A 266,443-nucleotide genomic window follows, 5' to 3' on the forward strand; every position below is an offset into this window, starting at 1 on the left:
TCTGATGCACTATTCCTGTCCTGGGTTTCATAGATTGTGGATTGTGTTCCAGGATCCCAGAGGAGTAAACAATAATGTCCAGGCAAAATTTACCAGGAAACTTGCAAAAAAAATCATGACCAGAGTTATCAAGGGACAAGATGGAACTGTCTGAATCAATCTGTCCATTAGGGTTTAAGTTTCCAGATCATTTCCACCTTCCCTGTTTACATCACTCAAAAACCATTTTGTCTCTAAATCACCTCTAGCTTCTCTACTAACATCAGGCAGTTGTAATCATTAAGTGCAGCAGCAAATGTTTTCATTAGATTTCTATTCTTTGTAGGTATCAGCTGTATAGTGTTTTCTGTAATGGCTGACACTTGCAGTTTGAACTGTTTACTATGATGTAGTTTCAGGAGTGCTCCTAAAATTCAAAGCAAAATAAGGCAAGTTGGCACAAATGTTGAGATAACAAGGGATTTCTTTTTCTCTTGGCTACAGTAGGGAAGGTTCAAACTAGGCTTCATCTGGAGAGATGTTCCACTGCAAGGCAATCTGTCACAATAAATGCAATACGCTGGTGTAAACTATGATTTCTGTTAGTGCACTTACACTGTTTCTGGAAGCACTTGCTGTAAAAAGCAGAAGTATGGTGATAAAATCCAGTAAGACTGTCAAGGAGTTACTAAACACTTGACTACCCAGCCTCAAAACAGTATCACTCCAATCTGAATTTCTAGCTCTGTGGGAATGTAGCTCTAGTACACCATGAAGCATATGGACAAAATAGCTTATTCTACTCTGTATGCTGAAAAGGTAAAAAATGTGTTTTAAACATGCAAATTAGCAATCTAAACAGATTTTCTTCAAGTTTCCCCAGCTAACACATTCAATATGTGCCTTGAAGACCAGACAAGAAATATGGCCCAAGTAGGGGAAGCAGTAAGCAAGGAGAGGGCTAAAAACCTGGTAGATGTTCAAAACCACCTTTTGTTTATTTGATCAAATGCACTTATAGGAGTAAACTTGAGAGAGAAAAGCTTCAGTTCCAGTATATAGGATGGGGTATTTACCTGTCTGTGCCGCCAAAACTGGTCAAGGACTTATTATTGAGAAAAGTCATACATATACACTAGGACTTCTTTACAATTGGATTTTTTAATACCCGGAAGAAAGAAGATAGTAAAATTTAGGGGTCCATAGTCTAAAGGCCTTGGACTCTTAGGGAGAAATGTCTCCTCAGAACTGCTCTCCATGTGCTGCCCCCCTCTTCTAGATTCACTTATGAACAGCAGTGAATCTGCTGTTCCCTTTCTCCTTCCTCTTTTCACTCATAAAAAGAAAAGAAAACTTGAAGCCTTCTTTATACTGGGTAAGTGAAAAGGTGGGAAAATGTGCAGCTTGGGTTTGTTGTTTGTTTGTTTGTTTTTAAATACAAGTAATTTCCTTTAGGTTTTTTTTTATAAGACATTCTGATATTACTTAGAAAATTTTCCTAGGGGAATCTATGGTGGTCTGGAGAACTGGAAGAGGTGTAACATCAGAAATAAATCGATAAACAAAAATGAAGCAGGGAGAATGAAAATGGAAGAGTTTTACAGCCAAACCATTTTGCTTGTTAGTACTGTAATTATTTGATTTGAACAGATGAATACTTTTTTAAATCTATACACCTGCTTCTCTTCTGGAAAGGGTGGGGATAGGAAGAACATAACAAAGAAATCTTTCAGAAAGATTCCCTGGGAAATCTCTACAGAGAAAAGGAGGAAGAGAAAGCCTGAAATTCAGAAGTACTGTAAGCCTCTGCAAGCTTTAAAGAGAAAGAAATTAATAGATTGAAGTTAGGCCCAAATGATTAAGAATCAAAAGCAGAAAAAAAAGTATTTTGATTTCTTGGGGAAGGGGTGGGCTGGGGGACATGTCACATCTACTGATTTTACAATCCTGATAAATCCACCATGATGTTAATATTATCTAGTCAAAGGACAGTAATGTCCTTTCTCTTTACATATTTCCATATTACTCTATAGTAGCTCATGTGGTCAGCTCTTCCAGGAAGTAGCTCAATCACCCCATTTATCAGGAAATGTTTCTTTATAAAAAATTTACAAAAAAACCAAGCCAGCCACACACTTAACGGTTAGCAATGTCATTTTTTAAGACAATTTTAAAATTTTGGTCCCTGCTCCTCTGGACTACCTGCAGGCTCTGAAGGAGGCTCAGCTCTTGCTGATCTAATCATACCCATTTTTTTAGTCCTTCATATTCATACTAAGAAACTAATCAGGAGCTGATTGCGGACTGTTTGTCTTACAAAAAAGAGATTGCTTTGCCAAAGTAAAAGCATATTCTGGGCCACACTACTGACTACTGATGACAGAAGGAAATAGGAGTGTGCTAGGTTCATCAAGAAAGGGAAAAGGCTGATGCATACAGGAACATAAAATATGTGGTCTTTTTCCATGGATGAGAGAAAGAACTAAAATAAAAACTTTTTGGCTCTGCTTCCAGTCTTGGAACAGGGAATAGCTTTGTTGCATATCTCGTTGTGGTAAAGTTAAATTGAAGGAAATGCTGAACAATTCTACCAAATGTGGTTTCCAAATGTATATCAAGGAATCTATTTTTCAGCGTAACACAGTTACCTATAGTTCCAAGCAAACACTGTTCCTGCGAAGCGAAGTTTATTACACTGCCAGATTTTTTGACTAGGAAACTGTCACCTCTCACGTCTACTACAGACAGTTCCTGCAGCCTAATTACAAAGCAACATTTGATTTTGCTAAAACCTGTTTGGTGTCATGTTTAGAATAACGTGGTTTAAAATAACGTGTTTTAAAATAACTGTTGGATTCAAAGTAATAACCTGGAAGGATGGGAAACTCTCTGTATGCACCCAGATACACTGAGTGAGCCTGAGATGGTGGCACTATCATCAGATGCCTTTTCTTAATAGACTTCATAACTCTGGCATAAAGCTTTATAAATAACTGCCGCAGAAAGGAAATGCCTTGTACCTTGCTCATCAGCCTTCAAATACAAAACCAGCCTCCAAAGCATGGGACAAAGGTGTTTCAACACAGCAAAAGACAAGAAATTTCTCTTTTTGTATATTTTGAAGCAGTAAAAGTGAATAGGAGATAGCTGTGTTGCAGCAAAATAAAGATGAAACTTTTCTGTGTCAATATGACATATAGCACTGGTTTCACCCTTCTAATTATCATCTGTGTAATTACATATAAAAACTGCTCTTTCAAGACAGAAGGCAAGGCATGCAAGCAGAAACACCTCTTGTCCCAAGTTAGGTTCTATGCCAAAAAGGGCTTCAGCCTTTGGAAGCCTGAAGCTAAGCTTATGCTCAAATGGGTTTTAAACAATCCTTTTTTCCTGGCCTGGATTCACAGTCTGTCATCATGAAGTACCATTTATAGCACTAATCAGAATAAGAGAATTCATCATTGCCATTACTGCTGTCACATAAGAACTATCTTTTGAGGGTTTTCTTTTAAATACATAAGGTGGATATTGCTGAAGGTGGCATTAATGCTGAAGTGATTTGATTCTACTACTCAGATATACAGTAAGTCTACTTTCACACTAATCTTAAAAGTGCTTTTACACTGTGAGTCACAGCAAAATGAGAGTAAGGTGCAGCATGGACACAGGAATATATACATATAATTGCAAATTGATATTCAGAACTGCACAGGATAACCAGTATGTTACTTTGTAATGACTGCTGAATACTTTAAAATAAAACAACGTGCTCATTCCCCTATTTTTGGAGTATCAATTGCCTTCATTCTCTCATCACTGAAGAGCAAACACACCACATTTTCTGAATGTGATGGAAAATTAAAATAGTGGTATTAGTGGAACCTGTCTGATAATTTCATTATCCTTTTTTCTATCCTAGAAAACTGGAAATTTGTTTCCTTCACTATGGACAAATACTCAGCCTTGGGCCTCAGAGTTTACCCACTTGATATCTAACACACTAAAGCTGCAATGACATCATGTCATCCAGTAGCTTTAGCTTTGCAGGCATGAAAAATATGCCCCAAGTTTAGTGGACATGATACAGCAAGCAAACTTAAGCGAACTTTCTAATATACTGAAGAGGTCAACCAATATGTTGTGTGTCAAACATCTGAAAGGTTAAAAAACAACCTCAAACTTTCAGCCAACAGTTGGAGCTGTGGAGGTCTCAGCTTCATCTGTGACTGAGTACAAAAAACACCAGATGCTTTCTTAAGTACAAGGCTATGGGAGACTGGTAGGGTTCCACAGCAGAATGCAAGAAAAGCTTCTAGGGCATGTACAGCACACCCTAGTATAGGAAGCAAGTCTTGCTTTAGTGTTACCCTGAGGGTTTTATAAAACTTTTAAAAATTAAACTTTGACCTGGACAGACTCTTTATATACTTCATTCCTCTTCATGCACAGAGCCGGATTACTAATTTCCTACGCCCTTCTTTCAGTAGAAATAAGAAAAGTTAAAACTTACCTGCCCAAGCTGCTGGAGAGATTCAGCTTGGTCCCCATTTCTCTGTGACGTGCTCTTCAGTGGACCTGTAAGTAAAGGTGAAAGTTGTTACTTATACCACCTCGAATAGAGATAGTGGCATTTTGTCCTCTTTAACAATCCCTCTATAGACTTGCAAAACAGCTATTTCTAAGGAACAGTTAAAACACACATAAGAAAACGTTCTGTGGGGACCAGTCTGTTTCCCCGATACACTTTCTAGGGTACAAAGATGATTACTGAACACATTTTGCAGCAAGGAGTGCTATAAAACAACAGAAAATTGAACAGGTATTATAGGTGTAATATGTATCTCTTGCATATTTGTTGTCTTTCCAAGTGGGAATGGAGGAAGCGCATGTTTTATTTTACTAGTTACCATTTCAGAAGCAACATATGCCCCTAAACAAAGGATCAAATATTGACAGTAACCATTCAAAATTTAAAGTTAATGGATATACAAAGAATATACTTAGAGGACACAGGGTGTAACTGACAGAAGGAAACTCCAAAAAGAGGTACATTTAAAATAACCACATCATCTATCTTGAAAGCCGTTGAAAGACAAGGAGAGTGTGATGTGAACTTGCAACAATGGAAACAAATTGTCTCTAACAAAATAAAATACAGGCAAATCTTAATCTGATCATGAATTTCTCTGACAATGGTATAGTCCCTGAAGAGAAACCAAGGAATCTCTATAATTAGTAACGCTTAAAGTCAACATTGCTGGAAACTATGCTAGTGGTCAGAGTAGCTCCAGCAGAGATCCAGATGACTGTGACAATGATTACAACTGACCCCAGAATTCTTCTGCAGATAATTCCCAGTGAAGTCAATAAGCATATGTAATGGTTTAAAATGTTGAGTGCTGTGACATGAAAACATCAAAGCAAGAGGCTATGCTTTAAATGATGGTATAAAATTCAGAAAATTGTTAAAACTGCTTATATAAGTTATGAATATTGGGGAAAAAGTCTTATTGATAAACTTATTCTTTTTTTCTAGGAAGAGAAAACTATCTCCTATACTAGCATGTTGTATTTTCACAGTCGTACATTACTTGTGCACAGGTAAGAAGCAATAGTAAATAAGTGAGAGGAAACTCAATTTTTCATCCCTAACACAGCTGAGGACCACGTTACTTGATTGCTTTAACTGAATCTGCCAGTATGCTTCACAAGCTCCTGGTAAAGTATGAAGTGGATTCGTTCCGCTCCTCAACTCTGAGGATCAGAGGTCACTAGGGTCTTGCCCCTGCTATAGGCCTTGAGCATTAACTGGGGACAGGTGAAGGTGGCAAAGTAAGAGAAGCTTTTAAGCAATTCTGAAGGATTAACAGCCCTGTAGTTTGTCCACAGCAGACTGGAAATTTCCCATGCTCTAAGCCTGTGCAGATCAGGCAGCCCATTTGCAAAGATAAGAAACTGATGTGAATGAACCCACTTTATTCTCTGTGCAATTTACTAAATATGAGTTACAAAATCACTGTGAAAAGTTTCTCAAAGGCAAAAAGTTTTCAAATTATGCCCAAAGAGATTGCTGGTCTTCTCTTAAGGCTGTGCTATTACTGGATGGCTTTTACCAGTCAGCTCTGTTGTAATTGCGTTCACGCTTTTTGTACAGAAGGGCATGACCCTTCTCACTGAAGTGGATTAGGACACTCATATACAGTGGAGTCTATATCCATGATTATGTAAGTAAAACAGGCATCTCCATAGAGATTCAAATATCTAAATGGGATTTAGACGTCTTATTAAAGTACTTGCCCAAAGGCTACCTCTGCATCTGCTTACTTGACAGAAAGATAAGTTACTGCCATGGCCAATTTTGCTTTGCCAGACAATCCAGACCATTAGTTACTAACAGTGAAAATAACTCAGTCTCAGGGCTTGGTCTTCTACTTCCCTACAAAAAGATTCTGAACATTTAAGGATGTGTTCAGTAGTACTTTATCATCTCTTCTATGGTGGCTGATGCATAAAGACAATAGAAACTGATGCTGTGCTACTCTCATTAGATCCAAAGCTTAAATAAAACATTCATTTTGCATTAAACAATGACTGTTCTAAAATGTTCTTAATTGGCTGTGGTATCTCAGGTATTTCATGCCACCATGCATTTTTGATTAAACAAAACTACAAGATGGTGTGCTTAGGGCAGTCTGTACTCTGAGACAGCTTCTCTGGTAATGCTGCAAACTGGCTAGATACAATTCAGGAGCAGTCCAGAGTTACCTGTCAACTTAGGAGGGCTTCCTGAGACACTAAAACATGTGAGCGGGGCTGTACAGCTCCCAGGGAAAAGATGGCTCAAGTCTGGACATCTTCAAGAGCGATCAGGGGAGGTGAGGCATCCATCTGGGGTACTGGGCCACATTTAGCTTTTAACTGAATGAGAATGGAAAGGGACAATGCACTTAGGATTTTCACATGCTCATGGTGGACACTGCGTTAATGCAAGGAAAAATTACTTTTACTCCGTATAAAAGTAGTGCGTGATTGTGCTGGTTTTGGCTGGGGTAGTTAATTTTCTTCATGGTACTTAGTACGGGGCTATGTTTTGGATTTGTGCTGAAAACAGTGTTGATAATACAGGGATGTTTTAGCTATTGCTGAGCCGTGCTCACACAGAGCCGAGGCCTTTTCTGCTTCTCCCCCCACCCCACCAGCGAGGAGGCTGGGGGGGCACAAGAAGTTGGGAGGGGACACAGCCGGGACAGCTGACCCCAACTGATCCAAGGGATCAGACCTTTCAGATTCCAGACCATAGGACGTCATGCTCAGTACACAAAGCTGGCGAAGAAGGAGGAAGAGGGGGATGTTCGGGGTGACAGTGTTTGTCTTCCCAAGTAACCATTAGGTGTGATGGAGCCCGGCTTTCCTGGAGATGGCTGAACACCTGCCTGCCCGTGGGAAGTGGTGAATGAATTCCTTGTTTTGCTTTGTTTGTGGCTTTTGCTTTACCTATTAAACCGTCTTTATCTCAAGCCATGAGTTTTAAAACTTTTACTCTTCTGATTCTCTCCCCCATCCCACTGGGGTGGGATAGTGAGCGAGTGGCTGTGTGGGGCTTAGTTGCCCGCTGGAGTTAAACCATGACAATGGTATAAACCAGCATCTATATTTGTAAAACGGGTGTTTATGTAAGTCATGGTACCTTCTGAACTTGATCTTCTGTCAGAGTCTATTCCCTCAAAGCTCCTTTTGCCAGAATTAAGACTTTACAAGAACCTCAGACAACTTGGGGTCTGTTTTACCAGCAGCTATACCCCATCAGAGGAGCCGCAGTACTCCGTCACCTTTTCGCTCTCTGGCATCAGTAAGGACCAACTTCAGCGGAAGGGTGACAAAACCCTGTATTGGGCAACTTCCTAATGCGTTTCCATAGTCACTGCACGACCGCGGGGTGAATTACTAAATATAGTGGACGTTACTGGGACTGAGATCATACCAGACGTTTGAGAGAGACGACCTTAGAGTCAGGGAGGCCTGTCACGCTGTCTTGCACCGAGCCTGGGCCGGCGGGTGGCTGTCAGCGCTCACCAAGCACCGCGCCGGCTCTGAGGTGGCCTTGGCGGTAACGGCACCGCTGCCGTACTGCTGCACGGAGAGTCGAGAAAGGGCCTCTTGCGGGGTGCAGGCGGTAGCCGAGGGGAGCGCCGGGACAGAGACGTCTGGCACCTTCAGTCCCCTCGCGGGGGTGGCTGCGGGGCTGCCCAGCGCGGGCGGCTTCTTCCCGCCCGGCCGCGGCTCCCTCACGCCCTCGCCTCGCCGCCGGGCAGGGCTGAGGCGGCCGAGGGCGGCGGCGGCGACGGGAAGGGGCGCGCCCCCCTCAGGGGAGCCCTTGACCTCAGCTGCGCCTTCCTCGGGCCCCCGGGCCCCGCGCCCCGCCAACCCCTCACGGGGCGAGGCGGGCCTGCCGTTCCGCCGCCGCGGCCAGGGAAGGGGAGCGGAGCGGAGAAGAGGGGAGGGGAGGGAGGGGAGGGGAGGGCTGAGCAGCCGCCGCCGCCGCCCCGCCCGTCAGCTGTTGCTGGCCGGGCCCTGCGCGCCGGGCGCCGATTGGCCGCCGCGCGGCGCGCCCGGCCCCCGATATAAGGCGGCGCGGGCGGGGAAGGAGCCGTCGCGCCCGCGGTGGCGTCGGTGGGTGCGCCGCGGGACGGGGAGCGGCGGGGCCGCGACGGACGGTGAGCGCCTGGGGGGTGGGTTGTGGCCGGGTGGATCCCGGCGGGAGGCGGCTCGGCTGGGCGCCGTGCGAGGGCCCCGAGTGCTCGCGTGGGGGGCTCGGGCCACGCCGTGAGCCGGGGCGGGGGCCGCGCCGCGGGGAGGGTCCCGCGCGGGGGCGGCGGCCGGAGCCTCGGGAGCAGCGGAGGGGCCGCCCGTGCTTACCCGCCGCCGCACCCCCGGCCGGGGCCGCCCCTTCCCGGGCGCCGCCGCGGCGGCGGAGCCGCTCTTTGTGTCTGCGGCGGCCCGGCGGGAGGGCTCGGCGCCCGGGCGGCGGCGGCGGCGGGCTCCGCGCCGGCCCTGCCCCGCTGCCGAGCGGTGCTGGGGCGCCCCGCAGGCCTGGCTCGGGGCTCCCCCGGCCCGGGAGGCGGCTCCGCCCCGTCCTCCCGAGCGGCCCGCCCGGGGGCTCGGCGCCCTTCTCCCGGCGCGGCTGCCGCCGCCGTGCTGCGGGCACGAGGCGCTGCCTCACGGCTTGTGGGCGGCAGCTCGGGGTGGGGGGCTCCTCTCGGCCGGAGCGGCCCGTCCCCGCTCGCTCGCTCGCTCGGCGCCGCCGAGCTTAGCGGCGGGAGGTGGGTACGTGCTGCGGCGTGAAGTCCGAACCGACCGCTACGTCGGCGGTCCCGGGAGCTCACGGTAACGCGAGTCGTTCGAAAGGACTCTCGTTCCTTCCTCCGAGCGCCCGCCGCGCCCCGTCCTGTCTCGCGCTCTTCCTCTTCCTGACGTGAACGCAGGTGTAGGCATCGGTCAGCAGACGCTGCTTTTGGTAGACCTAAAGAGCTCGGGACAACTCGTGAGGCTCTTGCCTTGACTAGCAGGTAGGCGAAACGGTACCGGGTCGTCTTTCCCTGAGCGCCTGTGCCAGGAGCTCGTGGCTGGCCATGGTTACGTAACTGCGGAACGCCAAGAGCAGAAGGGACTCGGGATGCGGAGCATCCAGAGACCAATGTGATCCCTCTCCACAGGGGAGGAGCGAGGAGGAAGACTTGCCAGACAAGATCCAAAACCAGCGTGACCTTCACTTTTCTAATAAGGTGATTTGGAAACTGAGTAGAGGATTCCTAGCCCGAACTCTTGAGCTACCCTGCTACAGGTATGTGATAGACTTCTGGGGTACTTTGCGGTCTGAAGATTTGAGCCGAGTATAAAATCTGCTTGAATATCAGAAATGTATGGGTGCTATCTAGCTGCTGTTAGACCAAGCCATTAAAAATCCCCAAACCATACATCTGGAGAACTACCTTGAATGTGTAAATAGAAAAAGTTTTTTTTATCAGCAAACTTAATGTTGCCATCTCAGCAATTTTTTCCAATATATCAAGAATTAAGCTATGCCACAGGATATACACAGCATGTTACTTCTGATACCGGAATGTCAGAAGTGACTTTGTTATCTTATCAGGACAGACCTCTCATTAGAGCTTCATGTAGATGTGACGCTGAGAAATACAAATCTAGAGTGTGACAAATGCTTTGCCAGCCATGCAATTGCCTCTGAAGCAAACATGCTCTTAACACTAGAAACCTGATTCTAGTTCTGCATAGACTGGCTGACTTGCCTGATGGGCAGTTACAGTGTAAACCTGTTCTACTGAGAAGGTCTGCCTATTCTTGAATTTGTGTCACTCTGTCTGGGGAAATTCCTAGATTGCTGCTCCCTTCTCCTCATCTTACTGTCTTCTGTAAAATAATAACTTCTGTGTGATTTAGCTTGGTGTAAAGCTCTGAAAGTGATTCCTGATTGAGCATAAGGTATTACTACACCTCATGCAGAAACGAACTGCTTTTCCAGTCAGTGCTGTTCGGTATTGTTTTTCGTTCTTGTGTTTCTAACAGTTGCTTGAATGCCAAGTTGTTGGAAGACTGTCCCTAACTAATTAGCCACAGAAAGGCCTTTTTTAGCTGCCTTCTCTGCTCTTCTGTTCCTTATCACAAATATAATAAGGGTTGGGAGGAGAAGATTTGCATTGAAGGCTTCTACTAAACACCTCCCTGATTCTAAAATAGCCTCTGGCCAAGCCCCAGTTTGTGCAAGATAATTTGGCTTTATCAGAAAGAGGTGCCATTAACTGGAGTTAATTAAGAATAACAGTGATCCTACTTTTTTTGGAAGTGGTGAAGCCTGAGCACTCCTGTATTGTAAAGGCCTAATTCTCTATGGCTGGGTAGCGTGGGTGCTGTATGCACTTGTGTGCCAATGGTAGAATCACGGCTCTGATTTTCCCCAGAGGGTTTTCCCCTCATCTTCCATTGGCAATAAGGATGGTCTTGTGAAGAGTATGCCGCATTCCTCGGAAGTAATCTGACTGGCACATATAAGAAAAAGCTTTTTTCTCTTAGTAGCATGTAGTGCAAGCTGCTGTTAACTTTGCCTTTTAAAGGTCTTAACATGGAGGCTTTTTAACTAAGCAGTCATTACTAAATCTTTTTATTTTTAAACTGAAGTCCTCTGGTAGTTTTATTCTCATTTCCTTCGCCCTGCCCCATTCAACTTTAGGTGAAATACTGTAATAGAAGGTATACCTCCTACCTTCACCCCCAAACCCCCAAAAAACAAAGCCTAAAAACTTAACACTTGCACCTTGAACATAACTTGCTTGAGGACTTTGGTATATTTGGGTGAACTATAGTAGATCTGCTTTTAAGCCTCTTCATACAGCATACAGCTTTGGCATCTATAATAGCAGTATTTTCAGAAGCATGCCTGCAGGCATTAATGATAGTAAGCTTAGCAGCAGAATACCTATAATCATTAAAAACTTGGTTTAGAAACTAATGCCAGCCTTGCATTGAATTTGTCCCCTAGCAGCCTTCTGCAATTTAAACTGCCTTTTTGTTTGTCCTTTACTTACAGCTTCTGAATTGGATAAAAGAAAAAAAAAAAAAAACACAAAACCAAACAAACGGGAAGCAATTTAAAAAATGAAGTTCTGTGTAGAAGCTGGTATTGGGCAAAAAAGAAAAGAAGCTGTTATTTATGGAAAACTAGTTTATAGCTGATGTTTTCACTGCTTGATTGCTGTAAGAACTGAGACAGGCAATTTGCAGTTCCCACTGGTAAATCTGACTAATCTTGCTAATGAGTAAATATGCTTAGATGCTTGCTTTGATAGCAAGCTTGGTGGGAAGGGACATAGCACTAGAAGTGCCACCAAGTATATATGGATGGTGTTAGCAATCCCTTTGAAGATCAGGAATTTACAGCTTTTGATATCTTGCAGTAAAAGTGATTAAGTCAGTGCTGCTCCTGGTATGCTCATGGGCTTTTTTTAGCTCAGGTATGCTTTAAGGGAAAAGTGAGTCTGAAAGCTAGTTGTAATCTCATTTAGATCAATTTAAGGGGATCTACAGAATGCGGTATTTCTCCCATCAAGAAGTGGACTGTGAAGACAGCTAAATCTTGATTTCAATCAGTTGCTGGTGGAAAGAGTAGTGAGGTTGGAGTTCTGTGTCTAGAAAACAATGCAGAAACCAAAGGCCTCTCTGGTAGTTCTTACTAATATAGTTACAACATGCAAATATACTGTGCAAAGGACAGAATTAAGGCTGTAGGAGAGCTTTAGCTCTAGGTATACAGTGACCTAAAGCCAGAAAAATAGCAGCATGAGTTAGCAACAACACTGTAGCTTTTGGTGCCAGAACACTGCAGGTGTTTGAAACAAAACTATCCAAAGCTAATAAAGTAACAGTGCTACTATCCCAGTTACGATCATGCACCATTAACTAGCCAGTTGTGCCACTGTAAATTTGTACAGATGCTTAATATCTGACTTTATATAAGGTGCTGGCTCCAGACTCCTTGAGTGAGAAGAGGATATGCCTGCAGAAGGAATGACTTCTACACTTTATCTCATTGAGAAGAGAAGTTGAAGTGCTTTGAGAAAGTGACCTTGAATTCTGTCTAGTTGTCCTTTCCCTAGAAAGGGAATGTCTGTGGAATAATCTTTCTGAAGATATATAGGCTTCTTTTCTCCTACAACTCTTAGCATTAACTATAGTATGGCACAAAGATGTGAGGAGCTTTCCAAATACAAGCTAGAAAGGGCTTCTTGATGCAAACTGATTATCTTGACAGTATTAAAGTGAGATAGCACTTGTTTCTGTGCCTAGAGAAAGGGAATTTACTGGGCAGTGCATCCAGAGGAAGTAGTGTTCCTTTCTGTCCCGGAGATCACACTGATGCAGATCCTTTGAATTTTTAATCAAATAAAAAAAGCATTCAGAATTTTAAAGGTAAAAACCTATGGATTTGGCCAAGAAAGATCTTTAAGAAGAATCTGTAGGTTGCTGTGTTGCACTCTGATTTACCCATATTAAACAACTTCCAGTCCAAATTTGTCTTGTGCATCCTGGAGGTCCTAGTTCTCCATCTCTTAATGCTTTCTACCTTGCCATATCAAAGCCAAATCATTTGAGACACAGGAGAGCCTAACTCGGCTAGAACTTTCTAGTGTAAACAGAGTGAGCATTCATGTAAAACATCCTGCCTCAAGGACAGGTCCTACAACTTTCTGGTCTGTTTATATCTACTACTGTTAACATCTCAGTTGCCTTTAGAGCTGTTCTAGTTAGTTGGTGATAATAAATACAAATGACCCCTTAGACTGGAAGGATGAGTCTGATAATATTCTTCATTGTGTGTAAACTTAAGAGCAAGACTTCAAGAAAAGATGATCTCCCAGCTGTTAAATATGTCCTTTTGTAAAAGATTCATGTGAATTTATTCTAGAAGGAGCTGTCATGACTAAGCTGAGTTGATGTGCTAGAGCAGAGGAAAAAGAAACAAAGCTATTGTACCCAAAGTAATCAGCGTGTTCTTCCTGGCCAGCTCTGCACCTTGAAACTCTCTACTTATGCTCCTGACTGGCATCTGCTGTAGAACTTCATATATTTGAGAAGTATGAGCTGTGTGGGAGTTGCCAGTGACTGAAGTCACCCACTCATGGAGTGCATGTGGGCCTGCGAGTTTCTTTCCAGTGTCTGCTGAGAAATAAGACTGATGGAGACTTGGGTCTGATCTTTGTATAGTTTAACACCAGGATTTTTCTAAAAGGTGGATGTAGGGGTTGAATCGCTTCACAGCTTCAAGCAAGCAGTAGCAGTGTTATTAAGCAGTAATTGTGGTGCTAAACAGAAGTGGCCAAGAACAGTAAATAAGTACTATACAGCTCTTCCCACAAGAACAGCAATAAATGCCTACCTCTCATAACTCCTCTGAACTGCTCCTGTGCATGCTTTGTTCTGAGAAAGCACCTTGCCAAACAGTGGACTTCCTGGTCCATCTGTATTCCTCAGAATCACAGAAGAAATGGGAATGGCAAGAGCCCAGTGTGCAACCTAATGAGAGGAAGCCTTGTCTCAAGACAGAGGTCTGCACCCTTAAAGAGCCCCGTTTCTCCCTCAAACGAACTTGCAGACCTGCCTGTGTTTTCCAGATCAAACTGAAACCATTGCATTGTTTAATGCTCATGTGAGGTTTTGTGGAGCACCAAACTGCTGTAGAGAAACAGTGCTAGTAGGTTGTCACTGCTGCTAGCAGTTGTGCAAGCTGCAGAAGAGGGCTTAATGTGGACATGCAGTGACTGCATGAGAGGCAAGGTAAACCATCTTTTATGCTGATGCTGTACTGTTGTGGCTAGATCAAAGTGCTGCAGTTCAGACATGCCCTGAGGAAAATGAACTACATGAAAGTCACTCTTAATCACCCTCAGCTGATCACCCTGTGTTGAATAAGCATTGCAGAACCAAGATGATCATGACAAAAATTGTACATGTCTCTGCTGAGGGTGTGTTGTGTGATTTGTTTTGTTTTCCTTACTGGAGCAAAACTTCGGTCTGCAGGACTTAGTTGGTACACTACAAGCTATTGGTTGCTGTAGTTTACAGGGCTGGAAATGTAGCCAGTGTGCAAGTTATGTGGCACTGGACCCTAGTGATGCTCATGTTGAACTTCTCTTTAGTGGATGTGTCCTTGCTGAAATGGCTATGTGGCAGTGTGTGTCTGCCTGCCATTCCATGAGATGTTAGGGAATAAACTTAGTCTCCAAGCTGAGTCCTGTTGGTGAAGATACTGCACTGTAACTGCCTTGACTCATGTTGAAATGCTGATGAGAATTCAAGTGCAGTGGATAAACACAATAAGCTAATGCTTCTGGCTCAAGGTCATTTAAGACTGACTTCTCCGGAGGGGTTTGTATGAAGATGCTGCTGTTGCAGCTGAGAGACTGCAACAAGGATGGTGAGGAAGAGCCTTTCTGGAATGGTATGTGGCCCTTGATAGACCTGCCCTTATAGCAGCCAGAAGATATTCCTGTTAATACGTTGCCAGTCAGTGGCTACATGGCAGCTGAAATGCACACATTGTTCTGCACTTGCAGGTGACCTTAGAACCACTACAGACTCTGTTGTACCTGAAATTGTAGTATTGAGCCCTAACCTGATTCGTACACCAGTACAGAGTTCCTGGGTAGGACTGGTTCTGGTCTCTACTAAAGTCTTCTGTGAGTTTCTGTCTTGTTAAAGAGCTAGGGTAGTAGGAACAGAAGACTTTGTCTTATGTCCCAGTTGAAGTAGAGGAATGTAAAGCTACCAGCTTTGTTAACAATAACTTTGAAATTTAAGGCAAGGCTCACATGACCACTTAAATAGTGTTGTGAATTTGGAAGTACAAGTAGCAAAAGACAGTCTATATTTTTCATCCTGCCAAAACTCTGCAGCAGACTAAGGAAGTCTTGCAGCTCCTCCTCTTGCCCATTTTCCTGCCTGCTGCCTCTGTTCCAATTTCAGCTGCAGTCCTAACATGCTACCTTGCTCTTGTGGTATGAAAGCCAGTAAGAGGAGCAGCATGTTAAAATAATGATCTTCCCTTTGTATTTTATTAGCCTTCAATAAATCTAGCTCTACTTGCTTCTTATGAAAAATGCATATAAAGCAACATCTGTTGTTTTGTCAGCTCAACGGACAACCTATTAATTACCATGTAGTCAACCTTTCTAAACAGACCAGTGTTATGGACAGGCTTATAGTAATGCATTAGTGTAGCAATTACCTTTGCAATTAGCTTACCAACCCTGGAACTGTTAGTATGTAGGAAGGATGTTTGTAAATTAAAATTTTTTAAAAAGGCCAGACTTCCAACTCTCAAATATACTGTTTCTGTAGGATTCCTTTAGGAAAACTAAAGGTAGCTGAATTGCTACCTTGTGGATTTGAGAGCTCACCCATGATTTAGCATTTGCATTAAATAGTCTTAAATTTCTCTATACTATGTAACTTCCATATAGTCTATTACGTGTTTGTCTTGACTCATCTTCTGTCTCCTATTAAAACTGTTAACTTAGCAGGCTGACCATGTGCTATCTTGACAAGCATGTCAAGAGTTGAAGTAAGTTTAGCTTTCATTTGCTTTAGTGTGATGTAGAAACCTGCATCTTCAAAGGCAGTTTGAAGAAATAGCTTAAAATGAGTAAGAACTGTAGGAGTGCGAGAAGCTCAAAGCACTGAATGCAAGAGGGTCATGTGCCATTGTGAAGGATACCAACCATGAATACAATGTTGCTGAATATGGTAGAACTGCACAACTTCATTAAGTGTCTATTTTTTGCACTGCAGGAGTTTGAAGATGCAGCAAGCTTGATAGGACAGAAGAATCTCCTTAAAGAAGTGGGACAATCTGAAATATTGACCATGTCTATTATGGATCATAGCCCCACCACTGGAGTGGTGACTGTTATTGTTATTTTGATTGCTATTGCGGCTCTTGGTGCCTTGATACTGGGCTGCTGGTGTTACCTGCGTCTGCAAAGGATCAGCCAGTCTGAAGATGAGGAAAGCATTGTGGGTGAAGGAGAAACCAAAGAGCCCTTTCTTCTGGTGCAGTACTCTGCTAAAGGACCTTGTGTAGAGAGGAAAGCTAAGCTAACTCCAAATGGCACAGAAGTACATAGCTAACTTGGAGCAACACATGTATATGGACTCTGCTTATGATGTGTGTAACCAGCAGAAGAATCCCTATACTGTGAAGAACCTGGTCACATGCATACTACTCATCAGAAAACACTCTGATGAGGATTAAATAAGCTTTTTTTGCAACTGCATGCACTGAGAAGTTGCACTTTGCATCAGCTGTGTATCCTAATTCTTCTATGACAGGAGCTGACTCACCTGGCATAATGTCCATTGCTGGCAATGGACAAAGGGATATATTGGTGTGAAGAGACTACTAGTGTTTTTTGTTACTTGAATGTTTAGCTGAGCCTATTTTGATGGAGCTACTACTGTAATGTGAACTACTTTACAACTGTGAACTGTAAATAGGCTGCCAGAAGCTTTTTGCTTTGAGTTCCACAGCATATGGGAATAATATGATGCAATTGTACATACCACACAAGGGGACTCCTGAACCACAACTGTAGATGAGATTCCAAACCTTCAGAACCAGATCTGCAGTTAAAGCTTGCTCTGCTACTAACCTGGGTGCGCAGCCATAAATTCAAAATTCCTACTCTTAACAGTTTATTGGACTGATACAGAATGCTTTCTTTGCAAAGAATGTATAAGCCTTCAGTAACATGCTGAGGAAGGAAACACAGGAGCTACAAAGAAAGGAATCGATTTTCTTTAGTTGCAGCTAGGTCGGTTAAGCTTTTGGCTGCTACAACTGAGTTCTCTAGCTACTGCAAGGAAACTGCCATTTTGATGGATTCCAACCTGGGAACCAATGATGGATAATGAACCCTCAGGGGTGGTCCAGAAGGTTTCCAGGAGTTTGAAATGGCAGTAGAGCAGGCTCTTCTCTTCTGTAGGTCTGCATGCTGAAACTGCAGAAGTGGTTACTTACTAAAACTGGCATAAGTTCAACTAATATGAATTTTTCCTAGAACCCCTGTTTGTGTACTTAGCAGTTAGGGTATATGTTAACAGCCTGTTGTAAAAAGGCATTTTAGTCTACAGTCAACCAGTCAACTATAGAATTCAGTTAATGTATCTTGTAGATAACTCTCTTGATTTAACTGTACTACTACAAGATAAGTTTCAGTCTTTCCTACAAAAACAACTCTCTTGATTTAACTGTACTACTACAAGACAAGTTTCAGTCTTTCCTACAAAAACAAATGTTGATATGGGGAAGGGAGATTGCTAGTCAGTTTATAAGTTTTTAGCTAGCAATGGCAAAGTCCTTCCAAAAAGGACATCCCTTCTGTTTCCTGTTCTGTGCTATAGTTCAGCTATAGGAACTGTAAAAGGATGTGTTAAACAGGGAGTGCTGGACCTCATAGGTTTGTGGGGAGGAGAGGAGGCAGAAAGGGGAGGAGAAGGAACAACACTGATCCACCAATGGCAGCTTACATATTCTAAAACTCTTAGGGTAGGCATACATGCTTTGAGGCCACTGACCTATTTTCTATTACTTTATACATAGCTTTCTTTGCCTACTGAAATTTTTAAACACTTAATTGCCTAGGAGGGGGAAAAAAAAAGCTACTGTAAGTCTTTTCCCTGAGATAAGTTACAAATAATGAAGTCCAAGTTGTTCTTCGGCTCTATAGGAAGCATTAGACTTGCTTCTTGTACCTGTATATATGGAATAACTAAGTAATATAGATCTAGCAAGTGTGCTTGAGAATTGCAACTATATGCAAGACAGTAACAGCCTAGGCAAAAAGTCTTGTCTGTTTCTTCTACAGTAAATGTTGACTTGCATTTTAGTTCAACATTTGCCTTTTTTTTTTAACCTGAAGGCTGTAATTTGAAGCAAAAATAATGCTCTCGGTAGGAAAAAGCTCCTGCTGTTGCCTCTTGAGTACAATATGGGGTACAGATGATAGAGGGCTATACTTACACTGATACATGTTTGGTTTTTTTAAGATACTAGTCTTATGAGACTTGCATGTATACCCAGACCCATACACTTAAAACTGCTGTATTCTAGACCTTTTGCAAATCAAGGAGAAAAGGATTAGTTCAGTAAGACTTTCTTTAGTTTCTAGTAGAGAACAGTTCACACATGGCTCTTGCAGGTTTCAAGACAGTCAGACAACTGGTATACAAAAGTGATACAAAGTGGTGAAGTTCTAAAACAGAATAGTAGCAAGATGACTTTGTCCATTCAAGTTTACTGATTACACAGATAAAGCATCTCCATTTTAATTCAGCAGAGAATGCAGTGTAAAGGGCAAACTTCAGAAATTATGGAAAAGTATAAATGAAAGGTCTAATTTCTCTTCCAGCAGCTGTAAGAGAAAGCCAGTAAAAAATAACTGGTCCTTAGTCAGGGGTGCTGCACACTGTTGCCCCTAAAAATCAGCATCTTTAAGTTCAATGGATAGGTGTTTGCAAGTTAGTGCAATAGTAAAGTGCAGAAAGTGTTTTCCATTCTCCTCTTCTCTTTAGATGTGGGTATCTACTAAGTTGTTCAAGTATACAAAAATATTCCATTTGATTTTTTTTAGGTCATGTGGGGGAAGAAGTCTTTATTTACAATGAATTTCAATAAAATTTGCATAAATACCTACCCAATACTGCATCATTTGACTTTGTGTAAGCAATCATTCTGTCCTGTTTCCACTATTGTGCTCTGTCTCTATGGTATTAATATTATCAATCCTTTTTTCCTCTAATGTGGCTGTAGCTGTTGAAACTGATACATCATTATCTTCAGAAAGTGTTTGCTCTAACTGAAGGGGTTCTTTAATTTCATCTTTGCTCTGTAGCTTTCCTTCCCTTGATGCCACCAAGATTCTCAGTAAAGTATTCTCTTTAAGGAGGTTTTCTGATGCATCAGCTAATTCTTGAAGCTTTTCAGCCATTTCTAATAATTCTTGATTCTTCTGGTCATATGTGGCCTGTAACTGCTCACTGTGGAGCTGCAGAGTCTTGTGCTGCTTTTCCAGTGTGTGTTTTTGCTGCTGTAGTCTATGTTCCTCTCTCCTAGCTTCAGAAAGCTGTGCTTCAAGCTGGTCGTGGGCCTGATGAAGTGCACTGATTTCTGATCTTAACTTCTGAATTTCCCTCTCTAAGTGGGAGATGTGTCCTTGCTGTAGAACTGTCTCTTTATGTAGGCATTCTTTGGTACAGGGCTCTGACGAAGAAAGACTTGAGTGATGTAAAATAAATTTAAGGAGATTAGGAAGATTAACTGAAAAGTCTTCAGGGAACTTCACACTTTGTTCCTTCCTAGAAAGACAGAACAAGTTAAAACATTCAGAGAGGTAAGCAATGATAATTTTATCTAAGCATCTGCTGTTCAACTCCAATATGCTATCTTGGTTTTTTTTATTAAAAATGGTTAATATAGCAGCTAAGAGAAGCCTGAACTTGCATAATAAAGCACACAGCATTTTCTTTTGATGAACCCTTTTACCTGTATTCCAGCCTAGGTGTTGTAAGCATCTCTGCACTGGATGGTATTTGTCCAAGAGCAAAATTTTCTGACAAATTTCAGGAAACAAATTTTACTCTTAAATAAAGTATCCCAGTTATGGGTTATGAGTTTGAAGTACATATGGTAGCATTACTGTTGGGCAGGTGTGATCAGAGCATGCTGATACTAACATCTGTTAATAAACTGAAGGAGAACATTTAAGTGTTCCTAATTCTACATACATTGTTAGAAGTTAAGTCCAGATGTATAAAGCTGTCTGGTGGTAAATGACTATTTGGAGCCTATAGGTGTTATCATGGAAGAAGCAGCTTAATGTGTTCCAGCATCAGAAGGGTATTGCAAGGAGCACAGAAGTACAGTTTGCTTTTAAACAGTAAGCAGTCACTTTCATGAGAAGCAAGGCCCTTTTGTTGTCAAAAAACTGAATCTTTTTACTTGTTCCTCTTCTTTGTCTTTATGCCACTGAGGTGATCAAGGAAGCAAACCAAACAACATTTTGGGTGGGTTTTTTTTTCTGAAGCTCATTATAAGGCTGTGAATACTAAGCCCAGCATATGAAGAGGTGGGCCCACTGCTGTCTGTCTGCAACAGTATAAACTGTTACTCTTAACCTGACAAAGAGTCCAAGCTGCTTGAAGTACCAAATTTCTTCAAGGCTACTAACCACCAAAAGATAGCCACAACCACCAGCTGTGTGAAATGTTAAAGTTATTGCCTTTTTTGGACCATGTGCATGCTTCTATCATAAAACATAGGAGGCTAAGCTGTCCCCTGAGGACTAGACAGAAACTAACTCTTAGCCTTCTTTCTGAACCAGTTACATCTTCAACCTTTCACTCAGCATGTTCCAATATAACATGAACATGAGTTTGCTGCCTCCTGACTATTGCAGTAGAGCTACTTCAGTATGTTTAACTGGGAAGCTAGCTAATAGTTTATAATTTTGTATTGTCTTTAGCCTTTGCCAGTCAGAAGCATATCCTCCCTTTCATTAGGCAACCATCAAAGCAGAGAAGAAAAGCTTAGCTTACTTCCCCTTGGTTGCCAAATTCATAACCAGATTAATGGTATGTAGCATACGTTCATGGGTTAATTACACAAGTCAGAAAAAGGACAGGATAAACCCAAACAAAAATTATTCCAAAGCAAGAAAGCCAGATTCAAGTATAATGCCTAATGCCTCAAAGTTTACCACTGCTGCTCCTGTACAACACACACCACAGACAGACAACTCCTATGTCCCCACGTATAACATTATGTTTCTGAATTGCTTACACCATGCATCTGGAACTGAGGAGTTATTCAGTTACCAATTACAGTTGCCTCAAAAAAGCTTTCTGTGACATCCAACTCATGTTTATATCCTATATGCTAATTTCACTTACCGAGAACTACTTATTGTATTTTAGGTAGAAGACAGATACCATATTTTATCAATAATTCAAGAACTTCAGGCAGATGAGACTCCTGTTCATCAAAATCAAGCTATTTTTGGAAGTATAAGCAACATGATTTTTCTTTCCCTGCAGACTTCTGGTGATCAACCAAGTTAACTCTTGTAATTAGCAGCAGCAGTTTCTCAGCTGACAATCAGCTCACATCCAAGTTTGATGAATCATGACATGATTTAGGCAATAAATAGTCTACACTAAGACAAAACTGACGCGTTACACAGTGGTAATATTTTACTACGTCATCATCTATTCTTATTGATCAAAACCACAGTATGTATCAGAAAAGCTAAAAGGCTATTTAAAACAAAAAGCAAAACATTAACAGCATGTGGTGGAAAGAAGCTGAGAACAGAGTTAATTTGCAAAAATTGTCTCATAAGGCAATGCATAAGGAGCTGCACAGAAAGCTTAATATGAGGCACCTTTATGTCAAAAATTAATGTATGACGACTCTAGTAGTATGACGACTCTAGTAGTGCTAACGATACTACAAATACTATCAAAACCTAATTTTCTTGATTACCTACATGCAGCAAAATATAAAACACACTGGAGAGGAAAAGCAGGAGAGAAAACAATGACTAGAGTTAAGGTACCTTTATGAAACCACCTGGACCATTACAAAAACAATCTTACTAAAACTACTAAGTCTGTCACTCCAGAGACAGTCTAGAGCTGCTTTATAAAACAGACTAAGGCAAAATGAGTATATGAAAAGAAATAAGGAACACCAGACTTTGTAGTAACGGGGAAAATGGTAAGTATTAGAGGAAGCTTCACTTAATGTAACTTGTTTTACTGCTCTAAAACCTGCTTGAGCTATGCTTTAAAATAATTCAAGAAAACTCTTTTCATCATGTTATACATGACACACTGTCCCCTAGGAGGCATGGTTCGGCAAACTAGATCCTTACTCAAAAGTGGGAGGGAAGGTCACTTGACTCAAGTTTCCAAATAGTCTGTTGGGGCTCATTAACTAGAACAGTGATTTTAAAACCGTAGCCTCAACAACATTTGGAAATCAGTTTCTAACTTTTTCCAGCCCTAAAATTAATCACATTAGTATTCCAATAGTGGTTAATATGCTTAGATCTAGTAGATCTCCAGCTTATGCCTCTTGACCTAACAGAGTAGAAGACAACAGCATACTACTACTACTTCTTGTCTCAATTGTCAACAGCACCTCACGAAACACATGTGGCTCATCTCAACTAAAATTGAGACTACTCATCTTTAAACGAGCAGGTCCTCTGCTTGTAGCCACTCAAGCCAGCCAGAACTAATGGACTGTGCAAATGAGAGATAAAGAGTCTGAATGCTGGAAAATGTGCAAAACAGAGACCCAGTGGAATCTGCAGAACTTGACAGGTAACTGGATTGGGGTACTGGCACTAAAGACTGCAGCTTTTGCTAAGCAGTGGATGAGGGTGACACTGCCTTTACGTAGATAGGTACACACCTTGGAACTACTCCAGCTGAGTTCCTTCTCAACTAACCTAGGGAACAGAGAGGGACTGGGACTGAGCTGGAGGAATATGGCAGAGGAAGCCTGATCTGAGGCTGATTTGCAAGGCTTACTGCATAAAGTAGGGGAGATTACGAGTTAGAAGTTAGGGTGACTCAGAACTGATATAAATGTAACTATTTCTGTACTGAATTAAAACATTAATTTAGAATTGCAAGACTTAAGGTACAGGTTTAAAGGTTTTGTGGTAGGTAACACTGTACAGTACCAATAGCCTGAATTACCATTTGCTGATGATAGAATTCTTGAGGGAGAAGCATGGAAATCAACATTTTTATTTTACATTGCAGAGAGGCAGGTATTTATTATAGTGCTTGTTTTAATTTCCTTTCTGTAAAAACTGTAATTGTGTAAGATTGAGTATTAATCTTCTAAAAAAAGAAAACTAAACCCTAGGTCAATCAAGTCTAATGCTTAGGGCATACATGTAACACCAAAAACATATCTGAAACAATAAATTGAGCACTTTCAAAAGCTTGTGGCTCTCTTGCATCTAATGTTTCTTTCTTGTTCCTCAGCCTATGAGAGGCTGGATGCACCTGCACTGTGTGTCCTGGTACAAAGCAGAAATGACACACAGGTTTGACACTGGATTTCAGAATTTCTGCCTGCTGCAGAGGAAGAGTAGGATTCAGGACCCTTGTATGCCATTCCAGGTCCCATCCCAGTCCTAAATGTACTCTCCTGCCCTTTTACATCCCAAACTTAAATCCTTTTTTTCCTGACCCATCTTTTGTGCCTTTCTCTACCCTACCCTCCTTTGTCTTGCTTTTTTGTGTTCACCCGCTCATGAATCAATTCCCTTCCTCCAACTCAGCTTGCTTTCATCATCCCAGAAATGATTCTCAATGCTAGTTGTCTCCTTGAAACTACACTTCCCTGTCCTACACTCTGATATCTTGGCTCTTTCTCTGAGGTCTTGCTTGCTGTATATAGTTTCACTTCAACAGCATGTATACCTTGTTTTACTGCTAATCTCCTTTGGATATTTTCCTTTGTAGGTGTTAAACTGCCACTGAAGTTTCATGTTTTCTGTTTTAAAGAAACAACGCAAGGCTTCTAGAATGCCAACAAACCTGCTGCTACTTTTCTCCTGTGAAAAGTCCAGCACTTGTTACTGAATCTGACTGAAACCCAAAACATTTTGGCAATATACACAAGCTCCCATGATGTAATTCTATAGTATCTGTAAAAACAATGCTGTGTAATTTTATTTTTTAAAACTACTGCTAAAACAATTTATTCAATAGCATTAAGGATACTAATGACGAAGTATCTGCACTACTTCAACAAAAATTTTTTTAGAACCTTGAAAAAAGTGTATTTATGCCCAAGTGAAATAGTGAAGTAGTAAGTGTTGTTTTAAGAAAGAAAAAAGGTATGTCAATAACCACATTGTTAGTTTACACGAAGTTCTTACACGAAATAACTTTACTCTCAAGCATGGTTTTCACTTGAAGACACTACCACACCATTTGAAATATTCATAGTTTTAAAAAAAAATAAAATAAAATTTTTTGTTAAAATCTTATGTTTAAGAAACACTGCAGTACGACAGCTCAATAAAACCCCCGACGTACTTGTAATAGGTTTTCCAGTTTTTCTAGCCATGCAACATGACAATCTTCCAATAAAACTTTTATACAATTTCCAAATGATTTTGATAGTGTTTTCATTTTAAGTTCATTTTCTTACTGTGTCATACTTCTGCTTCTTCAAATACTTTTTTTCACTCCATCCCATATTCTCTTTCTACTTTATTGCAACATTCATAATGGTTGTTTGGGGTTTTTCTGCTTCATATTCTTTTATGGCAACATAATGATGTCACCAAACAAGACTAATGATACCACAAAAACAGGAGAGAAAAAATAATTCTATATTCTGATTTTATCAGGAATGAAAACACCACTTATTTAGCGTACATTTTATACATTGAAATTTCTTTTCATATTAAACTTCTTCCAAAACAAAAGGGAGCATAGCTGACATATAAATGAAATACAAAACAGAGGAAAATTTAACCCTTATTTTTATTAAATCTGGACAAGATATGAGCTATCTCTACATATAATGCCATTCCTACACTATGTAAATTCAGAGACTTTGCTTCGATATTATCATCTCCTTTAGAGAGCTTATAAAGGCCAGAAGTATTTCAAGTCATTCTCTTTGCTGCTGTTAGGATAGTTCTTAGCTGATGAAATACTTCCATGGTTTATGCAGGTTGCCAAAGAATCTGATATCCACAATACATGTACAGCTAGAGACATATAAATTCCCCCTAAAAACCAAACATCAGAACAGTGAGAGAAACACAACCTGAAAGAACTTCAGTTTGAGCAACACACACCCCGAAGTTCCTCTAATTACGTTACATTCATTCTACAACAGAGGAGTGAGGGAGAAATAATAATAAGCAGATTAGGACCACTGTAATATTTCCAAAGGATGCATAAGCCCTCCTTTAGTACTCAGATTGTCTTTTTTGTTTGTTTTTTTTTGTTTGTTTTTTTTGTTAAGACAATTGTTTTACTTTAAACCCACATAACAGTCTATCTCCTCTCCCCCTGTAATGTCAGGATTGTTAAGTTTTTTTCCTCTTAAGACTAAGCTTGGGTGGGATTACTTACTCTTTATCTGTGATTATTTTTTAATTTTTCTTCATTAAAAACATAGCAAGCAAATCCTTGCATTTTACTGCAAGAATCCATTATAATATTCTTTGAGATGTCTCTTAGTTTATCCAGTTGGAAGCGATTAGATACAAGCTGCACTAGATCTACATTGTGCCACCATCTACATAATTTCTCCCCCTTTTTCCCCTCCTGTAGTCACTCATTAATTTATTTGGGCCATTGCAAAATAATAATTTTAAATACAACCAAATAATAAGGAAAATTACTGAAGAATAAGGCTAGTAATGCTGCTGTTCATAAAGACTTACAAACAATTAAATAATGACCTTTGGACAGAACATTCACTATTGGCATACCATCAGCTATCCATGTCTGTTGGGGCTTTTTTTGTTGTTTTGTTGTTGTTGGGTTTTTAAAATTAGAATATGCATAAAGTAAGAATGCATATATGGAAATGAATTACTGTTTGGCTTTTTTCTCTACTAAGACATGTAACCAGATAATTATTATAATTTAGTAAAATGAAAGTTAAAAACCCACAGGGAAAAGAATTACATTACCTCTGATGAGGAAAAAATAAAATGGTTGGGAGATGGTCTGTCATAAATTCCCATGGAAGGTCATTTCGAGTGGTATCAATTCTGTTAAGAAAAGACACACTGATGAAGAGAACAGGCAGATGAACAATCTGTTTTTTCTTGTAAAACGCCATTTGAGGAATTGGGAAGAAGGAAATGCAAGTATCTGTGAAAGTAAATCTAAATGTGTTATGTCAAAAATATGTTGTGCATATGAGTAAGCAGAATTAATTACCAATATTCAAGATGATGAATCTCAGTTTAACAAATATCTACGGGGGGGGAGGGGGTGCTAGAAAAATACGTACAGTATTCCAACTGCTCTCACTCAGCAATTAAATCGCTCACTCATTATGTACACACCTTCCTTCTCTGAAACAAACAGCCTGCCTCACACTTTCAATGTGAGACTGAAGTTTTTTCTATTCATTCACTTATTCCTTAAATACAGCTCTAAGAATATTTTCCCCTCCCGTAGTTTTGGGATTAAATTACTTTGGGTCTTCCAAGGACAAGCGCATTCTTAAAGGCACAGTTTTTTCTAAAGCTGTCCATAGAAAGGAACACAAGATTTTGTGACTGAAAAACTCATTCAATTCCTTGTTATGTTTTTCTCTGCATTTTTAGGTTTCCTTTGATTACAAATAAAATTCTTATTAGTTACAACACTTCTATTATAGAAAAAAACGTAGGTGATCACATCGGTAATACTGCAATAAAAATAACGGAGCAAATGAGAGAACTTCAAAGTCAGGAAAGAGAATGGGTGTAGATTTGAGAGCAGCATTACATCTGTGGGAATAAAGCCACAACTATAAACAGGTGATAACTCCAGATTTTTACCTGAATTTCTTTCCTATACATCTCATGCTGCCTCCTGCCTTAAGTTCAGTCAGAATGAAACAAGGATGCAATCAGAGCACATGTTTTAAATATTGATGTATTACCAAATACATGAACAAGAATGTTTGGGTTGTACTGAAACATTAAAAAGCCTGGAAACGCCAAACAAAACCATGTCTTTGTTATAAATATATATTATACACATGCATATGTATAGATAAATATTTATAAACTCGTTTTGGCTGGGATAGAATTAATTTTCTTTATAGTAGCTTGTATGGTGCTATGTTTTAGATTTGTGATGAAAATAGCATTGATAACATAGGAGTGCTTTGGTTATTGCTGAACAGCCCTTCCACAGCATGAAGGCCTTCTCTATTTCTCACTCTGCCCCCACAGTGGATACACTGGGGGGGTGGGGACATAACCAGGCAGATGACCTGAACTAACCAAAGAGCTATTCCATACCATCTAACATCATGCTCAGCAATAAGAGGGAAAAGAGGGTGTTTTAGGGGGGCTAGCTTACTTTTACTTGGGTCCGGGCATCCGTCTACCCACAGAAGGTGGTGAGTGACTGCCTTTGCATCACTTGTTTTGCTTTTTTCTCTCTCATTCTACTTATCCTTCAATTATTAAACAATTTTGTTTTGTTTTATCTTGACCTCCAAGTTCTCTTGGTTTTATTCTTCCTTTCCTCCTTCCCCCATCCCACTGGGGATGGAGGGGGGAAGCGAGCGAGCAGCTGTGTGGTGCTTAGCTGTCCACAAGGGTTAACCCACAATGTGTATATCGCCTATCTCAAACACAGTTACCATAGGATGTAATTATTTGCTACAAATTATCAGAGAGGGGTAAAAATTATTTTCTGCTGCCGTTTTATTGATTCTCTTCCTGAAATTCAGAAGCTTCAAGATTAATTGCACTGTTTAAAAATTCATTTTAATTAAACTGTGTAACTACTGCAGTGAGATTGAAAACCACCAAATTTATACAGAGGAAAACAAAATAATGCATTCAAAGAGAAATTAAGCAGATGACATCACATCTACTATTGCAAGATTGTAGAGTGAAAAAAAGTAATTATTTTCTAGGCTGATGATCTCCATGAACTTAAATTTTTCTAGAGAGATTAAATTAGAATCTTTTTTACCTTGCCACAGTGAAATTATCTGGAGGCAAAAGCCGAGCAAGTTGAATAAAGACGTGATTAAGAGAAGCACAGAATCCACACCACTGTGCATAATAGAGCAGCAAGACATTCTGGAAAATGAAATGGAGAAGAGTTTGATTATCTATTGTAGTTAATCTGCAGAAAAGGAGGACTAGTCTTCACAATATCTAAAACGTGGAACCCTTAAAACATGAAAGGAAACTATATCCTAATGTTAATAAACTTTATTCTAAGTTATTTACTGACACCCTCTGTCTACTAAGTTAACACACAAAAACTCTTGGGGAATTCTCTTTCCATATAGAAAAAGAAAAAAATGAAGAGGATTATTTAGATCATTTGGGTTTGGATCATTCCTCTTAACTGAGAAAGCACCAAACTTTAGACAGTGACTGTATGCTTCATATTGTCAGGGGGGGTGGAAGATGATGTCTAGAGGGTTTTTGCCTCTAACTAGCATAACAGGAGTTAAGGCTGCTGGAAACCAATTACTGGAGATGTGTACATCACTGCACACCTGAAAGACAACAGATATTAATCCTTACTGTCAGATTTTTAAGATATCAAAGTAATTTAACTACTGTTCAGAATAACATCTTATGTAAAGCAATTTCATGGCATGCAATTCACCTGTGAGAGTTTTGGGGTTTTTGCCATGCGCTTTCAAATAATGCCTTAGGTTTAAAACCTTCTAATTATTTTTTTTCCTATTATGCCTACTTTGCAATAATTTTTAACTTTTTTTAAAGCAAGTTTAAAAAAAAAGTAATATATATAGAAAAAAAGTTGTGGTATGTTTATTTCCTTTGAGGTATGAGACACAGAAATCAGAATATTCTTCAATGTTACCTCAAACTTTATGTATTTAGCATGTGCTCCTGCTACAGTGGAAGAAAGGAAAAGGAAAAAAATCAAGTCAAGGACACTTTTTTTTTTTAATTAAAAAAAAATAAACCTATATTTCAAAACACAGGAAAAACCCCACACCTCCTCCCCCCCAAAAAAAAAACCCAAAACAATCCCCAAAACCCCAACAAACCTTGAACTGTGGCAGAAACCTGTCAGGGAATCAGTTGCACTGACTTTTTGATTATTTTAACACCAGAAGAAGATCTTTTGCAGATTTACTTAAGATCCCACTACTCCAAATTGCCTTTTTAAAAAAAAAATACTTCTGAATTGTTACAAAATAACATATTTTATGTTACAAATAAGAAAGCATATCAATGTAAAAAAAGGGTAAGACCCCCTCCTCAAAAGTCTGAGCAATTATTTGCAAGAAACTTTTTCAGTAATGAGGTATACCTTTTCACTCAAAAACACGGTATCATGAAAGGTATTAGTAGTCACTTCAGTGATTACACGCTGTTCATGAAAATGGACTGAAGGGTCATCAACAAGATGCCTTTTCAAGGGACTGTAGAGAATACTGAAATTTTTTATGAAGTTCTCTGAAATGAAATTGATACATAACAAAGTTATTTCAGTTTCACAAATATGTGATTTTGGCAGTTTTTACTTTGGAATTCAGAAGAACTTACAGAGAAAATACAAATTCAAGCCTGGTTTCACATCATTAATTTTTGACAGTTTGGTATCAACTCTTGAGTAACCCCCACTGATGTGAAAACAAGACAAAATTTCAGTTTTTTTCCTTTGCTCACTGGAGTCTTCTTTTCACTTGCCACACTACTCTCTAATCTTACTTCTACCCCTATTCAATTCTACCCTCGTAATCTAACCACACACCTGGTAAATCATAAATCCTCTCACCATTTTTCTCTTTCTAGATAGCATTGAAGTATTTGGCCCTTATCTTGAAGGCTCCACTTAATTCCACATTTATTATTTTAATTACTTTCCCTGTAATTCTCCTTTTGCTTTAGGCCTTTAAAGACTCTGCTATTCCCATGCCAATATGACCAGCCACCTTTTGTTTACCAGTGACCACCTTCCTCTTCATTCAACTTTCTCCTTAGTTTTAAGATATTTAACAAGCAGTTGGCCACTGGTAAAAATTTAAAACAAGCTCTAAAGCCCTCAACTACCTTCAACTACACTACTCTGAGCCTGGACCATGTTCTCTAAATTGCAGCAAGATATTGACTGTACCCTTCTTTTCAGTTTAGACAGAGAAATATTATTCCATGCATTATAAAATAAGAGTATTCAATAATTAAGACAGAAGAGATAATATCAAACACATTAAAAATAATTATTTGATCAAATAGAAATAACTTGTGCTGGTGTTTCCAGTCCAAAAATAGGCCCAAGTAAAACTGGCACTTTTGTACATACATACAAAATACCAGATCATCAAGTTTATTGCTGAAATGCCAACAGCAGTACATTTAATTTTATATTTACTATTCATCATTTCATTAAATTCTCACACCAGACTAAAACAGATTTTTTCCTTCTAGATCTCCAGGTATCTCCAGATCTGGAATATCTATGCATGATTAAGTAAGAACTGAAAGGAGGAGGCTAATTAAGAGATGTACTCCTGAATTTTTAGAAACCATCTGTATAAACTAAAATCTGTTAAAGGTATTAAATACAAATCTGTTTCATTATTTTAAAACATCAAAAGTTAAGATGCTTAAGAAGTAAAAGAAAATTTTAAAAACCCCACGGAAAACAAACATAAATCACAGTGACTTGTTGACAAAATACGCGGAAGCTAAAATTTGCCGGAAATTCAAACGACTTGGAATAGGAATACACTGAGTGTTACTCAGCAGAGAAACCCTCATCATGCTCAGGAAATCCTGTGACCTGAAAACAGTTTGAGACAGAAAGTACTGGGAGCAGAAAGGGGAAGGAAATCTGTATCTCCTCAATCTAATCTTAATTTTTTCTAAACATCCTTTTATGGTCACTGGGGTTTTTGTTTGTTTTTCCAGAGTGTTCTTCTGGGGGGTTGGGACAGAAGCAGAATACAGGGCTGGATGGGATCCTTAATAAGAACATGGCTATTTGTTCTATGTTGTGTATACTTTTGTACTTACAGATTTATGGCAAAATGCAAATGTAATTAATGCTATAAGAATTACAGTGATACACCTTCTTGAACAACTTATTTTAATACTATGTTCACCTGAATTTACTTCCATGTTTACGTCAGTGCTAACAGTAAAAAACCCTGCATTTTCTGAAGGTGGACTCAGTTTTGCACATCAACATGATAGGTAAATGCATGTGGTTAGGCGTGTTGTGTCTTAGTCAATAACTTGCAAATAAATCAGAACTGCAATTGTTGGGTTGTATTTTTTTGTTGTTGTTTGTTTGTTACTTCTCCAATTCAGCCAGGAAATAAAAGTATTGACAGATCAGCCCAAAACCTCTTCAGTGCTCTACCTTGAAAACACACAGATACTTTACAAAATAAATTTAAAACAATTTATAAGTTGGTTTCAGAGGACAAGAGGAAGGGCTAGTCTCTGCTGATTAAGTGGGCAGCATCTCCTGAAATTCTGGGATATTTTAGTACACAGAACAGCTGAGCAAACATCAACACCACCATTAATATACAAATGTCTTCTGTAATATCAAATGTGCTAGATGCATAGTAATTCCGCACACCCCCCCCAGCAAATTAGTTTAGATTTTACCAATTCCTTCAATGCATCAGGCAGTCAAGCATCACACATTTTGAGGTTCACTTCTTTTAAAGTGAATTACTTTTGGTATATGAAACTTAGTTCTTACATCATCTAGAACACAATTCTACTGCTTGGTTGACTACTAAATAAATTAGAATAGAATAAATTACGATTCACAATGCTGACTTTTCAAAATGGCATTAAGTTTGCAATTCATAAGCTTACTTGCAAACTTAATTTTCTTATTTAAAGCATTTGTATAGTAGATACCATACCCAGGGCAGATCCAACAAGTGACTGATTCTGATCCAGGACATAGTGCACTTCTTCTTTCAGATCAACAATGGCAGCAAATTCCTTAAGATGAGTAGATCTTGATGCTCCTAGTCTCTCTGCATATATCCAAAAAAGATTTGAATCCAGTAGATAGAGATTCAAGGTTTTGTTGGTCCTGCAGCTCAGACCAGTAATGTTAATGCCACTAATATGAAGGTTAGGAATAAAACAATTCCTATCCTCAATGTGAGGAATAGAATGTTGGGTGTTATCTTTCTTCCCATGGGAAGAAAATGCTACTTTGGGGGTCTGAAAGATGGTCTTCTCAGAACTAATGAAACTTAAAAAATGCCTGTTTACTGTCCTGCAACATGCAGTGTAATAGCTAAAGGGACTATAGAAACTTAAGAAATTGCTGCATTCTATGGTATTTGATATAACTTGAAAAAAGGTATGTTCCTGGAGGTAGAAAGAGTCCAAAGCTGCTTCTATCTCTAAAAAGTTACAGTGTGGCACATGGACTTTATTTGGTTTGACACCAAGTGTCTGGTTAATGCAAAGCTCACAGACGTTGTGAGTTCTAGATATTGAATGCCACTGTGGAAGCACCACTGTGTTACAGCATGGGTACTTGGTTATTGAAAATGTTTCTGGTAATTTCATATGTGCATCTGGTACAGAGGAATCAAAAGCTGGTGAATCAGTGTCTCCTAAGTGTTGAAGATCTGGCTCAGCTGCCTGGCTTTTATTACAGTTGTGGTATTCCAAGGCCACTTTGGTAATCTACGTGGTGAGGGAGAAAAAAAAAAAGAGAACAAAAGCAGGATTAATTGTAGATAGTTCACTCAAATGCAGTTATCTGTTGCAGGTTTAACAAAGTGTATGCAATTAGAGATGGAATTTCAGAAACATGAAGTTGACTAATCTTCTTTCTAACAAAAAAATTATAGGAGGCTGTGACTTGATAACAAAGTTAAATTTTCAGATATTTCAGCATGTAAGAATTACATGTACAGAACAACAAAAAGCCACTTTAACATTTTTTCAGTCCACTACACTGATCTCAATGTCCTCTTTGCACTGTATTTATCACAGTGTAATAACATTACATTTTAAGGTTAAATCCCACTACGTGAAGCATTAATCAGTACAGGTTCCTGAATTTCCCTTATTTTCCAATACGAGGAGAAAATAAATTAAAGCATTCCCATATGAAAAGCAAATAGAGGTTTTTCCTGGTATAGGTGGTGCACAAATTTTGTAGCAATCACTAACAGCGTTGAAGCAATGTTAGTATTCTCCCAGCCACGGGCATAGAGTTGTAATACTGCAGGTGTACTTGGCATATAGTAACACGTGACTTACTGGGAGAAGAAAGAAAAAAGGAAAAGAAGAAAAAAGCCTGCCTCTCAATGCAAACATTCCTGTGCTGCATCACCATTTTGTTTTTCATAACCAAGGGGAAACACACAGCAAAAACGGCATTTGTATGGACCATAAAAGGAATTCCCTTTCCAGGAGATAACTAACAGAACATACAAGAAAGGAAAATGAAAGAGGAAGTTTCCCTTCATCCTCATCTATCACATTAAACATAACCAAAATACAGAATGTACACACACTGCTTACAGAAGAACACTTTGATAGGAATCATAATTATCAAAGGGATGTTGAAGCATCACATCTGGGAGGGGTGCTATGTCACAGGACCATCAATATTAAGATGTGGTCTATAGCAAAAGTTTGTTACAGTCTTTAAGAATTTGTTCTTAGATGTTTTCATCCTGAAAATGCTCAATTAAATCCTTAAAAGAAACTTCACCCCTCATAGTATAATCTAGCCTGAAGATTTTGACTACCTACATAGTGAAATACGAGAAGAAATTGTGAATAGAAAACCAGATCTGTGATACAAAATCTCATTTCAGCGAGCTACTATCAGAAAAAAACATTTGCTCTGACAGCTTTCAACATAAAACTTGACAGCCTTGTTCTTTGCAACTGGTGTACAGTCAAGTGGTTTCATTGCTTGATGAAACCCACCGGACAGCTGCAGTAAACATCTCTTCCTATGGTAAACAAGTTGAATAATATCTCTCTATCAAAGCAAAGCTATACCACATCAGCTGGACTATTTTGTATCTCATTTCACATTTTGATATAGATAAATACTGTTATTTAGCAGAATGAAACCTGAAACGGAACGTCTTATGTTGCACTGATTTGACCTAAATAAGTGGTATCTGTTACTAAAACGTTTAATCTGTGACAAGCATCACTGAATAAAGTCTGCCAAAAAATAAGACAAGTTAATACAAGAATAATTGCAGTTCTTTTCCAGTCTTTCCACAAAGATTTCCCCAACCCTATCTTGTAGCACTATAGCTTTTATTTTGTCTATTTCTAGTTTGGCTAATCATTGTATCCTAAGTTAAATTCATTTTTTTCCTCACTGCTTCAGACACTGCAATATTAATTAGGCCTCCTTGTGGAAACCACACATTCCAGGAGATAGATGCCACGTATATAAGTCAGCATTGCCACCAAAACTTAGCCCTGCTTTTTATCTTCCACAGATGCTTGGTTCTTGTTCCACACTGTCCTTCGTGCTATGCGATCACCACTGTGATGTGCAGCTGTGTGATATACTAAATGGGCCAATGGGTTCCAGCTAAAAAATAGCCCAGGGGAAAAAAAATTATTTTTCAGCCAAGTTAGTTTCCCTATCTCGTTTACTTCACAGCTATACAAACTCTTGTCCTAGGCAGTTCAGAAATTGAAATAACAGCAGAGAAAGAGAAAACTGGAAGGCGACTGTCTGGTTTAATAAAAGGTCCGTTCTTCCCTGTGTAACCACATCTGGAAAGACGGAAGGAGAGGAGAAATAGAATGACGTGGACAAAACACAAGTCCTGCAATACACAGTTCATTCTTGCTTTTCCGTTTGTGCTTAGTCAGCTGGAACAGAAGACCAAAGATCTGCATCTCTCACACAGCACTCACCACAAAAAGAAGGAAGTCAAGGAAAAGAGTTAGGTGCTTGTCCTAAACAACTGTGGACACGAGATAAAGGCATGTGTGGGATGCAAACCAGCGTAAGGGAGTTGTGATAATATGGCTTGAGAAAAAAAAATGTTTTTTAAACGAGACTGAATACTTGGAACAGTGAAATAAAATGAGATATCTGTCACAATTAAGCTCAGAACCCTGACCAGAGTTCTCAAGCTCTAGTATTTTTGAAGTAAAAAAATAATTATTTCACTTACTTCATCTAAAAGAGGATGAATTTCTGCTAAGGGATTGTAAGGTATAAATATAAGAAGTGCTGGTCCTTTCTTCAGCTCATTGTTTAGAAGTAGGCTTTTTCCACCATGTGGTCTCAGCCAGCGTATGAGCGTCTCTCGATTTTCTAGAGCCCACTTGCAAATGTTCTCAGCAGTATAGTTCATGATGTCATTTGGATAGATCTTGAAGGGGAGAAAAAATAATTGCTTGTCCTCACTTGGTTTAGTAACAAATGCAGTTCTCAAATATGGCATACTTTGTTCCTGTAATGCCTAAAACTCTCTGTCTAATGACACTATTCAGCAAGCTTCAGTGTGTCATAATATCCTTTCCCTTTGGGAAATCTTTCCAAATCCTCATCAAATCATAGTAACACACACAACCTTTCAGGCAAAAAGTGTTCTACCAGGGAAGCTCCTCTTTCTTTTACTACATCTTTATAATCTTTATTTTTCTCACTAGTATGAATTTTCTTTGTAAGTGAAAGAGTTCAGTCTCTAAGTTGGTATCATCATGTATCTTGATTTACAGCATATTAGAACACTTTTTCCCACTACTCATTCACCAAATTAACTCATTCTAAATTAGTCTTTTAAGACTCCAACATCATCATTGCATTTAAAACTGGTATTTCTTATTACTGAATGCAGGGAAAAGAAATGCATAACAAAAAGCACTCACAGCTTCTAGGGTCACTTTAGAAAATTAAGGCAAGTTTATCTTAAATCATTTGCAGAGACAAAAGTTGTTTTATGTATTCACCAGTAATTTAACCTGAAAAAATCCATATTTTTCCTAGTCTCAATTGAATAAAATACATGTTACAATATTTATCTTCACAGAGTTTCCACTCGTGGTAGCACTGTGGATAGGTAAGGGCTCTATGCCAAATAGCAAATCTGAAAGTTAGTATTTGCAGTCTTAGTCTTCCAAAAAGAAGGCTCATGGATTAAGAATCACTATGAATTTTCAATTAATTTGCATTATTTTTCTAATCAGTGTAATGTCATACCTTTAAACCAGAATGCAAGTTGTCACTATTCCTACTATCTCTCCACAAAATCTCTTTGTCTGTTCAAGTAGCTTTCTAATTCTGACCCACTGAAAGAGGTAGAGACTTTTAAGAAAAAGTTTTTGCGTAGTCATTTCTGAGCTGTTTGGGTTTTGGGGGTTTTGTTTTGGTAGAGATGATCAACTTGTGTCTTATCTACTGTTTAGAACAGCTGCTGACTGGTAGAATGAAAATGTGTATTACTGTATAAAAATATCATTCTTAAACATCCTGTATCCTAAAGCTCCATGAAACACTTATTCACAGTCTACTATGACAGAGCTTCAATCTCCATCTTCAATCTGTACTGTTTCAGCAGCACTACAACATAAATAGAATACTCACAAGAGATGTGTTGACATGTCTGTGCAAATACACGCTGCCTGAATGCACCAACGAGATCTCCTCTGCAACATGTCTATCTGTGATCACTCCAAAGCGTATTGTTCCAAGGTAATCTGAAAGGGCAAATTTTCAGTTTTTAAATACAATTATACACACCAAACTTCTCTCCTGAAAGCCTTAGAAGAACACCTTCAAATCAAACCACAGAACATTGCTGTGTAAAGGCACCGAAATCTTACTGAATAGCAACTGCCAATATTGGTGATTAAGCGAGATAGAAGAAAGATGACAGAAGCAGGCAACAAGAACAGACGTGTTCCTCTTCTGCACTCAAGGTATACAGAATGTTAACCTGAATTGTCCAATGTCTCGATTTACTTATTAAAGATAGAATCTGGTATCATAGCTGCACCATGCTATGTTATGACATCTCAAAAGCCAAGAGGAGATACACATATCAGGAAAAGCTATGAACATTGACTGTTTAGATAATGTACATTCACAGTAAATATATGTTATTTAAATACATATTATAATGTTTCTATATTGATAAATATGTACACACAAGAATAGAATGCTTCTCATCTTTATGTTGCAAAGAACTATCCCAAAATATAAAGGGCAAATTACAGAACAAAATATAGGAGAACAGGCTCTATGTCATATACCAAGTCAGTGGCAGAGTAAAAATCAGAATAATGGTATCAATTTCCTTCATTTGCTGACAGGAAGAAATATCCATAAAATGTGCTAATCTTAACTTTAAGAAAGTCCTGTCCAGAATTTATGACCTCCAAAACCGGTATTAATCATATACAAAGTTTGCATATTTAAATGCAAGAGATTTTGTATTTTGGATTATTAAGGTGAAACAAAAGAGGGAGAAAGCCCTTCTCATCATGCTACCCTGTACCAGCTCCATAACTCCATCCAGGAAAGCACTTTGTTGAATTAAATTACTAAGTATTGACAAAGTCAAGTTCATCCTAATGCCTCTGAACCTTACATTTCAAATGTTGCACAAGACAAACACGCTTGGATTTAACTTAAATAAGTGCTAGTCTGATTATCACTCTATATGGGTTGCAGCTACACATTTAGGTTTTTGAGGAAACTATCTTAACATATCCTTGAATAGCAGCCTGTCATATACTTTATTCCATGATGGCCGATCACATAGTAAGCCTTTTATGTAAGCAATCCTTGCACTGTAATAAAAGACAGTCTCATAATTAGATCAACATCAAGAAACACTCAAAAGGAATTAATTCCCAAGGTATAAAACATTGCAAAAAACTACTAAAGCCCACATAAATAACTAATTCACAGATGCCTTAAATTACAAAAATGAAGCTTTTACCTTTCTTTAATGAATGTAATGCTGATGTGAAAAATGTTAAATAACCAGGCGGTTGAGGTGAAGCATTGAACTCAAAATATCCTAGAACTCCAGGCTGAAATAATAAGAATTAGAATTAAGTTATTTTCAAGTATAAATATACAGAACACAGCAATTATTTGCCTACAGTAGAACACAACAGATTTTAAAAAGACAACAATGTTTACTGAAGAACAGTCACTTCATGCTGCAAGAAGAAATTTAGTATTAAAAGACTGAATGGAAATCAGTTCTAAAGATGTCATTCAAAAGCTATGGACGGTTTTTATGGCTGTAGATGCCTAAGTTTCAAACAGCATTGTTTACCGTGTTATCAACTGAAGTTAACTAAAAACAATTAATATTTGTTTTTGCAACTATTTTATGAGTCAGTTCCAGCACCAACATAAGAACCACAAGCATAAAGATTTCTTTTAAAACTGGATTTTCAGAGTATAAACAACTCAAACATTAACACTTTAATTGTTCACTATGTTGCACATAACTAGCAACTACATATGAATTCACATATTTTGCATGAATACTTGAACTGTTAAGTCAACTTATCATCCTGTCATTAAACTATCAGTCACTGTAAATTCTTTCAGTATATCCCCACAAGAGTCAGTGAGAGACCAGATGCCCCAAAATAATGAGAGCGCCCCATATCCCACCTGCATATCCATGAAGTTCTTCAAATTGCCAATCAGACAATTCAAAATTTAAAAGACTCATCCCTAAACAGGCCTATTGACTTTGCCAGGTACAAAGCCTGAATGACTGCATATTAAATTCAGGAAGAGAATCTGGGAGAAGCTAACTTGGAACAGAGAGGCACATGGTCTTTAGACTTCTCTTGTTGCAAAATTTCAGTGAAGCTTTAGTCTTACATTTTGCAAAATATAACCCATTAAAAGTTATTATTAATTATTTTTTTAACACATCACTCAAATTGGCTTAATAAACTTTCAGGACAGAGTAAGTGATGGAATTTAGTTATTTTGTGTTGCTTCCCAGTTCCACCAGTGCAAACAGAAAGAGCATTTGATACACAAAGCAAGAGCACTCTAGGGATTGCTGTGGAACAAAAATTCCAGACTCACCGATAACCCATTTGTGTGGCAAATATATTCCCATATAAGTATTTTCATTTGGTATTTGAGAGGCTGCTTTTTTTTTTGTTGTTGAGTTTTACATATAAATTTTTAAATTTCTTTTTAAAACATGAGCATATATTTTACCTGTTACTGTCATTAGTGATATGAATTCAGTTATTCATACCAGCCATATGAACTGAGCTAATTCAGTATGAATTGGTGATCTCAGGATGTTCACCAATAACAACATTGCCCATTGCAACTCATGACCTGCTCTTTTAGGCAGGAATTATCTTTCATGAATGAATGCTGAACACAAGACCCATGTTCATAAAGAATCCTTTTGAGGTAACCCAATAAAATTATCATAATAAAAATGAGATACAAGCAATTAGTGAAATTTCTGCAATAACAGTTTTCAAGAAGGAAATAAAACAATAAATAAAAGTAAAAAAACACAGCAAAATAATAGCACTCATTCTTCTTTTCTAAAAAATAAACAGGTTAGTAATTAGTGTTCATCTTTTTCTCCTAGTACCAAATCAAGACAGTAAAAAGAAACAGTCCCTTATAAAAAACTTCTAAAGCATTCAAATGAACCAAAATAAGGAGACAGATGATGATCAAAGTTTTAGTTTCCCATTTCCCAGGACCATTTTTGAATACTATTACTGTGTGAAGCAAACTTATAGCACCAAATAGTGAATGAAAGAAGAGTCAAAAGTGACAGTAAAATGTGACAAGAAGCCAAAAGTCAGATCTAGAAATATTTATAAAGTTATTAAAAAAAGGTGATGTTCTGATTCTGACTGCCAGTTCTGCTGTACACTAATGGAAGCTTAAGACTTCCAGATTGTGAAAAATGTGTCCATGAGACATTTTTGCAGTGTTTTTTCAATAAGAAAAAATTGTAATGGGAGAATATATACTAATGTTATATGCCTAATCAGTAATCTGGTTAATTAATGTCCTCTTAATGATCATCCCAACATAGTTAAAATTTCTTCCTTGTCACAGGCTGCAATTATACATACAAGGAAAGTGTCTAAAATGCTGTGTTTCTTCTCAAGTACCATGCAAACTTTCCTGTTCTGGCAGAATGAAGAGATTTACTTGCTAATACCAACTACTCTGTTCATTTTAACAAAATTGAACACATCCAGGTGCTAGCAACTAACAAGGAATCTTGCTCTGTACAAGTGAGATTAAAGTCTTAAAGAGATCTCAATATAAATAAGACGTTCCTAGTTTTGAACACAAGTATGCCAAGAGGAGCTTGACAGCAGCAACTCCCACTTCCTTTCATGTAAGAACCTCCAAAACAATCAATAACTGGCATAGCAACAGCTACTTGCATACAGTTTGTGTGGGCATCTACATACAAGCTGTAACTGATGATCAGCTGCTTCCAGGCAACCATTTTTGTGGAGTTACGGTTAACTATCTTCATGCAGGCAGTTAGGAATAATCAGTTGAACAGGATATGACTTGCTGGTACATAAAGTTGGAGGATACAATATTAGAATGTGACGTAGAGATAGTTTAAAGCCATTGCATTAAGAGCATTGGTGTTGGTAGAGTGGAGCTTACTGGAGCTTTTCTTTCCATGAAACAATTTTCAGCACCTGCCTCAGAATGTCTGTAGGAAAGGTTCTGGAACAAACTTGAGGACGTCAATAGTGAAGAGTCATTAGTGCCATCTCCTAATGAAACTCATGGAAATACAAATGGAAACTGAATGGAAATACAAAATCATTAATTGTAATGGAGCCTATTTCTTGCTTGGTCTCTACACCAGAGGAATGGAATGTGGTGGGTGATGCCAATTAAATCAAACAACAGACTTGACAAGAATCTCAACAATTACAGAACACCAAGTTCATAGAAACTGTAAGAATTAATAGAGAACTTCAGATGAGTAATTTTTATTGGAAAATAGCCAGCACGGTTTTAATACTGAGCCATGCCTCAAGTCTACCACAGTTCTTTGAAGGTATAAGCAAGCATGTAGATGACTGATGTACTCAAAGCAGCATACTGTAATTCCCCTAAAGCCTACAAGAAGTCACCAAACACAATGGAAGAAACTAAGGTGATAAAGAATAACACAGAAGGTCCTTTTTTTGGATTAGTAGAAAAGATAGAAAACTACAGGTACAAATTACTGGTTTTCCACAGTCAAAGTCAGCCAGCCAGTATACTGGTGCTCATATAGTTCAACACTTCCATAAATGATTTAGAAAAGGGAGAAAAGGGTGAGGAACAAAATTTGCAAACTACAGCTGAATTAGAAAAGTTGCAGAAACACAGTATTAAATCACTATGCAATGAAAGAGCTCTGAAATTTAAAGGTGAATTAATTGGAACAAAGAATAGAAAAAAACCCCACAGGTACCGATTAGCTTCTACAATTAGATAAACACTTTTACTACTCAATTAAGTTATTTCTATCCCAATTTGTATTTATTTATTTTTATGTTTTGGCTATATTGCACTGAGGTAAGGGAGATGGTATTTTTTTTCAGAATCTCAGACTCGTGCAGGCAGGCAATTCCTGCTTCGTTTTATCTGTGAACACAGGAAAGAAAACAGCAAGAGGAAAGGAATGCATTATCTCTGGGGAACAGAAGAACAAATATTACATACCACTAGCTCTATACTGTTGAAAGGCAAAATAGAAACTGTTGATTGACATTAGATTAATTAAATTTACAAGTAAAAGTCTGTTCATTCTCTAACAACGTTAAAAACGTTGTGTATCCAGAACTGAAAACAAATTCTCACATCATCATTTAACAAAGGCACCACAGTACCCCCCACAAGAGCAAGCTATTAAGTCAAATTCACTTCTGGGTCAGATCCTACACAGTTGGTTAATGCTCAGGAAGCATTTCTACACAAATAGAGCAAAGAAGAAAGCTGACACCGTGTTAAGACACATGCCAGCTCCCTCCCAGAGAGACCATGTCCTCCCCCACCTCTCCCAAAGCCAGAAAATTATGAGCTCCCTGGGCACATTTACTGTCATAAGTGAATGAAACTTTTTGTCTATACTACAGAAGCTGCATGTTTTCTTCCTTTGTGCCTCAGAAGGATGAGGCCATTTCTAGTAGTTGGGTTAGTCAGATAAGGAATAAGACATGCCAATTTGGATTAAAATGAAACTGTTACATCTTTGCAGTTAAAACAAAACAATTCCGATTATAGGTACTTACAGGTACCCGGAGTTATGGCAGGAACTGCACATCTTTCTCCTGATGTAACTTAGATGTTCCTATACATTCCAAGATTTTAACTGCTTTCCAAATGGGTTCCAAATGGGCTCTCAAAAATTAAATTCTAATTCTTATCCAGTTCTAGTTTTGCACTAGCATCGTTCCACAACCACAAAAAAACCTTAAGTAGCATCAGAAAATGCAGAACCTTAACGTTCGAGTCCTCAACCAGATTTTTTTCCACGGTGTTTGAGCGCCCTCTTGTGAGATCAATACAGCATCTCACAATACTCAGGATTTGGTTGAGGAATGGACAGAACCCCATGGAACTAACACCACTTGCTCTTACATTTAGCTGGATTCTGTTCATCAGTGTTTCTTAGAAATAAAAACATGCTAAATAACATTTGAATACAAGATAAAATACTGCTAGATTTCAGTATCTCTTGGTGTGGTTCAACTTACAAAAAAATGCTTTGAACGTTATCTTAGTACCTTCATAGTACTTATTAGTTTAGGCATGCTAACGTGTTTAATGGATTGTGATGTTCAATTTAGCATGGCTAGAGCTCCTGGTTTTCTTTGCTAGATGCTCTTTTGGTCAAAAGCTGCCTACTGGAATTTGAACACAAGATTAAAGCACCAAAACCTTCACCGATTATGGAAAAAGACAACTACAGCCTGGCTATCAGTAAACTGACAGGCAACAATAAAACGCCCTTGAAACAAGAAAAGAACAGCGCAGTAGTTCCTTTAAGTGTGAAAACACATGCTGAGCAGAACTTCAGCTTGACATGATGCCCTGCAAATAAATCGCTCATCTACTAGTAACTTCCCAACCTGTTGCATCCTCCAGATTATACATAATGCCATCCTTGGACAGAGTAACAAAACAATGAGGACTGAAAGTGAGTGACACGCAAGGGCTCTGCAACCTACTGCTTTTCCTTGATATGGGAGACCTTAATACCAAAGCAGAATGAAACAGCCAAGGAACAGAATTGGCACTGCCTAAGTGGAGTCTGGGGATCAGCTACAAAGAGGTTCTCTTCAACTGAAATTTTCAATTCAAAAGTAAATACCCCTAACCTAAGTTTGCAGAACCCATTCCCTAGCAGAACACGGGACTGAAAATTAGATACTGATGATAACCAATCTTTCAGAAAATATTCTGAGCTTCAAATTAATTATCTTCTCAATGAAGAAATCACAAAAACCTGATCAAGCAGTAGACAGTGGTCAAAATGTCCAATGGTCTATCCTTTACAGTCTTCTCTTCTTTCCCTTCTGCTAAAAATTAACATTTTTAATATATAAAAGATCAAAAAAATCAAAGGAGGACACTAGCCAAGGCTCTCAAAATAGCAATTAGTTTGTGCCACACATGCAATTCCTGTAACCTACCCTACTCCTCAAACTTTCTCATGTCTTAAAACAGGAGTCACTTCCTGGATTGTATCTTCTCCTACAAAAGGTACGAAGTTCCTTGACTTTCATGGAAAACATTAGAATATGTTCACATTTCTAACTGTTTAAAATGATGAATCAACGTGTTTATTTCCAGTTTAAAACTAACTTTTCCTTTGTGCCTGACTATGTTTCCCTCTCCATCCATCTTCACATACAATTCTCTCTTTCTTAGGTCTTCTCTGTATCCCAGCTCCTGATCACTCAGCATTTGCTATTCCTATTGCACTCACCTGAACTTGCACTAGTCAATGCTCTGTTCCCTGACTGGATCTTACTGCATGAGTTGGCTGTTATTTTTGTATCCCCTTCTCCCCCTCTTGCTTAACTTTACAGAGGCAAGACATTGAGCACCTAGTGCCATGGTCTGGGAAATAACCTCAGTGTTAAATGACTTCAGGGCATCATGACAGATCACACTCCATTCTTAGTCCATTTCAGAAAAAAAGAACCAACCAACACTGAACCTGAACAGAGATCAGGCATTTGGAACCACAGAATTTGAAGCACAGGAAGGGGGGAAATCTGAACATAGAAATAAAAATACCTGTTCAATTGCTAAGCAGTATTAAAAAAATTATTTTCTGGTTCCCCCATAAATTTGTCTTTTATCTTGCCTTTCTCCAGTGGAAGTGCACCTCCTACTGCAAAGCAACTTTAAGCTTAATGACACTATGCTTACTAGTTACCTTTCGCAGACTACGAAGAAACAATTCACAAAACACAGACCAAAAACCAAGCAGCTGTTTTCAAATCTCTTATAGGAGGCAAAAACCCAACAGTTTTAAAATGGCAAAACTGAAGCAGTGAAAGGACAACAAAACTGCTTGTGATTGCAGAAAGTATCAGCATCAGAGACAGACACACAACTCCACGCCTGACTCACAGTGCCTGTTTAAAACACTGGAAATCCAAACCCACTAATAGCTCCTGAGGGATAAACCGAAGTATGACTAGCACAGCACCTACCCACGGTAACTACCAGTGAGCATCCCCTTACGCTGTGGCAGCTTTCATTTAACAGCACAGGTCATGCTCTGTCCTGCAGCAGAACCAGTCATTAGAACATGTGCTACTTCAAAGAGGAACTCTGCTTCATTCTGAAACACTGGAAAGCCCCTTGCGTGCTTTGGCCACTACTACAGCATCATTTTGTTGATCAGATTTTCCATTCCGCTCTAATAGCTTGGGTCTTAGTAAGATTATGGTATTTCTCCATTGTGCACTACAGAAATGAACAGTTATAAAGGGATTATAAATGGTTCTGTTGTAAGCGCATTTTGTCTAATTGGAAGTTATTAATCCACTAGTATTGCTACCAATCTTGGCACCTCTGAACACAACAGAACGAAAATTAGTAAAACACAATGTACCAGTGGATTAAAATCATCAAGTTACAGCATACAAGGTGTTTAGGAACCATTATTTCAACTGATTTCACATTGATTTTTACTTAACAGACTTATTAGAAAGGTCTAATATTCCTTTAAAAATTAAAGCAATGATTACACATTTCTCAAATGCCTTTCCAACTTAGAATGCAAGATTTTTGTGAAAAGATTTCTCCCTTCTTTCTTGTTCATATGTAACTTTTTGGTGAGGTAACAACTTTGTTGTCTACATACTGAAGTACTGTAAATTAAGAGCATCACTAAATCATAAGAGTGACTATACAGGGAACCAACATTATGAATTTGTCATTTTGTATTTTTATGATTTTAACAAATTTACAGGGCACTGATCTCAGGATCCTGGAAATAAACTAGTACTTTGGAGTAGATCAAATTTAATTGTGAAACAAGTCAAACTCTTTCTGAACCACAGTGGTAAAGCTAGAGAAGAGAGACAAGTACCTCATAATTTGAGAGGAAATCTAGTAATTTTGATCGAGACGAGATGTAGAGTAGTGGTGTCATCACCCGGCGAACAAACTTTTCAATATAAACAGCACTCATAGGGCCTTTGTATTCAATTGGTCCAAAACTAGTACCAAAAAAAATAATAAAACATTAAGACTTAAATTAACAATAGAGAGAGTCCCTCCTGGGGGTGGCAGAGATAGGAGTTACATACACAACACACTCAGCCTCTAGGGAATTGCTCTCTGTGTTAATTAACAGTGGCTTCTGTAACTGACAGAGGAGTTGTGTTACCAGACTTGAAGTACAGCGCAGAAATTGCAGTGACTCTAATGCAGCATCTATGGGTAGGTGCAGTGTACTGGTGGGGATGAAGGGGTGGAGACCATCTCTGAGTCCCATTAAAGAAGTAGGTAAAATGCAGGTATGAATTATATGATCGTATACATACCCTTCTGCTTTGTCCAAAGTAAATATATGTGGCTTAAAAATACACATCTGAAAAATGTCACTATCTTCACTTGATTTTTTTTTTAAATCTTTAGAAAGTTCAAACAGTATCAGTCTGAAAAGGTGCAGTATTTTTACACTGACTTTTACAAGTAGCACTCAATAAAGCAGGGGCGAATCCAGTCGCACCGCTGATGAACAGACTCAGCAAGTCTACAGTTTCTTCCCCAGCCATGTAATAAAACAGCTCACAGCACATTAGGTAGTGCTAAAACAGAAGGTGGGCCAGGCCTTGCGGCTACAATTTCCAGAGCTTCTCCTTCATCCCCCTTGAAATCCTGCATCTGATTTATTATCATTAGGTTAGACAAAGCATCACAGTTCAAAATTAAATCAAACACAAAAAGCATGAAGAATTAGTCCATTCCTGCTGAAGAATTTAATGTGATGCACTTTTTAATACAGCTTATACATACAGACACTCCAAAAAATATCAAACCTATATTCAGAGGCTTTGAAACGGTCTTCTAGAGCCCACTAGATGATTCTACATCCTACACGAGGTTATTACAAACCTTTGTCTTAACAGCAACATGTACTGCTTCAACATGTCACATGCCCAGTATGCAGCATTTGACGTTTAATATCTCAGGCATGAGGGGTGCATTGCCCTTTGGAGTTTTTATGAAGTATCAATATGAGTTTACGTCTCATCTTGTGCAACTCTGTTTAAGGTTACTGATAATACCCAAGTGTATCCATCTACTGTATTGTAATTTCAAGATCAAATAAGTTTAAGTCAATGTATATCCAAGTGGGATTGTTGGGGTTTTTTATTAGTTTGAATTATGCCAGTGCCATCTGTGCTTATTCCAAGTTCAGCTGACAAAGATCAGGATTGTTCCTCCTCAATACATAAATCCCCTCCCCAAAACCAAAATCAGCCTCTCTAGTGGAAGAGAGCTGCAGTTCAAGACTACAGTTCATGAGTAAAATGCAAGTGATAAACTACACAGCATCCAACTCTATTGTACCTTGCATTAGAAAGCATGTTTCCTTACCTTCTGCTCCACATAATGAGAATAAAAAAAAAGGATAATACATACAAATACTAAAAAAAAAAAAGTGAAATTATATAAAATTTTATACAATGACATCTCAACATTTGGAGCATAAAACAGTGAGTTTAAAGTTCAAATTTAGAAGAAAGTCTCCAGCACACAGTGCCATTTAAATATGCAGTTAAATACCACCAACTTCAATAGCGCTTAAGTACATACTTTATTGCTGTCACAAATTGGGACCAGTTGATTTAATCCATCTACAGAGCAAGCAGCCAACTGAAATTAATATATAAATCTGAATTCTTTACTTTTCATTGGAGGCAGAACTTCCAGGAGACGTACAGGCAAAAGAAAATTTCCTTAAGGATGAAGAATTGCACAGCATGTCATTTAACTGACATTTACATCCCTTCTTGACACCTAAGTAGCATACAGGACGAGCTTCACCCAGAATCTCCTCCTCTACAACTACTTACTATAGCCATAAATAGAAAAATTTTCAAAATGCAACATTTTATACAATATCTCTTCTGTTTCCCAAAACAACAATAAAAATCCCACACTGTACGTATGAAATCTTACCTCCGATGGTACAAGTGTATCACAGGAAAATAAAAGAAATGCTTCTGCTTCCTGCATTTCCCCTGGTTCCACCAGCAATTTACAGCCACAAACAGCACCTGCAAAGCAGGTAAAAATTCACAGCTAATAAAGTACATTACTGTGACCTCCTTTATCTAACGTGTATTTTTTCCAATCCATTCTATCTGCTATTTTCAGTCTTTCCAAGTCAGTATTCTGTATCTGCTCCTCTTAATTCTACCTCAGAAGAGTGGGGTTTTTTTGGGGGGGGGCGGGGGTGGTGGTGGTGTAATTTTGCAACAACAATCTTTTTGGTCACTTTTCTTTCTAGTTTTTAAGCTTCTCAATCTAAATCCTTCAAATTTACTAACTTAGTCATAATCCGTATTAATTACTTTTTCTGCAGAGTGGAGCTCAATGAGCAGAGATTTACAACAGCTGTACCCGTGAAGCATTTACAGCTAACCAACTGCTAGAAATCGGTGCTATGGCTGCAATCTTATAAGACTACCAGTGTCTTCAAGGATCCTGGAACTGCAAGCAAACTCCCTGTAATTTCTGTCTGAAGGCAGGTGAATAAATCTGAGAACACTTTACAAAAAGAAACTTGTAGACTTCCCCGTTCAGCAGCAGAAATTACAGACAACTGAGCAGAAATCACAGGTTTTCTACATTTATTCTAACACTCCATATGTTAAATTAAAACTAAGACGACTGGCTGAGTTACCCTAAAATATGACCACTCAAGTCCTGCTGGTTCCCATGGGATGACAGAAATTAGCATCAGCTTGGAGATTAAAAAGCTATAAGGTCATGTTTAAGATTCATATCTTCTCTGGAGTTACCTGGTCTGACAATCTGCTGGCCACATGTTCTATTTCTTCTCTTGCTGCAATGGACTGGCCGCACCATGGCGCATAGAAGAAATACAGCACAATTTCTGAATCCTGACGAAGGTGATCTGCATAATCTAATTGTCCCCGAAAAAGATCAATGACTGGAGATCTTGTGGAGAAAAAATTCACTGGAAGCTTTGCTGGCATTGTTACATCTTTTGCTCGGCTGCAGGAAGAAAATTAAGAGTGGTTATTGAGAGTGTACAGCAGTAGTTAGAAAAGTGTGACCAAACCCCTAATTTTTAATCTTAGCAAAGGTCATGCAATGACAAAACTTTAGAAATTGATGCAAATGACTACAACTTACATTATCCAAGTTAGTTTCATGAAATACCATAAAAATCTAAAGATCACCCTTAACAAGCTTTAGAAAGTCACGCTGTGATACCACACACTATGTTTATGGGTATGTTAGCTTACACTCTTATTGCTGGTTGCTATAGAGCATAAAATTACCAGGAAGAGTGATTTCTTTGGATTTCTTCCCTGGCCTCATCCTCTTTTAACACTTGTACTTTACGTAACAGCACCCTGATAAGAGAAGAGACACTGGTCATAAAGTTTTGTGATGTGATGTTTATATAAACAGACTATTACTGTGCCTTACATACACTTTGCTTTAAAGTATTCTACACTTCTATTCTTTTATATGGTATTAGGAAAAAATATGTAAATGTGTGTTACTTTATTTTACTGATTAGAGCAGGGACTGCAAACTGTTCAGGGCACATTTCCTCTTCAATGTAAGGACAATATCAATAAATAGAGAGTCTCGATTTAAACAAATTATGACACATTAAGTTTCTTAACAGAAATTAGTTTGACCAGTAATACCAAGAATGTAAACTAAATACTGAGGAAACCATTTTCTATCAAGTTAGCAATCAAACAATCCAGAACTTGGCATTTCCAAGGTGTTCAAAAGTTGTTATGGTACAAACCGCCTTAAATGCAAATGAATGATCATATTCTCTTTTTCATATTCTCTTAATTCCAAAATTTTCCACTAGCTATATTTACACTAAAGCAAGTCAGATTAAAAACTGAACCACACCACTGTAATGCTCAATTTTGCCACGGTTCCTTATGTGACCAGAAGTTTTGGGAAAGACTGTGCATCCCTTTACCTTGTATCACAATAAAAAGCTAATATAAAAATCTTTTTACCCGATATTTGTTCCTTCTCAGGTTACAATTTTAGTAATTGTGATAAAAATATTGAGCCCCTGATGCTGTCAAACTCATACGTTAAGCAACCTCCTAAAACAGCATTGCCACATTTTCAAACTTTACTATTGTTCTGGTTTGTAAGAAGTACCTCTGTTTTTACAATACAGAGCCACAAAAGCCACAGCTCTTCTCTCGTTTCCAGGTACTAAGCATAAAGCTCAACATTTAAGAATCACTCCCAGTATATTTTCTAAAAGTTATGGAAATTCTTAAATCATACGTAAGAGACATTATTTGCTTCAAAATCCAGAATTTTGAAAATATTAACTGGTTCCTCATGTTTACAATTCATTAATTCCACTACTCACAAAAGTCTGTTTTCACACAGATGGCCCAAAATCTGGTTTCTTCTATGGACTTCTACCTTTGTACCTTGCCTTTTCCCCCAATCAGTAACCCAGCACCTCCTTCCCCAACCCTTAGGTTCTTATGTCACTGCACAAGCAACACCTCTGGTTCCTTCCCATGCCTGCACCCTGTGCTTGTCCAAACTGCTAGCTTCTTCCTATGATTTCTAACTGCCAGCTGGACCAGCCACAAAACTGATGTGCAAGGGCTCTAACTCACAGGTCAGCACGCACATGCTGATCAGCTGCTGAAAGCAAAACATGGCACCTAAGTGTTGATCTCGCACTAACACATACTTCTTCAGAGACATTAACTAGAATTTCTCCTCTTTAACCAGTTTAACGAAAATGGACAACCTAAATATGTTTAAAACCTCTGCTTCCTCTACTGAATTAAACAGAGTGTGGACAACTAGTTCAAGAGCTAGAGCGTAAGCCTTAAAAATGTGGTATGAAATTGGCTTCAAATTGCAAGAAAATATAAAACAGATCAACTGAATTCCCATGACATGAATGAGTCAGGAACTACACGGCTACCTCCAAATATGAAAAAACCTCCAGTAATTATTAAAAACCAAGCCACAATAAATCAATAGCTACCAGCTTCTTAAGCCGATTTGCTCAGTAGCGTCTCCCTCTACAATATCAAAGGTGTAACATAGTACTTTTACATAATTTCCAGGTTTACAAAGAGAATAGTGCTCTGAACCCCTAAAAATTATACAAGTATAAACTGAGGATTACATAATAAGCAATTACACAAACATAATAATCACACACTGTTTATTAAAACACTGTACCTGCTACACAAAGCCTATAAAAACTTAAACTCATTTCAACAGAACAACCTGGTAATAAAGGAAAGCACATGCAAGTGCCTGTAGGATCAGCCTCTTTGACTGGAAGGTCCTTAGAAGTGGGGTTGTCTCAAAAGACATTTGCATAGTGACCGAAATAACTCGGGTTCTAAACCACAGGACTTCCATAATAACATGTTAGTTCAGGCTTCGTTTGGCTATTCCTTGAGCCACTATAAACCTGCAATATCTCAAACCCCACTAACAGATTGCCTTGTAGTAAAGGAATTTTCCCTTTCCATGCTTTTTATCCATTGGTCTCAAAAGTTACGTATTGTAAGTGTAGTGGTAGTAACTGTACTCTGGTGCTGAGACTTGCTTGCAAACCGTACTGATGTGTGGTGAGAAACTAAGTACCGTAGTCATAGTTAACGTGCAATTAACCATCCTCCAAATTGCACGTGGAATTTTCTGTTTCTGACAGCAACACAACATTCTGATATTAGTTTATCTATTTAACTATAAAGTGAAAAGCCAAACCCCTTTAATCAAACCTCCTGTACAGAGTACAGGGTGGTGAGAAGCACATTCCAAGCACATTCCATTTGTGAGCTTTCAAACACAGCTAGCAGTAAAATGAAAGGAACATGCAAGTTTTAAGTAAAGGAGAGCAGGAAGAAAAGAGAGGCATCATTGTAAGTGTAAAAAAAAAAAAAAAAAAGTAATTTTTTTAGTAATAGACAGTAAACCAGGGAGGTGATCAAGTCTAGAAATCCTTCACCATACATTGGGTAACATGGAAAGAGCTTTAGACTTTCATCTAAACTATCTGGTTGCTATGAGATACAGGCTACTGGAACAGAGGCACTGCTGCTCACAGAGCAACTCATTCATAAGACTTAAAAGTCGCTTTGATTCAAATAACACATCCTCTGTGGACAGGTGAGAAAAAAAGGCCTTAGTATTTTTCAGAGGCATTACCTGTGAATCAAGTGTTTATTGGAATAAAATTTGTCAGGTTCTGCAGAATAGGGAAGGAATCAGATCCTTGTAGCCTTCTCCCACTCCCAAAATTAAACCCCAAACGCAGCAGATGTTCTTAAATTAATACAGTATGACTTGAAGCACGTAACAGTCACCTTGACCTAAAACCCATCCAGAACATTCAGATGCCAATTTAGGCTCCAGAAACGAGCTGCCTAGCTGCAGCGCATTTACGTGCCTACCGCACATCACCCAACCCTCCCCGCAATTCCAGCTACAGACATCATCTGGTTCCACGTACCCACGCACGCCAGGCTCTCAGCAAACAGGAACCAAAGAGACTTTTGCAATGCAGAGAGTGCCAGCTCCCAAGAGGACAGCCACCAACCAGACTGGGAGAAAAAACAAACCCACAAAGCATCCTTCTGTCTGCAGCAGGTGCAGGTAATGGGGTGGGGGGAGCATCCACACTAACCCATGAGCCAGCAGGGACCCGTTTCCCCCCGCCCCCGATGCTGCCAGCCGAGCCCGCCGAGGAAAGGGCTCCAGCCCTGCGTCTCCTCAGGCCTTCTGTGGCAACGCGAGGTGCCAGTTATTGTTCTCTGGAGACGAGCAAAAAGCGCTTTCTCGACAAAGCGCCTGCCCCTCAGGTGCGTGTGCACCCCCGCACCTACCGCCACACCCCGACGCCCTCCGGTGAAGGCACCCGCGTCCCAAAAACACCGTCGCTTCTTCCCCGCCCGTGTACTGGGGCGGGCAGAGGGGGCCCCGCGTCCCCCCGCCGCCGCACCGCCGAGCTGGCGACGGCGTTCCCCCACGACGCGAGAGGGGCTGTCGTCGCCATGGGGATCGCGTGTCGTCGGCCGCGGGAGGAAGATGTCCGTCACCAGCCCTGCCTCACGCGACCCGGCGCCTCACGGGGCCGCCACCTCAGGGCGCAGGGAGACGCGCGGCCAGAGCGGGCACAAGGGGTCGCGCCCCGGGAGGAGGAGAGCCCCCGGCCCGCCCCGGCGCACCCGCAGGCCGCGGAGCGGGACCCCCGCAGGCGGAGCTCTGCCGCAGGCGGCTCTGCCCCAGGCCTCCGGGGCAGGCACCGCCTCCAGGAAGAGCGGCGGGCGGCCGCTTCCCGCGGCCGGGCCCCGCGCGCCCCGGGCCCGCCCGGCCGCCGCCCGCCGCCCCCGCCATTACCTGCAGGTGACTTTGAGGGCGACGAGGAAGGCGCAGCCCAGCACGATGGCGGCGCCGCACAGCAGCTCGGGCCGCCGCGCCATCTGGGCGGCGCGAGGCCGCAGCCGGGGGGCAGCCGCAGCGCCGGAGCCGCCGCATAACGACATCGCCCCCGGCCGAGGCAGGGGAGGGGTGCGGGCCGCCGGGCCGCTCCCGCTCGCACACGTCTCCCTACCGCCCGCCTGTCAGCCGCGCCGGGGCGGGCGGGCCGGCCCCCTCCGCCGGCGAACCCGCCGCCGCCACGTCGCGCCGCCCCGAGCAGGCGCACAGGCGGCCCGGCCCGGCTCGGCTGGGGCGCGGTTGCCCCGGCGGCGGAGGGGACGCCCGCCCCGGGCAGGCGAGGGCGCAGCTGGGCCCCGGCGGGGAAGGGCGCGGGGAGCGGGCCCGGCAGCCCTCGCTCGCCCGGCAGCCCTCCCCCCGCCCCCGGTAAGAACGCTTGGGAATCGTTTCGGCCGCCTCCTGCTCTCGGCGCAGGAGAGCGCTGCAGTTCCCGTCGCCGGGATCAGTAAGCACGTTGCCCAGTCACTCCGCCCTTTCTGCGAGGACCGAGCGGCCGCCGGCAGCTCTTCCCCTACAGCCCGCTCGCCCACCCTCCCCGCTGCAGTTATGAAAGATTCCACACCGTCCTTACAGAACAAGGATTTCATGTTTAGTCTAGGATTACTTCCAATAATTTACAGAGCACTTACATTAAACAATGACAGCATAAAATTGAGAAAACAATTCAGAAAGGCACACGATACAATCAGGTTTTGTCACAGAAATAACAGTGTCCATAGTACTCTATTTCAAGCTCCGTTTATTACAAACAATGTAAAAAAATCAGCATTGCAGGAGGTGGTAGTTCAAGCACCAAGCTAGTTTTGTATGCATACTGTACATCGTATTCAAATGTACTTCAGCCTAGCCTGTAAGGAACAGTTCTTTCCCAAGTTCCTCCAGCTATGGCTGAAGCAGAAGGTGGTGGTTTAATATTCCTTGTGCTTTTATTTTGTGAAGTGAAACGGCCACAGCATCCACGCTTGTCATGTGTATGGGCATCACTGAACTTTGGTTCAACACTTTTTACATACACAATATATGGCCAATGAATACATTCAAACTACTGACATCATTCTTAAAAGCTCTTCTAATTATATAAGGTCAGCCAATAACAGAGAAAAATACTCTCAAGAGGAGGGAAAGGTCATGGCAAAAAAACCCCAAACCAAAACAAACAAAAAAAAAAAACCAAAAAACCTAGCTATAGCCATTTTGAATGAATGACTGAAAGAAGCTTAGTTAAAGAAGACAAAAAAAAAAAGGAATTAAGTGAACACACAAAGAAAGCTGAAAGCATGATCTGCAGAGAAACCAAAACACGAACACACAAAGAAAGCTGAAAGCAAAACGCAACAGAAGCTCCAGCAAGGATAAAGCCAAAAGGCTCGTCAATCATCTCAGCCCATGCATGGTTTTCCATTGCCTGTGGTCTGCAGAAAATGCAATTCAAAGTACCATCCACCTTGCAGCCGAGGTGGTGGTTCACATCCAAGTCAAAAGGCTGAAAACACATCCCAGCACCACGTAGCTCCAAAATGCTTGTCTACTTTGCAAGTTAGTTGGCCATTTTTGTTATTTTAGTGATGTGATGAGCTAATGACAATACAGAAAACTGCAAACAAGCAGCTGGAGACACAAATACCAACTTACTAAACTTTTAGCTACAGGTGCTCAAGCTTTTGCTAATAGGCAAATCATTGTTTGCTTTTTTTTTTTTTTTTTTTTTTTTTTTTTTTTTTACAAAATCTCAGTCCTGAGAGGCTACATGCAGAAAACAGCTTTGTGTAAAGTTCTCTTTATTACAGGCAACATTAGTCCATACAATAATACACAATACTGACATACAAGTGTAATCTTTCAAAATCATCATTTAAACAGCAAAGACCAAGAAACAGAATTTCAACTACTTCATTTTCAAAAATTAATACTTTTTTCCTCCCAAGATCCTTTTTCAGTAAATTATATTGAAACATACAAATAGAGAAAAAATACCCATTCAACATATACTGTAGTTAAATGGTTATTTTGTTTAAAATCTTTAATAAGAAACCTTTTTTTTTTAGCAACCTACATATAGATAAGTAGCAAACTTTGTTTTAAACAAATCCTCTCCATTAAAAGATCTGAAGAATTTTCATCCATCATTTTCTTCTTAGCCCGTAACACTCTGTTTTGTAATACCTTGATACCTTAAAGTTTTTCAACTGAAGGACTGATACTAGGGGGCTTCCTAGATATTATAACCTCTCTTTCCCCCCTTCTATTTCCTAACTTTCTGTCCAACAGAAGGTGAATAAGCACGTAATACTTCAGATTTCTTTTTTTAATCACCACTCTGTTTCATGAGAGCATAGACAGGTCTGCTCAATCCCCCTAAATCTACTATATTTTGCTGTTCAGGAGGAACAATATATGCCAATAAAAGCAGAAAACCTGCAGCTTTTCTGTCACATGCTTTTGATTATTGTCAAATTTTCTGGTTTATGCTTCCAGCTGATAACATGTATGTGTCATCTCAGTATTAGTTTAAATCTTTAAACAAAAAACTATATTTTCCAAAGTCATTATCACTGGGAGCAATCAAGTGGTCTTTCCTTGCTTTGCTGAGCTTCATTCTTAAAACTTGTCTTCGTTCTTCCCACTCATGGAGTTCAGCATTTCCATGGGCAAATTTACAGTTGTTTCCTTCAGTGCAAGTACCAGCCATATATCTGTTAAGACAGATTTCAAATAGTGTTTTCATAGAATTATCATGATCACTATTGTGTCTAGGTATTTTACTCTGGTCATGTTTTTCAAATACACAAATATTATGGACAAAAAAAATAATTGGAAGAGTATTTATTTTTGAAGCAAGATGATACTAACTCTGTTTAGCATTCAATTATATTTTTCTTTCCCGGCTGTCAAGTATTTATAGAGGACAAGAGATGGCTCTTTTCTTTCTGTTCTTCATGCTCCTACTTTACTGAGCCATTTAATGCCCCAAACCTTTAATTTCATCAGATCAAATTATCATTTAACTCAGTAAGCTAAAGAACTACTATTGTTAAAAAATAATTACACTTTGTTAACTAAATTTGGGGTTTTAAGTACTCAGTATGACTTAAGAACCTATTTTATCCTAGTATTTTTGTATTAAGTTATAAGCATGCTAGTTTGTATTCACTTTATACTTGCATATCTGAGGGTGTTACTTAAAAGTTTAGTAAAAGGGGCATATAAGCTTCCAATGCAAATACTGCAAACAAAAAATAACTTGCTTTATATGTTGTGCAATTTCTCAAGATCTCCAAGGCATTCAAAATCTTTAACTTGAAATGCAGTAACAAAGGTATCTGTACCAGCAAATTGAATCTTTAACTCCAGAATACAGATTCTGAAGTTTTTAGCTTTCCAAAAAGATTACAACAGTGAAAATAACTGTCAACATATCTACAATAAAAATCTACTGCAGTCAGGTAGGCAGGCTGCATTTAAGAATTAAAGCGAGAAGCAAAACATACAACCAATGCTGGAGAAAACCAACAGGTCTTGGAAGTTCTCTTCCACACATTCCTCAACGACTTTCAGTAACAAATACTCGAGTTTAACAGATTTGTTTTGATGCTAACAACATTTCTACTTGCCTTAAAGCTCCAATATCACTGTCCAGCTAGGTACTGTTCTTGTGTTCCACAGGTAATTAATATGCAGATACCTAAGTATTGTGATACTTGTAATAATACCAACAATATTTCACACAGCTGCAATAAACTTGTAACCTTTATTAACATCACACAGGCAATTAATTTGGTTCCACAATTAGGCACCCTGAGATCTAACCCCCTGAGTTCTAACAGTACATGTTAAAATACTGTTATTTACTTAATTTCTTGTTGAAAGATGTATGCATAGCAAGAAATACTAGAAACATTGTCCATCAAAACTAATAACTGCCTTAATTATTTACACTATGAACTGTCATTTTTCAGCATTTTTAACACCTCAAAAACCACATACCTATCACAAATGCTAAAATATCCAGTTGGAAAGCGATACTGCCAGCAGTTTTGATCGTCCTCAGTGTGGAAAACCTTCTCTTTATGCTTTTCAGAAGAAATGTGACCCTGCCATTGCTTCTCACTATTACAGTTCTTCCCACACATCCAACAGTGAAAATCCACCTGGTTTACAGGGAATTTGGAAACAAAACATTGAGAATTCAACACTGTAATCACAGAACTGCTCCTAATACATTTTTAATGTTTTCTTTATATTGGCCTGTAAATTGTTGTTTACCTAAACAGAAATAGTTATTTAAACAATCACCTGAAGTTTATGATCTCCACTGGCTCTAGAGGATTCAGAGGAACTGCTTTACAGTGTCAGTTAAAGTTTGCATTTAGTGTAGCTAGCTATGATCTAAGGAAGCACCAAGAAAATAAGGACAATATATGTTACTGACTGGGGAGTAGGAACAAAAAAACCACATTTGAATTTAGAATTATACCTATGATTACTTACTGTAACTTCAGCATAGTCAGTTGGCATGTGAATTTGCTTCCCATTTTCTTTGTTTGCCTGAGCAGCTGTATCATCTCCTTTTTCTGGTTTTTGACTTTTTAGCCATATGTCATACAACTGCTCCAAGTCTTGAACTAATGAGAGCAGAAGCTAAAATAAGTAATTAGCAATTAAAGCAAGAGTTTGAGAATACTAAATAAACGACTGAGTTTGCAAGCATAATTCAGTCCCCACCAACTGTAAGAAGAAAAAAGGAAGGACACAATGTAGACAGTTACACAATTTAAAGATAAGAGCCAAGAGCAATATGAACCTCTGGCCACTTACCAAGACCCATTTCTGCCTATCTAGGGGAAAGTGAGATGTTAAAAATTTCTGAATAGGCACCCGAAGTACAGATAACAACTGTACTGCTGTGCATCAATATCTGAATTTCAAAGTACTAATATAAAGTGTGCTACACTTTTTGGTAAATTTAGCCTGCTTTCTTGCAGACCATGATATTATAATTCATGTCATTTATTACTTCCAATTTTCAATTATTTCTCCCCATTAACACTCTAATGGAATAACAAGTCAACAACAGAAAGTGAATAGTAATTCCCAGTAAATACACTGCAGGGGGTGGCGGGTGGGGAATTCTTCCACAAATAGCTTTTCCCCATATGTTATCAACAGAATCCTAGCGTGTGCACATGGCAATATAAACACCAAACAATACTGCTGCATGATCAATATACTATTTCCAAGACATCTAAAATAACTGATACAAACTACTTTCTTGTTAAAAATACAGCAAGCAACAAATATATAATATAGTTATTTCTATTTAATACTGTTTTTGAATACCCAGTCTGGGCTTATTCAAATTAACAGAAAAGGCACCTGCAAGGTTTACTACAGAAGACAGTGAAAGAAAGTAGATTAAAAAGTAATTGAGGAACAAGAAAGAAAAGCAGAACAATTAGATTTAAAACATGTTAGATTTACTCCTCTACTTACTGCTGTTCTCCTTCATATAGGTCCACATCTCTCTTTCCTCAGGACTGTGAGCAAATGAGCAGTTTCCATCATACTGGCATTTCTTGCCTGAAGCAATATGATTGCACAACTGGAACATGAATTAAAAAAATATCCTTATGAATATAAAGTAAAAATGGATGATAGTAGAAAATGTTGGGTTTTTGTTCCCTGCCCCCCTGCCCCAGATCTTGGCTAGTGTTTCTCCTCCCAATCAGACATTCATATCACATGAAAAATAAAATCATGTTTATTTTATAAAAAACTAATGTATTTTACTTAGAAAAAGCAAACTGCTGGAAGCAAGTACTATGACTGCTTTTTGCCTACCAGATTACCAGACCACAGATATGTTTAAACTATTTCTGAAATATTTACGGCAAATAGTAAGAACTGAGTTAAATCACTTAAAAAGTTATTAACTTCCACTGATGAAAAAGGGCTTCAGTAGTAACATGTGAGATCAGTGCTTTTCTAAGGCTGAACTCTGTAGAAATGCTATGAACATATTCCCACCAACTCCCATGGGAATTTCTGCAGAATTGATGAAACCAGCCCAATTACCAGTATTTTCCAGATACCTAAACCTAATATTTTAGTTAAGTAAATAAGGTTAACATACATCAAATTGCAGAGGCACTTGTTTCTTTGCAGGAAGAGGACGAATGGTCATCCACTTCTTACGTTCATTAGACATTACTAGCACCACACGGCGATCTTTGGTCCAGCTAAAAAACAGATGCATTCACTGAAAGAAAATGCTATTAAAAAAAAGACACACTGTGTACACAGAAGCTGAACCAGAAAAGCCCAGAAAGGTTCTTTATAAAGCTTTCACCACATATTTGAGATTTAACTAAATTCTACTGAAACTTTACCATAACTGATAAAAAAACCCCAAAACCCACCAAAGAGCCACCAAAGTGTTTCTCATTACCAATTATTAACATACTACAAAGACAGGACAGTGTTCTGCTTTAATATGGTTTATTTTTTTTTAATTCCTTGTATGACTCTTTCCTAAGCAGTAACAAGGTTTCCCAAAAGAGGTTCTAAATGGCTGACAAAACAGTAAAGTTTTCACTGTTTGGTCTTACTTACGGGTGTCTTGCCTTTGCACTACAGTATTTTTTGTTTCTGTCTGGCTCATTCACTTGACCATTTCTCCAGCACTGACCACAAACAAACTTCATCTTCAAATTAAGCGATCCATATTTCATTTGGTTCCCAAGGATCTTAAGCCAAAAAAAACAACAACAATAAAAGGTATTTTGTATCTGCAAAGAAATCCATACATAATTATGAATTACCCCCTACAATAAAAGTTTACAACACATGTCTGGAAGCAGATGTTACACTACACGCCATGTAATAGTTTAGCTTGTAATTTCAAACTAGACATTTCTTAACAAATGCATTTTTATTTAACTTATTTCTGATTTAGGTGTCTGTAACCAGAAGTTGTAGTAATATATACCAACTAAACACTTAGAAGTCCTACATATTGAAAAGATAATTAATTGCCCTATGGCAGCTGACTTTGAAACCATATTTAGGTTTTATGTTCCACCTATGACAGAATAAGCAAAGAAAAAAAAATAGCGCAGAAGCAAAGCAGGCCTTTTAGCGTGAGCAAGCCAAGAAAGCCTACAGTGAAAGTGATTATTTGAAGAAAGCATTAAAAAAGTGATTTCTAAAATAAGCTATATTATACACAGACATAGAAAAAGAATTACCACCAAAGTCACTGTAAAATTAGTTTAATAGAAAACCAAAAATACCTGTGATCCATGTGCACTAGCTTCCATGTTCTGCCAGTATTTCTTTGATTCTTGAACAATAGTATCATGTGAAATACCTGTAAAGGAAGGGAAAAAGTTCTTGAGCACTTATGACTGTTGTAGAAGTACAGACATGCTCAAACTTGAATGCTGCTGAAGCCCCAGAGCTTTTATCTATTTCTCTTTTTATATATTGTATACATATACATAACACTCATGTATGGGTGTGTATATACATTTACATACATACACACACAGGCACATATATATACATACTTAAGAACCTCCTGAGAGCCTCCAAAACAGAAATATTGCATATATATCAAAAAGCACGTTGAAAAGCACACAAAGTTTTTCAAATTACAGATTGGTCAAATAAGTTAAGGTGCATCTTTGAGTATTTATTTAAACATAATGTACTAAACCTCTAATGACAATCTAATTAGAAAAGCTACGTTGCATTATGGACCACAGAAAAACTATCCAAAATGCAAGCTGACAGACACTACACTGCCCCCCGCCTTCTTTTCAAAGATTTTGAACAAGGCTTGTTAATTAAGTTTTGTTTCAGAAAAAAAAAAAAACAACAACAAAATCATTCTTATAAATACTTTGGCTAAAGTTCCTATGGGAGCTATACAGTGTTTACACATATGGTAACATTTACTGCTCTAATTCCACACAAATATAGACTGTCATCCGTGTTTTGATTTCAGGGTCGGCAAAATGTTTCTTGCCTAAGGTAGCATTTATTTCCCACACCTTACATTCAGAAGAGGAACCTCATTCAAAGAGCAGAGACTGAACTTGAACTGACTTCAGCAAAGCATGAGGACAGCATGAACACATCATAAAATAAAAATTAATGCCTTCTTTGGCAAATCAAGTTTCATGGAAAACCCAACCCTTACTTCAAAATAGAAATTACAGTGTAAGTATTTGCTATCCTTGATTTTGTAGGGGCAGCTGGTAAGAAAATAACTTTTATTTTCACACAGAAACTTCTAAAGGCTCATCCAAGGAGAGACAGTACAGGCAATCAGCAAAAAAAAGTCATCTCTCATCTGTATTTAACTTTCTTCCTCCAAAATTTTCAGGTCAGTGTGACATCTCATGTCAGTATGCCTGTACAAGAATCTAGATAGAAAGCTGAAGTAACAAGGACAGGTGAGGATAAATCAGACATAAAAGGGCAAAAATGCCAGAAACACTAACACACTGGGATTACCACACTTCCCTTTTTCCTCTGTGCATTACAATGATCCAACATGATTACTTAATATGTAAAGTACTGCTATCATACAGAGCAAAGTAGGAAGAATGAGCAACTGTTACGTGGTACCAATTATTTACTGCTAACAGTTCAATTGCTTTTTTAAAAAAGTGTCATGGAGAGTTTGGAACTCATGACCAAGGAACAGACTGCAAGTACAGAAACATGTCATTCAAAAGCTATCAGCTAGAAACTGAGGTAGTAAAATTTGCTACCCTCAAAAAAACCAACAAAACCAAGCAATATCAACAAGCAGCAGCCTAAATGTCCTGTGTAAGCAAGAACAGAAAGTTTTATCAACACATACACTAATAAGAGACAGCAGTGAACTGGAAAGATTTATTTTCTGGCTTACTATGTAAGACTATCAGAACAGCACTAAGCTAAAAGAAAGTTTTAACTGTGGAAAAATTTGATTCTTGTACTGGGGAATGAAGGGAAACAATGGCATAAATAAAATATTCCAAGCTTTTCTTTCAGTGCTCTGTGAAAAAAATTTTATCAAGATCTTCCAAACTTTGAAGGTTTAAAAATAAAAACAAATCTAGTTTGACTTGGATAAAATCTGCTCAAGACTTTTACTTTTATTTCAAGAAAAAAAAAAAAACTGATCATAATGAGTAGTTTTGACAGTTTTTATTACCAAAAGCTTGCTGATTTTGAATAGCTAGTAGCCTACTCAATACTTTCCATCATATTTACATTGCTGTTTATTGAATATGCTATATGAAACATTCCAGCAAATTTAAGTGAATGCACTGATCCCAAGTTGCTAATTTCAGAAGGGAGTTGAGCAAAGGACAAAGTGGCATTACAAATAAGAGTAAAGCGAGCATTTTACCAAACATACCTGTTTCCTTTTGCATTATCCAGACTTTAAGCTCTACCAGACTGTGAGCATAAAAACATTTATCCTCTCGTAAACAGCCATAATGCACCTCATGTCTGCACAGGTCAAGCTGACATCGAACTTGAAAAGGGCGGATTTTGGAATATTTCACCATAGTTTCTCGCAAAATGTGGACAAGGCACCTGTTTTGAAAACAGTAAATTTTAGATATTCCTTAAAATTAGTTTGTTCCTGTGTAGAAAAACACGTAAATTAACCACTCCTCTTCACACCTTATTCAAATGTCTGGTTAACAATTTTTACTTGAAATCAGAAAGTCAAAAAAGTTTCCAGAAGGAAGTAGCATCTAATTATTTCTAGGCTGAGTAAACCAACATCACGATATAGTACTTTTGTAAAATCCAGAGGTCCCTCTTCTGCAAAGCATTACTGATTTCAATTCAATTGGATCACTCGTTTCCAAGAGGGAAAGCATATCATGTCCACTGTCAAGTATATATCCTGATCCAATTACAAATACAAGTACTTATTCTTTTGCAGAGCACCATTAAAGAAAGAGTTGATGCATCACAGTAACAGCCCAGCTTACAGCTGTAGTTTCTCCTCAATATAGGGAAGTAGAGTACGAACAAAGCCATTAAAATGCTCCCATTTATGTTTCCATCATATAAAAACTTAAGTCTATTAATTCTCCAAAACTTATTTAGCAATATTACCACTATGAAGTCTTTGTAACTTTCAAAGAATAAAGACACTTTCCTCACACTATTTTTTATCAACTGAATTAATAAGGACTATGGTCTATTTCAGACACTGTAATTAAAGTAAACCTGTTCTTAACTGAGTTAAAACTACAGCAAAATAAGCAAAACAGACCAAAGAAAGAGCAAACTTACGAATTCCTGTATTAATTTAACACCACACATCTGTTTACATCAATGCAGCTCACCAGGTAGATAAGCTATTAACAAGCTGACACCAAAACCGCTAAGATTCAAACATGAGTGTGGATACCACTAATTTGAATGCATTGATGAAGAAATAGTTCATTTTCAGTTTAGTCACGAGACAATCCTTCTTCACTAAGTTTGTCTTACCCATGCCACCAAAGCATAACAGTCAGTTAGCAAGGAAGATAAGTTGATCAACAGGTAAGAAATGAAAGTCAATATTAAAAAATGCCCTGAAACCTTTGCTTTTAATTCAAAACTTAGAGAGATGGTATTTCAGACATACTTGTTATCTTCAAAGTCATGCATAGCAGGGTGAGAACAAGAGGATGAGTTATCCTTGTTCCTTTTGCTTATTATTCTGGGTTTGTGATCAAAACATTTCTGGAACACAAAAACAGGTAATTATAGAGTATGTATTTTATATATTTAAAAATATACCTTACCTTAAAGATTTTACAGACTTCAACTAGTCTCTAATCTAAAGCTAGCCAAATTATTATTGAACATGCATTTCAAAATTTACAAAATAGTCATGCATGAACTAAAGCATTTCTTTCCAGGTAATTTTATTATTATCATTTTTACTGTGTCATTAGAAATAAAGCAGCACCTCACAAAGAAACATAAATAATCCATGGTGTTCTTGAAGAAGTCGGGACACAGTCAAGTTGATCTTTCCATTTCCACCAAAAAGAGCTTCTCGACTAAGGGCTCCTTTGCGCTCCAGTGTCCACACATCAATCTCCTCTTGGCAATACGCAAACGTACAATGACCTGGATATCTGCATTCCTCTTCAGCAGCAACATCTAAAATGACAACATTGAATATGACATTGATTTTACACAACTTTTGTTGTAAATTCATCTTAACACTTCCTCTATCTCCATTTCAAATGTTTTTAATAAAGAAGCTACATCTGTTGTAAATGGGTCACTTAACTCTAGCAGACAGAAGCAAAACCTTATGCTGAATGACTTGCTGAAAATGTAAAACTCCTCAGAAAGGCTGATGCACACCTCCATCAGCTATTCTTTTCTAGTCTAAGGCAACAATGCTGAGAACCCAAAATACCCTTTGTTTAAATATAGCTGTTAATTAATCCACAAGTCATCTTGCTTACATCGTAAGTAGAGTATCATACCGCAAAAGTGTAACAAGAGAATGCTTTTTTGTTTGTTTTGAACAGTAACAGCCCACCACTCAGAAGGGAAGTTATTCATGATGAAGAACAGAAGTACAGTGCGTGTTCCCTAAATAATCACATTAATGGTCAAAACATGGCTCCCCTTACAGCCTTTGAAAATATAAACAACCCAGTGAACTTCCTTCACCTCCCATGAGCAAAAATAAAAACTCAATCTATACTTCACTGTAGAAAAGCTAAACTATATTACTTTGAGTGTAGGCATTAACATTTTACCATCTAGAACACGTACCTTTACATATATAATATGGTCCCACATACTGTGTCTTTGTTGGTCTTGGACGTATTTTTTTCCATGATTTATCTTCAGAGTTTTTTATTCTACCAATTAGAATATCCTTCTTACATTTATGTTCTAAACCGGGATGGTAAGCATAATCCAATAATTTAGGACCTGAAACAATCACAGAAAATGGCTTATATTTGCATAAATTGCAGCATAGTTTTAACATTTCCATACCCAGACTGGCACATGAGCCCAAAAGCAAAGTACACGAACACACTGTATAGAACTCCTACTTGCACCAGCAACTCTGAAGAACCAAAAGTCATTAATAGCCATGTTGAGCAGAATAAAAAAAAAAAACCTGAATACTTACAAAAGGACCAGTCTCAGCAAGAAAAAAACCCACAGGTTATTTGGGGAGGGATGCTGTGTTACAACCTTAAGATTACTTTTGGAGAGCAACAAATTGCTGCATTTTTTCAAACTCCAAAGTATACATTTCCATAACACTAACTTAAAACTTAAATTGCTTATTTGTAGTAAGTCAATGCAGACAAATTCCAAGGATCAGTAAATGGCTCTCTTAAACTTCAACTTCTATTGTATTAGAACAGTTACTACATTTAGAGACAAAACACACTAGATAAGAAGTACACTCGTGCCAAAAATAAATGCCAATCCCAGAACTTTGTGATTTTGGAAACAAAGTATGCCTAGCTTTAAATTCTGTCTTTAGGATGATACTAAAGCGAAGATTACATTATCACCAAAACAAAGAAATAAGGAAGAGTCTGAAGATGAGAAATGGTCAGTGAATGTCACTGTTTAAGGGACTACAAAAACAAGAATGTGACGCAGTTCCCCTAGACATGAAGCTGATGGAACAGTACAATTTCAAAAGTAGGTAGTAAAAGCAGGAGACACTCTAAGGCTTTGATAGAGATGCAAAGAAACAGAAGAAATAGATGCTTTGATACAAAAAGTGAAGCTAAGAACATGCTAAGTACTTCCACCAATATTTTTATATTCCTGCTTTTAACAGAACGTGTTCTATGGTTTTTCAAACATCATTTCATGGTTTTTCTTATAAAATAATTTTAAACTAAAAGTTCTAAAAACTACAATAGTCATCCCCTAAATGTCTCGATACAATTCTTCATTAGTATATCAATAAAACCTATAACTTGAAACACAATGCTTATTTTTAAGATTAGTCTTAATAAAAGCTATTGCCTCTAGAATATGGCTCTATTTAACAGCAACAGCTCAGGCCTAGAAGATTAGTTATATTAAAGCCCAATACTGGTTAAGATCGTTTGAGTCAATACAGTGGAGTTAATTATTACTAAGGTTTGGAAGCCTCAGGGTTATGATTTAGAATTAGTTTGAAAGAACAATAAAACAGATGGGATGTGAAGGTTACCAGGTACTTTGAACTGCGGTTCAATTCCCCATGGCCAATCAGAGAGAGTATTGCAAGTTTTTTTTTAGTCTTGAGCAAAGGTGTCATTCTTCACAGTACCCTGGGGGTTGGGAGGAAAGTGAATACAGAATGTGAACGACCTTACATAGTAAACCTACAGGCTGGGGAAAGCGTGTGGTGATTTGTGGTGGGTTTAGGAATCAAGACTCTATTAGGACACGAAATAAAGACAAGAAGAAAGATGATAAAATAGTTGTTGAAACATTTTACCAGTTCCTTAATCATAAGTTCGTACTACATCTGCAAAGAACAAGTCAGGATTAACACTGTTTAGAAGCCAACAGTATTTTAACTTATGAACACTAAAATTTTAAATGTATGCTTTATAATTTTTTAAAAATCAACCCAGTTGAGTCCAAAAGCCCCTTACCTTTTTTGACAAAACATAACTGGCAGGCCTGTCTTAGCTCATGTGTACCTTCTAATGGGTTTCTTCCCGCAAGTGCTGAAGATATAGGTATATTAGCAGTTGTGCTGCTAAAAACATTTGAAAAGTCATTTCTAGTTTGGCCTGCAATTCCCATGTAATTTTCAGACCCAAACAAACTACTAGGGCCATTTATCTGTTGGAAGAAAGCATATTTTATTTGATCCATGTAATTTAATTTATCTACAGTTAAAATTTAACCTACTGAAATTGTTCTTCAAAGCATAAGAAAGACTACACACAAAATTTGTAACACCCAGCACAGACTAAGCATATAACAAGACCCAACCAGGTACAGGGAGAACAGCAGCACTTGCCAGGCTAAGTATTACTCCATCCTGGCTCTTAAAGATGCAATCCTTCATGCCACCCTTCCACACATAATCAATGGCCAGCAGCATGATTGAAAATATACAGCATGACCAGGGTACAGAGACCAGATGGATTCTCAGACACAAGGTGATCTTTGTTCTGTTCCTATAGGTTTCCAGGATTATTTGGCACTCAGATCATAAGAGATTTTCCTTCTTAGGTTGGTTATTTTACACTTCCACAGTGTTTTACAGGAAGTTCCTCAGAACAGAAAAAGTGGCTATGACAGTAGTCAAAGTTTGAATACATAAAACACTCTTTGTACATTTTTCCTTGTGTTCGATTACTGTTGCTGTGAGCTATGGTACAACTGTTCTCCAACCCAGAATCATATTTTAATGGTAAAAGTGCCATTTTTTAAAAAATAGAAGCTACTACTGTAAAAATTAAGATCTACGTTAATCCTTCAAGGTGTTAACATTTGAATTGACGTGAAAGAAAACATGAAAAATACTTACAAATAACGGGGAGTTATTGCTGCTAAGTGTTGGTGTTCCATCTCTAGAAGCTGAACTTGAGAGGTCTGAAGAAACAAAAAGAAGTTTTAGTTATTTCAGTTCCCCAAAACATCCTATGCAAAAAATTATTTATCATTCCTGAGAAGTAGAAGTATCAAAGGTTTGGGGTTTTGACAAATACCAAAGGCTTTTTGTTTGCTATGATTACTTTTTTTTTTTCAGTTATGTAAAAGCCCCTTGTAAACATCTGGGCTGAAAAATTACTAGGTAATCATCTATAATATAACCATCTGATTAACATCAGCAGTAGCTTCACAGGCATATACTGAAGCAACATGAAGATACTTGTGCAGTACAAAAAGGGTAGCTGGATAAGCAACACCTGACTATCAAAAATGAGAACATGAAAGAGGGTTAAGAGGATTCTTCTATTTTTAATTTTATTTTGTAAATTTGGCTTTGTTCTAAAGAGAGCATGCTCCTGTAACACTGGTAATTAGAGACAAAACTTTATTTTATATTTTCTAGTTCATTGACTATCTGTATCTTGTTAGTTCACATACCTGATTTCACTACATAATTATAATCCCCAGAGTTTGAATCCAAACATGTAATTCTGGTATCTTTTCAGCGTACACAGTTATATTAGCCTTTTAGAATTCTTGTTTATTGCCAAATCCTCAGAAATGGTTTAAGCTGTAAGAACACCTTTTTTTTTCTTTTTTTTTTTTTTGAAAAAAAGTTTGAAGGAATATAGTTCCTTCTTCATACTTATTCACCTGAAACAAGTAACTTACACAATAAATGCAGAAAAACTGAACAGAGGGAGCTTGGAGCATGCTTATGCAGACCCCAAGTAAACAAAAGCTTTATTTATAAATTCTTGTGTACAACCAACACCGATTATCAATACTTTCCAAAATTGTGAGCACACATGAAATATTATGTAAATGTTAATTATTACTGAATAGTTGTGAAAACTCATTTGCTAAAAACGGAAGCCAGTTGGCTCATGCACAACTCTCATCATAAAAGGTTAAGACTCATTTCTTACCTCTTTTTGGGTCACTGATTGAGAAGGTGCTTAACGGTGAACAAAAATTTTCCAGTGAAGAAGCCAAAGGCTGTGAAAAGATTTCTGAAAGAGAAGGTGAAGGAACAAATCCTGCAGTAACTGGCAGTGTCCCCAACAAAGAGGCAGAGAAAGGTACACTAGGAGCTACACTTCCTGCAGGAATAGGTCCTCTGGCTCCTGTAGTTTGCTGGAAAAGAGGAAATTTAAAAAGAATGTTCACACACTGCAAAAAACCTCTAAAGAACATAATATGCAATGGTATTTGTTTTAGTAAAGTTTTTGCAAGGTTTTTATAAACCTACTGAAAAACAACACTAAGAGGTACAGTACAGTACTACAGTACTGTACAGAGCTACAGTACACTTGGAGAACTACAGTAATCAAACCCTAAACAATGCCCTAATGCAAGGAATTATCCATGAATCAACCACTTTAAAGGTTCAGTTAGCTGAAGTTTATAAAATTATTGACAGTTTTGGATTTTTTTTATGAATCAGATCAGAGCTGAATTTCCTAATTATGTTAACAACATGAGACGACAGGGAAGAGTAGGAAGAGTCAGAAATCAACATTTTTTTTCTAAATAAAGAGAACATAATTGAAATTGCAGTACAGCAAAGAGTTAAGAGTTAGCTTTAAAATAAATCTTCAGATACAATCAAATGATACCATGTTCTGCAAAGGCCAGATCACCTTTTTCTCCCCCATGGAAAATAACACATCCTTCTGTACTCCTTTGTTAAGGACATACCAAGTGGGGGAGTTCCTCTTCCTTCTCCCTGTCATCCCAAGAAGCTCCCCCCTTGTCTGGAGGTTGACCAAATAGGTCTGCAAGGGGTTTGACCAACATGAAACTCCCTGTTCCCCAAGCTGTTAGACTGCAGTCTCGTGTAGTATAGAATCTTGAGTGAATTGCAGGCTATCTTGGTAGGCTGTATTTCCTTCTGGCTTTCACTACGGTGTTGTGGTTTAACCCCAGCCAGCAACTAAGCACCACACAGCCACTTGCTCCCTCCCTCCCCACCCAGTGGGATGTGGGAGAAATTCGCGAAAAGCAGTAAAACTCTTGGGTTGAGATAAGAACAGTTTAATAGAACAGAAAAGAAGAAACCAATAATGATAATAACACTAATAAAGTGACAATAGTAATAATAGAAGGATTGGAATGTACAAGTGATGCGCAGTGCAATTGCTCACCACCCGCTGATCGACACCCAGTTAGTCCCCGAGCGGCGATCCCCTGCCCCCACTTCCCCCAGTTTCTATACTAGATGTGGAAGTATGGAATACCCCATTGGCCAGTTTGGGTCATCTGTCCTGGCTGTGCCCCCTCCCAACTTCTTGTGCCCCTCCAGCCTTCTTGCTGGCTGGGCATGAGAAGCTGAAAAGTCCTTGACTTTAGACTAAACACTACTTGGCAACAACTGCAAACATCAGTGTTATCAACATTCTTCACATACTGAACTCAAAACATAGCACTGTACCAGCTACTAGGATGACAATTAACTCTATCCCAGATGAAACCAGGACATATGGCAAACCTCCTAGGATCTCTTAAAAATAATTACTTTCTACATTTCCAAAATACTTTCTACAAAATAAAGTGCATAAAACAGAAAATTAGAAGTCCAAGCATTTTTGATCTAAAGATTTACAGCTGCAGCCACAGCTGAAAAAGGAATTAAAATTACAACTCATTGAAAAATTAAATATGCCACAGTCTCATTTAACATTGCAATACTAAGGGCTCCAAAAGACTGGTAGGGCCACAGCAGAGAGTCAGTAAACTTGCTGATAAGTTCAGACATCTCTGCTGATCAATTATAGCTCTCATTCTAATAGCTGAGAAACTCTGTATGCTTCACAGTCTGTTCTAGCTCTAGAATGATGGTGTAATTAAGAACAACTCTTCATTTGCCTTAATTTCTCTAATAATCTCTTCTAAAAAATATAAAAAGTTAGACTCGTGATGGTCTAACTATTTCTGGTTATCCAGGAGGTGGATCTGGACAAAGCTCTGATTGCAGAGATATTAGTGAATGCACAAGAAGAGCACAGCACAAGTACTACTGTCCTGCAAAGCTGTAAGCGTATGTTTAACTATAGTTTCTGCAACTACAGGGTGGACACTCCAACACATTTTCAGGTTCTGAGAGGGTTTATTTGCACCACAAAAAAAAAAAAACAACAAAAAAACAAAAAAAACCCACTACGCACCAGCCCAGACTTCTAAAGCCTACTTCACTTTTCATAGTACTTCCTGCAAATAATATCCCTCCCACTGTAGCAGTGTTGGTAGTAGTATAGCAGTATTTCTGAAGTAGTATCCCTCCCCTAGCAACCTCACTCAGGTTTTCCTACATGCAAAACCAATGTAATTGTCTTTGGAGCTCTGCTGGGTCCTGGTACCTTTACAGCCACATTTGCAACAATCTGCCCCTGAGGAAAAAAAATAAATCAACTCAACTATGCACAAATACAGCTTAATATAACTAGGAAAGGTAAACTCACATTTTGCTACTAGCCCCTTTGATAAAAATACAAGATCCCACTCAAAGACAGTCTTTCAAGAAAGAAAATAAACAAAAAAGTCTTACCATTACACTTTCATCTGGATCAGGCACAGAATCAAGTAATTCATCAAGTTCTTCCCCAATAATTATATCTCCATCTCCACAATCTAAACATGCTTCTGGCATAGAGAAAGAAACATTCCCTCCATTTGCCAACACTGCAGAAGGCAAAGAAACCTTTTCCACTTGAAGAGGCATAACAGAAGATAAAGATGGTACAGGTACTGATGACACTTTAGACACTTCAGAAACAAAGTTTGATGAAGAAGCAGCAGAAACCATCTCTTGCTTCTGGTCAGATAAATCTGAAACAGGTAAGACAGGAATGACTGGAACTTTTGTTCAAAGATGTAAAAATATCTTGCATAACTTTTACCCTGACAATGTGGGGGGTGAGGGAGTGGAGAAACACGAAGAATGTTTAAGTATAATCACATTCAATGTTTTCAGTTTCCACTAGCTTCCAATTCATGCGTACCTATATTTCAGCGTTTATATATTACTCAAACTAAAAAAGACAGGAGAAGTTACAGACCTAATACTTTACAAAATCTTCAGCATATTCTCCCCTCCATATTTTTCCAAGTTAAAGATAACAGTATGAGACAATCACTATAGGAGCAGTTGCAATCATATCAAGTTGAAGAGACCGAAAGGAAATTTGCTCAGCCACTTAAATATGTCGTTTTAGAGGTAGAAATCAGACTTTTTACCACAGATCTTTCAAATGACAAGATGAATTTTCTTAAGAAATTTCATAAGAAATACAATGAGATATGCATGGTATATCTAGCTTCCTACCATTAATACTGTAACACAACAAGACTCACCTAACTCAATATCTTCTACAGAAGAAGAATTCTGTAAGTGAGAAAAAAATACCTCTCAGCACTTTGCACAAGAGCCATTAAAAATTACAAATACATATTTACAGACTAAGAATGTAAGTCCTCAAATTTAGGTTTTATAAAATCTGAAATTTATGAAGTCTAATGGAATTTAAAGGTCAAATAATTTTTTAGATAAAGCATCCATTTGCAGACTGAAATCCACTCATGTTATCACTAAAAATCTGCAACCAACCAACAAAAGTGAGAATGATACTTCAGGGAATGAAAGAGTCTAAACAGTATCTTAAATGAGCTTTTGCTACGTTTCCTCGCTTATTTACAGATAAATTGTCTACATGCCCATGAAAAAAGTCTGTAAGATAGAGATGAACTTCTCATTACTGCTATTCAGACACATTACAAATAGCAAGATAAATGCAAGTTCAGCTGCTAGCGAAGGTCAAATTGGAAAGATACATAAATTAAAAGAGATTTTATCCCAACACCCTTTACTTCGATAACTGTCAACAAAAAATATGCACATTAACTATGCCGTTGCCTCAAGACATTAAAAGTAAATATATTCATCTCACTGAATGTAATGCTTTAGCTAACACTTATTCTACAAAGATAACTTGACTGATAATCTTATGTCCTAGTCTGCCATAAATATACAGCAAAACTGAACACAAAGATTGAAAGAACCCTAAAATCCAAAATAACAGCATCTTATAAAAAATGTCAACTGCACCATTTCCACTTCATCATCGTGAAATTATGAAACAATTATTCCCTCTAGTTTCAAGTCAGTTTGCACTTGGAACATGTAAAACCTTACCTGAGCAGATACATCGCTAGAAACTGAATTTGAGGAGGGTGGCTGGAATGAAAAGATACCTTCATTAAATAAAAAATTGGTATCAAGAGAGGGAAACTTCAATGTGAATTGTTAAAATAAAATCTTACCTTTGCTCTTACATATGCTTTTCTTATTTTTAACCCTAGTTTTTGAGCTAGTTCTTGGGTAAGCTTAATCACACTTTCATCCTAAAAGACATAAATAAAATTTCATCATTTACATGTATTGTCGCCTAGTCAAGACATCTGTTTACATCTCAGTCTATATTCTGCAAGATCCCTATATGCAAGATGTCTCATAATGCATCTTTATTCTTTCACAAACATCTGGGACTGCAAGCTAACGCCGAAAGATACAGCTACCCTCAAGGAAAATTACTCTAATATTTGGAGTTTTTTAAAAAGCAGAAAATACAGTATCCTTCTCTTCCATTTATTTGAATTTAAAATAATATAAAGATTTTTCCAAAACCAGAGAAGTACAGAGAAGTGGGTTTTTTTGTGGGCCAGTATTTTTGTTTATTTGGGGAAGGTGTTTGTTCTTTGAGTGAATGGGGGTTTTTTGTTTTGTTTTTAGACAAATTGAAGGCCACATTTCTGATTACCATAGTGTCAGCTACTACATAACACTGCTGAATATTTAATGAGAACTCTGTATTTGCACAGCAATTGCATCATACAACTAGAAAAGCTGAGTTAAAAACCTGGTTTCACTCTGTCCTATAGCTATAACAACTATCCATTTAAATTATTTTAAGATTTAGTTTTCAGAATGTGTTCTACAGCTAGAAAAAGCTATTTATAGAACTTATAAAAAGGCATATAAACCTTAAACAAAAACATTCAGATCTGGAGGTGCAAAGTGAAGATCCAAAGTCCAAAGTTACACATTCAGATAAACTGCTTGTGTCTTTGGAAACAGAACTGAAACCTTCTCTGTATCAAGAGGTAAACCTACGCTCAACAGTTTGTCTAGCCATCTCACTTTAATTTTGATGTAGAAAGGCAAAAAAAATGCAACTCAGTATTCTGTCCTGTGATCAGTCTATTTTCAGCAAAGCATGTAAAGTTTCCATCAGCATTTTAGCTCAAATCAGGAATGTACTTCTGAAGTGAAATCTCTTAACCATCCTCACTTGCTGCATTTTAGTTTGTATTATGAAAGGTCTGAGAGAGCTAAATTAGATTAATTTTGGATTAAACTAAATTGAAAGTGCTGCAGGAGTCCACTTGATGCACTCCAACTCTCTAAAAAACCCCAGAAACAAACCACAACACAAAAACACACCACCAAACAAAAAACCCACAAACAATCATGGAAATCAGATCCTCAGGACCAGCATTTCAGTCTACAGATCCTATCCTATAGCACACACTGCCTGCTCATATAGATATAGCCTAAGATTAGAGGTGCATAGCAAGTGATTCAGATGGAGGACAATGCACAGATAAGAATGTTACTAAAAACCTGGAAAACTAAAATACAATTATCAAAACAATCAATATTGTACATTATAATTATGGGTGTTTTTTCACTTCACGTCCCAAGTATAATTCTGACTGCAGAGAACTTTAAACAATTAATTCAGTAGTTGTAGTGTTCATTGCAAACATTCATAGCACTTCACTCCCACTGCAAAGTAACTATTTCTTTTGTTGAAAGTTGTCAGACTTCACTTCCACAACAAAAAAATAATTCTTAAAGGAATAAGAAATATTTTACTGCATTAAAAAATATGCATTAAAAAATACCCAAACCAACCAAAAAACTTTCAATGGTCTTGAGGATGGTATATGTTCTCTGTATTAAATTTTTAAAAATAATCATCAATATATGATTTACCTACCTGTGGCACAGCAAGAGAACATTTTGCTACAGCATCATAAGCTTTCTTATATCTTCCCAATTCGTTCAAAGCTTTTGCTTTCCGATAGAGAGCTCTGAAATTGTTTTCATTCAATCTTAATGCTATCTCACAGTCTTCTAGAACTTTTTCATGCAATCCCTATGAGGAGAAAAAAGAAAAAAGGCACTAATCAGAACTATTATAATCAAAATATCAAATTTAAACTATATTAGATGAAGGTATTAAAACACTATAAAACATTCACCAAGGTCGTTGCACTCTGCATGTATGAGTTTTGCTAAGTCACCAACTTAGGCAACTAAAACCAAGCAGGGCCATCATTCATGTAAAATACAGTAATAGTTGTGAAGACAATTTAGCTCTTTCACAACAGCCATCTTATTCCACAGAGAAAGCAGCAGACTCAGGTGCAATCTGCAGCATAAATGGATAAAAATACTGTTCCATCAACTTCCAAGCCTAGTATGACTCTTATGTTAATATTCTAGTATTAGTAATTAAAAATATCTCAATTATTATACTTATAAAAAGAATATATTAAAGAATATGCCAAAATAATGATTTGAATCATGCCGATTCTCAAACCAACACCAAGAGCTTTTCACTCATTAGGAAACTTTCCGTGTCTTTGTACTTTGTTAGCACATTGTTCTTGAGAAATCATCCAGTTTAAACAGAAGCTTACCATATTTGAAAAACATGCTATCCTGTTCACGTGCAGCTTCTCTAAAATATCATCAGAAACATGGATTTCTTCAGAATTAGCATAATCAGCTATGTTTATAGCTTCTGTATAATGACTCAGTGATCCTCTCCAATCACCTTCTCGATAGACATCATTTCCTTCATTAAAAAGATTTCTAACAAGCTCTCGTATAAATAACTGGAACAAAGAAAAGAAACACTCATCAACGGCAGTTTTGTTGTTTGTCTTCTATATTTCCAAATATATTTTTAAATAGAAAATTTATACTTGTAAATTCACAGAATCAAAATGAAAAGCAGAACTTTTGTCTATATTAGTATTTTTCTTCCAACATTTTTCCAAGACTATCTCTAATATTCAACACCACAATACATGTAAATAAAAGAGAGTCTGAACTACTGATAAAAGAATTACTTCGTATAAGTAACTTAAAAAAAGACATATATATTCCATACATTCTTTTAGCAAGCAGCAGCCATAGCAACTAGCAAACCTGTAGTACACAAAGGCTGCTTTTGCAGAGCAAAATATTTTTTTTAATCTAAAATATGAACGATTGCATTTTTATCTACTATATTCTCAAATCCAATGAAACCACCTACCACTGGAAAAAAATGCTAAAAAGATGAGTCTGAAAATAGAAGTCAAATATTATGCAAAATAGTAACACGTACAACACCAAAATATATTACGAAGATTTATGTGACTGAGGTCCTTTCATCTCACTTTTGCTGTGCTACTCTAAACTTTAGTTGGAGTAGCACATTGTTTTACCCAGTGAATGCCCCAAATTCATCCCCAATACCAGTAGAGAAAGAGTTAATCTGAACTGCTATACGAGTGAATTCCAGGCATCCAAATATCTGAACACCCATATCACAATGTAAGTAGTCCTCCAGTTCCAATACTGAGACATTGTAAATTACCATTCGTAATATATCATTACTTAAATGATGATTAAAAACAAGAATAAATATAAGATAGGTCCATGTTAAAAACTCTTCTGGAAATGCAAAAGTAATTTCATTACCTCATATTGTTCTTGCGTCCCTGGATAGGGCAAAGTAGATCTAGAAAAAGGAATTACAGTATTTACTTATTATACATACTACTTAAAAGATGATCACATTGGAGAACACTGGTTCTTACTGAAAGCAGTCTCACTTGCTGCAACAGTCAAAACTCTAAATACTGTCTATTGCCTTCACTGTACAAGGCCGGAGTGCTGTAGATTAGTTTGTATTAAACAACTGTGTTTTCTTATTACTAATGACTCATTTTCATTTAAAGTTACATAGCCAGTCTTAACTCTGCTGTTCAAAATGTATTAAGGTTCTGAATGCTTTGAGTTTAAAACCTCAATGTGGTTTGTTTAAAAACAATTTCCTTCCTCTCCTTCACTGTGCAGAAACAGATTATACATGAGGAGAACTGCAATCTTCTTGTAAGTATTATAAAATGACAAATTATCTGTCAAAAGAACACATCAATTTTAATTAAGTCATACCAATGACACTACAGGAACTCTAAGAGTTCTTTTGTATGACACACAACAGAGATCTTCTCTAGCAGAGAACAGAGGTATCTACTTCTAACTTTTCAGGAAGAAAATTAGGAACCCTTTCCCTTCCCATATAGGTTATCTGAGAATCTATTTCTAAATAATTCTTAGAAGGGCAGTTTTCTTTTTTCTTTCCCCTTTTTTTTTTTTTTTTAAGAATGCCTTATGCAAGCAGTGAACTAGTGTGAAATTTCACAATGATTTTAAGCTAGTCAAGATCTTCTAGAGAAGAATCTGGCATTGATCCAAATGAAAATTAACTACTAAGATGATTTTTCATTAGGTTAAATTTTAGCTCCAGAGAGTTGAAACATTTATGTAGTGGTGAGCAAACCCATCCCTTTCTGTAGCAACCTAATCTTAGGTGTAACTGTCCATAAGTGTAAGGTAGATTTTCAGGCTATCAACATTTTCCACCCACCAAAGAAATTCAATGCTGTTTTTTCTTAAAGGCAGAAAAGGAATACCCTCCCACCTTCAATCTGCTCTGTTTGGGAACAAAGAAGGGTTCTGTCTTTTCTTTAAGACTGCTCCCCACTTCCATGTTAGTGTTAGCAAATATTCTGAGGAGAAACACAGGTCCTCCTCCTTCCTCCACTGGTGCTATTAAAATGACTTTCCCAGGGCTACTCGTCTCCTACATACACACACACACAAGCATACAAGAACAAACCAACAAAACCATACTCTATAAACTGGAGTCCTTTCTTAATGTCCTGTTGTCTAGTGCTTCTCTCTTCCGACACATTGGACATGTTATCCTGAACATCCACTTTTTGGATATGCCACTCCTCAAAAAAGAAGAAAGGTAAATGGTTGTCAATATATAGCAGTTTGCATTTGGACCAGAAGGATCCAATCTCACATCAACACTAAGTCCATCATACGAAGATGATACTGCACCACACCTCCAGGCAATACACTCTGAAGAAACTTCAGACAAACATTATAGTGCCCACAGAGATATAGGTAGAAGTTCCAGGTCAGAACCAACACCCCCTCTGCCAGTGCCCAGTTACACAACACTTCTACAGAAAACCTTTCTTTCAATTTCTACTTCATCTTTGGTTTTCCACTTATTTACTCTACATGATGCAGAGTCAAATTAGTGGAACTAAACCAAACTAGAAGCGCAGCTTGCATGCATTAGTGCTAAACCAAGATAAGGTTCCACATTGTCCCCTTTTAATGGCTTTGTACTTCTTTTATTTGTTTGTTGAAGCACAAATAAACTCAAGACCCTAGTATATTTATTAATAAAACCCAAACTGATTAGAAAACCACCATAAAGTCTAATTCTGGAGTCTCTCATCATCACTCAACCACTAAGGTGTAATTAGAAGCAAAATACTACTGCTTTAATGTCTACCCACTGACCAAAGTGAAAATCATGGAAACTTTACCACTAGCAAAGACTACCTACTTAATTTGAAAAGCTGAATTACTTTAATGTAATTCCACATCATCAGCTTGACATTTCAATCCAATTTAACTAGTCTGAATCACTGATTTATTTTTTTTTTTTATTCATGTCTTTCATGTACTGGATTTACAAATATTCAAGTTAAACAGGCTAAAACAATCTGTATAACCTTCATGATGCAGTTGTGACTAATTGCAATATTCCAACACAACTTATTTTCACAAAAGATCAGCAAGTCAAAGTCTTATTCTGAAAATACTGACATTCAGAAAAAGGCTTTTAGCTTGAAGAAATATGTATTTTTTTGTGAAGAAAATTACTTTTTGTAGGAATTCATAGTTAAAAAATTTTTTTAAAATCTAACTGCCTGCAGTGCATTTCTGTTAAGTCTTGAAACTAAGCTAAAAAATGCCAGTATTTGGTGCCAGTTTACCACTTCACATCAACAATGGACAAATGGAAACAAAGTAAAACAAAAACCAAAATAACCCCCAGCAAACTCAACAAAATCTCAACTGGGAATAGAAACCAGCTGGAGAAGATGCCCTACTTTCTCTGAACGATTTGGAATAATGAAACAATCTGAAGAGCTTTCAGCTCTAATAATGTTTACAAACCTTCCCAAAGCATCTTAAATGAATGTATGAAGTCTACAGCATTTCAAGTCATTAAGAGTACCATTTCAAGTCATCAAGAGTTAGTCCTATTGAAACACAATCCTAAAACAAGCATAAGAAACTGAGTACTTTCCTTAAGGTCACTAAACAAATTAATGGAAGTACTCCAAAGTCCCCTTTCACCTCACTTCCCACTGTGACTTCTAATATCAGCAAGCTTAAAAAAAATAAATAAAAATCAGCCTGTAGATAAGTTTCATGGATAGCTACAATAGTTCACTGACATGAATTGTTCAGCTATTGCTTGTTTAGGTATATAAATAGCACTCAGTAATCTACTCTCCAGAGAGGAAATAGCCATGAACACCTTTTTAAACTGTTTTTCGTGTTATTTTATGCATCATTTTTTCTTCCACAAGTTAGTAACTTACACTGTGCTTTTGGCATATATATTAAAGACTTTTATTATAAATGTTTTAATGAATAACAATAGCCTATCTATGAAGAAATCTAAATATAAATGCCAAAAAGGAAATTCACTGGGCATCTGAATATTTTTTATTTTCTCATTCATGGTTTAGGTTTTAGAATTCAAATGAGGGCTAGTAAGAATAAGAAATTCTCATACTAACCAAAGACAGCAGCAATATCAGTCTACGCTTTCCCACAAAAATGAGTAAGCTATGTAAAACATTCTTTAATCCCCTGAATTAACAACTGACAAAGTAATACCTTGCCAGCACAAGAGTCTTGCATATGTCAAGATCTGGGCAAGTATTAAGATCAGCTTCACTCTGCTACTTTTAAGCAACCCCAATACTGCACACCAACAACTTGCAAAAAGATGAAAAAAAAGTCCACAGCAACAATCCACTTATTTATCACCTCTAGCAAAAATATTAAAGAATAAATGATATATGGGAACTTCAGGATGTGCAGATCCAATTTCTCCATAACAATAAAGTTAATGGGAACGTTACAAACTGGCACCACAGACAAAAGAATAGCTAGCAAATGATGAACATATGCGAATGGTGTAATTTATTATTCAAAGCAGTTTTCTATTTTTTTCCTACTCACTCATTTACATCCCTAAGAAGTTCAGACAGAAATTACCTTTCCTTAACATACTTTGACCGTCACATTGCCCCAGTATTTGATGATTTTGCAGAGGATTTAGAATTGTTTCAGATAGCACCTCTAACAGATCTCTCCCATCCAAATTATCCTTAGCTCCTCTTCAGCAACCAGAAACACCTTAGACTCTGTTATATACAAGGCAAATAACAATCACGTCTTGACTTTTAATGTCATCCATCCACTTTCAAAGTTTAAAAACGCCCACCTATTTAGCAACAGCTTTTCTCCTCCATTTGCAGGGACAGAATTTAACACAAATATACATACATACATACATTAAAAAAGTCAAAATGTTGCTTTGTTGCTTGTAACTATTACTAGAAAAAGCCTATACTGTTGCTTTACTCTTTGTGTAATTCACTGAAAGAGACAAGCTAAAGGAAAAAAAACCAAACAGTATGGGATCTAAAAAAAAAAAAAAGCAGACTAATGTATCACTAATTAAGGTCATAGGCAGAACTGATTGTTGCATTAAAAGTAATATTTCTACAACTGCTGCTACATGACCAATACAAGCCCAATTTACTAACTCTAGTAAAGCAAAAAAAAAAAGCTGCCTTAAACCCCAACAAGTTAAGACAACTCATACTGTTTTATCTTTGTCACAGGCTTCAACTCATCCTGTTTCACAAAAGTAGAAGCCAAGTGACAGAAAGTACACTGCCAGTTGCCAACGTCACCTTTTCTGATAGATGCTAGTCCAGTTACACAAATAGGAGTTACGGAGGAAAACAGGTTTGTGCCAGCTCTGGCAGACAGGAATACCCACACTGTTCTCTTCTACAAAGCCACTTATGCCTCTTACTGGTTATTTACCTTCCTTCCAGCACACGGCACGATAATTTTCTTGTTTTCTGTATTTTGGCACTTCTGAGGCATTCAGGATAAGTTTTAAAGGACATCCGCAATATTTAGGATATGCCTGGGATAATTCTTCAGGCACAAGGGTTTTGAACACAATTGCTAGAGTAGCTTGCAAAGCAGAATCGATCTTTGGAATGCAAGTTAATAAATTTTAATACAGAATGCAGAGAATTGAGTTTTTCTGTAGAAGGAATAAAACCCTGGTTATTCTGAAAAGGAAGGTCATACTGCTTAAAACTTTGGACAGTCTAGCCTTTCCATTTCTAAACTGCAAATCCAGGGAGCAAGTATCTATAGTTTGCCATGCACACAAGTTACCCCACCATTGAAAACTCAGTCCCAAAGGACAGGGAACTGGGCAGGACTAATCCTTTCTCCTGCTGCATACAGTCATGCAGACAGCTTATTTAGAGGTGAATGGAAAATAAAGGAAAAATGCATAACATCATTTTGGGACCAGAACTACTACCACTAGGAATTAATGACCTTCAGCTGACCAAATAATTCTGTTATTGTTTGTTATTGACATTAATGGCTCCAGGTATTATAAATACTTCAAATAAGCATTCTCTGCACCTTCAGGCCTAAATGCTGAAAACAACTGCAAGTCAGTGGTCCTCGCTGCACTTCACAGACCTAAAACTTAAAAACTAAGTGCAGTTTATAGACGAGTTCTTTTAAGATACCAAAGCATATCCTCTTGCCATGCATCGAGTTCACTATTGATGCAATTGCTGGGTTACGGGAATCCCAAATTAGATCTTTGTACAGTACGAGGCACATTGAAAATTTTATCATGATTGCTGCTAATTGATCTTTATCAGCCTCAGTGGTTCAGCTGAATTATGAACCTTGACTGGGGTGCAAGTCTAGTGAAAAATCACACTGAGTGAAGAGACACCCTTTTGTATTGTAGCATCAGCCTTCTCTCCCTCTTTATGACACAGGCAGGAGAGAAGGTAACAAATCCAAAATATGAAATCAATTCAGTCAAAAATTAACCCATCACCTATACCATCATATGCCAAAACTTTATCAGCAATTGAGTTGTGAAACCAGAAGTCTGTGTATAAAATGAAAACATGAACAGTTTACCAATGTTTCCATATAGGAAAACTGTACTCCAGAAGAAAGACATTACAACCTGGGTCCTAGAGTAAAGGGAATACTGCAAAGAGAACGGGGAAGACAGAACAGTAGGAGTGAATATATGACTAAAAGGCAGGCAGTATAAATCCCTTTCGCCTATAAGAAGCGAAAGCCCACCTCTGCTGCTACCTCCTGCACCACTAACAGCAGCAACAGGCATAATGTGTTGAGGCATCTGGATCTAAAAAAGCTATACACATGTAATTCCCACTGCAGGGGCGCAAGAAAGCAGGCCCTTATCTCAACAGAGACAAGTGAGAAAAGGAAGTGACACACACGCAGCTATACCCTAACTGCTTCTTAGGGAGGTGTCACTGACAAAAATATCTCCACTAAACCCAGTTCAAACCCAGCCAAGAAAGAATCAAACTGGACATGAAGCACCTACCCAACATAGAATAAGCCTGACCCAAAGCAGACTTCTCAAAGCAATTTTATTGCCCATCCTAACCATCTGACAGTTTAAATGAATAATTACAGATAATAAAGTACAGTGCAAAGTAATGCATGCCTTAGAGAGATCATCAGCTGCTCAACAGACTTGGACAGGCATCAAAAGGAGGAAGGGAAAATAGAAATCTTAATACAAAACCTTTTCAGAAGTGTCCTCTTCAGATAGCAAAGGCACAAAAGATTTAATATTCATGCTCATGCATCACTAGGCTGTTACATAAGACATTTCCAACATGTAACACGCTGGGGGGAAACAGAGAAAACAATACACAACACGTTTCAATAGTTCTGTGTTAATTCCTCTGCTTAATCTAACAATTCTGGTCACAATCACAGAATTCTGTTGTGTCAACTGAAAAAGCCACTTAACAGAGACATAACTCAGTTTCAGTTTTTATTTCTGTAAAGAGAAATGAACATATTTATCAAAATGAAATAGCCAAATAAAACAAATGAAACCGACTTTACAGCAACAGTTTAACACCTATTCAGTCCACATTCTTTATTTACCTTAAGTATTTGGTTGCATCTCCTCCCACTTGTTCCCCACGCACAAAAAAAAAAGATACCGTTCAAGGTTTGTTTTCTATTTTCATAGCTTTCCTACATTTTTTTTAAATCCGTGAAAGTAACAGGAGAGAACAAAGATGCTTTGTAAAGTCGCTTCATTTCCCTAGGAAATTAAGGAGTAGGGCTGGAAGACTTTGGTTTACCGTTCCCTTAGACACCTCAGTAAAGAACAGATCCAAAATTTCAAGCTGAAGAAAGAGTTTAAGAATAAATCCAGATTCGCCAACAGAATTTACACCGAGATAAGCTTTGGTAATTGATCTCGATGACTGCAATCGACAAGTCTTCGGGTTTTTTGGCTCTGGTGGTGTTCCGCCCCCCCCCCACTTCCTGTAATACAGTTATGACTTTCTGTAACAAAACAATAACAGTGCTGCCTAACCGAGCGCACCGTCTCAACAAATCAAAGAAGCGGAAAACGGACGTTGTTTTTCCCTTTACTTGGATGCACGAGAGCACAACGTACAGCCCGCACTTCTTCGCGCGGAAAGCCCGAAAAACTCGAAAGGCGACGGCACGGCAGGGCCCGGGGGCCCGGGGCGGAGACCGTCCCCTCCCGCTCCCGGCCGCTGTCAGCCCTTCGCTCTCCGCTTTTCCTGTCAGACGCCGGGGTTTTGTTCCAGTCGCGATGCAACAGGAGAGCTCTCAACACGCCGGTTTTCCTGGAGAGCGGCCGCGGCAAACCCGCCAGCCCCACGGAGCGCACCCACCCGCCAGGACCGGCTCAGGCCGCGGCTGAGCGGGCCCCGGGGCCGCCGCCGCCGCCCCGCGCCCCTCGGCGACGCCGCCCGCCCCGCACCGGGCCGGGCCCGCCCGCCGCCTTTGTTCGCGCCAACCGGCTCCCGACCGCCGACGGAAAGCTCTCTCCAGGGGCGCCCGCCGCCCGGCCCGCCCAACTTCTCCAGCGGAACCGACGACGGCCGCGCCCGCCGCCCCCCGCGCCGCGGAGGCACAGGCGGCGGGAGGGCCGCTCCGCTCCCCCGGGACCGGCGAGACGGCGGACACCGCGGCGGCGGCGACGGCGACGGGGCGGCGCGGCCCCGCCCTGGGCCGGGGGGCGGCCGGCACCCGCGCCCGCCCCGCCGAACGGGGCGCAAAGGGAACGGGCCGGCCAGGCGGCGGCACCGCCCGCGCCCGGGTCGCCCCTTCCTCAGGCGGAGGGGCCCCGCCGCGGGCGGGGGAAGCGGAGCGCGGCTCCCCCCTCCCTGCCTGCCTACCTCCCCCGCCCCGCCGCGCAGCCCCTACCTGCTCCTAAAGCCCGCGGGAGCGCAGCGCCGCGGAAGGCGGAGCCAGCGAGCCGGGCGCGCTACAGCGGCGGCGACACCGACGACGATAACGGCAGCGCTTCCCCCGCTCCGCCCTCGGCAGCGCCGCCGCCGCCGCCGCTGCCGAGGGCGCCCTCTGCTGCCGGGAGGCCGCAGGCGCGGCCTATGGGCGGCCTAGCTCGACTGGCCGGAGCTCTAGCAGGACGGGCTTTCCCATTGGCTCGCTACCCTTGTTTTGGAAACCGGCACTTCTGGTTGGTGGCGGCTGGGAAACGCTTCGCTGCTGATTGGCTGGCTGCCTGGCGCACCCCGCCCCCTCCGCTCCTTTTTCCTTGCAGCTGGCTACAGAGCGGAGCCCGCCTCTAGGCCTTTCTATCGCCCTGTGCGAGCTGGTGGTGTATGGCTGGTTGAAGGGACAGCGTCCGCGCCGCGAACGAGCCCGTCAGCTGCCATCGCCCGGAGACGCCGCTGGGGGCAGCCCGACGCTGCGGGCCCTTAAGGCTCCCGTTAATTCTCCCGGAAGCAGCCCGACGTGGGCAGCTTGCTCGCGGCGCCCCATGGGAGTTCTCGTGCCCAGCGCCGGAGCGGAAGGAGGGCGACGGCGCTGGGCTTACTGCGCATGCTCCGGGCTGGCGCGGGGGCCAGCGCCTCCTCCCGCCTTGCGCGCGGGCCGGCGCGCATGCGCCCTGCGCGGCCGCCGCCGCCGCCGTCTGCGAGGGGTGCGTGAGGCGGGGGCGACCGCGAGGGCCGGCGTCGGGCACCGCGCCCTCCGCCGTCTCGGAAGGGACGCGGAGCGAGGCGGCGGGCGTGAGCGGCCCTCGGTTCTGGGAGCGCAGCCTGGACGCTGCCCTGCGGCGTGCGGCCTCTTCCGTTCCCCTGCACCGGCACGGCCCGAGGTGTTCTCCGTCACTCGCCTGGGACGAGCGTTCGCGGAGCTGGGAACTCGTCCTGTCTGTTGGCTCTTTATAGTGGGACTCGGGAAAGACGTTTATGAAAGCTCTTTTGCCAAATCGTAAAGCGTGAATAAGCGGGAGGCTTAAGGGATGTCATCGCTTTCTCAGCCACGGCAGTGGCGGGTCTCGCCGGTGGCAGGTGAAGGCGGGAACACCTTCCTTTGTGGCAGGCAGCACGCACCGCTTCTGCCGGCACAGAGGGAATCGCTGAGTTACGGATCTCTTGAATGCTGTCTCAGATGTGAGGGGTTGGGGTTTTCCCCTCTCTTACAGTGGACATAACTGATGTTCTAATACTACTATTTCCTTTTTTCCAGTAGCATTAGCGATGGCAGTGTCAGTAGTGCAGCTGACCAGTCCCCACAAATAATGTGATAAGAAAAACATTTGAGACGCTGATGTGGCCTGCGTGGTAGAACTTTGTATAAAGAAAAGCTTTACGAGTTTTAACAAGTGTAGTATACAAATTATACTACCGTTAATTGAGACTGAAAGGAATACAGCCAATTAGTAGTTTATCGGGTGAAGTTACACTGATAGAAGGTTCCCTGACCTGGTGAAGCATGCCTCTGTTAAACATTGTTCTAGTCTAATCGCTGGGGTGGGACTGTAAGAATAAATTGTTGAAGCTCTGCCTAGAGGCTTTTCCTAGCTCTAAAGGGTGAATTACCTTCAGTTGATCTCGGTCATGTCGATTCTTGAGACTAAGTGTGACAATTCAGCAGTAGCAGTCAGATATTAAACACCTAATGCTTAAGCGTATAGAATGCAATTTAAAAGTCCTGTAGGACTCAATGCAAAATTGGGCTTTTGGTTACTGCAAGAACTAAAGGGAGGCAAGAGAAAACAAAAAGAGTAAAAAAACCCACGCCTAGAACAATAATTACACCCATGGATCATAAACTACGAAAGAGGCCATAAAAATGGTAAGAAGGCTTACCCGATTCCAAATTACAAGTATTTGAACACTGAGCAGCTTAAGAAAGCAAGCAGTATGATCATTCTCATCCAGAACAAACCACAGCTGAGGTAAAATCTTTTGGCTGGTAGTAGCAGGATGTGAATGCTAACCCTAGTGGTTAATCCTTTTGATTTATAGGTATCGCATAAATCACGTTGCTGATTTTGCTAAGCCTGCTGTTAGGATTGCCTACATACCAATTACGTTTAGAGAATGGCTTGTTGAGAACTCCACCGATGGGCTGGCTACTTTGGGAATGTTTCAGATGTAATACAGACTGCAAAAAGTGAGCCTGAAAATTGCATCAGGTAAAGTTAAATTACTAAAATTATCTATACAAATACACTACCTAACAAACACTTAGAAAACAAAGATTTTGTGTTAGAATTAAGAGGTTATTGAAAAAACTGTTTGGGTGTGATAACAAATTGTACCCTATAAAGCAGCTTTAGAAGCACAGCTGTGTATAGCTTGGCACTGTGTTAAAGTGGGAGCTGTGGAGTCATGATTTCAATGATGGGTACAAGGTGTGCAGAATACCTTGAGAACGTGGCAAGATAAATAATATAAATGTCTGACCAAGTAAGTTTTTGTGGAAGTAGTATATTTAGCTTTTATAAAAACTAAATTGGAAAAGGGTAATAAGTAATTCCTTGTTTAAATTAATTACATGATATAACAACTACTTGGAGAAAAAGAGTAGTAGTTAAACCATCTTGAACTAACTTGTCATGAGTTAACTGATGAGAATTAATCCTGTTACATAAACTCAATACCTTCCATTTTAAAATATTCCTTGTGGAAGCCTACATAAACCTACCCAATTATTTTTTTCACAATTTCAACTGCTGATGTAGTTATACTGAGATGAAAAATGGAACTTCATTACTGTTGCATGTGAGAGAGCTTAAAATATTTTTTAAAAGGAATGTGGAGATATCGTATTTCTGTATTGAGAAGGCCTTCCCCCTGTATACTGCTAGAACATGGCTAAAGTCAGCTAGAAAATCTTGCAGTTGCTGTCTTGGAGAATAACTCTTCTGCCATCTTAAAAACAGTTTTAAGATGACAGATGTTTCATCGCTATTTGTACTGATGATTTTGAACAAACAAACTAGGTTAATTATTTGACACTAAAAGGAAAAACTTAATGTACTAGATATAGCTAGGAAGTTATAGAGCTTTTCCGTGCTTTGGAGAACAATAGGTGTTCTGTGATAAACTTAGGCACTGTGGTAGACTCGTTAATAAGAAGCATATGTTTTAGTTGATTTTATAAGGCTGACCAAGAACCTAGTGGAAGTTGAATTAAAGGAATTCTATATCCCAAGTTTCAAGCTGAAAAATAGAACAAATAATGTATTATAGGACAGGCTATAGTGAAATCATAATATATATCACTACATTTAAAGTATTTTAGTTTCTGATATGTTTATTTTAAAGTCCCAGGGAAATTTTGTCATCTTTTATTTGTATTTTTGCTATCATAGTCTAAATTTTAGATTTAGAATGCCATATATTTAGGAGAATCTCCTTTAAAAGCTACATTCCTATAAATCTTGAAAGATACAGTCTGAACAACAGTTGTTACCTGTGTCCCATTATTTGCAGGATGCTTTGAAAAACAAGCATGAGCAATTCCTTTTTTCATTACTTTTACCTTAAATCCAGACTAGCTATTGCAACTCTTTTTTTTTTGTAATCAGAAATGGGAATTTCTCAGGTCTTGATGGGATATTTGGCAGTAGAAGTGGTGATGCAGCTTCTCCATCATAAATACTTCCCATGTTCCTACACCTCTGTTGCCTCCAAGTGCTAGAATTTGTGTGGGGGTGTGATGGAGTCAGGAATTGACACAGGAGAAAAGCAGTGGTAGTGTTTTAGCTGAAAGACTCCCTGATCTGGTTCACCTTGCAGCCATACAAACAGCTGCGTTGGCAACAGCAAAATGCACTTTGAACAGTGTCCTGAAATGGTTATCACTCAAGTAGACAAAGATCTCAGAAGAAAATACATGAGAAAAATAAACTGAGTTACACAGCACCGTGACAGAAGTTGCAGTGTTAAGTATCAAGATGAAAACAGAAGAAACCAAGACCATCTTATTTAACTAGGCACATTACAAAGGACTAAAACTTGCTATTTATAAGCACTGCAGTTGTAATCCCTCATGTTATCCTGCAGACAGCGCTAAACTTCATTCATATTGATGTCAGAACATTTGCTGAATGGGAGACTGACATGCTAAAGACATGCTTGATGGCTGCTGTTTCAACACATTGGTTAGAGCAATAGGTTTGTTGATTAAGGCTAGCCTAAGGGAAAATGAAAAGCTGACATGAGCAGCTTTATTCCCTGTTAAGCAAATTAAATGTGGATTATTCTCTTTAAAAAAAGACAAAAATTCTGTAAGATTGTCACTGTTACTAAGTAATAGCTATGTCTTTCATCCTGATGCTTTTTACCATTCTATCATGTCTGTCTATATACTTATTAGCTTCAGGTGAACGACAATAGTTAATGATTTTATAATGATTTTCTGACTGAAATTCGTTAGGGTAGTAGAGTTTTTAACCCATTAGTTAGTTATTCAAGGAAGTGTTTAAACTGAAGAACTGAGTCCTGCATTCCAAGAACACCCAAACTGCACTCCAAGATTCAGTCACTGAAATATACCCTTGCTGCTCTGCCACTGGTTCATCATATCTTCCAGGCTTGCTATGTTTGTGTCTGTTTTCAGATTTGGCCAAGTTACAGCCTGAAAAACATGCAATCATAGATTTTTTTAAAATAGTAGTTATTAAGGCAGAAGAAAATACATATTCTATCCTTTCCACTGCTTTACAAGTAGATGTGTTCCTTGTTGTTAATCTTAAATTATGATAATATCATAAGATTTATGATTGAGTAGTTAATTTTAAAAAATGCCTCATGAACTCCCTTGTTTAAGTAAAGTGATTTTCTGAGCTAAGGAAGAGTTGGCACTTACAGAAAATGGAAATTAAGGCATTTATGCAGCTGCCTTTTTCAAAAACACGGCCAGCTTTTTAAACATTTTTTTTCCCACAATAAGCTTATAAAGCAAAACAAGCAAAGGGACTTCTCTTGAACTCTAAAAAAACTTTTGGAGAGGAAACAAAACAAAACCTGTCTGACTTTTGTAATTCAAATGTTAAAGTAGATTGCTTTGGAACCCATATTTATTATGTGCTCACTGATCAGGAGAATTACATAGCTGTGAATGATACTTTTAGATGAGTGGAAGACAAGTAAGTTTTTTCAGTGTATTCCTTTTTCTGCAGCAACTGAAGTCCTTCATGCAACATTTTCTGACATTAGGATTACAGTTCACTGGAATTTCTGGCATAAATAAGTTATTTATGTGTAGAGATAATTCCAGGAATGCATTCCCTTCAAAATTGTTTTGGTTTTCCTGTTTTGAAAGAGTCCTTGATTCTTTCCCAGACACAGAATTCTATCATGTGTGTATGTATGTATGTATGATGACATTGCTCTCTCTCCTTAAACAGTGTTTATGGAGTATAACTACATATGGAATATATGGTTATTCCAACTCCACGTGTATTTTGGGAAGGAAAAAAAAGTATCTCTCCCAGAATAATTCAAACAGGAAATTTCAAAAAAAGATATTTTTTTAACATCTGTAAAAACACTCAATTTTGGTTGGACATTAATATATGTTTTAACTACTACCAAAGCAAATATTCAACAACAAAGAATGTATACTTAAGTTCTATAAATACTTCACCAAGATAGAGCTTTATACAAAACAAGAGTATGAAATATAGAACTCCTTCAGTGAAAGCATGCTCAGGAGTATTGACCTGAATTAACCAGGCTGAAACAGTTAAGCCATATTATATCTTTATGAGAAGAGAAACCTGCAGAATTAAACTGAACTAAACTAGATTATAAACAATTCCCTTCCAAAGGCAAGTGACTTAACCAAAATAATGCCCTTTATTTTAAATAATCATGTGTAGATTGAATATAGTTTAATGTAATCCATTCTAAAAGTCAGTTTGCAGTTGGTGGGTTTTTTGCTTGTTTTTCCAGGGTGCCCACACTATTATTCTATTTTCTGCCACTACTTGACATCCCTCTTTTGCTTAGGATACCCAGAGAGGAGTGGGCATTGCTCTGACCAAAATAGGAAGACCTGTTGCACATTTTTGTAGCTGGCCAGCACCTGAAGGAGGACTCCCACCAAAGGTATTGGCAATATTAGGTTTTGTTTCGGCTTTTTTGTTGGTAGTGATGGATTTTTAAAATCTCCATGATAAAACATTGAGTACTGCATGCAAGTATGCTCTCTGTGGTATTTTATCTGTTCTGTCATGTGCATACCATGCTGTTGAAAACCCCAACTCACTGCATTACTGAAACAGCAAAAGTTTTTCCTTTTTAAATGCTGATGAAATTGTACTCCTAGATTACGTTACTCAATCAAAGATGGATTTTGCCTTCCAGAGTAGCGGAGTGGTGGTCCGCCAGACCAGCAGGGAGCGCAAGTCCCGCTCTGGCCCCTCCTGGGGGTGGCCAGGCCCCAGTGGGGGCTGAATCCCAGGGGGTAGCTACCAGGTGGTATCTGACCTGAATCCACAAAAAGTAGAAAGATAACAATTCTTTTAGGTTGAAAGGCTCAAAATTGGAAAGGACTTCTTGAATTTAAAAAAAAGTCAAGCAATTTTTGTGCAATATTTTAGCACACAGAAAACAAATGTATTAAGTGGGGCTAGTTGAAATTTGTTAATGCCAGCCACCATCATAAGTATTAGCTTCAGGCCTCTGAGTTGCCTCAGAGGATAATGGTGAGTAAAATGTGTGACAAAGTTACAGATGACTGGTCTAATGAGGATGTGAACAGAAAAGATAACCATTTTTTCAAAATGGGTGACCTGAGATCTGTTGTTAGCCAGGAAAAAAAAAGGTGGGGAGGAAAGGGCCAGTCTGTGTTTTTAACCTTCTCTTAAGAGTAGTAAGAGTTACAGTCGGCAGGTGGGACATGGATCTAGAGGTTTTTTCCCCAGCTAGCTTTACTCCCCAAGGTATCCAAATGACTCATACCTCTTAGTATGTTTGGAAACAAATCAAAATGCACCACTTTGCTTTGGCAGGGGGAAGAAAAAGGAACAAAAAAGAGACATGCTTCTTAGGCTGTCAGTGGTATTACAGTTTAGACTGTCTCCTGATGTTGTCATACACATTTAAACAGGAAGAGTGGCAAAACTGGAACCATGTGAAGCTATACCTGAAAGTGCCCCTACAGCAATGACCCAAACCCACTCTTCATGCGCACTGTCCCAAAAATGCAGTAGTTAAATTTTTAATCGTTACAATCAAGGTGCCTAGCTAAGATATCTTTCCTAAGTGTTAGTTGTCCAAAGTATGTAAAGATATGCAAATAACACTTGTTTCTGGACTAGAAAATTCAAGACTCATTTGCAGAGCCACACAGAGAGCTTTGAAAATGTGACTTAAAAATTATATGGAAGGTGTAGGGCATTTGGATTAATTCAGACAAGAAATACTAGGAGTACATAAATTTGAGAGACTGATACAAATAAAAGTTATGCTCTGTAAGCTCTCAGTAGATTAACTTCAGTTTTCCATCTTACTGGGCCATGACACTGCATACCCTTAAGATCTCTAAATCTTTTAAGGTGCTTTACCATTTTCTTAAGAGAGTCACACATTTGTAAAAATGTCTTATGATCAGACAAATATATCTGTCTGGACATAAAGGCTGTATTTCAGTAGGAATCATATACATTGCTTCAATTCTTGATTTAACGATATCTGGTCTATTCCGGCTGATTATAGGTAATTTTGGCCAGGGTAATGAGCTGTCAGAAGCTCAGATAGTTCTGTGGGCAGTTCTTACAGCACCTCACTTCACGTTCAGTGAGCTAAGAACACTTTCTGAGAGTGCAGAATATACCTTGAAAAATGAGGTACTGATTTATATTTATCAATATACTTTAGGGATTCAAGGAAAGCGTATCATGAAGGTATTAATTTGTCAACTCTCTTCTTTCTGAGAAGCTTTTAATTTTCGTTTTGTTAACATTATGTTACTCTTTACAGTTTCCCTAAAGAAAAGAATATCAGAACTTTTTCTACCCTTTAGAAATAATCTTTTTCTTAGTGTATATTGTGGTTAAGAAGGTTTAAATGTAGCAATCCATGCCCGCTTAATTTATTAGATTATTTTATTCTGTTCCATTTTCTCTATACTGTTGTCTTATTCATTTGTATGTTATAAACAGGCATTGGAGATTAAGATGAGGAATATTACACCTATTTTCTGACCTATTTGCTAATATAATATTTACATCACTGTTGTAACTAGGTAAGCCATTATCATGAGCTTCAGCTGTTTACATCAGGTCTTAATTTTATAATTTTCTTTTCTGTAACTATGGCTACGCTGATTAATTTAACAATGTAAGGTGTGTCTGATTCCTTCCTTTGGAAGACAGAGAATGTCACTGCCTCCACTGTTAGCATGAATCTCAGGAAGTGTTTTATTCAAGGTATAATGCTTTGTAGCTGTACATTTTTGTTAGATTCAATATCTTGATTTTTTACCCCAGTAGTCCTGTCCTTATTTGCTTGGCTTTATATTTAGAGGTTAACTACAACAAATATTTAATGCTAGAGAACTCTAGTGTAACTGAAAAGGTGGAATATGGGTAAAGTGAATTGATCTCTTTTCTATTGCAGGTTATATATGAGGTTTAAATTTGCCCATAAAGAAGATGGGGGAGGCGAAAACAGTGGTTTATAATCTAACACCGTTAAAGAATTGTGCTTTAGCAAATAACACAGGCAGAACTGAAGAATACCTTTCTACACAGGGAGAGTTCCCTGCCTGAATAGCAAAACCCCACCTTTTTTCTTAGCTTTGCCAAGATCTAGAAGGTCTCAATCTCACCGTAATGTAAGAGCCAAACTAGTGTGACTTCTAGGAGAGTACATTTAGTAAAATTTGTCCAAGAGAGCCCAGGGAGTGAGGTGTATGCTGACTTTGCTGTCTTTGCACATACTCATGCTACCTTAGCAAGTAGACTAGTCCAAAAGAAGCCCATTTGTAGAGCAAAAGTTGTGTGGACGTCAAATGCTCAGCACCAATGCACATTTCAGGGGTTTTAATTTGGAATAGCTTTAGTCTGAACACATTGGTTGAATGTAGTGGTTGGAGCCACCTTCCCAGAGGAATCCAGGTCACGTGCTCTGAGACAACTATAAAATGAACCAAAGCATGGTACATGGAGACAATCAATTTGGCTCACTTGTGAGCCAAACTAAAATGCTAACACACACACACACACACACTTTGCCAGTTAGATTGTTCTTAGGAGGAATAATCTCTCTGAAGAAAGTTTTGCCGGAGACCTTTGCATAAACAAGCAGGGATCAAGCCAGATTTTCTCTTTTGCAGTCAGGTATCCTAATCACAAGCTAGTGTCACCGGTGTATGTTCCTTTCTCTGTCACTAAAGAGATACTCTACTTCTTTTCACAATTTCAACAGAAAGAGTAGAGGCAGTAGTTGCTTCCAAATCTCTTTAAGCTGGCAATCAGATTATCCTCTTCGTAGGTGAGCTAAGTAGGTTAAATATCTTCAAAGCCTCTAAACTCTATCTCTCATATCCTGAAAGCTATTAACACATCGGCACTATCTGCTTCCCTGCAGTCCTAGGTCAAAATGGCTAAATGTTATGCCTCTGCCTTGCTTAATCATATCCATGTGGCTAAAATAGAAAGTCCCCAATCATCATATTGGCTCTTATGAATTCTTAATTCTCTCCATATACTATGGAGGAAGCTCAGGCCTTTCACACAGAGAACCAGCCACCACAATGCTCAGTTATAGACCAATAACTTAATTCCTGCAGACAGTATAAGCAGATATTCATCAGCTGATCTTAACTGTCATCCTTATTCTGAAAGGTCAAGCAGTCATCCAAAACTTGGGTTTATAAGCACTAGTAAAAATGGCAAAGTATTTTCAAGCTGAGTATAAAAACATACTTAAGGAATTCTTCAGGTTTACCTCTGACACGTTCCCAAGAATTGGGAGTTTCAAGTCCTTAACAGTAGTGTTCACTTTTTGCTTTATATCATTCTACTTCATGTTGGAGAACATACTGAAAAACAAAATCATTTTAATACTGTGTCTCCTAAAACATAGTAAAACAAAAGCCACATTACAAACCCAACAATTTTACATATATACTGAAAAACTCTGACTGAATTTAAATAAAGCTTTAAATAAGGAGTAGCCAGAGTTGACTAGGTTCTTTCAAAGAAAATACTTTTGACAGAAAAACAAAGGAGAATGAAATTGGCTGATGCATTCAATCTAGCTTATTTCTGGTTTTATATTGCTGAACATCAAACTAACGAGAGGGGTTTTTTGTTTTCTTTACAATCATTACTGAAATACAGGATTCAAAATACAACTTCTTCAGAGGGCAGGGGAGAGAAGAGTCTTCCCACCCTCCCAAAACACACACACACGCTTTTCCAGATAAAATTTGCATGTCAAATTTGCCTTTTATTCCTTCCTGGCAATCTTCATTTCAATTCTTGACTTTTCTTGAGCAACAAACTGTTTTAAAATACAAAAAGGATAAATAAATACAGCAATTTCTTTTTTTTTAAATTGCATTAATTACTGGTAAGTAATGCTGCTGTGTATTAAGAATTATAAATGGATACGGGAATGTTTTGGCAATGTGTAGATCAGTCATCATCAACAGTCATTAAGTGATCTAGCAAGCAAGTGAAACTTTAAAAATGTGTTAAAACTAGGTCCTATAAACTTGAACATTTTCCTTTCAGTTTTCTTTTCTGTAGAGAAGCAGATTCTTTGAAATTAGAAAAAAAAACCAGAATACTTCATAATTGAGATTCTATCAAAAGAGAAATATTTTAGAACAGTATTTTAATTGTTGTTTGTCAAACTAGAAGGATTAGCATTTTAAGGAAATCATAGAAGTAGAGCAGAAAAGCATGAGAATGCTTTGGATGGGGCTTTGAGCAACCTGATCTAGTGGCAGGTGTCCCTGCCCATGGCAGAGGGGTTGAATTAGATGATCTTCAAGGTTCCTTCCAAACCAAACCCGTCTATGATCCTATGAATGCTGCCATAGACACCCTAAGAAATTATTTTCTTTGAAGTATCATACATGCCATCCATCTGTCCAGCATCTTGGTATTCAAGCCAGTATGACTCTAAAATTATAAAATCTCAGAAATTTAATTGATTTACCACTGAAGTTGCTATATAAACAACACAATCATTGGAAGTTAGTGATTCCACAGGGAATTATTCTGAAGAAATTAATATGTGGAAAAATAAGGTTAGTGCATTTTCTTCTTATCTGACAGTGTCAGTATTCCCCAGTATGCATACTGCTCAAGAATTCTGGGAAGCAAGTGTAAACTACTGTGCTACTGCTGCCTAATTTAGTAGTGCTGACATAACTGTAGCTGTGAGCTGTATTGTAAGCATCTAGGTATATACGAATTAATCCTATAAATATAGGGAATTTCAGAAGTGATAAGAGTTCCATGACAGTGGACTTAACACAATATACTTAGTTGCACAGAGTTCTAATTCTGAAGTATGGAAGAGAATCGAGAAGAACAGGCAGTTTACAGTGGCCATTACAAATAATGGCACTGATGGAGCAGCAAGACCTTTCAAAACAATCTTAGTCCACATGGGTATTATGAGGCAGGATATAGGATACATGAAGTAATGGAGGAATGTTTTTAGGAAACAATTGCAATTGCAACAGAATTGCACTGCCATTAACATAGAAGTTGCTACAACAGGCAGAGTCCTGCTGTTTCTCATACCTTTGCGCTCATCCACTTTTTGTTTATTTCATGCTCTTTTAATCTGTTTTATAAATCCAGGTTTGTGTTTCTAACCACTTGTGCTTCTAAAAAATTTGAGTTCTGAGCTGGTATGCTGTAAGACTCAAAACAAACCTTAGATGGTTGGGTTTTTAACTTGAATGCTGTGCTCTAAAATGTGGCACCCCACCCATTGGCTGTATACAAAAGGAGGTTTTAAATTGACAGGAGAGTTAACATTCTTCCAAACCTCAGTCTGGAGCATGTATAATTATGTTAAGTCATTGTTAGAAGCTATTTTAAAAGGAAATGTTGCCTGCCTTCTGAGGTTTTTCTGTATACATGTAGTTTGGGCATGTCAGCCTTTCTTTAAAACTACAGCATTATTATTCTTGATAGAATAAGCAGCACTAGCATACTTCAAAGCACAGAAAATAAGACAAGCAGCTAGGCTTTTCCAAGTTTGTATCTCCACCTTGCCACTGACTTTGTATACAGCTTCAGTTATCCTGTGTCTCATTATTTAAATTTGTAAAATTGAGCTTTGAGTTTTTAAACCTATGTAGCTGTTGCAGTGATTATTTGTTACCTAAAAATGTACTTTCTTTTGTAAACTGCTCAATCTCAGGTATTAGATAGTTTTATACATTTTTCTTTGTTATCTTTTAGAAATAGTAGAAATGTACTGGTCTAACTGAGGGCAGAACCTAGCTTGTAGTAAATATTGTTTACACTTTATTTATATTTTCTCAAGAGTAAAGTTTCTCTGGCTGTCAGTTGAAACATTTTAGTATTGAACTTATTCCCATTCCTTCCTTTTCTCAAAGGCTCTCCCAAATTATCACCTCTAACAAATATTTTAATGAATAAACCACCTTTTTCTTGCTGAGAAAAAAGGTTATCTTTATTAAATTTTATTTTTACTATAAAAATATGATCCTCAAATGTGCATAGTCCCATCTTACTGTAAGTCAACTGGTTTTAAATAAACCCTCCCCTAACTAGGCTGTCCTATCTCTACTTCTGGTGCCTACTCTTAATTCAACTTTTTTCCAGCCACAGGGCCCTTACAAGACATTCTTCTGTTAACAGAACAGGAAGTTCCTTATCTTCTAAAATTGTGTGACTCCAAATTTAATTATATGCTTTAAGCAAATAGAAAATATGTCTTGCTCAAAGAGAAATTACTTGGGCTGGTACAAGAAATTTCAGGGCCTATGGCATAGAAGGCAGATAAGATGATCTGACCTTCAGCTCTTTGAATAAATGACAAGTGACTTCAGAAGCTGAAGAAGAAAAGATGATGGGCAGAGGCCAAAACAAAAGGATGAAGAACAAAATTCAAAGACCAAAAAAAAAATTCAAAGAAGCAGTCTACCAGTAAGCAGTTACACTTACTGGTGACCTTTCTCTAAGGGACTGTGCTGCTCAGTGTTCTCACAAATGTTCCTAAGTCCAGTATTTCAAGTAAAATTAGGACAGCTGCAGCTCCTCCTCTTCCTTCAACTTGCAGTCATAATGATCATAAAAGGACCCACCTAATTCCAGTCCTTCCAGTTGTGGGGTAATCAGCTAATTATGGAGATTACAGAAAACTGAAGGGGGGGATGCAATATATGTGCTATGGTACAAAATATTTCTTTCTTTCTATGAAAGAAAGTGATCCTTTAGTGCTTATATTATTTAGTGCTTGCTTTCTGTCCAAAGGAAGTTGCATTCCCTTCCCTAGGATCAAGGATGAAGTCATTACAGAGAATTAACTACTTTGCTTTACATTTTAATTCTACTTCATTGCCTGCATATGCAAAACACCTTTGCATGCATCTGTAGGCAAACTATTTGTTGCTTCAACAAAAATTAATAAATGAAAAATACTACTTGATTGGAAGTGAAGATAATGAACCTTCAGCAACATCTCAACACACTATTATCTTTGAACATCCATGGATTTGAGAGTGATGTACAGTATTGACTTTTGCTTATTAAAATAAATACAGATATTTTCTTTGGTGGCTATCAGAAAGAACAAATCTAAACAAAAATTCAGTATAGTATTTTACAGGATAAGTATTAATTAGAATTGCTTATGTAATTAAGTTTGGCTATGGCTCCCCTTGACCGTCCATTCTAAATACGACTTGGACACAAGCAAAGATTATCTGTTCCTGGCAAATCCTTCCTAGGGATTACATGCTGCATAAACTAATAAGGGTTTATCTTTTCTTCTTTCTGAGAAAGGAAATAACTAGAGCAACATTAAAACATTAATGTGGCATTAAAGAATTCCAAACAGAATTAGGAAATTAAAAGGTTAGGATTCTCACAGTAGTATCAAATTACCATTAAGTATGCAGATCTTGCGTGCAGACCACATAAAATTCAGAATACTCTGTGTATGCAGTACTGTTCTGCTCTGTGAAGTAAAAATGTCAAGTATGTATAAGCTGTTTATTTTAAAAGATAATCTGAATATGGTCGGCATAAAATTTTGTATGCAGCACCATATTATTGCTGGTTTTGGGGGTGCCATAGTCACAAAACAAAGCTAGACAAAATTTCTACCATTCAACATAAATTAAAATATTTATGGTAAAGTAATGGAGACACAATTAGAATGTGCTAAGTTTTACACCATAAAAAGGTAAAAATGTATTTAGTACTTGCCATCTGAAGGAGTTTCATAATCACTGTAAAATGGCTGTTTGGGAGTGTCTGTTTATTTCTGCAAACTTTGAAAGGCTAATCAGTGAAAGCTACAACATAAATCTGAAACTAGGAAGTTACCAAAATAGGCCTCAGAGGAATGAACTACTTTTTTACTAGTTACCTTTTAACTGCTGGTTCTTGAGATCACCTGTAACTTGATGCTATGTATATTTTAGGGTAAGTGCCTTAAAGAATTTAAATCCATTTAGCAAGATTCACACCTCTAATAGTTGAAAAGAAAACTTTTTTCTAAAGGTTTACTATGACTGATTCCTTGCTCCCGTTTTTCCTTGCTATCTTGCACATCCTGATGCCAGTTCACAAGGCCTATTACACACAGTATAGCAAACTCCTTTGTTCTGTATAGTAAATGAAAAGAGAATGATGGTTCCGTGACTGCTAGTACAAATGGGGTAGTTCATGGCATTTGATGTATTAATTTTATGATGGCATCTCATATGCACTTAAGATTTTCTTCTCCTTTATACATAGGAACAAGATTCTTCATACATGTTATTTTAAAGCGTACAGCCCCTCTATGTGTTTAGGATGGTATGAACTTTATTAGGTATGGGACCTGTAGACAAGAGTTTTTCTAGATGGCTTTCTATGAAATTCAGTAAATGAAGTATCACCATTAGAAATTTGTTTTATTTTAAACCAAGGAAGCAATTTATGTATTTGGATCAGGTCATCTTCCTTGTATTAAAACCAAAAAGAACAACCAAGGCTTAAGACTGCCAAACTCACTGGTGTCCTAGTTTGCAATTTGTACAGTGGAAATTATGCAACATTTCTATATGTCTTTGAAGATTCCGTGAACTCTCTAAGAGTTAAGTATCATCTTCCCTGAGCACTGTCATATTTACAAGGTACTGGGATTTCACTTCAGCAGCTACCTTCAGACTCAACTGTTTTCTTAGCTTTTTTCTGACCATGAGTCTACAAGTCTGCTTGTAAGTGTCCTAAACATGTCTTCTCTGTTCATAACTGATCACTCTTAAGGAAATATAAAGCCTACAGAATCATAAACTCTTTCTTAGTTTCCGGAAAAAGTATTCTTAAGCCAATAATTGATACTACAAAGAAGCATAAGCTTAAGTGTTTATAATTGCAGGTTAAATAAATTGTTCTAAATTGTTTATATTATATAGTACATGGCATTTGTTGCCTTCCAAATGCAGTGGAAAATAGGCCTACATAGAAAACTTAATAATACGTTTGTCATGATGGCCCAGATTTGTGAATGCATTTAAACTCTTACCTTCTATTGAGATGAGAGTCCTCGCTTCTCACTGGAAATCAAAACAGCTGCTAGTGGCTAAACAATAGCAGCTAAGCAAACATTTTACTGAACATAGTTGTGCACTTTATGCATATTCCTCAGCAAATGATTATTACATTTTTTGAGTGATTTGGAAGTGTCTGGTTTATTTCAGGTATAGCAAATCATGATGTTAGTGGTGACAGTTCTCTGGTTCAATTACTCCTCATCCCAACCACACTGCAAATGCAGAGAGTAAACATGGGAGACAATCCAACGGCAAATAAAGATATCCAGAGCCTGCTTGACAAGTGACACATACTCAGTTCTTCAGCACTACTGAGCCCCTTTTTGATCCCATGTGTCTTAAGATACCAGATTTCTGGTATTCATTTATTTGCTACTCATAAGTTCCCTAGCTAATCCCAACGTTCCCCATGCCTCAGTACTTCCAGGGTTTTTTTTGTCTCTTAACAATACATTCAGTAACTTCCCAGTTCCCAAAGCAGGCTGGATGGCATTATTATCTATCTAAAGATAGATAGGTCTTGTGCTGATTAGCCTGAAACAGACAAGGGCTACATTCTACTCACGTTTCCTTTGATGGGCACATAACTTGGGGGGGTTATCCTCTGCCAACTGTCCAATTGCCATAAAACTCTTCACAGCTGAGGAAGCAGACATCACGAACAAAAAGGTCATGAAAGCAAGCTGTAATACAAGCAGACCAGACCAACAGGGCATTGTACCATTGACAGGATGAAGAACAAAACAATAAGAGGTGAACAAATAAACAGGTAAGAAAAATCTGCATTTTATTTTTAAGCAATTTAAAACATTTAGAGACAACAAAGAGCCAGTAGATGTACTAAAAGGAAAAGTTACACAAAATCATAATATGTGCATTTCTGTCTCTTCCCTCTTAGTGGAACGTAGTCTGCACAGTCTCTATAAATCCATGTTCTAGCTTCACCTTGAATACTGCATACAATTCTGCAGCTTCCCCCCCATCTCAGTGAAAATAGAACTGGAAGAAGATTCAGAAATGGTCAACAAGGACAAAGGCATAGAAATGCAATGTCAGAACAGTGAGTTAAAATGGTAGGAAAGTAGTTGTTAATGAAAAGGGCACTGCTTCTGTTTATGACAGAGCTGTCTTATAGATAATAAAAGTAGGCAAACAAGGTCTCAACTCTCTTCTAATTTAGTACAGATGATTTCCCCTGTGCATTTGCGTAGCTTAGTTGGTGATACATGGGAAAAATAATCATCAATGAATTTGTTATTGCAGTAGAACAGGCCTACTGCCTTCCCTGCCTGCAGGGCATAGTTTCATTAAAACCTTTAGGCAAAAGAAAAAGTGGTATTGGAGTCTCTTTCCCTGGCAGGGTGGAACTGCTAGTTTGAAGCTATCTGCTATCACATCACAAAATCATAAACTCACGTAGGTGGTAAGGGACTTCTGCAAGTCTGCAGCCCAACTTTCTGCTCAAGGCAGGTTCCATTAAAGCAGGTTGCTTTGGGCCATGTCCAGCTGAGCTATGACTATCTGCAAGGATGGAGTTTCCGTAGCGTCTCTGGGCAAGCTGTTGCAGTACTTGACGATCCTTCGTAGGGGGGAAAAAAAAAAAAAGAAAAAAAAAAAGTTGTTTCCTATATTGAATTTCTCATGTTGTGACTTGTGCTCATTGCCTTTTGTGCACCACTGGGAAGAATCTGGCTCCATCTTTTCTACGTCATTCCATTAGGAAGCAGTAGACAGCAGTACAACCTCCCCTCACCACCATCTTCTTTAAACCTGAGCAAATCCAGCTCTCTCAGCTTCTTCTTGTGTGTCATGAGCTACAGCCCCCTGAACAGTTTGGTGGCCTTCACTAGCCTTGCTTTAGTATATCCATGACTTTCTTAAAATGAGACACAGAGCTCCAGATGTAGTCTCACAAGTGTCAAATAGAGGGGAAGAATCAATTCCCTTCAAACCTACCAGTTATACTCAGCCTAGTATGCAGCTGGACACATTTGCTGCAAGAGCACACTGTTGACTCATTCAAGTTGTCCACCATGACACCCAGCTTCTTTTCTACAAAGCTGCTCTCTATTCAGTCAGTTCCCAACCTGTCCTTCTGCATAGGGTTATGCCAACCCAGATGCAAGGCTTTGTGTTTGCCTTTGCTGAACTTCAGGAGGTCCCCAACAGCTCATTTTTGCAGTCCAACTAGGTCCATCTGAGTAGCAGCCCTGCCCGTCAGTGTATCAAGCACTCCCCTCAATCACCCACAAACTTGCTGAGAGGTCAGTTTATTCCATCATCCTGGTCATTACCTCAGCCTTTTCAAGAATCCAAGTTGTAAACTATATAGAAGAAAGCAAGTCTTAACATCCATCCAGAGAGATGCTAGAGATTTCAAATTTTGTTTTACAAAAATGCAAGAGTTGCATTGCTAAGGCTCTTCTTCTCTAGATATAAAAAGTAGCCCTAGGTTCCACAAGCAGCAGGTCCTGGGTCTTTTTTTGGGTGCAAATGCTGAAATGTAGAACTTGGCTTACAGTGTGTAAGAAATCTACTGGAAGGCAGAGATGACTGTCAAAACTTAAGAGCTAAGCAAGCCAGAAATTATAGAGTCCTTCCCCAGAATCTTCCAGTCTGTGGCTTTGCTCAAGACAGAGCATGTATTTCCATATCATAAAAATGGATAGAGTTGCACCAGTTATATACATGGTACAAGAACATACTTACAATCTTGTTATTTGCCTGGATGATTGTATGCACAGGAAGGACTTTGTACTAGCAGCCATTATACTTAAGGAGCAGAGGGTAGAATCTGGAACAGAACAAAGCCAAAAAAAAGACAGATGAAAAAAGAAAACTGTAGGAGTAATTTAGCTCGTCTGCATACATTATAACTGTAAACCAGTTTCAAGAACATTTATGTAATAACAGCCTTTCCAGCACAAAACTGTCTGTTAAGGGCAGCTACACACTAGCACAGTATTTTTGCAGAATGGACAGAGTAACATTGCTGCCAAAGGGCATATAAAGGACAACGCTACAAACGTGGTCCCCCAAATTCTTTCAGAACATACTATGCTACTCATAGGCTTACTATTACCAAAGACATCACAAGTTATAGTATAAGATGGTATAGTCTTAAAGTCGGATTTTGTTCTGTATGCTAGAAATAGATTTGAGATAATACCAAGTACATTGGAAGATACTATAAAATGGCTTAACAGAATGTTTTCTCATCTTCCACATGGAGCTTGTCTCTCCAAACTACACTTTATAACTCTTGTAATTTTTGGAACAACATCTCCAACAACACGAGCTGAAGAAAACATTGGGGAAGCATTGGTTGTGGAAAGGAACTAAGAGAAGATGGAAGGACATGAAAGAGGAAGGCAGCCAGCCAAACCTCTAAAAATAGGAATAAAGGCACTGAATGTTTCCAAACAAATACTTGAATAAGTGAGGCTGTTTTCTTGGTTTTTTGTTTGTTTGGTTGGTTGGTTGGTTGGGTTTTTTTTTTAATGAAGATAACAATGATAAAGAATTTGATGGTATACTACTTGGACATTCAATATCTGAAGGTACACAGACTTGTAAGGGATGTATTCCAGGCCAAATCTGTGTCCCAATCTGATGTTTAAGAAAATGTGGGGTAACTTAGCGACATTTGCCAAGTATAGCAATCAAGTAAATACAGTCAGTTGACTTACTGCTGGGAAGCAGCTTTTCAATTCTCATTATTCTGATACCTTCACAGTGAGGCATGTGTTTTCTTTCCTTATTTTCCTCCAGATACCAGTGCCACAGAAGAACCCAGTCTGGGACTTAAGCTGGGAAGCAGAACACCAAGGTGCAGTTTCCTAGCTCTGCTACAGCCATCATATAGCACCTTGAGCAAATCACCCTGCCTCCATTTCCATCTCTAACAGTGGGAAAATAATTTATTTCACCATTCTTTAGTAGTCCATTAATTCAGTGGGGCAGCAAATATGTCATATAGCTTAATTGTCACATACTTAATGCAGTAGGATGCTAATTTTGTAGGACTTCGCTTAGATACCTACAGACCCTAGTAATTCTATACTCGTCATCATTACTACAGATCTTTGTAACAGTTAAATGCAGAGTATATATAAATTTGACCAAGGCAGATGGTCAATGCTTTTTCATTTCTCAGTAAAAATAACTGTTCTTACTAAATAAAAAGTGTTAATGGAACCAACTTCTATTACTAGCAAAATACAGCTTTGCAGCTGTTTAGTCAGCTGTAAATATACTGTTACGCTGCTCTCAAAATCACTACCTTCACCTGCTCAAAGGGAAGTGGATAACTTGCTCTTACATTAGCCATATTTTAGACCATTGTAGTGCTTTCCATCAACATTTTAACATTTTGGATTAATGTATTTTATCATCTTCCTGCATGTACAGAATCACAGCCACTGAGAAATGAGGCTTTTACAACTAACTTAACAAGTTTGCCCATAATATTGTTATGCTGTGAGAATGTTCCTCAGTACAACTATGTGTCTCCATTATATTAATCTATTCTTCAGATTTAAAACCAACTTTTATTAAGCAATGATTGAGCACATGCAACCTTGTTTGAGAAAGTATATTTGAAAAGTAAAAGCTTCTCCCTGCCCCTGCATAGCTCCAGTTGACAAAAAGACTGAATTCTTCCGTAAGAAGGAAAATGCCGTTTGTCACATATGACTTACACCAGTTACCAGACACTTCAGATAAAAGAAACACTACAAAAAGCAAATATGACAGGTCTGCACTGCCACATAAGTTTTTATTTAAAAATTTAAAAGGAATTTTAAATCTTATTTTTTAAAAAATCACTATCATTGTAATCCATAGTAACTTCCAATCTGTTACTAGTATATTTTCTTAGCTGTATGCCACGGCAGTTAGCCGGACAACCTTACTCCCCCTCGATAAAAGTATTTTTGTCGATCAGTTTTCTTACCTCCCCACCCCAGTTTCGCTAGATGTTCTCCTTTGAACTTCAACTTGTAGGAAATAGAGCTCCTGGCTTGCATTTCTTACTTCATCACTTCATATAGCTTTTGTCTACTTTCTGATAGAGGCAGCTGTAGTCTGAACATTTCAGTCTCATTTGATTTTTCAATGGTTTTAAGATTACTTTCCTTCCTTCAGAGAAAAACATGTCAACTGCACTAATCCAACATCAAGTGCACTAACACATTGCATCAGTCAGTCTCCTGAAGAACAAACATGAAATGTAATTCATGTTGCTCCCCTGGATACTGTTTTCATTGTCATATCCAATGGTATGCTGGATGGGATACTGTTCAACTGGAAGTTTTACTAAACTGCTGTTGAACACTATTAAAATGTTCTAATAGGTGTGACTTATTGACCGGAAGAGTCGGTAAACAAATGCAGTATAAGTGACAGTATGAAAATAGAGTAGCAGTAATTAGCGATGTGACTCCATGAGTAATAGGAAAATTGCTTTGACCCAGTTGATGGCAGTAGCAACAAAATCTTAAAAATAAATTTTAAAAAATCTGTCATAAATAAATGGGTTTTCTATTATGACTTGTACATGACCAAGACTTCTCAGGGTCATTGACGACGTTTATGGTTGCCACAGATCCTATTTCGCTAGTATTCCAGTCCCTCTCTGTTGGGAAACACAGTGGTAGCTGTGGTCCACTATCCTGGTAAGACCCAAAAAATGGAGATAGAAGGACTAGCTGGCAGCAAATCCTAGCACATTGTATCAGAAGCTACTTGGTATCGATCAGCAGGAACTCACGGTCACACAGCAAGCCTACAACAACTTTTATCTTTTTGCAGAATATAAGCTCTTGAGCTGGAAACCCTGCTTTCTTCTGGTTTGTCAAGTCCGTACCATGATCCCTTCTGCTTGTTCGAGCACCATGCACAGTTTTGACTGGGCTAACGTACCATTTCTGGTGTTCTGCATGTAGTTGCACAAAGGTGTATTAGGTGTACAAAGGCATATTAATATCCTACCTTAAACTGATGCGCTTCCACATTTATCCCACGCTACCCTAATTTCAGTGCCAACACAAACATTTCATAGAGCGTGGATTAATGAGCGCATAACAAAACCGAATCTGATCTGTCTGTGCATGCTTTTTGTCTTTTGGAATCAGACCATGTACGATTTTCTACTTCTGATTGAAGAGGAATGATATAACGCAGAAATCGGAGCATTTTAATGCAAAAGTCGAATTACCCTTCAGTATGCATGTGAAAAAAACCCATTTTACTTCTTTGATGAAAATACCATTCACTACAAAAAAACCTACCAGCTGCTCTCCAATAGTAAGATGACATGACCAAGAAGTTCTTGGTAAGTTTGGTAAAAAACCCTTTGTTTTTATCTCTCCTTCCTTATCCTAGCAGTGTAGGCCTCAATGGGATCCAATGGGGGTCATATCCTGGAATACAATAACATTAAAAAAAAACCCCAAAGCAAAACAGACACGCAAAAAAATCAATACCTGAAATTTCAGGGGTCCGGATTACTTGCACAAGTGACAGGAAATCCACTGGTTTCAGTGCAATTATAAAAGGTCTGATGAAATACTTGGAACGTACCAGCAAGGAAAAAAATCACATAAAAGCAAGCGGTATTGCCTGTGTGTTGAGAGGAGCAGCGAAGCTACGATTGCGATATGGCATCTAGTTGTAGGTTTTACGAAATAGTACGAGAGTCGGAACGGGAATGGAAAAACAGGCGGAGATTCCACAATGTACCAAAAAAATACTCAGTATAGGACTCTCTTTTGGTTGAGGGAGGGCTAAAAAGTTATTTCGATCGAGCTACCAATGTCCATGACCAGTCTGGGAGTTGGTTGTTCTTTAGTCCTCCAAGAAAAGCAGCAAGCGGGAGATGAAGCTCGGCAAACGGAGACTACAGGTGCGGCGCGCGTATTCGGCGCCGGCTGTAGCTAACCACGAGCGTCAGTTACAGCCCTCTGCCGCCCTGCCTCTCCGCGGCCAGACTAAGTTATCCAGGGCGGGCTGTGATTCAGGGAGAGATTACAGCAGCTCCCAGGGCAGGGAGGCCCCCGCACCGCAGCCCGGCAGACGCCCGGCCCCGGCCCTCCCTCCGGGTCTGCCGGCCGCTCCGCTGCCCGAGTGGCAGGTCCCGGCTCCCCCTCCGCAGCAATCCGGCGGCAGCTCCTCCCTTCTGGCCGGATGGACAGCGGAGCGTGGTCTTCGGCCCCGGCTCCGGGGGGCCTGACCCGGGGCAGAAGGCCGCCTTTTATAGCCGGCCGGCAGCCGCCCCGGCTCACACCTCGGCGCTCTGCTGCCGCAGCGGGGCACGCACGCGCTTCGGCCGGGAGCCCGCACCCCCGCCCGCCGCCGGGAGCTGCCCATGGGCCCCCGCCGCCCGGCGCTGCCCCTGCGGCCGCCCCTCCCGCTGCTGCTGCTGCTGCTGCTGCTGCTGCTGCTCGCGGCCGGTGAGTACGGCCGCTGCGGGACCCGGCGCCGGGTCTGCGGGACGCGCTCGCCCTTCTCCGGGCGCTCCCCCAGGGACGGGGCTCGGGTGCGTCCGGGGCGGGGGGCGGGGGAGAGGAAGGGGCGTTAGGAGCGGCGATCGCGGCAAGGGAATGAATGCCTTCGCGCTTCGGAAAGCGGGACTCCGAAATTCAGATTGCCGAACGCGCGGGGGGCATAGCTGGGCTGCATCGCGCCCAAACGGAGAGCCCCGAGCGGCCGGCGGGGCTAGAGGGGCGGGCTGCCGGGGGCAGAGGGGCCGGCCGGGCGGCGGGCTGCCGGCGGGCTGCCGGGGGCAGAGGGAACGGCCGGGCGGCGGGCTGCCGGCGGGCTGCCGGGGGCAGAGGGAACGGCCGGGCGGCGGGCTGCCGGCGGGCTGCCGGGGGCAGAGGGAACGGCCGGGCGGCGGGCTGCCGGCGGGCTGCCGGGGGCAGAGGGAACGGCCGGGCGGGCGGCGGAGGCTGGAGCCGGCCGCGCTGACAGCCCGTCGCCCCTTCCGCCACTTACATCTGCAGCACGGCAGCTCGGCCCGAGGGGCTCACGCCACTTTTTGCGAGTGCAGCGGCAGCGGGTAAACGTGTTAAAAAGTTCAGTATTTAAAATCAGACTGCAGCTTGCGTGCGTAATAATAATCCTGCTAGAAAGCCAGTAGTAAGCGCACGCACCCGCGCTCTCCGTGGGGGTGTTGGAGCGAGCCGTCTCGGAGCGCTGAAGTTACAAAGCAGTTCAAAAGCTAGGAACTGCTAGAACCGAGACTGCCTACAAAACCGTAACCGGGTTATTCCGAAAGAATGAGTCAGGCTTGATGAATAAGTTATGATGCGAGAATGTAATTAAAGGACCCCTGCCTCATACCTGACCGTAGCCGACTACTCACTTTGCAGGTATTTAATTATTTTTGTTGCCTCCTATGTCCTATTTATTATGCAGTCTTCAAGACCAGTTGTAATAATTTACAGTCCATTTCCTCACAGGTTTTTGTAGGTATCCATCAGTATAGTATCTGCATGTACTTCTTTCACACTTCTGTCAAATTGTATTATCATCCCTCTTTTTCAGATAGATAGCTGGGCTGACAGAAAATAAGCATCCACTGATTTTAGGTTCCCAGAGTGACATGTGGCTCCCATGGTGACACGCTAGAAACCAGTTTTACCTACGACTACTTAAAATTATGGGGAGCTTCAAGTACTCGAGGCCTGGCTCTCACCGAGTATTGCAGTAGTTTAGTACTCCAGCCCCAGGATATCCAGCAGGCTGGGAGCATACTATTAGTAAACATCAACAGGTGTCGTTTTAAAGTGATTAAACTAACCTCATGCTGAACCTTTGTGACAGCTGTAAGGATAAAATCCAGTCTTCCAGAATAGCATTCAACTGCCTTAATTAGGAGATTCTCTTTTGTCTTCTTACGCTTCTTTTATACATTCCTACAGAGCTTGCAAATTCACCAGACTAAATCCTACAAATATCAGGACGCTAAGGACAAGAGCCTCAATTCATTCTTGTAACAGACTCTGTGCACAGAACGAAGCAGGGGCAGGGGGGAGGGGGAGAGTGGGGCACTCACAGGATTAAGGACCATAAGGTAAGGTGCTTGCATAATGGGGCCAACTTGAGGTCCCACCAAGCTCGCTGCCCCAATTTTACTTCCTGACCTCAGAATGCCCATATTATTCCTTCTGCATTTTGATCATTCTCCAGACTTCATCCTTTCCATGGCACAAACCTCAGCACGAACATTAAGGAAAGCAATGAAAGACTGTTTCACTGCTTCTGCCAGCCTAGAGTGATCATTACAGAGAGCCTGGCTTTGGTCCGATAGCCGAGTCAGGCATCACAGTCACTTGGTCTGTAGGCAGTGAGGAGGAAGGCAAATGCAATTTACCTGTTTCCCAATGCTTGGTCCACAATATCTTAACAGGAAATTTATAGTTTCAGAAAATTTACACGTGACCACAATTTGTGGAGATTGCACATCAGTAATCTGGGCCACAAGATGAGGTGAAAAAGCCTATTCCTGCTAGTTTATGAAACCAGAGGGGGGAAAAAAAAAAATCTAAGGGGGGGGGGGGGGGGAAGTTCTAGAATGCATACAGTTCAAAGGTTTCCACTTCTGGCAACATCTCGGAGACGCATCAGAAATGCTGCTTATTCCCAAGTTTCAAGTTCTGAACTACTAGAGCGCTATGACTGTACAAAGAAAGTATCACTATAGGAAATCGTACACATATTTAACATCAAAAAGTGTTTCTGTAGCCTATCTTTGAAAGAATGACTTAACATTTCTTTTAAAACCCACAAAACATCATGGACTGGATGCTAATGATTAATGTAGTTATGTATCATAATTATGCAAAGCTGTGCATCTCAATAAAAATATAATTAGATATCTGCAAAAATAATTATTATGTTTGCATTGTGCCCACTGCAAAGAGTAAAATGTTACAGTAAGTATAATCTTTCACAAAAAAATCAGGTGTTTCTAAAATGTGGGGTTTTCCTCTATGCATATGGAAATTTCAGGGACTGGATTTTTAAATACTATTGTAAGCTATTCAGAAAACTAGGAAAAAAGGAGAGTGAGAAGGCATAGTGGAAAACATCTTGCAAAGACATAATAACGTACAGCACTGAGCACAATTTGAACTCTCAAGGGCTTATGCAGGCAACAAACCAAGACAGCATGATGAAGTTCAAACTCTCCAAACATGGCAGGGCTCCAGTTTGGGCAACAGGTATTACAGTTTTAAAATCAAGCACAACACATATAATGTGATTACTTACTGTTACTTTCTCTCAGGCTGTCTTTAGTGTTTACTTAATTTCAGTCTTCAGAAAGTCACCTCACAGCTTTTGATCTCTCTGGCTTTGTCATTACAGTCACAAAGACAACTGCATAGATTTGTTTGGGGTTTTTTCCTTCCCCATCTGCTATTTTACGGTGCCTAAAGCAGCCTTAGGATTGGTATGGTTTTGGTTTCCCTTCAACCTTTACTTTTAAAGCAGCTACGTCACATCCAGTTAAATCTGAGTTTGCTGATGGACTAATCTCTTGTAAGTTTTTTCTTTCCTCTCCCAAATATATGTCTTTAAAGTTTTCTTTCAAGAATGAAAACAGTCGAAACTTTAACAAAGTTCCAATTCCTATTATGCACTAAACACTGGAATTAAATATTACAAGAATATTAAAAGCCATAACAAGACTAGACTCAAATTGTCTAACTGTAAATTATTTTTGTACACTTAGTTGTACTTATTTCCTGTGACCACTAGGTATCAAAACAATGTGGTTTTGATTTTTTCATACAGATTATAAACCAATGAAATTAAAATAAATGCAGTCTGGATCCATTGCTTCTTCCCCATGCACAATACTGTGTTTGATAGAGCTGCACAGAATCCGCATGACAAAACCAAAAACAGACTAGACACAGAGAGATGACACTACTCTTTCAGGAATGCATAATCAAACCTACAGAAATACTCTTGTCCATAAAGATAAATGTGAAGTCTTCATAAAAAAACCCAAACAAAACCATGCAGAAGATTTTAAAAACATACCTTAATCATGAAACGTTCGGAAATATGCAGAATGTCACTTCACTCTGACTGTATTCCACAGAAGTTCTGATAAAATACTTTGGAAATTCTATTATGTTGCTAATACACTAATGGAACCATCATCATACTGATAATCTTATTGTTTCCATAGTTCTATGTCTTCTAGGATGGTCTTTGGTCGCTTTCATTAAACTCAGGTTGCAAAGCTGTTGGGACAGAGACTTTTCCTTTAGTCATGTTCAGAGTATCTACAGTACAATACAGTCTTGGTTTATACCTGGATGTCCAGATGCTGTAACACAAATAAGTTGCGAAGATAAAAAGTTCATGTCCTTTTCTTTAACTTACATGGCACATTTTAAAGATTTATAACTCAGGGAGCAGACAGTTAATCACTTCTACTTTACAGGGATTTAAATCAAGTAACTTGGATTTGTCCAAAGTTAGTAAACAATTCTCTAATGAAACCAGGAATATTTATTCTTAGTTTTCTCTTCCTGTCTTGTAGCTCTTCTACACCATCCTTCCTCAGTAGCCAGGAACTGAGACACAATGTAAAAATTCTTCACTTTCTTCAGGGATTTCTTCAGAATCACTAACGTCATGCAAAGCAAACCCTGCTTTGCCATTAACGACTAACATGGTGCTTTCAGACGTTACTGGCTGAGTCTAGCCAAATCTTACTAAACATTTAAGAGTATAAGCAGTTGCCATTTGTAATGCTGCAGCCTTACTGCAGGTTTTTTTTCAGCTGGGAATTTACTGAACCTATACTGACAGTGAAGATAACGCTTTCAATGCCATCATAAAGATAAGAATCTGGTTATACTCAAATGAATCTGGTCCCCAGAGCTGAAACATATATTCAGAGCTGCAGTGGAATGGGAGATGATCGCGTGTCAGTTCCACAACGTGACTGTTATTTTGACACCTAGAACTACAAGTTCCAAAGAGTCCACCCAGTACAACTTAGGGACCCCTTGGAAAAGCATGAGAGGATCTTTTTACCAGAAAACCTATATAACTAAACAGCAGATAATATCCTAGAATGGAAGCCATGACACAAGAGATACTATTCATTATCTTAGCAAGGAAGTTTTAGTGCGAATGGAACAGTTTTTAAACGAAACTGCATGCGACTACGTTAGCCAAGGATGCTTTTTTAACTCCTCAAGATGCAGTTGCTTTTAATCAATGGCCAAAGATGCATGTGCAGGTTTAGGCACTCTTGTTTCCACATCCTCTCCTCTCCCTAAATCACATGCCCACAAAGCAGGAGGGAACAAGATCCGGGAGTAGTTGCCAGTCACAAGAGTACTAGATATTGTCTTAGGAAGCCTAGCTATTTTTGCAAGTAAGGATTAGCTACAAATGTTCTTTCTAAAGCTTTTTTTACCATTCTCACATACAAACCAATTGTATTTCTTAATGAGGTGATTTCATGAGGTGTATAAATCTCTTTGTTTCACGAAATTACGAGTGCTGGAGGTCACCAGCATCCCACACATTTTAAGTTACTGAACTGTGCTGGGAACAGTATTTTTCTGGCAGACCTTCTATTAACTGATTAATCATATAATCTATTTTAATAGATTAGTCTATTAGTTAGTCTATTATAATAGATTATATGATTATACAGATTTTATACAAACTGTATAATCATATAGTTATTCTGTAGGAAAATAAGTATCAAAGCCTTCAATGACAAAGTCTAAATTTTTCTGCTGTCTCTCTCACAGATATTATCAGTTATTAAATCTTCACGTCTTTCCCAATCTGTATCCAGTACTGGGAGTTAAAGGTTTATAAATTGTTCTCCTCATACCAAAATAAATCATTAGTTTAATTAGTAAGACAACTCTAATCAGCAGCCTTCCACTAATTTGTTTTGTACTCATCCAATTTCTTAAAAATTGCTGCAAATAGTTTGGAGCCTGCACTGCAAGGAAATGCTGCCCATTACCATTAAGGGTCTTTGACATGTTAGCTCAACCTGAAGGATGACAGGAAGCCCCCAAAAAAGTCATCTGTTGCCTCAACATTAATTTGCTGCCCTGGACCTACTGCTTTAGTACTGACACAGGATAGTTAAAATAAAATTCCTAAATACAGTCTTGTTCTGGTGAAATAACGGTGAGAATCTCTTAAACAACAACAACAAAACCCAAACAAAAATGAAACAGAAAAAAAAAAGCAACCCTTCTTCTAATTTCCCTGGCAATGAGTCCAAGCACCCACCCATTTCCCCGCTCTACACCCACACCACCCCCGCCAGTTACTTGGCTGCTTTGTCTAAAAATGAGGAAAACCAGAACCCCATCATAGAGGGCATTTGTTCAAATGTAAAGCATTACATTCTACAAAATAACAACATGGCCAAAATTGCATGTTATGATAAGGAGAAAATACTGCAACGCTTAGGGCATCTAATCTTAGCAGATCAGTGGACCTAGACCACAGAACACATACTAGCCCTTGCCGGTTTTAAGGCTGGAAATGACCAAAGTCTGCCATTGTATGGTGCCTTCCTTGATGGGAGGAAATGACTGCAGCCATTCAGAATCTTGTTCAGTATTCTGTTCCCTAGAGGTCAGGGTAAAAAGGAACTGGGTCAAGCAGTGTGGGCCCAAAACGTCAAAAAGAAACTATTATTTTGAAGTACTGACATTCATTACCAAAGTTTAAAAAACAAAAAAACCTACTTTATATCTGCATGTTTGATTCAACAAAAAATAAAGAGTTTTTCTTCCACAGGTTATAAAGGCACTTTTGGCGAAGCCCATTTTAGAAATCGAAGAGGAATTCTTGAATTAGCTGGGGCCATTAGGTGTACTACAGGACGATCTCCTTTCGCCTACCTACGTTATGGATGCTACTGTGGTCTGGGAGGAAGAGGATGGCCCAAGGACAGAGTAGACTGGTAAGAGTAACTATTTATCTGAGTAATTAAGTGCTGAATGTATGCAGATGACAGACTAAAAGGACTAAAATATGAATTAGGCCTATTTAATATCAGCGAGGGAACCAAGTTGAAACACACCCCAGACTGCTAAGAAACTCCAAAGCATTAAAACTGTTACTGTAGATCTACACGAGTCCTACTTGCCTTATACTCTCATTGCATTAATATTGGATTCACAGTACAACTGAGTTTCTTTGCTGTTGCTGTTTGGCCAAGAGCTGAAGAACTAAAGGCTTGGAGAAGCTTTAAAGCTCAAACGTTTAAGCTACCTATAAAAGTGAAAATGAAAAAAAAAAAAAAAAAAAAAAAGGCAGTTGAAAAATCTTTTGATTCTACTACCATCCATCCCATTTTATTAGTATTCAAAAGAATACACAGAAAATTATGCAAAATTCAACCTGTTGAAAAATAACTCTTGAATAAAAGGAATTATGAATTGTTACTAAAATAATTCTAAAAACAAACCTTCGTATTTAGTACTAAATTTAGTACTAAGTCATAGTCAGCATACTGACTACCATCAATTTAATTTCTAATTGAACATTAGCTGACAGAAAGATGATCTTCTGGTTACAATAAAGTTTTGTATTTTCAAGTTTATCATTATGATACATTTCCCTACTCTGTGTGACATCTCAAGTTCTGACTTATCAGACAAATATATTGTAAATTAAAAGGAAAACAAACATCCGATGCTCACATTTAGGGTAGAATAGATGGGAAGTTCAAATCTGATGTTCTTTTTTTTGCATAAAGATTCTAGTCGTAATTAGACCTAAAACTTTTAGAATCTTTGCCTATGTATTTCAAATTTTTGGATGTGTAATCTGTTAGTTTAAAGACAATTTTGTAGAATGTAGTTGCTACTTTAGTGACTGGGAACACATACAAAAAGGGACTATTATTACTTCTGGTCACTTGTATACCTAAAGATATTGATGGAGAATCTGCAGTTTGCCAGTCTTTCATTGTAGGCCATTTTTTCCACTTTGTAAAAGTCCCACAGTAGCAAGAAGCCGCTTCTTCACAAAACATGGTTAGCTATTTGTAGTCTGGGTTTTAATAGCTACATGTTAAGAACAAGCCAGAAGTGAGTGTACTTAACTCTACCGCATTTGAACAGAATCAAGAATTGCACTGATTGTATGTAGAAACATTCTTACCAAGTTTGATTTTTTGAAGTTTTGAGCTACACTGTGGGCTGTTTACATTCAGAATTATGCCTGAAAACAAGTAAAGTGAAAATACAGAAATATTTAATCTGAAGTAAGAACATCTGTAATGGAATTATTCAAATAAAAGTTACTGCAATTTAGATTTTTGCCTGCCACTTCTAAACTTTCAAATGGAGATAATCATATATTGCTTTCACACGACAAAATATAAAATCCTTAAGCATCTGGGTTTTTTTAAAATGCTTAAAAGTGGACCAAAGTAATTTTAAAAATTTCTGTGAACACATGAAAATATTCTGCACTATGGCAAAAGCCGCCGTATTTCCTGGTTTATTTACCTTAGTACTGCTACAAAGACTCACTAGAATTTTAATTTTTTTTATTTCTATGCATGAAGTGGATGTATTGAGCTACTTCACAGGCATGTGCTGTTGAACTGTTATGTACTGCAGGATCTTTAAATGGCGATTCGTGTGGCATTACCAAGCAATTATTTAATAAGCATAGGAAAAAACAGTAATTGCAACTGAGAGCTCACAGCATTAACTTTTTCTATTGCAGACACAAATTCCTCAGGCAATCTAAACATCATGTGCCTACTGTAATATGATGGGTTTAGGCTACCAGGTGGAAACTGAATGACCGAATGCAGAGCTGGCAGATACACCCTGTTCTTCCACTGAGTCAAAAAAGAAAGAGTATAGTTAGTTTGCAGCAAAAACTTCCAAGCTATCTAACTTCAGGTCCTTGTTACCTTCTCTATTTACGATTCTGGGCTTGCAAGGACTCTATACCAGAAGAGTAATTATTTTTTTAAGCACTAAAATATGCCGCTAATGCTTACCTATACTGTTCAGTTCCACAATGTGATAGAAAGTCTATTAATGTCCAGTTATGACAAGAACAATTTTGAAATCATCATTCTGGGCAATTTTCCAAATTTTCTCATGATGCTGAGCAAACAGTTTTAGTTATCTTATGGCATCAAACAGTACCCGTGCCTATTCATTACTGAACATTTCACCCGCTCTCAGCTTTTCTGCCACTATCTAAGGACTTTGCTATAAAGTGACACTTATGATAGTATGCTACAGCTTAACAAATATTTTTGTCCATTCCCTGTTAGTAACTGTTGCAATAGCACCAATAACTGGCAGAAAAAACACATAATTAATTATCTGACAGACTGTTCTGGCATTTAATCTTCTTCTTGGAAGGGGCTAGGAGAGAGGCATATGCACCTAAGCTTATGGTGTTTAAAACAGAATACTTTAAAGATTTCTTGTATTTTCATCTATGAAGTAGTTCAACTAGATCAACGTGTATCAGGCATTTTCCTCATCATTGATTACATGAAAGAGTGTAATTTCTTCCCAGTGATTTATAAAACAATTAACATTTTGATTCCTGAGCAGGTAACTGTTTGTACATTCGCGTATGTTGACTGTTCTATTCTTTCACAGCCTGTAGAAACATGCTGATAAAAACCATCCAGATTATGTGACCATAAATCACCACAGTATGAATTAAGGCAAGCCCGTTTCTGTTACTCTCAGGTGCTGCTTTAATCATGACTGCTGCTATGGTAAGGCAGAACAAGCAGGTTGTCACCCAAAGATAGAAAGTTACCACTGGGAGTGTGAAGACAACGCTGCTGTGTGTGGTGAGTGAACAGTTCTAGCTGGGGCGGGTGGTTTTGTGGATTTTTTTTTTTTTTTTTTTTTTTTTACTTCTACTAATTGTCTCATTGACTTCATAGAAAGACATTTTCTTAATTAACTGTAAAATTCTTGTTTTACCAGCCTTCCTTTTGTGACTTTTTTGCCAGGGTACGCTATGCCTGCAGAAAGCACAGCTATGCCAGCCAACTGAATGCAGTTTCTTCTTCTTAATCCCCACCTACTGACATACATAAGCAAACAAAATTCTGATCTACGACCTTCTATTACCCTTTCAGAAAACACTAGCAAACCCCCCCTCTTTTTACTCAGCATTTACGTATATTGAGGAACCCATGTTAAGCTACTCTCTGCAGGTCTCCAACTGGAGAGCAACTACAAACAGGAGGCGAGAAAATTACAACTGTTTAAAAAGGATCTTTTTTTATACTTAGCAGAAAATATTTCACACCATTTTTAAGTTTATAATGGACAAGTTTTTGGCATATTTACCACTGATCAGTTGCACAGCCCACTAGTTGCTGCAATTTATGAATGAATTCACAATTACAACTTTACATTTCAAACACTGAGGTAATAAAATATTTGATGAGTATGTTTATTCATGGAAGTAACATGTCCACAAGCCATAAAATGTTAATTTGAAAATATTTACATAATTAGTGTACAAGTTGCAACAGAGAGCTGACCACATCCTGATAAATTTTGTTCGATTGCTCTGAAATATGAATAAAATACACTTGCCATGCTGCAGTATAAAAGAGAAGGACAAAGAGATCTCAAAGAAAAAAAACAAAAAATGTTTAACATGAAAAAGCAGCATTTCTTTCACATTATTTGTTCACAACTCCCAAAGTTTTAGCAAATATTTTCCAATACACTTCAAAGACTTTTTGAAACTACAACTTCTCACAAGCCCCCCAAATTTGCAGGGTTTTTTCTTGTTGTTGTTAGGTTTTGGGGTTGGTTTGTTTGGGGTTTTGATGGGTGTTGTTTGTTTGTTCTGTGTGTTGTTTGGTTTTTGTGGTTTTTTTTGTTTTTTTTTTTAAATCAGGTGCTAGGTAGGTTACTTCGCAAGTAATTTTATGCCGTCTAGAATGCAAATCAGCTTGAGAATTGGTTATTATTTGCACTACAAAAAAGCAGACCCATACATAAACTTGTTTACAAGTCTGACTACCACAGTTTAAAGACAACACAGTAGGCCATTCAGAGAAAACGCAAAAATCTCTCATAACTCAATTTAGAATTTGCCTGACCTGAAATTAAAGTTTTTGACACTATTTCCCTTCCTCCTTTTCATTCAACCTTACTTTGCCCAAATGTCTACCTCATGCAGAATCTCTACTTGCTAATTCCCTCTGCTCCAGAAGTACTAAGAGTCTTCTCTCTCAAACTAATTAACTGTCAAGTTACAGTCCACCTATATTTGGCTGTAAAGGTTCTCCTGCTGTTCCAGTCCAGAAGCTGACAATATTTTAAAACACTGGCCAAGATAGTAGGCATGTCATCAAGAAACAAAGCTGGAACAAAGTCTGTGGTGTACCATGGAGAAGATTAAGTTTGTAGCAATAGCAAGAGAAGGAATAGTTCTTCTCAGTTAATGTTGTTTGGTTTTTTTTTTAATCCTACCATGTTGTTTATGTTACTTATGCTATCGAGTAGTTCTTAGGGTAGCTAGTTGCAGCATCAACATACATACATAAAGAACACTTCCATTTTATAGCAGAATTTGAGTTCATTCACAAAACTGAACACTTGTTCTGCTCCTAGACAAATCTCAAGCGGAGAGTTGGCTAAGCTTTCAAAATGTTAAATACTCAGACAAAATATAATCAAGGATTCTTCAGTTTACAGACAGTTGCAGGGAGAAAAAACACACATTTCTGGGTTGGCACAATAAAACCAAAATATATTGCTGTAGAAGAAAACGTTCACGCCAAGAAGAAACGTTCATGCCAAGAAATCTGTTAAGCTACAACACTACAATTATAAAACAAGTATGGCCAGACATGAATTTTATCGTACTTAAACACATTTTACCTAACTTCTTATTGAATACCTTAATAAAAAGGGTGGCAATTTAAGCTGAACATAGAACATCTTTGCATCCCTTATTTCACATGTATAATTTTAATACTACATCCTTTAGTAGATTAAAGCATATGTGAAATGGAAAGTATCTTCCCAAAACCCAAGTTTCACCAGAGCAACAGGGCAGGCAGGGAGGGTCGTATATCACTTTCTAAAGAGAAATCAATTATCAGAGTTCCTTTATTATAGAAGGTGAAGAAGAGTGTTTAAGTCTTTATCCAATTACTGTATTTTCACCTGCCAAGATAGTTCCACTGATTATCAATTGTCACTAAACCCAACCATGCTTGTATATTCTCTGCTGCTGAGATGTCCTAGCACGGAGCTTTGTCTAAAGAACACGAAAGAAGTGTAAGTCTTACTGAAGCTCAGTACAGTTCTTATTGCACTTGAAATACAAGAGCCATTTATCTGGCAAATATGGAACATAAGGTAGCAATTCTTGGTATTCCATTTGGGTTTTTTTAATTACTTCAGACTAACATCAAACTTACTGTGTTTTCTTTCAGAATCACTAGAAGACAAATGCCAAAAAATGGCATGTGAATGTGACCGTGAAGCTGCCAAATGTTTTTCTAAAGCTCCCTATCATACAAAACACCTTTTGTGGCCAGACTTTATGTGTGGTGAGATTCAGCCTTTGTGTAGGCATTAGATATACAACATCAGTCTTTATGAAAACTCTCTGTGTATTTAAATCTAAAATTACTTTTTTTTTGTCACAATAGTGACAACAAATGATTTTCCCCTTTCTTGATCCTCCTTCCTGCCACCTCAGCCTCTCTACCCCAGAATGGTGAAAGTAAACATTTATCCTCTTACTTACGTTCTACAGTGCATGGACTAAAGCAAGTTCATTAGTTCTATGTAAGCTTTTATTGACTAAATAGGAATTTGAGTTTAATCAGCTTAAGGAGTAACTGACTTAAAATTAATTTTGTTTATATTCAGATTCACAGATTTTTCAGATTCATAGCATCATTCACTGTAAACTTTTTATCCCCCCTCCACTGGCTATAAGATACAAATCAAACTTTTCTACTAACATTTACCTTAACATTTGTTAACTTTGAACTGACCGAAGAAATGCATGGAGTGACAGCACAAAGAGCCCTCTCATGTATATTAAACACTTATTATGAAGCATAATTTAACTTCTGCATCTCATTCACCTTAAGTAGTCCTACCTGTATTAAAAAATGCCTAATATAATTCTTTTTTTCCTAGTATTTACTTTTTAAATACGGTTTTCTAAGAAGTTGTTCATTTGATATGGCTCAAGCTCCTTACTCTATGTACACATTGAGTTTCCTGTGGGCAGTGGGAGAAGTTCTACCCTTAAAACTTCAGATCCAGATTTAAAAAGTGCAAATGCAAACCATCACCAACACAGATACATGAAAAAAGTAGCAGTCACTGGGACCAACTCAACTGCCTTTCCCATAAGTGTTTGATCTTGGACAGCATGGGTTTGCAAAGTTCAGAAGCATATATACCTCATAAGGATGTAAAGATGGTTTTAGTTAGGGTCATTTCATAGTGTTTTGAAACATTTTAGGAAGAGAAATCAGTAACATGAAGTGCTGAAATAATACGTTTTGTCATAAGTGCTAATTTTAACAGTTTAAGAACCAGGAGTCTTTTACGCCTACTTTCACCCCTCTCAACTTAAAAGATGCGGGGCTACAGAACAAGTTTGCACAAGTCAAAGCTAATGACAAGTACTTCAATATAAAAAAACCAAAATAAAACAAACCACTTCTTTAGGAAGCATGAAGATTTCAAAAGAGATCTTTATTCTTTAAAAATATTCATAGGCAAATTTAAAGTTCATATTAATGATACAAATGGAAAAAAACCAGCCCCAAACCCCCAAAACGGTGCACAATGTAAGGGGACAAAACTCTTGAATAATCTGACTTTTGTTTCAGTCAAAAGCCATACATTAACAAATGGCAATCCTGTTCACACAAAATAACTTTCCAGTTCATATTCACTCACAGATCCAGATAAACACATTATATTGCAGTGAGATGCAATTACAGTGTCAGGTCACTTTTCCAAAATAATCATTTTTAAGAGATAACCCTGAATTTAAGAATAAGCAACAGACTTCAAGAGGAGAGCATTAAAGAAGCTATTAATGAAGTTTAACTGAATAAAAACTTTTGAATGACAACCACCACATTTTCCAAACCAGAAGAAAACTCAAGCAGTCTTTGCCTTCAACAGTAGGAATTTTAGAACAAACTCTACTGTAAGGCTGTATTTGACGGTCGCAACTTTACATGTAAAGCAAACTGAAAACACTGAAGTACTTTCAATATCAAGCCTATCCAGGAAGAGCTTTCCTTTGGCAAACTTAAGTTGAGGAACACCTTGCTGCTATGAAATGCTAAGTTACAAAAAAAAAAAAACCACCCAAAACAACCAAACAAAAACAAAACAAACAAAACCCCCAATCTTTGTAGCTGTTCAGAAGACACTGATTTTAAGGTAGGCTTGAAAAATAACCAGAATGCTCAAGACAGAATAGAGAAGTTTGATTTAATCAAAAATAGGGTGACATGACTGTATAAGTTTTATATGGCTAAATCAGGAATGTAATTTTTTTTTCAATAGAAAATTCCTTTTGGATAATAAAGCCCATCCTCATATTTGGAATCAACTAGTTTAAGAGTAACTTACCTTAAGGCTTTTTTGTATGTTTAAGTTAACATAATCCACCACTTTCACTGCTACACATATAAAGAAAAGCAAAACTTATTTCAAATGTCCATTTTTAGAAGCTAAACAGCTCAAAAGTTCCAATGCCAGTCACTGCACTTGTGTCTCCAGACGCCTTACTTCTTTAACCACAAGATCAATGTTTATAATTGGGTTAAAGTACAAGGCCCAGTAAAACAAACAATTGCAGACAAACTGAGGAATAAAAGGCCAAAAAACGGCAACAAAAAGACCCTGGGTTGAGACTTTCCAGAAATGTCTCCACATTCTGTGAGGAATAGTCCTGTGAAAAAGGAAAAGAGGCTTAGAGGAACTTTCCATTTTGTTTTTACTCTATCTAAGAAAAGCTAGTATGTGCTGCAGCCTCAAATTATTTACTCCTTACTCAGGTACCTGTAAAATATAATTTTGCACTCCAGAAACATTTTCTTGAAATATAGTAATACTAGATTTTATATGAGAAAGCATTAAGTCAATCTATTCAGACCACAAAGCACAGCAAGTTAAAGTGGTCAAATTCCAGATTTCTCATAGATTATGTCCATGTAGCCTGTTCTCTCTTTTGAACATGTTCTGCCCCCTAGCTGCTGGCAGAGAAAGTGGAAACCCAGTATACACCAGAACAAGAATTTCCTATGCAAGTTCTAAAAACTATGAATGAAAGATCACAGCAGTTATGACGTACTATTAAGATGCCTGAAGGCTAAAGCAGGAACTAAAACCAGCAATTTTGATCACCTATCAGAAATACTATCAGTGTAACTAAACTTATTTATGATCCTGAGGACTCATCCTTTAATAACTATATTGTAAGCATATCATGACAAAATTAGCTGATAGCTACTACCAGTTACCATAAAAGGCAATTCTCAAGAGTTAATATTTACCCAATGGTTAAGAACATGCTTATTACCATTACAGCATTTGCTACATCTGATCAATAAAACAAGCTATAAGAAACCCTTTCAAGAAATAAAGATACTCAAGTTCAGATTCAGCTTCACACATTCTTATTAACCTCAGAGTTGTGGTTAGACATGTCATTTCAGTGAGCAACTATGAAATCATAAGACTGTTACTTTCTATTTATAAGGCCATGTACTTCCTACCTACTTCAACAAGCTCAGTAAGACTTACTTCAATTCTCTTCTTGACCAGAGCCTCCAAAAGGAGAATAATTCCAGAACAGAGAGCAACATGGCATTTACAATTATAAATCTTGATGTCCAGTAATGCACATCCAGCCAATCCCAAGCAAATTCAGCTATCAACTGGTATGGCAAAAATAAATACTTCACAATGAATTCTCTCCACTGTTTCCAAGAAGGATCTTTAAGGTCCTGTAAATTAGGATAAAAAGACTGTCAATCAATTTCCTATTAAACAGGCACAATACTGGCTTATTTCCAGTATTCTTTTGTTGAAAAATTGTTTTTTCATACATTGAAAGCAGTAATTTATCTTTACTATACTTTCTGGTAAATAATACTATAACCCAGTAATTTCCATTAGATCAGAATAAAACATCACAGACAGCCAGACCTTATAATGCCATTTGTTAAAATACTGCTATTTTGAGTGAACAGCCATTCTATAGTCATGTGAATGTCAAAAAAAAATAGTTTGACAGATTTAAAGTCTTAATAGCCTTAAATCAATCTTATTAAGGGTAACGGTCACAACACTGGTGATCACATACAACAAAATCAAGGAACCACTTACTTTGTAGGACTTTTTTTTTTTTAAAGTTGTAAAGAGGTGAAATGGTGAATAATTAGATCATGTGTTTTTATGCTGCTAGTCTTAAAATGCTTATAACTAAAACAAGTAGCATACTTAATGTTTGAACACTTACTAGTAGTTTTGTGACAGTATCTTCATACTTGTCTTCTTGTGTAGGGCAAATTGTGTGGATAAAAGGTAGGAAAGCTTCTGCATAATCAAACAAATACAGGTATAACATACTAAGTCTTGGAGAACTCTTCAGTGCATACAGAAAAAAGAGTGATTTTCCTGGATTTACTGCCTGAAAGGTATCAAATTATCAAGTTTCAAACAATGAAAAAACAAAACGAAAGGGACATGCCAGTTCTTAGATTTTCCTGACAATCTTTTTTTCAAAGGTTGTTTTTTTTTTCAGATACAACAGTTCATTAAACTGAGCAGTTTTTTACAAGGGTAATTCTACTACCTTAACATTCCTCCTGGCTTTAAGAGAATTTTCTTTTAAAGATATTATTTTAAAAACATTTAATATACATGACAGACTTTATATAAAACGTACCTTATATTCCCAAAGGTTCTGTGGTGGTTTAACGCCTAAAGTTTTCACACATTCCAGTTCTGCCATAATAGCTTTTCTATGGTTACTGTTCTCTATACTGTAAGGCTCTTTCATGAAATCCTCCTCTGTCAGTGTTAGAAGGAGTCTACAAAAGCAGAAGAATTCAGAAGGTAAACAGTGCCTCTTCACCAAAAAGATATGACTAACAAATTAGCAATTACATACTGAAACAGTAAGCTACTGATAGAAGGTATCACCTTTTGGATTACAGAATCATAGAATGGTTTGGGTTGGAAGGGACCTTAAAGATCATCATTACATTCTGTATCAAGTGTTCCAAATCAAATGTGTCTCAGAGCCTAGGTTTTAAATATCCTTCTTTTCAAGTTTTTTCTTGCCTGCTTTCAGCATGAAAATTTATCAGCTTCTTGGCTATTACTGAACATAGTTCTTCAGTACTTCACAGATCCAGCCTGGTCTCCCGAAACCTAGAGCTCTTGGGTGGAATACCACAATGCCTATAGCATATGAATATTTTCACAAGAAAGAAATGGTGGGAGGGGTGGATAATACATTAGTAGTATTTTACTTTCAGTATCATTTCAGTCTGCATTGTCAGCATTTTAAAAAGTTCTTAGAAAATTTTCAGTTACCTTGCTTATTATCTACTGCTAAAGTTTTCAACTACAAGTGTTAAAACTTCCCCTGAATCTTATTCTGATACATCAATAGAATATTCCCAGTCTATGGAATGAAGTATGGTCATTTCACAATATACCATCCCTAATGAAAGCTATCCAGTAGTCCAATCAAATGATAGCTGTTCTTGACAATTAGGCCTCTCACCTTCCATTCACCTTCTCCAGTAAAAATCTTTCTTTATAATGTGAAGCCCATGGGCCCAGCTGCTCTAGCCAAAGTATCACTTCCTCAGCAGTCCATTTAGCAACAGGCTTGTGGACAAGATGATCTTCTTCAAATTCTCTGCTACTCCAGTGATATCCAAGCAGAACTACCTGTAAGTAAATTAACAAAAAAAAAAAAAAAAAAAAAAAGAAAAAAAGAAAAAAAGATCATTTACCTGCAAAGCAAATATATTAATGATACAAATAAACATGCATTAAGAGGCTTGACATGTAGAATCTTCCATTTTATGGACTCTAGAATATTCAGGTTATAAGAAAGCATCTTTAAGTTCTACCCAATTTGTCTAACTTCTGTTTGCTGTATATTGCAATTGTAGCTCCTGACAGACAACTCTGAATGCTACCTTATTTACTCCGCTCAGCTAAAGTTTCTTCTGTGCTAACAATCTTTCTTATGTGCATGTAATTTAAGTATATCTGATTGCATGCTTAATGAAGTAAATATGGAGAACCAACCAGATGAAACTTACTGCTACACAAGTTAAAGCTGTCAGAACGCCTGAGAAAAACCCTCCTCCTCGAGGATTAATTCTTCCTGTGTTCGGAACTGTAGGGATCTGGTCACTCCCATATTTTTGGAAGGTTGCTAAACTGCGTGCTACATCACTGTTTTGTTGAATATCTTCTTTTCTTTGTTCAATAGCATCAGAAAATAGCTTTTCAATAACATCCCTAATGAGAAAAATATTTGTCATTGTACTTAACCATTGAGGCTTAACATTCAGAAAAGGGACTAATTTGGGGATTTTTGTTTTCCAGCCTCTACTAAAATCGTCATCTTTTAAAGTAAGAAAACATTAGTTATTAATACTTAGTAAAGTTAAACTTAAATCATTACCTCCAAACAATGTTTTCCTTAGCTTCTAAAGATAAAGGAAGTTAAAATATCACACACACACAAATAAATCCTTATTTCTTAGATAAAACTAGAATTGTGTGTGCTACTGGCAAACCTTGATTATTCAAAAATGCTAAGCAAAAGACAATATAAAAGCCTACCATCAATGCTACCATTTATTTATTAAAACATTGTTAACCTAAGATAAAGTATTATTGCACAAGAACTTGTGGGTAATTGAAGACCGCAAATTGATATGTCTAGCTTTGTTCTGCAATAAGATCACATTTCTTCCTATAAATAATTCCTATTACAGAAATAATTACACAATTATCAAAGATCATTCTAACCTAGAATTATTAGGAAACAACCAGCTACACTAAAAGATACAAGTGTCTCAATAATAAAAAAAGATTCCTCCTTTCCATCCCCCCAAAAATTCAGAAGGGGAAAAAAAACCAAACCAAAACCCAAACCAAAGCAAATCAACCCACCCCTTAGTTCCATGCAGAAAAATGTGCTTGAACAGTTCAGTACAAGTGCAGAACACGAAAGACTTCAGGATTTAAACATCCTTGTGACAGTTCAGACTGCCAATAAACTACAAAAATCTGCAGCAAACTCAAGAAACCAGACAACTAATTTTGGTGGGTTTACAAATCCAAAATGGCACAATATACTCACCTGAGGAGGATGTTGATTTTTGGGAATCCTTCCCATTTTTCTCTGCACTCGGGGCATTCATTCTTCTTGGACGATACCCACCACAAGGCTAGGCAATGTCTGCAGAAACTATGCCCACAGTTCAGGGTGGTGGGATTGACCAGAATGTCATAACAGCAGTGGCAAAGGAACTCACTAACTGATATCCGCCGACTGATCTCAGGAGTAGCATGTTTTTCAACTTTTGCCCTCTCCTTTTCACCTTGTAAAGTCTCATTTTGTTCCATTTCCTTTTATGCCTTAGGCAAAAAGGAAGTTCTCTTAGATCTTCAAGCCAGGTAGGGCATTACTTCTGCAAAGCAACAAGACAAACCTCATTAAGACAAAAGTTACTGTATTACTAAAATTTACTGAATTACTAAAAAGTTACTGCTTAGAATTGCAGGCAGTATAATTTATTGTTGTAATTCTTTTGTCTCTCTGATGGTTTTAAACTTTTTAACTAACTTAGCCACCCCCAAAATGAAACATGATCTTCTACCTTTTCAGCAACATATGTATTGCAAACTACAATCAAAACCAGATTCTAGATGTAAACAGCTGGGCTCAATCTCCCTCTCTGTTCTTTTCCTGTATTACATAACACATGAAACTGAAACAAAAAACCTCACTATGATTCAGATTACTTTTGACAATATCTTTAATCAAGTTTTTAGGAAAAGATACCAATCAAAAGAAATATCATCAGAAAATACCATCAGAGAATACACCAGTATAATGTAATGATCTAATTTACTCCAACACTGTTCCTTCCAAGCATATGGAATAAAACATTACTAACAAAGGTCAATGCTAGACATTGCTGGGCAATGTTAAAAAAATAAATTTCGAACCACAAAGGGATTGATCTGGACTGATCTGCTTGCCATCTCAGTGAAGGACTGAACTCTGTTTTAACTTTACTGGTAATTACTCGTTGCTAGTATTTCAGCAAATGCACAAATGAGAAGAATTTAAGATTGTTCCAAGCTTACCAAAAATATAAACCTATTTGCTTTATGTTCCTACTATATTCTCTCAGGTGGCTGTACCCAGTTTCTTAAGAAAAACACTGATCCAGATCACTTACTTACCAGTCATGGTATGTTAGAAGTTATCAAAAACTATACAATTTTCTCCTCAGGCACTACCAAACCAAAATATGCTTACACTCTCCACCATGTGGCTCCTCCTTACTACTAAGTAACCATCTTTCCATCCAGATCAAGGACAAAGATGTAAGCATGCAAGTTGGTAAAGAATAAAAATAAATAAATAAAAAAATAACACAAGCAGCACAGGAATACAAACCAACAGTGCAACTAGGATCCTCAGACTGTTACAAACGTGTCTTTTCCCAGCAAAGCAAAGACTGCTGATTTTCTAAAAGACAAACCTGAAATATCACTTACAAGAGGAGACATAAACCCAAGGTTTTGCACCCAGGAACATTGTTCCTAGTTTTCCTGGAAGAGAGAGAGGCAGCAAGATTTCTGTGGGTGCAAAAATATTTCAGCACTCGGTCTCTGCACCAGACGAGAGAGGGCTCAGAAGCAGAAGCTCACCAGCTCCTCTCCTGCCTCCTCCCTCCGCCTCCGGCCCGCTTCCTCCCCTCTGCCCTGCCACCAAAACCGAGGCACCGACGGTTCGGGCCTGCAGCGACGCGACGGCCGCTTTCTCTCCCCCTCCCCCCCCCCTCCTCGGCAAGGCAGGGCCCATCGCGGAGGCGTCACCAGCCCGCCCCTTCCCACGCTCCCGGCAGCAGCGGGGAGACCGGCGAAACGCCACCACTCTCACCCCCCAGGCAGCGTGCACCGGCGACGGCTCCGCGGCGGCCCGGCCCGGCCCAGGCCCAGGCCCAGGCCCAGGCCCAGCCCCATCCCCCGCCTGCCTCACCCGCCGGCTGCCGCCGCCGCCGCTTCCGCACAGCCACGGCAGCTCCTGCTGCTGCTGCTGCTGCTGCTGCTGCTGCTGCTGCTGCTGCTGCTCCTGCTGCCGCTGCTGCCGCCGCCGCGCGGGGGCGCGCCCGGCCCGAGCGCCGCTGCTCCGCCGGGGGCGGGGAGGGTGGCGCGGCTCGCGCGGCCCCTCCCACCGCCTCACGGGAAAGGCGGGCGGGGGGACGGGAAGGTGCCTCCGGCCGCCCCCCCACTCCCGGGACTGCGGGCGGAAACGGCGCGCCGGTAGCGGTAACCGCCACCGTCGCCTCTCCCGCGGAGCAGCAGCGGCAAAGCAGCCGAGCCCTTTTCTGTTTTAGCTGTAAGCGTTGTATCGCGAAGCTTCGAAAATGCCCGGACGGACACACCGCTACGCCCGCGTTTTCCCTCCGTACGCTCACCTCCACGTCTGCCGCAGCACAGCTAACGTTTGCTGGAGGTACCTCTGCACACCCAGGGGATCTTCCTTCACAGAAACCTTGTTCACCGTTTATTTCACAAGTTTACGCCTGGAGGCGTTCTAACTCTGAAGCTTGACTGCAATGCCAACGCGTACTGTGCCAGGTTGGCTCACACAGGCTATTTTTACCACATGAGAGTCTATCTAGATATACGCACGTTCACGATCATTTCTGTCAGTCCCTGTTTCCTTACCGCCTTTCTTTTTGACTAGAGTCCAAAGAAAACCGAGTGATTTTTTTAAAGTACTGTTGAAATGTATTTTTCCCACTGTGCAACACAGTGACATTTTCTTAAAAGATTTTGTTCTTGTTCCGGTTCGATACAAACCTACAAGTCCAGTTCAAATGACATTTGAGTTACCAAAACCAAATAATTAACTTTATAATTATTCTAGGTTATTTCAATAAAGAAAATAATAGTCTCTCACTGTTTGCTCTCCCACATTATCCAAATTTCTCCAGAGGGCAATTATTACTCTGTGCTGATACATACATAGCTCTGGTTTTGTTTGCTTTAGAACTATCCTAATCAGATTTCTTATGGGACAGAAAAACATGTCGCTGAAAAGTCCATCAACTGTTTGAGCAATGATCCAATATTTGTATATCACGCTTCCATATTTAGTTGTTTTACTTAACGGTTATTGCTTCTTTACTCTCAGGTGGAGTTCTGTTAGCAAGACTGCAGTACTATTGCTTAGATGCCTTTGTGGCAAAACAACCAAGATCCAGTTCTGGCCTTCTTTAAAGTAATACATTAAAGGTACTACACATTTCCTATCAACATGGAATAAGCAGGCATCTATGCTCAAGTGTACGTGCCATTTCAAGTTGTTGTTTTTTTTAAATACAAAATTCTAGCTATAATGGTTCAGGGATCAGAGGAACTGATTATGGCTTCCAAAGCAGTTTTCAGCTTTAGTCAAATACAATTCAAAACTCCACTATCTGCATAGAAGAAGTGTGGACAAGCAGGTAAGTCCGTACAAGCTAGCTTCCAAGGCTTATTTTATGAAAAGATCTACCAACCAGCTCATACTTAAGTTTATTTGTAGTTTTAATTAAATATATGAAGTGCCAATCAGCAAATCCTTAAACTGCCCTAGCATGAAAGTATTAAACCTCTTCTAGATCAGTGGAAGTTCATCTAGATCTACCTTAGTATACATGAGGTGAAAATGTGGCCCAGAATATTTAGGTCTTGTCCTAGATTCTATTTTTTTAGTACTTTTTTTTTTTTTTTTATTTGGTGTGTTTTCACTTAGCTTCACATTTGACATTCAGTAAAGTAACTCAACATACAAAAGTGTTTGATACCGTCTGTGCCACAAACTTACCTGATGTTGCAGAAATGTGGCCTTTTTGTCCTAGTTTATAAAACTTCCATGTATAAAAAACCAGTGTAGTCTTGTAACTAAACTAGGTGTTTGTATTGCTCTCTCCCAAGAGTACCCAGTAATTTGGAAAGCAGCCAACCTTTTCTGGTGTCATTTAAAAAATGAGATATTTAAAGAACTCCGATTAGAAACTACACATTCATAAGTGCAGTTGCTTTAATATATACATGGAAGACAACCAAGCAGGTACTTAATTAGGCAAATCTTTGGAAACTAAACAACAGTGAAGATGTATGCCCTCCAAAACATTTCTTGACATATACAATTGCAAAGAGAAAACTAATTAAGGAAAGCTACACAATATTAGGGATTAAAACTTTAATAAATATCATGGGAGTTCTAAATTCTTAACACATAACAGCATTTCCTTTTTATTGCAATATATTATATACAGGAAGACAGTGAAGAGGAGACTATTCCTGAAGAGGAACAAAGCCAGAGTATGAGGCACCTGGGGCTGTCAGCTGCACCATCAAAAATTAGGGTTTTTTTCCAAACCAGATCTTCTCAGAAGGCAAAAGGAAGGCAAAGTACTCTCATCTATTCAAGCTCTAATTGTGCAGTTTGGGACAGTAGTAACGATGGTGGCAAATCCAAACAGAAGTCATCTAATATTTAAAAAAACCCACGAAACAAAACACCGAAAAAACCAACACAAAAGTAAATCTGAGAGGATTAATTGGACATTACACCTTCAAAGAGAAAAGATGTCTAGTATCAAATGGTAGTTCTGACTACTATCAACTAGGCAGAAATTGGTTGAGATGGATAATGATTCTAATTCAGCAGAGTACTTTGCTGTTATTGCAAGAAATCACCTTGTATCCTATATGCAGGGCACATTTCCAAGAGGATGGCACCAGAAAAAAACAGAGCATACAATAACATATCCAACATGAAACTGTATAAACTCTTAGCATAAATTATTGCATCACATAAGTATTTTTGAAACTATTATCACCAGAGTCAATGCTAACTACAATTGTGCTGATTTGGTCCTGCTATTGAAGTCCTTTACACTTTTTCTCCTTCCAAGTTAAAAATAACTTTTTTTTTTTATTAACAAAACCAAAAATGCAAAAAGATTAACTTGTTTCAAATTTTCCTTCTAAATATGTAATAATACATGTATGTTGAAGTAGAAAATCTGTGACATATAATACTTAAATTCCTATTAAGTGCACTTTATTACAGCATCTTACATTTCTACTTGCAGTTTAGCTTTGTTTTGCAAGTGAATGAAGCAAAGAGTTCCTGGATTTGTCAGCTACTTGGGGAAAAATGTCGGGTTTATGAAACAGCCACGAAGCACTTCAAAGTGCTATGAGCACTTTAACTACAGACTGCAGGAGCACTTCCTAATAAACAGAAGAGTAAGGTGAAAACGTTAGGCTTCAGCCCATTTACTGCAAAACAGAAAAATCTCTACTACTATTTTAAGTAACCTCTTACTGAGCACCATTTAATCGTACAGATGATTTGCCGCGAGTGCACGTAGAGTAAATTGCTTATACTGAAAAGGCAAAACTTAATCTTGAAGAATCTTTAAAAGCGCTCTCCGCTCAGCCCTGCGTAATTCTGCTCTATGCAGAAATTACCTCCCGATTTATGGACAATTTTCCATTTGTTTCCATTCTGCTGGAATTCTAGAAAAGACTCTTCACCTGCTGCGTGAACTCTAGACCTGCAACACATAGGGTAAACTCTGCATACTGCCCTTGCCCACAACTTCTGCTTTCTGCTCTTGTGCAACACCTTGGGCAGTGGACTCGGGCAGTCGTTTCCTTCCACAGCACAGGTGCGAGGACATCTTACTGGGTGTTGAGCTTTGCTTATGGTTACTCTACAATGAGGCGTGAAAGTGCTGGTTTTATCATTTTAACAGGAAGACAAACGCTTCTTCTGTAATACTTCCAGCCAGCCTACCAGTTCTCCCGGACTTTTCCTCACTGAGGCATAATCACCAGTGGTTCTCCACCGCCCTTCTGGTCTCTCCTCAACAAATTCCCATTCCTTCTTTCTTGCTGGTGCTGGCTCTGCCTTTCCAGTCTGAAAGGCAAAAGACCGTGTTTTCCAACATCTGTGACACTTCACCCCACAGAAAAGCAGCTGTCTCAGGACTCCCTTTCCGCTGGCGGCCCTATTAGAGCTTCTCTGCTCTGCAGCGGCTGGCCGGGCCGCCCTCCCCGCCGTTACAGGGGCAGCTGAGGGGCACTTTTCGCGTCTGACGGCCGTCCGCTGCCGCTCGCACGTAGGCGGACAGGCCTCCGCACCGGCAGCGGTTCCTCAGCCGCCGCGCCCGGGGATAACGCGCGGGACCGGACGACCGGCCCGCCGACAGCCGCCCTCCCGCCCGCTGCCAGGCTCCGCCCCAGGAGAAAATGGCGGCCGCACCGCCCACCGCCGCCGGGCGCTCACGTGGGCGCTCACGTGCGGCGGGGCGGGAGGGGCGGTTTCCGGAAGCGCTCGGCGGAGGTTGCGGGCGGTGCCGAGCCGGGCCGAGCTGCGGGCGCGCGCGGGATGGAGGTGATCAGAAGCAGTGAGTGACCAGCCGCCCCCGCGCGCCCTGCGCGGGTCGCGCCTCGCGGCCGCGGCGGGAGGCTCCGAGCCGGCGGCGCAGAGGACGCCCCGGCGCGCCCGCTCCCCTCCCCTCCCTTCCCTTCCCTTCCCTTCCCCAGGCTGGCGGCGGGGTCCGGCCTCAGCCTCTCCTCCGGGGGCGCAGGGGGCCCCCGCGCCCGTGAGGGACGGCCCCCAGGGGGCAGGTGCGGCGGGAGTGGGGGGCGGTGCGCCTCCGCCCGCGCCCCGAGGCTGAGGGGGCGGCAGGCCCCGCCGGCCCCGGCCCCGGCGTCGCTGGCGGGCGCGGGCCGCCTCAGCCCGCCTGGGGGGCGGCGGGCTGCGGTGGGGAGTCGTCAGTAGCCTCAGGCGCGTTTTACCCCTTTGCCCGCAGATTTTAAGGATAACCTAAACAAAGTGTACGAAGCGATTGAGGAGTCGGACTTCCTGGCCATCGATGGGGAGTTTTCAGGTACAGCCGCACCTGTTTGGTGCTCGTGAACCGCTGGCAGTATCTGTGCGGGGTCCCGGGGTCCCGCCTTTGCTCGGGTGCGGTGTCTCAGTGTTGGCTTGAAGAAGCTAAAGCCGAGGCTACCACAAAATGGTTAAACCACTTACTATATGTGTGATAGCAAGGTTTTGGTCAAATGATACACGTCATGCTCTGCTGCTTCTGCTCCCTCCCCGCAGCAATCTTTTAACGTGTTAACTGATTTTCAGCTGCAGCTCAGGGAGAGGAGAAAGATTTTATATGTATCGTGAAACCAAGAGATTGGGATAAATAAGGGGCGCCCTGCAAGTGTTCGGACAGGGAAAGACAGCAGTAAGAACTTTGACGTTGGCAAAACCCAGAGGGTCTGTGCATCAGAGAGATGCCTTAATAAGTGCTTTGGGATACAGAGTTCAGTCAACCGTGAAACATAAATGTGATCAAGATTAGATTTTGTTACATGTGGAGCTTGTGGAAATATGGTTGTTGTTATGTGCGGCTTAAGGTGACCAAGCCATTCAATACATCTGCAGACAGCACTCTTCCCAGTTTTAGTTTGACTTTGATCCTGCATTGTGTCGTAAAGACCCATCAACATTATGTTACTGGTAGGCCTTTTCATGTTACTGTTGTGTTGAATAGGAACCAGAGCAACAGAGCTTTTGCAGCAGAGCTTTACTGCTAGAACTGTACCATCTGGGTGGCTTTTACACTAACATGCATACTTTTATGCAGGAGGATATATTTCTCAACTGAAATAATCTTCACATGTACTTTAAGTGAAAACATTTTTCTTAAATTGTTGCATTTCTTTGCTGTGGCTAATTTTTAAATGCTTACCCAATGCAAAATACGTTCTACTTTTTCAGGGATCAGTGATGGGCCTTCTGTTAGTGCATTAACCAATGGCTTTGACACTCCAGAAGAAAGGTATCAGAAACTTAAAAAGGTAAAGTGTTTACCTTGACTAAAATGAAGATGCTGGAAAAAGATGAGAACTCCTTAGTTCAGAATGGAGACAATGCAGGGAAATATGACAGAGGTCTGTAAAATTGAGTTACATAGAGCAGATGGGGATTGCTTGTTTCATTGTCTCCACTAACAAGAAGTGGGAAGTGTTGCATTAAACTTGCAGAAGTCATGGTCAGAACAGACACATATGACTCCTCATGCAAGAGTTAGTAGATGTGTAGAACTTGTTAAAGGATGTTGAGAGTGTTAAAATTTATCAGTTCAAAGGGAGACTGGGTAAGAGAAATTCAGTGACAGCTGTACTACGGTCCTTCCCAAATTACTTCCCCTGCCAGCATGTACTTATCCTAACAAAACTTAAATGCTAGCTGCCACCACTGCCTCTTCCTCTTTGCAGCACACACACACACACACACAAAAAGGTGCCAGAGGATGTGGAAAGAGTTTTGAAAAATAGCCAAATGACCGCTGGAGACAACATATGGTGTGTGAGGTTCAAATGGTCAAAACTGTGATGTCTTGGGTTGTGGGTTTGGTGTTTGGTTTTGGGTTTTGAGATGTTTTTCCATAAGAGAAAGGAATCATAAAAGGGAAATCCTAAGCATCTCAGCACATGCTGTTTCCTGAAGTGTCCAAGGAGTCAGTAAACACTGTTTACTAATATTATGTTAAGTGACATTGCAGGATGAGGGAATGACTAGTTAGTGTTCCTACTGAGAAACTAGGACAACAAATGGCAAAAACTGGGGAGGAGGCTGTAGCTAAAAAAAAAAAAAAAACAACAAAAAAAAAAAACAACAAAACAAACCAACAACAAAAACCCCAACCAAAAAAACCCAAAAACTACCAAAAAAGGAGGGGGAAAAAAAAAAGAAAACCCCCAAACACTAAAGGAGACAATAAAAGTAGAGATCAGTCTCTGAAGAGCATCCAAGAAGCTAAAGGATGCCATGTTTTGTTCACCTGCATGAATACGAGCCTTTGAGTGCTTCAGGGTAACTGACAATTCAGGCTCTGCACGCACAGTCAGTCTCTCTTGTTCATTGTAAGAGGTCTGGTGTATTAGAAGCTAGCCCCAAATTCTTTGCTGTCACCTTCTTAAAACTTAACTTTTACCAGATAATAAATTAACTTGATTATTGTTATTTTTGATCTTTATACTCAAGAGGACTAATTTTCTATGTCCTGCTGCCACCCATTATTTTTTCTCTATGATAGTATTGAATAATTCTGTGTGTTCTTTGTGTTTAAAATGGGTGTTTGGCCCTCAGGAGGAATGAGTCTTTCAATGAGACCACAACGCTTTTTTATTTTCTTGTACACTTGCAGTGGTAAAAACATTTCCAATATTGATCCAACAATTGTGAAATACTAGAGGACATGTTGATAAAGTGCCTAGTGACTATGTTAGTACATCTATCACGTTATCCACTGTTTGCCCCATGAGTTAGAAGAATATTAAATATATTATTATGTGTATTTGAAAACTATATACAGCCAGTGTCCCTCACACTCTGCTCCCACACTATGGGGAATGTAAATGAATGTTGAGGAGGAGACTGACAGCTGCTTTAGGTGCAGCATCTCATATGTGTGAGCAACAGGTGGAGAGAGATGGGACTTCCCCCAGTTCTTGTCTGTTTACGGAATGGAAGTGCATGCTACAAATCATCTTTGGGTAATTGTAAGATCATTAAATGGGGATGAAAATTAGTTGAAAAACTCTGGTGTATTTATGTAAAAATTACCAACAGAACAAATGTTGGTTAAGAAGGTTCAGATTTGCTTAATTTTGAAATACAGCAAAATCATATTTATTGTGGATGCACCCCAGTTTTCTTTAAATGTGTACGATTTTTATTCTCATGCAAAGTTTTCCTTTCCTTTCCAGCATTCCATGGATTTTTTGCTCTTTCAGTTTGGCCTTTGCACTTTTAAATATGATCACACAGAAGAAAAGTATGTTATTCTCTTATTCCTTGTTTTCTTAATTGAGGAATTTGCAAAGTAATAGTGATAAGCTGTACTGACATGCAACTCATCTTTTTCACAGGTATGTAATGAAGTCATTTAATTTCTATATTTTTCCAAAACCCTTTAACAGAAGTTCACCAGATGTCAAGTTTGTCTGTCAGGTTAGTAGAAAAACAAGTTTGATTTTGTTTGGTTAAGGTACACCTGCAGCAAACTTCCAAAAAAATATTTCCAGGAAGACTCTACATCATTGCAGAGGGAGAAGTGGTTGGTTCTTTTAACAGCTTAAAAGGCAGAAAAACATAAGTTTCTGTTTTTTTGGGTTTTGTTTTTTTTTTTTTTTCTTATAGGAGAAATAAGCATCAGTTAAGAGCAATCCCTAAAAATGAGCTCTAAGGGAATATCTTTGACTTCAGTTTTTAAATCTGGTCACACATTACGTTGTGTGGTTTCTGGAGTTGGAGATAACGTTCCAAACCTGGCAAGATGATTATTTTCTTTTTTTTATCTTTTGTTTGTTTGTTTTGTTTTGTCCCCCCTCCCCCCGTCCCCTCCCCGTCCCCCGTCCCCTCCCCCCCCCCGACTTCCTGCTCCCTTGCTTTTTCTGTTTGATCCTTTATTCCCAGCTGCTTATCTCACTTTCGCTGCTTCCCAGGCTATTGCTGGCATTTTTCTGCTCTCAGATTTGTTCTCCTGAACTACATTTTGCTTTCTTTAGTTTCCTCTCTCCACACAGCTCGTTCTTTCAGCTTTATCCCTTTAGTGTATTTATTGTTCTTGTACTTTATGGAAGTTGAAAATAAATAGCAAAAGTAGCATAGCCTAAACTCTCTGTGGCTTCTTCAGGGTCACAAACTTGGTCGCTCTTGACTTTGGACTTCATATAATTTCTTTAAAAGTGTAAAAATAACTGAATTGATCTTTTTATGCCACAGATACTCTTGCCAATTGTAAAGCCGTTTTCTTTTGTTGCAGAGTTCAAGTATAGATTTTTTAGCAAACCAAGGATTTGATTTTAATAAAGTTTTTCGCAACGGTGAGTTGTTTTGTTGGTTTTTTTTCTCTCTTTCTTTCAGTGTCTGCAAAATTTACGATGACATCTTTCTTCATTTTCTGCAAAAAGAAAAAGGCAGCCATTCATGATACTCTCTTAAGACATAATGAAGTTCTTAGAATTATTCTTACCTGATCTATAATTGTGCTGATAGTTACTCCCTTTCCAAAAATTCATTGTATAGATTCAACAGAATAGAATTCCTATTTAGATGAGTGCTTGGTTGTTTATTTTTTTTGGTGGCTAAAAATAAATAGATAGAATAGGAAGTTATGTAGCTGTGTAATGGATCAGTAGTAACATTTTAGAAAAGGTATCAGTGCATTGTAATAAGTGCTGCTGCAGTCCATTATTACAGTGATACAGATAGCAAGGAAGAGGAGTGTTAAATATTTTTGTGATTGTGATCTACAGTTCTGCATTCCTCAAGCTCCTGCCTTGTGCAGATGAGGCATATAGGTCTTAAGAGTCCAATGGTACCAGCTAATCTGGCATGTGCTAGAAGGAAGCCTGTATAGACACAGATAAAGAATGGGGTCTAGAACAGACGACTGAAAGGGAAGGATTTGTTTTGAGCCTTCAGAGGTGTAACTAACCAAGGCAAATGCTTGGTTAGTAATAAGTCTTTGCTAAATCATACACCCCTAATTTGTCTCTAATTATGATGAGCTTTTAAATCTCTCTCTCTCTCTCAGGAATTCCATATTTAAATCAGGAAGAAGAAAAACAGCTAAGGGAACAGTATGATGAAAAACGTTCTCAGGCCAATGGTGCAGGATCTCTGTCATACGTTTCTCCTAATGCCACAAAGTGTCCTGTAACAATTCCCGAAGATCAGAAAAAATTCATTGAGAAAGTAGTGTAAGTAAAATTGATTAATATTCTGATGTTGTTGAAACTAAAACATAAACAATAATGACATGTTCATATGTTGAAGCTGTTTTTATTAGTTCAGTAGTTGTGAAATAGTTCTCTCTTTGTTATGAAGTGTTTTCTTGTCTTTTGGGGAGAGCTGTAAACATCATAAAAAGAAAACAGTAGATATAGAAGCAAATCATCTGTTTCTTCCAGGGAACAGATAGAAGACTTATTAAAGAATGAAGAAAATGAAAGTTTGGAACTGGAGCCATGCACAGGGTCAGTTTCTGAAATTACATATCTTCTAAAAAATTTATTTATTTTGGCTGTATAGAGTTAGGGGAGTGACAAAGAAGAACAACATCTTTATTTGGGTTAACTGTAGCAAAATCTACATTTGATTAATCTCTGCAGGTTGAGAAAACATGGTAATTTATATGGATGTCATACTCTGCTTTAAGAGCCATAACTTCTACATGTAGTGACAACATATTTAAGTATAGCCAAGAAGCATATGTGAGCCTCCTTTTGCTATTGCTGAATTGCTCCGTAAGCCTTGGTTATGGATTTTATAAACAAATTTCTCAAACCTATTGAGCTATTGGTTATTCATAGTTGACACTATGTATTGAACTGTTTTTAGTAGGTCTCCTTCCCAAAGTGTATTTAGCTTTGGAGTCTAGATGTTTGGAGAGTGCAGTTATTTAAAAAATTGGAAAAAAAAAAAAGAAAAAAAAAAAGAAGAACTTAGAAATACTAGAATATTATGAAGCTGGGGGTAAGGTAACATCACTGTATCTATGTTCAGTAATCATGACTACAGAATATTTGCTTATGAGATGGTATGTGGATAATTGTACAAAATGGTGTAAGTGCCTTTACAGCTTGACAACTGAATGTTAGAATTCAGTAAAACCCTTCCAAGCCTATAGGTTCTGGTAGCAGTGACTTATACTTTAAAAATCTTTCTACAAATGAACATGGAGCTGGCTTTAACTGAGCATTATTACTTTGAAACACTTTTGTAAGAGCAGTGTTAGTAACACAAATGTCTTTTGATTTTAGATTTCAGAGGAAATTAATTTATCAGACCTTGAGCTGGAAGTAAGTTACTGGTAATACTGCCTTACTGTATATTTTTTAGTATTTCTTATAAGAAATCTGGGTAAGATCTGATCTACTTAACCTCAGAGGTGATTCATTTAGATTTTTTGTTTCCTTTAAGAGCAGACTTTTATAATGTTCTGAAGATAAATTCCATTAAACTGGTTTGTGATGATTCATTTGAATATTTTAAAGCTTAGTATTTACTTTAATATTCCTACCTAAAATCTGTGAATAGAACAGCACAGCCTAGAATTATGTAACAAATGCAACTTGACAGGTTTTTAGTAAACAGAAAGTGCATGTGCTTATACGGATTGCGGGCTTTACTTGAAAAACTACTAGTTCTTTAGTAGGTACTGGTATGTTTATAGTTTTCTGTTAGATGCCAAGGATAAGTGTTTTGATGACTTAAAAATCCTAATTCTAGCCGTAATTCTCTTCTTTCTTGGCTTACTTTATCGCTCATCTTTGCCTATTGCTCATCTCTTAATGCCTTAGGAGAAACTGTAAGGCTGTTGAGATTAGATTTTCATTGTTCTGATTGCACTAGTAAAATGTGGAAAATACAGTGGAAATCTTCTTTTGTACATTTAGTTAATTTAGTGTTGCAACAGTATCTGGCACTCAGTTACATGGGAAGTGGATAAAATAAAACTTCTCTCCATCAAATGCAATCTCAAGAAGTGAGCTTGAGAACTGATCTGAAAAAGAGAGGTGTTTTCAAGAATTTTTCTGTGTGAATTTTTTAATATATTGATAGAATATCTACAGCTTCCAGTAGCACATAGTGTTACCTTTGTCTGATGCTTAATCTTGCATCTTCTTTTGGTGGATGGAAGAGTGTGTTCATGAATTGTATTATTTTTTTAACATTCAGCTGTGTTGCTTTATGCGTATACAGCTGTGTACACTGTGTGTATATATTGGTGAGAGAAAGCAAAATTGTGAAGTCAGCATGGAGATAATTAAATCAGAAAACAGTGAGGTTATTGATTGGCCTTGTGTCCTGAACTCTTCACAGGTAATTTTCTCTATTGAAGTGTTCTGTTGTGCAGTAGTGTTTTGATGCATCCAAGGTCTGTGACATGAAACAGCTTGAAAGTGAGGTCTAGTTTCAAAACTGTGTGAAAAGTCAGGGTGGAGAGGACACAATAGTATTCTAGTGTGTGTTCTCTAGTACTAGTTTTATTAGTAGCCAGAGGACGAAGGAAACATGCTGGTTCTGCAGTGGTTATATAATTGTGGTTAGTTTATTATAATGGGAAGATCAGAGTAATATCTACTTGTTAAGCAGTGAAAGACACTATTATCTGACCTTGCTATCGGTTGGATACTCTGTGGTTCTGTGTATGGTAGTACTTTGGTAATTAAATGTGATTGTGGTAGAGTGATGCAACCCTGTAGCAGAGGTAATGACATTTGTATTATATTTCATATTAAAGCTTACTGTTAGCAGGAAGTTCAGGGATGTTTATAAATCCTAGAATAAGTGACATATTAAAGGCATGCAGTCACCAAAGAAGTTGTCTTTGTGGCTGCAAGTAAATGAGAGCTTTCTCACCAGTGTTTCGGTTTTGGATTTCTTTAAAGGAGAGATTCTACATTGTGATGAAATATCTAGATGATGTTTACTTGTAATAGTACTAAAATAAGAAGTTATAGGTTCCACAGCAATAGGATGGGAAATTGCATAAGAAAATACATTTTGGTGCTAGTTACTGTTAGGTAACTTAAGGAGGCCAATTTAACTAGCCTATTGCTACAAATATTCCATTATTTTAAACTAAAAAGGAACTTTTAATAGTTCTTTTGCACTTAGGACTTACAGGAATAATGAAACATGAAATTACCGAATTACTGTTGTGGTTTCAATATGCTAAATGCCAAATTAATAACTACTTACTTTTACTTTTAATTTGTTGTGATGTAGGTATCCAAAAGGTATCCATGTTGAAACTCTGGAGTCAGATAAGGTAACTAGGCATGTTACTACCTGTAACATCTGTTCTCTTTAAAGGAAATTGTATTTCTCGATTTTACCAACTCTCCTGACTTGTAGATCTAACTTGAGCTTTGTTATGCAAAATGCAAAGTGTTTTAAATGGAACACAATGAATTAGTTTCTAAACATTAAATCTGACCAACATATGAAGTGTAAGCATGTATTTGTGTGGCATAATACTATTATTATATTTTTAAAAGGATACTGAAAGGTATTTTAAGGTGTAGTGCATGTGATGTTCAGTATTCGTGAAAAGTAGATCTTGATCTTAGAGGAGAAATAGTGGCATCACATGCTGTATTCTCCACTTGCCAGCACAAATCTCTGCTTCAAAAGATACTTGAAATCCACTATTTGCAAAGAGGTGCTGATAGCCTTTCCTCAGAACTAAAAAGTGATTTAATAAAAGTTAGGTTTGGTGAATGAATCTAATGCAGCTTTCTAAAGTAGGCTTTTGGGAGTAGGTGATAAAGTGGTGCTTACAATAGAAACAGTCATGTTGCCAAGTAACTGCTGCTGAGGTATGACTTAATTTTCTTTACAATGTGAATTTACGGAAACTTGCAGTGGTCTTAAATATGAACTTCTCAGAGTCATTCCTCAAACTATACATTTTTTATTTTAGAAGGAGAGATATATTGTTATTAGTAAGGTAAACGAAGAAGAACGAAAAAGAAGAGAACAGCAGAAACAAGCAAAAGAACAGGTAAGTAAGTTCCATTTCATTACTTTATGTGAAAAGAGGGAGGGAGAGAATCTATGACTTCAATCAGCTCTGCAAAATTGTGTGATAGGGTTTGGTAATATTTTGCTTTTGTTTGGCTGTGGCTGTTGTCTGAAATTGATCCTCCAGATTCTACCAGATGACTTAGGCTTTACAATAGAGCAAGAAGAGTAGCAATTCAGTACAAAATCTTGAAGAATGAGTAATTGTAGAATACTGAACCAATATTCTGGAGCAGTGAATTCTTCCATGTATGAATCTGCTCTATCAGAGAAGCGTGGTTTAGTAAAAGGAAACATCAGTTTATTGCATTTATTAGTGCTGTATAACAATAGTAATTGCAAAAAGTATTGCAGAAATTCTAAAGAAAGTTTTCACATTATTTGGATTCACTGTCTGTCCTTGGAGTAGTACTCTGTTATAAAACTTGCTTGCTCTTAGCTGTCCGAGTTAAAATGTCCTGTACTATTAATATATCAGCTGACTTTTCTTGATAGAAACATACTGCAAGCGACTACTGTAGTAACAAGTTGACTGGAAGGTCATGTCTGGTATATTCAGGCACTCTCATCGTTGTTTATGGGACTTGATATTTTTGCTTACTGACTCTGAGTCAAATTTGAAGAAGTCATAAGACTTGAATTGTGGGAATTCTTAATTACACTCTTGTGATTTGTGCTTACATGTTTCAAGACAAAGTCAATTTGGGTGGAGCAAATAATACTTGCATACAGGGTGCCTCTTAATAGGGAAGGAGATAGCTAACAGAGACCTCAACAAATGTGACATCTCTTTTTTCCAAAAGGCAAGTTAGGGATAATTTACTACTACAGTAGATTTTTCTGAAGCGGTCTTTATAGGTGTATTACTCTGCCTAGTGGCATTCAGCGCTGAACTAAAGTAACAGTGAATGTTTTTATTGAGTTTCACTTCTGGCTGGATGAAGACAGATAACACAAGGCAGAAATTACTTCCTTAGACCTAAAGAAGAAAAATCTGTTACAAATTCTTTAAGTGAAACTAAAACAGATGCTGTGGTCAGATTCCCCCAACCCCCCAAACCAATCTGAGTCAGTTTAAAATGTGTAACTCACATTATATAATATTGTATAATATTGTAGTTGTGTAATATTTCTTCTTATTTTTGTTTATATAAATAGTGAGTAATGTTTCTTCCCCAATCTCAATGTCAGCATAAAAATACAATCTGATTTAATAGAAATAACAATCAGGATTCAACCTGTTGCATCTTATGACAATGTATGTAAAAAATATGGCTGAAGGTATGTAGCTTAATTTTAATATCTTCTTGAGCTGTTTGCAGTCTAATAGCTGTTGAGCTCTATTGAAGATTGACAATATTGACATATTGACAATGAACTGAGTACAGCTGTATTGGTCTGGTTGGGATGAAGTTAGCTTCTCCGTAGTAGCCCATGTGTTTCTGTGCTTTGCATTTGTCGCTAAAACACTGTTGATACCATAAAAGTGTTTTGGCTACTGCTGAACAGTACTTGTACAGTGTCAAGACTTTCTCTCTCTCTTCCACTCTCCTCCAAAAGCAAGTAGGCCAGGGGGGTGGTCAAGAGGTTGGGAGGGGAGTTTGTGGTTATGGTGTTTATCTTCCCAAGCATCCTTCAAGCATGCTGAGGCCCTGCTTCCCGGGAAGCAGCTGGACATCTGCCTGCTGATGGGAAGTGGTGAATGAATTCCTGGTTTTGCTTTGCTTGTGCATGCAGCTTTTCTTTTCTTACTAAACTGTCGTTGTATTGATCCTATTGATCCACAAGTCTTTTTGCCTTCCCTTTGAAATTTTTTTTTTTTCCTCTATCCCCTGGGAAAGGGGAGTGAAAAAAAGGCAGAGTGGGTGTTTGGCTTTTGGCCAGGGTCAACCCACCACAATAGCTTATGACTTGTCCTACTGTACAGTGAACTAGAGCTACATATAACAGTGGAATTCTGTCAGCAGCATCCTGCTTTGAACTTGTGTATCTTCCAAATACTGATATTTCCTCTGTGGTCTGTTCTTGGCTACGTCTGAGAAAGAGTTTGAGCCAAACTGGTGTGTCTGCCAGTTTGCAGGTACAGTTTTGATAATATTTGTATTTATGTTTCACTAATGTCAGAATCTTTGCTTACAGGAAGAATTGAATGATGCGGTAGGATTTTCCAGAGTAGTTCATGCCATTGCTAATTCTGTAAGTTAACATGATTTTTAATGTACCTTTGGTTGTAAGAAAAAAAAAAAATCAAAGAATTCTTTTGCTGTAACATTTTGGAAGATAAGATGAAATACAAGTTAAAGTAGCTTCTCTTTTTTTTTGTTTGGTTTTGTTTGGGTTTTTTTTTGTTGGTCAGTTGATGTTGCTTCATGTTTTACAATGCTTGAGTATGGTAGGTTAAGTAAGCTCTTAAACTAATGACATGAACAACCTCATTATCTGTAAGAGTCAACAATACCAATTTCTTAGGGCTCTTAACAAGATTCTCTTAAGTAACTAAGCTTTGAGGGCTTTTCTCTTCTGTCTACGTACATAGTTAAAATAGTCTATAGTTCTACATCTGTCACCTTCAGCCCAATTAATATAATGTAGTTGTTATCAGCCTGCTGTGTAGAAAAAAAAAAAACGTATGCATATTGTTTTCTTTAGCAAATGGAGAATGCAGGGAAGCTGAAAAGGTTGTCATGTCAAATGAATCAAAGTTAACGTTCAAAAACTTTCTTGTACTTTTTCAAGAAGGAACTTGCTTGTACAACATCTGCCATGAAAGATTCTGCACTGTGAGAAGCCAGATCATGCCCCTAATAACTATCATGTATTTACAAACGTAAAGAATATATTGTGAGTTGTTGTACAAGTTTTAAATTAAAAGGGCTGAGAAATCACTTGACTTCAATCTTAAATAGATTACATTTGGAAACCAAGTTCTAAGTAGCTATTCTAGTGCATCTTCTCAACATTTCAAGCTGCTGCTGAGGGCTGTGATAAGTGGTTGGGACTAGAGGAAAAAGGAGTGGGTGCTCTGAGAGGATGGAGGAGTCTGTAGGGCAGGCAGAGAGCAAATGTGGAAGTTTGATCTGTATTTGTTCCCAGTTGCCCTTGGCTAGCATCTGGGATAGGTGCTTTTCACATATGGCCCTTGCCATGGCTATCATTGGAAGTATAACTAACATTTAATGTTCTTTTCACAGGGCAAGCTTGTTATTGGGCACAATATGCTACTGGATGTTATGCATACCATACACCAGTTCTATTGTCCCCTACCTGATGTAAGTAATCTTCTGAACTTTCAGATGATGAAAAAAAAGCCTTAATGTATTTGTCTTGAGTCTTATCTCCAAACTTTCTTGTGAATGGAAGCATATGACAGTCTACAGAAAAGTATTTTAAAAAGAACACTTGCTGTTCTGGGCTATTGCATTATTTTCTTAAATCTTCATGTAGAAATCTTAGTTGGATTGAATTCTGCTCCTTTACATTTTTTAAATGTTCAAATTAAACATTGGAATTGAATTGTGGTTTCTGCTCATATCTCTTAGTCCTTCAGAAACTGTTTAGATAATGGCAGGTAAATTTAACTGACTTGTTAAGATACTGGTTTGGAGCTTTAGCATTATTGTGTGGCACTCTTCCCCTGTAGTTTACAAAATGGGAATAAATGTTTTCATGTAATAGTACAATTAATAGAATGGTAAGAAATCTTGTAGCAGGATGATGTTCATTGGGGTAAAGAGGTGGAATGTCTGAATAATAGGAGGGAGCATACTTTCATGACTGCAGTAGGGCAGTCTAACAGTTTAGTTAAACTAAACTAAAAGTATTGGCGCTGAGGACATTGTCTGAAGAAGCCAAAGGTCTCATTGGAAGGATGGCCCGCGTTATGGTTATATTACTTGAAATCCTCAAAGGTTTGTGGGTGTTATGGGAAAGACTTGATTATGAGATGGGAGAAGAAGCTTGCGACTTGTTTGGACAGTGTTAGAACATAAAGTTGTCAGTTGTTCCTGTACTTTTGACACTTGGCATATCTAAACCTGTAGGCAGTCAACTGTCCACCTGGACTGACTGCTTATATTCTATTGGCATATTAAATGATGGGAACATTTAAGTAGAACTGTAAGCACAGCTGAATTAGAGGTAGTCTGGGTTGTATAATAGGAGAGGGTGTTGGAGGTGATAGAACATTTCTATTACAAATCACAGACAAATCAGAAATAATTACTCTGTAGTTCTATGTAATTGTGGGTTGTATTTATGGTAATATTGACAGATACATTTCTTATGAGGTGAGAGTTCAGTCACTGTGTCTCAGTTATAGAAGCTGGTTGGATAATTGTAGCTACTGCTATCTGTCATCTTGAGACTGATAAACAGTTAACTTATTTGGATTTTATCTTCTGGTTAAATGTTACATTAGGACCTAAGTGAGTTCAAGGAAGTAACATCATGTGTCTTTCCCCGGTAAGTTCTTAGTTCAAACTTTCAACTGTTCTAGTATTGTTTTAGCAAGCTGATGTTGTTTGTCCTAGCCTTGTAACCTAGCTGTTACTGGAAATAAAAATCGGAACAAGTTAGATAAATATAGTTTTTAAAGTATTCTGTAGCATCTCTTTTTCAGAAGAGTAAAGCTGTTGTTCTACTTCTTGGCAAAAGATGCAGCTTTGCTACCCCTTGCTTTTGGTATTATGTTTGGTGTTTTGAATCTGCACTACATTTGGAACAAGATTTATTTGCTACTTATTATTTGCATCTCTCGCTATTGCTTAGTTGCTGTCCTTTTTCTTCATGCTGAACAAAGCCAAGGAGTGTTTTGGCTGCTCTAAGATCTGAGAGTAATGTTTTAGTAGGGTGAAACTGCTGTTTCCCAGCTAATACACCAAAATGTTTTTGAGGATTTGGCAAAATGGATGTTCTAGCATTTCAACTTATTTAGCTCTTGCTTTGTTTCTAGGCTATTGGATACTAAACTGATGGCAAGTACACAACCTTTTAAGGTAAATTAATATAATATTATAGAATGATTTGAAGAGACAAGTTTGCATTAAGTGTGTATTGAAACACATGATTGATTTTTAGAGAAAAATGTCTTAACAATGTTTTCTGTGATGCTCCTTTTTCATAAAAGAATGATTTTTCTTAATCCCTTATCTAAACTTACAAATTTTTAGAATACAACTTTTTACTTTTATACAAGTGACTTTTGTGTTTGTTGCAGTTTTAAGATAACTTAGCAGCTTTAAATTCCAAAATATGTACAGGTTTTTTTCTACTTAAAAATGTGATTAGCAGATTTTCTGTCTTGTGAATTAGCACATGACTGCATGTCTCCTCAGGAGGAAAAAAAGCGTTGTTCGTGAACAAATAGGACCTGGAAGTTGCTTGTATAGTCAAAGCTTTAGAATATTGTGAATGATGACTTAGATTTGTCTAGAAGAAGATATTTGAACATCATCATTAAGCTTTATTGTGGCCTGCTAATCAGTAGGTAGTCAGCTGGAGAAAAAAATTACAGGTTTCTCTTAAAATTTCTTGCAATGTGAGTGTTATTCTTCCAAAGAATTATTGCAATAAGGGATCATACTCTCTAGCTTTCCTATATGCCTTTGGAGTGAATTAATTAAAAAATATGCTGATGAAGCAGCGTATATCTTTCTGCATACCTCTCTGACTTTACAGCATTGCATAACAGAAAACCTCATTAAAATTAGTAGATATTTTCAGGTTTGTCTTGCATACTACTATAGTAAGAACAGAGGCTTTTATATTCTGAAACTAATGATCCCGCACAAGTTTTATGTTTTGTACAGTTATGTTGATATTTGTAGTTTCTACAGTAGATGTTTGGGTTTTAGGCTACTGTTATCAAATGGTGCTTTGGGATGCCAATATAATGCATCAATTGAGCTTGTTCATGTACTGAGTTCCTGATAACTTTTCAGACTGCAGACTTAGTGATAACTGTAAACAGCTGTCTTGATTTAGAACCAAAGGAAATTTGGTCCTCAAAAATTTCAGGCAACTTTAAGAAAGATTGTATAAGATTTTTTGTTTTCTCATGCTATTGATTCTGTATGTTTTTTCCATTGTACTGATTGACAAAGTATATTTGATTAAGAGCTTGAAGAATCATAGAATTGTTTAGGTTGGAAAAGACCTTTAAGATCATCTAGTCCAACTGTTAACCTAGCACTGCCAAGTCCACTGCTAAACCATATTTCTAAGCACTACATCTACAAGTCTTTTAAATACTTGCAGGGATGGTGACTGCACCACTTTCCTGGGCAACCTGTTCTGATGCCTGACAACCCTTTCAGTAAAGAAATTTTTCCTAATATCCAATCCACACCTCCTCTGCTGCAACTTGAGGCCATTTCCTCTTGTCCTATCACTTGTTACTTGGGAGAAAAGACTGACACCCACCTCACTACAACCTCCTTTCAGTTGTACAGAGCGATAAGGTCTCGCCTCAGCCTCCTTTTCTCCAGGCTAAACAGCCCCAGTTCCCTCAGCTGCTCCTCACAGGACTTGCTCTCCAGACCCTTCACCAGCTTCATTGCCCTTCTCTGGACACACTCCAGCACCTTGATGTCTTTCCTGTAGCGAGGGACCCAAAACTGAACACAGGACTTGAGGTGCAGCCTCACCAATGCTGAGTACAGGGGGACGATCACTTCCCTGCTCCTGCTGGCCACACGATTTCTGATACGGGCCAGGATGCCGTTGGCTGCCTTGGCCACCCAGGCACACTGCTGGGTGTGTGCAGTATGCCTGCACACAGGCTGTCAGCCATCACCCCCAGGTCTTTTTCTGCCGGGCAGCTTTCCAGCCACTCTTCCCCAGGCCTGTAGCGCTGCGTGGGGTTGTTGTGACCCAAGTGCAGGACCCGGCACTTGGCCTTATTGAACTTCAAGCGATTGCCCTCAGCCCATCAATCCAGCCTGTCCAGATCCCTCTGTAGAGCCTCCCTACCACCCAGCAGATCAACACTCCCACCCAACTTGGTGTCATCTGTAAACTTGCTGAGGGTGCACTCAAGAAGTTTGGTTTGAAGAAATTAATAATCTGTATACCTTTTTGTGACATCTTACATATGTGTAAATAGATTCACTAATGCAACTTAGCTAAGCTGAAGTGTAGGAGCAGCTTTCTGATTGTAAGGCTTCTTTCACTTTGTATTACTTTAAATCAGCAGTATTTACACTTATAAAACTATTCAAGAATATCCAGTCAGCAAGCACACTTCAATAATCACCTTGAATGCCTTCAACCATTATGATCGCTATGTAGGATATTTTGTCTTGCTGTTTGTGCTGTTTTCCCCTGCCATGTACCATGCATGGAACCAGATTCAAATAGAAATATTACTTTGGCATAATTCATCATCAAGAATTCTGAAGAGTATTAATAAATGTGACTCATTATGTTCCAAGTGAGGCCAGTTAACTGTTTAAAACTTGTCTTGACAGACTTCTCTGGTGTGTGATTTTGAAATCAGGCCTTGTATAAATCCTTAGAGAATTCAAGGTGGCAACAGTAAATACTCATTTTATCCTATTTGATTTTGTTTTCCAAGGAATATGTGCTTGGCACTGGCTAATAGTGTCTTTTCTTGCAGGAGATCATTAATAATACATCCCTTGCAGAACTGGAAAAGCGTTTGAAAGAGGTCCCATTCAGCCCTCCTAAAGTTGGTAAGGCTATATCGAAACGGTCATATTTCTGAAATGTTCTCCTCTTTCAGATGAAAGAAAGTGTTTTGATTATTTTTGTTCTTGGTCTGAAATGTAAATTCCCCTATTAATACTTAGTGTTTTGATGATAGGGACTTCAGTGCATATAGTGCAGTTTTAAATATAACTGTTAGTGGAAGTCAGTAGGAATTGTTCCACTTTATTTCAGATAATGGAAGAATGGATTTATTCAGTGAACAGCAGTGTCGTCATCTTCTAATGATGGCATTTTGTTTTTTTAGGTTGATTTTTGATGAGTAACTTGAAATTGTTTTAAAACTGTTTCATTTGGTGATTATTGTCCTTCAGATCAAAGCCAGAGTACTCTAATAGGCACTTGGACAAACAAAACCAAGAAAACTTACACAGTAGTGACTAGTTGTATGTGTTCTACAAATTACTAGAGTTCCTTTAGAGCTTTCTTTGCTTTGAGGAAAAAGGATATTTAATCAAAGGGCAAGCTTATCTCAAGGTTCTGGAATCTTGCTTAAGCTGCTGATTTAGAAAGGAGAGGGCAATACTGAACAGTAGAGTGTGTTGAAAGGGAAAGTCTCAATGCTTAATCAAAAACAAGATAAGTGATACTTTTTGTATTGCTGCTTGTGCAGAGCAGATGCACTTAAGCTGTAGTAACAGTAGAGATAATAAGATGGATATTCTACAGTCTTCTTGGACAATGAGCAGGAGCTTTTGGTCCCTAGACCTAACTGGTACCATGTATATGGAGTCTACGGTAATTGCATGCAGACCTTTTAATGGCATATCCTCTGTAGCTTCTTCTCAGGATGCAACATAATTTGGCAGCTGTCAGGTGCTACATTTTGCTGATGTAATGTACTATAATAATTTTACCAGTTTTATTTTTTTTCTTGAGCAAAGTATGGCCATAACAATTAACTGACTCCAAAGTATTAATATTTAATCAAAGATGATTGTAGTTCAGAATATCCAAAGCAGAGCATGTTTAAAAATACTAGAATACTTTCATTAACTGTTAATTTGTGTTTTCTTTTGGATATGTATCTATTAAAAAAAAAAAAAAAAAAGGCACTAGGAAATGTCCTTTTCAGCTCGGCCAGTATAGCTTAACGTTGTCTGAATCTCAGACAGCTTTATTTTTTTAAATAAATATTACAAGGGCTCATCTGAAAAAAAGGCCTGATGTTTTGCTACTCTAGTTTTATATATAAAATTTGGATTCACGTTTCACTTTGCAAAATACAACGATATATGCTTACATATTTCCATTGTATAAGTTATGCTAGTATTTCTGTATCACTGTTTTAAATCCTGGGTATGTTTCATCATTGTTTTAGCTTCTTTTGCTAGGTTGAATGCAGTAAATTAAACGGAACTTAATTTATTGATTTGATTTATTGACAGAACTTTTCAGTCTGTACCTTAACGTAAGGGTCATGATTCTGGCTTTTTAAACAGTTAACTTTGTTCTTCCAGTCCTATTCTCAGTATAACTTCTAGAGGAAAATGAGCTGGCTTTCTAGAGGTTGAGAAGTAGCTACAGATGTGAAATAACTTTGATGTTGGGAGTGGGAAAAATTTAAATGATAAAGAAAAAAGTGTGGTGTGCACACGTTTCTCTGTTATTGAGACTTGGGCACTTTCAGACGCTTCAGGGAAATGCTTATCAAGGTTTCTGCTTTCAGGGGTGATTCAAGGGATACTTCTCAAGGTCTTCACATAAACACCAAGCATGATTGTCAATAAAGACATCCTTTCATCATTCAGTTCCATCTTCCATCATTTAAATACCTTGAAAAATCTGACCATAGGTCAATTAGATGGTTAGCAAACAGGTTAATAGTAGAGTTCTCAATTAGCCTGAGTGTCTGTTCTTTTAAATGCAAGACAGTCAGGAAAAAAATATGCTGTGTGGAGAATCCTGCTGTCATTGCGTTAGTACTCCATTTTGGCTAAGTAGATCTGTGGATTAATAGATTTTTAATAGGAAGGAGTTCTTATCCTAGGAGCCTATTATTATTTAAAAATTAAAAAAAACCCTCTGTTTTTTTCAGAACTTCTGAAATGTCAGGACTTTGAATTTTCAGAAATTATGAAAATCATGTAAACTTACCTAAATGATATTATGCTCTGACAAAATAAATGTGTGGGTAAGCATACAGGGCTGCCTTTAACTTCTGTGATAACATGTTTACAAATTATTTTTTGTCCTCAGAAAGCGCAGAAGGGTTTCCAAGTTATGATACAGCTTCTGAACAACTTCACGAAGCAGGATATGATGCTTACATTACTGGACTGTGCTTTATCTCCATGGCTAATTTCCTAGGTATCTATGTAGTCTTTTTTTAAACTTTCTCCTTAGTACTGTCTGTAGCTGCTTATTACATACTGAATTTCTTCTTCTTTCATCAGGTTCCTTCCTCAGTCCTCCGAAAAACCATGTGTCTGCTAGATCAAAACTCATTGAACCTTTTTTTAACAAGTAAGTAGTTTTTGTATTAAAAGACCTGCTAAAACATGGAAATATTACTGGCCTTACAATATATATCTTTAGCCTCAGAATCAATGGCTAACTGCATTTTTCTTTACACTTCAGTTTTGATTGGCTTTCTGGTTCATGCTAGTAATGTTGAAGCCAGAATTTGTACAGTAAATACCTTTTCTTTTGGAGAGAATGATTTATTTTCTGCTAACCTGTAAAAGGATACTTGGAAGAGTACCTGGACTGCTTAATGGCCTTGTCCATGCCAGTGTTGATAATGTGTTTATAATTTAGAAAGTTCTTTCTGGAATAAGCTTTGGGAGTAGTAGAACTGAATTAAAACTGGTCAGGTGTTCTTTATGTTGTAGGACACTGTCAGAAACTAGTGATTGTTTAGTGTACTTAGTTTTAACTGTCTGGAAAAACTGAAATATCCCTACTGTAATATCAATCCAAATAACACAAATCTATTGTATTAACATTATCAGGTAACCCATTTTTAAGAAGGTATAATAAACATATGGTTAGTAGTTTATGGGATGATGCTATGATCAGTATTTTGCTTTTGAATTGGATCTTCATGCATATTACTTGAACAAATTGAAGTAAGACTTGAGAAATCTGGAAGTCTTTATGCACGGATTTGATTCTTTGCATACTTAATCTGTAGATTTTACCTTATGAAGCTTCTAAAGATAGTATAACCTGTCACATAAAGGGAAAGGAGTTGAAGTTAAAAAGCTGCTAGTGCTTTGGTCTGTCTGTTTGTTTAAATTCAGGAGAAATTCCATCCTTTCAAACCCTATCATATAGGAGTTGGCAAAATTAATTATTTTAGCTTCAGGTGGCCCACATAAATGAGGGAATAATTGGGATCAATGGCTTTCAGCTTTCATTGGTCTGGAAACCAAATTACTATAGTGACAGCAGTTAGGTGATTCTCTTGAGAGAGACATGTGAGGCAGTAACTCCATATGTTCTAGCAGATGTTATAAATTGTATGTACATTCCTTAGATTGAACCTGGACCCGCAGTGATCGCTTGATTTGAATTTGAAGGTGATGATAGAATTGATCAGCATAATTTCATTTTAACATAGGATTTATCACAGGGTCATTTTCAGTAACACCAGCATGCACGCATGCCAACTAGTAGATGCCAGTTGAGGGGGTTATTTTTTCTTTCTGGAGATGCATATCTGCAACAAGTACAAACTGAAACTTCTAAAACTGCAACAAGAACATGTTAAATTTAAGCTTTCCAAGTTAATTAAAATGTGTACTTCAAATGTGACTTTCCTCTAACAGTGACGTTTCAAAGTTTTGAGAGGAAGCCTGCCCGTGTCTGTTCTGGCTTCAGAGTTAACATTGCCTAAGTGTAACAAAAGGGAAAGTTAACAGAAAATTGTAGGGAGAACAGCAGCGCGCTTTTTTTTTTAATTAATGTTAAGCAAGAACTGAAAATTACTGTTTACAAGAAAAAAAGAAAGTTCATCCATTCTATCATTATTTGGACTTGTGGCTTCTTGTTTCAGAAAAGCTATATATTATTTTTAAATGATGGAAACTTGGAAGACTTGCCATGTCTTTCTTTCACATGAAGCTTTGCCATAGTCTAACTAACATCTGCCACATCACCTCAGTCAGAGCTTGGAGATTAGGTTGTCTCACCTTTTCCTTACAGTGAGCAGGCCAAGGCTTGTATTTTTAAAGCTTTTTTTTTTTTTACTGTAATGCAAAATAACAAACCAGAATAAGATAACTCCATTTATTTAATGATTTTTTTTTTAAGAAGAAAAAAGATTTAAGTACATGTTAGAAGTCAGAACTGTTAGATATTTAAATGCACAAGTCTTTTGCTCTGTTCAGTATGTCTTTTCAGACCAGATCTCTATTTTAGCACTTGGTCTGTTTAGCACCTGTAAGTAGCATCCAGGGCTTGTGCAATTTACATAGTTATCCTAAGGTCCCTAGTAAGTATGTTGCTTCCGGGGCTTTTTTGCAGGTTTGCTCTGGGCTGCCAGCTAGCTTCCTGCTACACCTAGTTTTCTCTAGTTTGTGGTCTAGAAGCTTTCCCTAGCTGAGCATCCTCTCTTCCTCCTGGGAAGAAAAAAAACTATCTTCCTCCTTCCTCCAGAAGTTCTACCTGATCCTGTGGGCAGCAGTCAGAACAAGGAAACCTTTTCCTTTGTGCTGTAGTCATGTTCTTCAAGCAAAACACAAACTACAACATGCAAACAGTAAGCTAAACAAATGAAAGTTATATTATCTGTCACAAAAGTTTTTTCCTGAAAGAAGTTGAACAGAGTAGTTTGTTTATTATAATAGATATATATAATAGATATTATATATCTATTTATTTAGAAATAATGTTCTCAGTTTGAACTACTATCAAGATAGTCTTGAAAATGTACTTTAAAGCAGACCACTTTATGATTCTCTGGGTTGCTTATAAAGTCTTAATTTCAAGATCTCTGAACACTAGGTGTTAATATTTAAATACAGTTTAGAGATTAAACTTTTACATGATTGGTGTGACTGACAGGATTTTGGAAATGTTTTCTGTTTGAATAGACTTGTCACTAATGTGAATAGCAGGAGTAAATTTAAAGCTGAAAAATCAAGCTTTGATTTTTACAAACTTAACCTTCAAAGGAAAGTAATACTTTTTTTCAGTAGCTATTTTGACCTCTTTTGTTATGTCAGCAAAGTTCGGGAACTTCCTGGCTTGCCGTTCAAGAGTGGTGGCAAGCATATAGGTTAATGTTCTTACAGGTTAATGATGAACATAGGTAAAATCTTTAGTTTCAACTTCTTGTAAGAGCTGAACTGATTAAAAACAGATTTTGCCTTAGGGTTGTCTGGCTCTTAGGCATAATGCAGTTAAGTTGTATGATAAACAACTCAAGAAGCCAAGAATTCCAGAGATGCGTTTCTGTAATCTTTATGCTTCATTGTTTATACAACATGTTTGAAAAATCATGTTCATGTGAACAATCTGCTATGAGTAATCCCTGGTGAACACTTATGAGTTGAGATTATGGGACTTTTTACGTTGTAATATCTAAACTCTTATGTGTATAATTTGAATGCTATATTGTGTTACATACTTAGGAGTTGATTTGAAATTTTTTGACCTGTTTTGTTTAGAGCAACATGTCTTCTTCCATATCTTCCTGCCCCCATCCGCAAGCCCCTCCCAAACTTTTAATGACAACTATATTTCAGATCTCTTTGGGTTGTTTGAATGTTGGGTTTTTTTCTTTTGATGTAGCTGGAGGCAGGGGGTGAAAGAGGCGTAGAGAAATGAAAACACCATGTTTTACTGAGCTGAATAGCATGATGGTCTGCAGAAATATAAATTATTTTAGAATTTTTCTTTTCATACAAAGGGATATCAGAAACTAAAATCTGTGCAAATAGCTTGGTTTTGTGCTATATTTGTGGAAAATGTCTCATCAGGGAGCTAGGTTTTCTGGCACATATTACAAATCAGTCAATTTCTCCCTCTGCTTTTCTATATTAATTTAATTTTCTTTGCAAAATTAGCGCAAAGGAATGTCGATGTGCTTTTCTGCAGTTTGACTGATAGCTTTTCAGTCACAGTGTAAGAGTAAACAATTGTTCTTGTGCTTTCAGCCACATGTGGCTGTACTAGTTACTGAGCTGGGTTGGTAAACTGATCTGGGTTTAAAAAGATGCCTTTTCTTTTTTCAGCTGCATCAGCTTCTCTACACAGTTCATCACACAGCTGTGAAAACTTTCATCCTAGCTCAGTGCAGAGGAAGAATGTTGACTGCTTGAGACTACTTATGCATTGCTGTGAAGTGGCATGATCATAGCCTTGCTCTCCTTATTTTACTTGACTTGCCACAGAAGCAATTGTCTTCCAAGTGGCTGTCTCAAAATACCTCAAAGTTCCTAGGATATTGTTGTATACTGAGAAATAGACCTCTGTCCTCTGACCGTGTGATGTGGCTGTAGCCTCTAAACAGTGTAGGAAATAACATTTTTTAGCTTGGTCAGTATAGCTTTTAAATGGTTGTGAATTAATGTAGTGAAAAGCAATGTCATAGCTACAACTTCACAAATCTAGCTAATTTAATATGAAGTAGGGTTCATGTTGTCATACTGAACAACCTTATTAGTTTAAATTTTCTGTAGATAGATGAGGAATCTTACAACCATAATTCTGGATACTTAATTATGGATTATGCTGTAACTCGGTGTTCGTAATCCATGTGATATAAATTTGTGCTACAAGATGCAGTTACCGCTGTAATGTACTTTAAGTGCACTTAATAATAAAATTGGTATTTATACTGCCTCTTTAGGAGAGCGTGTGTGTTTGTGTGTACTGTTTAGAGACATAGTTCTTTGACCAAACAAGTAATTGTAGGATTTGTCTCGGAGGATAAAAAATGGATCTTAATTAATCTCAGGTATATGTTTGGGGTTTTTTTTGGTACAAGTCTGTTCTTGCTGTTGGCCACTGCATTGCTTTCTTCAATGTGATAAAACCTGGGGGAAGGCAGTTTAACTAGTATCCTCCCCAGAAATTTTTGTTGTATTTTTAGTAAACTTCATCTTTATTTTTTTGCTACCTAGGAAACTAAACTAGTTATTTGAGTACTTTAAAAAGTAGCTGGTTCCAAGACTTCTATGAAAGCTTTTTCTTCAGGTAGCTCAACTTAAACCAAATCTGTGGGGGTATTTTTGTTTGATTTTTTTATTTTTTTTGTTTGGTTTTTATAACTTTTGCTATGCTGCATGGATGATGGACAACCTTCATCTAGTGAAGCCTAAACTGCTTTTACTGACTAGCTGAAATACTGTGTATTTAGGCTATGCTTATCCCCTGCACTGGAGCCCAAAGAAGGCTGTGGCTCTTGCTAAGAGTGACATTGACTTTATTTCAGATGAAGACATGAGCACAAATCATAGGTAATAAGTGGAACTGAGCATGTTTTGACAGTCTGAAGTGAAGTCCAGCTTACTAGCATAGCACAGATCCCAGACTTGCAAGTTCTTTTCTGCCCAGCTAGGTGCTCTGTGATAGTGGTATGATCCCACTTGCTGTCTTCCACCAGAGATGGAATATAGTCACCTCCCTTCTATTCCTCATTGGAAGATGTGTCCCACACTCCCTCTTTGTATTCCCCCTCCCTTTAATCTTATAAATGATACCCTTCTGGGCTGATCACTGTGTCTCCTGTCTGTTGTTTTCTGGGTGGATGGAGGGTTTTTTTTGTTTCTTTTTTGAGCAATAGAACTGCATGTCTTCTCAGTATAACCCCGAATCTCTAGGATATGTTAGAGTAAGGATGTTTTTCTCTGTTTCCTTCTGGAAGCTGTGTTCTGAAGCTAGCTTTATTCTCAAGATGTCACTCCTGTCCTGTTTGTATGGGTAGCTGTAATGAAGCCAAGGCTGTTAGAAGTATGGCACCTAAGGCTAAACATAAGAAGAAACTCTGGCTCCTTTGTAAAATATCTTCATTACTCAGTAGTGCTATGCTGGAATTGGTAAAAGTTTCTGAAGTTAATTCATACTGATGTTTCTAATTTTTATTGATAAAATTCCCTTTAGGTTCTGCAGTGCTCAGGGGGACACAGTGCATATTATACCATATCTTCCCTGAGACTCAGCAAGAGAAATTAGATGGGACAGTGTATCATAACTGGTGCCAGTTCTCTGAAGACCCTCTGTCATATAGCCCATTTTCTCCCCAGTGGGTTTTTTTTTTCCTCTGAGTATTTATAGTAAAGACAAGTTATCAACTGCATTCCAGTAGACTTTCCAGTGGTACAAGTATTCAAACTCTTAAAAACCAATAGTGAGCGTGGTATGATACAAATAATCTCTAGGGAATTACAGATCTGCCTGCACACTTAAAATGTTCTTATTAGCTTTTTATATCAGTTATTACTTAGTTGAATAGTGTAACTGTAATCTGATAAGCATTTTAGAAGCTTTTTGAAGTTACGATAGAAAAGTTATTAATTTTAGCCCTCCAGTGAATACTGTATACGGCAGATGTTTTGTAACAGTAACGTGGCATCTATACCTATGATAGGATTTTAGGGTACTTAACCTTATTTTGGAGGAAAATAGTCTTCAGAGCTGAATATGAGCTTTTATTGAAAGCATTTCTTGAATGTTTTGAGAAACTCTTCAGTTAAATGCTAAAGGGCAAAAGATTCATCCCTGTTATCTCTGCTAAAATGCTGTGATGGCTTTTGCAGTTTTAGGGTTTTAAGATCCATTCTGTCTAAAGAATGATGCAGTGCGCAGAAAATGGGAAAGTATATGTGTATTTAAAATGACAGCTTTTGTACTATCCACTGTGTAACTGGTTCTTAACTGTGCAGAGCTGCTACTTTCTAAATGTTCATTTCCCCACTTGTTTTAATTGTTTTCAGCAGTATCAATTTGGGACTTCTTTATTCTTATTTTGTTGAATAAGTAAAATTACTAGCATGATGCCAAGTAACTTTTTGAATCTGGATTGGTAGATAATGGATTGGACTTAACTAGAGGGCCTGTTTGTTCTAATATAGCTTAAGATATGGTTGGGGTGATTAATTCTGCCTCTTCAGAAGCAACATCTAAAAAACTGTAAAAAGGAAAGCTTATTAAAAGGTCTTTAGGCAGAAATTTGCTAATGGTGCTTTTCCGTTTTGCTTCAGGCTGTTTCTTATGAGAGTAATGGACATACCATATCTCAATTTGGAAGGACCAGACTGTAAGTAGCTTATTTCATTGTAAACTTACTACCATTCTGACAAATTTCCTGGAGGAGGAAGTGTACAGATTAATTATCATATATCGAAAGCATGGGATATCAGCCGTGTTTAGGTTACTAGCCACTTATCAAATGATCTGAACGTCACCTTTTTTTTTTTTTTTTTGTTTTGAATGAAATAGTAAAACCATAAGTTCTTCAACTTTGACCAGAGAATCTGCATTATAAAGGGGATTGACTAGAACAGATTGAACTATTGTAATTAAATGTAACAGAATTTGAAGCTAACACCTTTATGGTTATTTAGGGTCATTATTCTTAGGTACCATACACCATAAAAAGTGGGATCTTAACACTTTCCCCCTCTCCCCTCACCCCAGCAGTAAAAAGAGGATGCAAACTAGTGAAGAGCAAATGGTTCTGAAAATCTTCTGGCCGTTTCACAATTTGTGTGCAGCAGTACCTTTACTGAACTTAAGTCACAACATTAGAATTCTTTTGCAACATGAGATTATGATAACATAAATGGAAAAATATTACTTGAAATATTTTTACATTTCACATTATTTCAGGTTACAGACCTGGGGCTCTAATAAGTTGCTAATTTAATTTCATTTAAATGAAAACAGATTTTACTAATATAAAGGTCCTTAATGTTATGGGATGTTACACTATGAGGGAGAAAATGTCGTATGAGTGTTACCAGTGATGTCTTGACTTAACAAAACTGTGAAGCCCTGAGGTCAGTCTAGTCCTCAACTAGATGAAAGCTTAGTTTTATACTGTGAAGTCAGATACACAAATGTTGTAAAAATGATACCCATCTGGAAGCAATATTGATGTGAAGATGTTTTCTACTCCATGGATCGGAAAGCTCAGACTGGAGGATGACCCTTATTAGATGCTAGTTTAATGGTAACAGAATGCAGTTCTAGAAAGATGGAACTAACTACTGGAGAGGAAAATATATGCTGTAAGGGCATATATTTAGTTTTTAAATGCAGCAGGTGATCAGATCACTGAGCTCTGGCTCTGCGGATCTATTGGAATGGTTGTCTAATTATGTTGCATACTTCTTTCCCCAACTGTTTGATATTGAGTGGAAGAATGGATAAATACTTTGGGTCATTGAGAGAATGCCAAAGCTACTAAGCTGTAAAGATGCTACTTCCACTTGCTAGCCAACTTACAGGATTGTTTTGATACTTTGCCAAGAAGAGCTGCCAGAAAAGAATCTGCCTCTGAAAGTCTGTCTCTCTTATCTGAAAGGCACTCCTGTAGAACAGACTGTTGCAGATGTTATAGCATAATCTGAACCAGGAGACTTTCTAAGCTTCAAAACGGAAAGTACATCTAGGGTGGCGTGTTTGACTGGCTGCTTTAGAAACTTATTTCTATTCTGAGATTTAAATGCTACTGTGTGTTGAGGAAGCTATCTGGTTGGTTGTTGTCTGTAGGGGCATTTTTGCAGAGAATTGAAGCCATACAAAGAATAAGGTCACAGTTCTGTGGTAGATGTACTTGGAGACTGTATTTAAAATAAAAAAAAGTGAGGCGTGGCTAACTAGATGACTGTCATAAGTCTTGTGTTTGTCAGTTTATTTGTCCTGTAGTGTTTCCAATGTGGTCAAGTTAAAATCTGATCATATAAAGCTGTGTGTGGTTAACCCTTGAGTTAGCTTTAACAAACCATAGCAGTAAATTATGAAGTGGAACACTCCACTCTAATGGTTCAGCCTCAGTCTAACATCAAATGTCAAATGGCAAGGGAGCATCTAGCAGTGTCATACATAAACCCATAAATGTCTGCAGATACCTGTGGAGAGGCTCAATTAATGATTTGTAAATAGTTTCATATGAAAATAGAAAATATTTCAATATCTTTGTACCTTAAAATACAGTATTCCACTTGTTTCTTTTTAAAATATGATAGGAATTCACAGGTTCTAAAAGCTCAAGTATCTAGTGAAAGGAACTTCAGTTGTTTGTACGTTGTGGTGATTTCTTATGTACAAATGATCTTTACTGGTTGAGGTCAAAGGTCCATCTTGTTCAGTAGCCTGCCTCTGTTGATGACCAAACCCAGATGTGTAGCGGGAAGTATGTAAAAAATATATATAGTGATATATCTATAGTGATATATAGTGAGACTATAGTGATAATATTTATATAGTGGTATATAGTGATAATTTCTGCTGTACTCTTACCTCATCCAGCAGTTTGACTTGGATTCTCTCTCTCAGATTCACAGAGCTCCAGATAACTTTCAGTGTACATCAAAGACTTCTTCTGTACTTCTTCTTTAGATGTTGGCCTTTATATGCTATTTTTTTCTTGGTGCAGTTTTTAATTTTAAAAAAAAGTCTGTGAGTGTGTATATTCTAGCTTGTACCTAATGTTACATGAAAACTGAATTGAACATTGTTTACAGTAAGTTTTTTATTGACAGAAAAATAGGAACATTGAATTATTGCTAAGAATTTTTTAAAGCTAGACCTGGAGCACGAAGAGGCTGTTGTTTTTTCCTTCTGTCCCTGAACTTGGTGCAAAGGATGCGAAGGACTGGGTTTGTGGGCATTTCCCACTGCATGTGATGCTGTTTCAATGTCTTACACAGATGAGCTAGTAGGATTTACTATGTTTGTTTCATGCATAATTGCAGGCATATTTTCACTGGTGCCTGATGTAGATTCACAGATCTTGGCCTATTTTCTTATTTAAAAAGAAAGAAAGAAAAGAAACCCTACATGACCATATTGGATAAGTTTCTTACGATATTCTAAAAATACTAGTGTGAATCTTATTTAACAAACACTTTTTTGTTTTGCAGTGCAGCCAAAACGAGATCATGTTCTTCATGTTACTTTTCCCAAAGAGTGGAAAACTAGTGACCTTTACCAGCTTTTCAGTGCCTTTGGTGAGTGATATAGTCTATCCTTCCTTCCTTCCTTCCTTCCTTCTATTCCTCCCTCCCCCCCTTGGCCATTAGCAAGTACACCTGGTTTTGTTTGTTATTTTTTACATATTAACAGATGAAGATTTGCTTCTAGTATAGGTAATGATGAATTGCTTTTTGTAATTTTTGAATTATGTCCTGTGGACTTTCTTTGTAATGATGTGTTGAAAATGTCTGCCCTTACGAACTGTTCTTTAGAAATTTTTTTATGTGGTGCTTGTTGAATATCGTAGACCTTTGATCCTTTTATTTACAGCCTCTGCTGGGAGGAGGTAAGAGTTTATATAGGTGGGTAAAGGGAATGGGGATTGGTGTGAAAAGGCATATCAAGGTTTTAGGAATAAGATTCATCTTGCAGCCTGCTTAAAGCCAGGTGCTAACTTACATGAGTTTAGGCAAGCAAGCAAGCTTGAAAAGAGCCAATTTGATTTTCAGGATTGTGAACAGCATCCAAGTCAGAAGGAACAACAAAAAAAGCTATCTAATAATTGGGGACTAGTAGTCCTGTTGTTTCCCTACTAAGTATTAATCTATAATGTAAGGACGTGGAGATACTAATTAATTTACAGTGATCTCCTGATACCTAACTCTTGCAGCAGGAAACAATGGTTATGCTTTGCATCCCTAAATCAGACCCAAAATGATCTTTCATACAGCCTTGTGTTGGATGTTGTTTCCAAGATTTTTATTGCAAATTGGTTTCTAGTTTCTTATTTGAAAAAGATCTTTTGGGCTTGCAAATAATTTGAAATTATTTTTCTGGGGCTTCCCCCCCCAAAAAGAGGTAACTTCTTTCCATTTCTTAAAACATTTAATGTAAACCAAAAATTACACTCTTACTAAAATTTTTTTTTGCATGATTTTCCAGAAATATTTGTTTGCAATACTTACAATATGTTATTGGAAGTAGCTTATTAAATGTTATGTATAATAGACATCTATGTATCTCTGGACCTATATAAAATTCACTCAGTTCCTTCTGACTTTGATCTGTACTGCAGCATGATGTCAGTATAATGCTGGATAGGATTTAATATTCCCGATTGGGAAATCTAGAATGTGAGAATGTAGAAAGTTACTGAGATTCTTCTGGAGTTGCTATGACAGGGGTAAGAAACAGCACAGTTTGGACATTGTTACTATAGGCTTTTAAAGACTCAGCCATATAATTTTTCTTATCAACTCCCCTTCAGTGTTGGTGTGAAACGCAAGCAGAGATCACTACCACCAGGGGTCACACTTACACATCTCAAAATACTATTCAGTTTTGAAATTCCCATTTCTCTCACTTCTCCAGATTTCAGAGCTGAATGTTTTCATACCTGGATTTACAAACTTCTGGTATTTGGGTATTACTTAATCTATATTTTGTTTTAGGTCTTATTGCCACGGTATCTCAAAACAAACTGCAGATTATTCCTTCCAAAATTATAGGAGTACCCATGCTTTTTTAGTTGTAGCTAGACAGAGAGACAGTGTGGCGCAATGTGAGGTTAAGTGATTTGCCAAAAGCAAAAATAAATATGGCAGTAACAGACATGAATTATCCCAATGTATTACACCATTAAACAAAAGTATTTTTAAATTAAGCTCTTATCTGGATTAAAAATCAATTGTTAAGTTAAATAGCAACATTAATCTGACTTGATAGAAAAATTATTTTGAATTTGTTTTAGTCTAGTATGAATTGAAGCAGAGTTGTAATCTGCCATGAAGCTTCTAATGAAAGCAGTGAAACAGCTGAAGGGCCTGCAGTGTCAGACTTGGAACTGGCTTACGTTTGCTACTCTAGAAGGGGTGTTCATGATTCTGAAGTCTTTCAGTACTGCAAGCATACCAAGTGGACACCTGTTCATGCAAGATGTTTTTATAGTCTCATGGGTGAATGTAGTTTCACTGTACAAGTACTTGCAGTACTATGCAGTCTCTTAGAACACTTACTTTCTTTAAATTCTTAAATTTATATAGTATTTGGTCATGCTGATGTGAAATATGAAGGTATTAAAATAGTATTTGCTGGAATACAGCTTCTGTGTGTAGCCTTCGCTTCTACTTAAATGAATACCTTTCATGGGCTTTAATTAAAACACATACTATCAAAGTATTATAATAACTACTTCTTAAAAATTTTCCTAGTGAGTGGAGTCAAACCTATGCATTGTATTTTGTGAGAGCGTGACAGTTGTCTTTAAGAGGGAGGTGAACGGTGGTGTAGTTCGTGGAGTCATAGTGATCTCGAAGATGCATAAATTACTTTTTTTTAAAATGTAACCAGTCCTTTGTGTGTTTAAATCTTGTTCTAGTAGTCCAAACTACTACACAGGCGAGTTTTAAGTGACTCCTAAGCACATTTTTGAGACTTATTTAAAAGTTCCATGCACTATGACATCTGTTCCTTTTAACCACTGTACTGCAAAGTGTTTAACTTTTCTTAAAAAAAAAAAAAAAATTAAAAAAAATAAAAATAGGTGGAGCTTGAAAAATGTCCTTTCAAAGGTGGACAGTCTAGTTCAAGGAAAACTTCTAATATATATATATATATATATATATAAAAAGTGTTCTTCCGAGCTTATGTTCATATAGACATGTGAGTTTTGAGTGTTGGGTTTTGGTTTGTGGGACTTTTTTGGGCATGGGGCGGGGTTTCTTTTGTTTGGTTGGTTTTTGTTGTTTCTTTTGTTTTTGTTTTTGTGGGGTTTTTAAAAGTTTAATTCTATTTTTCTTTCTGCATTTCTGGCCTTTCCTCCTTTTTCTCATGCCAACATTTCCTTCAGCTGTTCTTGCTTTCTTGGTACCCTGTCTTCCTGCCAGAAAGGTGGAAGCTCTGTCAAACCTTCTCAATTATTCACTAGGAAAATGTTGTTTGTGTTCAATATATGCGTCTACCTTTGCTTGTGGAATAAAAGCTTCAACTATTTCTATTATCTGATGCAGTCAGTGTCGAGAAACTGTTAGCAATTCTATCATGGTGTCAATGTGGTGGGGTTTTTTTGTTGTTTTTTTTTATTAAATTGTAAGAAAATGGAATATATTAATAAACTTTTTTGGTTAAATGAAGGTCTATATAGTCCAAATACCTATCCAAAGTGTTTAATTGCCACTAACAGTTCTGTAGGAACTACATAAGAACAGAGGTACAGTAAAACAACTTTACTGCCTTCTAGCAATCTGTAATAGGGACTCATGAGCTAGAGGTCACACTTGCATCTTTTCACTTGAGCCTGTCACAGCTTTCTGTAAGTCAGTCTAAAATCCTTCTTTATCCCATATATATTCTTGTCATCCACAGCACTTGGTGGCAGTTCCCTAACTGCAAATTAAGCATTGTATGAAAAATTCTTTTGGTTTTAAAACTCCTGTATATTTTATTAGATGTCGCTTAGTTGTTTTATAATGAAATAGTGAATCCCCTCTGTACATCTTTCTTTTAATTTCTGTTCTCATATCTTCTGCATAGACATGTACAGGCATCTTTCTTAGAATTTTCTTTTGAAGGCTGACTCCCAGTTTATTTAGTCTCTTATACAGAAGTCTTTCCATACCTTTGGTCATTGTGGTACAAAAACTGAGGGAAGATCTGTTTGAATGACATAATCCATCAATATAAATTTATTCTGTGGATTCTAATGCTGTTTGCATGTTTGTGTTTATAATATATAGAATATTAAATTTATTTATAGAAAAAAGCATGTTACTTTGCGCCTTCATTTCAGAAGCAACAGATCAGAATTTCATCTACTACTATTTGGGCAAAGATGTTTTATTTCACTTGGTAATTCTTTACTTGACATTACCCTTTTTTTAGCTAGGGACATTGTTTGACATTGCATGTAGTAGCAAATAGCCAAGGGGTCATATAGGCGAACAATGGTGTTTTTCAAAGTATTGAAGACATTTGATCTATTCTGGAAGTGTAAAGAGAGAAGTCCTCTAGTTTATTTCTCTAGAGCTGGTATTCTTATTACATTGCTGTATATGACTTATTTGGCTTAGCTGTGCAGTAAGCTGACATGTAGCTGTATTGATTGCTGAATATTGGACTTCAAGTGGAGATGCATTTGCTTTTCAGATCTTTATCACCCTTTCACCATACTTTTGAAATGCACAATATTTACTGAGTGCTTAATGATATTGCTGAATGATTTAATTTATTAATCTTGTCTCTCTTAAATTCTTATTTCTATATAATAATGAAATGTGACATAGTCTGAAAAGAGTATCTTTTAAGCGTGGAGAATTGTGTAAGAGCGCTCGTTGCAGTTCTCTTCAGATTGCAGCTCAGTCTCCACTATTTAATGTTTGACTTGTTCTTAAAATTATATATTTAAAATGTATAAATCTGAGTATAAAGGCAGCATATGTTGGCAGGTATTGAAACCCTTCATTATCTAAAATACCAAAGTCATTTAGAGTGCAGCAGGCTTTCTGCAGCAATGAATGTTTCTGATACTGAAATGATGTGCCATCAGTAGGTTGGATTTTTATTTGTTTATTTTTAATTGGTACTTATTGAAAATATAGGCACTGAAGTCCATTTGAGTAGTAGCTGAACTCTTTCAAGAGATTTTAGTCCATCACTGATCCTCTTTGATATTTTACACTAAGGGCACAATTGCAAGATGTTCAGGACATTTTTTTTCTTTCTGATCTTTCTTTTGGTCTGTTCAGGGTAGGTATGGAATTAATTAACTGTATATATATAGGAAAGAGACAGAATCTGGAGAGGTCTTCCATGCTGAAGGATTATAGAAGAGTATTGTCTTGCATGTCTCATGATTGTTTAGAAAATTTTGTAACTTGTAATGCAAAAAGGGAGGACTTGATACACAAAGAAATTCAGAGCAATAATTTGTCAATGCACTTGGAATGATGTTAAATTGTGCAGTAATTTCTAATATTTAAAGGAAACTTGGTGTCAGGTGTACTACCAAATGCACTACAATTTTGAGTTGCAATCATATATCAGTTTAGGCCTTTCCTGTGTTGTGAAATGTTAAGTGTCTTGTCAAAAGCATATTCTTCCTACAGTAAAGACCCATAGCCACAGGCAGCAAAGATCTATGATGTTCAAAGACTGAATTATTAGAAATTGAATTTATTTGCTCTACAAAGTATTTAAAGAAATTCTAACATTTGACTTCTCAGTGTAGGCTCTTCTTAATAGCAGCCTTAGACCTTTAGTATAGGGAAATGTCACAAACCATACTGAATTAATTGTGGTTTTGGCAATGATCAAAATGATTATAACTTAAAGTCCCTAAAAGTCCTAAATAGCTGGGTACTCAAATATATAGCATGCAAACTAAATCTAACTAGGCTTTTTTTTTTTATATAATTAGAAAACCTGTTTATTATCTGGCTGGATTTCAGAAGAGACTTCTATAACCTCGTAACCTGTAGGCTAAATTAGATTGAAATAGATTAAACGTCTGAAAATAAAATGCATTTTAAGCCATTTTGCATCATTGTTTTTAACCTTGTAACATCTGAAGGTTAAATGGCATTGTAACATATATAACTTGATTTCCTGGTCTACCTGAAAAAAATTGCACCAATTTTCAATATCTGAATTGTACTAACAGTAGAGCACTTAGATGAGGACAGGTGATGTAAATGGATTTCAGACTATAATAAGAACTTGTGCCTGGAATGGGAATCCTTTCCTCCGCTTTTGCTTGATTATGAGCTCTTTTAGTGCTAATGTGACATTTTATGCCGTTCACATAGAAAATGCACTAACTGATTGATTAATGGAGGAAGTTATTTCCAGTTACTCTTCCATTATAACAGCTTCCAAATGAGGTCCATGAGTTTGTGCATTTGTCCTCATATTTACTCAAATGAAGTTTTCATTGCACATCTAGGAGATGGTGTATAGTGGGATCCAAACAAACCAGAGTTTGAAGATTTAGTGTCACAAGAACTGGAGTTTTCTACTTGCATGATCAATCCCCCCCACCCCTGTCCCTCTACTGGAATTTCTTACCTTGGGTGTCTGTACTAGTAAAGGAACAGTGAGTGGTAAGTGGAGCTTGTCCATGCTGTGTCTTTAGGAAATGCTGCAGTTCTGAAGGACGGGTAGGTTTTAAAACCCAAAGAGCTGTTCTTTATTTTAGTACAGAGCTGAAATTTCCCAGAAAAAATTGCTTCCATTTTTGTTGTAGAATTGTATAGAACACATGAAAGGAAGACTAAAAAAAAACAACCCTAAGATTACTTGAATTGTTACAAGATTTGTTTAAAAAAACCACAAAAACAACTATGAAAAAGCAGAAGAATACTCTGGGAGTGAAAAAGTTATTAGACTTGTCTCTTTTCTTTTGGTCCTTTAGTGTGTCTAAGGGTGTGTGGGATGCATATGCAGCCCTAACAGTCACTGCTTTTTGAACAGTTCTAGGCTCACGTACAACTGTGTATGCACTATGCACCTTTGTAGTGGACAAAAGCCTTCTCAGGTGAAGTTACTCTTAGTTGACTATCTTTTATGTCACAGCACATCAGATAAAATCTGTGACTGAGCCTAAGATAAAAACAGTCATAATCATTTTGTTTTGCCTTTTGTAGGTAACATTCAGGTTTCATGGATTGATGATACATCAGCATTTGTATCATTGAGCCAGCCAGAACAAGTACAAATAGGTAAGTGTCTCTGAATTTACTTCAGTACTAAGACTTCAACTGGCTCCTGTATAATGCTCTGAGCCAACAGGGTCTGTGATTCTAATGATAAAATTACTGACTTGGTTCAGATGCTATAGTAGGAACTAAACTTTTAGAGTACCAGCACATGCATTGCAGCAAAGACAAGCCCAAACTGGACTTGGTTGAGAGTTTTGTGTTTCATTCCATGACCATCTAAGTACCTGAACCTGTAGGCAGAGATTTCTTCACTTGATGCCATATTTATTGAGGTTATTTGCTGTTACTTTGCACAAAGCAGAGCTATCAAAGACTTTTGTGGTCTTTGCCTTCAGATACCCTTTTGACTGATGTACATGTTTGGTTTGGTTTACATTTGCAAGTAACAAATGCAATGGGAGAGCCTTTTGGTGTATTGTAGAACACATGCAAAATAATAGTCTCCAAACAGTCTGGACTGCTAATGTGTCTACAGTTTGTGTATTAATAATGTGCAATCTCTCCAGACCTTAATTTTTTTAGTTTTTATTTGAACTTTTGAGCTTAACTTTGAAAAAAGTTCATGGACATAAGCTCTACAGGAAAGTATACATGTTTAACTTTTTTCTTGAAAGTTCACTGGGTTTGGGTTTGGTTTTTTAATATATTGCTTCTTTGTTTGGTACAAGGAGAAGGGTTAGTTCAAAGAAAAAAAATTGTGCATGACTACATAAATACTCTTAGTGAACCCACATTCCTAATTCACATAATTAGGACAGATAGGAAAATTTTACTGTTTACAAATGTGCAAGGCACTCTAGAAAGAACCATTTCCAGTATAAGCAGCTGACTGAAAGCATAGAGCAAAACATTATCTACATATAAGAAAACAGAAAAAGTAACGCTCTTGAGAAATCATCAAGAATTAATCAAGAATTAAGGAAAAAACAAAGGAAGAGACCAGCATCTCTGAATTTATTGAAAATACTGCTTTCGGTTATGAGGAAAAACAATCTTTTTTGGGTGTGGGGGTTTTGGGTTGTTTTTTTTGTTGTTGTTGTTTGGGGTTGGTTTGGGGTATTTTGTTCTTATTGTTGATGTCGTTTTGGGTTGGGGGGGTGTGTGTTTTGTTTTTAAGATTTTTGTTTGATTGTAGTTGGATCCACAAGCTCTTAGTGGTTTCTGTAGTTCTTTTGTGCATATATTTGAGGACTGACCCATAAATTTACTGCTGGGAACAATGACTGGAAGTGGACCATTATACATGATTATTTGGCATATGTTATGGTAGTGTCATCCCTATTTACTGAAATGCTTGCATCAAATGCTGTGGAGCCAGTAAGAACAGCAGTGTACATAGCATTTTTGATTAAGTGGGTGAAATTTTGTTGTTCTTAAGAGCTATCCTGCCAGAATTCCCATGATCAAGTTCTAAAAAGAAAAATGAGAAAACACCACTGAGTTCATCATCATCTGTCTTATGAAGCTCAAATAAAGAAGCTTTCAGGTTCTGGATGCATAATCAGTGCATCTCTCTAATGCCTTATTAACATCCTGTGAGTGTTTATTATACTTCCTCATGCATACATATCTCTGCAGAGGATTTTGAGTGCTTACCAGCAGCCTCCTTAGAGCAAATGCTCCATAGTAGCAAGAGGCATTGTTTCTTCATCTATATATGGATATAAGGACCATATAACTTATAGTGAGAAGTTCCAGATAAAGAATTACGTCAAAATAAATGTGGCCCTATTTTAGCTAGCTCTGTAACTCAGGAAAGAATTGCTAGCACTTCTCGCCTGTGTTGTCTTAGTTTCTTGCCTCTGAAGCATTCGTGATTTGTAAACTGTGTGTATTGTAGTTAGTTGTGATACCAGCTCACCACCAAAGGTTTGAGGGAAATGCTGTTCATGCAGCAGCAAGTACATTATAAGATTGGAGGGAATAAGCCTTACTCTAAACTGTCCTAAGTAAAAGGTACTCTGAACTGTGCAATCACAAATGATATGTTTGTGAAGTAGCAACTTACCTGAAGTGTCTGAAGCTTTTTATTTCAGACCTCATTAATCTTATTCAGAGTTTGATCTCCATGTTTGAGGTACAGGCTGGAAAAAATTGAATAAAGGGTTGGAATTGTTCCACCTTTTTGTCTTTGCAAGAGGATTTGTCTTTGTGGTGAAATACAACAAAGGTTTGTTTTCTGCTTTTTAGTTCAGGTGCCCTGACGTACAGAATACCTATAAGTCATTGTAAGATTATATAGCTGTGCCTTTTTTCCCCTCTTCTTTTCAAGCTCATTGCTTGTTTTCTGAGCGGGACTTGCAAGACTATTTGTTTTCAATAAAAGTCATGCGTTTTATATAATTTCATAAGCTGAAAGCCTTCCTAGATGCTGCTACAGTAACTTCCGCACTACTGTCACCTCAGTTGCTTACCTGTTGTCTGAATGCGTGGCATACACATTCATCACCACTATTTTATTTATTTTTAATTTTAATTTTTTGTTACAGCAACTACATATTGTGGAAAGAACTGAATGTCTGCAGAACATTTAAACTGAATCTTTCTGGCACTGCTCTCTGTGTGTGTCTTTTTTTTATGCTTTCACAAACAGGGAGGCTTGTTCTGTGGCCTGCATGCTAGAAAACAAGTTACTGGTTTGAAAGCTCAGGTGATTATTGTCGTTCATAGATTTTTTTATGAAATCAGGTTAGTAAAATCTCATATACTGAAAGCAGTCAGCCAACCAAGCTGATAAACTATAGCAACCTCAATTACCAAAAAGCTGTGCGATTTTTACTGTAAAATCGCTTAAACCTCTTGGGTGTTTTTTTTTCCTGTAATAAATATATCATAAAATCAATTCTGTTATTCTATTTCCTGATCTTAAATTCTTTAATGAACTGCTCTGGCAATAGAAGTCACTATTTGTACTTGTGATTTACTGAGTTGTGTTTAAATGAAGAACCTATGAAAAACTAATCATGTGGCCTGTTTTTTAACCTGTTTATATAAATATGTCTGCATCTTCTGGACTATATAAAAAGCCTTGGAGAAGTGTTAAACAACCTGCATGGAGTGTTAACTGATTCTAGGTCTACCAAATTTTCATAAATTCAGTTTGGATCTGGGAGGTGTCTTTATTTTTCGGTTGCAGCAGTGACTCAAATACTGAATATTTGGCTGAAGTAATACAAAGTTATAGAATTGAACAGCAGATCATTTAAGGACTGATCTGCAGTCATCCCTTGATGTACATACTCAGGATAACCAGTTGATGAATCTGGCTTGTTTCTTAAAAACTTTTCTCCAATGCCTTTTTATTTTGTTCAACTTTATAGGTGTTAAAACAGAACTTGAATCGTCAGTTGTCCATATTTCTAGTTTTGTGTAACTGTATCAAAGGTTTGTATTGAAATTGTGATAATCTTGAGTCCTAAATACAGGTGGGTTTTTTTTTCCATGCAGCTTTGAAAACTTTGAAAAGCTTTGCTTTTACTTTAAGATTCATATTTACCTGATTAAAAAGAGGGGGGGGGGGGGAGGTGGAGGCGTGGAGGAAGGGATTTAATTTTTTTTCCTTCAAGTTGTCCTTCACATTTCAGATAATTAGAACTAATTTTCTTATCATATGCTTAAGCTTTCCATCAAACAAATGAGAGATCTCTTAAAATGTGACACTTGGTATAAGCTGTTCTATGCTGTTTCTGTTGCTTCTAACTCCTGGCTTCAGGTATTTTAAATGGACTAAAAACTTGTTCATCTACACCCTGGGAATATGTTGGATTTCTCATGTTAACATGCAAAGAAATCCATTTTGAATATGTAAGTAATAAAATGTATCTGTTCATCCCCTAGTGCTCTTTAAAACAGTGTTCCTGAGTTATGTAATATCATGGATGGTAACCATTAAGACCTAGTCAAAAACTGATTGATAAAACATTGGTCCATATGCTTTTCTGTTTAAAAAGTATAAATCTGATTAGCTGAATTAAACTAATGAGTAGCTCTTCATATTTCGCATGGTAATCAGTAGTGTTATGTGGCCAGGAAGAATGCACGTTCCAATTTTTTAATTTTTAAAGTGTTACCCTGAAGGACCTATGAATCTTTGCACAGTATCTAAAGACTTGTTCCTTCTTCCACTTACTTTCCTCTGAAAAAATAAGTAGGGGAAAGGGCAGGATTTTTATAGGCAATTTTGGAGCTGCTCCTAAGTTTCAAACTGAATATAGCATGCTTAAAACACATAAAACAGAAACCTCGGGAAACAAGAAGCAAATCCCTTAACCTTCTCATTTCACTGCTTATAATAGTGTCCAAGAATCTTCACTTTATTTGGTTATTCATGTGATTCGCATATTGGCACTCTCTAATTTAGTATGAGTAGAAAATCATATTACTCTTTACAGTTAGAACATAAACTTCAGCTTGAAGTGGAAGCTGCCTCAAGACAAATGTTAGTTAACTGTTTCATAATCACCACAGAGTTAGGTGCCTGCCATGTCTATATATGCAAGTTGTACCTGCATATTTAGTGGGGAAAGATTCTTCTTGAGTTCTAGTGGGCTGTGTTCTCTGCCAGCTATCACTGTTGAACTGCTATATTGTCATGTTAAAGCCAATAATGAGTTTGTGAAAGTGGTGGCTTAGATGGTTCTAATTTGTCACTTTTTACAACATGCTCTGCTGTAAACTGATTTCCAACTTATAAGCACCTGAAAACAATAATGGACAAATAAACAGTCTGTTTTCTTTGAGGTTTGCTGTTCAAGGTAGGTAATGAATAAGAATTTGTTAAATGGTTGATATTCCTTTACTTGGACATGTGGGAGACAGAACTTACTGTTGACAAATAGTACTTCATGGGGTCTCAGCATTTCTGTCAAACATGGAGCACGTGCTTTTTAAGTATGTGGCAAAAGATAAAGCAGTGTGCACTCTTACAGTTGATAAATACAAGAAACTTCAGAACCAACTTTTGGCGTACAACTTCTGGCTTTTATGACTTTCAGCTTGCTGGGTAAGCTTCCTTTTGGATACTGTTTAGCTTTGTGTATTTATAAAGTTGGCTTTTCACCTGGAAAGGTTAGTATGAAATAAGTACTATTTCAATGCTTCTTGATTTACAGGGGTCCAGACTTAATACAAATAGTCTGGAAATGGTGGGGAAGATGGGAGAAACTTCAGCTTGTCTTAACTCTAAAGTAAACCCAGTATTTTATTTTAATTAAAAAATTATGTAACCCAAAGTATTTCAGTGTTTCAACCATTTCAGTATCTCAACGATTCTGGGCAGTTAACTAGTTTGTGAGTCCTCAGTTAATGCTTTGTATCAATTATAAGCTCTTGTTATTCACGGTTTCCTTGATTTTTGTTGCCAGCCAACTTTCAGTAACTATTCAGGTTGCTGGTCTAAAAAGGACCTAAATGCACTCTTAAAGGGATGTTTCTTTAGATCTTTTTGCACTTATGGAGTCTTTATAGACCATCGAAAATGTACTCTTAAAAAATGCTGTTACTTGAGGGTGGGTTAACCTCTAAAACATGGGAAAAGTCTTATAAGTACGTTAGATTTTTAAAGTGCTTGAAAGTAAAATTGGGTTTCTGTTCTCAGACATTGGACATAGTTATATGTTAATGGAAATAACGGGCAAGTTTATCAGTGGTACTTTAAAAATACAACTAGTTTATTTTCCCTTAGCAGCTAACACTTCCTCTTAATTCCCTTTACCTAAGGCTTAGGTGTAGTTTAATAATGTCTATGTTCTGATTATGAGCAACATCTACAATATTTTAAGAACACTGATTCAATTTAAGAGTGATTTTTAACTTGAGAATCTTCCTGAGAATGTTTTTCTTGCTGTTTTAAAATGCAATAAATACACTTAACCTGAAATTTTAAATACATTGGAAAAGCAACTGCTTGTCATAAATGGCAAGCATTGAAATAATCTTAAGTTGTTCCATGTGTTAGTGCCCTGATACATGAGCTCATACAGAATTTACTGTGTGCAAGATATCTTCTTCCTCTAGGCACTGAGTAGACCAATGTATTTGGACAGCAGGGGAGCAATGGACTAAAGCAGGTGCAGCAGCTGAAATTGTGATGGCCTTTCAATGATTCTTGTTTAAGTCATTAATCTTTCTGAACTGGTGAGTTTCTCAGACAGATCTGGACTTTATGGTTTACAAGTGTTTTATCAGGTTTATTCTAGAACCTTCTACTTAGCATGAATGCTTACCACCACAATTAAAAAATATACACGTGTATTTTGAGATTGTGTGCGTATCAGTCTCTTCTCACTGAATTTGGGGAAATGGCAGGGAGTATCTGCTGTATTACCCAGATTCTTTGAAAAAATTATATTTCACATGACTGTGTTCTCACCAATAATATAATGTGAAATTCATGTCAGATACACACTCCAGGCAGGAAGCTTCCTTAATGTAGACCAGGAAAGCTGAAGTCATACTGTAGTATGTCAAATTTCAGCCATTACTGTTATTTTACTTTTTATTCAAATTATGTGCAGTCTCAAACAGATTCTCTAGCTTTTTTGTGATTTCCCCTCTTCTCCCCTCACCCCCCATCAGATTTTGGATTCTTAAGATCCACAAGGTTTTGATGTTTTGGGAAAGCTTGGTTTAAATTTTGCATCAGTGGCTTTGCCTATGATGCTAAGTTTGCAGTGTTGAATCTTTTGTGGTACATACATGTGTATACATACATATGTATGTATGTGCAGATATATATATAAATATCTTGGTATTTCTCTTGTTAATGTTTGAGTGGCTTGAATTCTTGTGCTGCATCAAAATGGCATTTAAGATGAGAAACCACTAGTTGTAATAATAGATATAATCACCTCATAGATGTGTGCTTTTACGTTATTTTCATGCAAGTTGGATTTTTTAAAAACACGGTATCTTGAAACTGCAAGTAGTTTTTCAAAAGTTAGTAAAGATTTGTTATACATGCCTTATGCTATGTAAAGACTTGAATGAAATAGTTTCGCTAGGAAGACCTGAGCAGTTATTCTTGTAGGTTTTGCAATCCTCATGGGTAATAAGGGTTATCAAAATGGAAAATTTAAAGATTCAGTTTTATTTGGGATGCCTTTTTAGATGGGGACAGTATCAACAGATTGTTTGATGCAGTAGTGAATATGTTAATCCTGGCAATGGAGTGCAATCATTCCTGTAGCAAACTGTATCTGATGGGTGAACTCATTATCTGGATGGTCCTTTTTGAAGTACCCGACATGTGGAGCATTAGTAGGCTCTTCAACTGAAAATGTCTGTGTTAATCTTGAACAGTCTTCTGGACAGCACTGCCATTAGGGTTGACTCCAAGCTCAGTTCACTAGTTCTTGTTCTGAAGTTCTTAACAAGTGTCAGAAATGTCATCAGATTTTGCAGGAGTGTTTCCTGCAACTGCTCAGCCTTAGCTGAAATGTTTAATTTGGTGATATTAAAATATAGCTAATGGTTTGTGCCAGTCTCAATCCTTCATGGTTACATAAAGGGAATGGCTCTTTTCCCACTCCAACAGTGAGCCCTCACTGCTTTTCTTTTGCTGGTTCTGAGTCCAGAAAAAATAATAAAGGAAAATTCCTGTTGGTTCAGTGATGTGAACTGGCTCATCAGCAGGTCAATAAACACCAGAAACACTGTAAAGGAGGGCATGGGACCAGGTGGCTTGGAGCAGGGGCTAAGAAGCAAGGCATGGGATTCTCCCATTTGGTAACAAGCTGTTAAATGAAATCAGACGTTTTGCCAGACCGTGGGTTCCGTTTCTTTCCGAAAAGCCTTTCAGATCTGAGCTCTCTGTGCTTTGAGTAATAATAGACGTTGAGACCTTCTATCTGAATAGAAAGGAAATGTTCTGTACACTTTACACTTTTAATTTGTAGATTAACAGATCTGAACACTTTACTAGTACTACTGGAAACTGAAGTTCTCCATTTAAAAACATTTCTGTACTAGTAAATACAGGGAATGAGATGTGGTGAATTTCTACTTGTGTTGTTCAGGAATCCTGACTGTAACAAGAAAATTAATTGCTGGTTGATATATTCTAGTCCTGGTTTTACAGTGGAACCTGTGGTATAAATCATAATATGGATAGCTATTTTACAACTTTCACCTTACTGATGCAGAATTAAGAGGGTTGATTATAGACTTGCCATCAAGCACCTGCAGCCATATTTTTTCTCATCATTTAAAAAAACCCACAAAACAAACCCTGTCCTGTACCCTCTGAGTATAGTAGGGTTTTTTCTTAATGTAATGTTGCAAGTCTTTTGACTACCTTTTAATTTGATTTTTTTTTTAAATGAGATAATACATTTCACAGCTTTTGTTTCAATTACTGAGGTATTTAAACAAGGTGCAAAGGTTAAGTAGCTTGAATTCTTTCAGTAATTAAATAGCTTCATCTTTAAGAGAGTTAAAATTCTTTATAATCTGCATACATGTGTATAGTATGAAATGTCTCAGTGGACTATACTATCATCTGTGTTCTTTGTCAAGAGAAATATTTTGAGTTTAAAACACTGTCTAAGGATCCTTCCTCTTTCTCTGCCATGCTTTGTACTTGGCATTTTGTCTGTCTTTTGTAAAACCATTTTCTTTCAGATCACCTGTTCATTTTCCCATTTTCTCCAAAATGGAGAGTCAAAGACTTATTTTGGTTTGCTCTCTACCTTGCCACCCTCGTTTGCAAGGTGAACAGCTGCTTTGTCACCACATTCATAGTGCTCCCTGCTCTGGATTCAGTTGTCAAAAGAGATGACAATCTTTGTAAAGCAGTCTTTTTTAGAAGTCTATTTTAGAATCTGTATAGGCACCTTGTGCTATCTTAGGCTAATACAGGAGAGAAAAACAGAAAAGGGATGGTCAGCACCATGTACAAATTGGAGTTTTCAATTTTGATACAGCCTGTAGATGGTTGCTATTATCAAATAGAATTCAGAGACTATGGATTCTTCAAATTGTTAAATTATTTTTCTCCATCAGTCTCGAGTATACAGATTCCTTGGATCAAGGAAGTACATCTTCACCAACCTTAAACTGTGTTTCTGTGCAGTCAGTATGTAGCTTGTGAAATTAGGTACGGAGTTAATTAAAAAAGTGGGTATGTTTTGTAACTTAGCCTAGCATAGCAATTTGTCCTTGGACACTTTGTACTTAATTCTATATCTGTGTCTCTGAACAAAAGTGGTTTTTTACAAAGCTAAGATTTTCTTCATGGATGCCAAAGATTAATGTAGTATTTTACCTCAGTTGATTTGTTGGGGGTTTTTTTCCTAAACAAAAATTTTCAGACATCTACATTTTTAAGGATGTGAAAATCATCGATCAAGTATTGTTTGTTTTATTTTAGTAAATGAAGTACAGATGATTTCAAAGAGCTGTATTTTCTTATTAGTAGTTTGAACAGGTGGTCTGCGTTGGTGAAATTGATAAAAACCTCAAGTTCTCTAACAAAATGTTGAGACTTGTTACTTTTTAAATATGGTATCTTCCAACCTGTTTAATGTTGGGGCAACTGAGGAGGAACAATGCGCATGCAGAAGTTTGATAAATTCCCTTGGGGAAGGGGAGGAAACGGGCATGTTAAATAATTGAAAACCTGTTGAAGCATACATATTTTATGACTGAATGCTACAACTGGTACTAAGACTTGAGACTTCCTAATAGTTACATTGAAGCTGCTTTCTTTATCACTGAATAAAATACAGAATAAATCATTCTGCTGATCTCTGAGACAGTCAACTGTAGTTATACTTCTGGAAGTAGGTTGACTAAGTAAATACTTTGTAACTTCTTCAGGGCTTTTGAATTTTTCTAAGTGATGCTGGGATCCAAAATTACACTGCATTATATTTTCAAACAATTACGCATCAACTTCCACATAGTTAGATGTTTTTATTAGTAAAAGAAATTGTAAGTGAATTTTAATTATCTCCTGACCTCAGAGCAAACTAAGACCTTCCCTTCAAGATGCTTCAGTGCAGCATGATCCTAGAGGATCCTTTACGAGATCCTGATATTTTGCTTTACTTAATTCTCAGATTTATTATTATTTTTTTTTTAAATAAATTGCAGGGAGGGTTTTTCTTCTATTTAACCTTCCTTGAGGACAAGGACCTTGAGAAGCACACTGATGAAGTGTTACTTCATTCAGCAATGCTGGGCAAGTCTGCTGTAGTTACCTTGGCATGTGCAAGAGGGTTTCAATGCAGCAGCGCAGCTATTACGGAAAATGGAAAGAAAGCAGTCAGGCTTTCTCTAGCTGAATTAGCAGTTATTTTTGACTCCCTTCAGTCACAATTGAAATATTTGTTTATCTCTATTAGAAATAGACCTGTGCAGGATACTTCTGTTTAAAGTAGAGAAAACTATTTTCAGGATAAGGTTTCATTTCAATAAAAGCTTTAGCAAAGGGTATGCTGAATACACCCAACGCAACAAAATAGCTGCCTTGCTAGTGTGGGTTGATGACCAAGGCTTTAAAGAATCCTGTCTGTCATATGTAGGTGTCTTACCCTGGTAAATTAATGAGGCCTTAAATCAATTTTGACAGTAACAGTGTTAGATGGGTTTACTTTCCTAAAACCCCACTGTGCTGTTCAGTGATGGGTGATGAGTTGGTGTGAGCATTCCAGATAAAAAGAATTTTAAAAAACCCGAACAAAACCAAATCAACCACCACCACACACACACACACACCCTGCCCCCCCTAACACTTTAAAAGCAGGATTTAAGGAAACATGCAGATTTCTCTGTTGAAATACAATTGAATTGGAATCCTTCTGACCTGCTAACTGTCAAAAGTAACCCAGTTTAACTAACTTATTTTGTAACCAGACTTGAGAAAATGGTCTAATCTACTACGTTTAGTTGGTTTTTGAAATTACTCTTTCGTCAGGACTAAAGAGTAACATATTACATAGGGCAGTTATTCCCAAGATCCTTCTTTCCTGCTAAAGAAACATACTTGTTTTGTAGTCTTCTGGATTCTTCTACATGCTTGTGAAATTTTGAAAATCACTGAATAGTACAATTAAGTAGTCAGCTAGTTTAGAACTTTATTCAATGTATGTACTGGGAGAGAAGAGAGCACAAAGATTGTGAGATTGAATCCACGCTGTATTTCTGTATTTGAACGAGAGCCATTCATAATTAACTCTGGGGTACTACATAGACTTAATACAGATGAAGAAACACTAAGAAAGAAAACGTACAACAGTAATTTATTGGTATGAGTCAGTATAGCCTGCCTCCTTCCTAATCCTAAAGATTGCTCATAGTTTTAAAAAACTGTTCATTTAGTTTGGTGGGAGAGGGAAAGGTGTCCTGGTGCTCTCCTTGCTCTTTACAATGTTCTTTATTTTGGCCTTCAAACCAGACTATTTTAAGAAAAAAAAATAATGGTAACGGAATAAATTTTTAACATATGTTTTTGTTTGATTGTTTGGGGTGTGCTGGTCCTTCTGGAGGTAGACTGAGGTTTCATTTCACCAAGATTTTTTGTAGTACTACATAGTCCAGCCCCATTGCCAGCTCTGATTCCTTGTTTTAGGCATGGGATGGCCAAGGAACTAGTGAATGGGAACTGATTAGTTTACATGTTTAGATGGAGCAAAGAGGCTGTGATTGGACCAAGTTTGAAAATAAACTAGATTGACACTGAAGAAAAATGCATTTGACAAGGATTACCCTGCCTGAAAAAAAAAAAAAAGTGGGATAAAGAACCAGAAATCGATAATGGCACATAACTTGGTTAAGTTGGGGAAAATTGGTGCCTAATGGTAACATAGACAATTTAAAAAAAGGAGGTAGGAGAACTGCCTTGCCAGACAAAATAGGGAACAATGAGTTTAATATTGAAGAAGGTTTAGAGTTATGATAGGTTGCAGAAAAGACTGAATTGGGAAAAAGACAAATTGGAGAGGGTAGGATAAGAGCAGAAATCAGCAGAAATGTTGGCTAGTGAGAATTCTGTCAAGTTCATCCATCTCTTTCTGAGAGAAGCCAACAGAGAGTGTGCCCAATGCTGCTTATATTGCGTCAACACTAGCAACTATCACTAACTTTCATAATTCTAGTGGGAGAGGCTGGAGAAGTGCATTTAAAATTTCTGGTCCAACTAATTAGTCGTGTGTTTAACAGTGTGATGCCTTGCAGCACAAATTGTCCAGGTATGCTTAAAGGTCTGAAAACTGCATATAGGCTCAAAAAAACCCCATTAATATTGCAATGCCAATTTCACTAATATTTAACATAACATAGGTGAATTATGCTTATGTATTGGTAAAGTCCATGGCCATGTGATCACATACTTTTGGATTTATGGCTTCTCTGCAAATATGTTAATATATTTGCTGTGTAGGAACTCAACCCTGATTGAATGCACCGTGTAGCGGACAGTTTAATTAGGTTAATTTAAAAGATGCTCTCTAATTTGGGATCTTGAGTCTTCTGCTTTCTGTTTATAAAATAGGCACATAGCACTGCTGTTTCAGCTTACGAGCTTTACTTTGAAACACTGGACAATGCCATGATGAAAAATGTGCACATGCAAACTTCTGATTTTTTTTTTTTTAGATGCAGCATGAATAGTCCTAGATGTCAATAAATAAGGCTGTGGAACCATACAATGAATAGTGAGCATAAACCAAAATACTGAATTAGCTACTCACTAATTGAACACTGTCAATCCAACTGAGGCAGCAGTCCCATGTTTTAGGTAGAACATGATTGGACAAGATAAATGCAGCATCTATACAGAGGTCACTTTAAGGCTTCACGGGTGAATTTTTACTTTAGTATTTAATAAACTTGAGTGTTTAGTATTGCAGCCTTAATCTCAGCAGTTCTGTGTATTTATTTTATTTATGTATTTTGGATTTTTTACCTACACAGTTCACTTTCATATTTGTCTATTTATTTAAGAGGCTTAATATTGTAAGTGGCCATCTGTCAGCATTTTGCTGTGCATAAGATCAAGGACTTGGTGAAAGAGTATCTTTGTACACATTCCTCTTGGATCACTCAACGACAGTCAGCCTGTTTAGTAGCTTGCCTAATAACTGGAGAAGATGACATCCTCTAGAAATGCTTTTCCTAAAATAATGTGCAATTACTGTTATTCTACTATGAGACAGAAGCTTAACTTTACAGCTGCAACTAGTGTAATGAAATTCAGCCATGTAGTGTTGGTTACTAGGTCAGGTTTCTCACAGAATGATTTACCTTTTCTCTTATGATTATAAATAAATAAGTAAATAAACCACTTAAGTTCTCTTTAGTTTGTTAGAATTCACAAAGCATTCTAGCAATTAATTTCTTTTGTTGGCAATGCAGAGCGATGTAACTGTATTTGCTTTGTTTGGCAATATGGACAGCATTCATCAAAAAAGCATCAGCGAAAATGCATTTTAAACTTTTACAGGGAGCTGTTCTTCAGTTCAAGACCATGCAAGATTGATTTATGTGTGTGACTCCTTAGACTTCTCCATATGCCTTCATTTCAGTTGTTCAATGCATAAAGCAATATATTCAGCATGTAATTCTTTATGTTATATATACATAAATATGTTTATGCATATATTTGTGTGTGTATCTGTAATATGGGTTGCTATAAAATACAGGCCTTATTTCAAGAAAGCAGAGTTGTCTTTGTTCAAAAATATTGACTCATACACAGATTTATTTTAAAATTGTCTTTAGGCTGCATAAGGATTTTTTTTTATTTTTTTTTTTTTTCCTTAAATAGAGATCGTGTTTGTCAGGGAGTTAAATGTAAGAGCCATAACTTTGGCTCTTAGTTTATAGCAAAACAAATAATGTGAAATGGTTATTGTGATTTAACAAATCACTATTTATCAGATGATCCATGGTAACTGTGTGCTTGATTTTAGCAAGTAAAAACATGCTTGAGTTTAACTAAACAAATTTTACCCTGAGGAATGTCAGCTGGCATGCAGTAACTCCAGTGAGCGTTATTAATTCATTCATGATGCCTGTACCATACCTTCATGGGCAATAAATACACTCCTAATTCTTATAAACAGATCCTGTAACTGCACAGTTCAACACAAATACAAGGGGTGTGAAAGGAGGTATGCATAACATCTCTTTGGTTAGTGCAACAATCTCATGAGGCTATTAATCATAATTGCTGGTATCTATTCTTGGGATTAAAATTACATATACAATGCTGTTGCCCAGTTTTGTGTGCGTTTGAAAGACTTTGCAGCAGCATCTATATGCCATGACTGGTATTATAGGTAATTCATTTCACAGTAGCATAGCCAATATGCAGAATAGATGATCTATTCTGAAAGGGGGGAAAAAACCCAAATCCGCCCATCTTCTTCACCTTTTCTGAATTGTGATGTTGGCACTTGCTATTTCTAGTGCTTGGGCTAGAGGAATACAGAATACCTGTATTCAAGATGACAACACTTCAACTAGAATCAGAAAGTTGGATACACATCTGCAATTTCTACAAAAAGATTGGAAGTACATAATAAAATCAGAATTTTCTCTCCACTACAATTATGGTATTTTAAAATGTGCAGACCAAGTATATGAAAAACAATCTGGGTGTTTTGTTTTGTTTTATATTTAAACTGGTTTACTGGTTGGTTTACAGTACTTTCTTTCAGTGAGTTAGGCTGAAAACAGCAGAGGACACCAGTTAACAGTCAGTTTAATTTGCTGATTCATCTGTTACAGTGATGGCTTCAGGCCAGAGCTTGGCTTGCAGACTAAAGGCTGAGAGCTGTGAAGATGCTAGGACTTGAAGGAATGTTGGTAAATTGTTGCTGAGTGAAGGCAGTGAAAGTTTTTTTATTATTATTTTTTAAGTGTTTCTAATTTTGCACTGACAGAAATCCTTCTATCTTGAACTCGCAGTCTTTTTTAGTTAAATGGAGACCAAACATTAGAAAGATGCAGGGATGGAACAGCTGGATATTAGTGAAGTTCTGCTTCCACAGATATCTTGTGCAACCAAAAATGCAGCTCAAATAAGCTTATGTTTCACAGCAATCAAACAGAGTTTTGGCAAAGGCTTTGCAAATGTCGTCTTTTCCTGGCAGACTTGCAAAATAAACCTGCTGGGTTAAGTAATGAGACTAAAAGGGAAAAAATCCAGGAAACCTTTTCTTGCCAACAAGCAATCTGGAAGAGGGTTATGGCTGAAGAATTGATGGTTTCTAATTTAAAAGAAAAGTCTTAAGTAGATGTAACCCTTTTTGTATGAAGTCTGAGAAGAGTTTTTAATATCTAATTCAAACATACCATGCAAATTTAGGAGAGTATGGCATTTTCTTTTTTTTTTTTCTTTTTTTAATTGTAATACTAATGTAACAGTGGAACTAGAATTTGTTTATATGAACAGAACAAACAGCTCACTGCCTTATGCTTTCCAAAATAAGTTATTTCAGGGAGAGGGCATGCTGTCATTTAACAGTGTTTTGTATATAACATAACTCTTCTTCCCCATAGCTGTAAACACCAGCAGGTATGCTGAAAGTTATAGGATCCAGACATATGCCGAGTATGTTGAGAAAAAACATGAAGAAAAACAGGCAAAGAGAAAATGTACAGAAGATAGTTGGAAGGAGATGGAGAGAAAGCGGTTAAAAACTCAATGCACACCTTACGTTTCCCAGAGTCGATACTACTGTGTTAACAGGTGAGACTTTTCCTGCATTCCCAACTTTTGTATTTTTACTGCATTTTTATTAGAAGTCTAGCAATTTTCAGGTAGTTGTGAAGCAGTAGGTGACTTTTTTTTTCTGTACATATTTCTTTGCATGTAAGTCAGTAGTGGTACATCAGCTGTCACAAGATTGTAGGTAAAGAAGCAGAGGGAATTTCATCACAAACATGATTAGACAAATTTCTAAAATATTGAGATCTTGAGGGCAGGTCAAATCACAGCTTCTGAGCTTGATGTAGTAGTACCATTTCTTACAACGAAAATAAAAGAATTATTTTCTTTATTATTTGAAACCTCTGAATGGCTTGTGTCATCTGGAAACTTAGTGGTCTTTTTATACCCTTGTAAAGGCCGTCTTGGTTTTTGGATGACGTCCTGTGGTGATAATACTGCCACAGAGAAGGGTATAAATTACAATCTTGAGCAGTCCTGATGAAGTCATCCTTATGCTTCAGAAACAACAAGGCAAATGACGCTACTTGCATTGCTTTAAGCTTTTAGAGTAAAACTTGAAAAGCATTTTAGTTCATTATTTAAGTACAAAATTAAGTCAGGAGATGCCAGTTTTGATTCTGGTACAGTATGTTGCTGTGTGTATTTCTTGTTCCATTTTTACCCTCTTGTGTTAATGACAGGTTTTGGATAGGATGGTAACAGGAGGCTTCTTTCTCAGTCATCTGTATAGCTGTAAATGGGAAGGGTCTTTTAGTGTTAATATAACTGTAAAATTAATCAAGTTATTGTTGTCCCCCATCCCCCCCCCCCCATCAATTCTCTATAAAAATAAGTTTCAGTGGAGTGCATAAGTTATATTTCTGTAAGGTGGTGTTTTGGGGTTTTTGTTGTTTGTTTGTTTTGGGGTTTGGGAGGGCTTGTTTTGTTTCATTTTTTCCTGGATAGACAGACCAAATGAGATGGTCGTAAAACCAACACTGAGGTCTTTCTGCTTTATCTTTCTTGGGAATGCTATGATAAGTCTAGCTCTCATTATATCTTCCTGTAAATGTTATCTGTCATGTAACAAATATAATAAACTTACTCTGTTCTTCTCACTTACATGAGCTTCTGATTTGCCTGCTTTGCAAAACTAAATACAGGTGTGCATTTTGGCTAGCTGTCAAATGTTCATGGCTTTTGTCATGGTGGGAATTCTGAATGTGTTAGAGACATGTTTGATCCCTAAAAACCATATGGAGGACCCTGGTGATAAAATCTGTATCAAATGAAGTTAGTCTAATTGAGCTATTGTACTTCGGAAAACTTGGGAGTGCATGCTGTGAAGAGATGAGGAGCTCTAAAAATTGTCCTGGCTAACATTTAGTTCTATAATTAAGTCTGTATTAAAAAGAAATACTAAGTTCTAGTTTTATTTCTACTAGAGGAAGTATCTCTTCTCAGTGAACATTCTTTTTTGGGTGTCTCTCAGATTCTAGACAGATGGTAAGAGTGGCAGCTTATGGTTTGAACCATAGACAACCTACTCTTTTAATATATACTTTGGAAGACAGTAAGTGCGGAAAGCTGATTTGTTGTTGTCTCACAAAGAAGTTTGAGGACTACTGCAAATGTATAATTTGGAAAATTGCTGAACAAAATTTTCAGTGAATTCTTTCCTTATAATTATGATATACGGCAATGACTTGTATGCCTAATCACTTAATCTCATTGAAAAATTTTAATCTATTTCTTCTAGTATTGTAAAATTCTGCAAGGAGCAGCCTTGGTTTTAGATGATCAACACTTTGATAGCCTTGGATAGCAGCCTTTATTTTGTTGATAGACCTTCTTTTGTAATTGATGTTAAATGAATTTTTGTTCTCTCATTATTCTATGAATAAAGTGATTTGGTTCTGTCTCAAATTCCCTTTCATGCAGGTCTTTTGATATGTTTTTCTTTATTTTATTTTTGTTACTAGATAGACTGTGTTCTCTTGTCAGCTAATCTTTTGTAAATGTTTCCTCTGAAGTATAATCTGGTTAGGTATAACATGGAACTGCAAACCTTGTGGTCTTTCAGTTCACTCAAGAGGAACATTTTCCCTGTGTTTGCAGACAAAGATATCTTAAAAATACTTATTTTTTCTTTTAAATATATATAACCATTTTATATAAAATATAATAAATATAATTAAAATATTTATATAAATCAGTCAGGACAAATATATATGTGTGCATGTATATGTGTGTATATTTGTCCAGATTAATTTGAATCATATATAGTTGAGCACTCAATACTGTGATGTATTTAGCAGCTGATCTCTTATAATAGCTTCATGTTACCACATCCTTTATTTATTTATTATTTAATAAGCTTGCTGCATCAGTTTCTGCCAGGGAGCACAGCTGCAGAATAGCTGTTTCTCTCCATGATGACAATATATCCTGGCTACTTTTTCATTCAATAGTGAAGTTGTTGGATATTTCTTGTAAGGAACCTATGTCTTAAATTGACAGATTGATAGGTATGTAACAAAGGTTCTTTAAATCCTGTCTTACTTAAAAAACCGTATTTCCATAGAGGAATTACTCTAGAAAATACAGTATAATAGTATTAATAGCAGTCACAAGGTAAAATCACTTATAATTAATATATACACCTTGCATATAACTTATTACTACTGTTAGGTATCAAAATGGATTTTAATGGGAATATGCCTGATAATTAATGTCAGATGGAGAAGTAGAGGAAAAACTGATGCATTTGACAAATCTTCAAGTGGTTAATAAGATCCCCTTCTCTAAAGCTGTTCTCTATTCAGAACACGCTTTTGAAATGGATGGATTATAGCCTCTTGTGTATTATACGGTACTGGCTATGTTGTGCTTAGCAAATAACTGCCTGCCAGCTCTGCCATGACTGTTAAATGCATGGGTTTAACATCTTTTCCTTAGCAAAACGGTGTTGAACTATAGCATGAAAAATGAAATAGGCTATGTTCTATGTAAAACTAGATATTGTGCTCTACTTGTATTTACTTATTCTAGTTTTCCTGATCATCATCTAGGAACGAGTAAAACAGAATAAGGCCAATGGCAAAAGACTTAAACTAGTATGAAGTACAGGGAAGCGATACGTCATTTTGCCTTAAAAATTTTCTAGCTAAAACCAGGAGTGCTGCATCTCCTGTCAAGTCAGGGTGCTGTTTTTGGCACCACTTCCTTGAACGCCTTTATTTTGCTGAAGATAGTTTTTCTCATTTTTGAAATGTTCAAGTATTTCTTCTGATGATTCTTTTGTTTTTTATAGAAATGGTTGTTTATAGTGGTTTATTACTAAATAAAGGATAAGAATTGGGTTATAAATACTGCAAGCAAATTCGTATAGTATTCCAGTTTTCTAGTGTTATTTGAGGTGATTTCATCTGCTCTTAAGCTGATATGACTGATTTTTATGATGGGTCAGTAACTACTCCTCCTCCCCCCCCCCCCCCCCCCCCCCAATGTTATCAAAGTACACAAGGTTTATGCTTTCATTTAAATAAAATTTACTTGAAGTCGGAGGTCTCTATATATCCAGGCCAATTCAAGATGCTGTGTTGTGTTGGAAGTAAGTGATCCTTTTAAAAGTAGGACATGCTTTTCCAAAACAGAAAATGTTTAGTGCTACATGTTCATAATTACTTTCCCACCTTCCCCCCCCCTCCCCCCTTGCTGATTCTATCAAAATAATTACCATAGTACTAGTTGGGTTGCTGCTATTTAGTAGCTGAAACAACATTTCGAAGTTCATGGGCAGTTTAATCAGGTGGAGTCCCTGCTCTTTCTGGAAGTAGAGTGATCTATAAGTCCTGTTGATTCAGCAAAAATTGTGTTTAGTAATACTGTATTCTTTTTTGATTAGGATTGTACTTAATAGGAATAGAATTTGAGAATAAAATCTAGATTTTTCTGTTTCTACCACCTTCTTCCAGTGGCATTCATCCTTGTCAGGTGTGCCTGTGGGCTGGCATTAAAATAGATCAACAGAAGGGAGAGGTTGGGGAAGAAGGACTAGTGGAAACTGCTGTCATTGAAGAGGCTTGGAACCCTACCTACCATCATCACTGACTGGTGCGAGAGCTATATTGTGCTCACTAAGTAGATTTGCCAACTGGCAACGTATGATAGGCTTTTCTTGTGGTGGGGTGTTTTGGGTGTCCCCCCACCCCACCCCACCCCCCCCTGAAAAAAAACCACAAACCCACCCCCAAAAACCACAACCCCAACCTTGGCTAGTAATTTTATTTAAAAAATGAGAACAATCTCCATTTCAATATACAAAAGAAATTTCAGAACATCTTTAAATATATTCTTTTTAAAAAAAAATTTTCACCGGATTAACTGTTGTACATGTGTGTTTGGAAACTTAAGTGCTGCATTTGTTAATGGGTGTTGTAAGTCTGTGTCTCTAAACGGTTCAGGTATCCAAACAGTTGAGGATCCTAAAAAATGTATCTCAATTGTACACTTACTGATAGCTATTAGTTTGTTCAGTTCTTCCACTTTTAGTTGTTTCTCAACAGAGTAAGGAAATTGAGACAGAAATATGGATATATTCCAAAATAGCTGGTATAATTAGAAAACCGAACTTTGCTCTGAGTAGTGCTTTAACTTGTATATATACAACCATACTGATTTGCTCTTATTACTAAGTGAATAAATAATGTTGCTGTAGTCCTTGAATCTTCTTTTAGGTTAAAGAAGAATAAGATACAAAAAAAACAACTCTTGGTCATCTAGAAGCCATGCTGTCAATGAATGAATGTAGAATAAAATTAATATTTTGGGAGAAAGCAAGAAGTCAACAGTTGTTGATTATAAAATATATATATTTTGGATCTTGTGCTGCTGATTTTTTTGATGGTTTTTTTTTTCCTCTTAAGGTATCTGCCGCAAGAACATAAGGCCTAAAATAAATTTTTATTTTGTACTTTGGTACAAACCTAAATGTGCACTGAAGGTCGAGAACTCGTTTATCTTTATTTGCAATAACTTCTCAAGAGTTTAAGTTGTAACAAATTAAATTCAGCCGTAAGACCTTTCAAAAAGGGTGCCTCTTCCTACAGTGAGTGCAAGTTCCCTTCTAAGAGCCAAGTGCTCATATTATGTCTAAGAAATCCTGGGATCGTAATTTATGGTTCCTGAATTGTTCTTCCTCAAGTGTTTTTCAGAGTACCTTCCCCAAAAGTAGATTTCTTACACACTTTTCTAAACAGCATTTTTTTAAAAAAAAGATATGTGGTAGTTTTTCATTTTCTAAATGCTCTTTTGTCACTAGACTTTTTTTCTTTCCAAATGTAGTTTTTGCCTGTTTTACAATATTGAAGTGTGTATGTAGGATAAACAGTTCTATCCAGCTTTTTGGCTTGCGTTTTTCTATTGGTGGGAGTTGCGGTGTGACTCGAAATCATGATTTCTAAGAAATCGTGCAAGAAGGTCTTCTGTGTGTGAATGTTTGGAGAAAAAGCTAGTTATTCATCAAAGTAAATGGAGTTTGTGCTCCTAAAGTGGAAGTAAGAGCATGAGGCGCAATCATATGTTTCATGTTTGTTTATTGCCTTTGGACATCCCAGAAAGAATCTGTTTTAAATTGCAAAATGTTCAGCTGAAAAAAGTTCCATTTCAAAGCCAAAATTATACAGCCAAATTTAACAGTCCTTTAGCTGAAACCTTATTGAAACACCATAATTCCTTGCTATTATTGATTAGGAAGAAAAAATAAAATAGTTTGTAAAGCTTGGTATTAATTTTTATTTAAATAAAAGAATAGAACATAGCTTAGGTGCATACAGCCATTTTGTGTAGTTCTTAATGAAAAACTAAAGGTTTGTGAGTCTAAACCTACCTTTTTTTTAATTGGCTGTTGTAAAAGTGCATTGAAGTAGACATTTAAGTAGCTGATATTCATGTATCTAGAAGTTTGTAATGGGACCTATTTTTTTTATTAGCCCCTTTGCTACTGTATTCTTTCTCATACTCATGTTAATTTGATTTTCATATTGTCATTTGTCTTTCAAGGAAACTTAACAATAGCATTCCAGTTGAATGAAAATCTATGCAGTGTTATTTCAATGTATGCTGAATGAAATGGAGCTCTAAGTTCCTCTTCATGCAGTATTAGTCAGGCTTCATTCAAATACTACCTATGGAATGAGCGTGCAATTTTTTGTGCTTTTTATTTTACCAGCCTGTTGGATGGTAGGACTCTGATTTAAAGTTTATTATATGGAGCTTGATGGTTTTATCTACATTTATATAGTAGAAATGCTTTTAAAACTGCATATAGTTCCAGGAGAGAGGATGAAGTTAGCATCTAGAATCCTTCAATATCAAGATGTGTGTTTGAGGCTTAACAGTTGTGTATAACTTCGTGTCTATTCAGAATGCTTTACAAGAGCTTTCATAACTAAGAGAATAAAAATTAAAACTAAGCAGGGATAGAGAACAGCTTTAATTACATTTGAGCTGAGTGATCTCATCAGAATAGCAGCTAAGCCTGAAACATCTGTAGTATGAAGAATTAATACCTTCATCTACATAAGACTGGATTAGATAGCCAATCTATCTTCCAGATAATGTAATTTCATGGTACACCACTTACTATAGTTTATTCTACTGCCTTCATAAGCATTTAATAGATGTATAACAACTAGTATCTATGTAATAGTTATTCTTGACTTGTTCATAATCATATTTCTTCTACATTTCAGTTTTACAGGTACCAGTACAGTAGGAAAGAGAAGCATGAGTCCCATTCAGGAGGAAACCGGTTCTGATGATATGGAAGAGGGAGAAGGCGAAGATCCAGAATATGATCAGACAGACTCCTGTGCAGAGTCCCTTCCAGATGGTAAGAAGAGAGCCAAAAAGTTCAAAAAGATCAAGACAGAACAAGTTCCAGCAGGTAAGCACAATGTTTGTGCACATGGTTTTCTCCTCTGTTTGGAACTACCCTAGGCCTGAACAGAATTGAAGTTGTTTTCTTGAATGTCTTAACTCAGTGCAAAATAAATTATAACAGTGACTTACACCATTGCGTTCATAGAAATCCAGAAAAGTTATTTAAACTGAAGATTGCATCATACAAAAACTGTAAAAAAAAACAAACCCACCCCCACCCCCCAACACCCCCACCCCCCAACCCAAAAAAAACCCACAAACAAAACCCCACCTGAGACCAACCAAAGGAAGCAGGATGTAGTTGATTTCTTACTTGCTTACTTTCTTCCTTAAAAGAAAGCTCTTTAAATATTTTTAGCTATTCTTAATCCTTTTTTTTATGTGGCTTTCTAGTCAAGGTTATCCAATATGTTTTGCATGTTGTAAGCTAAATTGAAGGAGTTCTGGAAGTAGGATTCTAGAGTAGATTTCCCTGTTATTCCAGTATTTTATCACAAAATGTCACGTTAACTTAATGTGGACATTTTCTCTTAAGCTTGATTGGATGGAGTTGTAGCATACTCGAATGCATGTAGCTTGACCTGTGTCGTGGTTTAACCCCAGCTAGCAATTAGCACCACACAGCTGCTCACTCACTCCTTGCCCACCCCCAGTGGGATGGGGAAGAGAATCAAAAAAAAAAAAGTAAAACTCGTGGGTCGAGATAAGAACAGTTTAATAACTGAAATTAAAAAAAAAAAAAAGTAATGAAAAGGAAGATAACAGAGAGAGTGAAATACAACCCAAGACAGACAAGTGACCAATGCCCAGTCAGTCCCCAAGGAGCAATTGCACACACCTTCCCCCCCCAACTTCCCCCAGTTTATATACTAAGCATGACATCATATGGTATAGAATATCCCTTTGGTCAGTTTGGGTCAGCTATGCTCCCTCCCAGTTTCTTGTGTATCTGCTCACTCGCAGAGCACAGGAAACTAAAAAATCCTTGACTTAGGATAAGAACTACTTAGCAACAACTGAAAACATCAGTGTGTTCTCAACTTTATTCTCATACTAAATCCAAAATACAACACTATACCAGCTACTAGGAAGAAAATTGACTCTACCCCAGCCGAAACCATGAGACCCTGCCAGATGTGTGTCATTAGACAACCTCTGTTGCTTGCAGATGAGTCTAGTTTTAATAAACCTGGCTGCTGCCCTGAAAGCTAATATATGTACCCTTTTAATTAGCACTTTAAGACTATATATCCTGATAATATTGCACTAACATTCTTTATTTACAGTTATTTGTGAGATAAGATATATCTGTAAGTTGAGAAAACAATGGAATTTCTCAGTCTGGTCAGAATATTATTTACCTCTACAATTAAGCCAGAACTTTGACAGTCTACCAGCCTGCCCCTCACCACTCCTCTGGCACACCACTTCCCACAATGCTGGTTTAGGCTGAGTGCAGTCAGACCCAATCAGACTGCTGCTTTATATCCCTTGGTATAAATAACTAGGCTGCAACTCCACTGAAACCCTTTCCTCTCTAGAACATTTCCTGAGCATGTGGTGACTTTCTGAGACAACTCAATGAAGCAGTAAGTGGCCAGACAGGTGGTGATCTACTGGGCCCTTAAATTTATGCAGGCTTTCTGGGTGCTTTGCATTTACGAATCACTTCACTGTGGGTGTTTTTCTCATTAGACTTGGCAAGATAATGATGAAAAGTGAGTGTGTTTAAAATCCTTTCCAAACACTTTGGTCAGGTGGGTCATATTCACCCTTAACAGTTCTTATAGTCTACCACATGCTCTGAGTAAGCCTTTGCTTATTTAAAAGGCTTACTGGACTGTGAGCAGATCATTCATATTTCATGGACTGCTAGTTGTTGGAGCTTGAGGAATTTCACTTTCAGGAGATGCAGATTTTGAAAAGTAGAAGAAATAGTAGGTTTTTGTTGTAAAAGTGTCAAATGGTGGATTTGCCCAAGTGATATTTTTAATCCAATATTTACTATTTAGGTAAGAAACTTGACATTAAACTTTTTTTTTAAAATACCTAATCATAAACAATCTCTTGGTTTCCCTCTGTAAGTATTGACTTGCCAGTAATGTATCTAGGGCCTCAGTCTGGTGGAGAAAATATGTCTTTGTATGCTCTGAAAGAATAAAAATATTCTTGATTTAATTTTTAATCCTTTCAGTGTTTGTATATTGAAGTCTTTAATGTATTGTTCCATGACTGTCTTTTAGGAAGCCTCACAGCTAGTTCCACTGGAATTTTTGAAGTCCCTGAAACATGGTAGGAAACAACTGCCTTAACAAGTGGAATTGATTGAAAGCAGTTGTGAGAATACACCTCTTGGAAGCCATACTTTATTTAAATAAAGTGGTGTTAACAAAGCAGTATGTGTCCTGAAAATCAGTTTAATTATTTTAAACTGTTCACTGAACAATCACTGTCAATTTTACTTGTGCGTATATTAACTAGTATATGAATCATTGTTGATCATGTGAAATCCTTGCTGTCGTAAATGATGTTAGATTTAAGAAGCAAGACTAAATGTATTTTGGCCACCTATTTTGGCATGCTGGCTATGAAATGTACAAAAAGAACTGGCACTCTATGATTTTGTGCTAGGCTATTTCCTGTGCTTGAGGGGAGTTACCACAAATCTCCTAACCTCTAGCTATTTTTTTTCAGGCAATATCAGTATGCTCTCAGCATTCTTGAAACAGGTAGAACTGCAGTTTTGCATTCTGGAAATCTTTTTTAGTTTTCCATTCTCTACCCCCCCACCCCTTGTGCAGCCAGTATTCATCTAAATACCAACTTTATGCATACCTTACCCTTTCAAAAAAGCGTAACTTACAAGTTTCTCAAACATTACTTTCCTGGTGGGAGGTAGTTATTCTTTGTTTTCTCATTTATTGCTGTTTTCACTCTTAAGTCTTGATCTGTTTCTTCCCTCCTTCTTCCCCAACTTGTGGGGTTTTTGTAAAAATGTTTTCTGGTACCTGTGACAAACCTGCTAACTGCACCAGCCCTTTATTTGTTTAAAAAAGGATCTGCATTGGTAGTTTTCAGAAAATGTTTGATATTTAACATTTTTGTATCATGGAAATAAAACCAAAATATGTATTTCCATAAAATGAAAATTAAAGACATTTTCTTAGGAACTGGTTTGGTTTTATTTATTAGCTTCTGAAATGTTTTTAATGAACTCTCCTTTTTTCGTCATAACAATTTTTTTGTCAGCCTGTCATTAGCAGACCCTTTTGGTTCATGGACTACTTTCAAGAAATTTGTGAAATGTAACCAAGAAAAGCAAGCCTGTTGTCATAAGATTTAAATCACTATGCGTTTCCCTTGGCGGGGGGGGGCGCAGGGAGGGGAGAAGAAAGTTCTACAAATCAGTGAGTTCAAAACCATTGCTGTGGAAGAGTGGAATATTAAGAAGGCTTCATCAGATTGTATTTACATTAGAGTGGGAACCACTGTTATTTAAACAATGCAATAACCTGTTTGAAGGTATGCCAAAATTTGTGGGTTTTTAAATGTGAGAGCTATCTTAAACTTGCATTGCAAAGGGAAAAATAATTTAAAGATGTTAAATATGAAATGTTTTATTTCTAACCTTGGAATGATACCAGAAGTAGTGTAATTAAGTTGTTTTTTTAATAGCAGCTGTATCATCACATTCTTATGCTAAAATGTGGGAAAGAAGACAGTGTTATTAGTGATGCTCTGCTCTCAAGGATCCAGAGACTTTTCTTCTCTGAGACTCATGACCTTAGGAGTAAATACTTAAGTCACTTTTATCTTGAGTATCCAAACCTACAAAGAAACTACAAATTTACTTCTCAGAATATATGCAACCCTTAAAAATTGTATAAAATATTCATCTCTTATGGAAGTGATTCAGGTAATTTGTACGGTGTTCTCTCCAAATGGTGCGGAGTGTGGTTATTAGCTATATATCCCAAAGAACTGGCATAATGTGATTTGGGAGGGAGCTTAGAGTCATGATGTCAAACGGATGCAAAAGCATTTAATGGGATTGTCAGAAGTATAGGTGAAGAGGCGAGGAAGTCTGCTCAAGAGCTCTACAGGCCCGTGCTGTTGCAGAAAATCCACCTAGAGTCTTTACCCTGAGGCCATTAGGATCTTCATGGTATTGACTTCACTCTTGGAACAGCAACATTTACATACCTGCAGGGAAAATATAGGTCTTAATTGTATTACAATACAGTCCCTTAAAAACTTGTTTCTTCAGAGTAGGCCATGTGGATCCTTCTCTAAACTACAAAGGTTAATAGACATTCCCACTATTTCTACCCTCCTCCCCTGCCAAACTGTCATTTGAGGAGCAGGACATTATTTATCTCTACCTGTAATTAATACCTCTTAAGAAATACTACTCTTCCATTTTCTTGTCCTTACATGTGTTTGATTTTAACACCTAGGTAAGCTACTAAAATGTGACTGGATGTGGGGCTGTAGTATTTGTAATGGTAAGTTTGGGTGGAGAACTGTCAGGGGTCAGTGACGGGTGGTGTCCCAAGAAGGAACTGGCCTCATTGATACCGCATCAAACCTCATTATTCTGTAGGGTTTGGTACACTTCCCTTTGTTTTACATGAAATCATTAATTGTAGAAGGGAGAGAATGTAGCTTCTTACATTAGGTCCACAGTTGTTTCCTAATATACGTTTAAAATATGTGCATAGAATTTGGATCTTTACAGCGTTTGTTTCTGAAAAACGAAGCTGTCATTGCTAGTCTTCATGGCTACGGAGTTCCCTGGGTCTTGATCTCTGGGGGTTTTATGTACTGTTACCTGCCTCCAGAGGTACGGCGAGGCGTCGGTCTGGCTGCTTCACCGCAGAGCTGGGATAGCTGGTAATGCTGAGAGGCTGTGTTTTGGCCTGGCGAAAAGTCAAATGCTTCTGTGTAATAGTAAAGTTGAATTACTTTTTTGAATGGTTTTTTTTTCTTTTTTTTTTCCCTTCATTCCCTTTTTCTTCCCAGTGTGGGGAGGGATGACCCACGGATCTCGTCAATTTTAGAGCTATTGTTTTGCTTTCTGTTTGGAGGAGCAAGGATGGCTGCGCCTCGTTCAGCGTCCTGCACAATGGCGCCTGTTCGGGGCCGAGCCAGCTCCGGGCGGGAGGACCCTCCCCTCTCCCCTCAGGGCCCGGCGGGGCGTGCTTAGGCAGCTCGCCTCCGCGCCGCCAGGTGGCGGACCGGGACCGGGACCGGGACCGGGACCGGGACCGGGAGGCAGGGCGAGGTGAGCCGTGTGGAGCCAGGGGCTGCAGCCGCCTTAAGGGTTCTTATTTCTGCTTGCCGATTGTGTAAAACGGCCAGCGTTACCTTGCTGTTAGCAGTACTGAAGTGAAAGGTTTTCTTCAGCAAATGGCCAGGGGTTTTACTGTGATTGTGGGTGTCCTGCGGAAGGTTGTCCTTGCTTGTGGAGAGGTTAGAAGTGGCCGGTTCCTCACCGTTGGCTGTGAGGGAGAGGGAGTTGGAAGCTGCGTGGGGGTCAGCATGCTAGGGACGATGTTAGAAGCAACAAGCAACAGTATATAGAAGTGCTGGAAGCAGGAGTTGAAGAAAATGAGGAATTTCCTTGAGAAAATGAGGGAAACTTGTGCATAACATTGAGGAGAAAAGATGAGAACTTGGGAGCCTAGCCCTGAACGTGAAACAGGCTGAAGAAATGGTGTGGAGAAACTGGGGGAGTTTCAGCGGGCAGATGAGGTGGGTGGGCTGAAATCCTGCCTCTTCAGAGGAGTGTGTTTATTTGACTGAAACTTAAACTTGATAATTTATCAATGGTGATTGAGCACTTCATTGTTTGCATGAGAAAGCAAGTTAAAACTGTATTTGAAGTAATTTTTAAATCCATCTCGAGCATTTATGGGTGAGAGGTATTAAATGTGTCAGAATACACAGCATGGACAGCACAGGGTATAGGAAGTTGCTGGTAGACAAGAAATACAGAGAAAAAGGTAATCGTGTAGTGTAGAGTAAAAGAGAAGAGTGTGAGTGTCCCTCTAGCGCAGATTTGAACGGGGACAGGTAAGAAAGAATGAAGACTAAGGGAGAATGACCTATTCTGCATAAAATTAAGGTTGCTGGGAGTGCAACAGCCTATCCTTGGTCTCAGTTTTGAGCTTATGGTTTGAAGTGAAAAGCTAAGGGCTTCAGATGATTTAGATGGAGGACTAAATTTAACTATCTGTCCAGTTGAGAAACCAAGGGAGAGGTAGAAAGCTAAAACTTCTGCTGATTCTGGGAAAAAATAAATGTTATAACTCTTTCTTCCTTTCTTTCTTTAAAACTTTGAGTTCTGTCATGGTGCCCAGAAAATGTCTGGTACTCTGGATGTGTTCTGTATCTTTAAATCATGGTAAACGTAATGCGTAATGAGGACAAAAATGTCCTCAGCAATTGAGCTTCAGAGCATACACAAGAAAACTCCTGATAATCAAAAGTTCTTGGCTTCTGAAGTGTTTAGACTGTTGCCAGCTGACCAGATGTGTACATTGAAGAAGATTCCTCAAGTTACTCCACAGTACATTTAGTACATGAATAAACACTTACTCGTCTGTGTTGTACTGTTGTACCTTTAAACTTATATTAAGCTAACATTCCCTGTGTGCTTTACAGGAATACTGCCGCACTTCCATTGGATGAGGAACAATAGATGGTGGGTTAGGCTGGGATTTGTAGGGTCAATATACTCATAATTAATATGTTCTTTTTGCTTTAATAGGTATGCATGAAGCTTCTTTTAAAAGTACTTTTTTTCCAGCAGAGTAATTATGGGCAGTCATGTGCTTCCATGAGCACTATAGCAGATCACGGGTCGGTCCCAGCTCAAGATGAACTCATATGGAACGCATCTATTCATAAATGCAATATAGAAAACATTCAGCCAAACTGTGAAAAGTTAGATTTCCTTACACTTACATTAATTTCTTAAAATGACTAATAGTTGTATTTGTACATGAGCAGTCTGTAGTCTGTAAGTTCTTGCAAACAATTTTCTGGTTTATTACCAGAGTGACCCTATATGTTGTGATTAGTATTAGTATGCAGTTGAACGTGAAAATCTGGGGGTTGTGGCTGTGCCAAGCCAGCTGCATCCTAATCTATGATCTGTTTACAACCTATCAGATGACTGAAAATACAATTGTGTTAAAGCTGATTACTTCAGATTCAGCCTTTGAAGTTACCAGTTCCTTATATAAGCCTCAAAAAAACTTGGTACTCCTGTGGTAAGAGCAGCTATTTTGTTTGATTCTAAAGACTTTGTGAATAATTTTCTCTTGCTAATGAGTGTGTTGATATATATATACATATATATGTATTTTAACTTTGAATATCTTTGTCTTTTTCAAATGTGATTTTAAACTTAGAATGGTCAAGGAAGACTGAACGTGTCTAGTTCATGTATATACTCTGTGGGTTTTTGTTTGTTTTTAGTTAGAAGTTGCATGACTTCATTGTGGGCTGCTTCTTACTCTTCAAAAATAAGTGCTCTGAGCCTGTATGGTATGCATGTCTAAGTCTGCCATTTAAAATTTTTGCTTTAGAGGGGGTTGCTTGCTGCATTCACAATAAATAACTGATACATATTTGCTAACAATTCCACAAAATATAAAATTGGCCCTCCATTTTGTTTGGAAGAAGTCTACACTTCAACCTTCCTTTTTAATTCTCTCATATGCTGGATTTAATTTCAGTTATCATATTTTTACTGTTCTGTCGAGAAGCTGCCAGTTATCAATAGAAACTTTTTACTACAATAGTGTACAACTGCTGAAAGTGGAAAAAATAGTTCAATTGTCTGCTCCTGTGATGAGCATATTGCTTTCAACTAATAATGCAGCATTAGAAAGAGATGATTTACCAGAGAATTTCACCTCCATGTTAGTGGAGTCCCTTGCCTGTAGACTAATAACCCTTTCTGCTAGATTGTACCATGCTGGCCTGGGGTTTTTAAGTAATTGTTGTTACTAAAACAGATTAAGGAATGGTTATGGTGGTACTAAATGATTAGTCCGTGAAGAAGTTAATGGGAAGTGTTTGTACTGGTGAATTTTGGGAGGTAAATGGAGTGTTTCTTGAAATGTTTAATATTTCATTCTTCTAAAACAGATTACTGTATTTTCAGTACTTTACTCAGGTTTCTTAATTGAACTAAATTCTTCAGTCTCTTAGAGGGTACAACTCTAAGGTGTTCTAAAGTGCTTATAACATCTGAATAATTATTGCTAATGTATTTTTGCAATTGTGCACAGAGGAGTGTTTGAGACTCACACTTTGGTTTGAATTATGTCCAAGAACAGGAATTTAACATCTAATTTATCATCTAATACACATCTAACATGAAATTTGGGGTAAGTGCTCAGTAGGTCTGAACAAAATAACCTTCTCTTCCTGTGCATCATCTCCTCACATGTCAGCTAAACAGTCCCGTCCAGGAGCTTTTTGACCCTTATCTGCAGGCAATAGTGCAAACCTCCTCCTCCCCAACCAAGCAACCAGGCTATGGTATATGTGTAGTACATCAGATACAAAATACCAAATGTTATTATCATGCTCCTGTTCAAAGGCCTTCAGTTTAGAAATCTATTGGTCTATAAACCTTATGTATATGTAAACATAGTCCAGTTGTTCAAAAACAAAGCCAAGTGTACAGAAAGGAACACTATTTACAGATTTTTAGTTGAATAATAGTCTGATAAAGGATGTGCCTAAAGTAAAATGGAGATTCAGTGGCAGAATCAGTTGCTTAGTACCCTTTAGTCTTTTTATGCCTTGCTTTTTTCTTTGGAGGAAAGAGCTAGAAGAGTTAGACTAAATACAAACTAAATATGAAACAGTATTTTAAACTGACAGTTTCAACAAATACTTGTTTTCCTTACAACTGCTCTGAAGGACACTTGTGACACTTTTAAACACTTGTGATGACAGTAGTAATATGCTGATTGAGTACTAGCTTATACTAAAACGTAAATTTAATGTAGGTCATCTTAAAAACCTTACAATAGCAGCTATACAAACTTTAATAAACTGTTCCAGTTTATAAAAAGACTAAAGAATAGAATGATGCTCAATTTAATATATTTCCATACTAGTACCACTGTAAGGTTAGCAAGGTGGAGCTATTTTTTTTTACCTTGGAAGGAATCTGTAGCAGAGATGCTTCTAAAATCGCTACTCCAACATATAAAATAAGTCTAATAAGTAATAGTAGAAAGTAGTACTTTTCTGAGGAAATTGCACTATTTTTCATGGGAAAAAACCACGATGCAGTGTTATGAGAGGAATTCCCAGTTACAGTCTGATGATTTTCAAAGATTTGATGAATGCACAAACTCAGGTCTTTGTTTTTAGAAGAGAACTTGTCTGGTTTCTTTTTGTGTATATGATACATAATCTTAGGGTATGCATGTTATGAGCAAGAGCTAGAAGCTTTTATACATGTGTTCCAGTATCTTAAAAAGCAGGCTTTCTTACTCTGTCTTGCCAAAACATGCACTTAGTCTAATGTATTTTAGTGGAACAGAAGATTTTTCTATTAGTAGATGCTTTTCAATCTAGTGTGGATGTTTCTTCAGTTTAAATAAGGAATTTGGTAAGTTCTGTGTTTTGCTTCTTCAGAAGTTCAGATGAGACAGAGTTGTGATATGTTCTGAATTCCAGTTTCTTAAATAAAGGTAGTTCCCTGCTTTCCTTACCATGTATACTTCAGCAGTTTAAATTAATGCACACCAAATTTATGTATGGCTACCACATTCTCATCTATTTCTATTTACTAAACTGCTCACTCATGTTAAATGAATCAAACACTTTCTTGTTCCTTGAATACTTTTCTGAAAAACACACACACACATAAACACTATTGCATTCAGAACTCTTTGAAAAATGTTTGTTTACACTACATATAGTTTTACTTGTGTGTATATTTCCTTTATATTTAGGAATAAATTATTGGGATAAAAATACTCCTGTGAATTGAACATAGAGTACAATTTCAAATGTAGGCATACAGTCTAAGGTAGATTTGTGAACTGTAATCAGTATTTAGATCTCCATTACTCATTTTGGCAAATAGATTTCAGCTTGTTTCCCTCTGCAAGAACTGAAATTATCACTGTTTTGAAATTGCAGTCTCTTTACCTCTCACAGGCTGTTTTATGACTTGGGCAATCTGTGTAATCTCAGTGTGTTAATGGATAGAGCACTCCATTTCCCCATGCAGAATATTTACATGAAATGGAACATAAAATTAATAATCTGGCATGGTGACTATTTAACATACTGCAAAGGGTTGTGGAACCAACGTGTGGCTGTTCAGCCATGCTACCACCAATGCAAAGGAATTCCTGCAAGCCAAGGCTGGAGACACTGGCAAACTGCTTATATAACAGCCTGAAGAACAGTACATTGTCAGACATTATAAAAGCAACAGAAAACTGGAGGAATTTTTTCCTTGGAGGCTGAAGAGCGAACCCAAAAACTGAAAAAGCCTGAAACATACCAGAAGAAAATGGACAAAGGGCATCAGTAAAGATGAGAAGTTAATTAGTTGTTAGAATTTTGGGCATGTCTGCCCATTTACTTCTTAAATAGAACTGAAAAGGCTTGTGCAAGTAAGACCTCATGCAGGCAGTGTTTGGTGATGCCCTTTGTAAGGGAAATGACTAGTGGAAATTTAAATGGGACACTAGATTGAGAACATAAAGGATAAAAGTGTTTTCATGTTTTGTTGGATAACATGCAACTATATTAATACTGCCTGTAAGTGTTGAGTACTCAGCTGGACCACAGGATATAGATGTTCTACACTGGAGCAGAATCATACCTTCTGTTCAGGTGTCTTGTCCTTGTTAGGGGCAATTAATACATAGTCACTCACATGTTCTGTAACTGTTTACATGCATGTAAGTCTAAGAAGCTCTATGGTTACTACTTACTTCCCATAGCTTCTCTCTCAAATGCCAATAGTGTTGTATTTATATCACAAATCTTTACGAAGTATCTAGTTTTTTTTTAGGCTAAAAATATGCAAACATTTAGTTAAATAGACATTAGAAGATGGAAAAACCAAATGGTTTGTATTGTACAATTTGCTTTCCTTGCTTCTTTGTGCATTCTTAATAAGAACCTGTGTACCTCACTTAATCATTTAATTTCAGTTTGTTAAAGCGAGCAATATTTTCTTATCAAGCATTCCAGCTAAGTTTGTATCTGTATGTTTCTTTGAGACAGCTGGAAGATTCTATATATACTTTTTAAGTTTTTCAGTTTTCTGCTTAATTTTTCAGTTTAAAGATAATTACTGAGGGTGTTACCAGATTTTTGAGAGAGAGGCATTGCTACAAGAAGACATGTTTCTCTTAGCAGTCGTCTTTGAACAGAATATTCAATTTCTATTCCATTCTGGTTTTGGGGGTTTGGGGGAGGGTCTTGATTGTATTGCAAGGGACATTCTAAAAATAAAATACGAAACTGTGTTGTCTAGCTCTAAATGTAAGTATTTGATGACTACAATCAAATGGGTATATAATGTGAACAGGAAGAATGAGGCCAAGCATTGGCATCTCAATACTGTGGGAAACAGAACAGAGAAATGATCTTTTTAGCCTATAAATCTGGCTGAAGTTATATTTGCTAGCCGTCCAACTGTAGAAGCTTCTGGGAAAAAATAGCAGGAAGCTGACACTCGTCTAGTATTCTGATTAACTTAAGTGCTAGCTAACTCATGTTCAGGAAACTTGGTTTTTGTCTTTTTAATGCTAAAATGTATTGTGTCTGGCAAAATGGCCAGATGATTTTGAAGTTTCATCTAAGGAGAAATGAATTGCTTTCCAAGTTTAATATAGTCTAACCTAGAAAAACAAAAAGTAAAAATGTTTACTGTAGTGAGATGTGAGTAGATGAGAAAAAATTTGCAGGACTCTTGCATTAGCTTTTACATTTTTTCCATTACTGCTCTTACTCTGTATATTCTGAACCTAACAGACATAGATGTTTACTCTGTAGATTAGAAGAGCCTTACTAAGATCTATCCACGTTCAAAATAATAATAAAAAAAATCACACTGAATTTTCAAAGCTTGTAGTGCAAGCAGCACGGAGTGCTGCCATGTTCCAGACTTTTTTCTGTGGAATAGAAATTGGAGTGAATGATCCTAAGAGAAAATCTGAACTGTGCCACTTATCCCTCTGGGTGGGTGGATCCATTTTAGCATGCTCTGGCTGGCTTTAGGTAACTGAAATTAGTACTGGAAACTGGAATGGAAAAAATGGCTAATATAAATAAGTTAAAGCATCCATAATCATAGATACACAGTATCTCCTTAACAATAAAACCAAAGCAGGAATTTAACAACCCTTATAAAATTCCAAATATCCAAACAGAAGAATAACTGGACAATTTACATAGTTGAGTTGAAAATCTTGAGTGCTTTAGTTATATTTCATTAGAAGAAGGTAATGGCTTAGTGATTAAATAATATTATGCCACATTCAAAAGCACAGTCTCCTACTCTCCCTTCATTTCCTGAAGTTTGAGCCCTGTTTAAATCACTGTAAAACTGTTTGGCACTTAATCATATTCAGACATGCCAGTTCATGCATTTCTCTGGGATCCAGCTCACTCTCATGAGTCTGCAACTGTCTTGCACCTTTCATGGTCTGAAAGACTTTTTTTTTTTTTTTTTTTTTTTTAAGCTCAGGGAACTACAAATGCAAGCCTCAGTTTAAGCAGCTGCATAAGTTCCCTTGCACAATGCCCAATTCTCATGCAGTATGTGCTGCTGAATATTATATTCTACAGAATCCTAAACTTGGAAGCTGAAATGCTGCTAGAAATAATTTGTCTTGAAAGTATAGTAATTCTTCACAGTGTGATTTGTCTGTATTCCACCCTGGGATATTTGTTTGAAATTTAACACTGAAATGCATGGTTGGTGGGAATCTGCAAACATTTTGATCTGTGGTTTTACATGCTCTTACATCAGATTTTGTAACAAATATGAATAATGACTTTTTCTTCTCCTTTAGTTCATTTCTATTTCCACTGCTCTGTGGAGGATTATATAGCAGCATACAACTTAGCCTGAACAGTTCACAAATGTATTTTCAAACTTAGTGTGGAATAAGATACAATTTAAGGGATTCCCTACTTGCTTTCACAGTACTTTTAATTCTTGCAACACAATCTAATTCTCAAAAGATAGAAATCTTCTTTGATTACTGGAACTATATGTGGTGGCAGCTATGGGTGGCAGACTTTAATAAAGTATCTTCTGAAAATGCATGATATTTTTGATATTAGATGATATCAAAGATCTAAATTGTGCAATCAGTACAGATAATGATGGCTTTAAACACAGATTTATTTTTTTTTTCCATACTTGTGATAAAATGTTGTGAGGATTTATTTTGTATTTTTAAAAAAATCAGTCCAATCTCAGAAATTCAAGATTATTTTTTCTGGGGTACATATATTTAGCCATGAGCTGGATAAAACCTCCCTCCTGAAAAGTTTGCATTTTTATGCTCATGCTGTCTAAGTTAAGCTAATATTTTCATTAGTTTAGACTTAATTTTTGTGTCTTTCCTACAGAGTTCTGACATTTTTTTCTTCCTGGCAGATAAAATTCTTCTGATTTTAACTTTCTCTTTATACAGCTTCTGGGGTATATCTCAGAACATTGATTTATGTAGGGTTAGACAGTGCATAGAGTGAAGCTCAGCCACTCAAACCTACATAGGTTTACAGTGGTTTGTGAATGTGAATTTAATATCGTATTTAGCTAAAGTTTCTAGCTGAGGATAGTTCTTTAGTGAACCTGTGAAGATTAACAGCATTATGAGGGGAAGCCGTACAGTATTTCCTATTTGTGCTGGCTCTATATAGAATAATTGCTCTGGCAGTTTTACTGGCACCTCTCTCCTTTCAGTTTACAATAAAATTATATTACAGAGAATGTCACATTTTTCCAACAAAATAAAAACAAAATTTTTAAGGTTTTGTTAGATCCCAAGGGTGGACTGACTCCAGCACTTAATCTGGTTGGTATTGTAGAGCTGTTTTACTGCTACAAAGTTAGAAGAGGATACTCTCCTTAACTTTTAGGTTTCATTAGTGGAATGTAAGTGTATTCTATTGTTTTGTTTTGTTTTGTTCTGGTTTTCTTCCCTTTAATAGCGACCTAAAAGGAACAGCCACTAAAATGCTAAAAATGAGGATGAATGACACATTGTAAGGAAAGAGGCACTACGCCAAATTCCACACATTTACACTGCCAACATTTATCCACAATGTTGGCAAAGTGGAGAAACACTTCTGAGCTGCTCTGTTATTTATGAGGCAGATAATTTTATTTTTTTTTTCCTGGTAGGACAGCACTGGATAATCTGATTTTTGTCAGCATCAGCTTAGCCACCAGTTTTTAGTGTGACATTGGGCAGCTCACTTTTACACGTATTCCTAGTTTCTCTATCTGTAATACGGAGGTAATAGTTATGTATCTGATATTAGTACTCTGAGACTGAATTCAGTTAAGGTCCAGGAGTATATTGTATTTTTATGGGAGGCATTATTACATATGAAAAGAATCATTACTTACATGAATTTAATGAGTATTTACTTGGGATGTTGTGAACTTTGTCCGTAAAAGCAATACATGGGGAATTAACTGTTTTTCCATCTCTTAACAAGTGTTTGATAAATCAGGTACAACAGCCTTCTTCAATTTCATTTGACAGATATGACCATACACACTTAAAGATATTCTGCCTCATTTGTCTTTCTGAAGTCATTCCAGGATCTGTCTTCACTGTGAAATACCATGTTTTACCACGTTGGTCCCTTCCCTTCCCTCTGTCTCCCCAGTGTGATAACTAAGTTGTATTATTCTGGGTTCTGATTACATGTATAGGGATCATGTTATGTTAAACAGTCTTAGTTTATGGAATGATATCCACTCCCCCCAACCACCACCCCCGCTTTTGTTGTCCTGAAAAGACCTTTAATGCAGCTTTTCCCGGTATTGTAAACTCCCAACAGAGAGCATGAAGTTAGAAACGTATGTTCATTCAGTGAGAATGTTAGTTTGAACAATATGTACTAAATCCTTGTGCATGTGCAAGTTAATTACTGTGTAAGAGATTTCATATAGAAGTTCATTCTGGGAAGCTGCCTTAGGCAAAAAAGACAACTTCTTACTTTTTGAAACGTCTTCACTGCAGTAAGCAGTGAAAGTGTGTATAAGTTCAAGCAGATAAATCTTTACTGTAAACGTAACCTGCGTAACGTAACACTGCTACACAGAAGCTGTTTTTCTATGCAACTTGATTACTACACAGGAGTAATCCAGCTGGGAGGAGACATTGGAAATGATGTAAAAGAACAATTAGAATAGCTATTTTTTGAAATCATAGTCCAGGTTTTCTTGCTTAATACTAAGCGTGTATTTGTGTAGGAATGGAGGCCTCTAGGACAATATACCCTTTTCATCTTGGTATTTGTAGGAAAAGGCATTACTTATTTTATTCCTTGAATAAATATGCAAAAATACTTTCCAGTGACGTTTATCTGCTACAGTTCTCTTCAAATATATTCCTGGTATAGTTTAAAGCATCATGTAAGCACAAAGAGAAAGCTTTATCCTGTTTCATGTGGTCAGTGTGGTTAGACATAATCATTTCTTTCAGTTCATATCTAGTGCATTCAGTCTTCCATAAGAGATGGACGAAGACTATAAGGTCCAGTCCACTTATTTGTATTGCTCTGATTACATTAAAAATAGGGGTAGGTTGAATTTGTTCTGTTGGGGGGGGTGATTGGTGGTTGGTTGGTTGTTTTTCCTTGACCTTTCCTGAGTAGAAGTATCTCCTTGCAACAGTCTAATTTGCCCACCTTTTTTTGCTTTTGAGTTTATGTGTGGAACAGATACTACCAAAGAAGAAACAATGCTTCAATTTATTTTTTTTATTTCAGCTTCCATTTAGACTTTCTTTGTATTCTTATGGTTTTATTTTTTGAATGAAAATGTCAACATTAATTTCACTTTCAAGATTATTTTCTTTTTAAAGTTTCAACAAACTCTTTGTTCTATTTTGTTCCAATACAATGTTTTCTCATGTGTTTTGTTTGAACTTAGGACTTCTAAGTAAAAAGTAAAGTTGTTTTTTTTTTTTTTTTAAAGGTCACATACATTCTGCCAAATAAGAATATTGTTAGTGAGCCAGATATCTCCAGGAGAAGGCTTATAAAAGTGGCTTGAAAGTGTCTGGGGTTTAGAAACCATGCAGTATAGAAACTCATAAAATACATTATTTATGCAGAGAGAGAGACTTCTTTGAGTCTAGAGAAAAACACTCTGGGGCTCAGAAAGAAAGGTAGCAAACTCTAAAAAATATTTTTAATTTGCTCAGGATCTAATTCCTCATGTATTATATGCACTGCCTGCAAAGTGCAGTATTTGACTCTGTAATAGAAGCACCTCAAGCAAGTCATTACTTGAACTTTATTTGGTCTAAAATAATTCATTTAGCCAAACTGAACATACATAAGTCACTTATACTTTTTTAATTTACAGTGTAAACTTTAAAAATATTTTGCTGTGATGTAAATGTTGAATGTATATGGTAAGAGAGGGATTTTTGTGCAGACTAAGTTCAGCATTTAGTTTCCTGCCTTTCAACTGACTCTTTTTTCCAAATTTCAGTCTTAGATTGCTGCAGCAGAAAATCGTCTCTATAAACAGAAACAGTGTAATTAAACCTTCTGTTTAAAAACTTGTAGATTTTTTTGTGTACACAGTGATCTCAATTTAAAAGATGAACAATTGTTAGTTTTCACATTATTTCCCTTGTCCTGAGGGCAGAAGGAACATCTATTATTTATATCAATGAGAGAGAGGTTACAAAATTTGCAATCCCTCAGCTCCCCAGGAGCCATTGTATTAGGTGTTATGCATGGATAAGCTTTGCAATGGGCAAAGTTTATACTTCTCTCAAAATTTTAAATTGGCAAAATGAGTTGCCAGACACTTTCTTTCTGCATTAATTTGTCTGCTGTTTCTAAGGATGAGAAGCACTTGAACATCTACTCCTTAATAAAAGACTGAATTGCTTGTATTCCAAATATAAGAGAAGGATTAATGTCACTGAAACATCTAATTAAAGCTTCAACTAGTTGAAGCTACATGTCAGTTTCAATAGGAGCAAACCCTTCTGGAGGATGGTTCATCTCACGCTAACACAGGTTTTGTCTGATAAGAATGACTGGTCTTCTGTCAGCTGCAGAGCAAGAGCAATGGTCGGAGCAAACTGATCTTACCTTTAAATGACAACTTATTTGAGAGGAATCTTACCCAAAGTGCCCAAATGGAAATGAATCAGATATGGTAGCTGTGGTAAAAAGCTCAATTCTGTGACATGTTACGCTTAAGGATTTTAATTCTGTCTCTGTATTAATTAATTTTTGACTCGGAAGTAGTGCTTCTGCATCTATAGTATGTCAGTGAGAAATATGGTTGTCTGGAAAGTTTGGTACCTTCTGAGACACCGTGAAAAACCTGAATAACAATTGAACCTTGATGAAGTATGGGAGAAGCCAGATGGTATATGCTCTTCTACGCTAGTAGCAGGGGAAGAATATAACATAAGGAAACAAAGTAAATAGTGCTGGTTCTTTCTCCTTTATATTTTGCAGCCAGTTGTAAATCACTATTAATGCAAAGAAATTTAATTTGTAACAGATTATGAAAGCGGAGAGGCACCTTAATCATCTGCCTGCTAAGGAAAGACTTCTGGAAAGTCAGAAATGTGGTAAGCATAAGTGAAACTACAGAAAAACAAGGTAGAAAAATAAGAAAGTCAACGGGCATTGGTTTTTCCACGTACTGTTAATATTACGTTTTTCAAGAAACATTGTCTTCTCTAGATGTCATTGTTTCATTCTAAAGAATGAGTAACAAAACACTGGAAAGAGGAAGAAGAGCTGCTCTTGCATGCTGACACTTGTGTGTAAGCAAGGAAGTGCCTACAAGGCACCGTTATGGAAAAATCCCCCAAACCCTCTCCAGGACCTCAACGTGCTGGAGTTGAGTTCCCGGAGTGCCTTCATACTAGCACAGGCAGTATGGGGAATAAAGGGGATGAGTTGGGGATCTGCGTGCAGTTGCAGGGCTGTGATGTTGTTGGGGCCATGAAGACGTGCTGGGTTGGCTCCCATGACTGGAGTGTCATGGTGGAAGGGTGCTGGATCTTTAGGAAGGACAGGATGGGCAGAACGAAGGGGAGTCGCCCTTTATGTGAGAGAGCTGCTGGAGCGCAGGGAGCTCTGTCTGGGGATGGATGAGAAGCCAGTGAGAGCTTATGGTTTAGGATTTAAGAGGACAGGTGAAGGTGACATTATAGTAGGTGTCTGCTGTAGGCCACCTCACCCAGAAGAACCAGTGGATCGGGCCCTCTGCAGACAGGTGAGAGCAGCCTCAAGTTTCCACGCCCTGGTCCTCGTGTGGGACTTCAGCCACTCCAATATCTGCTTACACTCACGTAAGAAGGCTGTGCATTGACATAGATTATTCTTGAATGTATAGGAAGATAATTTGTGTTGTTGCTGTGAACAGAGGGACTCAGTTGCTTCAAGTTTCAGGTTTTGTTCCTTGTACCGACTGAAACCTGACGGAAGTAGTAGTGTGTGGACACGCATGTAACTTTACTGTGCCGGGAACTTAGAAACATTTCTTGTCCTAGTGCTGGGCTGTTGGACACATGTGCAACAATAGGACAAAAGACATTGCTGGAAATGGAGTGTGGATTGGTAGCAACTTGAACACCTTGTGAAGCCTTGGAGGTAAAAAGGGGGGGGGGGGGAAGAGAAAAGACAAGTGTGATTGAGCAAATCTAATAGAATTGCAGTAGTGAAACACCACCTATCATGCTTGCTTCATTTTGAGGTTATTTCTCCTTAAATATGCAAAGAGAAGATTTGTTAATATAAAGTGAAAACACTTAGAAATACCCTTTTTTAAAAGTAATCTTTAGTTAGTTTCTTTAATGTAGATCACATAAACGGGATCAGGACTTTTTCCAAGATGAGGGACTAAGATGAGGTTACAAACTATATTGTAGGAATTGTTTATCTTCTGTAAAGAAATAGCTACATCTTGGGTGAGCTATCCCCATTACAGTAAAAACTATCAGACTAACCTTTGACCCTAAACAAAGGGGCAAACACTAAATTATTTTGATTTTATGGGTGGGGGTGGACATATGCAACAGAGTTGGACCTTGTGATTGATAATTCGCTACTGTGAATTCAGAATGTTAAACGTGAAGTCCCTTAGGATAAAGGTATACATCAAAATGAGTATGGTTAAACCATCAGAGTGATTTAAATAGCAATCTTTCCTTTTGATTTAAGGTAGCAGGCAGGAAAAGTGCATTTAAACCACCTATTCTAAATAATGTTGAAGTACAAAGCAAATTTTCCTTGGCGGTCTGATTCTTAACAATTATTAAAGCATCAAAATATGTAATCAATAAATGGGAATTAAGAAAGATGTCATCCTCACTTGTAGAAGAGCTGAATGATGTAAAAGTTACTTTTTATGTCAGGATGACCCAATTAGGACATTAAGCCCAGGTTTTCCAAAAATTCATTGGTTTGACCTTCCTGAAAATTTTTACTACAAGTACTTGAAGTTTTTAATGTTTCCTTCCCAAAAACACACTTTAATTTCTTTGACTTCCATTTAAAAATTCTAAAGTGCATCTTTGTGGACTTTTTATATAGTAAGTAAATAAGTGCTTTTTATTAAATGCATTTTAATAAAAAGACAAAATTAATATACAAAACACCCAAACCAAATGTATTTAGGGTTGAGCTTAATTTTACTTTTGCACAGGCCTATGTAAACCCATAGATCTTCAAAATGACTGGGTTAATAAATAACGGTATTTAATGAGATATTTGGAAACTAAATCAACTTCAGACAACAAGTTAGAGTTCAAGCCTTGTGCAAACAGGTACAATTTAAGTGGCTTGAATGGATTTGATTATCGATATTTCTTAGGAGGCTGAAAGAGACTGACATAAAGCTTTTTGAAATGCTGTGTATGAGGGAGAGTTACCAGTGTGTTTCTCCTCAGAATTTTAAGACATCAGTTTTATCTCCTGGGGGAATTTTCTGTTTGAAATGTTACAACTTTGCCACTGTTACACTTGCCAATACTGTGTCATATTTGCAGCATGAAATTTACTAGCTTACAGTGCATTAGCTTGAACTATTTTGCACATATATGATTAGAAATGATTAAATAGTGTTTCAGTTAAACAATCTTCCCCTGACAAGCTAAAGCAAAATTTTATTTCAATAAACCAAACCATCAGGAAGCCATCTGTTTGAAAATTATCTAGGACTTTGAATTTAATATTTGTGTCTACATTAACTGTTACTGAATCGTTGACTCTTGTATTCCTAATTATGTGAAACCTACAAGCAGAGATTTATAAATCTTAGGATTTAGACACTAACTATAACAAATCTTTGTGATTATTTGTTTACTGCTACAAATTGTCAAAACAAGAGTTGGTCGGTCTCCTGAGTTGCAGTTCCCTGAAGAACTGTAATGTATGCAGTCTCCATCACTTTCGTAACTTGTAATTGGTTTTTTTTCATAAATTAAGTGGAGAAATAATGTCATATACGTGGCAAACTGTTAAAAACCCTCATGTTTTGTTACCTTTTACTTAGCAGTTTCCCATTTGGTGCTTTCCTTTGGATGGTATATAAAGCCAATAAGCAGGTGGAAATTGGGTCATAGGAGTCTTTCTGGTGACAAAAAGCAACTTCATGGAAATTGTTGAGCATAGCTGTATTTTCTAAGGAGCTTTTCTCTTCTCATCTGATTTTGGCATAATAGTCTGTATTATGTATGTTTGAAACAATTGTAAATTAATGCTGAATCCTTTTGGCTCTCTTCAGATCCTCTCAACAGTGAACACGTTTCTTATAGATATATGTCCACTGGAAATGGGAAATTTTTATTTGAAATGTTACAGCTTTACTTTTACATTTTCATGGTCTTTAAATTTCGATATTCTTAATCTAGACAAGAGCTGAAGCTGTAAAACTCCAGTCTACTGAAGGCTGTTTATTAGGTTAATGCTTACTTTGAATACTATTAACAACCACCACCACCCCCCACCACCACCCCCCCATAAAAAAAAAAACACAAAACAACCAAAAATAAAGTTTTTTGAATAGGACTGACAGTTGAATGGGTAGGTTATACACATGGTCTATTTTCCTTCCCCCCCACCCCACCCCCCCTTACTGTCTGTCTTTCTCCAAAAAAAATTACCATTTGGTAATCACTCATGGTTCCACAGAGATCAACAGAGACATTTTCATTACATTAGTCACTATGAAAACTATCTTGAAAGCTGTCATTAAATAGCTAATTCAGAAGAAAAGCTTAGTATTTCCCAAATGAGAGGCCTGGCAGCTGTCTCTCTGCACTGGTCAGAGCTGATCAGCATGGTTGTTCTCACCTCTCTATGACTCAGGCTCGACCTAAACATCATATGTTGGCAAGGAGCAGGGAAAGATCAATCCAGAATTCATCCATGTTGCTGACCTTGCGTCTTGGAGACACCATTCTGTCCCTCCTGGGAAGAATATGCTTAATGAAGCTTGGGTTTATTTTTATTTATTTGCCTTTGAGCCATAGATGTTCAGCTTGAGTTCTTCTGAAAAATGTTTAGACTCACAGGGAACTTTGTCCTGGTGATAACTTTAGGCTCCTACATATGTCAGGTGATTATAAGGATCAGCAGAGTGTTGGACTTCAGTATCCAACTACACTAAATCTTTTTATCCATCCAGGCCTTTGCACAAGCTGTAAGACTGTGCTTAAAACCAAATTACAGTTTTTTCATGTATGTAATTGGTATTTCAGAAAATGCATTTCCTGCTATTTTTGCAGAATAATAACTTAAAGTCATCAGATAATCATTATCTCCAGGGAACCAAAAGCATGTTCATCTGCAGCATGAGTTGTAGTTGCAGGTGGATGGTGTACAGCACCACTTTTAGGTCAAATGGTATGCACTGGCTGGTTAGAACAGGAATTGGTCCCCTGCTGCGGATGTCTTAATCTTTTTCAGATCTTTCTTTTCAGATACAGTACATATTTGGGACAATCTAGTGTCTCTTGAACTGTGTCACCTCCTCAGATTCCTTCCCAAGAAGAGAGGGAATAATAATGTATCTTTGCTAGGACTCAGGTCTTACTTGGGCTTATAACTGGTTTTCCATGCCTAAACTTCTGACAGCTAATAAGTGATGCTAGCATATTATCAACTATTAAGAATAACAAGAAAGTAAGGTAATACAGGTGCTAAAATCTTCAAAGCAATATCTGTTTTTGTACAATTATCAATATTGACTAAGCATTCTAATTGAAGGTCTGCTTAATGCTCTCCTAGAAATTAGAATAGAATTAGTGGGTTTGCATGAAAGAGAAATTCATATAAAGCTTTGTCCACTGAAAGCAGATGCTTGTCCTATCTGTAATGTACAGTTTTGAAGTACTTCATATAATTGAAAAACAGTAAGCTTTTCAATTTTGTCTAACCCCATATTATTGCTTTATTATTTTTTGGATAAATTTGATAACTGACTCATGGCTTGCAGATATCAAAATCAGAACTATTTCTGAAGAAATAAGGTGTAACTAAAGGGAAAAAAAAAATTTCAGATAAGGAGGGTGGGTAATTTGCCATCCACAGGATGTCTGAGTCCTAATGTATATTAAAATAGACGGACTAATTTAAATGAAATAACCGATTCTGGGGCTTTTGGAATAGGAAAGCATCTGTCGGTTAAAAAAAAAAGCATAGGCATGCTTCAGAAACAAAAGCAATGCCATAATTGTTGCCTTCACTTTAAAACAAAACAAAAACCAACTCTGAAATGATTGTGAGTCAACAACACTTGGTTTGCAGCACAGGAGAATGAGACAGTAGCATGTTTATGAAACACCTCAACACACATGCTTACTCGTTACTTTTTTGCTGTTTAATTCTTTTCCTGATGGATTTTTTTTTTCCAAACAGAAAAGCTTCTTGTTTCTTCTTTCACTTAGTTTTCACAACTTGCGTCTCATTCTTTTATGCCTCCATTTGCTAAATTTCCCTAATTATTTCAGAGCTTGACAGTGATGATATTGATCCTTAAAAAATAAACAAATCTATTCTGTTCAGTCCTGACAGAAGTCAATGTAATCTCCTCTGAGTCAAGATGCAAAATCAGTGGGTCATGAGTGGCTGGAGGAAATAATTGAGCAGTCTAGATTGCTCACCAGTTATTTCAGAATAAATGTGAGGTTCTGAAACCCTGGGTTAGCTCTAGCTGTGGCATGAGCCTGCCCGCAGCAGTCCAGGGAGGATGGCTGAGAAGCCTTGTCCCAGTGTGCAGAAAGAGTAGAAAAGGTGGTGATCTTCCCAGTAGTGGGCTCACAACTGCAGATCGCAGCATTAGCTGCCTGAAAGCAGACAGGTTTGCCAGAAGGAATTACTGATGTGTGAGCAGCGAGACTAAAGAAAGCTAAGTGTACCTGCGTTTGTATAACTACCAGTACAGTTACTTTTGCCAGGCCACTTTACATTTCCCCAGATGTGAAAACTGTTAACGTGTAAGCCCAGTTCAGCTTTCGTCTGCCTACCATTCTTGGTTCTGATAATTAAATAGTATTTTGAAAGAATTATAATTCTTCTGTCTCACCGTTGAGTTTTGATAAGTGATAATTTACAATTATGTCAACAGATTAGAAAGATACTGATCTAAGAAATTTAATTCCTGCAAATAAACCTTAGGTTATGTAACTTTTTTAAACCAACGCATTTGTTGCTGTAATTTTTGTAAATTGTTTTGGAATAGAGATGAATTTGTTTCTTTTTCAGAAACATTTACCCAGAACAAATGTGTGTTATACACCATTTTGTTTAGTTACAAGGCTACTTAACATAATGATATCTTGATAGGATTCCATTGCTAAGAAGGATCAACACTTTATTCTTATGCTCTTTTTGTAATGGATTGTCTAAAATTTAATAAGGATGCTCTATTACTGCTAAAAGGTGACATGCAGGACATGTGGCAGTATACAATCTTATGAAATAATATGTTATACTCAGTTTGTTTAATTTGTTTTTATTAATCATGATTTATATTGTAACATAGAGCTGGTTTTTGAAGTAATTGAAAGAGAAGTTGAAGTTTTTTATCTATCAGAAATATATGGTTATGTTCACAAGAAAATTACAGGTGACAGAAATTCTGCAAGTTACATCCTTATGTTATGGTGTTTTAACATAAATATGTAAAATATGAGTCTGTGGTAGGTTGACTCCCAGCATTTATTTTCGTCTTTAGTTTAACTGGAGCAAAAACTACAATTTGTTTAATTTTGCAGGTTATTTAGGTTTGTGGGGGGTTTTGGGTTTTTTTTGGTTTAATTTTTATTTTAATGCCTTTTGTGCTAACCAGTTTGTAATTAGATGTTCACAACATTCCACATGTCATTACTGGGCCAATTACTTTTTTTTAGTATCGGCACAAGATGTTAACATTATTTACATCTGCAATAGTTAAAATCAGTGTTTACCTCTACTTGGACTGCTGTAAAGTGAACATTTTGGACATAACGGTATCTCTTCATGAAATTAAACTTCATGCAATTCATTGCTCTTTCGTCCTACATAGTAATTGTTCACAGTTGTTAGTTATGATTAGCTTTTAATAATTTTCATAACTAATTGAAAAAAAAACACCTTACAAGGTTTTTTGGTTGGTTTCAGGCATTTCACAGTGTGGAATTAACAGCCGTTCTGTTACACTATCTGACAAAATACAAAAGACTTCATGCATATCATTAAATAGCTGGTGTTATTTTTACCATAGCATTGTGAAACTTGATATTATAGAGTGTGTGGCTGGAAGAGGGAAGCTTTAATGTCCTTCACAAATTCTTACTAGTGAAAATATTAAGAAACAGAGAGAAATATTCCAAAGGAAGGGTTTGGTTTCTTTGTTACAAACTTCAGTTCAGCCTTGAGATGACTCATCCTTTCGTTGGATTACTGAATAAACTGGACAAAGAAGGTGATATCTAATGTTGCACAAAAATCTTGAATTTCTTAATATTGCCATACCTGACTTTGAATATCTGTCCTTTAAGGCAGATTTTTTGAAAGTTAGTACACAGCAACTACTGTTACTGCATGCTTTTGGTATAAAAAAGTAGTAATTCAGTGAAAGATCTCAGATGTTTACTTTGCCAACCTGAAGTGAAGGGCTTTTTTTTCTAATGATTGCAGAGTTCCAAAAGATATCTGAACTTCATATGTGACTCAGCTTTATACTTACTCATTTTTCTCCCTTGAGATTCAAGTTTTCAACTGAAATGTATTCTCAAATAGATATTCATAAAGAAAAAAAAATTAAAATGCATCCTGTACTATTCTGAGCACTAGTAGCAGGACTAGGCTATTTTACTATAATTAAATGGATATGTGCTTTACATAATTCTTTTTTTCTTTTAAGGAAGGGGTATGATGCTGGGGTTTGATAGAGCATCTCCTATCCTACACTGAAACAAGTACATTCCTTTATGTAGTTGGAATAAAAATCCTTTTTATATCTGTAAGCAAGAAAGTGAAATGCTGTAGAGGAAATATTTCTGGAGAAGTATTGTACAAAACAAGATTTTGCAAGCAGTTGTCTTTTTTTCCATACAGTTTAAAGAATGATTTGCTTTTAAAAGTTTGGACAGATGAGTAGTTTTGTTTGAGGATGTGCGGATCTTCTCATTTAGTATGAAACTGATGACAGTCCTTGAAATGCCTTTCAAAAGAAAAGACAAAGATTTCATAATCTATGTATCAGAATTTGCGGTAATGCAAATTCATTATATATATTAATGCTTCCTTCATTAGCTCTGATGTCTAATTTTACAAAATGTTGAATTTTCTATGAGCTAAGTGACGAGGATTTTGCCATACTTTATTTTTTTTCTAAGTAATAAGCCCTAGAGAAGATAAAATGCTCTGGAATGAGTTACACCAAACTTCGTCAGATTTGTTGACATAAAGGCTTTCTCTTGTTTGTCAGGATTTGTCAGAGTTAGGAGTGAGTTAAATCGGTACCTGGAATTTTAGCATGTGAGTCACAGTGAGGTCTCTAATAACAAATGTTTTGACTGGGTGTCCCAGGTGGAAAAAATTGGCCACTTGGATCTCACTAAAGAACAGTTCTATAGTTCTCTCTTGACCTTAGTTTTTATTAATGTTTTATTGTTTCCTGTGTGGAGAAAAAAAACCCCAACATTCACACAGCTTCTTTTATGGTCATGATTCACCACTATGGAAATCAAGCAAAGCTTGGAAGAATACTGCCTGATGGCTTGCCAGTGCTTTGAAGTGCATGGCAGTCAAAGCTATTTGGACACAGTTTAACTTGAACATTGTGCTAATGTGTGATTTCCAAAGTTTCTGCTTGTGGTTCTCCACCCAGAAAATAAGAGGACAATGACAATCCACCCTCATACTTTTGTCTGAAGGACACATTAGAAATACATAATAGTGAAGAGGAGCTGAAAATATTAAAAGTGCAAATTATTATCCTGAAAAGCTGCAGTCAAATTATTCTTACAAGTAAAGAAGTCAAGGACAGAATTAGTTGCCTATAATGTTAAGAAAACAGCTCTGAATGTTGTCCTTATCTTATTTTTGGTATATCTACAAATGGTTTGAAATTCCAGTTTAGTAGCTTGGGTGTAATTTTACAATATATTGAAGAATACACATTTTCATTAGGAACAAGTACTTAATCTCAGGCACGAAATCTTTGTCTGGTATTTGGCTAATAACATGGGAAGAATAGCAAGATAAACAAATTGCAGCTAAAATTTTGTTAGTTATTTAATGAAGAGCACTCAGGTAGTGAAGAGCCATTTGTAAGTATGACTGCATGGAATGTTTCCTAAAATCATCGTAACAATGTTAACTTTTATTGAAAGTGAAAGTTGGACAAGTGACCTGCAATTTTCAACTTACCCAATAGTATGAAGTAACACGGGCTTGTCACAGGCTTGATAATGTCAGCTGGAAATGGACTAGATTGCTTTGCTTCCATTCTAGCTCACTAAGCCTATATACCTTTAAGTTTTGTTTGATCAGAGTTGGAAGCAGTTTTTCTCTGGTTCAGTTTCCAGTCAGGATTATTTGTCTTCTGTTCCTTGGTAAACGTGAGACTTTACTGGCTACTTGCACATGCTCCCCCTGCCCCAGGGATGAGTCCTGACAGTTATGTCCCTGGGTTCTCTGAAAGATTAAGCACATCTTTTCCTTTAGTCCCCATTTTACTCACTCAGGGTTTATAGTTCACCTCTTAGAAACATGCAATAGTTGAAGTAGACAAGCACAGATATAAAATTCCGTAAAATCAATGATTCTTTATATTAGCTGGCACAAAATATCATACAGATGGGAAAAAACGAAATATACTGTGTATACTTCCCTTCCTCAGTTTTAAATGTTGTTTTGGGCATAGTCCATGTGCTCCGTGCCATCCATTTCTGTACATAACTTTTTATGTTGCATGCATGTCTGTGTCAGAATTCTGAAGCCAGTTCCTTCTCACTTGGCTGGCCCACAGTTAGCAAAGCATGCCTCACTGTTCCTTCTCGATGCACAAGTTTTCTGTCTCTCTGTGATTCATGGCATTTCCCAAATGCTCTAGCTTTTGAGGTCCAGTCATAACATTTGATCTTCCTTTCAGGCTTTTTTTTTAAATTCCATAGCTCCAAACCCTGGCTTGCAGGAAGAGTTTGGGTGAATTGATTGCTGTCTGGCTCAGGCGCCCCATTGTCCTCTGATTTTCCCTCTTGACTGGGAGCCTCTAGGGTGGGACGTTTTTCACAGTCCCATGTCTGACACACGTATGACTCAGCCCTGACAGCATATGGTTGACTTCACATCCTCTGAGGTATTTAATGATACAGCAATTTCATTACCGCAACCAGGATTCATGCTTTGTACAGGGATAGATTTCCCACATTGTGACATAAGCTATGTCAAATGTAGTTTCTAAACAGTTTTGAGTATTTTACCTACAAGCTGAGTGGTGGCATTCTCCATTTCACACAATACTTATTCACCTGACTGCTGCTTATGTGCAGAGTGTGTAAACAGGTGTTAGAGTGGAATAAAATATGAAAAGTGAGAATTGACGCACCACCTAACTTCTAAGTAGAAGGGTTAGTATACAAAGCCAGCAGCTGCTTTATATAATTCTTAAAAAGATACATAGCCAGTATTTCTCTGAGCAGAAGAATCCCACATTGATTATGAATCAGAAGCATGAGCAAAACTGATGCAACAACAGCCTATTCTGTATCTTTCCAGGTTTGTTTTAAACAATTTGGTGTTTGCTTGTAATATATACTCACAAGAAGGTTGTGAATATGTCTTCAATCCATAACAAACCCATAATGTATATCTCAAATTAATACAGATGTTATTTATTGGACTGCCAACATTAAATAATAATCAGCATTTTCATAGGTTAGTTTTATGAGAATATTCGTAGGTCTCAGAAGGCAAGGTGCTCATGGAAATTGTGCCTGACCAACCTGGTAGGCTTCTGTGATGAAACGACTAGCTCTGTGGAATGTAACGTAAGTGATTATTCCTCTTGTGACCAGCACTCATGAAGCTGCGTCTAAGTACTGTGTGTGGTTTTGGGCTCCCCAGAGGTACTGACAAACTGGAGAGAGACCAGCAGAGGACCATCAGAGACCCCAGGTGACCTGCGGACTGGAACCAAGGAGTGTAAGAAGACACTGAGGGTGTTTTTCTCCCCAGAAAAGGCTGGGGTGTGTGGAATCTAAACCTAACTAGACATGTTCCAGAGAAACCTGCTCTGACTTCAGTGTTAAGTCATGCTTTGAGCAGGAGATTGGATTAGAGATTTCCAGCAGTCACTTTCAAATTTATTTGCTATAATTCTAAAGTATTCTTTTACTAGTTTGTTTAGTTTTTTGAGGAGTTTGTTGGTTTTTTTCAGAAGATCACATTGAGCACATCATAAAGGTCTTGAGCAGCATCAAATCTTGTATATCACAGCTTATTTCTTGACACATAAAGAATAATCCATTTCTATATGCTTTATTTACTAATTTTCATCACTCAAAATAACAACCAAGTCTTATTTGATAATACTTTGTAGATAAAAAGATGATACATTCTAACCACATAGAAGGCTAGAGACTTGGAAGCATAGTTTGGGCTTTTGTCACCCCTGAAGCCACTCCACCCCCCTCACCCTGCTGTAGTTTCAAAGAGGAGAACGATAGCATGATCTGTTATTTTTGACTTGCACACAGTAAACTTTCTGCAAAGGCATTGGAGCAACATCACTTCTGCTTGGTTTTGAATAGTGTGCAGTGTGTGTATCTGAGCCAGACGAGGAGCTACTCCTGATAGGAACAGTCATCTTGGTCCTGGCTTCAGATTCCTGCCTCTGTTATACCAGTTTAAGGAACTAATCTGGCAGAAGATTATTTCCTTTTCTGTAAGGATAATCTTTGGCTTGCTTCACTCCCTGAACTTACTGAAAAAGATCAGAAGGGTCCTTCTGACAAGGCTCTTGTCACAAGATGCTGGTTCAAGGGGAGGGAATGAGAACATGTGGCCAGAGACAAGGGAAACCCTTTATGTCAGCACCTACATCATTGTATTGACTCAGCTCCATCTTCCACACTTTCACTGTCATGTTGACCGTTTTCAAATTAAATTGCTTTACTTAGATTTATTTTTTTTTTCCAGACTGATGTACGTATGAACTTATCAGCTAAAACTCATAGTCTTAAAGAATTTTCAGACATCAAATAATGGAGTTTCAAAAAGCGAAGAATTCTAATTGAGGTACAATAGAGCATTTAGAAGAAAAAATTATGAAGAGGCAATTTTAAGTGTTCTGATTCTACATCAGAGTACGTTTTATTACATCTGCTTGTCATCTCCTAACGTTAAATATCTTGCCTATGAAGAATGTAGTTGAGAATGAAAGAAATTTTAAGCTTCAGATTATGCAGGATTAATGTTTTGGTACTCGGTCCAAGCATCTAAATATTCAAAGTGAGTATTCCTAGAAGTTATGTTGCTATACCCAATATCCAGGTGGGATAGCCTGGGACTTAGTTTGGCTAATTCTGAATAACCTAGCAATCCTTAAAAAAACACCAAACCAACAACAGAAAAACCCCACACAAACAAAAAACAACAATGAAACAAACCACCCAAACCAACTTAGAAAATAAACTTCGACCTATTCTTTGTTTGTAGAATGATTTACATGAATAATACATTAACTATTTAAAAGGAGAGACCATAGAACAGAAATCTTTTTCTATTTTCAGTGTAAACATGGTAAACTTTGTTGTTGTTGGGTTTTGTTTTGTTTTAAATTAAGCTAGGGGACAGCATTCTGTATTGTCCTCATTAAAAAACAAAGGTCTGGCAACTTTTTTCTTTGAAATGCTGGAATGACCCACAGGCTTGGAATTGAGATTTGATGTTGGCAGGAAAGTGACCTGCCTGTTGAACATGTGCTTTTTGTTATTTCTGTGACAAGTCTACATATTTAACCAAGTTTTAACCCTTTGGGGCATAACTCCTAGTATGATCTCTGCTTGCTGGATTTTTAACAGCAAAATCTTTGATAATTCTATTCCCTAATTATTCCCATAACCTCTCTCCTCATGGAGTATGTGCCTACCAGCTCCGCAGAGCTGTTGGGTGTGCTCTGTCCCCTTAGAGGTCTTTATGTGACTAGACTGCAGGTACCTTTCAATGTAGACTTAGTGGCATGATGAATTCAGTCATCTTTAACTGTCGTTGAAGGTGATTGAACTGAACCTAACAGGCTCAGGATGTCCATTTCACTTACTGGGACTTGAGAGTGGTAAAAAATTAATAGAAGAAGTAACATCTTAAAACTATCACAGCTGTTTCTGAAGTGTTTGACCACAGCTGGGGAGCCCCAGTAGATTAATTTCTCGGCAAGCTGGTTAAAGAGTTCACTGCATCTATCTGTCTGCTCTGCAACTCAGCTGGCAGTGCCTGTCCCATACACGGCTGCAGAGCCAAAGGAATGTTGGCTTTGTGGTCATTGGAGTTCACAGCTCTGTATGTTAAAATTTAACAAATAGCAGCTTAATTTCACATGCTCAGCAGTAAACTGTAGTAGTTTCCCCCCCCAGTTTTTGTTCTGAGAAATTAGCATAAAAAGTTATGGACCTAAGCTGTAGATGTGGCTAGCATGAAAAAAGTACAGCACGTAAAATTGGTTAGCCTTATTTGATGTTACCAACTGTTAATGGTTATAAACCATTTGCAGTTACTCAGCCTTTTCACCTGCTATTAGGAGAGTTATGAGACATGACAGTTATATCTGATTATGATGGTGTAAGGAACACAATCTGTCTGAGGGATTTTGCAAAACCACTGAATTGCAAAAGTTCTGAACTTTGTATTTGTAAGTTAGAGATTTTTTCTTCACAGTATCAGCTTTACGTGTGAACCACCGTACATGAGTTACAATAATGTAGCTGTATAAATGAATTATTTTTAAGGCTTTAGCATTAATTGTGCTCTCTGGAATTCCTACCACTCCTTGTAGTAGTATGTTATTTAATGAGTACTAAGTGTAATGATTTTGTAATTTCGGATTTTTGCAAGAATCCAGATATTTTAAAAAAAGATTCTTTAAAAGAAGCAATTTACTGGGAACATCAGTTTAATGTTGACCTTCCTCACGCCTTAATTGTCTTTAGTAATTAACATTTTTGGTGACAAATTATTTATGATTATTCTGTTTAAATACTGGGTTCCTCGCTGCACTAGTCTGGGTGCTTATATCTTAAACTGAGAGCAGAAAGAGTTCATCATTCAGACAAAACTATGCCGTGGATTAAACCTCAAGCAGCAAAATTCCAGTCTCATAAGCACACGTAAATGCACATATAATTTTATGTGTAACTTGCAAAGGGGAATCAACCAGTAAAATTTACCTCTCACCTTGTGATATCTCCAGTGTCTGTTAGATAACAGATAAAATTAGTGCAAATGATTGTCAGAAATACTGAGTAGACAATCTTAATTTTACTTTCAGTTTGCATAGAAATAAATATGTATATGAAGTGCCATAAAGGAGAGAATAAGGCCCCCCCCAATCACTACCTTTTAACTCCAGATACTTTTTATTTTATGCTTTCATTTTTATTGACATAAGCATAATATTTAGAATTAAATAATCTACATTTAAACAATTATTTTATATTGATTGTATTTATCTCCTGAGCATATTGAATCTTTGCAAACCTTATGCCATAGAAAAATATCCTCTGTAAGTTAACTATTATTTTTCTTACTGCTGTTTTATAATGAATATGACAAACTGGCAGAGGTACATCTGGGATCCTAGTACGCTCCTCAGTATTTTGCTTGTCTGTTAAAAACTCTGTCCAGTTGTGTTAAAAAGTTTTTTCAATTCCCATCAGTCTCTGGAAAATACTGTTTTTCTGGTAACTCAAAATGTTTTGGATAGCTGACTTTCCGGTAAGTTACGCCAGCGCCATAATTAAACTCCAGTGAGTCGGCTGCATCCTTTGCATCTTGCAGCTTCCAATGCCTATTGGATCCACCTTTTTTTTTTTTAAACCCAATAGAATCGTCATTAATTATGGGATGGTGGATCTGAGTATGGGTTTAAATTCTGCTCAGGATTTCCTTTATCTTCAAACATTATAGCCATGGATTTTAAACGGATATTTGGATATATAATACTTGCATACGTTTGTGCACTGTTCAAATACATATATTGCTTTACTTAATTTTCTCCCATCAGCTCTTTGAAAGAGCCCTGGATTCCAGTACATAAAAGATAAAACATTTAGGGGTGATAGTGGAAATACTTGAAAGCAAAAGCATTATTTCACCATCTGTCACTGCAGCAGGTATATTACCAAATTGGCATGAACACAACAGCCAGCAATCGCAGCAGCCACTGAACTTGTTGAAATAATTAACCTACTCACAGAAATATAGCTCTAGAGAAAAGAATACAAGTACATTTACTTCTACTTACTTTACTACTTAAACTTCTATATTTAGCATCATCCAGGATGCCATGGATGATGTCATGAGGTTTTTGCAAAAATTTAATTGAATTTCTACATAATCTAAAATGTGAGTGTGACGTGCTTGATTACACTTTTGCTTTTTTCTTGTATCTTTCTCTGTCTTGGGAGAGTTCTCTGAGTATACTTCTTTCCAGTTCTCATAGTAGCTATAGCCAAACTTTTGTCTAAAGTTTTTCCTTGCCTTAAGCCTTTTTGTTATGTTCTGTTTACCTCAATAAAAGTATAACTTTGTGTTGGTACATTTCTGGCTTGGAACAGAATCTGGCTTTGAAGTTCTGTTGTAACCAAAGTTAGTACAACTTTGCTGTTGATTTCAATGAATAAGATCGCAGGCTGGCTCTTCTGAAAAGCAGTGAGTTGATTATGCTTGTCCAAAGCTAGTTGCTTTTTATTTGTTTCTTTGCATGCACTAATTACTGTCTAGCTTTCTGTGTTTCTTACCTGAATGAGATCAACTGTTTCACTCTCCTCCTACAATACATTATTTGAAAAGAAGCCTACTTAGCTTTCATTGGATTTAACTTGAATCCCATTTGTCATCTGGTATGAAATCCACATGGTCCAGAACCCTGGAAATTAGTTGTCTTTGTCAATAGGGAGATGGAAGCAAATTTCATTTACACTTTCCATTTTAAACATTAAATTGTGGAGGTCTTGCTGCATTTGTTTTCAATTTCTAATATATGTCTTAAAATGTAAGCATTAATTTTTAAGGTTGTTCGTACGAATAAGCCATGGAATAACCTGAACATTCATTTTACAGATGCTTAATCTGACTTGTAGCTTCATGTTTAACAGTTTCAGCCACAACCTGCAGGATGATACCTGTGATTTTTCCAGATATTTGCACTTTTGGAAATAGATTAGTCGTATTTACCTGTTGACAATTAATGGGTGGTCTTGCAGTTTGGATTGTGAAGGTCTTTTGTATACTATTCTTTTTGAACAGATTGAGGATTTATTCATTCCCCTCTCCCCCATTTTTTTTTTTTTTTTAATTTATGAAACACTCAGTATTCCTTTCCTTTTTGTTTTCTTCTCTATTTCCTGTTGCCTTGCATTTCACTTTAGACTGCTGGGGGTGTCCACCCTCTCTTTTATTTTCTCCATGAGTCCATTATTAACCTTCTCCTTTATGTTCCCCATGAGTCCATTATTAAGTATGAGTGACAATATGAAATAATTTGGGACAAACATTACTGTTAACTATCTGAGTTTTGTGGCAGTGGAATTGCAATCAGAAGCTAACATCTTGAGAGAAGATACTATCTTTACAGCAAAGAGAACATCTTTGGACTGATTTGTAACACAAATTTCAAGTATTTACTTGTGAATCCTCCGAAGAACACAGATTCCATCACTGAACCATGTTCATATGCAGCAAGTAAAAACCATTATAGTTAACATGCTATACCAAAGCTCACTTAAGGCTGGTGCACCCACTTTAATTAGCAGAAACAGGACTCAGAAGGAACATTAACACCAGAAAGAGGCAGATGGAAACTGGGGTAAAGAGATTTATTCACTGCAACATGGCAGCATTGGAAACATTATCTTCCCCTTTTCCGTGTAGATGAGGAAAAGTTGAAAAAGTTAGAGAGCTACTGATTACCTTGAGGATCTTACATCCCGCTGTTCTGGAAGCCCTTGCAGGGGAGCCACTGAACTGGTCAGTATTCTGTCACCCTGCTGCACCCTGTGGTTCTCAGATAGCTGTATTTCACTACATTTATTTTTCAAAGTATTGATTGTCTTGTTTGTATTTGTTGTTTGTGTTTGAAACCTATTAAATCAATAGGTCTTATATTTTGTGATCCTCGTAGTATTCTTAAAAATCACAGAAATTATTACAGGCTTTCATGCTTCAAATTCTCTTGATCCCTATCTGTACCATGAAGTATAGTAAGGATAGCAACATCTCTCTCTTCTCTGCTATGCAATTTTAAGAATTTTAGTTATGTGGGATACGATTCTCATTATTGTTTCACTTTTTTTTTTTCCATTTCAGCACACATACAAAAGTGACATTCTGCAAAATGACTACTGTTCTGCTGAGGTAAGTAAAGTGATTTTTAATTCCCATGAAAGATTGTAGTTGAGAATGGTTAACATTTGAATGCCTTAGACTTAAGATAATCATCAGAGTTGGTGATTCTGGAAATTACAGAAGACTAAGCAGAGGGATCAGCTCCAATTTGCCACTTTCCTTTTTAATTGTCTTGCATAAATATTTTGGTTAAAACACCTCTTCAGTAACAGTCTATTTCCTGACAATAGCAAGATGATTTATACATTTAAAAATATGAAATTACTAATACATAATGTGTTACTTAAAAAGAAATTTACAGTTTGTCACTTATATCAGTTGATTTGTACAGTCAATATATTAGGAAAAATATAACTAAAGAGAAGGAAAGTAAAGGGTGTAGGGGTTTCTGTGCTTCTTTTTTTTTTTTTTTTTTTTTAAACATTCCAATTACTGTATAATTATGCCACGGCCCCCCTACTCCACAACAGAAATGTTCAAACAGCTTGATATATATTCCAGTAAGAAGTCAAGCAGGTTTATGTTAATGGTAGTGTATGGTAGTGGGGAAGAGAGTTGTATTTTAAATATGCAGAAAATATAAAGCAGAATTTATCGATTTAGTGGAAAAAGAAACACATAGACAATTCCATGCATTGCTGCCATAAAGCATTAACTTATAAATGAACAAAAATAGTGTAAATGTTGAATTCCATTACTTTTGTTTTCCCTTGCAGAATGGGGTGTTTTCTTTTTTGCATGAGTGGGAATGAAAGTGCATTAATTTAAAAACAAAACATTGCAGTTATTTCATAGAGCAACTTGCAGGCCACAGTCTGAGAAGCTCTGATGGAAGAGGTTAGCTTTTAACGAGCTGGCTGAATTTCATTGAGAACGTAGAGAATGAGAGAAATGGCAGTTACAACATAATTTATCTTGATAACCAGAGGGATTGAATCACTTACCACATTCCCATAGTGCAAATATTTGTGCAGCTAGGTTTTCTGGGTCCTTTCTTTGCCCAGTCAGAATCTTTGGCAGCTTTCCTCTATGCTTTTCTAATGTGGATTTCTGGGCTTTTCCTAGACAGGTGTTGAAGAACATGAAAGAAGCACAAACATTTTGTTTCTTACGTTTAACTACCAGTACTCCTCATTGTCTTTACCTGCTGTATTATAATGCACACACTATTAGATAATACAAATAAAGCAACAGCAAATAATGGAGGTAAACAAAGAGTTTCAGAAAGCAGAGGTCCCAACAGAGGGGCATTGTTTTGTACATGTGATTTGGGAATATGGAAAAAGAATTAAAAGTCTTGTTTAAAACTTCTGAAGCTTAGTCAGGTTTTCGTGGTGTGTTTAATTCAGATGTTCATATTTTAAATTGTTGAAATTTAAAGCTAGTTAAGAGACTTTGGAGAAGTATATAATTTCATCAGTGATCAAATGTATAGAAGAATATATCTTCGATGTCAAAATGGATTAAAATTCACACTGGATATATTTTAGTTGCATAGGGGTTTCAGAAGGTGAGAATCATCAAAAAGTTGGATTAATATCTGTGGGTTTGAATTTATTTTTAAAATATGAAAATAATTTCAAGATTAAAAATGTACCTTTGAACAGCTGTGGTATGTCAAGGGCTTGAGTGGGTAAAGGAAAAATAAGCCAACAGGAACTGAATATTTATAAGGATTTGAAGTATTATATAAATAACACATGCCACCTTTAAAGCAACGTTACAAAGTACATCAGAGATATGAGGGACAGATTTGTAGAGTCATCGCGGGTATTCTTTCCAGTTGAGCTCTTTCCCACAGTATGTAGTCTATAGCCACAGGAGTTGTCCTAAGTCATCCACATGTATGTTGTTTCCTCTTAAAAAATAGCCATCCCACATAAATGAAGTGCTTACTTTGGAAAGGACCCATCTCTTCGGTAGTTCAGAACTGCTACTAGCATAGATTCTGTGACACCTTGCTGGGTTTTCTTCTGACTGTATCCACCATAAAGTAGCAGAATGTATACATAATAGCCATTTAAGTTCAATATATTCTCCAGGAACAAAATACTGTTTTATAAATTCTCACTAGTAGAGAAAAAGTGCTGTGATAGAAGCACAGTGCTTTTCCTCAAGCTTCTCAGGAAATACTTTGTAGTTATTTTAGCACTGAGAAGCCAACAATCAGATCATACAAATTTGTTTATCAAGAAGCTAGGCAGGAAAGGTTGCCAGTGTCATGAATTATCTCCTTATCAGATTCAGGTCTGGTATGCCACATGGCTGTTCCAAACTCCAGATTGCTAAACTCCATTTTAGCAATCCAAAATTCCATTTTAGCAATCTGGAATTTGTCCTCTTCACTTGTGAAGCCAGATGAGAGGGAATTGTCTGTTGTATTTCTATATATTTCCAGTTACCACAGAAATCTTTGTTTTAGAGAAATCTTTAGAAATCTTTTAGAATTCCCTTTCTTTTGAATCCCTTCTTTTAGGAAATTTAATTTATTTTTTTTTTTTTTTAGGGAATCTTTCTTTAATTCCTACTAATATTAATTGTATTAAATATAATCATACTTTCATAATAACAATGAAATAGTATAATGGAGTATAGTGACAATAACAGATTGAAAACCTGTAAGACTAAAGTTGTATAAGATGCCTGCTAATTATTTACAATCAGCTTGATATTATCAGAGATTCTCAATACAGAAATTGTAGCAGGAGACACAGAGTTGAACTTTACAGAACACATGTAGTGCTTATCATCTTACATGTTCCTTATAATGCAACTCCTAGATATTATGAAAAAACAAAAGGGAAAACGAGAAAAGAAAAATGTGGGTTTGGGGTTTTTGTTTATTTCTTTTTGTGGGTTGTTTTGGGTTTTGGTTTGTTTTGGTTTTTTGGGGTTTTTTTTAATGAAAGGGTGGAACTTTCCTTTTAAAAAGATAAAAAGTATAATAATAATAATAATAAAATAGCAGACTTGTTGAGGCAAACACATTGAAGTCATTCAGAAAAATAACTGCATGACATCATGTGAGAAAGATAGAACCAAAAAAGGGCAAGTTTTATAGGCCAAATAGCTTCTATTCATTCCCAAAGAATTTGCCCTACTCGCACGAGAATTGGGAGAAAGAAGGAAATAAAACCTTCATCCTTGGAAGCTCACAAAATACAAATATGTTGTCCCAGATAGAAAAGGTCAAAAAAGTAAAAAAATAGAATAAAATAAAGCCATGACTCTAATCAGGAATGCTTACTGAGAAATACTGACTTGCTGCTCAAAAAATCAGAGCTGAAAGTTACTCCCAGTAATCCAAAGAAGTCCTGGAGCCATTGTGAATCACTGTATGCTCTTGTTATCTTACATTTTCAGCAAACTAGTGTTTGCATATAAAAGGATTATTTTTGACACTTTTTTTCTGTCTTGATCTCTCAGAGCAGCAGGAAGAATTTTACACCTTTATGAATTCAGCAAGGTGATTCACAGGCACGTGCTTGGCTCTAGCAAATTTCAGAAACTTGAGCTGCTACACAAGCTGATCTGTGCCTTGTAGCTCATCCTGTTCTTAGGCAGATAATTGTTGTCTAAACTAACTCATATAGTTCAGGAGGAAACAAAGCATTTGGGTTCTGAGGACTTCCAGGACTAAAGTACTACATTATCTCAGTTTCTATGTCCCTTGACTTATTCAGGCTACTTTGAAGTAAATGCTATGCTAAATACAATGGGGTAAATCTTGCTACGGTTGTTTGAAATTACCATCCCTACTTCTCTGCCCCAGGCCTTTCTATCTGCCCTGGGCTGTTACCGCATAGCAGAACAGAGCAATCGCCTGCCTCAGCCATTTCATATGACATGGTAGTATAAATTAGTAAAATAGGCCTTTTGTCTTCAAGGTTTGGTAATGGGTACATGTGCTGTATTGCACAGGCTGAAGACTATTTACCATCGCAGCATCTATAGTAAGGCATACTTACCTCCTGCCCTTTCTTATGTTCAACAGATAAGTAATTAACATTCAACGTGGCTGTTCCCTGTCTCTGTTACGCTTCGTGCTGCCTGGTAGGACAAGCTTTTCACTGTTGTAGTCCTCTCTGTGTATTTTCTTCTCGGCCATCAGAATCTGCATTGTAAGCTTACCGCGCAAAATCTAAGATGTTGCTTGTATAGGCTCTTCAAAGCTCACTTTTCAGCCTCAGTCTTCGTAGGACGGGCATACTCGGTGCGCAGAGCTGGATACCAGGAACCAGCAGCTTCCTTGTTGAGAAGCACATTCTTCACAACTGCATCTACTGTCCCTTACGGGATCTATAAAAAGAGAATGCAGTGCTTCTGTGCAGGATGGAGTATTCTTATGGACTACAGAGATGGATGATATTCCTCAAAGAATTCTGGTTACCTTTGAGTAACCTCCGTTTACTTTATCACAACTGGATCAGCTGAGCTGTAGGCATTTTTCCTGTTTTGCTGGCTTTGGTGGGGGAAATGATAATCTGCAACAGCTGCCACACCTTGATTGATCCATTGAACCAGAATCAGCACCCTTAAACTTGACTATACTGAAAAAAAAATCTACTTCATATTAAAATCAACATGACGATATTCTTGGTTGATATTTTTGGGGATGTATTTTGCCTTTTTATGGAATACTACTACAATAGATAGATGTCAGAAGACAATATACATAGCTTTATTAATATTTTTCCAATTGCTTTTGTTTTGTCTAGATGATTTATTGACAGTTTTCCACCTTGTGCTTATCCTGTAACAATAGTGCTTGGAATTTTGTTTCTAAAATCCATTTATGTTTCTTTACCTGCCCTATTATTATTTTGTGGCTTTCTGTACTTCAAGGGCATCTGTCTCTGGACAGATACCTGCTACCTGCCGCTTCATTGTTTCTACATTGTCTTAGGATGGCCAGTTGCCATTACTGCACTTTCCCTCCAGCTGTTAGCAATTTTCACATCACATGGTTCAATCCACTTTCTTTATTAGAAATCTTATTTGTCCTTGAACATGTGCAATATGCATAGAACTCAGTATATTATCAAATTAACATATAAAAGTCCTTGACATTGATATTTCTGGGAATGCGGTTAAACTCATGCACTGTGTTAGTCATAGCATTCTGCTTTTATCAAACAGAATAAAGGAGCTACTCTTGTCGAGAAGAAAACAGAACAGCAAAAAAAAAAAAGAAGTGTCAAAAGTTTACAAAAGCAGCAAGGTAATATCAATAAGGAACTAGCTGTGTTATATGAAACCTGAAAAGGAACTAGTTTAAATGGGTACAGTTGGACAAGGTTAGGATAGTTGGGTACCTTTTAGTGCATGTCACAATTATTGTCCTGAATCAGTCTGGGGCTACCTTCAGAAGATGGTGTATCTTAAAATAGCATTATTGTCACACACGAATGTCATTTCCAGGAATAACACCTAAAGCTTCACAGGCATATTGGTGCTTAAAAGCAGATTTGCTGGTTTCCTGGAATATAGACTTTGATCAGCTTTATTGATAAAATAATGACATAGAGTATTTGAGACACTTTTAGCTTTGTGATTTAAAAACAAGCAAGAGTAGTCCTAAAGTTCTAAGATATTAGAAAGGAAGTGTCATTCTTAAAGGAACTTAGAAAATTGCTCTTTGGGACCATGCAGAGTTTTAAGGCAGCAGACCAAACCAGACTAAAAATGTGGCTGTAGTGATGAGCAGTGCCATTTGAGTATTTTACAGTACTAATATGAGAAGTAATGTGAGATTGCTAAACTTCTGTGCACAAGCCTAGCACTGTGGAAACATGGTATTACTGTTGCCAGCAATTTTGGTTCCATTTATTTATATGCCTATGTACATTTAAAATCACAGTTGTACTGTGGTATGTATATGTCATACATTCATATGTATACTCCTAATGAAAAGGTTTTAATATTAAAGTTAAGGAACATTTTTTACTTTTGAAGAATGTGAGTCTAACCTTTTCAGCAACTTTTTGGTAAGACAAGATGCATCCTTCATGTGATTGTTGGGAGGAGGTGAAGTGAAATTACCCCACATTCAGGTGAAAGCTACATCTAGCTGTAAACTTGAAGAGTAAATGTTAGTTTAAAATAATTTTTTTGCTACCATTATGGTTACAAAAACATTCTGTAGTAGCAATGTTGTTGCCATGATAGTCTTCAATGCTGCATGATCTGTTGCATAATACAAATTGGACTACTGTCTGTAGGCTTACATTGGGTATGCAGCTGCTTGTAGTTCTGCAGGATTGGTTTTAGGGAATTGCCAATTAAAAAAAAACAACATTAATTTTGGAGCTATGAACTGTGTGTGTTCAGACATCCATCCCTGATGGACCGGTTCCCTGGTTAATTTATGTGACCAGAGCCTGTTGTTCTAATCCTTGCTCAACTCAGATAAAGTTTTAATCTTTTCTGTGACAATGTTCTCACTCCACCTTTTTAAAAATCAGCTGTTTAGTCTCAGTTAGTTACTCTAGAGTCCATTAAGAGTCAATCCCCAGAAAATAGGTATTTTTTCCCCCTCAAGAAATAGGCACTTCCAGAAGGCAGTTTTTTCTGCCTTCTGTCTCTTTCCCTAGGCTGCACAGAGTATAGATTTAGATGAACAACTTTTTTTGCATATCTACAGAAAACTAATCCCACTTGAATCATGATAGAAATGGTTCTGCTTCTTTTGCTTTGTTTTCATACACTGATAGAAAGCATTGAGAAAATCTTCCAATTAATATTTTATGACGGCAGAGTCCTCTTTAGAAAGCCCATGTGAAATATGCATGTGGTAGCAACTAAAATAAGAAAGTCCTTTTCTTTTGCACTACCCAGAAAGAGTTCCACATACTTGTTTCTGTAATTCACTCTAAAAATGTTACTGAAGGAGCCTGCATAAATTGCCATCTAAATCCATTGAGCAAAGAAGTGTTTACTCTAACAGTCCAGAAATCTTCATAAATGTAATAGGTAATTCCTTATAATTCAGGTCCTAAAAAAATGCGTGCCAATATTACTTTCTGATAATTGAAGCATATTCGTCTTTCTAAACAGATGAAATGCATTTGTCATATTTAACAGGAGATCTAGGGAGAAGAACACAGTTTTCCATCTGAATCTTTAGTAAGAGTAAGGGAGTTGTAAGAGGGGCATAAACGCAAAACGCAAAACGCAAAAAAGAGTGATGACAAGACTTCTTTTCATGTAGATACAAAGAAACCCCCCCACCGCAAAGGTAGTCAAGGTCTGTGCTAAGGGATAGCTTTCAAAAACTTATGTTTTGGATTATTTCAATTGCCATCACTTTAGAGCCTGATTACCAAAATGAGAAAATGATACATGGAGGATAAATAGAGGAACACTCAGTGTTTTATTTTTTTGGCATTATTAGTACATTTTAGATGGCAGGCACTAGTAAAACTCAGAGCAAAGCATTGGAATTTGGCTTAAATGATATGTTTTATTTCTTCCAACAGAGAGAAATTAAATCCTGTGTGTGCTAGTTTGAGTTCAGCATTTCATAATCAATGCGGTTAAGTAAGCAGTTGAATTAACCTATACACCACATGTCAAATCTTTTCTTATAAACTAATGATTTCGAGCTAAGTATATAAAAAGCACTTCTTACTTCTTTGTTATATTCCAAACAGCTTATGTGGTAATACATTAACAAAAATATCCATAGAGAAAAACCACTTTTAGTCTCAGTAGCTAGTGGATTGAAGTTAAAAAGAAATCCAAAACTCTCTGCAACAAGCAATTAATTTTAACACGTAAGAGTAATAAAACAATGTCTAGTATGTAACCTGTCTCACAGAAAGATGATTTAATGTCACTAGCACTCTAAAAAACAGCTTGGTGCGGCCTTCAGTCTCAAAGACAATTTCACCTGTTGCAAAGGTTGTCTGAAGTCCACATATTTTTGAATTATCAAAGCATGCCTTAGAATCAAAAGCTCAAGGTTTTGCTTCCTTTTTTTTTTTTTTGTCATGTGGAAAGAATAGTTTTCATAAACCACGTGACAGTATTATTGCAATGGATTATAGACATGCACTGATTGTGTATTCTTTTTTTCCTAACCTTTTTGAAGATTAGCAATATGAACAGATAATTCTTAATAATAATGCCATTAATAACATATTTGTTAAGAAAATGGAAGATTTAAAAATGGTTAGTAATAGGATAATAAGAAACTGAATGTCGTGGATGATGGTCAAAAAGGAAGGAGACAATGGAACACAAAGATGCTATAGAAATTAATCTGATGGAACCTTAAAGGGTATTCATGCACGTTAAAGACAATACAAGATCAAGAAGAAAAATGAAGAGACAAATTCATTTTAAAGCACTTGATGAAATTAGATGTCTTTTACCATTGCAAACTGCAAAGAACAGGTGAATTTTCCTGTTAACTTAACTGCAAATATTACTTTTATTCAGGAATCCAACTCACTTCTTTTTCCCCAAGTATAAAAATAAAAAATTGTAGGATGAACTAATAACAATAATTTGCAGTCATCCAGAAGATAAGTAGGAGGTGAGTAACAGGATGGATTTGTGAACAACAAACCATTGTTAAGCAAGCCTGATTTCCCTCTGCAACAAGGTAGCAGCTCTTGTGAATGAGGGAGAGGCAGTAGAAGTTGTGTGTTTTAATTTTAATTAGGCTTTTGAAAATGTCTCAAATAGCATTCTCAAACTATCTAGGGACATACAATCTGGGTCGTACACTGGCAACATTAAGGGCTGTATGCCAGATTGAATTTCCCCCTCCAGATTCTGTGATTAAGAACCTGTTGCAAGTTGGGAGATGTCACACGATGCTTCTTACTGGCAACGTGTCGCCTCTGTGAAAGATAGTGGCTTCTCATATGTATCCCTACCAGTGTGCTGTGATTCCTGTTGTCAGGGCTTGGCACAAGAAAAGAGACAGAAATACAGAATGCGAAGGCTGTAACAAGCAATAGCTCAAAGAGGCTGAGCTCGGCCTGCTAGCCAGTTTTATTAGCTCTCCTGATGACAACTGCAAGGGCTACCAAAACCACAGTATTTACGGAATATAGTCTCCTTTGAACAGGTACAAGTATAACCCTGCACCTATCTTCTAGCCTTTCTTGCAGCAACTCAAAATTTATGCATAGATTTTCATGTTACTCTTGCTGTAGAGTTAGCGGTGGTTGAAAAGTACTCAGAAATTATCGTCAACTTAGTGGGGCTTTACAGAGGAGTGTAAAATCTTGTACTTTTTTTTTTCTTTTTTGGTGTCTTGGATGCTAGAATTGGATTTTAGAATATAATTATTAAAGTTTCACAAGATTGAGAGGAGCTCCCAGTATTCTGAAAGGCGGGAGTAGAAATTAGAACAGTCTTTACAAATTCAATAAATAGTCTGAAAAATATAAGATACAATTTAGTAAGGAAAACCACAAACTTAAATGTTTAAGTATAAACAGTTCAACCATAAGGGTTATAAAGAAAATGATCTGAATGTTACAAAACACTGGAACTAGACTATATTACGCTGTTAGGAAAAAGTGGGAGTTTTGCCACAGCCTTTTAAACAGCTTTACTACTGTTTGTTTGCCCCTTCCTGTTAGCCTTTCAGAACTGCTATTTTTTTGAAATGGGCACCTCCACACCAGTCATCTTTTTAAAAATTCTGTTGCTTGGTTTCTTTATACCTGCAAATTAAGTCTCCTGTGAAGCACGTTTTTTAAAACGTACATGATTTTACAGAATGTGGTTTCCATCTCTTACTATGGAGTATTTGAGTACTTTACTGGATTCAGGTCATGATGACACACACAACAACTGTGCTGGCCAAACAAGCTGAGAGAGTCCCTGTTTTCCACTCCTGCTGTTCATCCCAGCTCTCATGCCACCTCTTTTGCTTTGTTGTGCAGGCATAAATATCCATGGGCTAGTATGGAGCTGAATCAGGGAACTCACCCACCTGAAAAATAACATTGTAAAAACCCACAGCCAAACAAAAGATGATAAAGCCCATAAACAGAAAACAGGTAAGACTCTGTGGAGAGTTTGGGGAACACCTAAGGCACACTACCACCAAAGCAATTTATAGAATGATAATCTCAGGGATGTCCACAAAGGGAAGCTTCACAGCATCTACTCACTGGGACATTCATCCTGGGGGTTGTCCCATTAATATTTTGTACTAACAAAGGTCAGGATGGGTTACAAAAAAGTGGTTGATCAGGTAATGAGACATAACACTGTAGACAATTTTTTGCTAATTGGTCCATAGCAAGTGGAACTGCTCAGCAGTGAAAAATCTGAAGAGTTGCATTTGGAGTCACTGCTGACAGCTTGATAAATAACAGGTGATGAAGAATGAATCAGCACCAACAGCTAACTGTTCATTCTCTGCTAAACAAATTGTTGAAAAAGCAAAGCTTAGCTTAGAAGTCCAAGAATTAATTGGTGTGAGAAATAGAAGCAATGATCGTTAATGTGCCACATGGGCATATTCACATCCACTGATACCAGTGGATATTGCTGATATCACCAGCAATAGAGAGCAGGACTAATTCAAGCCAGGAAAGTAAGAATGACCTGGCTCAGCTTCTGAGTTTGTTTTGGAGGTAGATTAGTAGCAGAGTTCTCTCTGGTGAATGACTCTGATCTGTTACTCGTCAACTAAACAAGCCAAAACAGAAGAAAAACAAAGCAACTCACCACCTCCAAATGAAGTGGAGTGCGGGTGCCAGGTATGCTCAGCTATTCACTCCAGAGTGAATCTGTCAGCCCTAAACCTGCACGTTCTGGCAGCTGCTATTGCTATACATGGGGAAGAGGATCAAAGAAAAGATACTGAGAACACCACAGATACAGTCTTCTGGAGTCCTCAACTCCAAACACTTCTTTTATGTGAGAAGGACAAAAATAATCTCTATGAAAAATTGAAAAATACCAGCGTCCATAACACTGATGAGGAAGTATTCTTCTGTAACACAGCTTAATTCAGTGTTTCATGGACCGTATCTCATCCCACATAACTTTAGGTACTGGTATATGAATTTTGAGTATAGTTATCTTAAGGTCTTATGTCATCATCAGAAAGTTACTTTCAGAGCAAGTAACTTTTCAGGGTTCAGCCCTCCTGAAGTCTGAGTTGCCTCTGGAAGTAGCTCTCTTTCTGGCTTGGAGTCACTCAATGGCTGGAGCTGATGCTATCTCAGCTATAGATGCTATCGACAGTTACAGAATACCTCTGCCACAAAGGGGTTCTCAGCTTAGCTCCAAATGTTTGCAACAGCTCTACTTCCCCTCAAGTCCCTCTCTTTACCAGAGGTATAGCAATGAAGAGGAGTGAAGGGATTGTAACTAAAATACATTGTGAACTGAATATTCTCAGCTCTGGCTATTCTGTGCTATCAGATAAACCTCTGGCCAGCACAGGAGTGAAAGACTGTGTTTGGTTAGGTCTCCAGCATGGAGACCCTTAGTCCAAAAGGTCAGGTTTTGGGTATGATTGGATGCGTGGTGCTTAACAGAGTATGTTTTGCTTCATTGACCTGAAGAGAGGATTGTTCATAAGCAACGAACAGACTAGCTCAACATTTATACCAGCTAGCACACGTGAGAGATGCTGACTTGACATCTTTGGGCTCTAGCTGTAATTCCGCACCCCCCAGTTTGGCCGTCAAACGTACACGCTCTTCTCAACCAACTTTGTCAGGGCTTCCTTGCTAATGGTCAGTCTTCAGTCACTGTTGAGACACTTAACAACAATGAATATTATTCTTGTCTGTGAAGCTATGTTTATTTTCTAGAACTCTTTCTTACATTGTGTAAAATTAATTTTGTATTCCACTCTGAACTACATTATATTTTTTTAATAGTTAAATAATTTCCATTTTCCTGAGGAGTAAAACTGGAAATAGTGGAGCTTGACGGTCATTAATATTATACTGTGGAACTTGCTTATTTTTTTCCCTGGCTTCTTTGTAGAAGTAGTCTTAAGTGGTGGCGTACAAGAGATAATTTTAGTAAATTACAGCAAAACAATTAGAGAATGAACTTAGTTTGCAAGCAGGCATTTTTACTGCTATTTTCTGGACTTCTTCATACCAAATAAAATGTTTGGTTTCGTAATCACAGATAATAAGATAAAGACTGAAGAAACTAATGATGAAACCAAAAAATGTGTTATATTTTATCATTTAGATACAGAAACAAATAAAATGCCTTCTCATACTACAAAAATTGCACTAAAACTGCTGTTACTTACAGTAGCTCTTAGTTCCATAAACGTTGTATGTTTAAAAAGAAAGTTGACTGAAGTGGCTTAAAGTCTGTGGTGAGATGGTTTAAACAGCTCAAGTCGAGCATGGCAAAACGTGCAGTGATGTGAACAACCTTTTAAAGAAAGTTGGTCTGCATTGATTTGGTGAGCTCTGAAGCTAAGGATGAGCTGAATGGAGTTCATAGAAGTAGTAAGACTTTACAGTGATGTTTTCATTTGAATGGTTTGGTAGGAATGTACTTAGGCTGCATACAGAAAAAGTAAGGGAGCTGTTGAGTTAAGGGGGAACTCAGGTGTCCTCTACTGGGATTCCAGATTTCCTCTGCTGAATATTGGGAACTGTCTTGGATGCAAGGGCTTTCCTGCACTTCTATTAGGTAATCCAGACCTTTCTTGATACAATAAGGACTGTAAGGACTAATGTCTGAGAGAGTCACTGTCCTGTCTAGCACAGCCAGCTGTATAGCAAAGAGTTATTCAACTAAGTAAAGCCAACATTTCATTAACCCATCAAATGTAAAAGCATGAGGAATGGAGAAAAGAAGTCCGAAGTAAAATAAACCTTTACAAGAAGATACCAGAGGACTGTAGTGGAGGTGAAGAAAACATAGTCAGCCTTTACGAAATCTTGGTTAAACAAGACTGACCAAAATAAAATGTGGGAGGAGAAATATACTGATGTGATCTGTTTTATTGACATACTTGTATACAAATAACTTGACTATCATGGCTAATTGTAATAACTTAAAAGTCTTAGCAAGAAAATATTACAAACTGCTAGAATTAAGAACTCGCTTTTTAAATTTTGATAAAGAAAACAACCAGAGTCAGCAAGACTCCTAATATTACAGGACATTAAAGAATAGCAATTAAGACTTTTTGCCCTGCACGTTAGTATTTTGAACGATGCAAATTATAGTTCTGTGCTTCCTACCAAAGGTCTGTAGGCAACACAATTTCTCTTTGCAAATGTTAATTTTTTTCTTTAAAGAATGTGTGTACATGATTAAACCAAGCTTGCCCTTCTACCTACTTTTTAGAGAAGAACCATCTTTCTATTGGTGTATTATAGGAATGAAGCTCCCTCCCCCTTTACGGAAGATGGCACAATTCAGAAGTTGTTTCAGAACGTACTCAGTTTAATTACAGGATCAGTGAACACAGCAATGTTTTCTTGGCAACAGGTAGAAAAGCTGGCAGTCAATCAGTTTCTCTGGAGCAGTTTCTTGGCATTATATTGCTGGATTTAGAAACTTGGATTTAATTTCTTATTTTGTTTTTCTGTTGCCCTGCTTCATTTCCTCTTTATCAGTTTTTTTCCTAGTGGTACATAAAAATAACGTGCTGCATTCTTTGTTATGAAGAAAGAATTAACTGAGTTGCTTTTTGAATTTGTAAAGTGGTGGGATGTGGTTAAGATTTCTGCATATACACGTGCATTATCTGATAATGTATAAGGTAGCTAAATGAAGATCATGAACAGCTTAGAAGGAGAGGAAGCAGTTTAAAGGGCGAAGTGTTGAATGTTAAATTTATATAATTGCCATTGCTGAACTTATATATTAAAATGTATTACATGCGTGAGAAAAAAATCAGTTCGCTATGCAATGTAAAACTACTAGCACATCACGCAAGAGAAGACCCTTAGGGTAGACAGGCAGAGAACACCCGCCAACAGTACTTGTGACTTATGTTAGTGTTTAATCGGTCTTGGCTTACTGACTTACTGCCTGCCCCATAAAGTTCATTTCTATTGATCACTGCATATACTCAGTTGAATTTAATATTTGGAAAGATATGATATATTAAGAGCAGTATATTTCAGGGAAAATATGTTGTTCCCCTTCCCTTATCCCTTTGAGAGACTAAAGAAAACAAACAGCAGAAGTAACTGCTGACTGAAGAGAAATATGTTGTAAGCCCTGTGTATATATCTACACTTGACAGAAGAGCATAATTTTTCAAATTTTACAATTCAGATTGCTAGTTTTTTATACTTTAATATAGTAATACATAGAGAATATGAAGAATTAATTGACAGTCTGCACTGGGTTCATGATGGAGCCATCTCAGCAAAGATGAGTCATAAAGAATGACATGCTTAATAGTAACTGATAGAACTTTTAGGAAATAATTTGTATACCTCTCTAGCATTCAAAATTGTCTTTCTTTTGCTATATTCTTACCTTTGCTTTTAATGCTATCTGAAAATAGTTTTATCAGTAATTTGCTTTTCATAAATAAAGAGTTGTATTTTTTGCTTTGATACATATTTTTTTTTGTACAGCACATGGAAGCCACAAACAGACAAATTCTTCTTAAGAGCATGCCATGCTAGCACTCTGGCCTTATAGTTTTAGTTCATTTTTGTAACTCTGTTCTATGCAAGGTCATTTCATCCAAAAGAAAAAATCATTGGAAATAGTTTCTTTTCTGTCTTCTTTTCCACTTACTTATGCCATTGTACAACAGTGATTGAATATGGCTCCCATTACTAATTCACACCACGTACGTTATCGCATCTGGTAACAGTTTCTCTTTCTACAATTTCTAGTGTAGAATTGGAAGGAGTACCCAGATAAGATAACGTTTTCAAAGTTTTTTGGTCTTAGGATATAATTTTGCCCCAGTGCTGAAGTAAAATATTTAAATTCCTATTTTGAGGTCTGCAAATCTGAAAGTAGGGCAAGACTTTATTAGATTAAGATGTTATGCTGTGTTTTGTGAATGCAGAGCTTTAGAGTTGGTAGGGGTTTTTTGGGGTTTTTTTAATGAATTGTTAAACAGGCTTTCTACACATCTGTACACTTCCATAAAAACAAAGCAAATTAAAATATTTTCAGATGTAATGAGGAACAAGACAAAAAGAGTTAACAATCAAATAGTACAGCTTCTGACAAATGTTAAACTTCTCTAAATGCTCATCACAGCAGTAGCCTAAAATTTTAGGTTAAATTTTTGCATGATGTTATGAAGTGTTTGTAAGACTTCGCAGTGTTTCTCACCAAGTCTGGAAATAATACATTAAAGTTTTCTTCCAGAAGTGTTGCTTATGTATGTCTAGCTTTCACTTAAGTGACTTGAGCTTATCTCTAATAAATAAAGTTTGAGTAAGACTACTCCTGTATGAAACTTTGGGGTTTTTTTTAAGACAGGGATGACATAGATCTCTACCAATCCATTCTAGATCTTCTACACAACTTTTGTATTCTGTACTTAGTTAGAAAAATAGTTAATAGAATTAGAGGATGTTTTACTCTTTCTGCAGACACACCTTCATTCTGGAGAAAGATTCTGTTTATCTGGTAAAGTACATAGCAAATATGAAATTCAATGCTTAGTATGCTGTGTCTTCAAATAGTTTACTGAATCAGGTTGGTAAGACTTCAAGTCATTTCCTGAACTTGGGTGCTAAATTATGGAAGTTCTTGGAAGCAAGACTCAGCTTCAGCTACTCACTTGCTCAAGTATGTCGCTAAATCATGCCTCAAAAAAGGACTGTACTGAACCTTTAAGATATTTTTGTGTATTTTTTAAATTTGTAAGTATCTAAATACAGTATCTAAATTTGATTTCAAAGGATTCTTGTATTTCTGAGAAACATAAACTGCAATGTTATTTCGCTGGTTTTAGTTCTTTTTTGAGAACTCATTCTTTTGAGAGCTCAAAGAAGCCTTTTCTATTTAATACTACTCGTAGTATTTTTCTTGAACTTGTCAGCTTTGGAAATAATACTAAAGATGTGTCTTGGATTTGCTCTTTCCATCTTGTTTCTTCTTTTCCTCTTGACTGCATTCTTATACTACAGTTTATATAATGATAAATGTGAGACTAACGCCTGGTGATTTGACTCACTTCTGATGATAAATATGAGAGTAACCACTAGTGATTTTGACTCACTTCTGATTTCCTTTCAGAGCTTTCTGCTTTTATATTCAGGCTTAATCTCTGCTATTGTAAAAATATTTGTTGTCTTCATAAAAGTTCCCAAATGATTTTGACTATGACTTGGGTGTGTCCTGTTATTCATACATATATAATGGACCCATAGACACACCTTTTTTAATTAACTGCCAGTTAAGTACAAACCTAATTATTTTTGCAAACATTAAATATACTTTTATCCTGTCACACTCTGCCACACTTAAAATACTGTTTAAGGAATTTACTTGCATCTTTATTTAGATGTGCTAATCCTGGTAAAAGATACAAAAATTTTTTTGGTAGCTAAACTGAATAGGTTCATATTTGTTCTACTTTTACTAGCTTTAGTATCTAAATTTGCTGCACGAATATAAAATCTTTCCTGAAGTGCCCAGGATCTTCATGTTTCCAGATTTAAAGTACTTAGTAGAGTCCAGTCTTAGCAATTTTCTGTACTCTGAATCTAGAGTGAATATTCTGTTCGCACTTTCAAGTGTTAAGAAATAGTTTCTTCTTTCTTTTTAGGGACTTCATTTTATTTATTTCTTAGCAGAACTCTTACTTAATCACATGGCATTTACTATGACTTCTCAGTAGAGTGTATGATTCTTTTGCAGGGGTTATAAGTAATTTGCAGAGTAGAGGCTTACTATTAGTCTGCTTATGTCACAATTTTCTGATATTAAATGTGAGAAAAAAAGTTTTTTTCTGAACTGGCTTACTTTTGAGCCATGTAGTGTAGAAAGCAACTAACTTTGTTTCCAATTTTTCACATTGATATTTTTCCATCTGATTTATCTTGTTCGTATTCTTTTTCACATTTTGTTTTCTTTTAACTGAGTTGTATTATTGCCATTTACAGTATCAACCCGCATAAGAGTAAGAAATAGAGGACAGAAAAAAAAAAAGTAAGAATAAACAAGTTATAGTCTTAATAATTCTTAATCAGCTACTGCTTTTGATACTTCAAACATGGTGATAATTAATGTGGAAAGCTCTGGAAGCCTTAGTAAGCTAGCTTGATCATCTGAAGAATGCCAGTACTTATTAGGGAAAGTTCATGATTCATACTCAAGGATTAAGCCAAGAGAATCTTGTGACCTAAGCAGCCTGGCTCTCCAGTGGTAAAAATGGGATTTTCTTATCTTCAGAAAAATAATAATTGAGACAGAGAGCAGGGATGGAAGCGGACAGTATACATTTCGTTTAAGAGCTAGCAATACTCAGTGTGTAGGGAAATCGCTGCTTTGGAAAATTGTTGGTATCATGATAGAACTGTAAAGTTAAACTACAGTATATGAAGTATTCTGCAGAGATGAATCGGGGCATGCCTGAGAAACAGTAAAGATGAGAATTGTAACATGAAATGTTAGGTCTTTTATCTTCAATGTTGAGTTATCCTTAAGAAATTTTTAGTCATTTGCCTGATATTCAGGCAATTGCTCTTCCCTGGGTATTAATCACTTGAAACCAAACACATGAATGTGTGTCACATTATGGTAGGTAGTCAGTGCTAGGAGACTGGATGCAAGATTTAGAGTGATGACATGAAATCTAATCCTATCCCTAATAGTAAACAACTTCAATACTTCAATTTCTCCATTTCCACAACTGGGATAATAATTTGACTTTTGATTTATTTGTTTAGAATCTTGAAAAAAAGGCCTTTGAAATATGAACAATAAAGGATACAATGCATGAGGGAGCATTGCGAACCATCTCCCTGACTGAGAAAGTCACATGAACACATGCTTATCCTTTTGGAGAGCTTATTGACATAAACAATCTTGGTTATATTTAGATATACATTTAGATGCCTTGCTACCTCTATCCTTCTCTCTTCATCCTTATTTTAGTGCTCTATCTAACTATATTTCACAAATTGGAAGGGAAAATAAGATACAAAAGCTCTAACCATCATCACTTTTTAATTGGAATCTGCATTCACAAGCATGAGAAAAGTAAAACACTACTGGTTCAGTGTAACTCCTGTCTTTTTATATTGCTTTCCTTTCCTTTCAAGAATGGATGAATATCAGCCCGCAAAAACGTAATCATGTAAAACCGATGATCCTGTTGGTTTCTTTAAAAGCCATGCAGTCAAATTCCTTAGCTTTCACAATGTAGAAATCTCTGGCGTGCATTGAGAGAAGTTTCAGTGGCAGCTTTTGTGGGAACTGCTTAGGTAGGGTAAGAGCAAACTCCTTTCTGTGCAATCTTTTGTACTGGCTTTTGTATTGTACAAATCAATTATAAGAGAATGATGCTGTAAGGGACATATGCAGGCAAGCTACTCATTATTAATAACATCAGTGGTTTGGTTTGAGTTCTGTGGAGGAAATCAGACATTTAAAGCTTCTTGCAAGGAGCTAATTTGTAGGGAAGAATTTAACATTATTACACTCCTGTGCTCAGTTGCAACATCTCAAATTCATGTTTATTCATACTTTCCTTTGTGATCCTGTTGAGTTGCAGTTGAAATAAAACAAATTATACAATGAAAAAGTATAAGCCATAGCAGTACATAAAGCAAATTCCATCAGCGCCGCCAGAATCATTTCTCAAATAACAGAGTAATTTAAAATCTTTTGTAAAATATTTTGGTGTATATAAATTTTAATTTGCTTTTGTGATGTTTGGAGAAAAAGTAGATAAATTGCATTAAGGAGGTAAATTTCTATATAGTAATACTTAAGATAATATAATTTCTATACAATAATACTTCAGTTTCAGAAATTGCAGTCTAAATATTTTAAGATTTTTCTTAAATTTCAGTAGTGCACCAGCCCTTGGCAAGAAGTAGAAGTAGACCTTCAGAGACACATCCTGGACACTCCTTTTGTCCCCCTTAGTGAAAAAAGCATAGAAAAATGCTCTGTCAGGACAGCAGTAGTTCTCTGTAATACAAATCTGAAATGATAGGATTGCTGTTGTACATGGAAACACTGTATAGCAGCCCTTGCCCAGCAGTGATGTTCTTATTTTTACAAATATTGGCAACTTTTATTAGCAGTCAGGAATTTTCATTTCTTCTCATTATAATCACATAAACTTAAAAGTGAGATTTAAGTTAGCAAGAGATTTCTTTCTCTTTTATGTTTATAATGAACACTTCTACGTATACAGCATTGTTATTGTATTTTCGAAAGGAAGACAAAGCAAAAAAGACAATTAGATCCCAAACTACATGGAAATCATGATGACTAACCTGCCTAGCTCAATTTGTATTTGGGACATAACCAAAATTTTGTTAACAGGTTTGCTAAATTTTGTTTACTACATTTGACAAATGGGAAAAAAGAAAAAAAACCAAAAAACCCAACCCAAAACAGAAAAGAGCTATTATTCTACAACCTCTTTCACCTGCTAGGACAAGACAACCTTCTATTGTGGTAAAAATGAGGACCTAAAGCTGTAACATATTTTTGGGTAAATGCTTTTAAGAAACTATCAACAATTTAAATGGTAAGTTTAAAGTGATAGTTCCTGTTGTTAAACTTGGCCTTCTTTCTATGCAGTGATTATTTCATGTATAAATTGAAAATTGGTAGGTCTTTAGATCTTGTTTTTAAGGTACATATTTTAAAAGTATTCTCCAGCTGAACTTGTAATTCTGACTTCCCCGATTCACATTCTGAATTAACATTTAACATTTACAGTTTCCAATCTATAATTATGCCTAAGTTGTTAGCTTTCAGTCCACACTTTATTATTTCCTGATGTGATACTATATAGGAAAATGCATTTAAAGTGTTATACTAAAAAGACTCCTTTATCTGAAATTTCACTTCTAATTACTTTTACTTCATTCCTGCATGTAACTTGCTACGGAGTGTGGCATAGATGCAGTTTTCACACATACTGAAATGAGAGCTGACATTCAAACATGTTTGAGAACATGAAGAGCTAAACTAAGTGCAAGCAGGCACTGGGTAACTCCCTTGCCCAGCCCTACCAGGGTTTGTTGGTTCTGACGCGCAGAACCAGTCATGGGATTCATTTAAGTAGGGAAGAAAAAGGACTGCTGAAGTGGTACAAACCATGCAATGTTTGCAAGTGGGGACTAGTGTGTTCCAGTTAGTAACTTTTTGTTTTTTCTTGATGCCATATGCCGTAAAAGATTTGACACCATACCCCAGCATCTATCCAGTCACCTACCCCTTGAGAGAGTCTATTCTATTATTTTTTGAAAAGCCTATGATGTGCTAGCAGAGTTAAATTGTGGTGAGAAAAACATAAAGAAAATGCATCTCTGCCAATCCCTAACACACTTACTGTTTTCTGGAGGAAATTAGTATTTTAGTTACCAATCAGAAATACCTGTTGAAGGAAAAAACAGCAAGGAAATGTCACTTAGTGAACAGGAAGAATGTATAAATGTAATATATTCTAAAGTGACAGTTTTAAGAAAATAAAAAGCATTTTTTGTTTCAAATGTCTATGTATAATTGATGAAAATATTCTTTATTTGTAACCTGTATTTATGTTTTGGTCCATCTCTGATTTCTTCATGTTAGAAGTAATGTCATTGCATTGCAAAGTAGAGGGCTTCTTTTAGGAAAAATGCAATTTTGTTAGTACTAAAAATTATATCTTTGCTATGATCAACTAAAGATGCCTCATTTATTAGCATTTATTCTGGTAATCATTATAAATAAGAGAGGACATCTGCCCTGGAGAAAAGTGGGCCCTATAACATTTGTGAAGATTAAAGTCCTTCAAAAATCTATACAGTTTGTATTGGAAAAATATTTGATACACATTTTTATTCTCATATCAAAGTTGGACCCAGTGTGAATATCTAAAACTCATATACATAATCCTGACATTTGTACGGACATAAATTATCTCAGTTTTCAACATAGCTTTGAATAACAGACTAGAATATTTTACCCATAAGAAAAACAATAAGCAAAAGAAAGACTATGACAAAATTTAGATCTTTCAATTCCCATAAACATTGTAAAAATTAGCAAAATATATTTATATTTATTTTCTGCTGAGTAAAAAGAATTAAAAATTCCTCAGTTCTACACAGCATTGTATCCAGGAAATCCGATTCCTGTACAGAGTCCCATTAATTTAATTACGTTCACTGCAGATTATAGACGTACTTGCAGAAGCACAGTTTGCCCAGGGAAGAATAATGCACTTGTATACCAGAAATAAAAACTACTTCTACAATGTTATACAAATTCGGGATTTAGATTTTGGAGAGCAAGCCAAAGCCACCTCTATACTTAAGGCAAGATTTTGACTTTTTGTAGTAAATACCACTCATGGATATGGAAATCAATGAACAGACGCTTACAAATTAGGAATAATGCCAGATAAGATTAAACTATTAGATGTAAAGAACAGAGTTATAAAATTATTCACAAAATTACATAACCTGAAACAGGAAAACAGTTTACTTGGCCTTATTTAAAGTAAATATAATTTAAATTTTTGCTGTGTCGTGGATTGTTTGCATGCAAAATTTCTCACAGTGAAAGACTGACGAAAGACAAAGTCTAGCAGATTGACAAGAAAGAGCTCTATAAAAATACAATAAAAGCCAAGTTTATACCTTTTTTTTTTTTATAGCTTCAAAGAGGAATTAGGTTTATCAATTATTAAGTCCCTCAAGCAAGGAAAATTGGTTTTCTTCCCAAAAAAGAAAGTAAAAAGAAGGCATAATATAATATTTAGGAATATTTACTTACCCACAAATACATAAATGTAATAACTCTCATTTATTATTTTTTTTTCAGCATTCAGGTTCAATACTTAAGATTTAATATCTGAAGATGTGAGGCTCAACATACATTACTGTGATATAGCCATGTGTGTTTTCAATTATCTACATACTGGCAGCACAAACCATATTTTCAAATAATATATATTTTTTTTTACTTCTGATTTTGCGTGCCTCAATTTTTGAAATGTATTTTCAAATATTTTGAACATTGACAACTCCCTACTGGTGTGAGCTGCAACTGGAAACTGCCCCAGAAGCAGATTCCTTTTACACTCCAGAGTAAAAGAAAGTAAAGACTTCAGAGTGAGTGGAGAAGAGAGAAGTTCAGTGGAAGATGCTTTTAGCCAAATATTTCTTTTACAAACATAATCTCTTTCCAAATAGTTTGTAAGTAGAATATGAACTCCATTGCTATAAAACCCTAAAAGTTATACATTGGAATAGTTATCTTAAGTTACTTCGTTCCTTGCCCCTTTGTGAGTAATGCTACTATCTGTAACTCAAAATTATAGAGGATGTCTTCATAATAGGAAATGGGCTGAACAACTCAGTTTTATAAATGCCTGGAATATGGAGATTATTTTAAAAACAATGCTGCATTTTGCTGAGTTTTTAACTTACAGAGTTTATTTTGGTGACCTTTAAAATTTTCATGTAAGTAACTGAAACTCAGTCTTTATCAACATTTTAGGAATGTGGCATATGGACTCTGTAAATTCCACCAGTGCCCTTAAATTCCACAAACAGAGTAGGGTTCCAGAGTACTCTGCAGCTATCTAGCATCTAGCTTGTATCAGAGAATAACAATTTGCTATATCTTTTCTAAATGTAAGTAACTTGGGCGTTTCTGTCAGCATAGTAGTAGTGTATTTGAAAAATCTCTTTCTAATATGTTTTAATTAGGAGATACCTTTTTTTCCCAACTATAAGTCATTTTTTAGGTATTGATCCAGTAATCCATGTTTACATAGCTCTGACATAAGGTTGAAATGAATTTTTCAGCTTGGAGCAAACTTCATTGCTAACTAAATCAAACCTTTCCACAAACAGAGCAGATAGCAGAACCACTGACAACACATCCATAATTATTTCACTAAAAGCTGACATAGATATAACAATGATACTTAAAATCATATGGTTATTTAAAAGACTTATTTTCAGAGTGTAAATATTTTTTGCAGTGAAATAAATGTAAAGTCTCTCCAGGAAATTGTTATAATGCTGATTTTCTTTAAATAATGAGAGAGATTTCTGCAGTATTTGTATACTCCTATACATGATTAATGGTGTCAGTGCTGTCTTTTTTATTAGCATGTCTCTCCGACGGTATTTATGACATTAGAGGATTAATAGTACTGGCTGCAGTCAAATCTAGTGTAGAGAGGCACTATGCAGGCTGCTTCTACGTATTTTAACTAGACTGTTGCATTTTAGGACAGATTCTTAGCCTAATGACGGTTTGCTCAGATTAACATATACAAAGTGGCCAAGCCGGTTAAAAGCCTAACGCCAAGTGGAGTAATAATCTCATTTGGCACTCATCTGCATTTTCTTCAGGCAAAAGCCTCTGCACATGTAGATGGTAGCTACCTGACCATGTGTTGTTGATGATGGTGGGGACGGAAAAGACCCTGCTCCAGCACTAAGCATGCTATGTTCCCTGTAGGCCTTTGACACACAAAAAAGAAAGACTTCTCTAGTAAATTCTTCAAAGATTTCATCTTGTAATTTGTCCATGCTGGTAAAGACTTCAGGAGTTCTGACAGAACTGCGTATGTGTAGGTATTGTTTTGGTGAATAAGTGGTTATCACAATTTAATCAAGCCAGTGAAGGTTTTGCCAGATAATTTCAATCCAAGTATTAAAAGACCATTTAATGCAAACAGCAGCAAACTGTAACCAAGTAGTTTTCTGTCACTAGGCATTAGTGATTCATTTAGGGCATCGTTTAAGGTGGCTGGACTGAATATGTGCTTTTTACGTTATTCACTACTTTAAGGATAAACGTTACGCTACAGAGAAAATCCATGCTTGGGTTGGGGATAAGAGTTATATTTTTTATGGGCATGTATAAAGAGACTAAATGTATATTTGTGTAATTGAAACATGGAATCAAGTATTTATTGTGCACAATGTGAACTAATGCCTACAAATAAAACTCCTGAATGTAAGTTTTAAGGAGAAAGTATAGTTGTCCTAGATGATTTCTGGATTATGCTGGCCATAATATGCTTCAGCTTAAAGCAAGTACCTGAAAAGTGTCTCCAGGATAACATGTCACAACATCTCTTTATTCAGTCCAGCTACTGGAATAATGTGAAAATAATTTTTTAGTTATCAGGGAATGTGCTAATTTATAATTAAGAAAGTTCCTAATAGTGCATTAACAGTCTCATTTTTGCATAATGTTCCAGCCCCCACCCCAGACAATGACCAGTATGAAGGGCTATACAGCTATACTACACTTTGCCCTCATGCAAAACACATTCTGATTACAGCAGCAACTCCTGATACAGCAAAGGTACCTATTTAAGATGATGACTCGAACGTATGGCTTGTGGTTAACTTGTTGTACCCTCTCCTCCTAAACCAGCAGGAGTATTCCGCAAGAATGAATACACAGAAATTGCCAGTAGTAATATCCAGAAGGCCATCACCCTCATTTATTCAATGTGTTAATCCAGCTATCGGAATCTAACTCTATTCCAGAGATATCTTCGTCTGGGACAGGCACCAGCCATTTTTATCAAACAGCATTTACAGTCTCCAATGTTTAACTGCTGCATTTAATAAGAGAGGGAACCTTGCTTGTTCAGCACAGTTGTACTATTTGGGATTTTTATTTTATGAATATAGCAGAAATTTTAATTTTGGTAAATAATTTGGCATGAAAAGGTTAGCATGAATATTTCCTTCGTTTCCGCACTAGTTTCTCACACTTTACAGTTACTAATACTCCCAATTCCACATGAACCTTGGCCAAAATCTCTTGTGCTTCATGTTATTTTGTGTCATTAGTACCAAGTTTTTGCTATGTTGAAACCATAAATCAGCTCAGGCACACTAAATGTGTTAAAGGGAATTTGGTCTGGGTTTCCAGCTGATTTAAAAGCAAAACCTATTGAAATCATGACTTTTTTTCCATGGATGGAGATTTCTTTTTGAGTATTTCACGTTGATCTATGCGACATAATTTACGTAAGTGATTTTTAGGGTACAGTACAGAAATAGGGACTTGGAACAAAATGTTCTGTCAGAAGAACATTTTGCTGTGTTCCATTATAAACAAAATGGTCTCTTGCAAAAGTAGTTGTTTGAAGCCATGCTAAACTTATGGTTGTGCAGATCATTTTCAGATTTCAAAATGGATCTACAGCTAGTAGAGATGTTAGGTGATAGAGATACCTATTTCTGCATTCTTTGATTTTCAGTAGGGCTTCTCTAAATAAGGAAATTCAATAGTTTAATTATAACTTTATACTACAAGGTTTTTTACAACATATTCCATGCATACATTTTTACTCCATAAGGTTTTATCAACATGACTGTAATGACAAATATATTACTGCCAGTAATTTTCTTTAAGTAGAAAATTACTAAGTAAAACTGTGTTTTGTCATTTAGACTTTATTTTTGATCATGGTAGTTCTTTGCAAGTCAAACGTCTAGTTGCTTTATTTTTTATGTGATATTAGGCTTGTCTAGTACAATTTAGAATGTGTGCATAGGATTACAGAGCCATGGGAGTGGCAGTAGAGACTCTGGAGCGCAGGTAGTTTTTTCATCGGTCCTCCTGGTCAAAGGGAAAGGGTTTGAAAGGGCCAGTCAAATCTGATGAATCAACAAATGGTTACAGGACTAGTGCCAGAGCCAGGCATTTGGCTACTTAGACCATGGGACTTGCTTTGAGAAACCTGGTCTGCTGGGGGCTGATGGGGTTAGAGAAGGGGAAGAGCATCTTCAGTCATAGGTTTGCCAAGCTGGTGAAGAGGGCTTTAAACTAAAGTTGCCAGGCAAGGGGAACCTCAATCCATCCCAATCCTACCAGTTTGATGCCAGTGCCAGCAATACATGCCCAGAGCCTGGAGAGGGATCACAGGTCAGCAGGAGAGCACCTGAAGAGCAGCACAAAGGAATTCCAGCCACTCCAGCCAGTAAGTCAGCTTCATCGGGGGCCCGACTTAAATGCCTCTACGCAAACGCACGTTGCATTAGGGAATAAACAAGAGGAGTTAGAGACGTGCACACAACGGCAGGGCTATGATCTTACTGGCATCACAGAGATGTGGTGGGATGGCTCCTATGACTAGAGCATTGGAATGGAAGGATACAGGCTCTTTAGAAAGGACAGGCAGGGGAGATGAGGAGGGGGGGTATCACCCTCTATGTCAGTGACCAGCTGGAATCCATGGAGCTCTGCCTGGGGATGGATGAGGAGCCGACTGAGACCTTATGGGTCAGGATTAAAGGGAGGGCAGGGACAGGTGACATTACAGTGGGGGTCTGCTACAGGCCACCCAACCAGGAGGACCAAGCGGATGAGGGCGTCCATAGACAGATGGGAGCAGCCTCACATTTATGAGTCCTGGTCCTCATGGGGTACTTCAACCACCCTGATATCTTTTGGTGGGACAACACAGCAGGGCATAAGCAATCCAGGAGGTTCCTGGAGTGCATTGATGATAAGCTCCTTCTCCAAGTGATAGAGGAGCCAATGAGGAAAACTGCTGTGCTGGACCTCGGTCTCACCAACAAGGACTGGCTGGTGGGGAATGTGAAGTCAAGGGCAGCCTTGGCTGCAGTGACCATGAAATGGTGGAGTTCAAGATCCTTAGGGGAGTGAGGAGGGTGCACAGCAAGCACGCTACCCTGGACTCCAGGAGAGCAGACTTTCGCCTCTTCAGGGATCTGCTTGGTAGAGTACCATGGGATACAGCCCTGGAAGGAAGAAGGGCCCAACCAAGAAAGCTGGTTAATATTCAAGGATCACCTCCTCCAAGCTCGGGAGCGATGCATCCGAGCAAAGAGGAAGTCAGACAAAAACGCCAGGAGGTCTGCGTGGATGAACAAGGAGCTCCTGGACAAACTCAAACACAAAAAGGAAGCCTACAGAGGGTGGAAGCAAGGACGGGTAGCCTGGGGGGAATACAGAGAAATGTCCGAGCAGCCAGGGATCAGGTTAGGAAAGCCAAAGCCCTGATAGAATTAAATCTGGCCAGGGGCATCAAGGGCAACAAGAAAAGCTTCTATAGGCACGCCAGTGATAAAAGGAAGACTAGGGAAAATGTGGGCCCTCTCCAAAAGGAAACGGGAGACCTGGTTACCAAGGACATGGAGGAGGCTGAGGTACTCAACAACTTTTTTGCCTCGGTCTTCACCGGCAAGTGCTCCAGCTACACCGCCTAAGACACAGAAGGCAAAAGCAGGGACTGGGAGAGTGAAGAACTGCCCACCGTAGGAGAAGATCAGGTTCAAGACCATCTAAGGAAACTGAAGGTGCACAGGTCCATGGAACCTGATGAGAGGTATCCACGGGTCCTGAGGGACTGGCAGATGAAGTCACTAAGTCACTATCCATCGTATTGGAGAAGTCATGGCAGTCCATGGAAGTTCCCACTGACTGGAAAGGGGAAACATAACCCCCATTCTTAAAAAGGGAAGAAAAGTAAGACATGGGGAACTACAGGCCAGTGAGTCTCACCTCTGTGCCTGACAAGATCATGGAGTGGATCCTCCTGGAAACTGTGCTAAGGCCCATGGTAAATAAGGAGGTGATTGGTGACAGCCAACACGGCTTCCCTGAGGGCAAATGGTGCCTGACAAATTTGGTTATTTACAATGGGGTTACAGCATTGGTTGGTAAGGGAGGTGCAATGGACGTCATCTACCTGGGCTTGTGCAATGCGTTTGACGTTGTCCCACATGACACCCTTGTCTTTAAATTGGAGAGACACGGATTTGATGGATGGACCACTTGGTGGATAAGGAATTGGCTGGATGGTCATGCTTAAAGTGTTGTGGTCAATGGCTTAGCGTCCAAGTGGAGAGCAGTGACAACTGGCATTCCTCAGGGGTCAGCATTGGGACCGCCACTGTTTAACATCTTTGTCAGCAGCACGGACAGTGTGATTGAGCGCACCCTCAGCAAGGTCGCCAACGACACCAAGCTGTGTGGTGCGGTCGACACGCTGGAGGAAAGGGATGCCATCCAGAGGGACCTTGACAGGCTTGAGAGGTGGGCCCCTCTGAAGTTGTTCAACAAGGCCAAGTGCAAGGTTGGGGCAATCCCAAGCACAGATAGAGGCTGGGCGATGAGTGGATTGAGAGCAGCCCTGCGGAGAAGGACTTGGGGGTGTTGGTTGACGAGAAGTACAACGTGACCCGGCAATGTATGCTTGCAGCCCAGAAAGCCAACTGTATCCTGGGCTGCATCCAAAGAAGCAAGGCCAGCAAGTTGAGGGAGGTGATTCTCCCCCTCTACTCCGCTCTTGTGAGACCCCCACTGGAGTACCGTGTTCAGCTCTAGAGCCCCCAGAATAAGAAGGACTTGGACCTGTTGGAGTGAGTCCAGAGGAGGGCCATGAAGATGATCAGAGGCCTGGAGCACCTCTCCTATGAAGACAGGCTGAGAGAGTCACGGTTGTTCAGCCTGGAGAAGAGAAGGATCCAGAGGCACCTTGCAGCAGCCTTCCAGTATCTAAAGGGGGCCTACGAGAAAGCCGGAGAGGGACTTTTTACAAGGGCATGTAGTGACGGGACAAGGAGTAGTGGCTTTAAACTGAAAGAAAGTAGACGTAGATTAGATATAAAGAAGAAATGCTTCATTCTGAGGGTGGTGAGGCGCTGGAACAGGTGGTTACCCAGAGAAGTTGTGGATGCCCCATCCCTGGCAGTGTTCAAGGCCAGGTTGGACGGGGCTTTGAGCAACCTGGTCTAGTGGAAGGTGTCCCTGCCCATGGCAGGGGGGTTGGAACTAGATGATCTGTAAGGGCCCCTACAACCCAACCCATTCTATGATTCGCTGAAATGATTTAGTTTATAAATGCATAATTTTTTTTCCTATATTCATGCTTAATTTTATTTTTTCATTTAGAGTATCTTTAGGTGCATAAATAGATCTGGGAGATTTATAAAGTGTCAGAATAGCAGTCACAATGAGACAATATTAGAATAGTCCTTTTTTCAGTATTTCTTCTGATATTCTAAGTATGAAAAATAATGTGCTGGCTTTTAATTTCTTAATCCTCTAAGGAATGTAGCAACTTTAAGGAGAATTAATCTGTCCTTACTTTGGGAGTCTAAAACTTAGGCGCTATAATGAACAAGATCACTGAGGAGTACCGTGTTATCAGGGAAGAGAAATGGCTACTGCCAAAGAGCTGATAAGCATCTAAGATATAGGTAGGACTCAAAGAAGAATTTGCTGAATTTTGAAAGACTCTACCCTGACTCTCGATTTATTCTACAAAGCCAGACTGCCATCTTTAGGGGGGGTTATGCTGTTAAGTCACACTACAGCCATGAAAAGGTGGATTTTATAGAAAGGGGCATTTCCTTTGCATCTACTAAAGCAAACCATATGTCTATCTATATATAATTAAATATATATACATAGGTAATAGGTCTTGCTCCTTAAATAATCATATATTGCAGCGAGGCAGAACCAGAATACATCACCTGTATTCTGAAATGTTTGTTCATTATTGTAATCACTTTTTAATTTAGACCTTGGCTAAGAACAATCAATATGGCTGTAAATCTGAAAGTCAAGTAGAAATGGATATTTCACTATAGGAGTACAGGTAAGGTACTTACCATATTATCAAAAATTGTTTAATAAGGATTTGTTAAATTTCTAAAATTTGTTACTTCAATAAGGATTAAATTAGTCAGGCTCTGTAGGAATTCTTTCTAATACTCTACTTAGCTTATACTTTTCCGTAGAGAACTTATCATTCAGCTCTACAGTACCTTTTTTTCCATAGAGGAGGACTACATTATTTCAATTCCATTCATCTTTACATTCCGTTTGCTGCTTTACTAGGATTAACAAAGCGTTCCAAGTATTTTAACTGGAAAATAATACATTCACAAAAATTCTCATTAAAGTCATTATCTTCAAGTTACAAAAGACTGCACTTTTTAATGACTAAAAACTGCATACTGAAGCAGCACAGACTTAGAGAATTATTCCAATAGTACTTTTGTTGCATTGATTTGGGAAGATCGCTTTCTTTGCTAGCACATTCTTGTGTCTTGGAGGTTTATTACTACAGTAATAAATATTGAATTCTAGTTTCAGGATACAATGTGTAGCTATCAATGCCTGACTAACTAACACAGACCTCTCTTAAAACAATCCCAATATGGAAAAGTTCACTTTTAAATCTAGAAGATCAAATTGTATTAGGGTTTGTAAAAAGTGAATAAGGCTACAAGTACAACTAAGTATCTCCTTTCCAACAAAGGTTTATTGCCTTGCAATATTTATGTGTCTCAATTTCATGAAAATTTGGGAGGATTCTTAATTGATACTGTTTTGGTTTTTTTTAATTCGGAAGGGAACTCTATGTAATTACTATCAATACTGGAATACTTTCTATAAAGAGCAGACTAGGGGCATTATCTGTTTAAGCAGAGATAAACACTAGAGCTCATTAAGATAAATTCCTGGTGTAGTACTCCTGGTGCACTATCTCTGAGCCATTGCTTCAGAATAGTTTCTCCACCTCTAGCATCTGTCAACAGAAATCCAAATAAACAGAACTCCCTACAAAATATTCTGAAGTTAGGAGTTTCAGAATCAGAGCATGTTCCCAAGACAGGTGCTCCCAGAGAAATACTAGTGCCCCGTTGTTTTAAATGAAGTGGTTCATGAAGTACCTTTGTAGATTACTTCTGAGTAATATGTGAGTAGAAGAGATCTCATAGGTGATATCTATAGTGTTATGTCACACACATTCAGATATTAATTTTGAGCTATTCTCAATTCTGAAGCAAAGCTCTCACCTAATTGTGCAGTCAGGCCTACGATGTTGCAGTTTCTAATATGTTTCAAGTTATCTTTGTATTGAGAAAATACAAATATGGCTGATTACTTTGGGAGATACACACACACATTGCAGATTAAATGACCTGTTAGAACAACATGAATATTCTTCATGCGTGAATAACACTAGATATTCACTAGTGAACTTAGAAATGAAGAAATGCAGTTCTTAATTGTTATTATTCTCCATGCACTTTAATTCTCCGTGAGTTTGTGATGATTTATGAATGTATACCATTGTTTGCTTCTATATGCATATACGTTCTTTTCTTCATCTCCCTGACAGGTTGCCAGAGGTTTGTTTCTCAAAAATTAAGTTTTCATAGAATGGGTTGGGTTGTAGGGGCCCTTACAGATCATCTAGTTCCAACCTCCCTGCCATGGGCAGGGACACCTTCCACTAGACCAGGTTGCTCAAAGCCCCGTCCAACCTGGCCTTGAACACTGCCAGGGATGGGGCATCCACAACTTCTCTGGGTAACCACCTGTTCCAGCGCCTCACCACCCTCAGAATGAAGCATTTCTTCTTTATATCTAATCTACGTCTACTTTCTTTCAGTTTAAAGCCACTACTCCTTGTCCCGTCACTACATGCCCTTGTAAAAAGTCCCTCTCCGGCTTTCTCGTAGGCCCCCTTTAGATACTGGAAGGCTGCTGCAAGGTGCCTCTGGATCCTACTCTTCTCCAGGCTGAACAACCGTGACTCTCTCAGCCTGTCTTCATAGGAGAGGTGCTCCAGGCCTCTGATCATCTTCATGGCCCTCCTCTGGACTCACTCCAACAGGTCCAAGTCCTTCTTATTCTGGGGGCTCTAGAGCTGAACACGGTACTCCAGTGGGGGTCTCACAAGAGCGGAGTAGAGGGGGAGAATCACCTCCCTCAACTTGCTGGCCTTGCTTCTTTGGATGCAGCCCAGGATACAGTTGGCTTTCTGGGCTGCAAGCATACATTGCCGGGTCACGTTGTACTTCTCGTCAACCAACACCCCCAAGTCCTTCTCCGCAGGGCTGCTCTCAATCCACTCATCGCCCAGCCTCTATCTGTGCTTGGGATTGCCCCAACCTTGCACTTGGCCTTGTTGAACTTGTTGAACTTCAGAGGGGCCCACCTCTCAAGCCTGTCAAGGTCCCTCTGGATGGCATCCCTTTCCTCCAGCGTGTCGACCGCACCACACAGCTTGGTGTCGTTGGCGACCTTGCTGAGGGTGCGCTCAATCACACTGTCCGTGCTGCTGACAAAGATGTTAAACAGTGGCGGTCCCAATGCTGACCCCTGAGGAACATCAAAAAGTTTTTGAAAGTGCTGGGATGGCAGGTGTGTGAAATGTGACAAGAATTTGCAATCAGAATTTGAAGTGTTTTTCCATTGTAGAGACAATAATTTTTATGGTCTCTGAAAATAATTTATGCATGCACATATATGGGTAATTAGGAATCTTTTGGACAGTAAACATGTCTTGTAATACTCATTACAATGCCCTGTACTATGAAATTTAAAAAATTCTGTTGTAAATTTAGATGCGATATAACTTGGCATTCTGCAAATCCCTACTGGTATTTTGCTGTTGTTCTGTGTCTTTTCTGTTAGTGTGAAAGAATCCAAAAACCAAAAGAGCTGACTATAGAAGAATTATGCATTTGACTGCATATAGGAATAAAATAACTTGTGAAGGCAAATTTTTACATGTATTTATACATTTACAGATAAAATAGTTCTGATTTTTCTTCATTCATGTATTTAATAATTTAAAAAGATGCAGATGAAGTAGAAAAATTTACATAATTTCCATTTTGCCAACAGGTTCCTTGTGCGAGTGTTTTCCTGAAAAACACAGAGTCATTCCAGCAAATTAGTCATTCTTCTTCCCCTCCTCAAGTTTCTGTGGTCACCTTCACCAATGGAAATTGCAAGCTCATTATTACTACTTGAACTGGTAGGTATTATAAAAATACTACATACAATGACAAAATGAAAAAGTGATAACAGCGTGTTGTCTTAAATGCATTAAAATCATTATTTGCTTAACATTTCAGAATTATATCAATTATTAAAGGAAGGCAAATACAAGACCGCTTTAGCTTTTTTATTTTTTAAAGTCCTATTTCTGAATATTTTCGTATTCATTCTGTAGTAGTAGTGAATTTACATGCTTGTGTAAAAAGACTTGGATGTAACTGCACAATTTAGATTTGATAAGACCAATGAACCTGCCTATAATATGCCTCAGATATTTTAAAAGACTGAACTTTGTTCTAAAATAAATGATAATATCTACAAACCATGTCAGCATTGGGGACAGGGTATATAAATTCTTAGGTAAGGAAAAGATTTTAACAAACACTCACTACCTATACTACTTTCAGGAAAAGCCAGCTTAGTTTTAAACAAATCCTGTGTTCAAACATTACATATTTGGCTAAACCTAAATATCTCCTAGTTAAAAACAAGAAAGTATTTTCTAGCTACATTCCTGCTGCCTTATGCTTCAATGTAAAGCTAATGTGCAGATGTAACCCTGCGTGTTCATTTCCTTTGCTATTTCTGGAAGATGTCCTAACAGATTTAGATTTATGTATATCAGATATTCCAGAATTGGCTTCTTGATACATTTCTTTGGAAGAGAGATTTGCCTCTAAATTGTGCTAAGGTGTTGACTCAGTGCTGATGTATACCAGCTACCATACGATTCTTGTTTTTTCTCTAGACTTAATAAATCAGGGTAACAGAACAAGTGACAAGTTCCCTGTTAAGGTCTCATTTCATGACTCTAAAATTGAACAAGACATTTAAGATCATTCAGGTCAAATTTTGTGTCTAAATCAGTCTTCCTTCCTGAAAGATGATACTTGTTTTGGGAGACCTAACCTAACCTAATATAACCTGATGACAAAAAATAAAATTGACATTTCCTTTAGGCAGGATGATGAGTCTAAAATGCTGTATCAGTGGTCTTTTATGATATATGAACATTATTCTACCCTAAACATTAAATCAGTCAGACCCAATATAAGACAAATGTATCAAACAATATTCTCTTCCATTTTAACTTAGATTTATTAGGTCCTTATGGCCATTTGGGTTTTTGCACAAACTAGGAAAAATATTCTTAGACCTCAGAAGAGAAATGCCATCTGTGTCTGGTGTGTCTGCTTGCCATATGTGATTGATTTATCTTATGAAATACCTGCAGCAAAGTTGTTGGTGCTAGTTCGAAAGACAATTTATTCTTTAAGCAGTGTGTTGCTCCTGTAGGCAGCCAGTTGGCTAAACTGGCACATTTCTTCTTTGCTTCTGCATTCTCACAGGTTATTATTTATGTTACAGGCCTACACGAGTTCCTTTGATCAGAGCTAAAAAGCCTGCGGAATGATGATCCATTAGCATCCTGCTTTCTTCATGCCACAGTCAAGGTACAGTAGTTTCATAACATGGGTTATCTGCTGATTATCACAACATAAATTATCACAAAACAGATTATCTGCTGATTATCACAATATAGAGGTCTGCTGCGATGAAATATTAGACCCTTTGGAGGAATCTCATTGCACTGCAAGAAGCTATTGACCTCACAGAAGACTTTAATTGAAATTTACACCTTATAGGCCATCTTACTAGATTGCTTGCATTCTGAGTCTTTTACAGCTACTCTTAGTCCCAGTTGCTTAATAGTGGAACTCTCTCTTGTATCAAGAGACATCTAATTTCAGTGTGCTGTTTTATGAAGGCTATATCCCGTACCTGAATTTACATGTACGTCAATGTCTGGTCTGTTGCTTAAGTTTTAATATTCTGGATTTGAGAATCAGAAGAAACCAGGATAAGCAATTAAATAAATGAACTTATTAAATAACTAACTGAAAATTACTAATTTATTAAATTGTTGAACTTATGAACTTAATTAATTGAAAATATCTAGCATGCCAATAGCAATACTTCTGTGCTATTAGCCTGAGAGTGGTTCAATTTAAAACATAATAACCCCTACTTGACTAATAGTAATATGGTGAATTAATATGCTACCAAGAAAACTGTTTATGTTTTCAAGGAAGCCAAGCATCTGCACCAAACAATTTCTGTCTTGCAGCAGAATGTTATTCAGTGTCTGAGAATACAGAGGAAAAAAAGCCTTTGCTCTTTCTCCTTCAAGACAGATGGGAGTGTGTTTACATTCACCAAATATCCATATATGTGTGACACTCTCTCTCATGAACGTTCAGTTGCTGGAAGTGTAAAACTTTTTTATTCCTTTCAGTAAACATCCTGCACACATCTCCTCTGTGTATGCACTAAATAAAGGAGGAAGGAAGTCCTGGAAAACTGTCTGTGTATTCAGTTGTGAGCTCCCAGGGGGAAAGCAAGGCAAAGGACACAATTCTCATACAAATGGGCAAAGGTATCTACATTCCACAGTGCCAAGCAACCATCAAATCCAGAAGAAATTCCTAGTCATCATCCTTGCCCTACTTCAGGCATCTGGGAATCATTGAAGTCTTGCAAATACCTGAAAATATTAGCCTTCTGGTTACTGATCACATCTTGCTAAAGTATAGATTTCATCTACCCGTCCTAATTTTCTTGTCCCTTTTACCCCATATTGTGAGACAGGATATTAAAATAAGTTCTTCATATTTCTTTGACAGAGTGTAACAACATCTTCCAGGCAAAATGTGCCACTATTTTCTCCACAGTGTATTACTGTTATTTCTCTAGAGCCACAAAAATTGGCATACCACAAATGTCAGTGGTACTTAAAAGCCTGTCTTAGTGTGGAAAGGGACTATAAAAATAGTATGGATACTTTCTGTAAGAAAAAAATTAAAACTTTTCTAAAATAGTTTTTCAATAAAATAAATGATACAAAAAAGTCATTAGAGTGTAGAAGTATCTTCCTACAAGCCATGAAGAAGCCCTTTTTCCTTACGTTTTTATCACCTGTGATTAATATACCCACCTCCCGTTTTTTGTCAGTAAACCTGATACTGCATCACTGTGCATTATCCCTTTGTTACTCCTTGTTTATATTATGCCGCATGCCATTACAAAAAACTAAAAGTGGCATTTGGGATATATAAAGCAGGATTTTTAATATTTACTCTGGCAGATCTTAGTTCAAATACAGGTTTAGTGACAATATCAAGAGTCAAACACTATCCATTTGTTCTAAGGCATACAGGCCTACATCAGAAAAACAGGTGAGAATTTAAGGAGTGCTAAACAGAGGTGTAGAGCAGAAGCCGTCATAGCACCTATTTTGTACCATACCTAAATACACAGTATTTACTTTTCAGTAATTATAAAAGGCAAAAACATGGAAACAAGATTCCCAACATCCACAGTTAATGTGAAAAGATACAGAGCAGAAAATGCTTATTTTTAATCTAATGAAGTCACTATGTCAAATTCTGCCTATTGTGCCATGACTTAAGCATAGTTGCTTAAGTTTATCAATGTAGAATCTAGACTCCTGTATTTGTACCACTTGAAAATACAGAACTACAACGCAGTGGTGTAAGGTGTACAAAGGAGGCAGATACATTGAGGAATTTACCATAAACAGAAATAAAAGTTGTCTGTAGCAGTGAAAGCTCCAGTTACTAAGAATAGAAAACCTTTTTTCAGTAGAACGGTTTGGGCATTGACCAATTATTTTTCATTTTTCAGCTGCACCTCAAAACTTTCCAGCACATTTCTATCTTGTTCAAATAAACTAATGAACTCCTGATACAACTCTTGATACTGCTTATCAACTTGTCACGCATGGCGGTGTTTGTTAACTTGCAACAAGAAAATGTTTATCTTTCTGCTACACTCAAAGCAAGCAGCAGAACCGAAAGTTCCTGTACGAAGAAGCTGGCAAGTGGCCTGCAGTCTAAAGAGACTTTGGTTTGCTCTGTTTTATTTTTCGTTCCCATGCCTTTTCTCAGCACAACATTTTCTATATTCCTAATGCTAAAGATTGGTAATAATTATCTACAGCCTGAAGTACAAAAAATGTTCTAAAATAAGGTACAGCACCTTAAAATTACTAGTTGCTCTTTCCAATCTTTTAACACCCGAGTATTAAACACATAGATCAGGAACTGGGAGATGTAGAATAACAGAACAGAAGCAAAGTCCCCATCTCCTAAATATGTTTAAAACTCCATGTATTACTGCTGTATTCTGGTGCGTTAGCATAAAATAATACTCCAGTGTTTTTAAGCGTTCTGTAGGTAGAACAGGAAAATACATTTTTCTATTCTCTGTGATACAAATAAAAGGTGAGAATATGTCCTTGGAGTATCTAATGTGTATAATGATAATACCACCCAATATTATGCTTCATTAGAAAGTCTAACTCTTTTAGTGCCATAAGATAAACTTGCTATTACAGGTATCGTGATATACTCTGCAGAATTTGGTGCTCAGGTATACTGCTCTGCTCGTATCAATTCCTAGCTAAGTCAGTGAAAACTGTGTAGCTGAACAGTTTGTCTGTTGTGCGGGGTCAGGGTTGTAGGCTGTTCTTCAATCCCGTTATTAACAATGACAAAGGAAATTTTCTTAGGGAGTTAGTTCGGTGAGATGAAACGCATAATGCAGCTATCGTCTAATTCTTGCTGTCTTGCAGGTGATGTCTGAGAAAAAGTCAACAAAGACAAAGAGACAAAAGAGCAAAAAAAGGTCAAGTGTGATCTGCTCGCTGACCAGTCCCAACTGGCGTGTGCAGCACAAAGGACAGAGCCGCAGCATCGCCCCGCGGGCAGAGGACTGGGGTCCTCCAGCCTCCCGCCGTGCCCGCAGGGTCCTGCCAGAAGGCACCTTCCCCCGGCTCCAGCTTTGCGCTCCCGTCTCCTGTACGTGCACCGATGTGCCGCACGACCCCCTGGCAAAGGCGCGCTTTTATTATACAGCCTGCCGCGCTAGATGCGTGTCTCTGTTGCAGGACATGATGCATGGAGTGTCCCGCTTTATGAGAAAATCAAAGAAGAGGCTTGAATTAACTAATTGGTGTAACTTTTCCTCTCACACACACCATCCCGGGATGTTAGCAAGGAGTGCGTTATCAGGAAATTGCAGCTGTGGCTCAGTCTTTACTTTCTGGCAGGAGCATCTTGAAAAGGAGTTACCTCTGGGTTTGGGGTTTGGGTTTTTTTGACTTCTTGGAACGTTCTGTTTATTAACTGGATAATCTGCAAAGGAGGAGATAGTAATAGAGCTGGTACAGAAAGATACTACGTTTAAGGCTAGAGCTGACTTACCCTGGCCTGCTATTCCAGATAAAAATGCATTCTGAAATCAGCTGGTAGCTGTATCTGCTCCCTCTGATAGGTGAAGTGCATGCAGTACCTTACCTTGCTTAGGTTCCAGTGAAGGCATTTTACACCTTTCTGTGACTGGCTAGAGGGCAAATCAGGACCCAGACCTTGAATCTGGAACCTCCTGAATTTGCAACATTCGTCTCCTAATGCTCAGACTGGAACAAAACCACCGCAATTTTCATTTCAGCTATGTTCTAAGAACATAGGAATTATCAAGATACTGTATCTAGACTATTTGAATATGAGTCCAGATTATATCACAGAGTCGATGTTTGATTCATACTGCAATCTGAAGATCTTCTGGACACGCTCAGTTCTCCTTACTGCCAACTCCCGTCATGGGATGATTTTGTTATGGATTAGTTCTGAACTCCAGAAATGACTAGCACAGATTCCCTGGCTTTATATATGAATATCTTGGTGATTCTTCTGATACAAAATTAACCTGCTGCAATCTAGTTAAGATATTTATGCTGCTCTCACCACTGAGGTCTCCAAAAGCCTCAGAGAGCAGTCATGGCAAGGCTGTAGATTTCTCTTTTAAAGGAAGATACAAAATATAATTTGTCATTGGAAATATAAAGAAAACTTTTAAGTGGCTTTTTGTTAAAAAAACCCAACCGAACAACCAACTTGGAAGTCAACAAAAAATCATATTGGTTAAGAATTCCAGTTACTCAGTGATGATTTATTGGGTAATATCACCTTTCAAGTCTAACTACTGGATAAGTTAATCATCTCCAAATATTTCAGCTTCTATTTTAATTGCTTAAGTATAAAATAGGTCATACTATCTTGATGAAAGCATGATTATGAAATGTGTGATTTCTTTTAATGATCTTTATTAACTGACAATGATTCTTGTATTTCCACACTGTATACACCC

General features: G+C 37.7%; 6 protein-coding genes and 1 long non-coding RNA gene across 31 annotated transcripts; 4 read left to right on the forward strand and 3 right to left on the reverse strand.

The window, feature by feature from the left end:
- Positions 1 to 8,589: 8,589 nt before the first annotated feature.
- SNN (stannin) lies at positions 8,590 to 18,450 on the forward strand. 3 transcript variants are annotated; one of them, XM_049835465.1, is made up of 3 exons: positions 8,590 to 8,693; positions 9,693 to 9,820; positions 16,339 to 18,450. In XM_049835465.1, the coding sequence occupies exon 3, from the start codon at positions 16,414 to 16,416 to the stop codon at positions 16,675 to 16,677; it is 264 nt and encodes an 87-aa protein (XP_049691422.1). In that variant the 5' UTR covers positions 8,590 to 8,693; positions 9,693 to 9,820; positions 16,339 to 16,413; the 3' UTR covers positions 16,678 to 18,450. The 3 variants fall into 3 exon arrangements, with proteins under 3 accessions (XP_049691422.1, XP_049691423.1, XP_049691421.1); XM_049835464.1 differs by lacking the exon at positions 8,590 to 8,693 and adding an exon at positions 9,131 to 9,545; XM_049835466.1 differs by lacking the exon at positions 9,693 to 9,820 and having other exon boundaries at positions 8,615 to 8,693.
- A 748-nt stretch (positions 18,451 to 19,198) lies between these two features.
- TXNDC11 (thioredoxin domain containing 11) lies at positions 19,199 to 53,662 on the reverse strand. Of its 6 annotated transcripts, none has more exons than XM_049835457.1 (13): positions 53,440 to 53,662; positions 49,350 to 49,424; positions 48,843 to 49,059; positions 47,998 to 48,095; positions 45,896 to 46,025; positions 38,246 to 38,339; positions 36,886 to 36,998; positions 35,471 to 35,671; positions 32,204 to 32,987; positions 29,629 to 29,774; positions 28,303 to 28,412; positions 26,289 to 26,369; positions 19,199 to 19,902 (listed from the first exon to the last, which is right to left on the reverse strand). In XM_049835457.1, the coding sequence occupies exons 1-13, from the start codon at positions 53,583 to 53,585 to the stop codon at positions 19,275 to 19,277; spliced, it is 2,823 nt and encodes a 940-aa protein (XP_049691414.1). In that variant the 5' UTR covers positions 53,586 to 53,662; the 3' UTR covers positions 19,199 to 19,274. The 6 variants fall into 6 exon arrangements, with proteins under 6 accessions (XP_049691414.1, XP_049691417.1, XP_049691416.1 ...); XM_049835460.1 differs by lacking the exon at positions 53,440 to 53,662 and adding an exon at positions 52,553 to 52,912; XM_049835459.1 differs by lacking the exon at positions 49,350 to 49,424 and having other exon boundaries at positions 53,440 to 53,661.
- A 476-nt stretch (positions 53,663 to 54,138) lies between these two features.
- On the reverse strand, positions 54,139 to 85,235 carry ZC3H7A (zinc finger CCCH-type containing 7A). Of its 4 annotated transcripts, none has more exons than XM_049835498.1 (24): positions 85,007 to 85,228; positions 78,233 to 78,336; positions 77,015 to 77,054; positions 75,964 to 76,161; positions 75,258 to 75,416; positions 73,519 to 73,599; positions 73,391 to 73,432; positions 72,553 to 72,583; positions 71,747 to 72,027; positions 71,559 to 71,588; positions 69,129 to 69,336; positions 68,075 to 68,139; positions 67,188 to 67,380; positions 65,341 to 65,502; positions 64,514 to 64,710; positions 64,187 to 64,284; positions 62,951 to 63,132; positions 60,828 to 60,904; positions 60,148 to 60,281; positions 59,669 to 59,774; positions 59,029 to 59,137; positions 58,027 to 58,160; positions 57,523 to 57,686; positions 54,139 to 56,231 (listed from the first exon to the last, which is right to left on the reverse strand). In XM_049835498.1, the coding sequence occupies exons 2-24, from the start codon at positions 78,298 to 78,300 to the stop codon at positions 56,042 to 56,044; spliced, it is 2,949 nt and encodes a 982-aa protein (XP_049691455.1). In that variant the 5' UTR covers positions 78,301 to 78,336; positions 85,007 to 85,228; the 3' UTR covers positions 54,139 to 56,041. The 4 variants fall into 4 exon arrangements, 2 of the variants coding, with proteins under 2 accessions (XP_049691455.1, XP_049691456.1); XR_007510341.1 differs by lacking the exon at positions 54,139 to 56,231 and adding an exon at positions 57,832 to 57,924 and having other exon boundaries at positions 57,563 to 57,686; positions 85,007 to 85,234; XM_049835499.1 differs by lacking the exon at positions 71,559 to 71,588 and having other exon boundaries at positions 85,007 to 85,162.
- Positions 85,236 to 85,733: 498 nt separating this feature from the next.
- Positions 85,734 to 106,311, forward strand: LOC126053356 (uncharacterized). Of its 5 annotated transcripts, XR_007510346.1 has the most exons (7): positions 85,734 to 86,220; positions 86,297 to 86,432; positions 87,079 to 87,248; positions 91,075 to 91,173; positions 101,472 to 101,600; positions 101,730 to 101,904; positions 104,603 to 106,311. It is a non-coding gene; the product is annotated as an uncharacterized LOC126053356 (long non-coding RNA). The 5 variants fall into 5 exon arrangements; XR_007510343.1 differs by having other exon boundaries at positions 86,297 to 87,248; XR_007510345.1 differs by having other exon boundaries at positions 86,300 to 87,248.
- Positions 106,312 to 108,043: 1,732 nt separating this feature from the next.
- On the forward strand, positions 108,044 to 121,502 carry PLA2G10 (phospholipase A2 group X). The gene is made up of 4 exons (XM_049791269.1): positions 108,044 to 108,282; positions 114,638 to 114,803; positions 117,577 to 117,683; positions 120,303 to 121,502. Exons 1-4 carry the CDS (start codon positions 108,198 to 108,200, stop codon positions 120,446 to 120,448), a joined length of 504 nt encoding a protein of 167 aa, XP_049647226.1. The 5' UTR covers positions 108,044 to 108,197; the 3' UTR covers positions 120,449 to 121,502.
- Positions 121,503 to 122,315: 813 nt separating this feature from the next.
- Positions 122,316 to 129,225, reverse strand: BFAR (bifunctional apoptosis regulator). Of its 9 annotated transcripts, none has more exons than XM_049791267.1 (9): positions 129,167 to 129,225; positions 128,683 to 128,736; positions 127,253 to 127,583; positions 126,201 to 126,402; positions 125,651 to 125,820; positions 124,805 to 124,949; positions 124,376 to 124,546; positions 123,658 to 123,860; positions 122,316 to 122,803 (listed from the first exon to the last, which is right to left on the reverse strand). In XM_049791267.1, the coding sequence occupies exons 3-9, from the start codon at positions 127,516 to 127,518 to the stop codon at positions 122,611 to 122,613; spliced, it is 1,350 nt and encodes a 449-aa protein (XP_049647224.1). In that variant the 5' UTR covers positions 127,519 to 127,583; positions 128,683 to 128,736; positions 129,167 to 129,225; the 3' UTR covers positions 122,316 to 122,610. The 9 variants fall into 9 exon arrangements, with proteins under 9 accessions (XP_049647224.1, XP_049647222.1, XP_049647223.1 ...); XM_049791265.1 differs by having other exon boundaries at positions 128,667 to 128,736; XM_049791266.1 differs by lacking the exon at positions 129,167 to 129,225 and adding an exon at positions 129,068 to 129,148.
- A 4,299-nt stretch (positions 129,226 to 133,524) lies between these two features.
- PARN (poly(A)-specific ribonuclease) lies at positions 133,525 to 195,096 on the forward strand. 3 transcript variants are annotated; one of them, XM_049791043.1, is made up of 24 exons: positions 133,525 to 133,601; positions 134,010 to 134,087; positions 134,975 to 135,054; positions 136,969 to 137,036; positions 137,131 to 137,212; positions 138,027 to 138,087; positions 138,801 to 138,966; positions 139,177 to 139,242; positions 140,029 to 140,067; positions 142,001 to 142,043; positions 142,698 to 142,778; positions 144,938 to 144,994; positions 145,990 to 146,067; positions 147,216 to 147,259; positions 147,750 to 147,792; positions 150,414 to 150,489; positions 152,723 to 152,833; positions 152,920 to 152,989; positions 159,676 to 159,731; positions 162,562 to 162,648; positions 169,252 to 169,326; positions 184,831 to 185,020; positions 191,737 to 191,930; positions 194,170 to 195,096. In XM_049791043.1, exons 1-24 carry the CDS (start codon positions 133,583 to 133,585, stop codon positions 194,220 to 194,222), a joined length of 1,917 nt encoding a protein of 638 aa, XP_049647000.1. In that variant the 5' UTR covers positions 133,525 to 133,582; the 3' UTR covers positions 194,223 to 195,096. The 3 variants fall into 3 exon arrangements, with proteins under 3 accessions (XP_049647000.1, XP_049647002.1, XP_049647003.1); XM_049791045.1 differs by having other exon boundaries at positions 133,525 to 133,588; XM_049791046.1 differs by lacking the exons at positions 133,525 to 133,601; positions 134,010 to 134,087; positions 134,975 to 135,054; positions 136,969 to 137,036 and adding an exon at positions 137,402 to 137,532.
- Positions 195,097 to 266,443: the final 71,347 nt, after the last annotated feature.

This window comes from Accipiter gentilis, chromosome 33 (genome assembly GCF_929443795.1).
Source record: "Accipiter gentilis chromosome 33, bAccGen1.1, whole genome shotgun sequence".
NCBI lineage: Eukaryota > Metazoa > Chordata > Aves > Accipitriformes > Accipitridae > Astur > Astur gentilis.

Coding starts and splice junctions, on each gene's coding strand:
- TXNDC11 (XM_049835457.1), bottom strand. CDS start 53,585: ATGTCGTTATGCGGCGGCTCCGGCGCTGCGGCTGCCCCCCGGCTGCGG. Junction 32,988..35,470: donor TTCATCCTCTTTTAGATGAA/GTAAGTGAAATA, acceptor CTCACCACGTAG/ATTACCAAAGTGGCCTTGGA. Junction 19,903..26,288: donor TTATTTTTTCCTCATCAGAG/GTAATGTAATTC, acceptor CTGTCTTTCTAG/GAAGGAACAAAGTGTGAAGT.
- PARN (XM_049791043.1), top strand. Junction 140,068..142,000: donor TATCAGACCTTGAGCTGGAA/GTAAGTTACTGG, acceptor GTTGTGATGTAG/GTATCCAAAAGGTATCCATG. Junction 169,327..184,830: donor GCCAGAACAAGTACAAATAG/GTAAGTGTCTCT, acceptor TCTTCCCCATAG/CTGTAAACACCAGCAGGTAT.
- SNN (XM_049835465.1), top strand. CDS start 16,414: ATGTCTATTATGGATCATAGCCCCACCACTGGAGTGGTGACTGTTATT.
- BFAR (XM_049791267.1), bottom strand. CDS start 127,518: ATGGAACAAAATGAGACTTTACAAGGTGAAAAGGAGAGGGCAAAAGTT. Junction 126,403..127,252: donor AAAATCAACATCCTCCTCAG/GTGAGTATATTG, acceptor TTTTCTCATTAG/GGATGTTATTGAAAAGCTAT. Junction 125,821..126,200: donor CAGCTTTAACTTGTGTAGCA/GTAAGTTTCATC, acceptor ATTTACTTACAG/GTAGTTCTGCTTGGATATCA.
- ZC3H7A (XM_049835498.1), bottom strand. CDS start 78,300: ATGTCCAATGTGTCGGAAGAGAGAAGCACTAGACAACAGGACATTAAG. Junction 60,905..62,950: donor GATAATGCAAAAGGAAACAG/GTATGTTTGGTA, acceptor CTTCCTTTACAG/GTATTTCACATGATACTATT. Junction 59,775..60,147: donor AGTGCAAAGGCAAGACACCC/GTAAGTAAGACC, acceptor TCTGTTTTTTAG/CTGGACCAAAGATCGCCGTG.
- PLA2G10 (XM_049791269.1), top strand. CDS start 108,198: ATGGGCCCCCGCCGCCCGGCGCTGCCCCTGCGGCCGCCCCTCCCGCTG. Junction 114,804..117,576: donor CCCAAGGACAGAGTAGACTG/GTAAGAGTAACT, acceptor TGTTACTCTCAG/GTGCTGCTTTAATCATGACT. Junction 117,684..120,302: donor AGACAACGCTGCTGTGTGTG/GTGAGTGAACAG, acceptor GTTTTCTTTCAG/AATCACTAGAAGACAAATGC.